At 46.5% G+C, this 233592-nt stretch overlaps 9 protein-coding genes and 1 pseudogene across 12 annotated transcripts; 9 read left to right on the plus strand and 1 right to left on the minus strand.

The window, feature by feature from the left end:
• Positions 1-243: 243 nt before the first annotated feature.
• On the plus strand, positions 244-2458 carry LOC119173853 (glutathione S-transferase Mu 2). Its single transcript, XM_037424638.2, has 2 exons — positions 244-526; positions 2029-2458. The coding sequence occupies exons 1-2, from the start codon at positions 261-263 to the stop codon at positions 2438-2440; spliced, it is 678 nt and encodes a 225-aa protein (XP_037280535.1). The 5' UTR covers positions 244-260; the 3' UTR covers positions 2441-2458.
• Positions 2459-15399: 12941 nt separating this feature from the next.
• On the plus strand, positions 15400-19866 carry LOC119173842 (glutathione S-transferase Mu 1-like; annotated as a pseudogene).
• Positions 19867-25587: 5721 nt separating this feature from the next.
• On the plus strand, positions 25588-25980 carry LOC119161073 (glutathione S-transferase Mu 1-like). Its single transcript, XM_037413407.2, has one exon. It carries the CDS (start codon positions 25588-25590, stop codon positions 25978-25980), a length of 393 nt encoding a protein of 130 aa, XP_037269304.2.
• A 2767-nt stretch (positions 25981-28747) lies between these two features.
• On the plus strand, positions 28748-37100 carry LOC119173832 (glutathione S-transferase). Its single transcript, XM_037424619.2, has 3 exons — positions 28748-28948; positions 34365-34640; positions 36572-37100. Exons 2-3 carry the CDS (start codon positions 34375-34377, stop codon positions 36966-36968), a joined length of 663 nt encoding a protein of 220 aa, XP_037280516.2. The 5' UTR covers positions 28748-28948; positions 34365-34374; the 3' UTR covers positions 36969-37100.
• An 11182-nt stretch (positions 37101-48282) lies between these two features.
• On the plus strand, positions 48283-56320 carry LOC119173823 (glutathione S-transferase Mu 2). 2 transcript variants are annotated; one of them, XM_075889755.1, is made up of 4 exons: positions 48306-48419; positions 52155-52299; positions 54250-54554; positions 55898-56320. In XM_075889755.1, exons 3-4 carry the CDS (start codon positions 54283-54285, stop codon positions 56286-56288), a joined length of 663 nt encoding a protein of 220 aa, XP_075745870.1. In that variant the 5' UTR covers positions 48306-48419; positions 52155-52299; positions 54250-54282; the 3' UTR covers positions 56289-56320. The 2 variants fall into 2 exon arrangements, with proteins under 2 accessions (XP_075745871.1, XP_075745870.1); XM_075889756.1 differs by lacking the exon at positions 52155-52299 and having other exon boundaries at positions 48283-48419.
• Positions 56321-89158: 32838 nt separating this feature from the next.
• On the plus strand, positions 89159-99678 carry LOC142802826 (glutathione S-transferase-like). The gene is given in 4 exon segments (XM_075887877.1): positions 89159-89427; positions 89946-90165; positions 98604-98846; positions 99637-99678. Coding segments are annotated over 4 exon segments (774 nt in total).
• Positions 99679-101625: 1947 nt separating this feature from the next.
• ND-B17 (NADH dehydrogenase (ubiquinone) B17 subunit) lies at positions 101626-102363 on the plus strand. Its single transcript, XM_037424600.2, has one exon. It carries the CDS (start codon positions 101773-101775, stop codon positions 102298-102300), a length of 528 nt encoding a protein of 175 aa, XP_037280497.1. The 5' UTR covers positions 101626-101772; the 3' UTR covers positions 102301-102363.
• A 7985-nt stretch (positions 102364-110348) lies between these two features.
• LOC119173803 (uncharacterized) lies at positions 110349-202645 on the minus strand. Of its 3 annotated transcripts, none has more exons than XM_075889761.1 (26): positions 202556-202645; positions 196308-197279; positions 189539-189727; positions 184053-184270; positions 182784-182877; positions 181879-181970; positions 181121-181198; positions 178602-178781; positions 177557-177673; positions 174237-174329; positions 172982-173152; positions 172474-172548; positions 168035-168126; positions 165480-165649; positions 164527-164639; positions 163972-164096; positions 163250-163341; positions 162515-162627; positions 155191-155468; positions 145429-145580; positions 133205-133350; positions 132161-132335; positions 127741-127991; positions 126450-126663; positions 111804-112095; positions 110349-111247 (listed from the first exon to the last, which is right to left on the minus strand). In XM_075889761.1, the coding sequence occupies exons 1-26, from the start codon at positions 202578-202580 to the stop codon at positions 110776-110778; spliced, it is 4989 nt and encodes a 1662-aa protein (XP_075745876.1). In that variant the 5' UTR covers positions 202581-202645; the 3' UTR covers positions 110349-110775. The 3 variants fall into 3 exon arrangements, with proteins under 3 accessions (XP_075745876.1, XP_075745877.1, XP_075745878.1); XM_075889762.1 differs by lacking the exon at positions 202556-202645 and adding an exon at positions 201755-201893; XM_075889763.1 differs by lacking the exon at positions 189539-189727.
• PolZ2 (DNA polymerase zeta subunit 2) lies at positions 202015-215475 on the plus strand. The gene is made up of 7 exons (XM_037424581.2): positions 202015-202374; positions 202884-203002; positions 203205-203410; positions 206263-206357; positions 210108-210187; positions 211432-211524; positions 215302-215475. Exons 1-7 carry the CDS (start codon positions 202359-202361, stop codon positions 215350-215352), a joined length of 660 nt encoding a protein of 219 aa, XP_037280478.1. The 5' UTR covers positions 202015-202358; the 3' UTR covers positions 215353-215475.
• A 9194-nt stretch (positions 215476-224669) lies between these two features.
• On the plus strand, positions 224670-226975 carry LOC142803776 (uncharacterized). Its single transcript, XM_075889770.1, has 4 exons — positions 224670-224883; positions 225631-225729; positions 225792-225896; positions 226289-226975. The coding sequence occupies exons 1-4, from the start codon at positions 224814-224816 to the stop codon at positions 226933-226935; spliced, it is 921 nt and encodes a 306-aa protein (XP_075745885.1). The 5' UTR covers positions 224670-224813; the 3' UTR covers positions 226936-226975.
• Positions 226976-233592: the final 6617 nt, after the last annotated feature.

Here is a 233592-nt window from a genome sequence, read left to right on the forward strand (position 1 = left end):
TATGACGGCTAGAACGAGTACGGAGACGTGTGCTTACATTCGTAAATTAAATTAAAACGATCTGAAGCTTTGTTTTATTTTACTTTATTAAAATACACGATAGAAATATAAATACACATTTGGAGGTTCCGAAGTGAAAACTGTCGGCGGGACCTCGTAACAAAAAATAATTGGGCGTTACATTACCATAAATGATTATAACCATCAGAATAATGTCCTTAAACTTTTACTCCCAGAAAGCAAGCCCAGGACAGTAGGATATGACGCCGTTACTCGCCTACTGGGACGTTCGTGGTTTCGCCCAGGCCATCCGCAACCTTCTCGTCTACAAGGGAGTAGAGTTTGAGGACAAGCGCTACCCGCACGGCCCGCCGCCGGAGTACAGCTGCGGTGAATGGCTCAGCCAGAAGTTCGAGCTGGGGCTCAAGTTTCCCAACCTGCCGTACTACATGGACGGCGACGTGAAGATCACGCAGAGCTTGGCCATTCTCCGGTACTTGGCAAGGAAGTACGACCTGAATGCCAGGTGGCAGACCTGATTTCATTCGCATGTTTTCATTCTACTGTCCATATAGTATTACCGAACGAACGCAAAGAATCTCACGGCGAACTATGGCTGTACACTGTGACCGTATCTATCTATCTATCTATCTATCTATCTATCTATCTATCTATCTATCTATCTATCTATCTATCTATCTATCTATCTATCTATCTATCTATCTATCTATCTATCTATCTATCTATCTATCTATCTATCTGTCTAGGTCTGGCTGCTCTCCTGGTCCCCTTTTTAACTTGAAATACGTATAGCAAAATTTGAAGCGGGGGTTACGACCACGACAGGCAGGTTCACCAGAATTTTACATTTCACTTTCCTGCTCCCGAAAGTTTATTGTGGACGCCTCCGAAAGATGATACCAGTGACCCCCCGGTACAGTTGCAATGTGACGCTAACTATATAAGCCACTTAGACGGTGACACTAACGCATCGATGCATTTTATAGCAATGTTAATAATTAAGCTGGGCATTTCGAGTCAATCGATACACGGCCGCTGTGGCCAATAATGGAGCCCGCGCGCGACACCTTAGCTGCCAAGCTACAGCAGGAAAATGTTATGAGCTAATACGATATCAAAATGACTTTTCGAGGGCCGGTTAAAAGTAAAAAGCGTGCAGCTTTTCGTCGTCAATATACCCCTCTTCAGCCGAAGACGTCGCTGCGTCAAAGTGACATCACGGCCGCTTTGTGACACGCTTTGACACGCTTTTAATGAATGAAGGAAATTTCAGAGGGCTCATTTACTTTGTTTAACACACGCTTTGTGACGCAAGCTTTGTGATTCCTCTCAGGAGCGCGGTGCGAAAGTAGTCGGCCGCGACGACACGATAACACGGCAACCGCATTGGCTTGAGAATAGTCCTGGGACAGCAACAAACCACCCTGCTCCTGACTTGTACCCGGATATAGTTGGTGCATGCTGATAAACAGTTACCGAGTGCAAGAAAAGATGCAACGCATAAAGAGTGTGCCACATTCACCGCTGTGGCAACGAGCGGCAATGACTAATACTCCCAGGCTTGCATGCACATGAATACCCGGAGAAGCGGTCGAAATGACGACCGACACCGTAGTTTATTTAGGAGAAAATCGGGCAAATTATTTGTTCCGGTTGCAGTTTTGGTCCCTGCCAGCGGCAAGGTGCCTTTTCCTCCCCTTGTTATTTCTTCACAATGAAACGCAACTACAGCCACACATGTGGTTAAAACAGTACAATCGTCGTCACCTATACCTTCCTCGGCTTCATTATCTGTTTGTGTTTATTGAGGTTGTATCAACAACAACAAAAAAACAATCCCAGGCTTAAAGTTCACTTGTTTAGTTGAACCCACGAGGATGATACACGTGGGACGAGCGCTCGATCACGTGTGTATCATCCTTGTGGTTTGCATCTTTCTTTCACTCAAAAACATTTTTATCACAATGCGAGGTCACTCGCGTATGATTTTTCCATTAAAATGTGCAGGAACTACCTCGAAGCCACGGAACTTGACGTCCTCGAGCAGCAAGCCCAAGACCTATGCCTCATCCTCGCCTATGAGGCGGTGCCGATGCCACGGTACAAGCAAGGACTCAAGTCCTACGCCGAGAACGTGGGAGACAAGCTAGAACCCTGGGCCAAGCACCTAGCCGGGCTTAAGTGGGTGCTCGGGGAGAGACTGACGTACGTGGACTTCTTGCTCTACGAGGGACTCGACTGGCACCGAGCATTTAAACCAGAGGCCTTGCGGAAATACGGAGAGATCTCCGAGTACCTCGATAGGTTTGAGCAGCTGCCAAAGCTGAAAGAATACTTCGCCTCCGAACAGTACAAGGACTGGCCCATTGTCGGACCACTGCGGCCGTGGGGTTACCACAGAAATGCTAAAGTTTCATAAGGAATTCGCACCGAACTTGACGTCCACTGCATCACTCTTTTTTTTTTTTTCAAAATCAGTAGCCTTTCTTGGGATACTTCAACGCATAAATTTCGGTCTGTCTGTCTTTCTGCTTCTGTCACCCGATTAAGTAGAATAGTGAAAGTGTAACTCCTTCCAAAGCAATCAGCCATCTTTATCTCGTTTTAACGTTCATGCGTGCTAATATTGTCAGTAAAAGAACAAATATTACGGATATTTTGGTGCAACATCAGTACGGGGTCATTAGGTAGTGTGTTAATTCATTTTAAAATGCATAGATACGTAAAATTAAAGACCGCAGTGCTTATTACGCGACGGTGGCAATGTGACGATATGACCGAAAAAAAAAGCGTTTCCTACGCTTCATTAAAACTTCATGTTGCTGCCTCCTACCAGTGACAGTGCCAGCAGTAATTTGAAAAAACAAAGTTCTAGAAAAACTTCGTTTCTCTTAATTACTGCTAGATGGCGTCGTATATTTGACGCAGCTTAGGGTGCCTCGAAGCGCGCGCCCCTTTGCACATGGAGAAAAAAAATACTTCCTCTATGCCATAGCCTCCGAGATGGCTGGCGCACCACACCGCGCACCCTCAATTTCAGAGGCAATGTTGATGCCCTTGCAGGGTGGAGTCACTTTTTGGAGGAGCGAGGGCCGCCTTTCGATCGGCAGCCACCATTCCGCTCCCTCCCTCCCCCCCCCCCCTCCCGTTTCATCGCGGCTGGTTGAGTGAGACATGTGCGCGGCGTTTTCTCAAGCAAAATACCCGGTGTTGCGTGCCACAGCACACAAATCGCTCGCGAACGGGCTATAAAATGTTCAGATTTCCGAAAGATGCGAAAAGGCGACTTTTGTGGCTGGTACTAATCAAGCGCGACAAGTGGGAACCCACGAACCATTCGTGTGTGTGCACATGAAGTTATACCAGTTGAGCATTTCGAATGCTCAGAGCCATAACTTAAAGCGCTGTCACACGGGCACTTTTGATCGCGATTGAGCCTGATGTGATCGGATCTTCTACACCAGCTGCAGAAGGACGCCAATCACTGTTTAGAAATTCGATCCCGATCGAGTTTAACCGCCATCCCCAGTGCACCGGGAGCAATACACGTTTATTTGCGTGCTGTGTACATGCGTATTTAATTCGTTCATTTCGGATAGCACAAAATGCGTTGCTCTTAAGCGATTGTTGTACACAAGCTGCAGTTGCGCGAAGATGTGCGCATACGCGGTGCGCTTGTTGCTACCAGCGCCTTCAACTATTTGTTTTTGTAACATGACATTGAACGCACGCATCCCATCAGTTCATTGGCAAAAAAAATATTTTCTCACTTTTCCTCTTTTTTAGAAAAAAACGGCACTCTTTCGCTTTTTTCTTATTAACCCATTAACTTCGTCTACATCAAACCGCCGGCCGGGTAGGCGAGGCCGAACGCGCTTTGACCGGCGAATCGCCGGCTGCCTGAAAAATCTTTGCAATGAGTTGCAGCGCTTGTTTTTTGAAGTTTATTAAATCGTCCAAATAAACCCATCGCATCCGAAGTAGCCGTACATTGAATGCTCTTTGCTTTCTCATCGTTGTAAAGCCGTGTGATTACATCGTTTTAACGATATCAATGAACGCCTTATAACAATTACTAATTTACAACATATTCCTGTGAAAAACTCGCTAAATCTGGTTTACAATACAATACCTGGTACAATGGTACAATAAAGACGCATGCCGACCATTTCATTTGAATCTGTCTGTTTCATGCTGACTTTGTGTAGATTTTGGGGAAAAAAATGAGTGGTGGTCAAGCTATTGGTAGAACTGGAAATGAAATTTATTCGCAATAACGCCTGCAATAGACATCCCCACAATGGTTTGGGTCTCTGAGCCATCAAGCGTCACATAATGTGGGTATAACGTCAAAATTGTAGACATCCGCTGCAAGGGCGCTCGGTAGGTACAGACATTCAGAAGTTATGTCACCACAGATGCTTTTTTTTTTTTCATATTGTGCATTCTGGCATACGTCATCACGAAGAAATCCTGCGGTGTTAACCACAAACAGCATTGCTTTAAAAGAACAAAATACCTTCTAGAAACAGGGAGTCCTTTTTATGTTTTGTCGAATTCCGCAAAGAGCGATCGCAGTAGCGGAAACTTCTAATACACAAACGAACAAATTCAATTGCTCTGCAGTGTGGCACATTTGGTATCAGGTAGCAACAAAAAGGTTAACGTTTAAAAAAATTTTGAAAAATTTTGTTCTCCCGGCAAGATTCCAACTTCGCTTCAATGAGAAGTCAACGCTCGCGCGGTACGGCACTCAATCGACTAGGCCACAGCTAAAAGCATGCGCGTTTAATACAACGCGGAGGAGCTCGCCTTCATAATTGATTGAAATCGGCTTAGCCTTCATCCAGTTCAGCAACCAGCTTGTGAAAGGAAGTATACTGGGGCAGCGAAAAAAAAACTGGCACGCGTTCTGTTTGTCTTTCAGGCAGACGGAACCTTCATACGATGCTCTCAATGACTGCCAGTAATTTTTAGACGTATGTGATCTTACTTTTACGGGTAATCAGACATATGTGCACGCATGAGAATAGCACCAATTGTGCTCTCCTAAATTTTAGTACGCTTTTTTTGCAAAACGTCAACGTACTGTGGCCAAGGTGGCTTAAAAACTACGGTGCATGCGATTGAAGAATGGTAGAACATTTTAGAAGCACTGTCCTTCTTATTTTTATTATGACAGAAATTATATGCACCCTTTCACCTAAATTTTGCTTCCGGCGTCGGTGACCGCCATCATTCACCGTATATGTATACTTGTCTATATACCAAAAAGCAAGAAAGAAAAAAATAATCCAGGAAAACCTCCAGCGTGCGGAATCAAACGTCCGACCCCTTGCTTGTGAGTGCGTGGCGTTAGCCACTTAGCCACGAAGGAGCATCTCCTCCAACGTTGAAACGGCAAGCTATTTATATCTACCACTTACCGCTGGCGAAGCCGATCTAAGGGAACTATCATGCTTTCAGCATTAGTAGCGAGATGGCGTAATGAGGGCGCGTCGCGAGAACGTCACGACGCGGCGACGCGCGCTCTTGCGTTCATGTCCCACGCGTACTTTGCCTCGCTGAGGGTGGGGGTGGGAGGGGGGAGCGGGTAGACGCTCACACGTGCGCACGCTTATCTCGCGGTGGGGAAAATCTTACGCCTTGGGCTTTCAGCGGAACGATTCTGTTGTAGTTACCGGGCGCGCAAAGGTCGCTCCACTCGCTGCACAGTTATAGGGAGCCTTCATGTGCGCGCGTCTCCGTGTTTTAGGGTGGTGACAACTCCGATCATGGTTGCTTACAACTGGCTAAAACGGCCCCATACTTGACGGGCCGCCATGTTGGTTCTGAGTCGTCGCTCATTTACGTTGACGACAGCGTGGGTTTCAACGAGAAGAGGTTTTTTTTGTATAGTAAGCGCTGAACGCTGAAGGGTTGTTTTCTGAAGTTAGCCGTGGTTTGATAGAACAGGAAAGACATGTCCGTGACTCGAGTTTGTATAAAATACTATTAAAACAGTTCGTTTCTCCCACTTGGTAGACCCACCGCATTGGCGGAGTGAGGTTATTTAGGGAGCCTATATTTACGAGGGGGAAAACCTCGATGTCACTATGAATGGACTTCAATGTCTGCGCGCCATTCATGAAGCATATTCACCTTAGCACTGCAAATACCTTAAAGGCCTCTTAGTGCAAGGCTCGAAACCGTGCTGTTTATATGATGGAACTCGTAACGACAGGGAAGGCAGAACAAACAACCGGGTAGCTCACGATGTTCTCTGTAAACCGAATAGCTCAGCTAGCCTGTTTCTCATACCATAAACATTGCGTTTCTCCGTAATATAATTTCCTACAGCAAGTTCAGTTCCTGCGAACAAATCTGTACAATGACTGCTTAAAAAACCGTACAAGCTGTAAGTATTGCCCGAAAAAGTAGGGCATTCAATCACATTACACCGCCCTCCCCCTATGTCCACAAGCCTGTATATTAGGCTAGAAGAAAAGCAAAGGGGAGCAACGAGGGACAAATCAAGTTTTTCCAGGTCAGATTTTATTGCAAACAGCATCCAAACGACATCTGGCCTTGTGTCTTCAAACCATCTTGCCTCTTTTGCTGGAATCTTGTGTCCTCGCAGTGGGCCTAGAGTAAAGCAATAAGACAAAAAATCATACACGGCTCCGACCACATTTACGGAGTCCATACACATTTTCTCTACAAGCACTAAATAAAAGCGGACATTGCGATATCAAATCATCTGTGTGTCTGGTTATGAAACTAAAGGACGACACAAATAACGATGCACCACATAGGGGATATTTGAGTTATGGGCTGACAACCGACTTGTTTAGTGCACATATACTGCTTCATTCAGGACCGACAGATAGGCAGAAGGATGGACGGACACGAACAGTAAATCTGTCGCATTCTATGTTATTAAAGAGAAGTCCTGTTTGCAATTATTGAGCGAGTTTCGGTGTGGTTGCGCGTGTCATTGAAGCAAAGAACTTTTTGTGTGGCTTGCATGGCTTGCTTTTGCGTTGCAACTGTGCAAGACAAGCGCCTACTGGGAACGCGTTCATAGGCTCGTCTGTCTACCTCTCCAAATGCCCTTCCTCAGCAACCGAGGTAAAATTGCAGGAATGCGAACATCTGCCAGAAAATGAAGAAGCGAACGGAAGCGTCTGTAGGTGGTTTACGGGCCTGGCGTTTTCCGCGACGAATGCAGTGACGGCTTCGGTAACCGACAAAGTGCAGATAGTGAATGCATGCAGGATCACACATCCGACTAGTCATATCATTCGATTGAGGAACTGCCCTTCGACTACAAGGATAAACAAGCATACTTAACCATCTTCCGCTCACACAGCGTAGCCGAACGAAGCCTAATTCATTATTATACTGTACACGTCGTCGTGCTTACTTTGCTCAAACTGCTTTTCGTTGCATGGCTAAGTCAGCGATTTCACGAAATGTGCGGTATACTCAATACAACGGGTACTCACCTCACAAACACGGCGAGAAGTAGTCGCCTCCAAGCAGTCTGACTTCACTTATGTAGCCCAGCGTTTCCGTTGGCTAGAGCAAGTGGGGAAGCGAGAAGGTCTCCAGATGGTTTTGCATTGCGGCACGCAGCACCCAGGCATGTAGACTTCAAAGTTCTTTTATGTGTGGTTAGCATAAGGATGGTGTCGTAGCGGAAGCTACGTCTATGGGGTAATCAAACGCAGCTCATACCGCAGCTCGCACAACCGCGCCAACACGCAGCTGGTGCAGTGCGACAGAGCAGGAACGCCTGGCCGCAAGAACCAACATGGCGCCTGTTGCCACGGAAACCGGGACGGGCAACATTGTGTTATAGCGGGTGGCGGCAAGTGGTGGGTCAAAGGCTGACACCACCCTAAAACACGGAGACGCGCGCACATGAAGGCTTCCTATGCACAGTCTCCGTTTGCGAAAAGGGCGCGATTTTCAGACACAGCGAAGTAAAAAACTGAGACACGTATTTGCGCTCATCTGTATACCTGTGGGTACGTTTAGTGTGTCGTTTTTGCGTGAGCAACGCAAGGCACACTTCGATTTGCTTGCCATTCTTTGCGCGCATGTAACATTCCAGTTTGCTGCTCTCGCATTCATTGCTTCGCCTTTGAGGCAAAGCTGTGACTTTTATATTTCATTCGGGGTGAGGTTAAACTTGGGGCTTGAGCTTTTAGACCGAATGGGATGATGATACCTAAATTGCAGGTGACCAAGGCGGCCTCTATTTCTTGCTGAAGATATCGTAAACTGAGAACATGAAAGGGCTCCTCGAACAATTTGACGCAGCGTGACGCCATTTCAACAAATTTTAAGAATGATTGGCTAAACTGTGCGCAAAATAAGAAATTTTACCGAATCGCCGCAGTCGCCGCAGCTGTTTCACCTCTGCGTAAGGGCCGCATTTTGCAGAAATCCATAATAAGATGGAAATTTGAAGATGTAAAAAAAATGGCAGCATATCCACGGGGTGAATGATGGAAAGCGCGGCGAAGCATCCGTCCGTTCATTCGTTCTTGCTTCCGTCCATCCATGCATCCATCCGCCCGTCTGTGCGTGCACCTGTTCGTGTGTCCGCACGTCCATCCGTGCGTCCATCCCTGCGTTCGTCTATGCATCCGCCTCTGCATCCGCCCATGCATCCATCCATCCATGCAGCCATCCGCGCGTCCGTCCATGCATCTGCCTGTGTGTCCGTTCGCCCATCTAGTCAACACTCCAAGTGCCACCATCTCGCATATTTTCATCATATATTGGCATATAGAAGCATCGCCATCCAGCGGACATTCCAAGGACTAAACTAGAGGTGGCACACGCACACTCTCTTACGGCTTGCGCTTCATGTCTGATTTGATATGTGGTGTTTAACGTCCCAAAACCACCATATGATTATGAAAGACGCCGTAGTGCAGGGCTTCGGATATTTTGACCATCTGGGGTTCTTTAACGCACACCCAAATCCGAGCACTCGGGCCTACAACATTTCAGCCTCCGTCGGAAATGCAGCCGCCGCAGCCGGGATTCGATCCCACGACCTGCGGGTCAGCAGCCGAGTACCTTAGCCACTAGACCACCGTGGCTGGGTGTGCGCTTCGTGTCTACTTCCCACCTCTAACCACCTCGAGTTCATGGTATTGCCACTTGGCCGCTAGTTACGGCGAGCGCAAGCGATGGCTGCCCGCGAGAATGGAAGACGATGTTCTGGGGCAGCGCGTGCTCTGGCCAGTTGTTTATTATTGAAGCAGCCATCTTGCCAGTTTTCGGTGCGTCTCCCTGCCGGCTCAGTTCTTCCTAGTTGAAGACCTTTTGTAGCACGTGACAACTGGTGGAGCTGCTGGGTAACCCCCAGCCGATGTTCCAAACGCCTCCAGGTATCCCTGTACCAGCAGTGACAACACCTGTCCACCGCTCAAGCCGAAGACTCCGAGGACTACCTCCTGAGCGTGGACCTCTTCCTGAGATGACGTCTGTCACACCCCCGAACGCTATGGAAGGCGCTGCAGCCTCCAACGCACAGGAAGGCGGTGCGACCACGCATCATACGCTGTGGAGGCCACGTGTGCCGAAGGTGTTCCACGGTTCCGTCTTGGAGGATGTCGAAGACTGGCTGGCTCAGTTTGAACGGGTTTCGGATTACAATGGTTGGACCAACTTCGACAAAATGAGGAACGTGTATTTCAGCTTGGAGGACGGCGCTCGTACTTGGTACGAAAACCGTGAGCCTTTACCCTCGGGGAGCGTCTTTCGTCGATACCTGCTGGCAAGTTGGGCCAATCCCGATCGTCGCGAACGAGCCGAGCGAGAGATTCAGTGGCGCCTCCAAATGCCGAATGAAAGCGTCATGATGTACGTCGAGGACATGACGAGCCTCTTTCGTCGAGCTGACCCCGACATGGCCGAAGAAAAGAAGGTCCGTCATTTAATGCGAGGAGTGAAGGAGCCGCTTTTCGGTGGCCTCGTTCGCTGTCCCCCAAAGACCGTGGCGGAATTTTCGACCGAAGCCACAACCATGGAGCAAGTGCTGCAGCAGCGCTCTACTGTGCACGGCCGGCAAGTGAGTGCCGCTTCGTCAATAGGTCAGATCGGAGGGGCGGCAGGCAACATCAACATCGAGTCTCTTTGCGATCTCATTCGATCGGTGGTGCGCGACGAACTACAAAAGATTCAGTGCCAGTCCCAACCTACTGCAGGGTCTATTTGCAGCCTTGTCAGAAACGAAGTACGACAGGCTCTCCAAGTTCCGCCTTTCAGCTATGTCCCACCTGTCCCGGCGGAGCCACATCGTGCATCATACGCAGAAGCTGTAAGCCGATATATTCCTGCTTCACCGCGCTTCGTTAATTCTATGCATCAGGATGCACTTCCTTCGCTGCAGCCAATTCAGCACTTAGAAAATCGGCAGCCACTTCCCAGAAAATCCGACGTATGGCGCACACCAGACAGACGGCCACTGTGTTACCACTGCGGTGAAGCTGGACATGTGTACCGGGAATGTCCCTACCGTCGCCTCGGACTACAGGGTTTTGCCGTCGACGCACCACGGCCGAGATTTGGCGAAAGACCGAGAGCTATTCAAGATTACCTCTCACAGCAGCGCATGCCACTGCGGCGGCAGTCACGGTCCCCATCCCCAAGGCGATCTCCGAATTTTCGGAGCCTCCCAGGAGCGGCGCCGGTGCGCTCGCCAAGCCCTAGGCGGGAAAACTAACGACAGCGACCTTCGGGAGCGAGGCCGCTGACACTCGACGCAAGCAAGGCCTCCCACCGACGCAAGCACGGACACGGAGCGATTCCCCGACGACAGCGACGAAAGCCAGAAGCAGATTTTCTCTGGATATACATGTGGTAGTCGACGGTCACCACGACGTTAGTGCGTTATTGGACACAGGTGCGGACTACTCGATCATAAACGGGAAACTAGCAGCGCACATAAAGAAAGTTGTAACTCCTTGGTACGAAGCACAAATTCGTACTGCCGGCGGGCACGTAGTCACCCCAATCGGCATGTGCACTATCAGAGTGAGCATTCGGGGACGTACATTTCTCGCCAGCTGCCTCATACTTCGTGACTGTTCCCGAGACCTAATCCTCGGAGTTGACTTTTTGCGGGAGCACGGCGCTATTATCGATCTTCGAGAGCGCACCGTGACGTTTTCGACAGCTGGATCCTCCGACATACCTGACGACATCCGTGACAGCACGCTTCGCACTTCTGCCGACAGCATCACGTTGCCTCCGCGTTCAAGCGTCCTAGTTGATGTGGTGTCTGACAAGTTACGAGATGGTGAGGTTGTCGCCGAAGGCAACTTGACGCTTTTGTTCGCGCTAGGTATCTGCGCTGCACGCAGCCTCGTCACGCTTTATGACGGACATTCTGCCCTACTTGTGACTAATTTTAGTAACGAGTACCGGCACCTGTTTCGTGACACCGCCATCGCTTTCGCCTACCCTATCGCAGACGTTTCTGAATGCTTCGCATCTACATTAGCCAACGACGGGCTTCGACCGACACCAAGCGACGTGACTTCACTACTTGGAAAAGTCGATGTCAACTCGACCCTCTCGGAACAACAACAGACCGAGCTACGTGAACTGCTATATCAATTTAAAGAGTGCTTCGCCTCCACCACGAAGGTTCGTCAGACACCGATCGCCAAACATCGAATAATTACGTATACCGACGCCTCGCCCATAAAACAACACCAGGCCTTACCGCGTTTCGGCAAAGGAACGTGACGTTATAAATACTCAAGTCAAAGAGATGTTGCAAGATGACATTATCCAACTTTCGAAAAGTGCCTGGTCATCTCCGGTCGTGCTCGTGAAGAAAAAAGATGGATCACTGCGCTTCTGCGTGGACTACAGGAAACTTAACAGCGTGACAAAAAAAGACGTCTATCCGCTGCCTCGCATCGACGATTCCCTCGACAGACTGCGGCGAGCCAAGTATTTTTCATCGATAGACTTGAAAAGTGGCTACTGGCAGATCGAAGTTGATGAACGAGATCGTGAAAAAACCGCCTTCGTTACACCGGATGGCCTATATGAATTCAAAGTGCTTCCCTTCGGCCTCTGTTCTGCACCTGCGACATTCCAGAGAATGATGGACACTCTTCTTACCGGTCTAAAGTGGCACACGTGCTTAGTTTACCTCGATGATGTTGTCGTGTTTTCTTCCATCTTTGAGGAGCACCTGAACCGTCTGCAGACTGTGCTGGAAGCGCTCCGCTCTGCTAACCTGACACTGAAGCCAGAAAAATGCCATTTCGGTTACCAGGAACTTAAGTTTCTCGGTCATGTTGTCAGTGCGGATGGTATTCGACCAGACCCTGACAAAAGTACTGCCGTGGCCTCGTTTCCTGTTCCACGTGATAAGAAGGCAGTGCGTCGCTTTCTGGGGCTCTGCGCGTACTACCGCCGCTTTATAGCCAATTTTTCTAGGATTGCTGAACCACTCACTCGACTCACTCGTGAAGATGTTCCATTCGTCTGGGAGGAAGAACAGGACGCAGCTTTCTCTGAACTACAGGAGCGTTTGCAGACACCACCAGTCCTCGCTCACTTTGACCAAGACGCTGATACTGAAATTCATACTGACGCCAGCAATGTGGGTCTTGGTGCTGTCCTCGTACAACAACAAGAGGGCACAGAGCGAGTGATAGCGTACGCTAGCCGCACTCTTTCCCGCGACGAGGTCAACTACTCCACGTCAGAGAAAGAGTGCCTCGCTGTTGTATGGGCCACTATGAAATTTAGGCCTTACCTTTACGGACGCCACTTCAAGGTAGTGACCGACCATCATTCGTTGTGCTGGTTAGCCAACCTACGGGACCCATGTGGGCGACTGGCACGATGGAGTCTTCGTCTGCAGGAATACGATTTCACGATCGCTTACAAATCGGGCCGCAAGCACGAAGATGCTGATTCATTATCCCGTGCACCTGTCGAAGCTTGTGGCCACGACACCGAGGATGACGATGGTTTCCTTGGGGCCCTTACTACAACAGATCTGATTACGCGACAGCGTGCGGACGATGAAATTCGCGCAGTTATCGAAAACCTTGAAGGACGCAACTCGTCCATACCTCGATGTATTTCTCGAAGTCTGTCATCGTTCTGTCTGCGAGATGGGGTCCTGTATAAGAAAAACTCTAACGGCAATGACAGAACCTATCTTCTAGTCGTGCCAACAGACATGCGTGACGACATTCTTCTTGCCTGTCACGATGAGCCCACATCTGGTCACTTAGGTTCCTCTCGAACTCTCGCTCGAGTTCGACAAGCATACTACTGGCCTAAGCTTTCTGCATCAGTTAAGCGATACGTGAAAAGCTGCCGGGAGTGTCAACGCCGCAAATCCCCGCCACTAAAGCCCGCGGGGCTTCTTCAAACAATAGAACCACCCAGAGCGCCATTTGATCAAATAGGAATGGATTTACTGGAGCCTTTTCCACTATCATCTGCCGGCAACAAGTGGATCGTAGTAGCCACCGACTATTTGACGAAGTACGCCGAAACAAAGGCACTACAACGCGCTGCTGCTTCCGACGTCGCCCAATTCTTTATGGACCAGATCGTTCTTCGCCATGGCGCCCCGTCGTGCGTAATCACAGACAGAGGAACAGCATTTACGGCCCAGCTCATTCATGACGTATTCAAGCTCAGCTACACGAGCCATCGCAAGACCACGGCATATCATCCACAGAGCAACGGCTTGACAGAGCGACTCAACAAGACCATCGCTGACATGTTATCTATGTACGTAGATGTCCAGCATAAGACCTGGGACCAGGTGCTACCGTACGTCACATTCGCGTACAATACGGCCGTCCAGGAAACTACTCGATTCACGCCTTTCCGCCTTGTCTATGGACGTGAGGTCCAGACCATGCTGGATGCGATGCTTCCACACAATTACGATGCTTTGATCACTCCTGATGCTGTGCAGCTTACCCAGTACGCCGAAGAAGCACGCCAGTTAGCACGCCTACACATTACGCACCAGCAGAGTACAGACGCATGCCGCTACAACGCTTGCCATCGACAAGTTGAATACCATCCAGGCGATCAAGTTTAGGTGTGGACTCCAGTTCGATGCAAAGGATTGTCTGAAAAACTGCTAAGTCACTACTTTGGACCATACAAAGTCTTGCGACGCGTGAGCGATGTGAACTACGAGGTAGTCCCTGACGGCGCCTTCTCACCACGACGGCGAAGGCACTCCTCAGAGATCGTCCACGTGGTGCGCCTGAAGCCGTACTTCACGCGGTAGTGCGACTGCGCATGAACCATATCGCTGTTTTTGTGTATGTGCGTATTTTTTGTTGGTTCGCCCCGACTTTGCCTTTGTACTTTCCGAGCATCAGAGTGATGCATTTTTTTTTCTCAGAGGGGGAATAATGCCACTTGGCCGCTAGTTACGGCGAGCGCAAGCGATGGCTGCCCGCGAGAATGGAAGACGATGTTCTGGGGCAGCGCGTGCTCTGGCCAGTTGTTTATTATTGAAGCAGCCATCTTGCCAGGTTTCGGTGCGTCTCCCTGCCGGCTCAGTTCTTCCTAGTTGAAGACCTTTTGTAGCACGTGACAGTATATACTAGTTCACTGTATTCATGGCGCTGCGGCCCAACGCCCGCTAAACATTTCTAAAACCAAGAAGGTTACGCCCAGCGAGTATAACGTAGCAACCCTTTCTTGTCAGATAGTGCTCAATGTACATGCCAATGGCTGCTAAGGCGGAATGAGAGACAGGGGAATTCGGCTTTTAGTTAACGCGCACGCTGTCAATCTTTTATTGTTCAAAAACGCACAGGAGAAATCTTCCACCCTCACCAGCTTGCAGGTCAAAGCGTAAGATATGTTACGTACTACGACGAGAGATGAACGGGTGCCGCTGTAAGGAGCTTTGCCCCTAAAATCTTCTATACGGTATGTCGTTGGCGTCAGCAGTCTTGTTATCTTCAAGGCGGAAACTGCCACTTACCTATAGGCACGGGTATATGCATGCATAACTGAGGTGTCATTCACTTTACCGCCATCAAAGCTTGGCGGTTAAACGTTGTGAAGCCTTGATGACCGAAGCACTTCTTGCGCCTACCAAGCGGAACGGCGTGCTATTTCGCTTCGTCTTTCGAGAGATAAGGCATAAACTTAGCAAGGACATAAAAAAAGATGCTTTGTTGGCACAGACTGTAACAGCTGAGGTGTTGAAATGACAGCTATTAGGGTGACTGCGTGTGCATTGGCTTGAAATCTGAGAGAAAGAGAGAGAGAGAGAGACGATAGGTGAGTGATTGCGCTCGCACGTGCACATAAGTATAAAAGAGGATCAGGCCCTTTTCGTGAAGCACAGTTCTTAACAGAGAGATCCCTGCGAAAGGGGAAGAACAGTACACCATACTGAGGTATGTATATATCACTTCATTTAATAATCGCCCGAGTTTTGCGTCCCAAAGCCATATACTATTACGAGGGACGCCGTAGCAGAAGGCCCCGGAGTTGTTGATCATCTGGTATTTTTAAAATCCGCTTAAACCAATATACACGGGCCTTCCAGCATTTTATTTCAATAAATATGCGACTGCCGGGGCAGGGATTCGATCCCGCGACCTTCGAATCAGGATTCTGGCATTAGAACTCCAGACCACCGCAGTGGGTGTAAGTAGAACTCAGGACGAGGCATCCGCCTTTTTCAGTGACAAACGGGAAAGGACTCGCGGACCATACGCTGCGTGTTTAAGAATTTCATTTAGGTTCACCCGGCGCAATCTCCACCAAACTTCACTTAGAATTCCAGGGGACCTCACCAGGCGTAGCGCAACGTTACTGTGCCGCACGTGATTGGAAGTGACTTTCACAAAAGCGTACTCATTTCGCATAGGAATGTCACGACGACACCTGATGGGGCTCTGGCAACACTGACGAAACGATAGAACGCATACCTTATTTTTAGATGCGAAGCAGCTTATTTACGGGGCAGCTTAGGTCTCAGGAGACCATCCGCTCCCCCACTGCGCATGCGCCAACCCTGCCGCGAGAAGGTGGGAAGCGGTGGGGTGGAATAAATGGCAGAGCGCTGCCTCCGCTTCGTTTCTCCTCACCCGTTTATGTCTCCGTGGCGCCATCAGCCAGAATCCTTCTATGACGTATAAAACGACATGTGGCTGTTCCATTGACGTCTGTGCGAAGACCCTATATATTAGACCTCTCACTAAACCTTATTCGCTTCCGAAACGAATTTGAATGCGGAGTGGACTCTTATAAAGTGCCCTTCTACCTACCAATCCAACAATTTCTCTTTTTTTTTTTTCAACACACAAGGTGCGCAACGCCATCTGTGGCTTCTTTTGGCTCCAGGTGATGGCTCCCGTACTCGGCTACTGGAATATCAGGTCCCTGGGTCAACCAACCCGCAACTTGCTCGTCTACAAAGGAGTGGAGTTCGAGGACAAACGGTACGAGTACGACCCGCCACCCGACTACGGTGTATCTGCCTGGCTGAAAGACAAATTCACATTGGGCCTGACGTTTCCGAACCTTCCGTACTACATCGACGAAGACGTCAGGCTGACCCAGAGCTTGGCCATCCTCCGCTACCTGGGAAGGAAGCACGACTTGGCTGCCAGGTACATGCTACATGTGGCCGTCTTCCCGTTTCGACAAGATATTTGAATACCGATGTTCTGTGTATATTTTTACACTGCCGTACTCATAGATAAAACTGGACCAGTTTGCCAGCTGTATATTTTTTTTTACAAAGCGTGTGATTCGGATTGTCAAAGTGGCTCACTGTCTGCGAATAATTCTAATGATGAGCAAAAAGCCGCCGTTCACGACGGTCACTGTGTTTCGGGAAGAGAAGGCCAAACACACGTGTGCGCTTGTGGTTGAAACTGCATACAATGTTTTCCACTATACGGAGCCTTTAAAAAATTAAGCTTTGTTTCAGACGCTTGAGAGATCGATAATTCAGCCCCGCATTTGGTGCTTCGCGCGGCTACTTCACAAACTTCTTTTAGTTCCGTCGGAATACCGTCCACGCGCTTCTCTCTGGTTCTTTCGGAACTGAATGGAAGTGAGTCATATTCGGGCTGGCATTTGTACCGTCTTTGTTCCTAAAGTCCACGGTTACCCAGTGATGTTCCGCCCCCATCCACGCACACACATACTATAATTACACGAGTCTGAAGTACTGGCGACATTTGAAATTAAGACTAGTCCCTTTTCTGCCGCACAACAAAAGCATGGTTTTATTAATTCATATACTGTTAGTACACTGCACATTGTGGACTTCAAGTCTAACACAATAGTGAACGCGGATCGATATAAATCGGATCGATATAAATCTATCCGCGATGATATTTACGCGGATCGATATAAATCGATCCGCGTAAATACCAAAGAATTCCGAAAGGATATGCTTGTGTGGAGCATGCGCCAGAACCGATTACAGCAGATGAAGGCGTACTCTGGCCGCTAATTATTGGTCGTCACAGGTCACCTCAACTTGAAACTTCTTGCAATATCATAAAGATTCCCTTTTTCGTTTTGACTCAAAATTGCAGGCAAAAATTCCCCGGAAAAGGGAAAATTTTCTGCACGGAACATCAGTGCAGTTACCATCAACTATATTTGCCAGAGCGTTATAGTTGCTCTATAACACAACATGCAAGACCTGCAAGCCACCAGTTAGGCTGCCGCAGCGGTGCGATACTTTCTACTTAAGTATGTAGAAAACGTGCTCATTAGAAGAACATTCTTTTGTTACTCTTTAATTATAATAGCCTGAGAGTTCGTCACCTTTAATACTACCAATAATTCCTACAAGAAAATATTCTGCATTTCTTTGCTCAACGTCCACTGCGCCAGAGGTTGTGTTAAATAAAAGTGATTCCGAGAAATTACAGCAACTGCAGCTACGTTTCCAATTCTTAGTCCACAATATCGTGTTGTCACTAAGCTTTTTTTGCCACTGGTATTTTTCTGTTATTGCATTTCACAAATGTTTTGGCGTACAGTCGTCAACAAGCTTAACTCGCTCCGTAGCGTGATCTGGACTGCTCGGACTAATGCGAGCCACGAAGCGCAGGGCGCTGTCGGCGATATAATGCCGTTGGTATGCTTGGATAGTACGTCATATTGCATGGCTAATATCTCGGCAACAGAACCCGGAGCTACGCGGTGATGGTGTCAATGCAGCCATTTCAGGACATGCTGCGGAACGTCCGAGTGAAGCTTGCTGACGGCTGTGCACTCTCGTAAATAGCACACGATCCGTTGTCGATAGCATTGTGATCACATATAGTTTTCAGACTTCGCCGTCTTCGAGTTTTTAAAGGCGAAAGCCTGAGGTGCCTCATCAAAAGCGTAAACAGACCATCGGCGTCCCGAGGCAGTGGCGTCGCCCCGCCGCGGTGGTCTAGTGGCTAAGGTACTCGGCTGCTGACCCGCATGGAGCGGGTTCGAATCCCAGCTGCGGCGGCTGCATTTCCGATGGAGGCGGAAATGTTGTAGGCCCGTGTGCTCAGATTTGGGTGCACGTTAAAGAACCCCAGGTGGTCGAAATTTCCGGAGCCCTCCACTACGGCGTCTCTCATAATCATGAAGTGGTTTTGGGACGTTAAACCCCACATATCAATCAATCAATCAATCGAGGCAGTGGCGTCAGCGCGAGTGATGAAAAGAAACCATGACGTTATTGCGTCACTACGGTGTCACAGGTCCCCGAAATTTGTGACGTCACCTTATGACGTCGTCGCATGACATCCGCGATTAGTCAGGGGTGGGCCGGTTGCGGAGGCAGTGCAAAACAAGGTTAGGTGCAGATAGCTTGCAATGACTCCTACCCTGGAGCATTATAGAGGGTAGCGGGACGATCAGTACACCGATTCAGAAGAAAACGATGACGATAGTCATTTTGTAGTCGTTTTAGGCGAATGAATACGAGGCCATGTGAGTCTTGTGCTTCGTCCATCGACTGCAAGCACCTATAAAAAGGTGTCGTTGATTTGTTTCTTTCTCTATGTAGAATTGTGACCTAAGTATTCAGACTAGGTCCTCTTCCCACCTTACGCAACACCCTGAACCACAGGCGTAGCCAGGGGGCGGCACACCGGACACGGGGCCCCCCCTCCCCAGAAATTCATTTCACCAGAGTGAAAAATGACCATTTTTAAAGGGTGCCGCCCCCCCCGCCCCCCCCCCGAAAAAAATTCTGGCTACGCGCCTGCCCTGTTTACGGTTTTTAAATGATGTAAAAGCATCAATACAATTATTATGATGATAGTGATGAGTTCAGTGAAAATCTCCTTACTGAACAGCCTTACGCAAAGTGTCCTCGCTGCTCTTCTTTCCTCATTACAACCAACTAGGAACAACCGGGAGATGGCGGAACTGGACGTGATCGAGCAGCAGGCTCGGGACCTATGTCTCGCGCTGATCAAGGCGTCTACACCGGATACCAAAGCCGAGGGTGGCATTGAGTCGTACGCCAAAACGATGGGCGAGACCCTGGGAGGGCTTCCTAGCTTCCAGGAAGTTGACGATGGGGGAGAGGCTCACGTACGTTGATTTCCTGCTCTACGAGGGGCTTGACTGGCACCGAGAGTTTCAACCGTCGGTTGTGCAAGGGTACCCGAACATCCCGGAGTACATGAAACGGTTCGAGCATCTGCCGAACATCCAGGAGTACTTCGCCTCCGACCGCTACGCCAAGTGGCCCATCCTCGGTTACCCCAGGACGTGGGGCTTCAAGAAGTCTTCCGGGTGACAGACATCGGGCGCTGCTGCAGTACGCTTATCGAAATAAAGTGTCTCGTTTCATCCTGTACAGTACGTTGACCCTTTCGCGTAAGACCGAAGCCCGGTAACTACGTTGCGGATCGATTGCTAGTACAGTACACACCACTGCACGCGTTAAGTGGCTCCGAAACGATACCTCAGCCTTCAAGACGCGTCATTCTTTGAATACATAATACTTTAGAACGTCGGTTAGGTGCAAAGAGAAAAAAACCCTTATAACACTTTTATATTATTGTTGTTTAAGCTGTAATAACCCAGCAGTACCTGATGGTGGCTTGCCATGGTCGGACGGAAGTGTTAAAACTTTCGCCATGAAGTACTCCGGCGAGGTTTCACGACAAAGCTATTGAGCACTGTAAGAATTACTTTCGTTTGTCAGCTGCGAACTGTCACTACTTTTTTCTCCGCACCTAGTCTTCCATATGTCATCGCACCGTGATAAAGAAGACGCTATTAGCACCCATTCATCTATCGACGCAAGTGCTGGCCACGTGCTCCCGTGGTTTCTAGTGTTTTGGACGCCACTCTGTTTGTGTGTGCCTTTGTGTGTGACAGTATGTGCATATATACAGATACAAAATTGAAATCGTAAGGGGTAGCCGGAGTTTGAACCTTCACCCCCATGGTATTTTTTTTATTCAGCTGGAATTTGTAGATAGCAGAAAAACACAAAAATTTACAGCTAGAAAGATCTAAGCTGTCTAATCGGATGTTTCGCAAACCAATGAATAACGTTCTCGCTGATTGAACATTGATATGTGGGGTTTAACGTCCCAAGACCACCATACAGTTATGAGAGACGCCATAGTGCAGGGATACGGAAATTTCGACCAGCTGGCAACTTTCTCACTGGAACTTCTGGCCCATTTTAGCTGGTTAAAATATAATTCAATAGAAGTGGACCTATCAAGCAATAAATCATAACACAAAAAATCATCCGACTCACTCCATGCACAGTCAGCAAAACGCGTTTGATTGTGACGTCACTGCGTGCACCGTTCAGTCGAGTTTTCCAGTCTGACTGCAGCGCCCATATAGTTTCATACAATAATACCTAGAGTGGAATCTGGCGCTAGTGTCTACGCGGGCTCCTTCAGCGGTGTTTGTACCCGCATGGGAATGATGCTAAGTACAGGCTTCGGATCTGCTTCGGATGGATCACGTTCTTGAGATTCGCGACGCTTCTTTTTCGAGTGTAAAACAACATAATATGAAGTTATATTAAATTGAAACTTGCTTCATTCCGTTGTACGCAAACTTTCTTGCAAAAAGGATTTGTGACCATGGCGTAGAATTGAAACATGGACAAATTTAACCATCAGGGTATATGCATCGCTCTGCCATTTCGTGCCCGATTTGGCATCAAGATTCAAAAGAATTATTTTTTACAACACTTGAAAAGAAACGTGCTTGTTTTTCTCTCAAAGCACAATATCAAGCAACCAGTAGATAAAGAAAAAAGAGCGGGGAGCGGAGGCGTATACAGTGAGCTTCTACGAGCACCATTTATCTTACTTTTCAATTTACTAGCTATACTATAATACCCAAACAGATGATATAGTTGCGCACCGTAGGTAAAAAATTCCACCTTCCATGTAAAGTGTACGGCCACTGTATTGCGTTCACTTTGATTAAGAGAACAAGCTGCAAGCAAGCAGTTAACCCACCACGCATTTCTCGCTTCGTGAAAAAGCCCTGGTATAGAAGAGAAGTTATATCCGCAGTTGCGGTGAGCTTCATTTAGCCCGGGTATGCGAAATGGTTCTTTTAAGTTTATACACGAACGATCTACATGGAATACGTACGCGAAGATATTAAAGATTGCTTTTTTATTTCATGATTTAACATAGGCTGGATCATGAATCATCCGATGTCGCCATGCATGGCACCTCAAACGGCAAGCCGTATCGTTTTTATAGATTCCCTGAGCTATTAATAAAAAATAGGGTTTCCTTCATCTATCATCAATGGCTCGCATGGGCCGCTTCGCTTGGCAACACACCGTACGGCCGGAGCGGTCACTCGGTGTGTGGTCCGCCAGCACTGCAAGACTGAACAACGAGAAATGAAGAAAAAAACAATATACAGATGGAACAAGAAAAAACAACGATAGTAACTGCGGAAACAGAAATATTAGCGACCATCTCTCAACCCAAAATACTTGTGCTTCTTATGCGTGACGGAAGGCGAACGAAAACACCGTTCCTGTGAATGTCTTGTTTTTTGCTCTCAAAATTTCCCATGATCTATGCTTCATCTCACCCAATCGCAAGTTTTGTTAAGCTATATCTTTCTAAGTATCCGTCCTTTCCTCGTCGGCGTTACTCGCTACGCACGGCCGTGCCAGCGCAGCGCCTATAATCGACTGGCGTGGCGAAACGCGTATACGACAGGCGCACCAATCCAACAAATCCTCTTGCATCTCACATGGTGTCGCTCTGGTGTGGGTGGGAAGGAGAGGGGAGGGGGTGTCGAGCGTAATTTTCGCATCCCCCTGTCGACAGACACCCGTGTTGACAATTATACCACCACAGACCATGTTCCATGAGCGGCAACTCGACGAGAAAACCACTGAGACTAGGTGGGAACGTAACGAGGCATATCTCACACAATTTCCTCGTCTTTGTGTGCTACCGAATGTATTTCTCTAACATCCAACATACTTTTAAGCTTCTGTATGCTACGGAAATGCTTCTACATGCTTGTATGCGACAACATTGCGACAATGAAAAAAAAAAAAAAAAGAGGTCACTGTATGGACTAAACAACAATGTCAATGCAAGTCCGCTAAAAACGTTTCAACGTTTGAACTAGCATTTGGACTATATGTGTATATTTCTAAAGCCCAGGGTTATTGTTGACAATATCCACCTGTATGTATGGACGTTGTATAACAGAACGCTTGATACGTGCACGCCAATGAATAGGCTGCGGCAGCGACGTGTCAGTCTCTATACGACAGCATACATCATCTTACTGTGCTCACTATAGAGACGAAGACTCTACAGTAGCTGTTCAAATCTCTTTAACGGCCTGCGAGTACGTCACTTCCCATAGTACCACCGGTGCCGCCATTAAAACATTTTACATTCCAGTGTTCACATTCCATTGTACATTCCGCTACCGCAGGTTACGGTAAATAAGCAAAAATGTGATCCCAATGGATTTAAAGCATCTATTTCTGTGTTTTTAACCCTCAATACGCTATCTCTGCAAATCTCTCAGCTTTAGTTTGCCACTCATCTGTTAGTTCACCTCACAAATGTGGGGCCACAATCTCTTAAGTAGCTCAAGTCATATTGTAGATAGCAAGGTGATAAAATATCACACAGTGAGTAGCTTTCGACGTCTCCTTTTATCGTTTGAAAAGGCGAGAGCCTTAAATGCCTCATCAAACGCGAAAATTGACCGTCGGCATCGCCGTCGTCAGCACGAATGATGCAAAAAAGTCATCATCACGTGATCATCGTGGCATCATAGATCACCAAAATATGAGACGTCATTTTGGAGCCACTATGACGTCACGCAATCATGAAGTCCCTTTCTGCTGTCATCACAATACACCGTTGATTGGTCGAAGGTGGGCCAGTCACGGAAGCCATGCAATGCGAGGTGACGTGCACAAGCAATGCCATGAAAAGCCAAGTTATTTATGCCGAAAGCTTACAGAGGAGGTCACAGGAAGATCAATGCACCAATTGTAAAAAAAAAAAAAGCACCAGGCCTGCGCTGAAGGCGCAGCACAGTCACAGCGAAAGCTAGAAGAATGGCCTTTCAGAGCCTTTTCAAAATACTCATTGGGTATTGCCATCAAGCACACTTGCTTTATTATTAATGCCATCAAGCACACATGCTTGATGGCATTAATAATAAAACGACATTAATAATAAAATTTTTGGGTAGTAGGTTGGCATTCGCTATGCTATTTTGCGTCATTCTTCTCAGAATCATGGTATCCGCTAAACACTTGCGAGGAATTTCATGCCAATTGTTCATGCAGTGGGATGAATAATTATGGCTGAAGTGGGTATGCGCCACAGTTTATAGCTGAACAAGAACAAGCTTTTGTAAAGGGTTGGAGTATTGGACGACCCACTTATTGCGCTCTTCGCATTGTGCGACGACTGGTTGTTCTTTCGCTATTTTAAAACGCTTTATAATTCGTATTAACGGGATTATTTCCAGGCATCAAGAATGCCTAAGGCAAGCTTGCCAAAAAGTCCTTAGCATCGGCGTAGCTCAGGAGTAGAATACTGGGCTGGCACCCAGCAGACCCGTGTTTCGAGCCCCACTGTGTCTTTTGTGCTAAGTTTTGTTTTTTTTTTTTTAGGGGCGAAGCTCCTTATATAGCGGCACCCGTTCGTCCCTCGTAGCCGTTGTAGTATGTAACAAGTATAACATTTTGACTTCCAAGGTGATGCCAGTGAGAGATTTCTTTTGTGCGTTGTTGAACAATAAAAATTGTGCTCAATGTACATGCCTATGGCTGCTAAGGGGAAATGAGAGACAGGAGAATTCGGCTTTTAGTTAACGCGCACGCTGCGATTCCCATTAGCAGTCATTGGCATGTACATTGAGCACTATCTGACAAGAAAGGGTTGCTACCGTTATACTCGCTGGGTGTAACCTCCGAGTTTTAAAAATGTTTAGCGAGCGTTGAGCCACAGTGCCATGAATACAATGAACTTGTATATACCATGAATGAACTCGAGGTGGTTAAAAATGGGAAGTAGATACGAAGCGCAAGCCGTAAGAAAGTAAAAGACGAATTCTCCGCCTCTCATTTCCCATTAGCAGCCATTGGCATGTACATTGAGCAATATCTGACAGGAAAAGGTTGCTACGTTATACTCGCTGGGCGTAACCTCCTTGGTTTTAGAAAGGTTTAGCGAGCATTGGGCCGCAGTGCCATGAATACAGTGAACTAGTATATATACGATGAACTTGAGGTGGTTAAAGGTGGGAAGTATACCCGAAGCGCAAGCCGTAATAAAGTGTGCGTGTGCCACCTCTCGTTTAGTCCTTGGAATGTCCGCTGGATGGCGGTTCTTCTATATGGGGAATATATGATGAAAAGAAGCGAGATGGTGGTACTTGGAGGGTTGAATAGATGGACGAACGGACACACAGACAGATGCATGAATGGACGCATGAACGGACGCAGGCGCGGATGCATGGACGGACGCACGAATAGACGCATTTACGGACGGGCGGATGGACGCATGGACGGTCACAGAGACAGACGCATGGACGGACGGAAGCAAGAACGAATGGACGAACGAATGCGTCGCCCCACTCTCCATCATTCACTCCGTGGATATACTGCCAATATTTTTTTTTTTTCTGATTTCGCACTATGTGGTAACGGACACTGGCGGCGGCGGCGGCGGACAACTGCGCGTGACCCGAGTTGTGATCTCATAACAGCTTTTGGTGAATAAAAGAAAGAAAATGGCTGTTCCCTTCGATTCTCCTTGCGCAAATGCGTGAAGGACCCCACGAATCTTTTTGTTTCACCCTTCGATTTCAAGCACCAAAATAGCCTTGATTTTCTTTCTCTATACATAATTATTACCGCACGTCTTTTCTCAATCCTGATTCAATGCTCTGAAAGCGGTTTATAAATAATAATAAAGCAAGATCGCGATTATTACGATGACTTTAGCGAAAGCCTTCTTGCTGAACAGCGTTACGCTAACTGTCCTTGCTACTTTGGTTTTTTCATTACAGCCAACTAGGAAGAACCGGGAGATGGCGGAACTGGGCGCGATCGAGCAGCAGGCTCGGGACCAATGTCTCGCGCTGATCGAGGCATCTACACTGGATCCCAAAGCCGAGGGTGGCATTACGTCATTCGCCAAAACGATGGGCGAGACCCTCAGACCCTGGGAGAGCTTCCTAGCTTCCAAGAAGTGGACGATGGGGAAAAGGCTGACGTTCGTCGACTTCCTGCTCTACGAAGGGCTAGACTGGCACCGAGAGTTTCAATTATCGGTTGTGCAAGTGTACCCGAACATCCCGGAGTACATGAAACAAATCGAGCACCTGCCCAACATCCAGGAGTACTTCACCTCCAACCGCTACACCGCGTGGCCTATCCTCAGTTACGAAGGGACGTGGGGCTACAAGAAGTCTTCCAGGTGACAGACATCGGGCGCTGCTGCAGAACGTTTATCTCGAATTAAAATGTTTCATTTCACCTTGCGCTGAAACTTGGGCGTTTCGCGTAAGACCGAAGCCCGGTGACCACGTGGTGGACCGATTGCCAGTACCAGAGACTCCACTGTGCACGTTGGGTGGCTTAATGCTAACAGAAGCGCATGTGGCGCAAACGGTGACGCAGCCTTCAATCTGCGCCACTTTTAGGAGACATAGGACTTTATCGTGTCGACGAGGTGCAAAGAGAAAAAGCACCCTTAGCACGCTTTCCTGTGATCATTGTTTATGCCGTAATCTTAGAAGTAGCTGACGGTGGCTGTGAATTTGTAATTTGGACGAGCAAGACTAAGCCCCCGCATTCGTCTATTTCCCTCTGTTTATTTTTCATTCGACGAATGAAAGATACAAAATACCGAAGTTACCTATTCGATGCTTATAAAATAGGAAGCAAAGTTCGGTGTAAAATTGTGTACGGTGAGGATGACGCTAAATACGGGGCCATTTTCTTTCTAATACACTTCCACCGTAAAGTGCAGGAGGTCTTCAGAACTAGAGGGAACTACAATTTCGTACAATGGAAGCGTTCAACCAGTTTTCTTGAGGAAAAAAAAAGGGTGCATTTGATGTGGCACGAATCTGCGTAAGTATAGTCAAGGAAGAAAGGGCGTTTCTGTGACTGCACCAATGCATTTCGAGCCGCGCCAGGGCAGCAGTCGTGGTTGACATTGAGAGGAACGTGCTACGTTATACCACCAATTATCGCACACCATGCAGGTGCGAGGTCTTCCCTCGGAAGGGCTTTGCGTCACGAGCATGCCTATAGTTAACGGCATCGCTTAGCCGCTCGCATGTATTTGTCTCCCTTAACTGTTTCCCATGCTTGCAGGTGCAGAAGTAAGGCACACGCAACCATGCATTATACAGATGTAGCGCATACGTTTGAGAGCCAACTCTCGATGCCCCAGTAAGCGGCAAACCTTTACGATTCTCGTGGCCAACAAGCCTACAAGAATGCACGGAAACGTGAGCCCTGAAAAAAAAGGGTAAACAGTCGTGATGACACAAAGCTATTTGGTCCGAATGGCGATGTTCGGCGTGCTTTCGCTGCAACGAGGCGGTTTCAAGCGATGCTGAAACTTTAGATTTGTGATGAAATGGTTTCAAGCAATGCCGAAAAGCGATTTTATTCAGGTGTTTCCGAAAGCCGAACGCGCTATGTCAGAACCGCTTTAGAGGTGTTGTCTATTTGAGCAGGAAACTTTTGTACATAGTGGAAGTGTGTTATAAATTGCAACAATACTGATTGCTGGCCTAGTTAGTTCTTGCTTAATGACATGCTTTGGCCGCAAATAACACACACACACACACACAAAGTGCGTTATTTGTCTATGTGTTATTTGAACTTTGTGTGTGTGTGTTATTTGCGGCCAAAGCATGTCACCATAAATTGGCTTGCCGTTTTTAAGAAAGGTTTTTTTTTATTATGCCTTTTCGTTAAGGCTGCTCTTGGAGCAAAGTCATCGACGGTGGAGAAGATGAAGTTATGCTAATTGCTAGCTGACGGCCATCTCGGTAGCGTTCGTCATAGAAATGCAAAAATATATCTTGTAAGCATTACAATAAAACGAAGAGGTGTGAAGCCCAAACAGGCGCTGTACTCCTCTGTTGATGCTATGTGCTGTCATCAACATACAAGGAATATCCTACATCGCCAAGATCCTCGTGATGAAACACAGAGCATGTATGTCGAGGCTGTATATTCGTGTCATCCGAATAGAGTACGCTGCGCTTCTACGGATAACCCAAAAGAAGAAACGATTCATTCACACGTGTCGCAGCGTGTGAATTAAGTTTTTTTTTTTCTTATGTACTCGTGCACAAAGAGGCTGATGCGTATAGTGCAACCTGTTCCAACGGCACACCAAGGAGTTCAAATAGAAACTGCCGGGCGTGTCCTCCGTCCCCACATGATTACCTATTTTAACAAGCTTCGAGTCAGTTCAATTCGAATGCAACGTTCGATCTGTGTGGTTCCTGTGCTCTGTTTTATCCTTTTGTTTTTCTTTCATGGTCGCACAGTGATGAGGGTGGCGATTTGGACTTGTTGGTATGGTAGCATGATAATATATGGTAGCGCAGACAAAGGACTTCTGCGCTACCCTATATTATCACACAGTGATATCACGCTCGTATTAGCAGCGGTTGGGACGTGATGCTCAATGTGCTTAAACGGCAGAAAAGTGCTTAAACGGCAGTGCTTGGCAATGTGCTTAAACGGCAATGTGCTTAAACGGCAGAAAAGGCGAAAACAAAACTCCCTACAATGCGGAAGTTGAGGGTTTGTCTTGTCAAGCATCCGGTTCGGGCGCGCAATCTCTTCTCGCGCAATAGCACGTGCGAAGAAGAAAAAAGCAAAACAAAAGAAAAACGCACCGATATAAACAGCGGCGCCGCGTGTGTACACACAATGATAACCGTTATGCGGAAAGGGGGTGTGGTATGTGTAAAACGTACATAAAAGGGACCTCGCAAGTGGCGCCCCTCACGCTCGCAATGGCGGCGGCTGCCATTGCCGAGGTCAAAGCACCGTCAAAGACGTGATGGAGAGGGCAAGCCGACGCTGCACACCCCGCCTGCGTCCGGTCCCTTTTCTGGACGTTCTCTTTGCCACTTCGCTATAATCGCTCTGTTGCCGCGCTGCAATCTTTGCTACATTTTCGCTTTGAATGAATGTACGCGGGCACCACGTGACGCCAGAGAGAGAGAGAAGGTGCAGACCGGACTGGCTTGTCTGGGCAGCCGTGCATCGGTCGGCGTACGAGTGGATCAGTTGACGGCAGGGCGTACTACAGCGAAGCATACGTGCGGAATCGTCGCGAGTAAAAAGCAAGCCGGTAATACATTCGCGGGTGTCGTTTGCGAGAATTCCAGGGTGTGCCGAGGCATCTGAACGGTGAGTGAGCTGCAGCGATGCTTCTTCTTTTTGAAGACGATAGCGTGTGTGATACGCCGCAAAGGGTCGCCACGTGGCCCCGCCTATTCTTCGCCGGCTCGCGGTGAGTGTCAACACAGTTGCGGCCAGTCTGGAGCGAGCGTAGTTTTGCACTGGCTCTGCTGAAAAGTACACTTTACCTGTCTTTTCTCGCTTGGGTCACTCACGCGAAACAGAGAAAAGGTAAACAAAAGCGCAATTTAACGCAATATCGCCACATGAAGCTAAAACGTGCACGAACGAATATTTTCGAAAACCTAGTTGGGCACTGAGCTCGGCTTTCGTACTTATATAGTCAGAGATGGCAGGGTAAAAGCGACTTTTATTGACAATAACCACAAGTTCGTATTAATCTAAGCTAACTGTGCTCAGCCACATAGCAGTTCGTTTAGATCGCGTGGTCCTGGTGCAAGGTAGAAAGTGTAGCATTGAGAATGCAGCGCCATAATATGCGAGGAGCGTTAAAGATCAATCAATCATTCAATCATTTTAATTCCTTTAGATAAGGTGGAGTACAGGACTAAAAGCTCAAGAGCTTGACGAGGTCTTGACCCCGTTCACAAGTTTACAAAGCAGCAGGAATGGCAGTCAATCATGTACAACTAATATGAAATAAACATATAGGTATAACATCACAAAAAAGAATTACAAAAAGGTTAAGAAAACAGTGCTAAGATAAAAAGAAAGTAGTTGAAATGTATGGTCATGATGTGACATGAACATGAAAAGCAATAATAAAAAGGAAAGAATGGGCATAAATTCTGAAAGATGTATCATTGAGAATAATGTATCAGTTGGGCGAAGTGTTTAATCTGACAGTTTTGTTTAGAGGAAGGGTCGAAATCTTCGCGCTTTGATAAGTTTAACAAAGAAGGTAGTCTGTAGGACAATGATTGTTTGTCATAAAAAGTTCTTGGAGTGGGTACAGTCCAAACTTCTTTGTGCCTGGTGAGTCGAACACTTGTGTTCACGCTAAGTTTAGCAAGATTTATTGTGGTATTGGTACCATGTTAGACAAACTCTTTATAGCATAACATCAGCCTGTAATTGCACAAAAAGAAAACTGGAAGAATATCATATTTTATAAAAAAGAAGTTTTGTAGAGGACAGATAGTGTTCAGCCAATAATAACAATCGAAAAAGCGATTCTCTCTTCCGGAGGCAGGTAATGGAAAATTCCAAGGTTTGGCAGATACCTGTCAGGTCAGAAAAAAACTTGAATGGGGATGATTCTGGACGTTAATCAATCGAGTTTATTTTAGAGGCCCGACTTTTCGAAGGCGGGCCGACATCGCTTTCAACAACTAGAGACGTAGAGAGGTTGGGGAAAGGAAAAGACGCAACTTCTGCAGCCATCGAAGAACTAGCTAGCTTATCTCCAAAGTGCAAATTACCTGCGCTCCTTCCCCTCCCTCCCCCCTTCATTGGTCGAATTGCGTGTTTGGAAAAAGTGCTTAACGATTTAGAGTACTTGGTACTCTACTATGGGAGAGCTGAAAGCCGTCCCTTGGGCGTCATGTTTAATGTCCCAAAACCACATCAGATGTCACCGCACTCGCAGCGACGTGCCTGAAAGTCGAATGTTTAGAAAAAAAAATGCTAAACGATTTTGAGTACTTGGTACTCAACTATGGGAGAGTAGTAAGCCGTCCCTAAAAAGAACACAAATAAGTGAAAGAATGCATATAAATACGTGAATGCTCGAATTCAAAAGAAAACAAGCTCCGCAATGGATGCAAAAGTAAAAAAAAAAAGCGGAATGGCGCGATGACGTGCTTCTCGCAACGACCTTCCATTGGTCACAGGGTTTCTGAGGGTAAAAGGGAGAACTAAGCAGTCTTTGAATGCAATATAAAGGGTCCTCAGTCGGCATTATCATAAAAAATGCGTAGCCATAACTCTATACTATAAAAGGTCGTGAAATGTCTGATTGAGTACGGGGAGGCAGGATAAGCGTGCGCAGGGTTTCCTTTCAGGGGGGGGGGGGGGGGGGGCGGCAAAGGTTAGTCGCAGCGCACCCCCTTCCTCTAGGTTACGTCAATGTATGGTACTAACATTGTACCCCTCTTCCTAATATATCCATGCATGTGTGGGGCTGACTTTGCACCCCCCCCCCCTCTTGCCTCACCGTGCACATGCCTACGCAAATGCCGTCGCACTGCAGTCACTTGAACGGCTGCCAACAGCGGAGGAGCAGCTTTATGAACACAGGATAGAAAGAAAAAAAACAAGCGAAAAGGAGGAGTTGAGAAAACGCTTTTTATATGCGAGGTTCAAATATCTCATATGTACGCGTACGCGGATTACCGAGCCCACAATTATTCACACAACGCCAACTCGCCAAGGACAAGTGAACTGCGAAATGCCTTTAGGGCTGCCTGTTTGTGATTCTGGCAACTACCGCGACCTCCAACTACTTTATTCACAGCTCCGCCCAAGCACTCTCCCATACCACCGGATTCTAATTTCTCGACATGTTTCCTCGCTGACGGCGCTGTCATGAAAAAGCCCACGCCGGGAAATAACAACGGGAGTATGTAGAAAACGAAATAATAGCCAGCGAGCTAGTTTGACTACAAAAAAAAGTATATTGAGACGCAAATTTTCATTTTTTTTTTGCATCAAATGAAGGGCCAAGCTCTCAAGAATCCAAAACAATTTACCGCTAGACGTGGGTGCCCCCTGAAAAAAGGAATTACAGTATATTCTTAAGAGCTAGTTTCGGTACACAGAGTACCCTAGCGTCTCAACACAGTATGAACGCGTTCGTGCAAGATATCGTGACGTTTCCCGGCTGTTCCACGTTGAGGCTCTGTTGGTGACGCACAAGCGGCCATTTTGGAAGTTTTGGTACCTGATGTCATCACAAATAGCCATACTGCAGTGTGAAGACACCATAATTAGTGTTTAGCCTGACGTAAAGCTATACTGCCGATCTTCAAAGGTGCATCATAACTAAATTGACTTTAGTGTCAAAATAATTTATAAGTGCGTGCGTGTGTGTGTGTGTGTGTGTGTGTTGTGTGTGTGTGTGTGTGTGTGTGTGTGTGTGTGTGTGTGTGTGTGTGTGTGCGTGCGTGTGTGTGTGTGTGTGTGTGTGTGTGTGTGTTCTTTTAGTCTGTTCGACTCGGTATTATTGAGAACTAACGGTAGATAATGCCTGGGGAAGTATATGGGATGTCATTAGAAGTAATTGCAGTTTAAACGTGTGGTGGAAAGAAAAGTGGACGAAAAGATAACTTACCACCGGCAGGATCCGAACCTTCGACTTTCTAATAACGCGTTCGATGCTCTATCACTGAGCTGCGGGGGCGGTGATCCCCCCTTGCAAATTTTATACCCTAATGTGCATTTAAACGTGGAAGTGTCAAACAGTGCCACCTGTTGTGATTGTGGCGAGTGCACTCTTTCTTGTCTGTTTGGCGTTAGATAGTACGCAGCAACAGTTGGCGCTGACTGAAACTTCCATGTTTAAATGCTGTTGGGACTCCGGGTCCTGCCGGTCTCGTTTTCGGTAGCTGGCCCCGTCACAGGATCCATCGTCCAACAATTCAGCGAGAAAGAAGCGCCCGAACAAACGACAGAGATGTATTTACATGTGGAGAAGTGATCAACTGATCCAAAGAGAGAAGAGTGAGAGTGATACAAAACGTCTTCGGCATTTTATAGCGCCGCGTTGTTGACACTGGGCGCCTTGTCCGCATCATCAGCCAATACGGTATCCCCGGCACCTCGGCCACGAGGGAGGGGGAAACACCTCTCACAACACATGGAGTGGCACAACCTAACACGAGGTCCATATATGGTCACGGCGCCCTAAAATGTTACCAAACATGGTCACGAACGCACAGCAGATTCCGGAGTTCTCCCGGTGAGAGGAGGAGCCTGATTGGGGAGGTGGGGCATATATATATATATATATATATATATATATATGCAAAGTAATGCTGGCTAGCTGTGGCGAAGTACAAGTACAATACGGTACTTAACAAAAAGTGGGCATAACACAATACTCATGTAGTATAGCTGCACGCACCACTCACAAAACACAAATCGTGAGATGTGTGGTAACAAATGACTCACGTTTAATATATGTTGCCAGTGCTTATATACGCGTTTAAGCTATGCTGCCTGTGCTTATCTAATCTGCGTTTAAAGAACGACAAAAAAAAAGGTCTTTGCACCCTTCATGGGTGCCGCCTCTGATGGCAGGCAATCGAAATCCGCGAACTGATGTTTTATCAACCGATTGCCGAACGTGTCCAGCAATGGGTCCCCATCCAAGGACGTCTGCGGACGACTGTAAGTTAGGTGGAGCGAAAAACTTTCGAAACTTGAGGGCACGGAAAGAATATATAAGCTTGCGCAAGACAGTGGTAATTGGGGACCATTGAGAACGGTTTTACTCTTGCAGTGCATAAAGATAAGATGTAGTTAATGATAACAAATCTGCGTATCTGCCCACTGGAAGCGTCTGTAGACCATATACGTTAAAATTGCAATTAACAATAAAACTACATACAATGCCACCATAACAGCCGCAGCGCGTGAATGGAGGTTTATCTCGCATGACCCCTTTATTCGAAACAAACGGACTGGCCCGTTAGACAATTTACACAGCCTGCCTCGACAACCCTTACCCATTTGAAACGCGAAACATAAAAATGCGAAATGCGTTTACGAAGCCGTTGCTGGCTGCCATGTTCTTAATGCGTGCTTATTGGAGCATGAGAACGCAGAGCAGGACGCAGGCTTAATGACTGTGGTAAACTGTATAGCGCGAGCTACGACACAAATTAAGCGGATACCATCGTCGTGGGTCCGTCCAGACGACAGTTGTGTGGGCCAAGCGGGAGCTATACAATAGAACAGATGAAAGGGCGCTTTGATTGAGAGGTAGGACAACGCTTGACACTAATCAAAATATATCACCTTTGACATCCTGCGCTTTGAAGCCACTCAGGGATGAGCTGACTCGTCATTCCAGATGGAGTCGGTCCGGCTCCGAAACATCGGATCTTCAAGATAAGATCGCTAATCGGTCCTTTGTTTATTATAACAGAGAGCTTCAACTAAGGTTCATATTTACGTTGCGCTGTTGGAGGCACTGTTACACAAGAACTTGGCGAAAAAAATTGACAAGAAAACACATGTGCCTATTGTACTTTCTATACCAGCTCCAATACTTGTCACAACTTAACGTAAAGGTAAAGAGCTATCAACTTTGCACACATCAAGTTCTGCTTACATTAGCTTATACTGTGTTATTTGTATGTTTTAGCTTACTAAGCTCCTGCCACCTACGAAATAAATAAACGAAGCCTCATGAAGCAGTCGTCTTCTTCAGACTGAGGATGCGTTTGCTCTCACGTTACAGGACACCGACAATGGCTCCCATAGTCGGCTACTGGGACGTCCGTGCCCTAGCGCAGTTCATTCGCAACCTGCTCGTCTACAAGGGAGTCCAGTTCGAAGACAAGCGGTACAAGTTCGGCCCGGCGCCGGACTTCGACCGCTCCGACTGGCTCAAGGAGAAGTTCACGCTGGGTCTCAAGTTCCCCAATCTGCCATACTACATCGACGGAAACGTCAAGATCACGCAGAGCTTGGCCATTCTGCGTTACCTGGGAAGGAAGCACGACCTAGCCGCCAGGTTGGTAGGGCGAGGACTTCGTTACAGTGTCATTCTTAGTTAAATGTCATCCCCAAAGATTACCATGCCCCGCCGCGGTGGTCTAGTGGCTAAGGTACTCGGCTGCTGACCCGCAGGTCGCGGGTTCAAATCCCGGCTGCGGCGGCTGCATTTCCGATGGAGGCGGAAATGTCGAGGCCCGTGTGCTCAGATTTGGGTGCACGTTAAAGAACCTCAGGTGGTCAAAATTTCCGGAGCCCTCCACTACGGCGTCTCTCATAATCATATGGTGGTTTTGGGACGTTAAACCCCACAAATCAATCAAAGATTACCATCATAGAAACAGACGTCAATGCTGTGAGTCAAAAAATTACATACTTATTTTCTTAGGCTGCTTACGTCAGACGCGAACAAGGAGAGCGGAGAGTAGATATTTGAAACTGTGGCACACATCCACGTTGAACTGGTACAGCCATCTCGTGCTCGACACGTTGTCGCCATCTTCTCGTGTTCTGAATGTATTGGCACGTACGATCACGCTACCACATCATCAACATAAGCTTATGTGTACTGTAGTTAGTCAGTCGAGATCTTTATTAAACGGTCCTGGCGAGTTTGAGCCACCAGGGTGTCCTCGGTGGACATCCAAGAACGCTACCACATCATCAACATAATCTTATGTGTGCTGTAGTCAGTCAGTCAAAAACCATATTAAACGGTTCTGACGAGTTTAAGCCACCAGGGTGTCTGTCCTCGAGGGATACCCTAGCAGCCGCTACTGCATAGGCGACACCCAAGTCGGAGCAGAAACGCTGTCGCGTTCCGCCAATTCTTGGGCCTCTGGACTGCGTTTAGCTGGTTTTGGAAATTGGGGCTCGGTGTGTAGTAGGGCGAATAATTATTCCGTATTTCGTAAGCTGCCCCGCTCTTGATTTCAGTTAATTCTTAAACATAGTCTACTACGAAAATGTGCTTAAAATCTTTAGTAACGCAGTCTACTACGAAAGTGTACATTTGCTTGAAATTCGCATGGATCTTCTATAGTTTCTTTACAGTTAAGTATTTGAATTGCGATGTCCTGAATGTTTTTTTTTTTTTGCTAACCACACTGCCGTCCTTGTTTTTTTTTTCACGAGCTAGGATGTAGGCCTAGCAAAAAAAGAACAGTCGTCCGTTTCCTTCTGCCTCATCTCGGTGGCATTTAACGTTGCCTTTTAAGTACACATTCCAGAATAAAGATTGATATTGTTAATATCATGAACTTTATGATGTAATGTCATCGGCAGTGCTTGCCCGAATGCATCTTTCTGTGTGTATATGCGATTATTGTATAAACCAGTCATCACTCGATACCAGGCGATGACTCAGCCTAACATCACCAGGGATACCACTATAGGATCGCTATCACCACCCCTATGGCGGACTACAGTATAACGTTGATATCAGCCATTGTCGGTCGCGATATCTTTCTTTATAGTTTGTTCGTAACTTTCCTCATTTCGCTGCGAAAATTACCATGGCCCTTCTGAAATTTGCCTACAGCCCGGGCATTGCAGTCTTCATAGCTTACAATACTCTTTTTTCTTAGTGTTCTTTGAAATATTTACTTTACAAGAGCCCCGCCATAGTGGTCTAATAGATAAGGCACTCGGCTGCTGACCCGCAGGTCATGGGATCGAATCCCGGATGCATTTCTGATGGAGGCGGAAATGTTGTAGGCCCGTGTGCTCAGACTTGAGTGCACGTTAAAGAAACCCAGGTGGTCGAAATTTCCGGAGCCCTACAATATGACGTCTCTCATAATCATATGGTAGTTCGGGGACGTTAAGCCCCACATATGAATCAATTACTCTATTAGAGCGAAAGAAAATTATTGTGGCACACTCCAAAGTTATGCAGGAGGAGGCGTTGAGACAAAACGCTGACTGATTGTTAAACACTACGTTTCCCAGGAACGAAGACGAGACCCTGGAGCTGGACGTGCTCGAACAGCAGGCCCGAGATCTGACCACGCGGCTTATCTTTGCCACGGCCCCGAACCCAAACTACGAAGAGACGATCAAGGCGTACGCCGACAACATCGACAACGTGCTGAAGCCCTGGGAGGAGCACCTGGCCAACCGCGAGTGGGCCCTGGGAGACAGGCTGACGTACGTGGACTTCCTGCTCTACGAAGGGTTCGACACTCACCGCGAGTTCAGGGGCGACGCCGTGCAGCGGTACCCGCGCATCGTCGCGTACCTGAAGAGGTTCGAGGAACTGCCCAACCTGAAGGAGTACTTCGCGTCGGACAAGTACCACAAGTATCCCATCCTGGGACCCCACCGCAAGTGGGGCTTCAAGAAGTGAAACGCCCCCACTGGCTCCTGGCATGCCCAGTTGGAGGCGCAGTTACCGCGCCGCTGCTCGCCTCCGGAATAATAAAGGTCCGTTACCTGAATAAAGTGATCCACTGCGATATCGGTACTGCAATACCCACAATGTGGAAAATGTTTCATGAAACGAAAGAATTGCCATCCGCCTGTTCTGTATAGCAGAAATCTGACTCGCAACGACGGGCACGATGACGGCCTTTTACACAGACCTTTTACCACCGAAACTTGTTCCCTGCTATTGGTTGGATCGAAGGCGTGGCCGATATTCCTTCTGTACTTTGGTATCTAGTCTCATGCTTAGATCACACTGCACCGCAGCAGCTCCCCCGACTCTTATAAAACGGTCATTTGGCGATGAACAACGCTCCATGGAGACAGCGAATGAGGCAGCGTTAGAGAACAGGGACCCATAACAAGCTACCGTTAGAGACACCTAACTACACAGTGAAACACGCTTGCGAAGCTCCCATACAGTGTCTCATGCTTCCCACATCTCTCTCTGTTGACTTTTCCTGAGCGTTCATCAGCATTGCCTCTCTCTTATTTTTTTTCTCAAGGAGTTTCTGATTGTGCGAGTCGGCAAAGATCTCCATCGAAGCGCGCTGTACCATGACCGTAGAACATGGAAGCTAACGCTGACCTCTCAGGTCGTATAGTTAGTGTATGCGGAAGATACGCATTAGCACCTTGATGGTGGAACCATTACATAGGAATAGAGAATCAACCTCAAAGCTGAAGTCCCGTTAGTTAACACTGCAGCCTAAGACTGCGAGCATCCGGCCGCATACTGAACACATAACTGATCGTAGGCACCACATTATAGCACGCTTGCATGTCACTATATTTGACATTTCACGGTGAGGAAGACTGAGGAAACTCCGAGGCGCCTTCTGGTCTGCGCAAGATGTGTCTAGGCCAGCAGCATGTACGAACTTTCTGCTCGCAATTATGTGAAACAACCACAGAGGAAAGCACGACATGGTGATATTATGATAAAAGGTGTCAGGCCAATAATAAAAACCACTTGTTCATTGAACAAGCCAATCATGTTTCAAGTAATTCTGGGACGATTCACAGAGCTTCCAGTTCACAAACAATGGTTATCAGTTGCGGTAGCCTGTTGTGGTCGGTGCGTGAATGCTAACACAAAGGTCACGGGATCAAGTTCCAGCCACGAGAGGCTCATTTCGAATGAGCCAAAATGCTGCAGGTTTGGGTACTTAGAGTTAGGAGCACATTAAAGAACCATGGGTGGTCGAAATTCCCGGAACTCATCATTACGGTGTCTAAAACATTTATATCATGGTTTTGGAACGTTAAACCCTAAATATTATTTAATGGACACATAACGAGGATTAATAATTTGTACAGGGCTCATAAATTACCCTTTCAACTTCGAATCTTATCGCAAGCTGAAGCTATGTGAGTCGAAATGGATGTTTATACGAAACACGACCAGTGTTTCGTATAAACATCCGTATATATAAACGTATAAAGGGTAAGAGAAAGAAAAGAACAAGAGCCTTCAAACAAATAATAAAAACGCCTAAAAATAATGAACATACGGGAACAGGTACCGAGTTCACTAATCTTTCTGTTCGCAGCTGCTCTACAGCCGACAGTTTTCTCTAATACTGTGTCCAGCATTGAGATTGTCGATACGTTCCTATTGTTTTTTTTTTATTTTACTAATTGTACATTTCCCCCAGAATGGCGACGGCACTCACAAATGACCTCGTGGAACATTTGACATCACAGGCTGCGAATCAGAGCCCTTGTAGACTTCCAGAGTCAATGACTGCCTTAGGCTTCCGTTAGGCTAACGAATTTTAATGGCGTGTTAACGAGCCTTTGGTTAACAAATGTTGATGACATGTATATACCACACTTCTGTAGACTTTTATTTATTATCACAGTCAAAAAGAACTTTTTTTTGTAACCAGCAAGCTTGCCGCGTGAAACACTGAATACAGCAAAGCCTAAACCTGCCGGTTATATCTATTATAGTACGGTGTGCAATGATTAGACGCATCTTTTTTTTTTTCATTCGGTAGGTCACCCCAATAGCAGCGTTGACCTTTTGTAACTGCAGACCAGACGTTTTCGCGTGTCGTTTACTTCCACGTAGCTGCGTGAGTCATTCTTCGCCGGGTCAGCGGCTTAAAATGCTCCCACTTGTGTGAACGGAGTTGTATTTTTGTTGTGTTATTTAATTTTTGTTCTTAATGCTGACACGCCACTTATTTTTTTTCCCTCATCGTTTACGCTAGCCGCCTTGGCCTCTACAGATACACTGCAGATAGACTACAGATAAATAGTGTTCTGTCTTCTTCCCTTTCCTTCTGCGTTATCTATCTATCTATCTATCTATCTATCTATCTATCTATCTATCTATCTATCTATCTATCTATCTATCTATCTATCTATCTATCTATCTATCTATCTATCTATCTATCTATCTATCTATCTATCTATGCCCAGCAGCAGAAGCAACAGAAAAAGTTCATACCCGTCACGTGGAGAAGTCGATAGCGTTGAGAATCACAAGTCAGCTAAATTTAACGTGCATAGAAAGGAAAAAAAAAAGAACAAAAGTTTTCGCGAAGTTCGGGAATTTAATTTAGAGGCTATATATGTGCGTGACACAGAAAAAACAAAAGTGTTAGGAGATATCACATTTTATGGAAAGTTTAAAAGAAGTAAAATGTGCATCTTATCAATAAATACGTTTTGAAGGAAAACTGTCGAAAACGCTACAATTCACTCAATTTCGCCGATGCACCAAACAGTGAAAAATATAAAGCTACCATGTTGAACTCGTTTATAAAGAAAAGCACAATGTCGAACAACAGAAAAAAAAAACAAGTGTTGAGAGAATGCGCGAAAAAGTATACTTATTGGGAACTTTTTATCATTGCTGATTTTTTATCATTTCTTTTTTTCAAAATGGTGGTCACGTGCGCAAAAAAAAAACTTTTGCTGCTCAAACTATTTAGGAAAAATGCTGTTGAAATGATGTCTGTATGTGTTTAATTGTGTCCGATATATTATAGAAATAGATCTTAGCGATCGTCAAGTTTGAGAAAGCTGGCGAGGGTGACAACTGTAAAACAACTACTACAATAAGTATTTCAAGCGAGACACGCGCCGGCTGCTGTTGCTGATATACTTTCAATGCAAAATATTACTTCACAATCTACTCGAACTTCAATAGCATGGCATAACACCAAAACAACCATTTGAAATGAAAGCTTTATCACACTCTTCAGGCAGGAACGAGGAATTCATACTACAAAGCCATTCGGGTGATTATCCCTTTTAACAGGTGCTGATTGTGTATGGCATCAGAATTAATTGTAAGGAAAGCAACGGCACAACCGCTATCGTCGTTATTTTCACTCGACGTTGCTATTCAACGTGTCACCAGAATGATAAGAAAACTGAGAAGGCTCTCTCGTAACACAATCCGGTGGTCTTATTTTAAAGCGTAATCTGCGAGGCGTCTCTTTCGGGGAACAAAGACGCTCAAACTCCTTTTTTTTTTATACACGCGTGCACCCGCAGAATCTGGCGACAATATGCGTCGATAGTTGAAATGTGTACATCAAAATAGACCTGGTATCTGACGGAGATGTATAAAAACGACAATTTCAGCGTTGCTAAATTGTGATCTCACAAAGATCCTTTGTTTTTGGAGCACAACTCCATGTCGTGCAGATTCCAAGCGTGAAAGACAGCTACTGGTTCGGCGTCAAAACAAGCGGCAAATTCGTGCGGTAGATTCTTAAGCGTTCCATATAGTTTCTACTCCTCAGAGAAGAAACCTTCGACGTAGCACGAATACGCGTGAGAGGTCAAGGAAGCGTGGACGTTTGTGCAACTGCAATCGACCACGGCTGACCAGTGGACCCATGGGAAGCAGTCGTGGTTGGCATTGAGAAGAACGTGCCGCGATCTCGACAATTACCGCTGCCCGTGCAGGTGCGAGATATTCCGCGGCATGGTTTGCATCACGATCGTGCCTCGTTAGTGACGTCACCTAATAGAACGTCCATGTTTGTCTTCTTGATTGGCTTTCCGTGTCCGTAAGTACAGATGTAGGGTACACGTGCCTATTCAGGTAAGAAAGCTGCCTAAGTTTGAGATCGTAACAAGTTTTTTTTTTTTACAACGACCCCTGACACTGCGAGAACGCAAAGGGCGTGTCAGCTTTGTGAGAAGAATACGTCGGTTCCATAACAAACAAATAAACATGATGTGGGGTGAATTGAATTTGGGAATAAATGAACCTAATTTTCGGGTCGATATGGAAGTGGGAAACAATGGTGAAATTGAAGGAGAAAGGCGTCATTAGCTGACATTCATGCACGAGCGGGTGTCCCAGTGAGTGCATTCTGCAATCCACCGGACAGCGTTGCACCCAAGGAGGATTTTTAAAAAAAATTGTCGGAGAGGAAATGACTGCGCAGAAGTGACGCCGTTTTTCTGGCAAGATGGCGGCTGTGCGGCCATCTTACTAGGGGCATGATAAAGTATCACCGCTCAGCGAATAAAAATTTCCCTCGCACGCCCAACGAGTTTAATGTGGGAACTTTTTCTGGTCCCATAGTGCTCCAAGTGCGTCTTACAGTTACTAGTTTACCTTAGTGAGCCTCTAGTTGGAGGCAAGTTCTTTGAAGATTCAGTCATCCACACTTTCTTCCGTGTGTTGTTTCGTCGGGAACAACTATTTTTTAATATATAACTAACGTAGCATCTACATAACATATCTGAGCCACTTGATCTTTAAGTGGGTACTATCAGAAAACAGCATGTTTCCACCATCTTGGCAGTGGCAAAAGGTGGCTCCACTTCTGCTGGCAAGGCATTGCGGGAGTTTTCACTCCAGCAATTTTTCTTTAATCCTCCTTGGCTGAACCACGCCGAAGCAGAAATCTTTGTCGCGGGAATGCTGGCTGCCCGCGCGTGTAGTGGCCGATCATTGCTTACCACTTCTGAATTTCACGGTACAAGGTTCACGCAGCTTCTTCCTGCGGACACCTTTCAAGGGTGACGTCGGGCTCCGTTGCGTATTACGTCCTGCACTGCGACGCCGAGCAGTAAACTACCGTGTAAGACGCCTTCAAAGACAGGAACCGTGTATTGCAGTGCTTTCAAGTGCTTCAAAGCGCACAGCCGAAGCGGGAAAAGCCTCCCCATTTCATCAAAATTAGAGTGCAGGTGAAATTAATTCCAAGATTTCATCTTATACGCGCGCTGCGGTGCTGCCGGAGCAGACGACGCAGTCTCTGGTCTTGTCCAGCACGTCACGTCGACGGTGGTTTTGTCAATGGTGAACCTCTCGCCTTATACAAGAATCAGGATAGTCCTATTGATACAATGCCGGTGTCAGCTTCTGGAGGCACAAAGTTAGTGTGCTAATTTGTAAACTTCTTTTCTGTTTGTGCACATTTGCTCAAATGAACAATCACACACAAGAAAAGGCGTCTAGTACAATACGATGGTAAGCCCTTGTACTGGGGTATCGAGTTATGCTACGTCTCTAACAGTTTCAATATTCTAGAATTAGATCTATATATTGTAACGGACATGTGAAAGGCAGAGAAGAAGAGAGGAAGACAAAGAGTCTTGGCAAGATTGCAGTGCGCTACCACGGACGATCATCGTTCACCTCTTGTAAATAAAAACCATTTCATCACAACTCGCTGTAACAGTTGTAGTGGACGTGCTGGGTAATCTACTACCGAAGACGGAGGTTGAACCGCAAGTTCTTCGACGGAGACGTCGCATTGCTGGACTTCCACCGAATCCGTCTGGGCTGGACATGCCCCACAACACAGGTGAACACCGACCCCTCTTGACTTAGCGCCGACCAGTTCGGCTCCACAACTGAGATATGCTCGTCCCTTCACCGGCAGACCAGATGATCTATTACAAACGGGTGAGCACCGTCAACAATAGAGTCGTACGTCGCTTCTCAGCTTTCGTACGTCGCGTTCTTTCTGGTGGATTCTGCGTTGATGTGGTACGAGAATCGCAAGGAAACACTAACGACGTGGGACAGATTCGTTTCTGAGATCAAGAACGTTTGGGCGACCCCACGACTAAAAAGAAAAGAGCAAAATAGACGCTCAAGCAACACGCGCAACTGCCAGGCGAAACTTGCACGGCCTACATTGGGGAAGTCATGAAGATACGTAGGATCATTGACTCCGGAATGTCTGATGAATACAAAGTCGGGCACATCTTAAAAAGAATCGCCGAAGATGTTCACAGTTTGCTCGTCGCGAAAGACACCCTGACATTTGTCGCCGATGTCATTCGCCCTTGCGGCATGCTCTTTTAAGCAACTAAAGACGAGGCGCATCATGCCCAAGTTCGGCAAGCTATAGCCAAAGTGACAACTGTCGCAATCATAGAGAGCAACCAGCCCCTTTATCTTGCCAAGACTCTTCGTCTTTCTCTCCTTTTCTTCTCTGCCTTTCACATGTCTGTTACAATATGTTTATATGTATATTTGTAGAGCGGAACGCAAATAAGTCACCGGTGCCCGGGCGTCTGAAATATTTGTCTTCGAAGATATTCAAACTTCGAGGCTCGGAGTAGCAACGGCAGATAATTCAAGTTCAGCGATAATAACGACCGCTATCCGAAGAATGCAGAATAGATTTTTGTTTTTCAAGCAGAAAGTTCCCCGTAGCTAAATGCGCCTCACTGTGCTGACGATTGTCCTCGTGTATTGACTCTAATTAAATTCCGCTAGTGGGGTGAACTTACCGATTGGTCTTTCTTTGTCACCTATTCATGCCGCCGCGTCTTTAAAGATATGACGATCCTGCTCCCGCACCTATATACAAAGTCAAACCGTGGTTCGACACTAAGCACTTAGGCGTGAGAGCTTCTCTAAATACAATAGTAGCTTATCGTGCCTCACTATCTATACCTTTTTTTGGCGGTTTAAAACGAATTCAAGCTCGTTTTCGCTGTCACACCGTGCTTTGACAAGCACAAACACGAACGTCAGCAAACGCATCAATTGACACATAGGCAGCAGTCGCACTATTTATTCGTATTAACTAAACTGAATTTTCCCGTTCACAAGACCATGATATTGTGCTATATAACTAATTTGTATCCCATCGTCAAGTATGTTGATTGCTCAGACAGGACGCTATATATGTACCACACAATAATGCACTACATATATTCACATCACCGCCATCGAAACTATAGTTCAGCCCAGACTATAGTTCCCTCAACATACTAGGAACGTCTGTTCTCAGAACGTTGAGCATATTCAATCCGCATTCTAGCAAATTCTGCCATTTTTATGGCCCCACTTTATACTTAGCATGTATCCGAAGAAGCAAAATATAAGTTGGCTCATACGTAAAGCATGAAATATTTGGTATACTATGCATCATGCGACCAGTTTCATTTCTCTTATCAAGCATAACATACGCATGAATTGATTGATATGTGGGGTTTAACGTCTATGAGAGACGCCGTAGTGGAGAGCTCCGAACATTTCGACCACCTGGGGTTCTTTAACGTGCACCCAAATCGCAGCATATGGGCCTACAGCCTTTTCGCCCCAATCGAAAATGCAACCGCCGCAGCCGGTATTCGATATCGCGAGCCACGTGTGAGCAGCCGAGTACCTTAGCCACTATAAACCACCGCGGCGGGGCAAGCATAGCCATATGCTGGTAAATGTTTTTTAAATGTTTTTAGCGCTGTTTAGTTAGGTACATAAGTATTATTATTGGTGAAGGCGCACCTCATATTGTGCGCGTCGTCGATTCGAAGGGCATTTTCACCTCGTCACCTGAAAGCACGTTACCCTTCGATATTGTCACGTTACAATATCGGAGGTAATGTAAAATCTAAAAACGCTGACGCAAAAGAACACCATTCCGAAAGAAGAAAAAAAAAAGACGTAGTCGCTCGTCCCTGCTTCCTTGCCCAAGCACACGCACGCGCTCATGTCAAACTAAATGACGACGCGATGGTGAGCCTGTTTTCGCGTATTAAGCTGACTGCATTAATACGGCGGATGCTGGACAGAGGAGTGGACAAATGTAATAGCGTGTGTATGTGTAAGCAGCCGTAGTAACGTCACCATCTAAAGCTGTTAAAATATTAACTCAAACGTAGGAAATACAAACATATTTAAACTCCTAATAAAAACAGTGTCTGCAGGCACAATAATCGTTTCAGGATTTTTTTTAGTCACTCAGGTTATTAGCTCGGTTCTCAATCACGTCACGGAGTTCCTGCAAGGGCGACTCTTCCTTACTTGCTAACAACGTCAGGAAACATTAAAAATCTTAGCCGACTGGAATTCCCAGCCAGTCACCGAGGCGTCTATTGAACCTTGTCTAAGTCAAATGCCACATTTTCATTAACGTGAACGCCATATAATTAGCATTTTTGTTGTGACTCATTCATTACATTGATCAGAGAACGTATCTTATTTCTTAAGTTGGACCAGCTCCCCTGACTAATTGTACAGTACGCGGTAAACTGAAAATTGCAAAGTGCAAATTTTCCGTGGAGATAATAATCGAGTGACTACAACTGACACTTACAGCACGGGTAACTTGAATGAGAACGCTGACCTTGTGTTACTACAAACTAAAGGTGCCTTCACAAGTCGTTCATTGACATACGGCTTGATCAGTCACTTTCGCAACAGGTTTCTGCAGCCGTTTTGCACATTTCGTGTGCACTTTAATGCATTTAATTGTAAGTACAACGAGCACTGGTTCCCTTCCCTTCTTCTTTTTTTTTTAACAAGAAGTTCTTTCATGCCGGGGTCCACCATGGCTCCGCTCACGTTTTTCCGTCACTGATATGACGTTGTAAATTACATACTAACAGATTGCAACCGGAAAAGCCAGAAGGCATATGTCTGTTGCGTGGAGTCGAACCAGCAACCTCTCGATTTGCAGCGCGCGGCGCTAGCCACATATATACGCCACAAAGCTTAAGTTGTCGGAAGGCTAACGGCAAGTCATTTATATAGACTATACATCCATAATGGAATAACTGGAAGCGCAAACCAACGGGACACAAGAGAAGAGACAAACAAGCGCAGACAAACAAACACTATACATCATTTGGCGGTTCTCAGAACTCCAAAACGTAAGAGCGTTTTCGTTATCGGTAGCCAGATGGCACGCACATGAAGGCTTTTTAGCGTTGGGCGCACTCTATAGGTCGTCGCATACAGGAAGCGCCGCCTCCACGGAGCGTGGTGTCTCCTACGCACGCGCTTATCAGGCTCGTAATTTGGGAGAGGACGAAGGTCACTTGGCACGTTGCCGCGGCCGCGATTACGAAAAAGGGCACACTGCTGACACACTACGAAGGAAGAATTGTGACAGTTGTCCGCGCTTGTCCCAAGTATACTTGTGCGCTCGTTTGGTGCGTCTTTCTTGCTGTTTGAACAGCACGCTTTAAAGGGCCATTAAACAACCCCGAGGTCCCTAAATTGTCGTAAAGAAAAGTACGTGAGCTTTCATTTCGTGAACAGGCTGCCACAAGAATTTCACGAACACGCGCTATATTAAGGAAGTCATCGGTTTCAACGAACATCGGTTTTGGCTGGTTTCAAATTTTCGCGCGGCCTCACCACCCTTCTCCCTCACATGGAGGGGAAAACGTAAGCCGTTGTCATGACACCACTCACGGAGCAACGCTTTTTGACTAGAGTATAAAGTTGGGCATGTTGCCCAACTTTATACTTGGGAAGGGACAGAAGCATTCCCTTCTGTCCCTTCCCTTGTCCTATGTTTCTAAACGCGCTACGTCGATCAGCTTTTGCCCCGTGTTGCTCATGTCGAGAGCGAAGTACCTGCGTGCAGATGTGAGGTCAAAAAAAAGGGAGGGGGGCACTTTCATAGCTCTGGGTGGGAACAGGATCTGACATTGACTTCACTAGCGTCTCTTGAGACCTGGTTTAGACCAATCGACGATCTGCGTCAAGTTGCCGATTGCCGACTTTGCGTCACTGCGCGTGCAAGGAAGATTGGTCAGGCGTGGGAAAGGAGCGCGGGAATGGCTTTTCGAAATGGAGGCTCTGCGCAGCGCTGTAATATTAAGAAAGCGTCATCGCTGTGGTCGACTCTACGAATTACCGAGCTTGTTTGAGGGGTGTAAAAAACTCACAACATATCCACGGAGTGAATGATGATGAGATGCGCGCAGCGTTCGTTGGTTCGAGTGTACGGACAGACGGACAAATGGAAACAATAACGAATGGACGGACGGAGCACGGACGGACGGTGGGAAGCACGGAACAACGCACGGGAGCATGGATGAACGAAAGCCCGGACGTACAGACTTACAGACAGGGGGACAAAAGCACGGACGGGCGGGCGAACGGATGGGCGGGCGAACGGACGGTGAGTTACACTGATGGACGGACGGACGCTTCACCCCAATCATTATCCATTCACTCCGTGGATATGCTGTGAAGACCACTAACGCTATCTAGTTATATTATTCCAAGTGACGTATACATTCAACGCCATCTATTGAGCAAACCATAAACTGGAGGTGGCTACATACTACATACGGAGGAGGGAACGCCCCACGGCCTAAGAAGCTTCGCCCCTAAAAGTCTGAGCTCGTTGACTGGCCCTTTAATTGTCGAGCTGTTACAGTTGTTAGTCCACGCATATCTTGTGTGTGGTAGTTTTGTGCGTGCTTATTGCTCCATGTGTGCGCTGCAAGTTTCGAGCTGCTTGCCGTTTTTCACGTGACTTTGCAATTTGTTGCTGTTGCTCAAACAATGTAAAAGAAACGATAAACTAGCTTTGTGAAGACATGTTTCCCTTTTGTGTTATACCTACTACTATATATATGAGGATCAGCCATGTTTTTTTTTCTACTCTCTCACGGAAAATGTTATGTCGTGGTTTTTGAAATCTAACCTCTGACCTCATGCTCCCCAGCGTAACTCCCCTTAAAATACTGCGTAAACCTAACAGATATTCGGCACAAACGCGAGAGGGCATCCGGAAGTGTTCCAAGAGCATTTATTTCAGCGCCGTTGACACTTTCGCAAGAGACGGCTGCACTTCAACGACGAAGCCTTGTAAAAAAAAAAAAGAAAACCGCCAGCGTTCGGTCTTTCTTGCTTTATTTCTTTTTTTATCCGAGAAGTCTAGACCTTCATAAAGAACAATGAATAGTTCAAAGTATGAAAACGACACCGACCTCGTTTTTCTCCTTTTCCTCTAGCTGGCATATCGCAGCGATATGCATACAATAGGCCAGCGCATGGCTCCGCGAAACGAAAAGATAAAGCAATAGTGCTTGGGCAGTGCCTGATATCGCATACCGGCGATCCTCTATATGCTCTGAGAGCCACGGTTCTGCAGAAACCACCTGCAACAACACGAGAGAATCGTTGAAGGTACCGTAATTTCATTCGTTTCACGTTCGAGTGAATCACTCTAGCGTAGCCAAAAATTTTTTTCAAAAAAGAGCAACGGGGGGATTATACCATAATTTATGTACGTTCGTGCGTCGTTTGTACGTGTGCGCGTGTATATATGTAAGCAAAATCGAAAAATTTCGGTGGGGAAAAGGTTTGAAGGTTTGAACCACTCTCGCCCTTGACTACGCCCATGAAATGAACCGCCTCCATGTGGAGATTTAGTTAAAGCTAAACTGGTGTATTCACTGGGCAACAACAGATATCCATACCAAACAGCAATATTATGTAATGCTGCAGTCTTCTTGTTCCTGGTAAGCATGTGTGTGTTCGGCAATTAGCCGCGCATCGTCCTCCGCATTTTTTTGTTTCCTGTGTGCTCTTCTAGTACGCTGTTTTTCGTCTTCGCATGAACTGCGGTGCAGGACATGGCTACGTTCAATCTAACGTTCAATATAGGGTGTCCGTTCAACAGCATACGGACGTAGTACATTGCACATTTGGCTTCGCACCTTTAGGCATGAAAAGCAATTAGCGTATAGCGTGCGCTGGAACCGGAATGCCAAAGAGACAGCGGAGCTGATTGGCTGATCAGGTATTCTTGATTTTTGCTGCGTTCCTAAGTTTTGCAATGTTTGCCTCACTTTATTCGTCTACTTTTTTTTTACTCCTCTCCGTCTCTCTTTTGCTCTCTCTGTCCTTCTTCATCTCTACTTCTTTCTCTTTCTTGTCCGTTTTATCTTTCTCTATTTTCCCTTCAGTTCGGTTTTTCTCTCTCGATTTCTCGCTTCCTCGTTTATTCTATCGTCACTCTCTTTATTTCTTCCCTCTCTTCCTGTGGTATTACTCTCTGTCTGCCCTTTTTTTTTTTCGCTTTATCTCTTCATTTCTTTTTTTTTGCACGCCATGCTTTACTCTCCTCTCTTCCTTACTCGTCAGCCTCATTTCCCTTTCTCACCGCCCTTGCTATGCCATACTTCGAGAGCGGTACGTTTTGCTCAGCTAGCGTTGCTGGATAGTCGAATGTTTACGACGCTCGCCTTCAGAACGCCGGTACGCTGGTTCGAATCTCGTCGTACGAAGAAATTTTCTCTCATAAAATTTTTCTCTTTCTCTTTCTCAGTATCGTTGTCTAGTCAATCGGAGTCATTACATTCTGCGCCACAGAAATAGACGCATGTGCAAGATAGATAGATAGATAGATAGATAGATAGATAGATAGATAGATAGATAGATAGATAGATAGATAGATAGATAGATAGATAGATAGATAGATAGATAGATAGATAGATAGATAGATAGATAGATAGATAGATAGATAGATAGATAGATAGATAGATAGATAGATAGATAGATAGATAGATAGGTGAACCTTAATTTTTTGGGGGGGAGGGGGGGTTTGGTGCCCTATAACCACTGTATGATTGCGACACGTATACTGTAGCCGAGGGCTCCAGAAAATTTCGGCCATCTGGGCTTCTTCAGCGTTACCCAAATCTCAGCACACGGGTCTCTCTATAGCAAGTCGCATCCATCGCAGTACGACCACCGCAACCGGAATCGAAATCACTACTTACAATACGCGCCCGTCCTGACCTTCAAATCGCTTCTCTGTGTGAGTCATCCCCCCAACAACGAACTATAAAAGACAGCATTTCCCCCGCGAATTTAAAAAGGAAAAGAAAAAGAAGACAACGTTAATTTACGTGCAGAAATTTTTTCCTTCTCTCGCGACTAACATATTGCTTGGGGGAGGGGAGCAATGCAAAAAAAAAAAAAGGTCAGTGCTCCCCGTATATGTGAGCGTGAAAAGGTCGATCAGGATAATTCAAGGAAGAAGTCGTTTGCAAATTTAGCTCGATTGTAATTAGTATATTGAATCGATGATCGGTATATTTATATGTCGCGAAAGGGTTCCTTTATTTACGTTTTCTCTTCATAGTTTGATCATGGATGCAGAGGGGTGATTCCACCCTGAAACTTTAACGTTCTCTCTGTCGCTTTCCCTAACACGCCAGAGAAGTGAACCTAAAGGTATAGCGTCTTTCATGGGAGTTCTTGGCCGCTGAATATTTAAAACTGCTATGCTGTAGCTGCCCACTCCAGAGGCATAATCCTGTCTCGACATCGTGCGTCAGCTACATTAAATCTAATTGTTATGAAACGCGTTGAAGCTGGGAAACCAGCTTAAGAGCGGTCTTCGCGTTCATAAGGTTGTCATCCACGATCCTCACCGACTAGCAGACAAGGTGCTGACCCTAGGAGTGTGTTCTCTCGAGCCACACTTCGCAAGGTGCAACGTTCCGCACCCTCCGCTTTCGCCACAACCATGTAGATTGCCAGTAAAGATTATGTCGCTGGGAACATGAAGGTCAATGCCTTGGTTCATGCCACGCCTGCGGCCTTTCGGCGATGCGATTGTGAAGGCCGTTGAACTGTACCAGGTGTCGTGTACCCACCACCTTACAAGACCTCTCGTGAAACACGGAGTCGGTTGCAAGCACTTTTTTAGTCTTATTGTCTTACGCTATGCCAACTCACTATTGCGTTATACTGTGCGTAAACATACTAAAACTTCAACCAGATGTCTCATCTGCGACAAGCCCGCCACACTCTACCCATCGAAACGGCCGTGCCTATATACTCGGTACATTCGCCCATGACCTAAAACGGTAGCACCACGTGGGAAGCCTCATAATCTGCAGCACCGACTACAGCAAAGGGTTTAAGGACACTGCTATAGCTGAGTCGGCTTGATCCGGTCCGGAGAGTGCACTGCAGGTGGCCATGGATCATTCGGTCTTAACTATAGGTGCTGCCCTCAGAGACACCCTTACCTACACACGATAATTTATAATAATTTCTCTAGCTCTCAGTTCTCTTCCTTCCCCTGCTTTATTCTTCCTGTTATCTCTGTGCATCACTTCGTACTTTGATTATACTTTATAAACTATAGAGTATACTTTACAACTGAAACCATACGTATACAGACGTCAGCAAGCTTAACACGAATGCTCCACAGCGTGTCCCAAAACAGTTTGATTGATGCTAGCGCCGCGTAGCCTCGAATTTTGTTGCCGAGATGTTACCCATGCATGACGGCTTACTATTCAAGCATACGGAGATGATATCTTGGAGATGATAACAGCGCCTAGCGCTTCGCGGCTGGGATCAGTCAAAGTACACCAATCATGGTAACGTTCGTGTTCAGCTTGTTAAGGACTGTACATGCTGTGCATATATATATATATATATATATATATATATAAGCAACGACCGAAAAATGAGTTCAGTAAACATTCGAAGTGTGCATGTCGTTGGTCAACAGCCTTTTATGAATACATGCCCAACAGCGCAATTGGCTGATAATTTACACAACACCTGTTTTGCGTAGCGCCTATCGATGGAGCGTATATCGCCCACTGTGTAGGGCTCTTTACCACTGTGACAACAACGGCAGAGGCAATGTTACGGCTCTGCGACTATGATCGATCGCGATCGTTCCTGTAACGGCCTAATTGCAAGCGTTCGAAGCCTATTGTGAGCAGATCCGCTGGGCGATATCATTAAACAATTTGTATGGCCGAGAAAAGTTCGAACTTTTCTCGGCCATATCCTCGGCGTTTTAGTTTTTTTTTCTTTACGCATACCTCATAGGTCAACTTGCGACGTCAGTGAACTATAAGGATGACTGTATAAGGCCTCCCTTCGCAGGCAGACCTTATAACTGCAGCCTACGGCATCGTTCATCCAGAAGATTGTTTGTCGATCGTACCGAGAAGGTCGCGGGCCGTAAGCCGGCGATAGAAAGTTCGAGCCGCGAACAGATCATTTCCGCAAACCATCACTACACTGCAAGGTAAGGTACCCGAACAAATGTTAATATATATGTTCTTAGAATACTTACCGCTTCCTCAGAGCACTTTTTTAACAATGCGCGCGGAGATTTTACGAAGTGCGCTGCGTTCCCATACATCTAACGCTATATAATATATTCTAAGAGCAAGTTTCAGCAAATCTAGATAACGGACATGTATCGCAATTATCAAGAGTGATCGGCCAAAGACAAAATGCCGCTTACAAATAACAAGCTTTGTGAATTTGTACCTTTATTTTGTTTTTATCGAGTTGGGCTAGATGACTTCTTTGCGTGCATTTTGTTATACACCTTCTCCGCGGCACTGGCTTCCCTTGATGTTGCCTTTTGAAAATTAAACAAGCTTTGGTTATTTCCATAACTGCTGTCGCCACATTTAGTTCAACAGGTTCCGAAGTATAGCTCAGCTCTAGTTCTTGGATTCGTGTGTGGCATGAGCAATCAGAAATTAATGACGCATCCTACACTTTGTGTTGATTTATTCATTCTATTTAGGTGGTCTTTGCACCATTAGTTTCTTCTACTATAGCGCGAGAAAGATAATCATCCGAGAAATAGCTCATGCAGTTAACTACTCTGCTTAAAGAGTACGCTCTTGTCTCAATGACTTCCTGTCTCAAAGACCGAAGAATAAAACACTTCCTGATGATTCGGTCCCGAAACATCGGGTGAGTTTTTTTAAGTTTTTAACTTTGACATTAGAAACTTTCTATTATAAGTGGATGGAGAGTTTATTTTATTCACATAAATTTTTATCTAGCCAGACAGCTCTCTGTCAAATATGTTCATCTTTAAAACCATTTGTGGCTGAAAATTCACCCAAAACGGATGCTTCTCGTGATAAACAATGCTCTGCACTTTTAACCACCAAACAAAACGAGTGCAATTGCGATATTTTAGCGCAATATTTCTTTCACAGAATGAACCGACTGGCCCCTCAAAATGTCCTGTTCAAACAACTCGAAGGAGTCAGTTACTTTACAGCATCATGCTTCCCAATACGCGGTTCCAGGTTTAGATTTTCCACTGCTACGACAGCAGTTTCGAAAAGTTCGAAATGCAGAAACGATCGTGTGCGTGCGTACCCTGGCCCGAAAAAGAACGTTAAAGAACACTAGGGGAACAAAATTACTCTGGAACTGTTAGCTGCAGCGTTCCTTAATGACCAAAATGTATACATATTCCAACTGAACGTAAGTTTCCAACTGCCCTTGCGGATACCGTGATGTGACGCCCATGCCAATACACAGGCAACCCACCTTCCACAAGTTCACATAGCATATATAGTCACGTCCGTACTAGTTTGAAGTTTGTTTTGTCACAGTGTTACTTTTTCTTCTTTTTTTACATTTTACTATAAACACATTTTACATTTTACAGTTTACTATATATTTCCAACGGCAAAGAAGTGACTCGTTAAATATTCCCTTGACCTCGGGAAAGCCGTGCTAAAACGCCTGAAGTTTCTAAGCCTGATCACAGACCTCCAAGGGCTCTAAGTGGCAGTGTGCGTACCCTTCCTGGCTGAAGTGTACGCTCATGCCCTGAGGCTTTACCAAATAACCAGCTAGCCACACCCGGTGATTTTCTGAAATCTACGCCTCGTAATCCTCAGCGATCCCGCCCTGGTATTGACTGGAAATTAACTTGTCCCCTGTATCTATAGTTCACCTCACCACAACTGAGCGACAGAAGTGCTCGTTGGGAAAAAGAAAAAAAGAGCGCTGCTTTTTCTCTCATAGTGGACTGTTCAAAGAACGACTCACCCCCTGCATTTCCTTCCTTTCTTCTCTCTGTATTCACCGATGTACGTATGGTTACCCAATGCCATGGAAAACGCGCAGCGGGTACATGTCTCCAGCCATGCCACACGTACATCATGATCGCTTATACTTACCTTTCGTTTTTTTATTCCTTGGCTCTCGCATGCAGAGTGCGTATATAGAGCCAAGGATAAACTCCGCCATGGCACCTACTCCGGTCGTTGGCTACACCACTGCCAGAGGCCTGGCCCAGAGCATCCGCAACCTGCTGGTGTACAAGGGCGTGCACTTCGAGGACAAGCGCTACGAGTTCGGACCGGCGCCGACGTACGAGAAACTCGGTTGGGCCGCCGACAGTGCCTCGCTGGGTTTCACGTTCCCCAACCTGCCGTACTACATCGATGGCGACGTACGGCTCACGCAGTCCCTAGCCATTCTACGGTACCTGGGCAAGAAGCACGGTCTCGACGCCAGGTCAGTGAACGTGGTCAAAGGGACCGAAGTGTTCGTGGCATTCGCAGTCCAAAAAGATATATGTGTACACGTACCGGCGAAAGGCAAATGATTGGTAATTCTGGTTTGGCCTATTTTGGTTTGCATTTTAACCGTGCTGTATACATATAGTACGTCTACGCAACGTACTAAATTCGTCAAACTCTCAAAGTTGTATGCACAAATGGCTGCACGAAAGGACCGTTTATTCTTCTCTGCTAGATGCCGCCCTTCTGTTCAGTGCTGTTACTTGCCACTCCATTAAATTTACTAGATAAATGTGTCTAAGGAAGCTTTTGCCAATGTCTGCTGGCGATGGCTGGCCAGAGTATTTTCACCTAGTCAAATCAAAGAGCTGTTGACTGTCAATTAAACGCAGCTCTTGATCAAATGTACACCATCCTGCAAAAGCTGGCGAGACGCGAAATTTTCTAGAAGGCTATATTCCTTCTTTCTCTGGGAACATGGCCCCTAATAATTCTCTGGGAACGTGGCCTCAGCCTGTAGTTATAGCCCTCCTACGGCGTTAGATTACAAGAATCGTGCGGAAATCGGCGCGTGCTGAAACTTTTGCTAACGGGTGTAATATCTTACGTGTGGTATGCCTGGAACAGGTCTGTAGCAGGTCGTGTGCTCACCACCTGCTACCGAGTTTCTTCGTGGCCCTACGAACACGTTACCATGTTCTACTTTCTTGCATGCACTCAACTTTGATATACGCTTTTTGCGCTATTCTACTTTGAGTGTCCTACTCTGCTGAACGTCAGTCGAATACGTACTGCAGTGTCTTTCTCTGCGCTCATCTATATACTCCTTGTTGCTCTACAGTATACAAGTTAGCGGACTATTAATATATGCTTTACACCATGATATATGCATACTGTATTACACTATAATCGGCTATAATCCGCAGTGCCTTAATTTTTTCACTCGACTGTGCATTAACCATGCTACGTCCTAAGATATTTTGCACACTCAATTAACGCATCCGATTAGGTTCTATAGCACCACGGCCATCGTATAGTCGCCCTGTGAAATCAATCGTTTTTCATATTCCGCCAGTAAACTTTCGACTCGCGTTATTTCGAGTTCAGTCTATGCCTTGACAAGTGCGCTGTTGGAGTGCCCGCCGTCAATGCCTACGTCCTGAGCACGTATGTCGTTGAACTCACTCATGAGTCGACTCACTCGGACTGAGATCGAGCCACGAGTCTGAGTGAGTCCGGGTTGTAATATTGTAGTGAGCTTGAGTACGGGTGAGTCTGGGTGACTTACACATTTCTCGCCTACCTACGCCTGAGCAGGATTGATATTGGATGACGCAGGAGTGACCAGGAGGCTGCGGAACTGTGGCTCATGGAGCAGCAGGCCAACGACCTGCTCTGGGCTCTCGTCGTGACCGCCATGAACCCGAACGCGACCGAGGCCCGCAAGAGCCAGGAGAAGAGGCTGGCCGACTCGCTGCCCCGCTGGCAGGAGCTGCTGAAGAAGCGCCGCTGGGCCCTCGGCAACACGCTCACCTACGTGGACTTCCTGCTCTACGAGGCGCTCGACTGGAACCGCCAGTTCGCGCCGGACGCGTTCGCCAACCGACCCGAGCTGCTGGACTACCTGCGCCGCTTCGAGCAGCTGCCAAACCTGAAGGAGTACTTCGCCTCCGACAAATACGTCAAGTGGCCGATCATGGCGCCTTACATGTTTTGGGGACACAAATAAAGTACGTTCAGCGGTTGACCGCGTCTACGAAACACAGTTTCAGTTTGTTCCGTCAATACCTTATTTAGATTATAGCAAAGTGCAGGAGAGAAGCCTTTCCCACCCCTTAAGCATGTAAGCGGGGCGTGAAATATGTCATTGTAATGTTCTTGAAGTATGTATGGTTGGAAGCGTGATTGGTCCCAACAAACGGCGAGGCTGCTTGCAGGCTATGAAAACATGGGACACGCGCATTAACACACACAGAAAACAGCAGAGACCCAAAGGAAAAGAAAAAAAAGTGAACTAATAGCAATACTTATATTCAGTTTCAGAAAAAGTGCGTCCTGGTCAAGTCAGGCTCACCTGTCGTAGAGTCGAACGCGCCTGGCGATGCGAAGACACGCGCGTTGCTGGAAGCTTGGAAGAGGCCAGCGGCGTCTTCTAAAGGCTGTCGATGAACGGGCGTCGTGCCGAACGAAGCGTCAAAGTGGTGGACGCCATCGGCCACCTGAAGCCCGCCACTTCAACTCGTGCATCACGTCCTATAGCGTTGACACTCGGGACCGGTCACCCGACTCCGCCCAACACCCAGGATACCTTCTGATGTTATTGTTCCTCGTTCGCCACGAGACACCGAATCTCGGCACGTGCGCACATCTCCGCACGCGCCCCAGCATCCTCGTGGTCATGTTCTATAGCGCCCACATCACATCGTGGCGCTACACTTTTTTCAAGCGCACTTCACAGTCCTTCACCTTTATACAGTTGAACCTGCCCGCCATTGCGGTTATTAGGTTTATTAGGGTTATGTCCACGAAGCTTTGTGACAATTATGGCGGCCGAACACTCTTAATGTTGTATTTCAATAAGCTTTTGCCTCTCATTTATATACCTGGAAAGCCCGGGACCGAAGCAAGGCCATCGTGAGAAGGACGTCATCAATTCACTTGTATACGACAAGCAGCGTATTTGTTTTGGGACTCCAGAAAGAAAAGAGGGTGGGGGGAAAGAGGTTGCTGAGGTAAGCATTACCCCCCCCCCTGAACTACTAGAGAACCTTGCACACGCCTGTGGCCAATATTATGAACTTGGCACCTAATTCACGCGGTTGTCATCTTGTCTAGTTCAACTCTAGTATGCGCCCACGACAAGTAACTCAAGTGGCCCACCATGGCACCCTACACATGTTTCGGGAAACACAAACCAAGTGCAAAACGAAGGGTGGGGTCAGACCCTCCCCAATTTCGTTTATTTTACATGTGTATATAAATATACGAGTAACCATACAAACGCACGCACGAACATACACAAAATGAGGTTGAACTCCCTTCTCTGCCGAAAAAAATTTGGCCTGCATTGCTATTCAGCCCGTGTTCACAGATTACCGAAGGCGGCTGTCCACTGGGATATTTGCGAACAAACATTTGGCGGGTACGGGCCGTGCTGCGCCCATATCTTACTAAACACCTTACGATAAATATGTGCGTAAGGAAGTGTTTCTACCTTTTTTTGCTTATAAGTTGCATCAACCAACGAAAACATGCAGTAACTAAAGTTATCCTTGGGATGCAAAAGAGTGGCTACCTGGGCTGATCGGTATTGTATTTTTGAAAGAATTCTTTTGAATATTCTTGGGAGACCACACGTATTTCTAAATTTACACTTTGTGAATTCGGCCCCTACCCTTTTCATCGATGGTGGCTCATTCTGACGTCATTCTTCTCTTGCATTTCATCAGCGGTGGGATGTCTTTGCACTCTGACGGTAAGCTGACGTTTTTAAACACGCGAATGCAAAATCCACATACGGCAAATCACCGTCGTTGCAAGTCACTCATGTATGTAGTAGCCAACGTATGACACGCCGTACTGACGTCACAGACTACGTCATGTGCCTGTACTTATATTGGCATGCGAGCCGCTTGCTTATCACATTAAACCTTCGCCACCAACTGAGTCCAGCGTCGCCTTGCTCGCCGGCTACAACAGATGGCGACGAGGATGGGATAGGCTGCACCGAACGACGAGGGCGGATCCTGTGAGCAACGACAGCTGGAAGGCGAAAGGCAAAGTATGGCGAAGATGTGGAAATTTGACGCCTTCATAGAAGAAGGAGACGAAGATTTCGCATCGTATGTAGTACGGTTTCGGCACTATTGCAAAGTAGCCGGCGTACAAGACGAAGAACTTAAAAAGTCAGCCTTCATCTCTGCCATAGGAAAGAAAGCGTACAAGACGCTCAAGGACCTTCTTCTACTTGCAAAACCTGAAGAGAAGACGTTCGAGGACTTGGTGAAAGTGCTGAGTGGCCACTACGAGCCTTCAAGTCAAGTCATTGCGGAGCGTTTCAAATTCAACAGGAGGTACCAAGGAGAAGGGGAGTCCGTCGCGGCATTTGCAGTCACGCTGAAGCACATGGCAGCCAAGTGCAACTACGGTACGTTTCTCGACGACGCTTTACGGGACCGGTTCGTCGCTGGGTTACGGAATTCCACCATTCAGACGGGTTTACTGAAGAGGAAGGAACTGACGTTCGAATCGGCCTGCGTTTTTGCTAACAGCGTTGAGCTAGCGGAGCGGGTGTCGAGGGGATTCCGACCAACTGCGAATACGGATGCCGACATCCACGCTCTAAAGAAGACGGGGAAGGAACCGGAGTTTGCCAGCAAGCCTAAGAACAGTTCAATGCAAAGCTGCTATCGATGCGGTCCAGAGCATGACGCCCGTTGCTGCCGTTATCGTAAATTCAAATGCCATCTTTGCAAGCACGTGGGACATTTGACGCGCATGTGCAAATGCAAGCAACCGGCGCCGGGCACCGTCCACAACGTGAGTGACGAAGCGAGCGGAGGCACAGAGCTGCTGCTGCACGGTGTGTATCTGGTGGGCACGGAACAACCATATGAAGTTAAAGTACAGATAGCCGGCCAGCTTGTGAAGATGCAAGTAGATATGGGCGCAGCCGTATCACTTGTTCCGGAATGCGTTTACCGGCAGCTAAAGCAGCCGCCGCAGCTTGCGAAGTGCGAGATGAAGCTCAAGACTTACGGCGGAGCGACAGTACAAGTGAAAGGCCAAGCGGAGGTTTTGGTCGATTATAAGGGACAGCGGAAAGTCCTGCCAATCATCGTGGTACCAGGAGAGAAGTCAGCACTCCTAGGCCGCGACTGGATTGCGAACCTCGGAATGGACCTAAACAGCATTCACGAGGTGCATGCACAACCGTCTGTCGACAGCATCCTGTCATGGTATGCCAGCGTTTTTTCACCTGGTTTAGGGTTCATAAAGGGTTACCAAGCAAAACTGGTGCTTAAGGATGGAAGCATGCCAGTCTTTTGCAAGGTGCGGTCTGTGCCGTATGCCATTCGTGAACCTGTCGAGCATGAGCTAGGCAACTTGCAAAAAGAGGGCGTACTGGTGCCCGTAACCCGCAGCGACTGGGCCACGCCGCTGGTAGCTGTTCACAAGCCAGACGGCACAGTACGATTGTGTGGAGATTATAAATTGACGGTGAATCCATGTGTGAAGACCGACCATTACCCACTGCCCGCGGTGAAGGATTTGTTCACGACACTGGCTGGGGGCAAGGTTTTCACCGTTCTGGACCTTTCGACGGCATATCAGCAAATCGAGGTGCACCCTGACTCGCGACCTTTGCTGACTATAAACTCTCACACGGGGTTGTTCCAGTATGTTCGAATGCCGTACGGAATCTCAAGTGCACCTTCAGTTTTCCAGGCAATCATGAACGAGCTGTTGAAAGAACTACCGGGAGTGGTACGCTACCTTGACGACGTCCTCATCACGGGAGCATCGCATACCGAATGCCTGGCCCGGGTGGAAGCAGTCCTGCAGGTTTTCAGGGACCATGGCTGTCACACTGGTCCCGTTAATTAGGGAGGCAATCGCCGGGCTAATTCCAAGCGTCGAAGTATCGGCCCCCCGAACCGCACCACGAAAGCGTGGACAATTTAGAAGTGGTCCTTTTTGGCGCGCCAGCGGACGCCGGCTGTGGCCCAAAGAACAAGTCAGAGCCGAGAATTGATAAACAAACAAAACTATATTCTCAATAAGGGCAGACCAGAAACAACACACACAAGTATGCACACTCCACAACAGTTGAGTACAATATGTCACCCAACAAACAACGTACTACACAGTACAATCAGCCACACCTGAAACAACGGACACAGACAACAATACGCACTACAATGCAGTCGCATGCATTAAACAACCAAGACACTTAAAGACTAAAGAGATAGAAAACCTATTCAGTCCAAAGTTCTTGGAACAAAAGTCTGGATGATACTCTTCCGAGAATCACTCACTCAAAGTCCAGTGTTGTCGTTCCGCAGCCCTCGAAGTTTCTCTTCCAGGAAACCTCGCCGAAGTTTCTCTTCCAGGAAACCTCCAGTCTTCAATAGGCCACTCTCCAAGCTTCAAACTTCTTTGCCCGAACACGTCGGCTTCACACACGCAGCTGTTGCCACGCGTCTTCGCTCGATAGCGGTAAACACACGCTCTTGCCTGTAGCTCGAGCCTTCACCCACAGGTGGAAATCCTCTTCATCTCCTGCTTTGTCGCTACGGACAAAACCTTCGCCGACTACACGGCGGGATCCCTTCGCGCTCTGGCACTAACTTCCGTCTTCTCCTTCGAAGTTTCTCTTCCGGAAAACCTCATGTCTTCTCCTGCTTTGTCCCTACGGACAAAACCTTCGCCGACTACACGGCGCGATACCCTACGCGCTCTGGCGCTAACTTTCACCTTCTCCTGCTTTCCCGTCTCTGCTGCTCAATTAAATACCTTCCGCGCAAGATTCCAGAAGGTTCTCGTCATTTCGTCGGCGCGATACGCAGCGAAGGCTGGGGAGAGGGCGAGACGGTTGGAATGCCCTCTGCGTCGGATGACTCAACTCGGTATGACCACGCCGCTTTCCTTTTAGAAAAATCCAGTGCTTGCTCGGCCGCCGTTGTGGGGTGAGGAGGTTCGTCGGCGAAGCCACGCTTCCGAGGGGAGAGCGCGCGCCCGGGGAGTCTTGGATGTTTGTTTTCTTTTTTTCTTTTTTTTATTTTGACCTCCCGGCCTCTCTCTCGCGCGTTATCGCAAGAATTTGGCGGCGCGCCCATTTTTAGCGCTCGTTCTGTGACAACGGCGTAAAAGTGAGAAAGGAAACATGCAAGTTTTTCTTGAATTCTGTCAAATATCTTGGGCATATCATTGACGAAAATGGTGTGCACCCGCGCGTCGAGAAGGTTGAAGCCATAAGGGAAGCACCCACACCTAAGAACACCAGTGAGCTTGAAGCATACCTCGGCATGATAACTTTTTACTCCAAGTTCATGCCAAACATGTCTTCGAGGCTAAAGCCTTTGTATGCACTGCTTCAGAAAGATAAGAAGTGGGTCTGGTCCGCAAAAGAAGAAAAAGCCTTCGCGGAGAGTAAGAGCCTCCTTACGCAAGCGAGCGTGCTGACATTCTATGACCCAAAGAAGCCTCTTGGATTAGTCTGCGACGCCTCTCCTTACGGGGTTGGCGCAGTGTTGTTTCATGTCGTGAACGGGGAAGAAAGGCCGATAGCTTATGCGTCACGCACTTTGAGCAAGGCCGAAAGTGGCTACGCACACATAGAAAAGGAAGCGTTGGCTGTGATTTTCGGAATCAAACGGTTTCACAAGTATGTTTATGGCCGTGAATTCACCATTTATTCCGATCACCTTCCCCTGGAGGGACTGCTGGGGCAAAGAAAGCAAATTCAGCAAATGGCAGCAGCACGCATGCAGCGCTGGATGCTAGTGCTAGCTGCATATCGCTACAAATGGGTGTACAGAAAGGGAGCCCAAGTAGCAAACGCGGACGCGTTATCGCGATTACCGCTTCCGAACGACACCGACGAAAGCGACTACGTTCACTTCTTTTCAGCAGTAGAAGCCGCACCACTATCTGCGAAAAGGATCAGTGACGAAACCCAAAAAGACCCAGTTTTGTCTAAGGTGCTAATGTGTGTTTTGAATGGATGGCCATCGTACGTGTCAGAAGACAACGTAGCCCCATTCTTCTCGCGGAAAGACGAACTGTCGGTAGACTGTGGTTGCATAACATAGGGAACTCGGGTTGTTATACCTGAAACGGTACAATCTGAAGTCTTATCGCTTATGCATGAAGGGCATCCAGGCATCACTCGCATGAAAATGCTATCAAGAAGCCATGTGTGGTGGCCAAAGTTGTGCGACCGCATTGAAGAAACTGTAAGAGGTTGTTCAACTTGCCAACTAACGCAGAACTCTGCGCTCCACGTGCCGATGTTATCGTGGGGATGGCCAACCCGCAGGTGGCAGAGAGTTCACCTGGATTTTGCCTACTACAAGAATGACTGGTTTTTAGTGCTTGTCGATGCGCACTCCAAGTGGGTGGATGTTCTGCACATAAAGTCCACTACAGCACAGGCGACAGTTGAAAAACTCCGCACTGTTTTTGCTGCATTTGGGCTTCCCGAGAGAATTGTGACTGACAATGGGCCGCAATTTGTGTCTGCTGAATTCACAAATTTTCTCAACTCCAATGCAGTGCAGCACACCAAGACATCACCTTACCACCCAGCTTCAAATGGCACGGCGGAGAGGCTTGTCCAGACCGTCAAGCGAAGCTTCATCAAACAGCTACGGGACGATCAGAACACGGGAGTGACTCGGACGATGCAACATCGGGTAGACCAGTTCCTGTTCACCTACCGAAACACATTGTGTTCGACGACCGGTAAGACGCCAGCCGAACTGTTTCTCTCATGGAGGCCACGCACGAGGCTGAGCATCTTGCATCCGGAGCTAGCGAAACGTGCCGAAGCAAATATAGCTCAAAGACAGGGTCAGGAAACCCATACTTCATGGAGGGAGTTCGAGGTTGGCGACATCGTTCGGGTGCGAGGAAACCGACCGAGTGATCTACGTTGGTTAGAAGGAACAGTTGTGCGACGAGTTAGCAAAGGAACATACATAGTCCGAATCGAAGACCACGAGCGCTTTCTGCATGCGGACGATGTTGTTCCTAACACATGCCTTGCTCCTCTTCCCAGAAGCATGTGGATTCCTGAGCAAACCCGCATGGCACAGCCGGGTTCCACTCCGTCACAAAGCGACCTACAACAATGTATGATGAGCCTGAAGCGTAAAACAAGAAATGGCAATGGTGACCCGTTTTGACGTAGCAGACGCTTAATCTGCGAAGCAATGCATAAATAAACAAACACCGTAATATGCAACGCCTGACAAATTATACCATCATTCTCTAAGCACGAGTTTTTCGTTTTTCCACGGTCGGAATCAGAGCAGTCACGGTCGGTGACCGTGACTGATTCAACAACACTTGATCACCGTAACCGTTATTCAGCCTTTTCGTGCGTGTGCGCGTGTGTTTGTATTTGCATGTACATTCGCAGTTCTAACCATTCGTTGATACGCACCGTCACACAGAACCAAAGCCCTAACGCGAAAAAATAAATAAAAAGGTTCCTATGTCTCTGAAGACTTATTTTATTGTCTCTGTGTTTCCCTTCAGACGTGCAGTATAATAGATGATTTCGAACAGATGACTCTAGAAAGCTCTGTCACCGTGATCATTTTTTTTCGTGTTTCTGATAACATGTCTTCCCGCCGCCATATTCTTAAACCAACCAACCTATTCCTGAACAAAGTACAAATTATCGGTACGACCCACTCGCTATTGCAGCTCATTATGTTAAATGGGTCCTGAATCATTTTTACAAGTAATCATCGTATGACGTCAATATTGAAATTTACTGCCTCACGAATCGTTCGATGCAAGACTTTCTCGAATTCGTCAAGAACGAAAGAAAAAGTGGCAGAGATTCGTCGCACGCTACGAGCGCTGCCCCGCCAAGCGAGCAGGAAAGGATGGCAAGGAGGAAAGAAGTTACGTCAGCACGCGTCATAGCCTTGAACACGCGTGATGAAGTGCGATCTCTCTCTCTCTCTCTCCTGTAGTGATTCCTGTGCGCGCTGGTGTGGTTACTCTGTAATGTTCGCAGACTCTGGATCACGGTGTCGGTGTAGGTACACGGAGGAAGGAAAGTAAGCGACAGCCGTGCCTTTAGGAAGGTGCTGGCGCTCAGCACTAAAATTGGTCAGCAGCAAGTCCGTGCGCCCAGCAGCAACTCTGACAATACCACGTGCGACGGAAATGCAGCGAGTGAAGAGCAGCGAGCTTATTTTGTCTGCAACTCCTTCGGCGTCAAACTGAGCAGCAGCGGCCACAGAAACTAGCGTGCATGATCTAGGAAGGAGAACCACGTCGTCGTCAGTAATAAGCAGTTGGTTTGGGTGCGCCTCTGGATAATTGGGTAAGCCCGAACTGTTGCCAAACGTAATCAAGCTCTCTGGTATGTTGATGACGGCGCCATATACCCGTAAAAAATCCATGCCAAGAATGGATTCTTCACTCTTCTAAGGCTGTCGGTGAGGTCCTGACTGATAATAGAGAAGTCGGCACCAGTGTCGACCAAAGCTGTCACTTTGTGGCCGTCAAGAAGAACACTAAGGTCGGCAGTCACAATTTCATCGTTTTCACGGCATATCGGCTGTACGACATCATGCTGTGGGGGCTTCTTGTCGTCATCTTTATGGCCTGCAACCTTGCCCCCGGAGGTCACCGCCCTCAGTTTCCCCGTCGCAGGCTAGGTGACCTTCTTGTACTAAGGTCCGCGTAGGTATGGCGGTGCGACAAAGGCGAACGCGCGGGGGACGGAGAGCGGGATCGACGTCTCAAACCAAGAGGGTGAGTAGGCATCGCGTCCTCTGCAGTGATACAGCCGTCCTCAAAGTGAGAACGGGCTCCATAGAAAGAGGTGTCGTCACGGCGTAGAGTGTATTCGTCGTTGGCACGTCAACTGTCAAACCAAGGTCGATGAGGACGGAATGAATCAACTCGATGCCAGCATTGACGGGCAATATGGCCTGCACCTCCACAGTGAAAGCATAGTGGACGTCTGTCCACTGTGCGCCATGCATCGGTTTTCCGGGTCGGTGGACGTCTGAGCTGCTCTCCTGGCATCGCCGCCCATGGGGTGGCTGTGGACGGCTGGTTGTGTGGCTGTAGCGTGGGTGGTTGATGCAGTGTATGCTCTTGCGGCGGAGACCAAGGGGTCATTGGCACCTGGTAGTACAGCCTTGGCATAGCGGGTGGTGGACGTCGGAAAGCGGCAGCGTAGCTCATAGGACGCTGCTGAGTATCAGGACCAGCCGTAAACAACGCTTGGTGGATTTTGTCGCGTACGACTTTAGCGATCGACGCGATGGGATTGCCAGCAACCGGAGTCTGTAACCTCTGCAGTTCTTAGCAAACTATCTCTCTAATCAAGTCTCGTAAGCAGCTCTGACTCTCAGACGTCAAGGCGATAGCATTGATTGGGACATTGCTGGACATGCGGTCATATTGCCTGCAGCGTTGATGAAGGGCCCGCTCGATAGCCGTAGCTTCCTTATTGAAGTGAACCACGGTACTTGGAGGGTTGCGCAGTAGCCCGGCGAAAAGCTGTTCCTTGACACCGCGCATGAGGTAACTCAACTTTTTATCTTCCGTCATGTGCGGGTTAGCTCGATGAAAGAGACAAGTCATGTCCTCGGCAAACATTGCAATAATTTCGTTGGGTTTTTGAACACGTAGCTTCAATAACTGCTGCGCACGGTCCCTTCGATCGACATTGGCGAAAGTATCGACGAACTTCTGTCGAAAGTCGGGCCAAGCTGACAGATTGCCTTCTCTATTCTCATACTAAGACGAGCACCGTCGTCAAGGTAGAAATAGACGCGAGAAAGCTTTTCCTGTTCCGACCACTGATTGACCTTGGTAACACGCTCGTAGTTGTCAAGCCAGTCGTGAATGTCTTCATGGGCACCGCCAATAAAGCGATCGGGAACGAGGGATTGAAAAATGGTCACCTGAGATGGGTGCGTCGGAAGGCTGCCTTGGGGAACCTGTTGCGGGCTTGCTTTGGCCATTGGTTGAGATGTGCGGTGCCTAGCAGGTTCCGGCGAGTGAGTGAGCTCTGGCACGAGACCTCGCAACCGTCGACTGGAGCGATGCACCGGAGTTCGGAGTTTCTACCGGCGAAAATGAGTCTGGACTCGATGAACAGCTCCCAGCGGGCGTGTGGAGCATCAGACAGGGTTGCGGCTCAGCACCTCCACCAGTGTCGCGGTACAACGCGAATAAAACACACACCTTGAGACAACGAAAGCAGCGTGTTCTCAACATGATGATGATGATGATGATGATGATCCTTGATACTTTGGCGCACACCCACAAAGGGGGATCGGCCAAGAACCAGGCGGCAGGATCTTAACTAAAAGGCTTATGGTTTTTAAACACAACGTAATTTTGGGCTGAAAAAAAATATATAGAAAGAAAAGCCGAAAATCGAAAAAGGAGTATATCTGAGCAGGGAGCTCTCATCAGCTGAGCCATAAGATCGTCTTCTTCGGTCCTGAGTGAAGCTAGAGGCCCACTACCTAGTGCCCACTAAATCCCCCATCATCGTTTTGGTCCACATGTAGACACGCGTCAATATGATATTCAAACGTTGTTGGAAAGGGAGTCCGACTTTGACATGAGAGAAAAACTGTGTGAATGAAATTCGAAAGGGTATTTTCAATTTTTTAGATAAATATTTAGATTTGAAATTATGCCTAAACGGCGATTTCGTTCCCGACACCATTCACTTTAATCCGAAAAGATAGTTCAATGGAGTCACTCTCAGAATGCTTTTCTCACACGACAGCCTTCGGATTCGGCCTTCTGTCTGCACTCTTGATCCTAATTTTTCATTAAGTAAACCGTGCTGGATCCGTTAGTGCGGGGAACAAGACAGCTTTCCCTTGTTCGACTGATAACTTATTTGACACAGCGGCACAGTACACGTCCTTTCTTCGCATTGCCGCTTAGCTTTTAACATTTCAGGGTGTTGCACTGTACATATGGCGCCGTCGAACTTCACAGTAAATTAGATGGCAGCTGTCACACACCGATTTTAAACGTGGCGAGGCTCCGGCAGCAACAGGACGAGATGACTTTCGCGCGTTGGTGCACCCTGTCGACACGCAGCGCTGCTTGTGGCATCTGAGTGCAGTCATCACATGCGGGGCCACCCTCTCTCGTACGAAATGCGCACGCTCAGCACACTAGCCAGTATATTTCTAGGCACTGTAGCGGCACCCTGTTACAGTGGCTAGAATGTATTAAAAAACGCATCCGATGTAAACGCCGATAGTATGCTGTCTGTTCTGTGACCCTTTCACTCGCAAGCGAGTGTAGGGGAAACAGAAGGGGGGGGGGGCAGATGCGATTAGGAAGTATGCGGGTATAAAGTGCAGCAACGAGCACAGGACCGAGTTGACTGGCGGAACATGGGAGAGGCCTTCATCCTTCAGTGGGCGCCGTCAGACTGATGATGATGATGGTGATTATGATGATGTCTGCTCTATGACACCAAACAGAATGCAGGTGCCGAAAGCTCCGAAGAGAGCGAACACAAGGTTCTGTGTAAAAAAAAAGGTTCCTGAAAAAATGGAAACGCGACTCTCGCTAACGCGCACACTGACTGAGAGATTTGCCTGTACGAGTTCGCATCAGTGTCTAGCTGCTAGCCCCATGGGTGGTTCCTGATCGCTCTAGGGTCAGAAACCACCCACTGTTTCTTGTGCCACCCAAGCCAGTCATCGTGGTCCTCATAGAGCGATTATAAAGCACAATGTATTCACCCCAACGACGAGCTTATAGTGCGCATTCGAGCCATCTGAGGGAGTTGCCGCAAGCATATAGCGGCAGTACGCACCACCAAAACAAGGCTGGTGCAGTGGTGGCGTACGCCGCAGCGACAATGGTTTGTGTGGACAAAATTTAAGGTGTGCAGATGTGAGTGTGTACGCTTGTGGAGTGTTTTGATTATTTACTATTTAAGTGTTTCTTTTACTCTGGCTAGGGCAGATTAATCTGGCCCCCCCGATACAAAGGGATCAGTCTCAAAGCATCATCATCAGCAGCAGCAGCAGCAGTCCAATGGGTGTTAAAATTATGGAACATGGAAGACGCTCAGGTGTGCGCGCGCTTATCTCGCAGTGGGAAGAATCGACCACCTAGGGCTTTCAACGGAAGCCCATTCTGTTGTAGTTAGTGGGCGCACAAAAGTCAGTGCACTCGCCGCACAGTCTCTGTTTGCGAAAAGGGCGCGCTTTCAAGACACAGCGAAATAACAACTAAGACACTGATTCGGGTTCATCTGTACCTGTGAGGACGTTTCGTGCGTCATTTGTGCGGGAGCAACGCTGAGCACGTTTCGATCTGCCTGCCATTCTTCGCGTGGCATTCCAATTTGTTGCTATCGCATTCATTGCTTCGTCTTTGCGGCAAAAGCTGTGACTTTTTCATCGACTCATTATCGTCATCATGAAACTCATTGTGATATTAACTCGTATGTATTGTTACATATTTTGACCGCCACAGCCGGGATAAAACTCATGGCTTTCAGGTCATAAGTTCAGCGCACACGTTTCTCGGAATCAAACTGACTCAATTTCTTTTTCGAAATTTTCTCTCGAGATCAACGCAATCTTCCGTTGTTAAGGATAGGCACAAACATTTTTGTGTGTGTACGCGCATGTGAGATCATTCGCAACTAAAGCGAAAAAGAGCGCTCAATGAACAATTAGTAACTAACAACGCACAAAAAACGTGTGATCTTTTCTTACCAGCGCCACTATAAGTGCTGAGGCATTCGTGTTCGTCACGCACGACATGGACAGTGTCGTAAAAGTTCACGAAAGCAAGGAACCACTCGGTGCATAAATAACTGACTACTTCGGCGGCGCCAAGCAGAACACTGCTCTTCGTGTTTCGCGGAGGTATATCTCGGCAGCACTACATCGACGTTTGTGCTAATCGGTAGGCATATCACTTATTCCCGATAGTTTACACCGTGTCTATAAAAAATTGGTTAAGACGTATTTTGGGGCTATAGTTGGTTCATAAGCAAAGTTGAACAGCGCCAGAGAACGTAATGGATCAGACAAAGAGGAACGACACGTGTAATTGCCGCTCCTCGCCATTTCTAGAAGTATACTACACACGGAATTTTACACAGTGTGTGTAGGGCGCAATAACCAGTGAAAGTTTATTCATTGGATGCACAGAATAAATACAGCATGTAAAAAATAAACGGAGAATAGGAAATAGCGAGAACTATAAAAAAGCGTGAGTCCGGTTACTTGCATACATGCGTCAAGTTCCCCACAGGACCCGTTGCGCGAGTATTCAGATTGGTGCTGATAGCCTGAATGCGATAGCATCATAGGCTTACACATGTGGTGCAGCTTATATTTTAGTGCTTTTGTATGGCTCTCTACTAGCTTTACTACTTATATAAATATATATATATATATATATATATATATATATATATATATATTGTTGCGGGTTCGCGGCTATGCAGCTATGCGGGCGGTGCGAAGAAGAAGACGACGACGTTTTTGGGCTGTTCGAAATACACAACGGCTGCCATCTTGACTGCTGGAGTACTTTTCTACTCTAAAGTAGTAAATACATTCGCAACATTTTGGTGGTGGCGCTGGGTACGACGCAAGACGGAACTTCGAAGCGGACGTGTTCTCGACTGCCCGACCATGGCAACAGAAACCAATTCTGCCGCTCCTGTTTCAGCCGCGACTCCGGCGCAGCCTGTACAGCCGGTCGTATTGACGCAACCGCGCGACCCTGGCAACTTCTGCGGCACCGACCATGTTGACGTTGACGACTGGATTCCGAAGTTCGAGCGGTTTGCAGCAGTGTACCGGTGGGACCCTACGATGATGCTCGCCAACGTTGGCTTCTATCTCTGCGGAACAGCTGGCGCGTGGTTCGAGGCTCATGAAGCGGACATAACCAGCTGGGATACTTGCAAACAGAAGCTTCGTGACCTGTTTGGTAAGGCCGTCGGACGCCAGCGGGCCGCTTCTAAAGAACTCTCTGGTCGGGCACAAACTACGACCGAATCATATGTCACCTACATCCTTGACGTTCTCGCCCTTTGCCATCGTGCCGACCCCAACATGTCCGAGGAAGACAAAGTAAGCCATTTACTTAAAGGCATTGCAGATGATGCTTTTAACATACTGGTTTCCAAAGACTGTTCCACCATTGATGACATCATCAAAGAGTGCCGCCGATTCGAAGAGCTGAAGAGTCGCCGGGTCGCCAAGAATTTCTTGCGACTTCCGAACACGGCCGCTACGTCATCTTGCGAGGACCTTCAGCCGCCATGCAGTCAACCACATAACAACGAAAGTGTGGTTCGCATCGTTCGTAGAGAAATCGAGGCCGCGTCTCCGTCTTTTCTGACCCGCCCATCTGATGATCGACCAACGATCTCGTTGATCCAACAGGTCGTGAGAGAGGAGCTGGCAAACGTTGGGCTGCAGCCTGTGTGTTCGTTGACGGAACCTCGGGTCAGTACCATAGCGCCTTCTCCTGCACCAGAAAGATTCCGCCGCTATCGTGATCCTGCTCAGTGGAGGACACAGGACGACAAGCCTATATGTTTTCATTGTCATGGTGTAGGACACATCTCCCGCTACTGTCGTTTCCGCACGTATCCACCTCGGTCGTTTCCTGGCTATCGACGTGACGACAACCACCGGCCCCTGCAGTACAGCGCTCGTGACGATGGACCGTACAATGGCACTCCTGCGACACCAGTCCGCCGGTCCAGCCGTTCGCCGTCCCCGCATGACCGTCGCTCCAGGTCACCTCAGCACCGCCGCTATTCGTCGCCCCACCCTAGTGGACGCCCTTCTTCGGAAAACTGAGCAATGCAGCTCCCGGAGGTGACGCTGCATTGGACTCCCGACCTGAAAACCCTCTGCTGACCTTGACTACGGACAAGAACCTGCTTGATGTAGAAGTGGATGGCCTTCCTGTTACTGCCCTTATTGACACCGGCGCACATATTTCAATTCTGAGCTCTGACCTCCGTGCACGATTAAACAAGGTCCTTACGCCGCCAGAGTCCCTATTTGTACGTGTCGCTAGTGGAGCGACCCCGGCTGTGCTCGGAATGTGCACCGCGCGTGTGAGATTCGCCGACCGCCAGACGTCCGTTCTATTCCATGTTCTCGCTCACTGTCCACATGACGTCATCCTTGGACTCGATTTTTTGTCCGACCACTCCGCTGTAATTGACTGCTCAGCCGGCGTCGTGCAACTTGACTTGCCTGCGGCCACCGAAGAGTCGAAGATGGTACAGAACAAGCTTTCGTGCGCTGAGTTTGTTCGCCTCCCACCCCAAGCCCTAACTTGTGTCACAGTTGAACCATATCCCAGTGTTCCGGATGGGGATTACGTGGTCTTTCCCTCTCCCGGTGTTTTATTGGCCCGCAACGTTTCCTCCCCGTACACCATATTAACTGTCACAGCGAACAAGACGTGCCTTCCTCTTCTGAACTTCGGACTCAGCCCTCAAATCCTACCACAAGGCATTGTTCTCGCCACTCTTTCACCGTCACACGAGTGCCAGATCTCATCAGTGTCACGTGAACTGGCCACAGTCGCCTCGCCGAACCCGCATAGCACCGACGCAGCCAAATCTACACGGCTCAACAATGTAACTAAGATGATTGCCTCAGACCTCTTGCCGTCTCAGGTCAAAGACCTCACTGATCTTCTCACGAGCTATTCGGACATATTTGACTTTGACGGTAGGCCCATAAGTCAAACATCGCAAGTCAAACATCGCATTAATACCGGTGATGCAGCTCCAATTCACAGGCGTCCCTATCGAGTGTCACCATCAGAACGCCAAGTTATCCAACAGGAGGTGAATAAGATGCTCACAAAAGGCATCATAGAGCCCTCATCGAGTCCGTGGGCGTCCCCTGTAGTCTTAGTTAAAAAGAAGGACAATACCTGGCGTTTCTGCGTGGACTATCGGCATTTAAACAAGGTCACCAAAAGGGATGTCTACCCGCTTCCTCGTATTGATGATGCCCTGGACTGCCTTCATGGCGCAACCTATTTTTCTTCGATAGACTTACGCTCCGGTTACTGGCAGATCGCCGTGGACGACCTCGACCGGGAGAAGACCGCCTTTGTAACGCCTGACGGTCTCTACCAATTCAAGGTAATGCCGTTTGGCTTGTGCAATGCGCCGGCAACGTTCGAGCGGATGATGGACACGCTTTTGCGCAGCTTTAAATGGTCTGTCTGCCTGTGTTATCTGGACGACGTGATTGTGTTTGCCCCAACCTTTAAGTCTCACCTCGAGCGCCTTTCCTCAATTCTTTCAGTATTTCGAGAGGCTGGGCTCCAACTTAATTCCTCGAAATGCCATTTTGGGCATCGCCAAGTTACTATTCTAGGGCATCTCGTTGACTCCTCCGGCATCCGCCCCGATCCCGACAAAGTCCGAGCTGTCCTGGATTTTCCTGTACCGACTTGTGCCAAGGACGTTCGAAGTTTTGTGGGCCTATGCTCATATTTCCGACGATTTGTCAGAAACTTCGCAGAGGTCGCACGCCCCCTCACTGATCTTTTGAAGAAAGATGTACCATTTGAGTGGGGTCCTGATCAAGGCACGGCCTTTTCCCAGCTCATAACACTTCTGACCACGCCACCGATTCTCGCCCACTTCGACCCGTCTGCTCCAACCGAGGTCCGCACTGATGCTAGTGGCTACGGTATTGGCGCGGTTTTAGCCCAGCGTCAATCCGGTCACGATCGAGTTCTTGCGTATGCCAGCCGGCTCCTTTCTCCTGCCGAACGCAATTACTCTATTACGGAACGCGAGTGCCTGGCGCTTGTATGGGCAGTTGGTAAATTCCGCCCCTATTTATATGGCCGGCCTTTCACAGTTACCACTGACCATCACGCTCTATGCTGGCTTTCAGCCCTCAAAGATCCAACGGGGCGCCTTGCTCGTTGGGCTCTGCGCCTCCAGGAATTCACATACACAGTGGTTTACAAGTCTGGCCGTTTACACCAAGACGCCGACTGCCTCTCTCGGTACCCCGTTGACGCTCCAGATCTAGTAACCGACGACGCGTCCATCTGTATTTCCTCGCTCTCTGCTTTCGGCAACATGGCATGTGAGCAACGGCGTGACGCGTCCCTACGCGAGCTAATCGACCGCCTGAACACAGGCTGTACAGACAGTTCGCTTCGCATGTTCGTTGTCATAGACGGCATTTTATACCGCCGCAACATGCACCATGTGGGAAACGAACTACTACTCGTAATACCCACTCATTTGCACTCGACCGTACTTCAGCAACTACATGATGTACCAACGGCTGGCCACCTTGGTGTTGCCAGAACGTACGACCGTGTCCGCCGACGCTTTTTCTGGCCCGGCCTCTACCGTTCTGTACAACGTTATGTTAGGTCTTGTGAGTCGTGCCAACGCCGCAAAAGGCCAGCGGTACACCCCGCCGGGCTCCTTCAACCGATCGACGTACCTGCCGAGCCTTTCTATCGTGTCGGCCTCGACCTGCTGGGCCCTTTCCCTCTTTCTACCGACGGTAACAGGTGGGTCGCCGTCGCCATAGATTACTCGACCCGTTTCGCAATTACGAGACCTCTTCCAAGCAGCTGCGCTACAGATGTCGCCGACTTTTTGATTCAAGACGTCATCTTACATCATGGTGCTCCTCGTCAACTGGTCACCGATCGCGGTCGCTACTTTTTATCTAAGGTAATTGACGATCTACTTCGTTCTTGTGCAACCAAGCACAAGCTTACGACGGCCTACCATCCTCAAACAAACGGCCTCACAGAACGTCTGAATCGCACACTCACTGACATGCTCGCCATGTACGTGTCGACGGATCATCGTGACTGGGACATTGCGCTACCCTTTGTCACTTTCGCTTACAATAGCTCACGCCACGACACTGCTGGATATTCTCCCTTTTACCTTTTGTATGGAAGAGACCCGACATTGCCGTTCGACACGCTTGTACCCAACCCTACCGACCTGTCCACAGCATATGCTCGCCGCGCTATTAGCACCGCGGAGAAAGCCCGTCAGATTGCCCACCAGCGCCTTTCGGACTCGCAGCTCCGTCAGAAACGTAGCTATGACAGCCACCATCGGGACGTCCACTTTAGTCCAGGTGACCTCGTTCTTCTGTGGACTCCGTCGCGACATGTTGGTCTGGCTGAAAAGCTTCTACCCAAGTATTCCGGACCTTATCGTGTGCTACGGCAGGTAACTGATGTTACCTATGAAATAGCACCTCTAAACCCTTCGATACCTTCCACATCTTCCGACATCGTCCACGTCGCTCGCCTCAAGCCGTACATCTCGTCCAACACCTGCTAACAAGCGCCGGGTCGGCGCTTTTCGCCGCCGGAGGTCGATGTTGCGGGTTCGCGGCTATGCAGCTATGCGGGCGGTGCGAAGAAGAAGACGACGACGTTTTTGGGCTGTTCGAAATACACAACGGCTGCCATCTTGACTGCTGGAGTACTTTTCTACTCTAAAGTAGTAAATACATTCGCAACAATATATATATATATATATATATATATATATATATATATATATATATATATATATATATATATATAACTACGGTATGAGCCGGGCTGTAGTATGTGCCGGGTAGGTAGAAGAGGAAGACGACGTTGCCTGGTGCGGCCTGAGGACTCCATCTTTACCGCGACTGCCGAACTTCATCCTCACCCTGTAAACAAATCCACCTGTCCTTTAATTCAACCGTAACAGTTTTATGGTGGAGGTGCGGGGTAATCAACCAAGCAACAAGACGCTTCAAGAGCCTGATCTACGACGAAGCGGCCGCCTTGCTTGACTGCCCCCGTTACCACTGGCAGCTGAGATGTCTCACGGCGAAGAAGAAAACCGGATCCCCGCAGCTGCAGACCTTCTACCAGTCTCAGCAGCACCGCTAGTGCCAGGTTCGCGTGCGGCTGGTCCCTGGTAGCGTCGGGATCTGATAGTGCCTCGCACATTCGGGGGAAAATCTGGCGAGGACGTGGACGCCTGGCTCACACACTACAAACGGATGAGCAAATACTACCAGTGGGACGCGGCGACCCAGCTGACCAATGTAGTATTTTTCTTAATGGACACAGCACTCGTGTGGTACGAGAACCACGAAGATGCCCTCACGCCATGGGATCGCTTCGTTTCCGAAATAAGAGCATGCTTGGGAGACTCCGTAACTAAGAGAAAGCAGGCCGAACGAACGTTACTGCAGAGAGCTCAGATCCCAGGAGAGACGTGCACGACCTATGTCGAGGCAATCTTGAAGGTCTGCAAGATTGTCAACACTTCTATGTCAGAGGAATACAAAGTTGGCCACCTGTTGAAGGGCATTGCCGAGGACGTGTATCAGTTCCTCATCAGCAAAGACAGCCTTGCTACGGTAACCGACATCATAAGCTACTGTCGCACATTCGAGACCCTGAAGATGCGACGTATCACCCCCAAGTTCAGTCGCCTACCGTATGTAACCACCGTGGCAAGTGTTGACGAATACACGCCACTTGATCTCGCGTTACAATACGCCAGGTCGTTCGAGAAGAGCTCACTCGACAGGCTCACATGACGCCGTACGAAGCTACACCCGCACCGCCTCCCTCTCGCCCTCCCGTGTCAATTGCCGCAGCAGGCATCGATGACTGCAACTACAGGCCACCCTCACCACCAAGGTCACAGCGCAATAACTACCCGCTGCCGAGGTACGAAGACCGCTTCAGTTACCCCCATCAGCCAGCCAACACCCATTACGACCCGAAGGAAGATGTATCTGTACCACCACAACGTCAGCGCAATGCCTTCCAGGAGTGCAATGCATACCGCCAAGCCCCTGTGTGCTACCGTTGCGGTATCGCCGGGCATATAGCTCGGTTCTGTCGTCGACAGAGAGAGCCGAAATCCCGATACCATTCCCCATCAGAGTTTCGGCCAGCGGGCACTGGTCACAACAACGGTCATTGGCCCACCTATTCCAGGAGTACCTCACGGCGGGGAAATCACCGTGGCAGTTCTCCCGCTTCTGACCGTAGTTTGACACCTCCATTTGGCCGACTGCATCGTTCCCCTTCGCCGGGACGACGCCTGTCATCACCGCCGCCGCCGGGAAACGAGCCAGCGCGACCGATGGAGGTGAGGTCACACAACAGGATTTGGCTCAGATGCCCCCGCCTGTTATAATGTCCAAGAACAAGATACGTGTGGAAATAGATGGCTTTTGTACAAGTGCTTTGGTGGACACTGGTGCTACGATATCAGTTACGAGTCTTTCTTCCAAAAGTCACATTGGCCGCAAAGTTATGTTTTCTTGGGGCGAATCAACAATGTTTCGTGGTGTTGGTGGGGAAGTACTTCATACTGTCGGAGTTTGTGCCGTCAATGTCTTATTGGCAGGAAAGGTGTTCCCAACAGAGTTTCTTGTGCTGCAACGTTGTACCCACGAAGTGATTCTCGGTCTTGACTTTCTCCAAGAATGTGGCGCTTTCGTCGACTGTGGAAGCGGTGAACTTTCCGTCAGCGGTGACATTGTTCCTGCCCTCGTCGATGAGGCGCCGCAGGCCGCGAAGGACGCTCTGATTGTTTCCGATGAGCTGACAGTGCCGCCATAGTCAATGAGGTCAGTTGCGGTGTCCGCCCCAGAATCTGCCACATCTTTTGATGCCATCGTTGAACCTGTCATCGTTCAATGTGCTAAGAAAGGCATACTCGTCCCTCGTTGTTTGGTATCTGCTGATGAAGGAGCAACCTTTCTGTGGGCACTGAACTGTTCGCCAATGGCGGTTGTGCTCCCTCGAGGAATGAAGCTTGGCGTCTTCGATGATTCCACTGAAGGTTCTGTAGCCGTCGTTAACAATGATGAAAGCGAGAAAGGTACAGTCTCTGGCAAGCGCAGTTTCTCTTACGAGTCGCAGATCCTAGGCATGATTAGCGCCACTTTGCGGTCACACGCGCAGCAGACGTTACGCCATCTGTTGAGGCGACATGCTTCTGTGTTTGACTTTTGCCAAGAGGAGAAGCCACTACCTTTACCATGTTCTCGCGCTTACCATAAGATTTACGCCAGCACTGCCCATCCGATCCGACAAAAGACTTACCGAGTGTCGTCATCATAACAAAAAGTTATTGCCGACCAGGTTCAAGAAATGCTGAAGAAAAATGTCATTGAAGAGTTGTGTGGCCCGTGGGCAGCACCAGTCATCTTGATTAAGAAAGATGGTGCCTGGCAGCTCTGCGTTGATTACAGAAGGCTCAACGCCGTGACAAAAAAAGATGTGTATCCGCTGCCTAGGAGGATGTTATTGACTGTTTACACTAGGCTTCGTACTTTTCTTCAATAGACCTACAATAAGGATATTGGCAGATACCTATTCACCCTTCAGACAAGGAGAAGACCGCATTCATGACGCCTGATAGACTGTACCAATTCAATGTGATACCGTTTGGGCTTTGCAACACCCCCGCCACTTTTCAAAGGTTTATGGACTCTGTCCTTCGTGGTCTTAATTGGGAGGTGTGCTTATGCTACCTAGATGACGTCGTCATTTTTGAGCGTACCTTCGAAGAGCACAACGTCCGTTTAAGCCTTGTTTAAGGCTGTGTCGGAAAGGCTGGCTTGATTTTGAACTCTAAGAAGTGCCGGTTTGGTGAACAACAAGCATTAGTCCTCGGTCACCTAGTTGACAAAGATGGTGTCAGGCCGCATCCCCGCAAAATCGAAGCAGTAGGCACATTCAAACCACCCCAGACACTGAAGGAACTTCGCAGCTTCTTGGGCCTATGTTCCTACTTCCGCCGCTTTGTGCCCCGATTCGCGGACGTAGTACACCCACTGACGAGCTTGTTGCGAAAAGACAGCCCATTCGAATAGACACCTGATTGTGATGCCACATTTTCTGAACTGAAACTTCTACTGACATCTGAGCCTATTCTTCGTCATTTCTATCCTTCTGCTCTTACAGAAGTGCACAGGGACGCAAGTGGAATTGGCATCGGAGGTGTGCTTGTTCAGCGCCATGATAATGCAGAGCATGTTGTTGCTTATACGAGTTTATCTCTAAGCAAGGCTGAAATGAATTATACGGTGACAGAGCAGAATGTTTAGCGGCTGTATTCGCCATTCAGAAGTTTCGATGTTACCTCTACGGTCGTCCATTCACGATTGTGACAGGCCATCATTCATTATGTTGGCTTGTTACCCTCCGAGACCCTTCTGGCCGCCTTGCTCGATGGGCTTTACGCCTTCGAGAATTTGACTTCAGCATTTCGTACAGAAGTGAACGACGTCATTCGGACGCTGATTTCCTTTCTCGCCTGCCTATGACCACGACGGAGGACAGTGCAGATACCCTCGACATTTGTTTTGCTGAGGTCTCTCACACCTTTCCTGACGCCAATATCTTCAAACGAGAACAATTGAATGATTTATTTTTAGACCCTTTGTTCGTTGACGCTCGGAATCTCAAAGGCAGTGGTCCCTTTCGCATTCGTGATGGACTGTTGTGCAAAACGAATTACTCAGCAACCGGCGCACGTTATTCACTGTTTGTACATCAAAGTCTTCGATGCGACGTTCTCCGTACTATGCACGATGATCCAACGTCAGGACACCTTGGGTTCATTCGCCCCCTGCATCGAGTGCAGCAGCGTTTTTACTGGCCTCGAATGCGAGATTTTACTAAACAATACGTCTCGAGCTGCGAGAACTGCCAGCATCACAAATGACCTACCAGTGCGCCGCACGGCCTTCTTCACCCCGTAGAACCGCCTACTACACCTTTCGAGCAAGTGGGCATCGACCTATTGGGCCCATTTCCGCAATCTTCGAACAACAACCACTGGGTAATAGTGTACGTCGACCACCTTACCAGATACGCCGAAACCGCTGCGATACCATCTTCTACAGCTGATGGCGTCGCTGCCTTTTTGTTACGCTCCGTTGTTCTTCACCGTGGTCCACCTCAAGTAATCATCAGTGACCGTGGTCGCCATTTCATCGAAGACGCTGTGGAAGAATTGCTTCGCCTCTGCAATTCACAGTTCAGACATTCGACACCATACCATCCCCAGACGAATTGTCTTGTAGAACGCACCAATCAAACTTTTACTAACATGCTCGCTATGTACTTCGCATCCAATCACAAAAATTGGGATGAGATCTTACCATTTATTACTTACGCATACAATACAGCGAAGCACGAGACCATGGACTTTACGCCCTTCTACCTGCTCTACGCTCGATCACCACGCAGCTCCCTTGATACAATCTTCCCATTTAAGCTCCATACCGATGAGTCCGTGGCTGAAACATTGTGCCGGTCTGAAGAAGCCTGCCAAATTGCTCGCTTGCGCACACTGGCATCACAAGATCGCTCCAAGCAACGGTACGATCAACGCCATGATATCATTTCATTCCACAAAGGTGAATTCGTGTGGTTGTGGACCCCCCAACGAAAACCTGGTTTATGTCAGAAGTTTTTACTACAATACACAGGCCCCTACGTCATTTTAGTTCGCTTGACTGACTTGACGTACGTTGTGGCACGCTTCACGACACCTACTGGAAGGTCAAATTGAACACAGTTGGTGCACGTTGCTCGCCTCAAAAAATTTCATCCCTCCAGTGACTTAAACTTGCCCAGCGGGCTTCGTCTGTGAACAGGGGATTGCTACGATATGAGCCGGGCTGTAGTATGTGCCGGGTAGGTAGAAGAAGAAGACGACATTGTCTGGTGCGGCCTGAAAACTCCATCTATACCGCGACTGCCGAACTTCATCCTCACCCTGTAAATAAATCCATATATCTATATATATATATATATATATATATATATATATATATATATATATATATATATATATATATATATATATATATATATATATATATATATATATTGTAACAGCGAGCTGTGATGAGATGGTTTTATTTATTTACAGGAGGTGAACGATGGTCGTTTGCGGCAGCACACTGCGATCGTGCCAAGACTCTTCGTCTTCCTCTGCTTCTTCTCTCTACCCTTTTCTAGTCTGTTACACTCCCCCGCAAGCAGACGAAGCCCGTAGGGCGAGTTATGATGCACAAGGAGGGTGGAAGGGTTTCAGGCGAGCCACGTGAGTGAGCTGCGTTCTGCTTGATCGTCGACCATTGGACAAAAGACGAGCTATTACGTAAGTGAGCTGGCTTAGACGCTCCAAAACTACAAATGGGCCCGAATATCGTGACAGAAGCTTTTGACACAATCCACGCTTGCGTTGCGGTGTCCAAAGTAACACCAAGTCACCTTTTTCGAATAAAACCGGTTCGTGACGGTCGTCATATCGTTCCTTCGAACGACGTTGAGAGGCCAGAGTACGAAGACGAGCGATTCGACGGGCTTCTTCCGCGAGGCACAGGGTGTTTGATACAGAGTCATCATTGTGTAGAATGAAGGGTAATAAAGTGTCTAGAGGGCTTAGTGGCAACCTTGCGTACAACAGATAAAATGGGCTGAAGTTCGTTGTTTCATGTTTTGCCGTGTTGTACGCGTACGTGATAAAAGGCAGCACTTCATCCCAATTTTTATGATTGGAAGAAACGTACATGGCAAGCATGTTGGTCAGCGTTCTGTTTGTCCGTTCAACGAGGCCATTCGTCTGTGGGTGATACGGTGTGGAATGACGGAACTGTGTCGTGCACATGCGTAGTAATTCTTCAACGGCATCGGCAGTGAACTGGCGGCCACGGTCGCTGATGATAACACGCGGTGGGCCATGGCGAAGGACCACGGAGTGAAGCAAGAAGTCCGCCACGGATGCCGCGGTAGAAGAGGGAATAGCTGCGGTTTCGGCATACCGCGTAAGATGATCGACGCAGACGATTATCCAACGCTTCTTATTGTTAGATAACGGAAATGGACCCATAATGTCAATTCCTACTTGTTCAAAAGGTGTGCTGGGTGGTGTTAATGGCTGAAGGGGACCTGGTGTAGCGGTGGCCGGGCGCTTGTGACGTTGGCACGTCTCGCAGCTAGCGACGTAACGCTTCGTTGTTTCGTACATCTTGGGCCAGTAAAAGCGTTCCTGCGTGCGGTTCAGCGTTCTAATGAAGCCGAAGTGACCGGACGTCGCATCGTCATGCATGGCACGTAGAACTTCGGAGCGAAGGCTCTCGGGGACAACTAGAAGAAAACGTGCTCCAGGTCTAGAGTAGTTAGTTTTATAGAGCAACTTGTCTCGGACCGTAAAGCAACCGCTGTGTTGGGAGGCGCGTGCGGCGGCAAAAAGAGGATCCAAGTTGAGATCGTTGCGTTGTTCTCTCTGGAAATCAGCCGCGTTGGGGAACGTGCTTGTAACAGCAGCAAGGCAGTCGTCAAAATTCTCAGCATCGCAGTCAGTAGTCGCAAGAGGAATCCGGGAGAGGCAGTCTGCGTCAGCGTGACGATGGCCACTCTTGTACGACACCGTAAAGTCGTATTCCTGAAGTCGCAGCGCCCAGCGTGCGAGGCGGCCAGAGGGGTCACGCAAACCGACCAGCCAGCATAACGAATGGTGATCGGTAATTATCTTAAATGGCCTCCCGTAAAGATAACAACGAAACTTCTGTACAGCGAAAACAGCTGCCAGACATTCCTGTTCCGTAACTGTGTAATTGCGTTCTGATTTGCTCAGGCAACGGCTGGCATATGCCACGACATGCTCTGCGCCATTGTGACGTTGTACAAGCACCGCGCCTACACCGATACCACTAGCGTCCGTGTGGACCTCAGTCGGGCAAGATGGATCGAAGTGACGCAACAGTGGTGCTGACGTTAGTACAAACTTAAGTTGTGAGAATGCGGCGTCACACTCTGGTGTCCAGTTGAAGGTTGCATCCTGTCGCAAGACGTTTGTCAGCGGATACACGATCTCCGCAAATCGTGGAACAAAACGACGAAAATATGAGCATAGGCCGACAAATGAGCGAAGTTCTCGTGCGGACTGCGGTGATTTAAAAGAGCTCACTGCTTCTATCTTGCGAGGATCGGGTCTGACGCCATCCTTGTCGACCAAGTGCCCCAGCACGAGAGTTTGACGTTCGCCAAAGCGACATTTTTTAGAATTCAGAACCAGCCCGGCTTTTTCGATGCAGTCGAGAACAAGACTGAGACGGTTGTTATGTTCCTCAAACGTGCGGCCAAAGATCACAACATCGTCAAGGTAGCACATGCATATCTCCCATTTTAGACCACGTAATACTGTGTCCATAAATCTTTCAAAGGTGGCTGGAGCATTACAAAGGCCAAAAGGCATGACATTAAATTCAAATAAGCCATCCGGAGTTATGAAAGCAGTCTTTTCTTTGTCGCTGGGTTCCATAGGTATTTGCCAATAACCTGACCGTAAATCAAGCGTTGAAAAATAGGAAGCGGCATGCAAGCAATCTATGACGTCATCAATCCGTGGTAAGGGATATACATCTTTCTTCGTCACAGTGTTTAGACGCCTGTAATCTACGCAGAATCTCCAGGAACCATCCTTTTTCCTGACAAGAATTACCGGGGCTGCCCACGGGCTGGACGACTCTTGCACGACCCCTTTGTTCATCATGTCCTTTACTTGTTCGGCGATAACTTTGCGCTCAGAGGATGACACTCGGTAAGGCTTTTGGCGGATGGGGTGTGCAGAGCCAGTGTCTATTCTGTGACGAGTGCGGAACGAGGGTAACTGAAGGGGTGCATCTCTATGTTTGAAGTCGAAAGCAGCAACATGCCGGGAAAGGACCTGCACCAGCGCTTGCCGTTCCGTCGTACTGAGAGTCTTGCTGATCATAGCGAGCATTAGATCTTCGTTATGGCGAATATCACAAGCAGAGGAAGAGGTGGGGAGGTCCGTAGCTATTGCTGCTATCGAGTTGCATGAGGCTTCATCAAAGAGAGCTATCTTCATCCCGCGAGGAAGCACAACCGGCGTGGCAGAACAGTTCAGCGCCCACAATGTTGCTACTCCTTTCGTCATGCACACAACAGAACAAGGCACAAGTATGTCCTTCTTCAAACAATTCTTGCGCAGAGGCCCCACTACGAGGTCAACACAAGCATCATCAACCGCTGTGGAAGAGACTTGAACGGGTGTCAGGCACCAAGATGGTGCTATCACTTCATCAATCACACTAAGTGTGTTCCTGTCTTCGCCACGGTAGTCTTCTTCGGAAAGCGACGGTGGAAACAAATTGTTTAGTGATATTTCCCCACTACCACAGTCAACGGAAGCACCGCATTGTTCCAGGAAATCGATACCAAGAATGACATCGTGCGAACAACGAGATAAAACCAGAAATTCCGATACAAATACTTTTCCAGCCAATGAAACACTGACAGCACATACACCAAGAGGATTAAGCCACTCGCCACCTACACCACGAAAGGTGATTGTATCGTCCCATGAAAACATAACTTTGCGACCTAAGCGGTTTCTGAAGGCGAGGCTCATCACAGACACAGTCGCCCCAGTGTCAACTAACGCCATCGTCGGTATTCCATCAATCAACACATTCACTTTGTTTTTGATCATAACAATAGGCAGAGGTATATCTTGAAAAGACCGTCCGGCGACCTCACCTCCATTGGCCGCGGATGCTAGTTTCCCGGCGGCGGAGAAGAACGACGCAGAGGAGACGGCGAGCGACGAGAACGGTTGGATGGTGGTGTCAAACTCCGCTCGGATGCTGGCGAATCATTGCGTCTGGTCTCGCGCAAAAAACGGTCCCTTGGAAACAAGTCCGTTGTCCGCTGGTCATATGAAGCACCGGGTCTTGGTGGCGAAGACATGGCTGGTGTCCTTCGTGATTGGCGCCGTTGTTGGCGGCAATACCGAGCAATATGCCCAGTGAAACCACAGTTGTAGCACACGGGAGGGTCACGGTTTATACTATCTTGAATGGAACGAATCCTGGGCCGCTGCTGTCGGTGAGGAAGTTCGTTATCACGCAAAGAACGGGTTTCTGCCACTCTCTGGAATTCATTGTATCCGTCGTAAGTCACATCTTGGTAGTAGGGTTGGTACTGTCCTTGCCGCAGCGGGACGTAGTCCGGCTGAGAACCCTGAGTATAAGAATGTGGCTGTGCTCGTCGTGATCGTGCGTCATAGGCAGGGCTTCTATCGTATAGACGTGGCTGATACTGAGGTGTGGCATCAGAATCCTCAAAGCCCTCCGCCACTCGGTGCGAGGAGAATGAAGCAATGTTTCGCTCGAACTCTGGTGGCTGATAGGGAGGATGAGTGCTTGGGCGGTTTGCCACTTGCGCGTACAGGCCGAGTTCTTCACGTACGATCTGCCGGATTGTTGTTACAAGATCAAGTGCCTGGTTGCTGTCTATGCTCGCGATGGTCGTCACATTGGGCAGCCTGCCGAACTTTGGCGTGATGCGCCTCGTCTTTAGTTGCTCAAAATTGCGGCAATGACGAATGACATCGGTGACAGATGTCAAGGTGTCTTTCGCGATGAGGAAACTGTAAACATCCTCGGCGATTCCTTTTAGAATGTGCCCGACTTTGTCTTCCTCAGACATTCCGGAGTCAATGGTCCTACATAGCTTTATGACTTCCTCAATGTAGGTCGTGCAAGTTTCACCTGGCACTTGAGCGCGTTGCATTAGCGTCTGTTCTGCTCTTTTTTTTATCGTTGTTGGGTCGCCGAAACGCTCTTTGATTTCAGAAACAAATCTGTCCCACGTCGTTAGCGTTTCCTCCCGATTCTCGTACCACATTAATGCAGTATCGGTCAGAAAGAACACGACGTACAAAAGCTGAGAAGCGGCATCCCATTTGTTAGCGGCGCTCACCCGTTTGTAATGGATGAGCCAAGCCTCGACGTCTTCATCTGGTCTGCCGGCAAAGGGACGAGCATCTCTCAGTTGTGGAGCCGAACTGGTCGGCGCAGGAGTCGAGAGGGGTCGGTGTTCATTTGCGTTGTGGGACATGTCCAGCCCAGATGGATTCGGTGGAAGTCCAGCAATGCGACGGCTCCGTCGAAGAACTTGCGGTTCACCTTCCGTCTTCGGGTGTCGATTACCCAGCACGTCCACCACAACTGTAACAGCGAGCTGTGATGAAATGGTTTTATTTACAGGAGGTGAACGATGGTCGTTTGCGGCAGCACACTGCGATCGTGCCAAGACTCTTCGTCTTCCTCTGCTTCTTCTCTCTACCCTTTTCTAGTCTGTTACAATATATATATATATATATATATATATATATATATATATATATATATATATATATATATATATATATATATATATATATATATATGCATGTATATTCATTTCATTGGTCTATATTCATTCCATTGGTCTATCATCATTCCATTGGATGATAGGCACTACAAGTGCCTATCATCCCCAGACTAATGGAATGACAGAGCGCTTCAATAGCACCCTTGGTGACATGCTGCCTGTGTATATCTCGTCAGACCACTCCAATCGGGACCGAGTGCTCCCGTTTATCACGTTCGCCTATAATACCGTCTTTCAAAGCACTACTGGGTTCTCTCCTTTTTTTCCTCCTTTACGGACGCGAACCTTCTTGCACTATGGACAGCATTCTTTCGTACAAACCTGACTCCTCAGAGTCCACGACTTTTTCTCAAGCCGCTACATACGCTGAAGAATGCCGCCAACTGGCAAGATCATTCACAACCCAAGACCAAGGACGCCAAAAGCACCACCATGACGCATCAAATAACACTGCTTCCTACGATCCAGGTTGACTCGTCTGGCTGCATGTCCCTTCTGCTACACCTGGCCTTTCTACCAAGTTGGTCCCCAAGTATCACAGCCCATATTGTGTGCTACAAAAAACTTCACCAGTGAATTACCTCATTGAGCCGCTGGAACCATCTTCTGACCAACGTCGTCGTGGCCCGCAAATTGTCCACGTCTCGAGAATTAAGCCCTGCTACGACCCTCCCGTGTTTACTTGTCCATAGGTCCCCAGGATGGCTCCTTATTTCGCGGGGAGTAATTGTAATGAATCTGAATAACGGACGGTCTGCTGGTAATGAAGAATACGAGGATGATCGGTGGCTGTAGTAGTAGCTCGCGCACGCCGCTCGCCATTAGCCAGACCTGCCTGATAAAGCACATTTTGCCAAACTGCAAACTGCGTCTGAACCTTTCTCGACGTACAACACCTCTATTTTAATATATATATATATATATATATATATATATATATATATATATATATATATATATATATATATATATATATATATATATATATATATATATATATATATATATATATATATATATATATATATATAGTCGAGTAGATCCTCCGTGAGCGGTCACAACGTGGTTTATTTTGACGCTTAGGCCTAGAGTCTGGCCTTCATCAGGAATAAAGGTACAGTTTGTTGGTGCTCAGCTTTATACAATCTCAAATCAGAGGGAAAGGAAAGAGGAAAGAGACGGAAAAAAAGAAAAAAAGAGAAAAAAAGAATATAAGGTGGACTCCCCTCTGGCGCCCCCTTCCACTCTTCCTTCCACTTCCACTTCATCTCTCTCCCCTTTCTCCCCTTCACCTTTCTGATGCAAGTGGTCTGTGTATGCTTCCTTTCCCTAACGCGTTCTTCCCGACCAGACGCGCCTCCTGGCATTGGCGGTTCGTTGTGGGGCAAAAAAGAGCTTTTTTTAGGAAGTTCTAAGCCTTTAACTACTCCGGGTCCCGTCAACATTTCGTCGTAGAAAGAGGGGTTCCGCGTGTTGCGGCAGAGGCTGGTATGCGGGCGCAATGCGAATTCCTTGTCCGCTTCTGGATTACGCGGGCAGTGGGGGCCTCCCGGCTGTGCACAAGGTTGCTGTTGGGCATGGCACAATTGATTGGGTAGTAAAATAAAACAGAAAACAGACGACAGCTGCACTTAGGAAGAGTAGTTACACTTGGAATTGTTTTGAGTTGTCCAGCGCCCTTCGCAGCTGCAGTGCCGTGAGCTCAGTTACTATTTTCATTATTGCCGTTATTGTTTTCTAATGCTTTAATTACTGCAAGTGTTCCAGGATTCTCATTCATTCCTCTATCGAGGGTGTTAAATCGGTGGATAAGGTATGACTCTCGTTGTTCACGTTCTCAATTTGATTTAAATCCCGTCTTTCAGAGCGTTACTGGTAGTTTGTCAAATGCATAGTCAGGAAGATTGAGATGTTTTGATAGAGGTAGACTTGGGGCTGATTTCGCATGGGCTCTGTGACTATTGAAGCGAATCCTAAATGGTGTTTCTGTTTGTCCGATGTACTGCATACCACACACGTTGCATTCGAGTAGGTATACCACATTAGAGGAATCGCATGTTAGGCTTCCTCGTATGTTAATCGAAAACTTGGATTTTGTGCTGGTTGCTTTGTGTGTTTCTCGCATCACCTGACATACAAGACATCGTGGCTTTAAACAAGGTCGGCATGAATTATTGGGGGGTGATGTGTTAATTTGAGAGTGGACAAGTGTGTCTTTGAGGTTACGTGGTCGTCGGTAAACGACGCCTGGAGCAGATAAAATGCGCGTTCAGACGTTCACTTTGTTCCAGAATGTTGTAATGTCGTTTAAGGATTTTGTTTACATTGGGGAAGTTTGTGCTCTAAGTCAAGCAGAGGTTTGTTCGTTGTGGGTCTTCTCGTGGTGATCGCTTCATAAGTAAGTCTTCACGCTTTAGTTTTCTCGCTTTTTGAACAGCGTCATTAATTACATGTGGGGGGTATTTTTGTTTCTCGAGCATAAGTTTTAGCCTCTGTGAGCTCGTGTCAAAGTCAGCGTCTCTAGAGCAGATTCGCTTAAACCGGTGAGCCTGGCTGTATGGAATACTGTTTTTACTGTGGCGTGGGTGATCACTTTGGTAATGAAGGTATTGTTGTCGATCCGTTGGTTTGCGATATAGGGTTGTAGAGAGCTTCTCTTCTTCTATCGTTATGGTAACATCAAGAAAACTTACGGTTAATTGCGATTATGCGTGCGTGAAGTGTATGTTCGGATGTACAGCATTGCAATTGTCGATAAAGCTGAGAAGTTCGTGCTCGCTGTGGGTCCAAATAAGGAAGATGTCGTCTATGTATCTTCTGTATACCATTGGTTTCAAGGAACTTTGAGCAAGAAATTCAGATTCTAGCTTTCCCATAAATATGTTGGCATTATTAGGTGCCATTTTGGTGCCCATAGTGGTCCCGCTTACTTGTCGAAAATACTCTTGGTTAAACTCGAATGAATTTAATTCGAGGACCATCCTCGTCAAAGTTGCGATGGCAGAGAAATCTGGGGTGTTAGATTGTCTATGGATTGTGTACATGTTTTGTAATGCAGCTGTGCCGTAATCGCGAGGAATATTTGTATACAGTGAAGATACATCAAGAGTAACCAAGTACAAGTTTTTCGGCACACACAGACCTGCAATCACTCGAAGAAAATGTGTGGTATTTCCTATATATATATATATATATATATATATATATATATATATATATATATATATATATATATATATATATATATATATATATATATATATATATATATATATATATATATATATATATATATATATTGGTATTTTCGCTTAATAAATAGTTCAAAGTGCTTTTTTTTTTTGTCATCTCCTGTTGATCCGTATTCAACTGTTGCGCTGGCTGTTACGCTCTCGTTTTACAACTCATGCATGCATTCTTAATGTGAGGGAATCAAACACCATGTATGAGTCGGAACACGGGAGAGTCGGCCCGCTCACGCAAGTGCAAGTCTGACTTGAGAGTGAAGCGAACTGCAGAGTGAGCCGTATTCTGCTTCTGTTTTTTTTTTCTCCACGCGTTCGTGAGCAGGCATTCGTGAACATGGCGCCTGCGGTGCTGGAATACACCAACACGCGAGGTCTGGCACAGAGCATCCGAAACCTCCTCGTCTGCAAGAGAGTTCCGTTCGAAGAGAAGCAGTATAGGCTGGGGCCAGCACCCGGCTTCTAGCAAGCCGGCTGGCTATCGGAGTAGTCCAGCATAGGCCTCCAGTTTCCCAACCTGCCCTACTACATGGACGGCGACGTGAACATCACGCAGAGCATCGCCATTCTACGACACCTGGAGAGGAAGCAAGACCTCCATGCTAAGTGGCTCACGATAGTAGATATACGTACACGTACCTATTCCATATTTTTGAACAGAGGTATACGCGTCGTCGACATTCTGGGGCGATTTTTGTGACGTCGCGGTGCGGAGGTTCCGCCCAGCCCGAAGGTCGACACAACAGCCCCCTATGATCACGTGGCAACTGGCACAGCAAAAGCTCCGTCTTAGCACAGCCCGACGCGCTGTGCTCAAAGGTATCCCCTGCGCACCCCCTTCCCCAGCTTCCCCCATAACGCCCTTCCTGCTCCTTCACGGGGCGTTTTTTCTCTGAAGAGCCATCGACGCCACGCCTCTCACATGGGACGATGTTATCGCACATGGCCAAATGTGCCCTTTCTGCGCCGGAGACGGCTGGCTCTTTTCACCATTGCTTTAGGCACGGCGCACGCGAGCTTTTAGTAGCGCGTCAAGCGTACGAAGCTCGGGGCGTCGTTACAAACTTGGATTTCATTCGGAGCATGACAACGACCGCGCGTTCCCTATTACGCGTTGTTTTCAGGTCCGCCGAGGAGGCGAGTCAGCTTGACCTTCTGGAGCAGCAGCCCAACGACCTGATCGGGGGCTTGGTGGTGGCCGCCATGACTCCGTCCGGAAGCGAGGGCCGTCGCCAGCGCGAGACCAACCTAACCCTAGCACTCAGGGACTTAGAGGAACACCTCAAGAAGTTAAAGTGGGCCCTCGGTGACCGCCTCACCTACGTGGACTTCTTGCACTACGATGTCCGCATAGTTTATGCGTTTTCCAGTGTGGCGTTCGTGTTTATGCTACTTAAGTACGTAGCGCACACACACACACGCACGCACGCACATACATACATACATACATACATACGTACATACATACATACATACATACATACATACATACATACACATACATACATACATACACACACACACACACACACACACACACACACATACATACATACATACATACATACATACATACATACATACATACATACATACATACATACATACATACATACATACATACATACATACATACATACATACATACATACATACATACATGCATACATACATACATACATACATACATACATACATACATACATACATACATACATACATACATACATACATACATACATACATACATACATACATACATACATACATACATACATACATACATACATACATACATACATACATACATACATACATACATACATACATACATACATACATACATACACACGTTGATATGGTTCCACATAGTAGGTCTCCGGCACAACATGTTTGTTTTCGGCCATATCGTCCCATACGTTGTTATGACCGTCGTCAGTAGGCGCCAGGCTGTCACTGAGAAACGTAGCCGGGCAGCGCTCCCACGCCTGGAAACCCCAGTTCTCTTGGAACCAGCGTCCCGCGGCAGAGAGCGACAAAGGCATTAGAAGACCGTCCGTGAGCCAATGTCGCCATACAAGCGATTCCACCGGGCCGAGGCACTGCGCCGTGCTCCCGACCGGGTTGCAGAAATTAGGTGCCCTTTCTCCCCTTCTAACCACTACCACCCCCACCTCCGGGCCAGCTTGTTTAGCGAGACGGCGAAGCAGACCAACCGCACAGGTCGTGTCTCCGCGATTCAAGTTTGGGTTCCGGATTCAAGTTTGGGTTTCCGCGATTCAAGGTTGAGTTCCTGGGAATGGCGGAAGAAGCAACCCAACCACCAAATTGTTCTGGGAAGGAACCCCATTTCCCCTATCCCCACAGCATTGCATCAAGAGGGGCAATGACTATTCGGCGGACCATGTGCTACTGAATTATGCCCTGTGGGCGGTGTCTTGTGTGTGTGTGATTGGCGTTACAATCAAGGAGGAGGAGTCCGACAGGGTTTATAACGACGCTGCAGAGTGCAGGACGTCCCTCTGAACCATGTAATGGTTTAACCACCACGCTCGTGGTTTGTGAACTCCTAACCTCATGATGTAGATAATTGTAAATAGTGCCATAAACCTGTTTGTTTTTCGTATCCCCATCTTGTTAGCGTTCGTTTCCTCAACCTGAAGTTACACCACGCTACCACAAGAGACCGGGTAGACCCCGGTCCGCAACAACTGGTGATCAACGCGGGGATTCGAAGCGACTACTGGTGAACAGCGCCGAGATCATCAACAACTGGCCCCAGCGGTGGGATTCACAACAACGTATACTATCGGTGTTAAATGAAACGCGAACGTCGGAGCACGTGGCCAGAGCATTAGCAATGATATAATGTGTGCGCCATTGACAGGTGCGCACATACAGTTGGGCAGCACTGTCCGATCCCTTTCTTAAGCTATACGTTCGTTCTAGATCTCATATGGTGATGATGCATCGGCGTGCCGAGTGCTTTTGATCGTTTCACTTTTATTTTTGTTGCCTTCATTTTGAACATAAGAATTAGAATAGAAGCGATAAGATCGTACTGTAGGCGAATCGCGCAGTGCTGCCTGACCGGATGTGCGGAGCGGACCTGTTTATGGTGCAATGACCGGTGGGCGCACACTACACCTTCTGTAATGCTTGCGGCACGCGCTCCGCTGTTCTTGTTTCATTCGACACCGATTGTACATTGCATCATAACTGTAGGCTGCTGACCTGAAGGTCACGGGTTCAATGCTGGCCATGGTGGTCGCATTATAGAGGCGGAATGCTAGAAGACTGTGTTAAGTAACTAGAAGGTGAATCTCTGTATTTACCAATGTTATACCACTTTAAAGAACGTCTGGAAGTCAAAATTTTTGAAGCTCTTTACTATGGGGAGCATCGTAACCATATCGCGGTTTCGGCGTTCATTCATACTATCTTCACATATTTGATGCAATAATGTTATCCTTCATATTTTCCACCCCACACGATATCACTCATACTGTCCCTATTGTGGAACGAAGCCCACGGCAATGTCCACAGACAACAAACTACCGCCCCATTCCTTCAGCCCCACATTACTCCGGGAGACTTCGATGACCCGCTCAGGGCCGCAGGAAGCTGCGTTGACTGATCCGGCGGGCACGTGGTGCGGCACGAGCCGATGGGGTCCTGAACTAAGGGTTCCACCCAGCGAAGACGATTCTTTCGGCTTGTATGAATAAAAGATGTTTTTTCTCTTTCTCTCTGTCTGTCAGCTGAAGTTGGATCATGCAACAGCTGAATCGGGTGCACTAGCATTAGTTCTATAAGTATCCCAGCACCACATATTGGTCAACGACTCACGAACGATGTGCTTCACAGGCAGATTCCGTCAGCAGCCAAACCAACATGGCTCTGGTTCGCGCGGCGTTGCTCAGCTGATGTGTTACTCGGATACATGGTATCACACGACGCCTCGAGAGAGAACTTTGTCGCCGAGTATGCCATTTTTTTCATAATTTTTTGAACGTATGTGTATACTGCGTGCATGTTTTAGATTATGCTTTTTATTTTCCTGTACCCGAAAAAAATGTTATAAACGGGTCCCATACAACTCGGGTCCCACACATGCATGCATGCAGGTATTTCTCATGCATGACCAAAAGCACGCCTGTAGTCCGGAATTTTTCACGGAAGCGGTGAAAAATCGCTGAAGACTTTGAATGTTTTAGAAAAACCCCTATTTTTGCACCCCCCCCTCCATCAGAATTTCATGGGGGGAGGGGCTGAAGATGGGGGCTTGTACGGCACCCCTCCCCCTACAGTCCTGGTCGAGAAAGAAGGTGGGACTGCAGCTAGATTTTTATGCTTGTCCGTGAAAGAATTAAAATTATCTGAAAAGAAAAAAGAAGAGCTGCTCCTTGCGCACATGATAATTACTTTGTTTCCATATTATGTCCACTTACAAATTACATTATTATCTTAAAAATAGTTGATTTATTGGTTGATTGATTTATTGATTGCAGTGGCGTAAATTGTGGGAGACAGTGGTGTTTTAACCCCTAATTGCGGTCGGGCTGGAAGGGACACTGTTTGCAGGTGACCCGGGCCCCTTGAGATTTAGTTTCGAACACCACATCTGAATTCTTTGACAGTTGTGGTGACCCCCCGCTATTAACTGCAGCGGACGATCACCGCGGGTTCAGGCTTAGCGAGCCACAGGGCCGCTACTCCGTTCACTCGCGTGTAGCGCACCGCTCCGTGCGCGCTCAACTAATAAGGCGTTTAGCGCGGCGCGGCAAATAGACAGTGTTCTAATGTAAAAGTACACAACACTTTATTGCCTCTGGCGGCACCCCGAACAACAGTACAACGTCCGCTCCCGGGACGCGGGTAGCAAAGGCACCCGCACGCGGACGTTCACAATAAGGGGAAAACCGCGAGCACGTCGCAGCTGGCAATGGCGAGCTTTGACACGCCGGTCGGGAAAAGGTCCCTCGCGGCTATGCTGCGCACTCTCACGATGGCCAATGGGCCTGGTCGCGAGTGTTAGGGCAAACCTCGTACGCGTAGGCCTAACGCAAGTGCGGCTCGTTGTGGTACGACCACTTCAAGCACTAGGCACCGCTCTGGGCTTAGCGTACGCTCCGAAGCTAGCACTCAAGTAAACACGCCTGCCGAGGTGCCCACGGCACCCCAGGCAGGCTACCGTCCGCGATTTCCAAAGGGGACGCGGACGAAGGAAAACACGTGCTTACCCGGCGCTGACCATGGAGAAGAGAGCGCCTGGGTTACCAGATGGTGCGAGCCTCAAACCGCCAAATTGGACTCCGAGGTAGCCCAAACATAGCCAAACGCGAAAATTTGAAGTAGCCCAAAAATAGCCAAAATCAGCAAATGTATGCGTGAATACGTCGTATTGCGTAATATTTTTTTGCTATTCAATCCACAATGATTGAGCGATGGCTGCAGAATCTAGACAAAAGTTTATTGTCACTTAATAACAAACAAATGAATGGAATCACAAAGAAATATAGAAGCATATTTACAAAAAGTAGAAATAGGTAGGGTTTACAAAAAAGTAGATATATACAAAAACTCATGAAATAGAAAATACAACAAAAGAGATGAAAGGGGAGAAGCGAAATAACTTAAACATGATGACTTAAACACTTGATTTGGATGCCGAGGCACTGCTCGGCCCATACAAAACGGTGGAGTTAAAACGCGACAAAAATTCTCTTCCCGGTTTGAAATCTTTGCAGCAGCCAGCGTTCCTCCCCAGACCAAATTTTACATGGAGCAGCGCTTCTAAGGTCTCGTTAGACATCCTGTTTCGAATGTCAGTTTTAGTAAGCGAGACCTAGCTGAACACTCGTTCAACAGCAGCGTTTGACACTGGTAGTGAGAGCAAAGAGAGCGCCAGCTTTGACATCAGTGGAAACATCGAGTTCCCGGCATCATTTTTTGCATTGTGTACGGTTACCCAGAATTCGGTTATGGAGTGGGTACCCTCTGCCAGATCGTCGACTCTGGTTTGGAGTAGGTGATACTCAGATTCCATTGTTGAAATACAACTTGGCTCTACAAAAGCATTGAATGAACGATGCACGAAATCGAAAGAGTATTTCTTAATGCTCTTTGGCTCGAGAAGCTTGAGGTCACTGAGAAGCTTCATGTTCGCGGGAAGCCGCTTGAGCACACTCCGTATAGATGCTATCACAAACTTGCGGCACCTTTCCAACAAACAAACTTTTTCACCTTCGCTGAGTGAAGACTTCTCAAAACTGTCGAGAAAAATAACGCCCAAGCTGCATGCCCTCACATGCAATATATGCTGCTCCCACTCCGCATTGTCAGGTTCTGCATAGCCAGGCATAACAACTCCTGTCATTAAAGCTTTAACAAAAGAAATCAATATTTCGTTGAGTCTCACAGGGTCCGGGGCCTCGCACTGAAAGAGCTTATTCATTCGCTCGAATTCATCGATTATTGGGCTTAGAAAACGGAGAAAAAGTAAATTTTGCTCATCAGCGTACATTTCGCTGAGTAATCTTGCTGCGTAGCAGCGTTCCTTACTTTTCATCGCATCAAAGTGAGATCGCAGGGCAGCCCACTGATTCAAGACTGATCTCAAGGCAGGCGCAATGCTAAGCCATCTCGTGGCACAAACGCCTATGAGCTTATTCGGGACATCGCCCGAAGTAATGGCGGCGTATGTTACTCTATATTCTTGCTGCCTTTTCGGTGAATGGGCGAACCAGTTGAAGGTTTCTCGTACTAGGTAGTCAATGTGCGTGGGAAGTACATCTATTGCCTCACTACAGGCAAGCTGTAAAGAATGGCACACACACTTCACAAGAACAAGCCGCGCATTTTCTGCCTTCATTTTTGTGTAAAGGCTGTTGTGCTGCCCACACATGACGCTCGCTCCGTCTGTCCCGATACCCACACAACATTTGATGTTCAGTTTGCAAGCATCTAACAGCGCCTTCAACTCAGAAAATGGCCCTTCCGCGGATGCATCGGTCACTGGCACCAAGCCGAGAAAGGCTGTAAGAAAATCCCTTTTGCTGCGAGAAAAAAAGCGCGCCACGACGGCTAGCTCCTTCGTGCACGAGACGTCCGTGCTCTCATCCACAATCAATGAATATTGTGCAGCAGTCATGTCCTTCAAGAGCTCTTCTCTAAATGTTGGCCCCAGTACCTTTGTCACTAGCGCAGCGCACTTCGTTCTCCCCAAGGTGACGGCCGACGCCAACACCGAATCGCTGAAGCACCCACTGATCACGGGCGTCAAGTGGTCCGCCGTCAGGAAGCTTCCGTGAACAGCCAAATGAGCAGCCAAGCGCAGCTCTGCTACCTTGAGGTCATCAGAAGAACTGGAACATGGCTCTCTGGGTCTTCTGTCCACAAACGATGCCAGAGGCCCCGCTGCTGGACCAGCGGAACGCTTCATGTTGTTTGCATGCCTGACCCTAGTGGAGTGCAGCTTTAGGTCTTGAACGTGGGGCCGCAATTCCACCTTGCATGCTCGGCAATAGGCCATATCGCCTGAATTGGATGGCGATAGCCAGTCTGCACGTTCAGAAACAAACAAAAAAAAATAGTACTGTACTCACTGCACATATGCATATGCCTCAAATTTCAATTTTGCGTATGAATGGAACATTTTTTTTTCTAAACAGGGCATTAAATTACATTCAAAAGCATTCTGACACAATTTGTGCCGAGGATAGAAAATATATTACCTTTGAAGTCCGGCTCCTTCTCCCATTCCTTTTTGTAGTTGCGCGCGTACTTGGCCCACTTGCCCATCCTGGAGCTCGTCTCTTCAAGCTCAGAGCCTCAGACCCGAGACGCACTGCTAGCACTCGGCAAGAAGCGCGAATTTATACCTCCAAATACAATGATCGAAGAGTGATCAGACGTGTAACGACACGAAGAGCTGTAGTCAACAAGCCCCGCATTCAGTGTTGTATCCAAGGAAGCGGGGGGGGGGGGGGGGGGGGGGGGGTCAGACCCGAAGCGCAATGAAATTTAAGTGGACGAAATGACAAACTGCTACCGGCAGGGTCACTGAACCTGCAACCTTCGGATGGGTGCTCCCCACGTGTCATAGCTTTCACAATCATGTACCCCCTTCCCCTTTTCGGGAGACTTGAAAATATGCGCCAATGACTGACCAAGCGCCACCCCCCCCCCCCCCTCGACGTTTTTTTTTTTTTAAATCTGTTCTCCGCCTCATAATCCTGCAGCAGCGGTTCCTGCGAGTCTTGTACACGATTTCTTAGTACTTGTACAGTGTGATGTCTGAGGGTCACATTCCGGGTTGTCGCAAATTGTTGGGGTATTTGAAGAACGTCTTTCCACTCCTGTCATAACACGTGCAATGTCAGACGGACACCCTCCGATTCAGTAAAAACTGTAAATGCTCGCGTATTCAACAAAGTATTTCATAAGAAGCACAGGTGTGCATTCTACTTAGAGGCACTTCCTCTGCTATCTTGGATTTTGGTCTCGGACTGAGCAAGAGGGCCCCCTCCACATCTTTCTTATTATCTTTCACTGTGTGGTGCGGGGAAGGGGAGGGGGTGCTTGCTCGGCATTTTACGGTAGTAGAAGTCAAGAAAGTCTAGAGAAAACGTAGCCATCAACACGGTTTCAAACTGAAGACACGTGAAGCCCTTTCTTGGGCTACGTACTCCAGGTGCAGGGATCGTTCAACACATTGGAATGTTTTGATGGCGGGATACGCATGTAAGCCTTGGCGTTCTTTGTATAGAGCTTTTTAACAGAGAGAACCATCACCACCTTTCTTAGCTTTTGCACGGGAGTACAAAAGCTGACGTCGTGCCACGGTACTGCATTTTTGGGGGGTCACGCATGTTAACAGCCAAAAGGGGCTTATGGCGGCGGCCAGGGGGCCGTCGTTGACAAGGTGCATTAGAGTTCCTAGAGAGTTTTAGTGCCGGGGACCCCCAGACGCTCGCGTACGCATGCTCCTGCTTTCCTTTGTATTCTCCGTGGTTGCAGCTGCTGGGGGTTCCCGGCGGCTGGAGGTACAAACGAACGCAAGAGCGTGCGTGCGTAAGCTGTTTGGGGTCCCCGATACTAAAATTATCTACAGTTTGTAGCTTTTTGGAATTTTTGCCTAGTCGAGAGCAATGTAGCCCAAAAATAGCCACATAGCCAAACAGAAAAATTCGACGCCAACTCGAACAAAAAGTAGCCCAATTTGGCTATTAATAGCCCAATCTGGTAACCCTGGCAAAGCGCTCCCTCGGCGCGCGCAGTGGCGCGCGCCGTGCCCGCGCGTGGCGCCATCTATCGCCACGTGGTGTTAACAGAACAGGAAAGCAAAAGGGTGTGGCCGTGTGGCGGAATGCCCGCGAAATGGTCGCGGGCGCGCCTCAGATCCCCACACAGTTAAATAGAGCACTTTAGGCTATACAGCAACGGTGAGTGGAGGTGAAGTTAAACAAATGCTGAGCCTCAATGCGCTTGCATTAGCATTTGATTGTTTATCCAGAATCACATATTTACTTGAAATATACCAGAGCCCATTTATGGATTCAACTTCGAAATTACGCTCCCTGAACCGGCACCTAACCTCATGCTCGCTTCGTTTATTTGATTTAAAGGCGTCACTTTAGTTTTGCATAATTAAGAATAAATCATTAATTTATACAACCATAACTGCCACCATGACAAGATGTGAGTACCCCTAAGGTTTCTCTGGACTTACGCCCCTGATTAATTTATTAAAGCGATGTTCTCTCTTTTTCTTCTGATAGGGCCTTGCCTGTAACTTCAAGTACAAGCCCGAGGTCAACGCAAACTGCCCTTCCGTCAAGTGGTACATGCGGAACCTCGAAGCACTGTGCAAAATGAAAGAGTACTTCAACTCGCCAAGCTGCATCGAGTGGCCCATAATGGGACCCAACTTCCAGTGGGGCTTCAAGAAGTTGATTCCACGCGAATTTTGGAAAGCTGTCTTGGCAGCGTGTGCTGCTACATTCCTGCAACAGCATAATAAAGTAAAAATGTGGTGTGTCTATTTTGTGTTGATTAAGCGCGAAGCAAAACGCACCTTAAGTCCGACGCGAAACGTTTGGTTAATGCGAAATCACAGGCAGGTAACTATACACTCTGCCTTGCCATTCTCTACTAACCAGTAGCGTAGCCGCAGGGTAGCACTACGGGCTCCTACACCTTCCCACCGAGGAGTAGAAGGTGGAGGAAGAAACTCTATTTTGAGAATCTGGCGTACCGGTGGTGTGGATGCCACGCCTAGGTGTCAGCCAGGAGCCCCTGGGCCCTGGCGACGTCCTCGGCCCGTCAGATTGCCCAGAGCCGTTCCTCTGGGCCTGAGCTGAGCAGCGCGGTCTTTCACTGCTCATCAGTATCAATCGTGCAACCTTGTAGAACTGCCTTTGGACAGGCCCACAGGATGGGACGTGGGTCCGCCCTTCCCTTGCAAAATTTGCTGCTGTCGGTGTACTGACCTGGGTAATTGTGGCTATAAAACACCGAGCTCGGGTACGTGTTTGTTTGAAGGAGGCGTTCGGCCACCGCTTGCTGCTTGCTTCGTGAGTGGTAGCAGGAGGATGCCGGGCCCTTTCTAATCGATAATGTATTCTAAGAGAACTTGTTGTTGGGCTAGTTGGTAGATCATTTCAAAAAGTTAATTATAGCGCGAAAAGTTGACACGATCACTCACACACGTGTGTTTGATGCATGGGTGTGTGCGTGTGTGAGTGATCGTGTCAATTTTTCGCGCTATAATTAACTTTTTGCAATCGATAATGGTTGGTGACTTCCTTTTAGGGAACCATGCGACCTCCTATCCAGCCTAGTGGGGGCGTCTAAGTGGCTCGGCTTGTAAGTCCTCGAGCCGCGGTGTGCGCCGCCTCGTTGCCAGGAAGAGAGGAGTGTGCGGGCGCCTAAACAATTTGGACTTTTCTGTGGTCTCGAAAGTTCATCAATATTCTTTGCGCTTCCGGCCAGATACACCCTCTGGGAAAATTTCTAACTTCTCGAACTCAACAGACGCTGTCCACGTGGACGCAGCGGAGTACGCCCATTTGTGTGGCATGGTCATTGCAGTCGTAGCCAACGACGGTGCCCTAAAGGCTAGCGGCTCGATTCGAACTGGAAGCGTGAAAGCTGCGGAAGAATGGGTTATCGCATTGGTAATAGCTTCCACCCAGGCTAAATGCTTAATCAGTGAATCCCCCCACCCTCCTGAAGTTTCTCTCCGCCATGCACATAGTGCGGCCTGCCCGGCCCCAGTTGAGAAGGAGGTGCTCTCCGCCCCGGCGAAAATTTCTGCAATGTAATCATGCTACTACAGAGGTACAGTGAGTTTATAAGCGTGGATAAATCGACGTAAATATAAAATATAGGTCATTGGGTGTTTGGGTCAATACATTCTGCAAGGGCAAAGAAAATTCAGCGTTAATTATGTCTTTCGTTCACAACCAAGAAAGGCTCGTCAATCCCCAGAGGCCACAGCCGGGCGGCTGGATAAGAAAGCCTTCTTTTTTATACAGCAAAGGTGTCACAGCAGAGTTTTCGAGAATTTCTCTTTTTTTTTATTTTCACGGGCTTCTTTTTTGTATGTTTTTAAGAAACGGGGTGTGAAGCTTTAGTTCCTGCTGATTTGTTGTGAGCTATAGGCCTAACCTGCTATAACGCCGCTGCTATAACGAAGACAAGAACGGAGCCCGGCGGACGCACGCTTTTTAAAGTCGTTTCTTCCTTTACCATGGACGCCACAGCCCAGTATTGCCGTCATTTTTGCAAGGGATGTGTCTAACAACAACAACAAAAAAAAGAAACAGCCCTTTCTTTCTTTCTCTCTTTCTTTCTTTCTTTCTTTCTTTCTCTCTTTCTTTCTTTCTTTCTTTCTTTCTTATACGCAATGCTCGCTTCGTTTCAGTGACTGTGAAAAAAACTTTACTGAGAGTTTCTAAGCGCGTCGCTGCGAGACATGCTGCCACGGTTTCGGAATCAAAGCTTTTCGTACAATGCCAGCGCCGGTGATGTACCGAAACGCTACGTGCACTTGCAGCAAGTGGATGTTTCTTGGGCGCCAACATCAAAACGTCTGTGTCACGTTGCAAAGCATGAACACGGACGTGAATTTCCACCAGAAAGGCGACATACGAAAATGAAAGAAATAAGAACCACGTGGTTATCATTGTACAATCAAACGGGCCGCCGGCTTTTAATTAGAAGTCGCTGCAACGACCTGATGCTCGACAACGGGAGGGATGACAACCGTCACGACAATGACGACTAGATCGATTACATATTGGCTCTTACTCTTGTTATAACTAAATCGCTCCAGATTCTCAAATGCGGCATTTTGCGCCAAGCGCATGGCATTAAACAGAGGAGGCAAGATGGCGAATTCGACAACAGCCATTGAAGTCGTGAGTAATGCCCCTAGTCAAATTCTGACAATAAAGCATTAATGCCTCACCCGATGCAGACGCTGGCGAACCTTCGGCGAATTCCTCCTTGAAGTGAAGTATCATGTCGTGCACGAAAACTAAAGCAACAAACTAAACTGCGAGCAGGCAAGCTCGGCCCTTGTAGCGCACTCTTGCTTTTTGCCTTCAGCTACTTTCGCTTTAGCAAAAAAAGTACTTGTCTTAGTGTTTTATTTTATTTAAAACAGCGTCAGAAAAACTTTGTTTTATCACAAGTATTTTGCTACCATTGACAAATTTTGTAAATTGTTTACTAGCGCCCTCTTATAATAACACACAAAACGCAATTTGTGAGGGTTCTGTGAGTTTAGGTCTGTTTGTTTTTCATCCGGGCGCCGTGGTTTCACGGACACATCCAAGGTGATAGACTGCGCAAGGAATACGCGAGTTTAGCTGAAAGCGATACGAAGCACGCACCTTTCCTCGGACTTTTGTGAAGTGCGCCGCAAACGTCGTAACAGCCGCCATGGGGGATCTGAGCAAGCTGCCGCACTCGGACACGGGTGGTGTGAAGCCCATGAGCATCGAAGGACGGTTCGCCAGCGAGAGGAGCCGTCTGAGCGGCGAGTTCACCGATGCCGACCGCGCCTGGCGAAAGAAGTGGCTGGAAGACCAGCACCTGTCGCCCAACGAGCCCCGCAAGGTTCCCGAGCTTGAGAGGGCCCTCAAGAATCCATTCCGCCGCTTCTACCGGGCCCCGATGAACGCCTTGTTCGCGCGATTGGAACCCACGCTGGGCCCGTTGATGACGCCCGCCTTCCGTTGGTTCGTGCCCAAGGTGTTCTTCGTTTACCTGGGCGGCCTGGTTCTGCTGTACAATATAAAGTACAACCCGCACACCTGGGAGCGTCATAGTGGGTTGCTGGTGAGGACGTCGCGGCCCACCGTGTATCCTGGCGACCCCGGCTGGCCCAAGGCGTCCGACAGGACCAAGCCGCAAGACTACGCGGACTACGGATTCAACGACAGGAAAGTCCTGCGCAACAATGTCTGAACTCGCCGATCGACTCGCATCTAGCGGCCTTAATGGGTATAATAAACAATAGTAAAGGTTTCAGGTCTGGCTTGCTCTGAACTGCCAAGTGTAGAAGCGCCCGCCCCTGAATGGTTTCTCGTCTTTTAGATCAGCTGGCACGATGACCACACCACGCTGCTGCGCTGTGCGATTTTCCCACATATCAAGTCAACTGTGAGATTCCGCATATTCGCGATCGCAGGCACCTTAGAGAAACTGGTGTAAGATACGTTATCCGGAAAACCATTATTGTGTTTGTAGATACCGTGATTAGACCTTACATAACGGACATTTCACTCGTCAAGTAGAGTAAACGTTCCGGTTTGACCTCGTACAAAACTAATGGGGTGTTCAGCTCAGATGTAATCGACACAATATTGGAAAAATCGGTACTGTGTGAGGCTGGTCGCCCGAATCTTGCACTGCAGACCAAAATAAAAAAATATTTCGACCGCTGACGCTTGTCAACACTTGCCTTAAGTGCAACTTGATAAACACACCGGAATAGATTAATCGGCATGCCTGCTCCATGCATTATCGTGGGAGTGCAATACGAACCCATTCCAAAAAAGGCATTGCTCCATCCTCGTGTAGTACCAGCACATTTCCAAGCCCCGGTTGGGCCTCTCAGAGGTGCAAGAGCAAGCCGAACAGTGAGGCAACAACGCAGTCATCTCACTCGCTATTTGTTTTATTTGATCATGCTGCTGGTGTGATACCCGAATGCGTTGCCCGACAGACTTTATTGTTGCCGGGGCCCACATTCTATTTTTCCAGAGCCAGACAGCAGCTGTAAGACTAAGGCACTACTTTGCATTGTGCCATCCAAACTCACTAATGGCAGGGATATGACATCACTGTTGTTCTTCACCAGTACATTCACAAGTAAGCACTATTGAAACTTGCAAAATTTAATGATGCCTGTGTGGAAACTTCAGGCTGCTGTTACCACCCACCTTTTCAATTGATTTAATTCGGCCATTCTAGATGGGCAATGTACACTTATTAGGTATTTCGCTAGCAAGTATAGGAGACCAATCGTGAAGGTGCTGTATACAAACACTGTTGCAATGTGCAAGCTCTATGAATGAAAAACAATAAACAGGCATGCACCAGATGTATCTTGGTGCGAGAGTATCACGCATGCAGTGTTGACCTATAATGGCTAACAGCTATAGACCACAGTGCTTACAAACACATTCAAGTACACTATTATTCTGTGCTGTTAGTAGGCTACCTCACTCATACTTAGAGATCTTCACCGCATGTCTTCACTAATATGTTTACAGAGAGTATTGGATGTGTGCATTGGATGCAGAAATACTTCCATACATGAGAGCGGCCATATTGTCATTTCAGAACCACAGCTCAATGTTAACTCAATTAGCAGTGGCCAGCAGGTTTTTCATCAAATTGAAGAAAGCAACACTGCTGTCCTGCCCAGTACACCTTCACTGCATATTACAACAGTGCACTCGACACCAATACTGTAATCTCAACGGTGATGCAGTCATAAGTCTAAATGTCCCAATAAGTAGGATACAAACTGCCAGTCTTTAACATTCTTTCCAGCGCAAGCAAACGAAAGACACACACATTCATATATATAGACAAAATTTCTTTATTGTAGAAGTGTAATGCTTACAGATGTAAACAAATTTATCTAGACAAAAAAAAATTTGTTCTAAAAGTAAAGGTGGTAGGGCAAAAGTGTGCTCTTCTAACTGAACAGGACAGGCTGCTTCATTTCTTTATCCGCATACAAGAAGTGTGTCAGATTAACAACTTCCACCTAACACATGTAAACAATGTCACAAAGGCTTTGTGCCATTTCAAATGTGCATTCACCTTCATAACAGACAAACAAACAAAAAAAGACGAGCCTAACACATTCAATAAAAGCAACCGTAAAACAACGTATGGCAGTCATGCATAGTAATACACATGTCTAAGAGGAAACAAAAATAATACACTCAAGCCAAAGTAGACGCTGCCTTTGTGTTTGAACTGACTCGGGGAATCTTTGCAGCTGCAGGTGAGCTTGGCTTACACTACGCAACAAACACCACTGCACAGAGATGAAACAAAAAACGTTATAAAGCTGCCACGAGCTCGTCGAGAGTATACGAAGATTGTTTCCTGCTTCTTTTTCTCCACACTGTATACACGTGACTTGACATGCTCACGCACATGGACGCAATATATATATAGATTTATATATATAATATGTATATATTTATGTACAGAGGAGGCATTAAATTACAAGCAAACAAGTTTCTTTGTCTTTTCCGCTAAATTGCTTCATTATATAAGTGGCGAAAAAGGAACACAAGATGTACATGTACGTTTAAAAAAAAACATAACTAAAGGGGAACGGGAAATGACAGAGTTTAGTCTCGCAAGCGAAGGACAACTCACACGACCACCACGACAGTAGTAGAGAAGAAATTTTGGGAACTGAAGAATGGGAGGTCAGGGTGGACAAGTCGCTAGTGGCGTCAGTAGCGGCAACAGCCGTTTGTTTGGCTCTCACAAATACTGCACAAGGACGTTTACACATCGATATCAAAGACTAACCCCCCGTACAAAATACTCGCGAGAGGCAGGAGACACCCCCGCGCATTCGGCGGTCCTAACCGTTCCTAGAGATTCCTTCTAACACTACGCGAACGCAGCACACACTCACCCCTCACGTGCACATTCTAAACTCAGGCTTTTTTTTTTCTTTTTTTTTCTTTCTCCGTCGTAAGCCACATTCTTTGCTGGCCGTTTCTTACTAAGACAATCTACAATGTTTCTAGTGGGGCGTTGAACAGATGTTTACGTCTCTCTAATGTGTGAAACGACTCTTGAAGCTGGTTATTACTGAAAAGAAAGTTTTGCTATGCTTGCACTTGGATTTCAGTGCAGTCGCAGCACAAACACTCACGAAAAGCGTGAAAAATGATATCGAGAAAACACTTTGCCTAATTGTCTTTACTGATAAAGCTATAATACTGGCTATCAGACAAAATGGGCACACCCAAGAAGAGTGTGTGTTTGTTATAGCGCTTTGTGCTATCTGTGCGCTGGGACAATGGCTGCAACACTTGTGCGAATGCCACGAAACTGTGAAGAAACAAAATCGGAGGCACAAAGGTGCGTATGTGCCAACGAATAAAGCACTAGGTAACTGCACTTTGCAGTTTTCAGACCGTCCTCAAACATAAAAGACTATATCAACAAGCAACGGCCTTCACTATAACCGCTACTTTCCTAGAAAAAAAAAGCACACTGTAAAACCTCTAGGATACACTTCTTTTCCCTATCTTTTCTTTTCCACTATCTTAGTGAAAATGTGAGCACGTAGATTTAGCTAAAAAAAACCTGTTTTGCCGCCATGGAATGATGGCAAACACAACCTACCCTGCCAGCTCGCGTGCGTCGCAAGAAAGCCGGCTTGAGCACCGAGTCGTCATGGAGGAATAAAGGCTGGCAGTTCAAAAATGAGAGGCAACGTCCAAAGGGCGTTTGCAAGTTGCTCACGTAATAACCACCGGACGTATCTTTGAAATCGATGAGCTTTTTCAAACGACCCACATAGACAATAAAAACATTAAATGTGCGACATACTAATAGAGTGTGCATCGAAAATATGTGCAAAAGCTTGTTGAAGGGACACGAGCACTGCACGACGCGAGCTAATGTGGCACTTCCTTGACTGTACAATGATACAGCGTGTCATGTTGCTTTCTTTGTAAAATGCTGAAGCTTTTAAACAATGAAGCTGCTTTAGGAAGTGAGAGAGAAAATTAGTGTGAAATTAAAAGCAGAAATGACTAGCAAAAAGCAACTTGCTTCCTCTCGCATTGTTTCAGATGTTTGTTGTTGCAAAGCCTCAGTAACAATCTGATATAGCCTTTGAAAAAAGAACTTTCAAAATGGCAGCTCGAGCAAGTGCCAAAAAGTTGGCATAATATGACATTTGCATTTCAGATGTCTCAATCATGTTAGGTGCTCTCCAAACCGATTCCTTTTACCACTGACTTCAGAGTTACACCGCTTACACCTCCATCAGGAGCAGTAACAGAACATGAAAAATGGAACATATATATTCAAATGAAAGAAATGTTGTTGTACAATCACAAACGATAGACCCGTGTTTTTGTGGTCTGGGGTACTGGCAGTAAGCTTCCAAACGAATGTGCGAATGGTTCAGCGCATGCCTTTGAAATGTGGCTTATCTTGAAGAAACACGCACAATAAAGGTACACTGACACGTTTGCTGATGGCTACATGTAAAAAGAAAAATTAAACTAAAACAGCCTTTGGTATTTAGGAACAAAAGCACAGCGATGCAAAGAGTAGTAGTTTAGGAACATAGCGTACAGAAGTCATGAGGAGTGGGTAGGAAGGACGGATGTGATGCAAAAGAGTGAAATGTTACCCTGGAGAAAAACTAAATCATAGCATTTGTTTTTATAGCAAACCCGTTTTCATACCTTGTATATCATCTGTCCCAGTGGACATCAGGCTCACACTGTTTCATTGCTGTGGTGTGCAACCATAACCATCTCATGTTCAAAGTACACAGTCGTCATGCTAATTCACAAGCCCACCAACAGTATTCATAAAGGCCAGAACAGTTTACAAAAAAAAATTTTTGCGTGAAAATGTAAGAAAGCAGTTTATGTTGTTCATGTGCTGTTAGATACTTCAATATAAGATAACAAATAAAAAACAAGATGCAAGCTGTCTACAAGGAATGACAGTTGCCACAATGTGGTCTCAACGACTCAGAAGTGAACAAGAAATAAATAAAACGTGTCAAATACACAACCATCTCCCAAGAGCAAGCTATACAAAACACACGAAGATGTACAAAATATGAACGAATGCCTGAGGAGATAGTACAATTAAAACAGAAGCCTCTAGGACAAAAATGATAAAAACCAGGAGACAATAAGAACTGAGAGGACAAAGGAAATTCCTGAGGCCCGTGCCTTACAGCCATGACACCTGCGAATGCGATTGTTCCAATGTTCCGCACATGCAGCATAAACAAGCTGCTTTTGCTGGTAAAGTTAACATACAAGAGCGCAAGATGCCCCAGTCAGCTATGCAATAGTTACTATATACTTAGTCATTGTGCCCCACCCCCACAAGAGCTACCCACACTGCTTGTGCTAAAATATAAAAACTCATATGAAAATCAAAACATTGGTAAATATGGTGAGCAAAGCAGAGCAGAAAGTCTTTAACATACTCTGATCATAACAGAGAGAGAGAGGGAGCGAAAGAGTGAAAGAAAAGTGCCATTTAGGTCAGTGTATGGTTTGAATTTTACGAATGAGAAGGGGTATGCACATCAGTTCGTAATCTTGAGAGCACATATACCGGGAAGGCGTACATACCGGGAACGTACAGAAGAGGCTCTACTGTGACCAATGCCCCCATTTTGCAATGATATTGCGCACTCTGATAGATCACAAGATATTGCAAATGTACAACATCAAATAAAACAGCAGATATTTTGTGCGCACGAAAGTTCTTTAAAGGGATGAGCGGGAAAGTTCAACTTCTCCGAGGCGCTGTGGCACAGACGATCGTTCTGCAGATGCTGCAGCCATCTACTCCGGCCAAGTTGCAGGAACAGACTCAGTCCAACCTTCTCCACATTTTTCTCCTGCCAAGTAACATCAAGATGGCAGAAGTACTACTCGGTAACTGCTCTGCGCACCGTCATCCCAAACATCTGGCTTAGTGTGCTTAACGCATTGAAATAAAAAGATCCTACGTTTACACAGACAAATAACAATCACCCTTTTGTGGTTTCTGCTTTGGGGAATGTTCCGAATGTACGAGGGGGGTGAAATGTATCCTGCCAGATTGCCGTTGCGAAAACACATTGGAAGGGTCAGCGAATGAAAAACAAGAGTAGATTGTGCGACTACTGTAAATTACAAAGAATAGTTTTGCCAAAACGCGAACTTTTCAACTAAAGCGCTTCTTTGAGCATAAGTAAAACATTCATACAATGAGCATTCTGTCGAAGTCGTTGCGTTAACTTTGCAAATGTCACTTTTCGATGTGAAAATGTAGCTCTTTTTTTTGTTTTTTTGACAACTCCACTTATGACAGAAACGTACAGCGAACCTAGGTATCTGAACTCGATCAACGGTCATGTTTTCTTGTCTTTCCTGAATCCTTACTTCTTTACATTCCTCAATTCACATCACAGAAGTGTGTATGGCATCGCCCTGATATTCACTTCCTTTTTCGTCTAGCTCGATGCTGTGGAAGCTGTGAAGCAAAATTAAATCTCAAGAAAAATTGCACAACTACGTAAATGTACAAGTTAATAATTGGTTGCCACTCATAGAGCAACCACAAATTAAAAAGCCCCCGAAAGCACTTCTGAATACGCAACGTCTAAGATTGAACAAACTATATACTGATTGAGACGTACAGCCAAACAAGCATACATCAAACAAAAAAAAAAGAGGAAAAATAAAAGATTTGTCAGTGCAAGTTACTGGAGGTTGGTCATACGCGCATCTTTGTTCGAAAACCAAGAAGTTGTAGCACTGAATACGCAAAACGCCAGCTAAAACAGTCATGACTGGTCCAGCGAAATGTAACCGGTGGAGAGGCAGTAATTGGACGTAAAATATGCAAGATGTCTATAACCGAGAAGTGCACTCACTGAAAAACGGGGCGTCCAGCTCCACCGTGAAATGCCCCCTTCCTAACACTAACAAATGAAACACTGAAAATGAATGCAACAAAGGGAAGGGGGCAAAGGCAAAGCACACCTGCTTCCTTCTAATACCTATGTAAGTGTTTCGAATGAGTCTCATAAATCAGTATGTTACGTAACAAATGGACTTGCGCCGATGATGATGCAAATGCGCAAGACAAAACCGGGCCAATTGAAAGTTTGATCCCAATGAGGTATGTAAATTTTTTTATATCCAGTTTTTTGTCTAAATTGCCCGAGCTTCGCTGCAACGAGAAGGAAAACAGAAATGCAAACGAACATAGCCTTAGAGAGCATTGAGTCAAAAGCAATATGAAAATGTGCTAGTGTCAAAAACAGCATTCAGTGTTCTACGAGAAATGCAAAGTGCCTTCTGCCCCCGTGGAATCTGTAAAACGTTAGATATCACACCTTCTGTAGCTCTGCGTATCCCTACCAATTATCTTTTGTAAGACTAAATACGCTTATTTCTTGTTCTTAAGGGAAGTGAAGAGACTACTGCACACTTTGTTCGGCTGCAACACTTTTGTTTGCTACTACCGAGGACAACTTTTGGTGGCCAATAAAAGATCCAAAGTGCGATTTCAGTATTATGCTGACATCCGAGGCTTTGCCTCCAGCCGCCAACTACAAATGGCTGTGACCCACAAACGGCAGTCAGGCTTATATAAGAAAGAAAAACAAAGGCTGGAAAGGCTCCCCCACCGTACATTTCATCTCACATTTTCTTCGTTGCTCACAAGCTGCTGAGTGTAAATTGCGAAGTTCGCAAGAAATAGAAAGGTAACTTTTCCTCGTGACATTATTCTGTTGTCGCATGCGCTAGTCCTGAACGTGAGCTCCTTTCGCAAAACGAAATGGGACATGACAACTCATGAGCAAATGCCACCTGGCCCGACCCTAACAATTTTTTTTTATTTTCTATCTAATAAAGGATGGCATTGTGCGACAAGCCAAGCGAAAATGAGCCCTAGCCAATCAGAAAGCATCTATTACTTGCGTCCACCCAGGGGCACCCCTGCCTTGTTAAACAAAACAAAACAAAAAAAAAAACCTTGACTGCTGCTCTGCGAAATGTGCCGGTAAGCAGTACTCGACAGGATTAAACTCCTATACGTAAGGCTGCTGCTCAGCGCAGCCAACATATACAAACAGTGCCGGAACAAATCCAATGTCGGTTTGTAGAAGCCTAGCCTAGTTTGTAGAAGCCTAGAAGTCTTAACATTAAACATGTTTCAAAAGATTTAAAGAAAATCGAGTTTTCTTTCGGTGCTGTGTGTATCTATCCTTGAGGGTCACAAACAGAAAAAGAATCATTGCTATTGGTACTAGGTTTCCACGTAGCAAACCAAAAGCAAGTACCACATAGCAAACCGGAACTCGCCCTCAACAAGTATTGAAATGGCATCTGAAAGCAGTGCAGTGCACTAGGTTATCAAATGCTCTTCACAGCAACACGTTCAGTCTCCACAATTCCAAACCCAAACCCACTTCAATGAATGCACACAACCTACAAAGGCAAACAGCATCTACAGCCAACCATCAAGTGCAGTGCAAGAGGTACTAGTAGAAAGATAAAAGGCAATAGCTGCACTGCACAAAGGGAAAAAAAACCCTACGTATCCGTCTTCGCACGTGGTATCAAACCAACTTCAAACATCCCACAAAGATACAAAAAAATATATATATAAAAACTGAGGAGTGGGGATTCGGCTTCAGACTTTCATCTCCCAGATGAGAACGAGGGCATCGCCACTAGGCGAGGAAGTCAGGTGGTCGCCAGCCATCCTTCGCCAGTTTACATAGCCACAACCTCCGGTCAAAGTGAGTAGCGTCTTGCTCTGTGGCCCGCTGTCTGCGGCGCCACCCGAACCCGAATGATGCGCTCCCCTCGGCACTGGCTGACCGGGTCGCCGCGGCTGACGCATGGTGCCGTATGCCGGCCCTTCGACCGACGACAGTGACGGGGATGGTGATGATGCGAATGAAGACTTGGGGCCCGCATCAGATGAGGAAGAAGAGGTGCCAGCTGCCTGAAGTGCAGCAGCACTGGGAACTGCCGCGGCTGCCTGGGCAGCCGCATTGGCGGCATTGTGTGCGTCGCAAGTGGCTGCGGATGAGTCCGAGTCTCCGGACACTTCCATGGTGGAGAGGTCCCAGGAACGCGGTCGACCGGGCCGGTGTGACCTGCATTGGACGGAGAACAGGCTCATCTGTAAGTTCCAACATATGCAGACTACTAATTTAGTAATTTCACATGTGCCTGCGAATATCTTAAAAACTATAAAAGCACAAAATGAATGCCATGTAAATTGCATTCAACTGCTTTCAAATTATAGTTGTGATGCTCCTCTCTCTTTACAACAGCTGAGTGAAATGTGCTTCACTTCAATAACTATCAGCGAAATCCTGACAACAAAATTTACGAAATATAGTGGCCGCACTTCCTACTAGATAAAAAGCTACTAGCTCTGATTTGATCTTTCTCTTCATCTACCCTGCATATGCCTTGCAGCAAGTCACATCACAAAAGGAAAAGACACTGACAAGAGGTGGCGTGAGCACTCCAGTGCAGGCAACACTTCGCAATGCAAATAGCTAAGGTGTGAGAGGAACAATTCTTGCTTCAGAATGGTCGTAAGAGTGGATCGGCGAGAGTGAATCCCATAAAAAGCTTGCCAGTGCATTTTATGGGAGTGCACTGGCACTTTAGAATAAAAAAAAAAAACAGTGCAGTGCTCACCTGCGCCCCAGTGTCGCAAAGTGAAAGTGCATGAGCTCGGGGTCGCTACGGTTGAGCTGCTCGTGGCTCTCGTAGTCCTGCACGTTCATGAGGTCGGCATACAAGCCGTACACCTCACTGCGGCTCGCCTCAGGGCTGCTGCCGCTGTCGTTGCCACTGTCGGTGCTCACGCCTCCGGCACTGCTCAGGGTCAGTCCGCTCGCAGCGCTGGCCCGGGCACACAGGGAGAGGCCGCGGGGGAGTGTCTTAGCCCCCGACATGTGAATGTTCTCAGTGGCTGTCCGCCGCAGAGCTGCACAACGAGGCAAAAGATGGAAAGGAGACATCGGCCACGTCACGAATTAGGTTCCAAGCACCACAAAGGGAAGCAAGCAACCACTTGTTCGCTAAACATTGGAGGGACGTCGTGGTCATCATGTATGTGCATGTACAGTCGACTCTCATTAATTCAAACTCGAAGAGACCTCTGGATTTCGTTATCAGGCTGTATGAATTATCAGTTCTCACATATGCAACTCTGGGTAAGGTGACAACACAAATTATGATTAGACATCTATATTCACACTTTTAAGCATTTCTAAATCTTAACTACAAAGAAATAGAAGGTGGTGCATGTAGGGTAAACGAGTTTATCGACTACTGTTAAATCCCATTACAACGAAACTGATGGGCGTGGAACAAATTCCTTTAAAGAGAAAATTTACTTGTGGTGAAATTGAAAAAATAGAGTTGATAGAGCTAGCAAAACAAAAGAACGTTTATTCTCGAAATTCAAAAAATGTCCGCTGCTTCCTATCACTTCCCAGCAGCGTCATGACGTGATTTTCACCAATGCATAGTGAGGCCATGGTGAAAAGCACGCTGAAACAACGCCTAAAACCGCTTTCGTGAACGAACCAAACAGTTGCATTAACACGTTAACACGAGCAGCTGTCCGCCGTCATAAGTATCCGATAACACCGAGATGAAGGCAGGGTATCGTGGAGCGGCGACTTTTGCATTATTCTATGCCATTATTATTACTGAATATTTACCTATTGTTGAGAAGATGAAGAGGAAAAAGCCGCCGAAAAGAACGCGTGAACTCCCAAGAAAGTAGAGAAAGAAGAAGGTATCTGCCATGGACTGTTTCAACTGCTATGTGTAAATATGGTAAATATAGTCTTGTTTTTTCGTATGGCGTGACCAGTTATTTCACACTTATCATCCATCACTCATGGTTAGCCGATTTTGTTGATATTGCAAACGAACAGACGCTCTGATTAGTTACCACACTGGCCAAGCGCGAACAAGATGATAAGCATCTAAATCGTAAAAGGCATCGTTCTTCGGTTGCACCCAGCAGCTGCGTGAAGGAAACCATGAACTGAACGACTGAGCTTCAGCTTCGGATCGCCTGCGGCTGAAACAAAAGCAAGTGGCAAAAGCAGGGCAGTCTCATTGCCATCAGTATCGAGCAATGGCAGCGCCCATGCTTGCTGAACAGCGGCGGTATACCGGCAGTTTCAGGTGGTGCCAACGCGTGTTTTAGACTTGGTTGATGCATTTTCAGGCTGTGAAAATGCATTGAAATGTTAGACTGGGTTTACTGCACAGAAATAAGTATCTGAGCCTGGAATTGCGACGTAAAATTTCATTGAAGTGAGACGACTGAAGAAAAAGTGTTTGTCTGGGCGACAATATTTGTGCATTGACTTCTACGGACTGCCGACGGGGAATCGTGAATTTTTCGTTGTAGGAAAAATTTCGTTGAAGCGACGTTCGTTGTAGCGGAGTTTGACTGTATATCTTTTTTTTTTTTCCAAGGCGGCGCAGTATGCGGAGAAACGATTGTGCGGCAAAACCTTTTCCCTGGAAGCTTTAAGGCGCTTATTTTTCCATTTTGGAATATTATGATAATCATAAGCATGCAAATATCCAAATATTGCCGGCGAATCGACAGAAATTTTTCGGTATTGACAAGCAGAAAGTACAAATTAACCGAATGATGAAGTTTGAATTAGGCGGCTTTTAAATACATTGAAAGCATAGCGGGCCAACCCAAATTTTGAATATACAGTCGAATCACGATAATTTAAACTCGAAGGAACCCGAAAATTTGTTCAAATTAAATAAAGTTTGAATTAATGAAAGCTAAGTAAATGGAGGGTTCCCCATGCAGTAGCGCATGCGCATTGAGCTAACACATGAGGGGGAAGTTTCAGAAGGCTTACATTTATTCACAAATCACAAGACATCTGTCATTGATTGAAGTAATCGGTGATGCGCGTATGCGCATATTTGCCTTGCAGCGAGTCAATCCATTTCGCAAGGAGCTTGCAAAGCACATCAGCTTCGGCTTCAGCATTCTCCAGGCAAGAGAAATTGCATGCGGCTATGTCCAGCACCGACACTCTTTATATAAAGACCATGACAACAATGACTGCATCTCCGCTACTATCCTCTGCACCAAAGCCCCAGCGTGGCCAATACGTGATGAGAAAAGAGGAGCGTCTCCACGCAGAGAAAAGCAAATCGGCTTTTTTTATTATTATTATTTTTTTCCTCGGGTGGTGGATAGAATTCTATATGCGGAAAGGCAGCACCACGGGGATGACAAAATCGCCACGCGCTTAGCCCGGAGGTATCTTCCTCTGGCGGGCGATGCTGGATCTTCAAGGCTGGCCTGGTCACGATATGAGGGCAAACCAGCCGTGCGCCTTGATAGGCCGTTCCAAGAGGCGGATGTTCGCGAAACACTACAAAAGCTCAATGGCCGGTCAGCCCCGGGACCCGATGGCATAACTAACAAACTGCTGCGCAATTTAGATGACAGGTCGATAAAGGTCATAACGGCAGAGATCAACCGTATACATGTATGGGAATCGGGTGTCTTTCCAGATGAGTGGATGGTTGCGTTCGTGATTCTTATTCCCAAGCCTGGGCGCAGCCCCGGGGCTGAAAACCTCCGGCCAATCTCTCTCACGTCTTGCTTGGGCAAGGTGGCGGAGCATGTGACAAATGATCGGTTCTCTAAGCACATTGAGCACGAGGACCTTTTTCCAAACAACATGATAAGCTTCAGGCCTCACCTCTCTGCGCAGGACGCTTTGCTACTCATCAAGCATGATATATTAGATAGAGACACCCGAGACACGAGGGCCATTCTCGGTCTCGATCTGGAAAAGGCCTTCGACAAAGTGTCACATAGGCATATTCTAGACTCGAGCTCCCGCCTTCACCTGCGGGAAAAGTTTTACAGATTGGTGCAGTCCTTTCTCGGAGGTAGGAAGGCCACCATCAAATTGGGTGACCTAACATCAAAGGCTTACTATCTCGGGCAACGGGGTACGCCACAAGGGTCGGTTATTTCGCCGCTCTTGTTTAACGTAGCGATGCAGGGCTTGGCAGTCGAGCTTGAGCAAACGGAGAGTATTGGCTCCGCAATCTATGCGGACGACATCGCTCTCTGGTGCTTGTGGGAATTGAGGCTGGCCCGCTGCCTTTGCGCGGGCTTTGCCGCTTTTTCTGCCGTTCTCATGTCCCGACATGTCTGCCCTCCTTTGCTGTCTGCCGTGGTGGGAGAGCGGAGTGACGTTTAACTCCCTCACCCGAAAGCGGATGTTGACTATGGCACCGCGCGCGGAGACTCCCCAGAGGTTTTCGCACGCTGCGTCAGGGGCAGACAGTGCTCTCCGGGACTTCAAACGGTGAGCCACGCATTCTTTTCCGTCCATCGAGTCCCGTCGCTCGGGGCTCGTCGGACTTCGCCGACGGCGCCTCGCGCCCGAGGCGAACGCTCACCTTTTGTTGCCCCGCTGCGTACTCACGGCCGAAGGGCAGTACGGCGTCCTAGTGCGTGGCCTAGCTACGCCAACCCGTCTCCCTCCGAGGCCAACGCGAGCGCCTTTGCCCTCGCTCAAGCAACCGAGCCCTTTGTCCCGGTGTCTCCGTGGATCACCTTTACCGCGGAGACGTGCTCGTGGCACCGTGTGTAGTACTTTGTGCCCGTGGGTGGATAAGCCTACTTGCTTTCCCGCCGCGCCTTTTTGCAATGGGCTGTACTGCGTTTTGTGTTGCCACAATAAAGTGTTGCGACTTTGAGCAGTATCGTGTTCTCGCCACGGCAACGGTTAACGCGTGCTCTGCGGCTCGCTAAGACCGGACCCACACTGGTGGCCGTACTCCTTCGGGATACGTGTACACCACACTGGCGCCCAACGCGGTATCAAAAGCTCTAGCTTTTGACTGCTCTTAGCGAGTCAGTTCGCCTGCGCGATTCGGGCTCGTCGCTTCGTGGCATGCCGCGTTGCACAAAGAGGCCACTGCCTCTATCGACGGGCACCCTTCGGCGCTCGCCTGTGTCGCCACCCCCTTTTTGTGGTGAATACACTCCTACGTGGTAGCTGACGCGGTATCTCGTGCCCCCTATTGTCTGCTGAGAACCTGGATTTCGGTGCGACGGCCACTCGCGGTGCCTTAGCACATGCAAGCGTCGGGGGCGAAACAGCGGCGAAAAGAGGGAGTCCCCATGAGGACGACCTTGACTGCTATCCAGGTAAGCGGCGCACTGCGTAGCGGCCGAGCGGATGAACTTTCAGAAGGCCACCGTGCCGAGAGCGAACCCGTGACGTCGTGCACGCGTCGGTTGCTGCGGTCCTGAGTGGAAGCGATACCAGACTCCCCCATTTGGGAGAATGAGAATCGCTTTCAGCAGCGAAGAGCTACTGAAGGCTCAGCCAAGTGACCCGTTTCGAATCTCGAAGGGACGGAGCGCCGTATACGCTGCTTGCTCTGCGACAGGCGCCGTTAAACCGTCTTGACGAGGTGCGGAGCGCGGTTACGCTGCTTGTTCTGCGGCGGGCGCGATTAGGGGGCTGAAACAGCGTGTGTCGCTGAGTCCCCGGCGGATTCATTTTGCTGTACCATGACGGGCTCCTGCTAAAGTATATAGCCAGTGACAACGAGTCCGTCGACCGGTTTAAGGTGGCTATGCCCAAAAGTCTGAGAGCCGCACTGTTGCGATCCTTTCACGACGAATCCATGGCCGGTCACCTGATTGGCTCGAAAGTTTTTGCAAACTGAGCAATGTTGTGACCTGCCCGGCACGAAGCGTGGCTTTTATCGCTATTCCGTGCCTGCCACGTTTGACAAACGGTTGAGCCAAGGGTTGGAAAGCCACCCGGTCTTATGAACCGATTGTCAGTGAGCGTCCGTGGCGCGTACTTGCTGAAAGATCCCCATACGGGAAAGCTCAGCCGTGCCCACATCGCAGACCTGAAGCCCTTTGTCACGGTCTGATGAGCTCGCGCCAGAGCCCTGCGGCACTTCGCGCCAGCAACGAGGCACACCCGGAGCGGCGGACCGCATTCGGACCCCGCACCGGTATAATCTGAGGAAGCGGTCACCTTTGTGATTTCGCGCCGGACGGCGAACTTCTCCGCAACCGAAGGCCCTCAGTTTACTGTCTAGCCTCAGTATAGGTTAGATTCTTTACGGCCTTTTCTCATAAAGAAGTTGACCCCGCTCTGTCTGCTGCCAGTGTTTCTTTTTTTTAAGTGTTCGTGTGTATTTTATGTTTCTTTTGTCTAATATTAAGTGTTATTTGTGTTTTATGTTTTTTTGCCAGATGTTGAGTGTCATTTTGCTCTGTTTTTACTTTTTTTTCTCGTGTTCGTTTCATCTACCGCGAAGGGAGCTGTGTGTGACCTTCAGTGTCGGTGCTTGCCGGGAGAGAGAGACGAAGGACGCTTTGCGCCTACGCTCGCACAGCTGTCGGCGGTGTGTGTGCGTGCGTGTGTGGGTGCGTGACGCTTCGGTGCAACCCGCGAAAAGTGCGTCACGGCTTTCCCCCCATCGTCGCGGACACTGGAGGTGCTGGGGGGGCATTGACCCACTGACGTCAGACTGTCTGGCTGTGCTCTGCTCTCGGCTGTCGTCGAAGAAGCCCCGCTGCCTTGCCACCATGGCTCCTGCGCGAGGCCAGCTGAAAGCAGCTATATGCTGCCGGCCAACGCCAGGGTGCCTCGCAGCCAATTTTGGTTCGGCCTCCCTGACCACTGAAGAGGCCTGGCTTCGCGCAACGTTCCAGCTTCATCATCGAGCCAGAAATGCGGGGCCTCCGAAGCACAGCCGAGGCGGCGTTCGTCGGACTCGCGGCTTATGAAGAGCAGCAACGAGCCATCAGTGAGCCCCCCCTTCCGGTACCTCTGATCTCGCACTCAGGCATCGCACCCAGCGGACACTGTCACGCCTTTCAGCCCCTCGGCGCAGTGGACGCTATCCCCCTTCAGCACCACGAACACTAGTGCCACGTTTCTGTGCTCCCTTCCGCAGTTATTTGTATAGTGTCATGTGTTTACTTTGTTATTTATGGTTTGTTTCTCATTTGCGATCTTTTTTTTTAGCAGCAGTAACAGGGCTGGACTGAGGTTTGCTGTCGCTCATAGCAGTGTCATTTTAACTGCATGGGTGACATCCGGCTGCATTTTGCAGACCGGTAAAGGGCAAATTTAGGAGAGGGGGATGTGGGAATTGAGGCTGGCCCGCTGCCTTTGCGTGGGCTTTGCCGCTTTTTCTGCCGTTCTCATGTCCCGACATGTCTGCCCTCCTTTGCTGTCTGCCGTGGTGGGAGAGCGGAGTGACGTTTGACTCGCTCACCCGGAAGCGGATGTTGACTGTGGCACCGCGCGCAAGGACTCCCGAGAGGTTTTGGCGCGCTGCGTCAGGGGCAGAAAGTACTCTTCGGGACTTCAAACGGTGAGCCACGCATTCTTTTCCGTCCATCGAGTCCTGTCGCTCGGGGCTCGTCGGACTTCGCCGACGGCGCCTTGCGCCCGAGGCGAACGCTCACCTTTTGTTGCCCCGCTGCGTACTCACGGCCGAAGGGCAGTACGGTGTCCTAGTGCGTGGCCTAGCTACGCCAACCTGTCTCCCTCCGAGGCCAACGCGAGGGCAAAGTCGAGCAACCGAGCCCTTTGTCCTGGTGTCTCCGTGGATCAACTTTACCGCGGAGACGTGCTCGTGGCACCCTGTGTAGTACTTTGTGCCCGTGGGTGGATAAGCCTACTTGCTTTCCCGCCGCGCCTTTTTGCAACGGGCTGTACTGCGTTTTGTGTTGCCACAATAAAGTGTTGTGACTTTGAGCAGTATCGTGTTCTCGCCACGGTGATGGTTAACGCGTGCCCTGCAGCTCGCTAAGACCGGACCCACGCTGGTGGCCGTACTCCTTCGGGATACGTGTACACCACATGCTCTGGCGGGTCGAACGGCAGCGTTGAAGAAGCACTGCAAGCGGCAGTGCATTGCGTCGAGAAACACGTTAGTGAGATGGGCCTCTGTCTCTCACCTTCTAAATCAGAGTTGCTCCTATATCGTCCCACTAGGAGGGGACCGAAGCCTAAAGGGTGGAGGCCTCCCGAGGAGACAGATATTAAGGGGGGACGTGGCAAGTAAAACTAATTTTTTTATTAATGTACTGTTTGTGATGAAATTTGGTGTGTGTATGTGGATGATTGTGAGGATTCCAAATATGAAAACCGTTTTCAAATACCTCTTGTACTTTTTGAGTTACAAGCATAATTATACTAATTAATGCTCTTCGCACTTAAAGAGATAATTATTGCTAAATGAAATTATTTTTTCATATTATTATGTTCCCAAAGCATCAACTTGTGCAAAGAAGCTATTAGTTGATTTTTCTAGTTCTTGTAACCATAAATAAAGTTTCCAAAACATGGATGTTGTTTTGCGCACACATCGCAGTAATTATAAAATGTGTTCTAAAAATTTTAAATGATGAGTAAGAAGAGAGATAAAGCTTTATTGCACTGCTAAAGGCCTCCTGAGCCTAGTGCAAAAAACGGAACGACTCTATCAGTCTTTGTTAAAAAATGACAGATGTTCTAGCGAAGGCACATAGGCGAAAATCAAGAGTTGAGAAAACTGACTTTGAAAGTTCACTCTTGTTTGGAAGTTCACAACATGCCTAAAACACTCAGAATCCTCCTGGGCAGTAATCCTGAGATGCTGTGGCCTTGGCCTCTGTAGAGCGCAACCCAGTTTTGCGCTTCTTTGTCGTGGAACAATGCGTCTTTTGAGCCCTCTTCACCCTTTTGGCATCCTTTTCGGCTGCTCGCCGCAAAGAGCAGTCTCCTGGATTGAAGCCCAGTTGAGCAGTGATCTCTTGCAGCGCACTCTTGCAGCCACCATTGAAACGGCAGACTGCATCTGCAACTGCACTTTCCACACTTCGAAGGGAGGCGAACTGGCTCTTGGACTAGAGTGACCAAATGAGGCTGTTCATACTCTCCACAGCGTTCTGGGTTTTTCCCTGCGCACACCTTTCAAGGAGCTCTTTGTTCGAGAGGCGCTTGTAGATTGGCAGCAGTGCCACTCGCACGTGAGGGGGCAGTTTATGTTTGTGAGGCGGCAGCGGCTCTCCCTTGGCCAATGCCTGATTGTGCGGGCACCAGGAGTCAGTCCCACTTGGGCACAGGTCGTGGTGTGGATCCTGGTCTGTGGATGTTACATGGTAATAAGTGGCCATGATGGCCCTCTCCATGCCAGGAACATCGTTGGGGTGGCTCTTAATGGCCCAGCCATAATAATTCGTCAACTTCTTTATAAGGCCCTGCGTCAGCCGGCCTTTGCCACCCATGCTCAGTCCTCGGCCTTTGGATTTGTGCTCATCAAGAAGGTTGCGCAAGGACCCATTCTTTTTTTCACATGGTTCACACACTCCTGTTTCTTAATCAACATGTAGCCATACACCTTGTCTTGCGTGAGGGCAAGGTACGTACGGCTGTCACCGTCGCAGAGCACATTGATGTATCGAAGCTTGTACTTGGTAAACGATCTTTCAAACATGATCCTCGCTGCTTCTACTTCCATTTGGCCTGCATTAGCATCGGTGTTCTTTTGGCACTGTGGCTTGTGTTTCTCAAGCCACTCCTCATAGTTGTCGTCACCAGGCTTGGGACCAACAGCACAGCCTTGGCAGTAGTTGGACAGGACACAGTGGTCCAAGACCAAGCCTGTGTACAGCTCGATTACACAGCCCACGCCAATATGACTTCTGTGCCTCCTCGTCATCCACGTGCCGTCGTAAATGACGTCAATGTTGCCTGGCACTCCTCCTAGGTCCTTGTAAATGTCATGCACCTTCTGTGCACTTTCTGCTTCAATGCGGGTGGCAGCTGATGTGGTGGCAGGGTGGCTGTACTTCCTTTGCAGTCTCTGGTAGGACTTGTGGTGCAGTGCTCGATGCGAAATGTCCATCGCAGAAAAAATGTCATTTATGGCAGATTGTTTTCTGCCAACTGACTGCACAGCCCTCAAAGCACGCACGTTTACCTCAAAGGGGTTCGTTTTTTGTTGCCCGGAGCACCTCGGGGACGACCACGCACTGTTCACTATGCCACAATTGTCACAAAAAAGTTCCATCCTCGCCGCGAGTCCAAGGCAGTGCGTAGTCTCGAGGCGTATCGACCCTTCGTCGCACTTGTTGCACTTTACTGACGAAAGCAGACCGTTCAGCATCTTCTTATTTACAATGAAGAATGTGGAGTCCTTACCGCCGTCATTTTCGTCGCAGCCTTCGTTCAGAAGCTCGAGCTTCCGCTTTGAAGCGGATTTCGATGCTACGGCATCCAAAACATCCCGCCTTGTCTGCGCCCGCTGCGCGATTTCTTCACTGCTCGGAATCTGGGCCGAAACTTGCGATAGAATGTTCGACGCGCGCACGCCCGGAGTTGCAACGGCTGCCGACGCGGTGCCACCGCAATCGGGTTCGCGAGAGCGTCCATCACGGTCGACGGCATCCGGCGGTCTGACATACGACGATGTGGCACCTTCCACACTCTCGGCCTCACAACAATCAGCGAAGGGTCTGAGTAGAGGCTCCGTGACGCTTGAAGAGCATGCTCCGTCCGGAACTGCGACTGGGACGGCAGCCGCAGTCGTCTGCCCTTTGTTCCAAGCTTTCCGACGCTTGCCGTACTTGTGGACGCTCCGGAACTTTTTTTGCGACAACATAGCACCGCAGTATGAGCAAGCACTCAGAAGAGACCACCGATGTAAACAAAGCTTGGTAAAAAAAGCACGCAAACTATCACAAAAACAGCCAACTGGCAAAAAACGAAGCGCACGCCGGATGATTCTCGACTCGGCGGCCGCAGATGCGCTCGCGCTTCCAAGGTTGCCAAGGTGCGCGGCGCAGCTTTGACCAGTAAGAGGTCGCGCCTGCTACCACGTGACCCGCGCAGCCAATTGCCGTTCTTCGTTTTCCTTTTTTTACTTGCTCCTCGCGCTTTTATTTTCACTCGGCGAAATACGAGACCGCGACCATCGGGAAGCCGGCTTTCTCCTCTTTCCAAAGCTACCAAAATGGCGGCCCACGGTCAACAACTTGGCGCGTTTGTGCGGCGTGAACAACACCGTTTCAGGGGCTTTTTTTTCGCACTTTTCGGCGACTAGCCTCGGCAAAAACACTATTTGCGGGATTTGTAGCGCACGTTTCGCTGTAATATTTTAGAACAAGGAAGTTGAAGGTCTGAAGATTACGAAAAAAAATAAATCAGAAAATCGCATATTTTGACCAAAATCGGCACTTTACTTGCCGCGCCCCCCCTTAAGTTATGAACTTCATCCGGGTGCGAGATCCCCAGGGTTCGTTCTCTCCGGGTGCTAGGCATGATTATTGAAGCTAACGGTCAGCACGGGCGTACAATAGATAAGCTTACAGGACATGCTGAAGGAGTACTCAGACTCATTGCAAGGGTTTCCAATAAAAAAGGGGGGCTTAGCGATAATCTACTCAGGCTATTTCACGCGTTCCTCATGAGCCATGTGAATTATGTCACTCCCATGCACAGATGGCAGAAACACGAGATTAACAAGCTGAACACGCTAATGAGGAAGTGTATTAAGAGAGTCCTCGGACTCCCAATGCCCACATGCAAAGACTTGGCATACACAACACATTGGAAGAAGTGATGGAAGCACAGCAGACCGCACATATTTCCAGACTCTCGTCTACGACTTCTGGAAGGGGAATCCTGACCAAGGTCGGGCTCAGTCCGACGACTTTAAAGGATAGGACCATTCAGCTTTCGGATAGTGTGAGACAGGCTATTGCAGTCTGGCCTATTCCTAGGAACGTGCATCCAACTTCCAACGCTGGCAGGAGGAGGGCTCGCGCCTCCGCGCTTCTGCGGTACGCGCATGCACATGAGGCAGAGTCGTGTTTTGTAGACGCTGCCCAGAATGAAGGTGACTCTAATCGCTTTGTTGCTAACGTTGTGGACCTAAAGGGTTACGTATTATCAGCCGCGTCAATCAGCACGTCGTCGGCTTGTAAGGCAGAGCAACTGGCCATTGCACTGGCAATCCTCAGATCGGACAGAGAAGAGATATTTACTGACTCGAGATCAGCCCTTCGAGCTTTCTCAACTGGGGCTGTTTGTGAGGAAGTTGCTAGGGCACTTGAGGGTAAGGTGCTGACTCACCACGTCATTACATGGTTCTCGGCGCACGAAGGCGCCGACCGAGGTAGGGGGGTTGGCCAACGTCAATGAGTTGGCCCATGTCCAGGCGCGAGGTCTTGCCGGCTGCGCCGGGCACTAGGAAGCCGGTGTGCTGGGTGGGACCGGCGACGGGCTTGGTCCGACCCTTTCGGAAGCTGACCCACCCCGCTTCAGGGACATTCTCTACACCTTTAACGAGATTACTAGCCACTACCAGACGAGCCGCAAGGCTTTCCCCTTGCCACATCGAAATCTCACGAGGCCCCAGGCTGTGACTCTCAGGCTTTTGCAGACAAAGTCGTATCCCACACTCTCCGTCTTCAGTAGGTACACAGAAGTCTCCCCTCTGTGTCCCGACTGTGGGGCGGTTAGCGACTTTAAGCACATGCTCTGGGCGTGCCCCTCTTTGCAGCACCACACAATCCACGGCTTGACGGAGGAAGCCTTCTCTGCTTTCCTCACGAGCCACGACTAGTTTAACCAACTACGGGCTGTCCAGAAGGCCCACGATGCGGCGGTGAGGCTTGGCCTTCCTGTCCCAATGTGGGAGCGGCCCGCAGTATTGCCCCTATAAAACAGGGTGAAGATTCTTCCGGACCCAAATAAAGTTAACTATCTATCTATCTCGTCGCGAATGTCGTTGAAAGGAGAAGGGTTACGTGGCAGGGACGGGAAAGGGGAAGCGTGGCACCGGCGTGTGAGAGAGAGCCGCACTCCGCGAACTTTCTTTTTTTTTTTCCTCTGTCTCTTTGCGCGCGGTGTTGGAAGGAGAAGGGTCTTTACGTGTCAGGGGCAAAAAAGGGAGAGGCACGGTACAGGCACATCGTAGATCGGCATTTGAGAGAATGCAAACACTTCACCACAGCCTTTTCTTTCCTTCGCACGCAGCGTTGAGGTGTCGGAAGTGCTGCTGCGGGATTGGGCGGGGTGCTGAGAGCATTTTCGGAGCGCGGCATGTTCGAATTAACCGTCACAAGTGCTTGTGAGTTCTAATTACTGGGCGTTCTTGCCCATTGGAATACACATGGCTTTGACGGGACCTCATCGTGAGTGCGAATTAACCGGAAGTTCGAATTAAGTGCATTCGAACTAATGAGATTCGACTGTAGTATGAATTAACAGAAAGTTTGAATTATCAGAGTTTGAATTATCGCAAGTCTACTGTAAGTGCAACGTTTGCAAAACATTGTGTTCTCGACCTTGTCGTACAAAATATGTTAAGTTCAAGAATACTGCGAGATCAAAAGAAATGAAAGTGGATGAAAATCTATTTGCAGTAAGTGAAAGCCACACTTGCAACCTACGCAATGTAATTGTGGGAACAAGTTTGTCAGTACTTAAATCGAGTGGTCACAGTAGTTTTATCTGAGGGCCGCATTATACTGTGGCAGTACCAGCACCACATAATAGCAAGGGAAGCACAAGTGCATGTGAAATTTCTTCTTTCTTTTTCAGGTCACCACAGCAAAGATTAACAAATGCACATGCTCTGTGGTCAGCTTCACAAGAAATTTCCCAGTATGAGTCACCGAACAGGCATTGGTTCTTTCAATACCATTTCTGTAGCCCTCTTAAATGCCAGTCCCATCGCACTCATGCCAGGCTTAACAGGCGCCATGTTTTCCCTGTATGCACATTCTTTTTTTTTTTATTTTTTCGATGGGAAAACACATCTGGATACTGCTGTATACTTATTCAAGAAGTGCAACAAATATATAGGTCTCAGAGATTTTGCGCCTGCTGACCATGAATTGTTACTCCGACGTTCATGTAAGATTGGAAAAAGGCACTGTCAATTAAGGGGGCAGACTGGTCTTTGAGACCAAAAAGTGACAAAAAAATTCATTTTTTAAAATTAACATATTTGATTTCTGCAACTATTTTTTCATCTCTCTGCAAATTTTCACACACCAGGAAGTAGTAATTTTTTTGTAATGTCATTCTAACTGTCCAGATTCTTGGTGCTGTTAACGTGCAGAACCTGCAAAAAAATGGGGAACTGACTTTGAGGCTTCTTTATAATTGGCCGGCACCTGCATTAGAAGCTTTGCTACGAATTTATGAGCACCTTTATAAGAATTGCAAAACATGCGCACCATGGTTGTTGATTTTTGAAGAAGCTGTGTGTTATCAGTTTTTTTATTTTTCTCAAAAAAGTAAATTTATGACTGTTCAATGAGGCCTCAATATCTCTGCAGCTAGGGCAGGTACAACAATAATTCTTTTTGCAATGGAAACCTGTATGAGTGTAGAATGCTAGTATAGGAGCAGAATTCAGAGAACAAGCCTTTTTAATTAATTACTCATGAAAATTGTAATATAATTCCAACTGCTTTTGAAAATGGATAGTTAAATTTGCTGTAAAATAACCAAGAAAGGCCTAAAAACAAAAAAATTCTAGCATACTTTCACTCTATAGTGATGATGATATGTGGGGTTTAACGTCCCAAAACCACCATATGATTATGAGAGACGCCGTAGTGGAGGGCTCCGGAAATTTCGACCACCTGGGGTTCTTTAACGTGCACCCAAATCTGAGCACACGGGCCTACAACATTTCCGCCTCCATCGGAAATGCAGCCGCCGCAGCCGGGATTCGAACCCGCGACCTGCGGGTCAGCAGCCGAGTACCTTAGCCACTAGACCACCGCGGCGGGGCTCACTCTATAGTCATTAGTATATGTTGGAATATCTTAAATATCACTTTTAATTAAGCACTTTTTTCTCTATGGCGGCCTTATACAGTAGGGGGGTGAACTTAAGTTATCTCAGGAACAAGATGTGTTACAGGACTACTAAATAAATATTTGAAATCAGCGGAAAATACTGCATAACCCTGTGTAGTTTCATCAAGATCACTGAAGAAATAAACAAAAAGTGTCTAAGACCAGTCGGCCCCCTTAATTCACATCTCTGCGAAGATTGTAAGTAAGCTACCCAAGGTTTTATTTATCCAAATGTGTCCCTAAATTCAAAACAAAGACAAATACATGGGCATCTTCACGTTCACATCCATAAAAAAAGAAAATGCCGCCTCAATGGCAAAGAACCTAATGTACAAAAACATGCATTGTTGACTAAACACCGCCTCCCACAGGCCCCCCTCAGTTCGCACACTAAGAGAGTAAAAACCTCTACCTACCCCTTGTTCCCAGCTTGTGGCTGGCGGGAGTCGAGGGTAAGACCGAGTCGGACTTCTGTTTCTGAACACCACTGGTGCTGGCCGCGTCCAGCTCCGCCTCCTCGGCGACGGCATCACCCGCTTCGTCCTTTGCTGCCTTGGCCAGTTCTTCCTCCTCTTCTTCGCCTTCTTCCGCGAGCTGCTCCGCACCCGCCTCTTCTGGGGCAACCGAAGTCTGCAAGCGTGCAGACACAACATGAGTATGTCCTCAAATGCTCCGTTTTGCACGAGCTTGGCCCCAGAACTCTACATTCCAAAAAAAATATATATTTGTAATAATATTAAGAATCACTAAGCAGTGAAAGAGGCTCTAAAGCTTTTTTAAGCATGTGTTACTTTCCCAAGTATTTGCTTTAGAAAGTCAACGACGATAAACAAGGGCTCTCCGTACTGTCTGGAGCAATATTGCAACACTAGACCGACATGCACTTGAGGGACAAAAAACAAGTAATAAAAAGAAAAGAAAGTAACAGTTCACAGAATACCACTCTAAGGAGCAAACCTAACCTGATTGGCTTATCACACTTGAAACCTCAACCTCAGCAGTGCAATGCAATAACCGTTGCACAATTATGGAGAGTTAGCTCTCGTTAACAGGGAACTGTGCCGTGCGATCTCTTGGAAGGATGCCCTACAAAGTTGACACAACAGTTGAGGGTCTACACAAGGGCAGTCCAGCCCAACGTAGCATTCTCATAAGGGTCCTGCATCTCATGCTGCTGGAGAAGGCAATGCTAATGATAACCAACAATCAAGCCAAGAAAAGTATTGATTGATTGATATGTGGAGTTTAACGTCCCGAAACCACCGTATGATTATGAGAGACGCCGTAGTGGAGGGCTCCGGAAATTTAGACCACCTAGGGTTCTTTAACATGCACCCAAATCTGAGCACACGGGCCTACAACATTTCCGCCTCTACCGGAAATGCCGCCGCAGCCGGGATTCGATCCCGCGACCTGCGGGTCAGCAGCCGAGTATTTTAGCCACTAGACCACCGCGGCAAGGCCCAAGAAAAGTATCGGGGATGTTGTTTGTAGTAATTATGATACAAGTGAGAAGACATTGAAGCCGACGAAAAGACAACCTGTCGCCGGCAGGAATCGAACTTGCAACCTTCAAAGAATGCGTCTGATGCTCTACCAGTCGAGTTGGTGCTCTACCAGTCCCCCTTTCACTTTGTTAGGTACACCCAACAAAGCATACAGATTAACGTGGTGCCCAACAAAGAAGACAATGCCACACTGGCTAACCCTGTGTTGCTGGGCCCTGCTGGATCCACGGCGGGACGGGTGAATTCGCGGCTGGAGGCACAGCAGGAAGGTGACGGGCCCTCGGTGTCCATGGTGGGCCAGGTAGGTGCGCCCACCCAAAATGGGCACCCCCTCGAGGCGAGGCAGCGGCAGCGTCAGAACCACTCCGGCACTCGTGCCGACCCAGAGCAGGCCCGGCCCGGCGACCAGAGAGGTCACCGTGACTGCTGGCCGAATGCTGCCTTGCTTGGCTGCACACGTTGAAGGCATAGGTGTACAGTGTTTACGGATTGAAATGCGATGTTAAAAACAAAGCCAACTCCAAGAAGTGAAAAAGCCATCGAATAGGGAAGTTGTAATGATGACGATGACAACTTTCAGTACAAAAGAGTCATCATTACCATCGTGAACATTGTGTTTTATTTGGAGCTGTGCAAATAGCAAAATTTCAGATGCAAAGCAAGTTTTAATAATAAAGAGGGAAACAATTTTAAAGGGAGACATGCTCTTAAAAAAAACATTTTTTTTTATTTCTTGATTGATTGATTTTGATAAAACTCGGTGAGCTTATGTATGTATGTGTGCTGATTTTAAATATGCAATTATTTTCCTTGTATAAGGCGTAGTTTTTAAAATATAAAATATTTCATGAGCCTTTCAGGGAGCAAGATTTTTTTTTAAACTAAGAGAGCCACAAAATACTTTGACATATCACAATTATCTGGAATCAGGACTGTGTGCGATGCAGCAAAAATGGGCATTCTAAATTAATTTGAGCAAAAGTTAGGGTACATTAAACATTTGCGTGCGAGTCGATTTCAAGCAAGAATTTCACTGGCAAGTGTTCAACATTTCATAACTTTTCTTCTAGTTAGTTTAGAACAATCATTTTTGTAGCATTGCAGTCAGCTTTGATTTCCAATTATTTAGATATGCTTATTTACTTTGTAACTTTCTTAGTTTAGACAAACGCTTGCTCCCCAAAAGGCACATAAAATATTTAGTATCTTGAAAACTACATTTAACGTAAGAGAAATGATTGCACATTTGAAATCAGCACACATATATACGTACACTTGCCAAGTTTCATCAGAATTGATCTAGAAATACAAAAAAAAGTATGTTTTAAGGGGGGACGCGGCTTTATCGCGAAAAATGGTAAAAAAGTCGATTTTTTGAAACTCAAGTTTTCAGTTTCTGGAACCCTTCTATCTGGTTCCAAAATAACTACACTGAAAACCGCGCAGAAGTGCTTTGGAAAATTCGTTTCACCCACCTGGATAACAAAAATTTTTCTGGAAATGGCAAGAAAACAGCGTTTTTCAAAAAATTATAGTTTCGCGATGCTTGGGCCGGGAGCCGGCTTCTTGGGCTCATCGGAAAGAGCATTTCTCCGTGTTTAACTTTCCCGCCTCAGCTGGCTCCTCCCTCTAACAACAAGCGAGCAAAAAGGAAATGTTTGAAGGTCGTTTTGAGGCCCTTGATTGGCCGCAACCGCCATGTTGCCTCAGCTCGCCTCGCCATTGGCTCGATGCTCGCTCCAGGAGATCGTCGTCTGCTGCTTGTGCGTCGCGAGGACATGGCTCTCAAAAATCACCACTTCGTGACGTGTTCACGGCTTGATAATCACTTAAGATAGAACTACGCTTTAGTTACGAGCAGTAAGCGGATGCGCGATCAGGTTACTACGAGCGGGAGCTCAGTCTACGAGTGCTGCGCGAGTCGTGTTTAGCCCTAACTCCACCGACAGCGAGACTGCGGGCAGGAACGACGCGCTAGCGCATTCGTGGCGACGTGCTTCTTCGCAAGCAACGAAGCTGAAAGCGGCGGCACGATCTGATTACTACGAGTGGCTGCACCGGATGCACGATCAGATTACTACGAGCGGGCGCGCGGCGGTCTACGAGTGCGGCGCGTCATAGGAGTCGGCTTTAGGACTAACTTCGCTGACAGCGAGACTGCGGGCAGGAACGACGCGCAAGCGCACTCTTGGCGACGTGCTTCTTCGCAAGGAATGTACCACATCACTCGCTAGCTCCTCTAAATCACGTACGGGCATTTTACGCATCGGCAGCGGACAACACAATCAAGCTCGTCACCCCCCCTTCACTGCCAAGGATCGCTCGGAACAGCGGCTAGCAGTTTCGCGTGTCGCATTCGAAAATGCGATGCCAACTGCAGTGCGCGATGAGTTTTTGTCTTCGTAGTTACACATTTCACGCATCGTCATCGAACGCTGCCGGCAAGTGCATTACGCACCGGCTGCGCTGTCCACGCGGCCGCGCACCCCACGGTCATATGGAGTGCTGTCAATAGGCTTTTGTGATGCGATTCAGATGTGCTTGGAGCCGTGCTTAATATCACCACGAGCGACTATGAATGTTCCGAGGTTAATGAATTGCTGTAGATTAGAGTTTCCGCGACCGGCTGTATGATGATGCGTTTCACAGCTAGAGCGGCGAAACAGCATGTATGAATCAGGGGCACGAATTTTTATATGCCTGTTTCGTGTCATTAATTTACTGCTAGAAATTCCCGTGCCACCAGTCTTCTGCCCATAACTTTGTTACTTAGAAAGAAGGCATAGGCCGTCACGGTGTGATCTATTTTTCTGATGCAATAAACTTCTCTCCAAATAAAAAAAAGTTCAGTGAATATTTGTAATCAAGTACTTAATTACGCTAATTACAACTTCAGCACAAAAAAATATGTGTAATAATTTCAGTATATGGCTTTATTCAATTACAACCTCTTCTGTCATACCTATCCCACCACTCCTTCATACAAAGAACTTGGTTTGAAATCCATACTTGTTCTTTGTAAATCACGAAAAGGAGTAAATCATGAAAACAAGTCAAATAGCACAAGACAAACCTGAAATCACAATTTTTAGGTGTCTTAGAGACGTAAAGAAAAGTTGAAACTTTAAATGCAGCTTTCTCAATACTGTTTTTTTTTTTTTACATTATGCTCAGTCCCTCCACATAGTTCAATGAAGAAATAATTTGTTTCTCGTAAAGTATTTGTGGTATCGCTTCAAAATTTTTATGGAAGCACTGTGAGGTCATTCTTAGTGTCTGTGCCGATTTTCATCAATATCCAACGAGAAACAAAAAAGTTCATAGAAAAAAGCCTGTCCAAAACTTCGACAGGCTTTTTCTCACAAGTGTGTTTTGGACATTGTGCATTGCTCGTGGAAAGAGTAGCACGGGAACGAATGGACCGATTTTGATTCTGTTTTTTTTTTTTCCTGAATCCCTGAACACTGCTTGTGGGTACAGCAATCTTCAATTTCTGTTTTATGGCTCTGTTATTTTTCTAGACGATGATTTGTCCGTGCCACTGTTTCTGACAATGTGTGTCGGCAGCCATGATGATCTCTAAAAAAAAAGAGAACTTATTAAAAAATTCTGAAAGTGCCATACCCTGTAGCTTTTTTTTGAGTAAAGATCAACACCATTCACAGCTTCCTGGCATGTTTTGTTGCAGCGCTAGGCTTTCCACGAGCAGACCATGTAATTGGATCGTGTAGCATTATGTAACTTGAGAACTACTGAAGCTATCATGATGAAACTGCATATTTCCCTATTCTAGACACTTATGAGTATGCATGCCAAATTTCATTGCTGTAGGTCAACAAATAAAAAAGTATTTTTTCAATGCCACTTCCCCCCTTAAGTGCCATGTCACCCCTTAACTCCAACCAGAAAGTATGTGGAAATGCATAAACACGACGTTACGACACCAACTTGGTTCCTTCCTCAGGGGGAACTGTGGCTAAGTTGTAGCGGTGTCTTCAAGGCACTTGTGAGGCAGTTAATGACCACCGCCCCTCCCTTTTTGCCACGGAGCGTAGTCTGTGTGCATACACCTGTGTATGTGCAAAAACTAGGGGGATCAAATGTATTATGTTCTTCTGAAACATTTGGTTTTGCAGAACTCGCAGTAGTGAAATATCTTTCACTAAACCAATAGGTGTCTTGAGGAGGACTTCAGAAAAAGTCATTAATCTAAAGGAATCTTTATACTGAGGTTTGCTATAACGAAATTTGACTGTAGTTAAATTTCAGAGCAAATGTAATCATATAGCAAACACTATTAAAAATACTCAAAAGTTCAAATATACGCACAAGCCAAAGTTCCATTTATTTCTCAGTAGAATTTTCACCATGTCACAGCTTTGCATGCTGTAATTATTTTCCTATTTTCTAGTAAGATTTCATTTATAAAAGGTAAGCTCAATTCAACTAAACTTATTTTCCTTGATTAGAAGGAGTCAGACATAACAACCAATGATGCTTTCATTTTGCACAACACATTCAAGAAAATTTTTGACCTGTACGATATGGATCGCAACAAAAAGGAACCTTCACTACACATCACCATATCAGAAAAGTGGCTTTACTGCACAACCGCCCACCTGAAAGGAAACGGTTGACGCCCTCAGCGACGTCAACGTCCTGGAGATGTTGGAACGTCTCAGTATGGTACAGGCTGATGCGAGATGAGTTCTTCAGTGCAATCCAAAGTCCCGTGCCCGAGTGAGCCATGAGGTAGGCTTGGCCACCTTCCTCTTGGTTCAAAGTATGCGTCCTCTGCATGGCAAGCAGTTAACAGTTTCAAAGACACGCCTACACCCAAGGATAGATAGGTGGACTAGTTGGCGCACTGCATTGTTTGTAATGAATTTAGAGGACTGGAAAGACCTCCCCTGTGTCATGGTGTACTCTCTTCGTCTGTCATCCATCCTGCACTCTCAAGTTTGGTACACTAAAGGTATCAAGTATATAACGCCCAATGCTCTCAAAGATGAAGTGCGCACCCACTACGGTAATCCAGCGGTTATGATGTCCGAGTGCTGACCTAAATGTCCTGGTATCAAATCCCAGTCATAGCGGTGGCATTTTGTGATCAAGGCAAAATGCTAGCTCACATGCTTAGTAGATTTAGGTGCAAATCGAAGAACCCCACATGGTCGAAATTTCTGGAACAGTGTCTCTCAATCATACCGTAGGATGTAAAACTATAATCATGCTTAGGAATTCAAGCCCCAGCCAATATTAAAAAGACATGTGCGTTATACAGTTGAGCCTTTTTAAAGGGACACTGATATAAGAGACACTGTCGTGCCTACAGTTAAATACGGGTTGATAAGAAAATGCATATGAGGTACCCTGCTTATAAGAAATATCTCATATAAGAGACAAAAACTGCTGCCCAGATCATGCCTCTTATTAAGGAGTTTAACTGTAATTAGTAACTACTTACCTCATCAATTTAAGTCTAGCAAACAGTGCACTACATGTGAAACCTTAATCTGAGCAACTGATACAAAGGTGGCCTGCCGTAATAAAAACAACAGCTGTTGCAGTATATGGCAACACAATGACGCATGCAACAACTATTGTGCAATCAAATTGCCATTCAAAGCAGAGTTCAGGTGGAAAAAGCTCCACGGGCCTACCTGTATGTCTGACGTAAATGCGTCAAGCACGTAGATCTTGTCAGCACAGGCACAATACAGCAGTGTTCCTAGGGGAAGCAGAGACGTGATGGGCTCCGTCCCAAGGACAAGAACACCGGGAGATTCCAGATCCCAACCGCCAGTTGCTTGGGCACAAAGAAAGAGAGAGAGAGAAAGAAAGTTCTCACATCTGCAGAGCATGCAGAAAATCAACAATCATAGTAAAGAAAAAAAAGCAAGAGGTTGAAGTAGGCAAGAGAGAGAGAGAGAGACACAAGAAGAGAAAATGATAGGAGTGGTGTTCACTGGGAACAAAGGGGTTGCTTTTTTCTAGTGCGTGCGAAGTCTACGATTCAGCACAGATACATGCCATACCGCAGTACTATGTGCGCCAGCATTGTTTTCTCATCTTGCCAGAGTCGAGCTCATTACAGGTGTCATAATTATAGCCTGCACAATGTCTGAAGTCATAATGCATTATTATCCAACTAGAAACTCAAAATCAGCAGTTGCTTCTTCCTTTTTTTTTCTCTTTCCTGCTTCTTCAAATGCAAGTGACAGTTTGGCAAGTCCAGAATTAATAGGTTTCTCATCAAGAGAGCCGGTGTGTAGGGTGGTGCTATTAGCATCAAACATTTAAACAAATATTACAGTACTCAAATTCAAATTACCAAATATTTCAAAGTATCCAGATGAACAAATAAACATGCATTAGACGACATGCAACCCTCATTAAAGCTAGTTTCACTGCAGTGGACATTGGCCGTAAAAACACCCATCCAGGGAAAATCCCCACTACCGTGAAGCCGCACTTCAAGGTCAAGTGAAAATACCTCAAACCTCTGTATAACGAACCCAGATAAAACAAAATATCGATTATAACGAAGTGAATGAACAATAATAGTCTTACAATCAATATAGCCTTAGGAATCGAACTTTATAACTAATTTTCGGATATAACGAAATTGTTTTTCTGTAAGATGAAACTTTGTTGTAATGAGGTTTGAGGGTTATACGCTCACATGGATCCATCATTTTTTAAAGCTTAAATGCTTCTTATACTGCTTTATATGCTCTAAGTACAGTATATTTTAAAACTGAACATATTTTATATGTTATCATTTGCATCCTACAAATATTCAAATACAGTTAATCCTAGATATATTGAAATTGATGAATTCACGAAAAAATTTGTTTTAAGGAGGATTTCGTTATATGCAGGTTCGGTACGAAAATTTGGAAAATAAACGGGCAAATTAAACAAAAGGGGGACTCAAGGGGAACTGACCAAAACACTTATTTTACAGTAAAACACTGCGTTATTATTGTAATAGCAATTATCTGGACACTCAGCAGGTTTTTGCCATAGCCGTGTTGGAACTGTCAAATGCTCAGACAGAAAGTACACCACCCATCTTGAATGAGCACGAAACTATGCGGGGATGGGGGGATCACTCGAGTAGCAATAATGAACTTGGATTTTAAGGGCGGCCACGATCACTGGCGCGCTTGCCATCTGGGAGAGTGGGAGAGTATCAGTGTGGTTTCAACGCGAAGGGACTATGTGAAAAGAGCACTTCTACTTGGAGCGGCCGTATTTGCTCACACCAGCATTTTGGAGGAGTTCCGCGATATCGGATCTAAAAAAGTTGCCTGCCAGCCTTACTTTAACATTACAATTTCTTTTTTTGCTATGGACTCCACTGCATTGCATTCAATGCACTGTCGTGTAGCCAGAACTAATCAGCTAATCGCAAAAGCTACCAGCCTGCGAACTCGTGGAGCGGCGCAAGACGGGAGCGTGTGACGAGTCGACCTCAGGAGGTCCGTCGTCACCGTGGTCTTGGAGAGTTTCCATCAACTCCTAATCTGACATCCCCTCGGTGGTGACGACACGGCAGTCCAAAATTAAAAATAGTCACAGTTTCGCCACAAGGACGAAGAACTTGATGCGATAGCAACAACTTGGAATGTAACGCTGAAAACAACAAGCAGATAGAAACGTGCAGTGTGCTGCTCATGCACAAATGATGCACGAAAACAACATACACAGGACGAGAGTGAATTAACAATGCTTACCCCTCGACACTTAACACGCTGTTAGAACAAAAACGAGGCCCAAAACGTAATCACATGTACAGATATGAATGCGAACTAAAAAGTGCCCCAGTTATTATTCCGCTGTGCTTGAAAAGCGCACTCTTTACCCAAACGGCATCTGTCGAGCGAGTGAAGTGATCATGGTGCACCCGGCAACTAAACGCAATCGTTCGGGTCAAAGTCGAAGGGGCGCGCGCGATCCTCCCCACCGAAGGACAAGTGTGCGCGCAAGCAATCAAACCCCCCCACCTTCGCGGAGCAAGCTAACAGCGGGAAATAAGCACGCGTTGGCACATCTTGACAAGCTGGGCGCCAAACGCGAGTGGCTTTTATTATCCTTTATTAAGTTTTCAGATATAGAAATACGTATACATATACAGTGAATGACGGCAGCGACAGCAAGAAACCAGCCGAGACTGTCCACGTAACTGCTATCGCAATAAAAAAACAAAAAAGAAACAAAGCTGAACGTCGTCGAAGGCCATGTCATGCATGTGCAGTGAAACTATGCACGTGCGCACGGCCTTGACAAAGAAGAGCGAATGAGATGGACAGAGACACGGATACCGCGAAAACTATTCGGTAAAGCTTCTTATGCAGCGCGGCCCCACATATGTGATGCTAACTAAAAGCGTGGCACTGCCAATGCGCAGAAGTAGTTTTCTTTCTTTTCATTTTGGTTTAGAGTGTTGGGGGGGGGGGGCGCAACGCCAGCTCGTAGGGCGCAGGCCCGCCTCACGCTCACCCGCACGCAATAACAAGCGCTTGCGCTCGCCTGGTGCGCCGTGTGCACCACCGACGCTTCGCACTTCGTCGGTGGCAGGGCAGGCGTGGAAGATGCATGCTTGTACCAAAATGCCAAAATGCGGAGCAAAGTTTTTAGATTGTCTGTGGGGAAAATTCGTTATATCAAGGTTGTCTCCCGCTGTTACTTTGTTACACAGAGGTCACGAATACATGCGCTTCTACGAAAGCAACGACGGAGAATATAAAAACTTCGTTATATCGAGGAATTTGTTATATGGAGGTTCGTTATAAGCTGGTTTAACTGTACTGCTACTATTCGAAGTTGTTTCCCCTTCCTTTGAACCAAGAAAAAAATCACAGCATATCCACGGAGTGAGTGCATGATGATGAGTGGGGTGAAGCATCCATCAGTTCGTCCGCGCTTTTGTCCGTCCATGCATCTGTCTGTGTGACTATCCGTGCGTCTGTCTGTCTGTGCATCCGTCCATCTATCCGTGCGTCTGTCTATCTGTCCATTCATCCATGCATCCGTCTAAGTGTCTGTCCGTCGGTGCATCTGTCTGTCTCTCCATCCGTGTGTCTGTCCATTCATCCGTAAATCGAGTGTTCCAGACATTCCAAGGACTAAACAAGACGTGGCACGGCCAACCTGGAGGAGCAGCACGCGTGCACTCTCTTACAGCCTGCGCTTCGTGTCTAGTTCCGACCTTTCACCGCCGCTACCGTATAAACCGGACTATAGGTCGAGTGGGAATATAGGTCGACCCCCCAAGTTCAGGTTACTGAAAAAGAAAAAAAGTAAAACAACCCAAAACTGCCCAACCAAATTTATTTGCGAATTGGGCACACCGCACTGCGATCGTCGGAGCTCCCCTCAACCACCATCGCAACTGCTCTTATTCGTCCGACGAAACAAAACTGTCTTCTGAAGACGAGAGTTTGTCGCTGGCCGCCTCCCACAGTGCGTCGTCATCAGTGCCATCCAGCGAGTTGCTGATGCAACATTTCTTGAAAGCATTTTCCACCATGGAATCCGGCAAGAAGTGCCAGGCGGAAAGCACCCAGCCACAAACAGTCACAAGCGGAGGCCTCTGTAGGCGGCCCGTCGGTGTCCTGGGGTTGTCCCCGGACATCCACCGTTGGTATTGCAGCCGCACTCGTTCCTTGAACGGCTTGTTTAGTACAACGTCGAGCGGCTGGAGGGTGGACGTCATACCACTTGGTATCGCGGCGAGGTCCGTTTTCCCATCGCCGAGTGCGCGTTTCACTGCGTCGGTCAAGTGGCCACGAAACGCATCCAACACCAGCATGCTGCGAAGACGCAGCAGTGCACCTGGCCGACGATTCCACACCACTCGTATTCATTCGAGCATCATGGCCTCGTCCATGTATCCCTTTTTGTTGACACGAACGACAACACCGGGCGGAAACACTTCCTTCGGCATTGTCTTGCGTTTGAAAATGATGAAGGGCAGAAGCTTTCTACCATCTGCCGTGCATGCCAGCATGATGGTGAAGCGCGAGTGCTCGTTGCCAGTAGACAACAGCTTCACATCCTTGGCGCCGCGCTGCGTGATTGTGGTCGACGAAGGCATGTCAAACCACAAGGGGGTCTCATCGGCGTTACCAATCTGCCCCATCATGTAGTCGTTCTTCTCCCGAAGCCGATTCACGAAGCGCTGAAAGTTTATGAGCTTTTCCTCGAACTCCTCCGGCAACTTTTGACAGATGGATGTGCGCCGCCGGAGAGAAAATCCTTTGCGTCGCATAAATCGACGCATCCAAGAGTTCGGTGCACGAAACTCTTCTCTCATGAGCCCAGCTTCTCGAGCGAGTTCCAAGGCTTTCTTGCGAATGGTATCCACGGTCACTGGCAGCGAGCGCGCACGAACTTCCCACACAAAGTCCGCTAGCTTATCCTCCAGCTGCGGATGAACGGCACTTCGTACACGAAACGACATTTTTTGTGGATTGCACCTCTGCAGCTTCCCTTGCTGCGCCCTCCAACAGCGCACGCTTTTTTCCGATACACCTAAGCAGTGCTGAGCAGCCATATTCCCGTTCGCTTCTGCGAACTCAACATCATCTAGTTTAAACGCAGCTGAGTACTGCCTTCTCGCACCGCGAGACATATTTAGTGAACGAAAAAAAAGGCCACTAAAAATACAGCGCAATGTCAAGCGGAGCGAAAACTCTGAACAGATCGGAAGCAAATCACGAACACAAAGAAAACAGACGAAGCAAAAAAAAAAAAACTGCGATTGGATTCGGATGCGGATATGGCTGCATCCGGCTTCACAAGCACATGCAAGTTACATGTTGCCAGACAGTGTCGCACTTTCGGCTAGACACCGCTATATAAGACGAGGGGCGACTTTAGCTTATTATTTTAATGAAAATATCTCGACTTATATTCCGGTTTATACGGTAGTTCATGGCAGTGCAGCCCAACCCTCGCTAAACCTTGCTGACACCAAGGAGGTTACGCACAGCTAGTTTAACGTGGCAACCCTTCCTGGTGAGATAGTGCTCGAGGTGCGTTCTTCTGATACTGGTTTTTATTTTAGTTAGCATCAAATTCAAGGCAAATTTTATTGGAGATTAAGTCACCGATAACTCGTCTCTGTAGGTTATTTCATCAGAAACAAGTATCTTTTTATTCATGATTATTTATGATGTGCGCGGGTTTCCTCCTCAATTCAAATGAGTGCACGCATGCCACTCTTTTAGTCCGGCCGTGGAGGTGGCTACCTACTACACTCAAACCTCATTATAGCAAAGTTGCATCTTACACAAAAATAAGTTCGTTATATCCGAAATTCGCTATAAAAATTTATTCCTAACACTATGTCGGGGGGATGCCGCCAGGGGGCCAGAGGGTGCGGACGCGTTTCACGTCGGTTCCGCGGATGTTTTATGTTTGTGGCAGAAATTCAGATCTTCGATCAACGGCATTCTACTCAGCAGTTTCTGGAAGGTCAGCGAATCCTGCCTATATCAAGTTTTTCGGAGGTGAGCCGCTTTTCTGGACACTGTAGCTCATTTATTGCGGTGCCACACTGGCACACGAACTAAGCCTAACGCAGCACCGGTAGACGCCGTCGCTCGCGCTGCAGACGCGGCCGGCGTCTATGCCGAACCCAGCGAGCAGTGCGACGCCCCTTTGCTACTCGCTTAACGGCTTTATCCTCGACTGCAATGGAAGTTGTTCACGTAGACGGTGAAGAAATATCGCCGACAGATGTCCGCAAGGAGAATGGCTGGCTCGAGGTTCGGGCCAAATACAAGGAACGCAAGGCGCGCGTCGCGGGCACTGACCCTGCTGCGCAGACCGCTGACGCGCTCAACGATGATGAAGCGTTTGTCAAAAGAGCAGCCAGAAACGTGCGACGACTCAGCATGGCGACCAAAAAACCGAATCTGCCGGTGGACGACATCAAGGTCATCGTACGCCCTAGAGATGGCTTCAGCACCAGGACACATCGTGCTGCTCGGATCGGCGACAGCATACGTGCCGCTGCCGGACTGAACCAAGAGGAAACCAGAGGCGATATCTTTCGCGTAAACGAAAGACAGAATATTGTAGTAGTGAGTACTCCATCGGAAGAGAGAGCCAGAAGATATTGTGAAATCTCCAAGCTAACCATGGGAGACAAAGATTACGCAGCGAGGGCATATGCAGCCGCGCCGGAAAATACAACCAAGGGCATCATCCGTGGGATTCCCGACGAAGATTCTCCTGAGGATATTGAGAGACACCTCGTCAACGAGCACAACCCTTCGTTATTGCACGCGAAGAGGATGGGAAGCACGGCACACGCTATCGTCGTATTCGAAGGAAGTGTAGTGCCGCGCTACATATACTACAACGGAACGGAGCACCGTTGCGTGCTCTACAAGAAACAGTACGAGACGTGCTACGCTTGCGGCCGACTTGGACATCGATCCGACGTTTGCCCCAACCCAGAGAGTAGAAGATGCAGAGGCTGTGGCTGTGATGATCCACCGCAAGACCACTGCTGTGAGCCCAGATGTCGACTTTGCGGCAAGGACCACCCTACCGGAGACAGGAAATGCCAAGCCAAGTACAGAACTCCTTACATAGTGAAGAAACGCCAGTGGGAAAGAAGGCAACGTGAGGAGGACGCAGACAAGAGCTATAGGGTGTACGGCGAAAGTGGACACGCCTGTTCGGCGCTGCGTGGGGAGAGACGAGGCCGATCCGCCTCGCGTTCTCGCTCCCGCTCCCGGTCCCGGTCTCACTCCCGCTCTCGGTCGAGGAACGCCGAGCGCCAACGAGCCAAGGACAGACCTAAGTCCCAGGGCACGTCTCCCGCCAGTACCGACACTACAGCGACGCGAGCTGCCGGACCCGGTGGTAACGACAGTCTACCCAAAGCCTCCAAGGTGAGCTGGGCGGCAGCCGCCTCCGGCGAGCGTGCGCGGTCTGGCACTGCCTTTTCTAACAGTGAAGGTCAACACGACATGATCATGCAAATTCAAAAACGACTCGAGCAATTGGAGAGAGATAACATTAGATACAAAAACGTAATTGAGGAACTCAGGGAGGAAAATGCTAGTCTAAAAAATGAGGTAGCTAAAAAGGGCGGAACGATCCGATTGCAGGACAATCCAGGGGAGGTACTATCTAAGGATGAAACGGTGCCGACCCCCTCGAAACGCAGGGCAGTTGAAGTGGACCCGGCGCAAGCCGAAATTCAAACACATAAAACAGAGGAAAGGGATAGGAAACGGCACGATGTCGAAGACGACATAAGCATAGTCAGGAAAGAAATAGAGGATGAAAAGAACACGCGTAAAGCAGAAATGGAACGAATGCTTAGCCAGCTTACAGGCGCGATGCAGCAGATAACAACTACAATGCAGCAAATACAGCAACAACTCGCCACCCTGCAGATGAGGGTTGAAAACAACGAGCGAAGGTTACCAGCTAGCAGCTGCGGGCCCCTCAAACAGACTGGGAAACCGTACCACAGACCAGTGGACACAGAGACTAGGGAGAACACTGGCAAATATTAAATTTTACTATCATCATGGCTACTCACAATACTAAAAATTACGTAATTTGGCAATGGAATTGTAGAGGATACGCTAGAAAGCGGGGACATCTTCAACAGTACCTGATTAACAAGGAGAAGCCAGATGTGATACTTCTACAGGAAACTAACGTTAAAGCTAAGTTATCCGGTTACAGGTCATTTCAGGATAGCGCTCCTCGGGACAAACCGGCCGTCGCGACGCTAGTCAAACGTAACCTAACCGTAACGCAGCATGAGATAAAGGTAAACGCGATACCGCACCTGTTGGTGGAGATAGTACCTCCAAAGAATCGAGACAATAGTCTTTTCATTCTTAATGTGTATAGTAGCCCTCGACTTAAGCACCGCTTCCGCGCGCTACTCAAGAAGGCGGCCGGCATCGCGGGGACCCGAGCGCTCCTCGTAGCGGGAGACTTTAACGCTCATCATTCCGCATGGGGCTACAAATACGAAAACCTGAAAGGCAAAAACCTATGGGAGGATGCTCTACTGGAGGGTCTCACTCTCATTACCGACCCCTCCGCGCCTACGCGACAAGGAAATAGTGTTTGTGCTGATACGTCACCAGATCTCGCGTTCGTTAAAAACATAACAAACGTATGCTGGACGAATACACAGGAGGATTTGGGCAGTGATCACACTATTGTAGAAATTCGTGCCAATGCGGGGCCGTGCAAAAAGAAAAGCAAGCTACTAAAACTTGTAGAGTGGGACAAGTTTAGGCAAAACAGGGAAAATAGGATTGACTCCTCGGAAAATATCGAAGATATAGAAAAGTGGACATCAATGCTGAGGCAAGATGTCGCGGCAGCAACGCATGAGGTCCCTCCTGAAGCAAACCTCCAGGTCCTAGATAGTAAGCTTCTGCATATGTGGGAGGCTAAACGTAGCCTACAAGCCCGGTGGAAAGTACAACGACACAATAGGACTTTACGTAGGCGAATAGCTAAACTGAATAGAGACATCGAGGAATACGCTTTACAGCTTTGCAAGTCACAGTGGGAAGAGACGTGTAATAGCATGGATAGTCGGGTAGGGTTCACCAAGGCGTGGAATCTCCTCAGGTTCCTGCTGGATCCAGAGGAGACTAAAACAGCATATAGGCAAAATGTCAACAAGATAATCAACGTCTACAAAGGCACCCACGCAGAACTCTTGCATGAACTCAGGATGAGATACACTAATCCGACTAGACCCGTGCTCCACTCTGAATACAAAGGCACTGCGAACGAGTGCTTGGACAGACCTTTCAGCATTGCTGAAGTACGCGCGGTGCTGCACAGGCTCAACACGAAATCATCGCCCGGACCAGACGGGGTTACGAACAAAACGCTTCGGAATCTAGATGACACATCGATAGAGCACCTCACGGTTTTCCTTAACGAATGCTGGGAAAAGGGACGTATTCCCCGACAGTGGAAAACCGCCCGCATCGTTATGATACCCAAACCAGGAAAGCGCATACAGCTGGAAAATCTAAGGCCGATATCGCTGACGTCCTGCGTTGGTAAGGTCATGGAGCACGTGGTCCTCGCGAGACTAACAAACTTTCTCGAGGACCACGATCTGATTCCTCACACCATGCTGGGCTTCAGGAAGAGCCTCTCCACGCAGGACGCCATGCTACAACTCAAGCACCAGGTAATAGACAGCATGACCACTTCTACCAAAGCAATCTTAGGCCTAGATTTAAAGAAGGCGTTTGATAATGTCAAGCACTCGACTATACTTACCCGAATAATAGAACTAGGACTCGGTAAAAGGACGTACGACTACGTCCGTGATTTTCTAACGGACAGGACAGCGAGGATCACATTGGGAGAATTAGAGTCAGGAGAGATAGAGATGGGCAGCGCCGGCACTCCTCAGGGTTCGGTGATTTCGCCCTTGCTCTTTAACCTCGCACTCATAGGGTTACCAGCTAAATTAGAAGAGATTGACGGGCTCTCCCACAGTCTGTACGCAGACGACATTACTCTGTGGGTAACTCGGGGATGTGACGGCCAAATAGAACAGACGCTACAGCGAGCCATCGATACGGTTCAAAGATTCCTAGAGGACACGGGCCTCACCTGCTCGGCTGAGAAATCGGAGCTACTGGTTTACAGACCTACGCGCAGAGGTCGAAAGCCCAAATACAGCGAACAAAGCGCAAATCACGCAGAGGAAGCGATACAGCTAACGACCTCGGAAGGCCACGTCATTCCCAAAGTAGACGTTATACGCGTATTAGGCTTGTATATTGCAGCCAATGGCCACAATGGCGAAACTGTTCGCAGGTTGGAACACGCGGTAAATCAGACAATCCGACTTCTAAAACGAATTACGAACCGACATAGTGGTATGAAAGAAGGGAACACTATTAGACTTGTGCAAGCCTTTGTCCTCAGTAGAATCACGTACGTTGCCTCTTACTTGAATTGGCACGTCGCCGAGAAGATAAAATTAGATTGCTTAATCAGGAAAGTGTATAAGCAAGCTTTATGCTTACCCATGAACACAAGCACAGTGAAATTATTAGAACTAGGCTTGCACAACACGCTTGACGAATTAATAGAAGCGCACAACGTAGCACAGTATGAACGACTTTCTAAGACTAAAACGGGCAGGTACATCCTCGAAAAACTGGGAATCCACTATCACACGCAGCAAGGCGAAAAAGCCGACATAACCGTGATGGTAAGGGAAAAGATAGTGATTCCGCCGTTGCCCAAAAATATGCACCCGGAACATCACACCGGCCGAAGAAACCAGAGAGCGCAGGACTTGCAGAGAAAATTCGGAAATTGCAAGGAAGCGGTATTCGTGGACGCGGCCAGATACGCGCGAAGGTGTGGTTACGTGGCCGCGGTGGTCGACGGTAAAGGGACATGCATGACGAGCGTTACGGTGCAAACGCCACTGACCGAGACGGCCGAGGAGGTGGCCATAGCACTCGCGGTGGCGACCACTGAGGCCGAAGTAGTAATTAGTGACTCGCAAGCAGCGATACGCAACTATGCGAACGGTCGTGTCTCCCGAGAGGCGCTGCGAATCCTAATGACTAACGAAGACAAAATTCGGGAAAAAAATGACACTTTCGTCATATGGACCCCCGCACACACACAAACCCCGCTGGCCGGCAACGAGGCGGCGCACGCGGCGGCTCGAGCACTCACGAACCGAGCCGTTGCGAACGCCGACGCCGCCTCGGACGAAGTTCCACGCGGGGGGGAGTGGGAGTGGGGGGACCGCATGACTAGTTACCACGAAATAACGCAGCACTATAAGCTAGAAAGGCGAAAGTACCCTCCGCCACACAACAGGTTAAATAAAAAACAGGCAGTTGCGTGGCGACAACTGCAAACATATACTTATCCGAATCCAGTTCTCTTTAGTCTCTGTTACCCTGATCTGTATTTAACAGAAAAATGCAACGTTTGCGATGAAAGGGCGACACTTTCACATATACTATGGGAATGCTCGAGTTTAGATGAAAGCAACGATGAAAACCACGAAGAGGCAGTTTCGGACCGCAGGACACGCTGGGAGGGGGCTCTGCTCAGCTCCTCATTCGAACAACAACTGTGGGCCGTCCAGCGAGCCGAGGAAGCCGCCCGAGCCCAAGGGCTCGTGGCCGACGCCTAGGCCCGCCCCAAATCAACTTCGCTGGACTTCATAAATAAAGTTATTCTTCTTCTTAACACTATGTCTATTGCAAGAGTATTTTTCATACACTTCATTAAACTGGTATTTCGTATCTGGGTTCATTATATGGAGTTTTAAGTGCACAATGATGCACTACTACTACTACTACTACTACTACTACTACTACTACTACTACTACTACTACTACTACTACTACTACATACATCGTGGATGCACAACCCACAGCATCAGGAGCTTCTCCTCTAAAAAGATTTGCACAGGCCTTGTTTCAATTAAAAAAAAATATATCGAGAGCGTTATTGGGTCATGACAAATATGCCCAAATATGCCATAGAGGCTGCTCAAATTCGATTAGAAAATATTTGATTAAGTCACTCTTCGCCTTGAATTCAGTTTGAACCTAAAATTTACTATTCGCACAGGCCTACTAGTGTGCTCTCCCAGATCGCTGTCTTTTTCTTTGTTATTTGTACTCAAGTCGAAAGTTATCACCTCAACCAACATGCAGTAAGCAAAAGAAGCCTCTCCTACCTACCTTTCTCATTGTCCCCAGTTTCAAACAAAAAAAACACTAAAGAAACAAACAGAAAGAAACTAAGTGACACTACGGCAGCCCGAATATCATGTCAGACAGGCACCATTGCACTCCCGAAACAAGCCACAGCCTACCTGGGTCCCTCTGGTAGATGTTGAGGGAGCCACTGCTCAGGGCCACGTACACGCGTTCACAGTGGTAAAGTATTTGAGTCACAGGTGCTGTCACCGTGGTGCTTCCCACTTCAGTCCACTTGTCTGGAGACGAGGCCAGTAGCAGAATCAACCTGCAGAACAGAAATGCAAACATGCGTTTCAATGATGTGGTGCTGGGCCAAAGGATGTGCCAGCAGTACTTCAAACAACACACAGCAATAGCAAGAAAAACACTGCATAAAAATTTAGCTTAGCACATGGCAACTAATATAAGCAGTGTTGATAACAGTGTTCAGGGCACAATGTTAGTCGCCATGCATGTTAGTTTCACTACATTGCTAGCTAAAGTGGCGGGAAATCCATGCTAAACATGCTAGTCAAGAAACTTCGCTGCAACAAAAAGAAAACTGCTCTCTGTCTACCACTGCTAACGTGTCGGTGAAATTACTGCAAAAAATATCGACAATTAGTAGACAAGCTCACCTGTGCTGGTCTGTTACATTTCAGAGGCCTGCACAAACGAGGTTGTGGTAACCCTATCTTTTTCAACTTCACCTCTCGAATTCCTCCCATAGCGATTTCAGGCTGTTGAATGGCCTCAAGGGCTACACAGCAGTCTCTCTTTAAACAGAACTTAAAAGGACCGGGAAAATTTGTTTCATTAAACCATGATTTTACTTGCTAAGAAGTAGATACAAAGGCCAGAATACCTACAGAGGAATTTGGCAAAAGTGCCTATGCGGGCTCTTTCAGCGGTGCTTGTGCCATCATGGGAATTATGGGAGGTACGCAGCCTTGTGCGAATATTTGAATACCTTGAATATTCGAACGAATATTGCATTAATCATATTCGCTTTGATTCGGAGACACGGGTAGAGTTAGACGCTGTGCGGACGTGCTTTGCATGGGCTCCGGCCCGGTGACCGACTATCGGGTGACGCGCTTTGTTCTGGACTTGCTGTTAGTGAGCTCGTCTTCAGTAGGTTGCCTTGTACCTACCGACACCACTCGTATAGGCAAGTTTGCCCCCATTTTAGGAGTTTCCAAGATTTCCCTACCAACTCCGCGGTGGCAGGGCTAGGCCTATCTCCTAGGCCAAGCCTGGGCCACGACGCCGGGCACGGGCTTGCGCCTGGTGACCGTGGGCCTTGTGAGGCTGAAGATGGAATACTACGTCGAAGGGGAGGCTATAACGCCCGAAGATTTTAAAGCGGGAGAGTGGGCTCCAGCGCTGACGGCACAGGAACGATTTGAGAAGACTCTGCATGGTGACAACGCCAAGAGTAAGCCTTGCGAGACGCAGGCCGGCAGCGAAGCGTGCAGCAAGTCAAGTGGGGGAAAGCGCCGGTGTGAAAAAAATGCGGACCATTTCTCAAGATGCCAGCCAGGGATTTTAAGGTTGTGTAGAGGCCCCAGAACTGGGACTTAAGTGTTGTGACAGCGAGAGAACTCAGATGTGCACTATGAGCAGCAGCACGACGAGTATGATTGCTGCGGAAGAAGACATTGTGTGAGTTAATGGCACAAACAACATGCTGATGGTGAGCACACCGTGTATGAATCGCACTGGGGCATATGCAACTGTGAAGACGCTCAAGCTGGGTGATCGTGACCTGCCCGTTTCGGCGTTTGTGGCGCCATTGGAGAACTCTCTGTGTGGGGAGTGATTTACAATGCTTATGATGGATGTTCAGAGAAAGAAGTTCGGGCGGGATTCCTGGAGAAGAATGAAGGCATAGATATACTGGACGCCAGACCTCTGGGAAAGTCGAAGGCGATTCAAATTACGTTCGGGGGAAAACGCGTACCCTAGATGGTTAGTTACTGGAATTGTCTGTACACTATGATCCCGTATAGAAATTTAGTTGAGACCTGCTACAGTTGCAGACAAGTTGGACATCGAGCGAATGTTTGCTATTGTCCGAAGAGTAACCTATGTCACCGTTGCGGGAAGGACCATCCTGCCCCGCTAGAAGGAGAGCCACTCATGTGCACACCGAACATCATCGTGCGCCATGGTGCACATCACACAGGGAGCCGGAACTGCAAGTTTCGCCTGGCTTGCAAGCCACCAACAGGTCGGCAGCAGAGCATCGAAAAAGAGAGCGAAGCTGGCAACGATGAACGGTCCTCGAGGGCCACAAAGCGGTCATCGAGGGGTAAAGGAGGCACAAGCAAAAGCAGGGACCGGTCGAGTTCCTTCCTGCCATTGCCAGGGCGCGGGGGCGGCTAAGATGGCGGACGAGTATCCAGTCCTCACAGCCACACACGTGACACGAACAAAAGGTGAGCTTGTCAGGCATGGCCTCCCAAAACGAAATTGCTCGAAATCGCTCGAGCGCTGGTTGAGCGGCAGGGAGATTTGATTAAAAGAATAGAAAATAGAATTGCAGAGATGGAACGCGCATTTAAAAACGACCAACGACAAGGGACACAGGCACTAGCAGTGCAATGCCTTCAGAAAGCGACACAGGAGGCGTCTGCTCGCGTACAGGAGAGCACGGCTATGGAAGAGGAAAATCAGGGAACAGTGAAGAGACCACTGCCGGTGGATGAGGAAGGTAACGCAAAACGATTAGCCGAAACGTCACCAGTAGACATGCCACAGCCTGTTTTTAAGGTCACTAGTCTTAAGGCAGATGTGACTACCCTTGCGGATAAAGTAGGCAAACAAGGGGAAAGACAGGATAGTTTGGAGGCTCAAGTCGAAAAAATCGAAGCCAGATTAGACATAATAGAGGAGCGTCTCAGCATGCTTGCAAGTGAATTTAGGGCTTCCCAAACCCAGGTCATGGGCATGTTTCAGCAGCTTCATACTCAATTGGAGGCAAGACTACCTCCTGCAGGTGGCCAAGTGCCATCAGTCAACCTGGTGCCTCATCGTGGCTCAACAACAGCAAATAGAGGTTTGGCAATGGAACTGCAGGGGCTTCCGTCGCAAGCGAGGTAACCTGCAGTTGCACGTACGAAATTTGGATAGTAAACCGGACAAAATAACCTTACAGAAGGCCAGTGGTTCCGTAAAATTATCCCGATTTATGGCATTTACTGCGCCAGGGATTGACCCAAAGGACGAATCACGCGTCTTAACAGCCGTGGTAGTCCATTGCCACATCACTGCCATTCAGCGTGCCGTAGATAGCAGCAGGAAAGACTACGTCCTGCTGGAGATTTTGCCTAAACAAAAGAATGAGAAGAATCTGTTTTTACTTAATGTGTATAGTTTTCCAAAAGATAAAGGATTAGGCTTGCCACAACTCCCGATTCAAACTCAACAGTTAGCAGCTCGCGCTCAGCTTATAGTGGTATGAGATTTAAATGTGCCTCACCCGGAGTGGGGTTATATTCGAGTCAGCCCAAAGGGCAATCGGCTGTGGCAAGTTGCCCGGGATCTGCGATGGACGCTGTTTAACAATCCGCAAGGTCATACGAGAATAGGCAACAGCATAAGCATGGATACCTCTCCAGACCTCACATTTTTTAGAGGTATCAGCAATGCAAAGTGGATTAACACGGGACAAGCACTAGGAAGTGATCACAATATCCTTTCCCCCAACGTTTAGCGCTGCGAAGCATAAAGACAAAGTGAAGGGGCATTGAATTACGGATTGGGACAGATTTAGACAAAAAAACAGAGCAGGCACTGTGAACGGGAAAAGACCTGGACGCATGAGTAAAGGCACTCAAGGAGGATGTAAAGAATACCACAGTATAAGTGCCAGTTGAGCAGGAGGAGTTTACGGCGTACTCAAGACTATTACACATGTGGGAAGCGCACACGAGTCTCTTGAGAAAATGGAAGAAGCAAAAACATAATGGCGTCCTTCGCAGAAGGACTGCCAAGTTAGAACGTAAAATCGAAAATTATACAATCGAGTCGCACGCCAAGCAATGGGGCTAGATTTGTGATCGCATGAATGGACAGTTTGAATGCAAAAATAGATGGCAGTTGTTGAGCCATTTTTTGGATCCGGCAGCAACAAAATCGGCGCAACGGGGACAAATGACTCGGTTAATGCATCAATATGAAGGCACAATTGGAGAGTTTATACAGGAACTCCGGAATCGGTACATAACTGATGGACGGTTGCTTACCAAACTACTAGGGGGTGGAAAACTTAGAACTAGATGAAGAGTTCACAATTGCGGAGGTGGAGTTTGCCATGGGGCAGCTGCGTACTACGTCTGCTGAGAAACCTAGATTTCAAATCGGTTGGGGCGATCACTGACTTGATAAATGCGTATTGGGTGGCCGGGGAGATCCCAGCACAATTGAAGCATGCTAGGATTATATTTATTCCTAAGCGAGGCAAGAAACTCTGCTTGGAGAACCTGCGCCCCATATCGCTGTCATCATGTGTGGGCAAATTAATAAAGCACGTGCTTCTCAACAGTCTTCAGGATAATGCAGAGGATAAGGCGATCTTTCTCCCAACTATGACTGGTTTCAGGGCCAATTCGCCCATGCAGGATGTCATGATACAGCTGGAAACATAATGTAGCCGATCCCGGGCACGGCACGGGCACCAAAGCTATATTGGGGCTTGACCTGATTAAAGCTTTCGTCAATGTTTCGCATGAGGCAATATTAAATAACCTATCAGAAATTGGCCCTGGAACCAGGGCGTTCCGCTAGATCAGATGATTCTTAGAGGCCCGATCTGCAGAAGTTTCAATTAGAGATATCAAATTGGATTCCTTCCCATTTGGAGGCAAAGGGACGCCACAGAGTTCAGTTTTGTCGTCGTTCCTGTTTAACCTCGCTTTAATTAAAATACCGCCAAGGCTGGAGGAGATACCGGAACTCAAACACACATTTTATGTAGATGATATTATTCTATGGGCAACCACGGGTAGTGATGCGAATCCGGAAGAAACACTACAACAGGCAGTGAATATTGTCGAAGAATTGGCAGGGGAGGCGGGACTCCCACGCTTTCAGCCCAAGTCCGAGCTCTTTGTGGTTCGCGACAAACCCAGAAAGCTACATGCAAGACACTATACTCCGCCACCGCCGTTAGAGGTAAAGGTAGGGGGTAGGCCGGTAGCTGAAGCTCAAACGATTAGAATTCTCGGCCTATATCTGCAAACTAACAGGAAGAATCGCGTGGCCCTTGAAAAACTTAAGACCACGGTCAATGCTACTGTCAGGCTAATCAGGAGAACCACTAACCATAAGAGAGGGGTTAAAGAAAAAAAAAAAAAACTCTGTAAGCTGGTACAGGCGTTTGCACTCAGCAGGATTACAAACGCGGCACCTTAGATGAAGTTGAATGTCGCAGAAAAAGGCGAGGTCGAGGCTATGATCTGGCAATCTTACAAGGCAGCGCTTGAGTTGCCCAAGAATGAGCCTACAGAGATGGTGTTAAAACTAGGAATGCACAGCACCCTGGCCGAACTACGGGAGACACATCTGGTGATACAGCATGCTAGGCTTTCGACAATCAAATCAGGCAGGATTATATTAGAAAATATTAACATTGGGGCCGAGGCTCCTACTTGGAACAATAAAATTCAGGTGCGGCGAGAGTTACATGAGGCCCTGTACATAAAACATTTGCCCAAAAATATGCATCCGATTCACCATAAGCAGCGCAGGCAGGCAAAAGCCAGAGCTTTACACTTTGAGTACGGCGAGTACAAGGCAGCAGTCTATACAGATGTCGCGGAATTTCAGGACAAAGACGCTTTTGTGATTATGGTGTAGGACAGGTGGGGACGTTTGGTCCCCTCTGGATCGGTCAAAACCCGCTCCTCAGAAACTGCAGAGGAAGCGGCAATAGCGCTAGCTATAATTAATTCTTAGTCGGACTTGATTCTCAGTGATTTAAAGACAGCCATCCGAAATCTGGTGAGGGGCAGAATAACAGCGACCGCCACAGATTTCTGCACAAGGCCACGAGACGAGAAATTCGAGAAATAGAAATTGTCTGGGTATTAGCACACTCTGGGAACCCTGGAACGAGGCAGCTCCTCTAAATGTTCGAGGTTTCGTCAGCTGGGCAGGTGAGCCGCCCGTTCCGAGGAGGTCCGCGAAAGATGGGCTGATGTCCTTTCACGACATAACGAATCATTATAAACTAGAACGGAGGTTTTATCTGCCTCCACACAAGCGGTTGACTAAGGCGCAGGAATGCGTCTGGAGAAAACTGCAGGCGCGATCTTTGCTCAACCCTTACATGTTGAACAAAATATACCTGGAGGAGATAAAGCCGCATTGCAAATGCTGCCAGGCTGTGGCAACATGTGGTCACATACTTTGGGTATATAGCATTGTGCCACCACCGGTGGTTATTATGCGTGTTCCCTCTCTTGAGCACTGGAGGCCATGTTGACCAGCTCAGACCCAGTCGTCCACACAAGGGTCGTGGAGTGGGCCACACAGGTCGCCGTCAACCTTTGGTCGATGGCCATCTAACACAAAATCGTTCACAGTTGCTTTATAAAGTTTTACCATCCATCCACCATCCATCATTTCGATTCGGATTCAAATTAATGAAAACTTTGCAAAACGAACGAATAGATGCATATTTATAGAACCCCTATAAAGGCGGTTTCATTGCAGTACATGACATATAAGCACAATATTGCGTGGGCCCCACTGTCTTTTGGTCGCTAGCTAAACTATGTTTTGCATGTCTCCATGAAGGAATGCATCCTCATACATATGCTAGCATGCTAGTTTTGCTTTCCCTGTACATCCCTGTCAGCCATCTACATGTCTGGCACTGATGTACACACTGATGGGACAGAAAAAAAAAACCCTTGTATTTTTTTTTTCATTTATTTGTAGTAACTCGCATTGTGTCCTTTGTTCCTGAGAGCTCCACATGGTGAACTACACAGAATCTTTGAATGTAGCCTTCTCTGCTAAGGAGAAGTCTATGCTGAAATTCAAATTTATGTGAGAAATCATCTTTGCTGCTCTATTGCCAACAAATCATGGCGGGGTGTCACTCCATCACAATGGACCATATCCGCCAAGAGGCTTGAACAGAGTCAGTAACATGCGCCACTTGCAACTGATCTACATGGACAAACCTCAACTGCAAGGCTGCTAGTGGCTACCCCCTCATTACAGTCAAATCCCGCTACAACGACATTGACAGGAGGCGTAAAAAAAATTCACAGCACAGAATTTCGAGCGAAATTTCATCTTTAGACCACAAGATTTAGTAAGATCTGATGATTATGACTTGTCCTTTGGCCGCTGCAAGCGCATGCATTGAACTCTCGCCAACTCGGACGTACCTGGCCGAACACTGAGTGAGCGTATTTTCTCACATATAACGAGGTCAAAATATACACAAAATTTGGAGCTGAAATTGGGATGCAAATTATACGAGAATTTTGGCCAGCAAGTTCGCTTCACGGCATGGCTTCATGGCAATGCAAAGAAGGCGGCCTTGCGTTAATACGCGGGTAGTTTTTTCTTCCTCCGGCGGTGTGCGGCCGGAGAGTGCCGGTTATATGCAGGCGTAGGTTGTACGAAAGAAAGTACGATAATCAGACGAGGCATGCCGAGTGCCCATCGCCGCGAACAGCGTGCCGAATCCAAGCTAGAGGCCAACTGCTAACTACAAATGAAAGTTACGAAGCTCTGCACTACCAGGCCATAAGTGGACAGGAAAGCCGTAACGCTTCCGTGTCGTTTATTGCCTTTAATCTACGGCTGTGTTAACTGCACACCTTCGGATCGTATTCGCTATCGATGAACAATATGACAGCAACCATGCACGGTTTCCTGCCCAGTGGTTGCGGCAAACACAAGTTACGTTTTCAATCTGTGCGCGCTGCGCTAACCGTGCACCTGACTTCGAACTTAGTCGTTGCTACCTTTGTTTGCATTGTTATGGCAAAAAATATTGGGTTGAGTCTCTTCGCGTTGACTGTGCCCACACTTTCGTGATCGCCCATGATCGCATTCGACACGACCGCATTCGTGTTCGCAGCGGTTGCAGCAGAATGTAGTTATGCTGGCATTAAATGCGCGCTGCTCACGTGTGCACCTTCACGCGGCGTCGTTGTCATTCATGATTGCAGGGCTAGTGACAACAAGTGGTGGTTTACCGTAATTACCCGAATCTAACGCGCACCTTTTTTCCGGTTAAGCGAGTTCATAAATCGCATGCGCATTAGAATCGAGTACGAAAAAAAAAATGAATACGGTCATTCTATTGCCATCGGCATTCTAAAATGGCCGCCCCCTACGTGCGCCGGCATGGCCCGTCGGCCATTTCTGCCTATGTGTTTCCCATGTGCGGCACTTCGTATGTGTGCTGAGGAGTTCGTCATCTTGGTGTGCATTAGCATCGATGGCATGGAAGGGCCGACTCCAAAAACTCGACGAGTGCACCACCATGCCGCTTTTAAAAGAAAAGTCATCGCGTGTGCCGAAACGGACGTAAATCGGGCTGCATCGCGGTCGTTCGGAGTTCTCGAAACATGTGTGTGGGACTGGCGGAAACAAAAGCAGAATATTGTCGACAGCAAAGATTCACGCAAAGGCTTCAGCGGACCACAGCAGGGTCGGTTTTTGCAAATTGAAGGGCTGCTCGGCGAGTATGTGATTGAGCAGTGAGCGGCACAGCGGCCCGTGACGACAGAACTGCTCCAAGTGCAGGCTATGCAGTTAACCTTAGAAAAAGGGCTAATGCGGAGCAGGTGCTGGCTAACTAACTTTACGAAGAGGAAAGGCTTTTCCCTCTGAAAGCGAACGAGCATATGCCAAAAGTTGCCGGAGGAGTACGAAGAAAAGCTTCAGTTTTCAGAGGTTCGTCCTAAACTTGCGGCACAACAACGGCTCCCTGCTTGGGCAAATCGGGAATGCCGATCAGGCGCCTCTTTACTTCGACATGCCTGGCACCACAACTGTGGAGAAGAAGAGGGCGAAGCAAGTTCGCATGCTGACATCGGGCCACAGTAAAACTAGAGTGACGGCAATGCTCCGTTGCACGTCAGATAGGCACAAGCTTCCCCCGTACCTCATATTTAAATGGAAGACGCTTCCGAAAGGAGTCTTTTTCCCGAGTGGTGTAATCGTGTGGGCCAACGAGAAAAATGGGTGCGCGTTGCAATCGATGTCTTACTTTTTTTTTTTTCGTCGTGGAAACCGGGTGCACGTTACAATCGAGGGCGCGGTAGAATCGAGTAAATACGGTAGTTTTACGTCGAAAATATATATATACATATATACACGTCGAAAACGTGATTCTGGCGCGGCCCGAACGTCCTTACATCAAATCCACTGGCAGCATCATGGTGGGTGGGCGCAGTCATCGAGGATCTCAATGCCGATAAATAGCAGGGTGTGCGTGTGGTGGCAGAAGGCGTATATCCGATGAAAACACGGTTGTTCTGATATGGCAGTGCGCCCTGGATGTCACGAGACGTCAAGAAATGTCCGAGTTGATATCGGAATTTCGCGGCAATCGAGGCAAGCTTCTTTTTATTATGGAATAGTACTCGCAAAAACTTCGTTAAAGAAGAAATATCCAGGAAAGGTATTCGTTGTGGCAGGCCATTTTTAATTTTGTTTTCTACGGGCGGCTGAAGGGGAACTGAAAATCATTCATTGTGGCGGAAATTTCGTTGCAGTGAAATTCGTTATAGCACAATTTGACTGTATCTGCAAATAAATAACACAATCGAAAATTTTTATTCCGTCCGAAATCAACTAGGCTTCAAAACAGCACAAGGTCAAATCACATTACTGTCCCCTGAAGTGAGCCGTGGCCATACCTCTTTGTCTCGGTGGTGATCCACACAGTCTCGGCAGCCCCGGGAGGCGGAGGCTGAGGCGGGCTGACGTCCGGGTCTGGTGCAGGTGGCACAGCCTCCATGGCGGCAATGCGGGATTCGGGCAAGTCGAAGGCACCCACGGAGCGCAGGGCTATCTGCTGCATCGACAGGATCACCAGGTGGCTGTTCACGCCGTCAGTGCTGCACAGCCACAGGTACTGGCCCCGGAGGCCGCCCGGCGTTGTGGGTGCCACACTGTAGAAGCAGCCGCATTTGACCTGCAGCGAGGGAGACGCACGACTACTGTCTTAAGACTCGGCCATGTACAGGTGGAAGCAAAGAAGCTGGGCGAGTTGGAATTCACACAATTTCGACGACCCATCCAAAACAAAGGACTCCAATATGGTCACGAAGTAGCCCGCAACTTCCAAGCAAGCAGTTGTCCCTTAAATTCACTAATACCGACAGCTGACGATGGGGCTATGACTGGGGTCTAGCGCGTGGGCTCACTAGTTTGGTATGGATTGTTTGAAGGAAGCCGACATTAAGATAAAAGTAATGAGCCATAACTAGGCTTGTGCGAACAGGGAATTTTAGGTTCAAAGTGAATTCGAATAGTATATATGACATACAAAGAAAAACGGGCACATTTGTCACGACTAGGCTTGTGTGAATAGTGAATTTTTGGTTCGAAGCGAATAGGGATTTTGATCCGACAATTTCGAATCAAGTTCGAATGGTTTGTATAACATATAAAAAAAGGGAATATTTATCATGACACAACTAACATGCACAATTTTCCTTTCGAATTTAAAAAATGGCTCTATGCAAATTCCCTTTTTTTTTCGTTCAAAGGAAGTCGAAACAACCTTGAGTAGTAGTTTTGGTAGGATGCGAGTGATAACCTGCAAGATAGTTAATGTTCTAAAATTTGTTTACTTGGATCATATAAGCCGTCACAACAGGCTTAATAAAATGAAGAATTGATTTGAGGGTAACATGTTCCTTTAAAGGGGCCCTGTAACACTTCTTCAAGTAGCGATGGAGCCAGTAAACATGCTTGTTGCCTTACAAATTTACTGCAGAAAAGTTTCTAGAATCAATCTAGTATGAGGAGAGTTCCAAAAATTGGCGCACGCTGCAATTGGATTCTCTCTTCTCGTCTTGACAAAATAGCTGGAAGCTAAGCAGGAAGGAATGGCACGGCGAAAGAAAATGCTCCACATGCACTTCGTGACCTTGAGCACCTCTTTTCCTTTTTTTTTTTCTTCTTCGAGTACACGGCTTCTAAGTGCGATCGCCTACGTACTCGTGGACAAGCGGCGGCCCCGGTAACGACAAGCTCACCATGATCAAATCAGCCAATGCCTGTGACCAGAGCCGTATATCTCTTCTTGGCTGTGACAAGCGATTTTTGAGCTTGTATGTCATTTGCCGGGGAAAGAAAGCAATTTCTAGCTTAGAAAATTTATTGTGAATTAAAGGCCACGTGCTGTGTTACAATATTTTCCTCGCGTGTTTTCGGTAGCCTCGACTACCGATCAGCCGCGTTTACTGACCATGTTCAGTAAATGTTGCACGGCCCCTTTAAATTTTAAGAACAGCTTCACAGCAAAACAAAACTTTTCCTGGGGATGCTTTCACTGCTTAGCACTCCTACATTGCAGTGAAACCACTTTTACAGGTGGTGACATGCAGATTAGTATACAGTCGAAACCCGCAATAACGAAACACCGCGAGAACAAAATCCCCGCGGCAACGAAATAGTTCCAAATCCCCGGCGAACGTTCATAGAAGCCCATGTATTACGTATCTCGCGGCAACGAAGTGTTTTTGAACAGCAATCCCGCATTAACGAATTTTCTACCACGGTGCGGGCCTTATTTTACCCTCCCGCCAAAGGTTAACTGTCGAAAATATGCTCAAATGCATGTTATGCGCACTCCAAATTTATAGACGTCTGTTTTTGCCGCGCTAACGTGGGTACCACCATTTTCGTTTACTTCAGGGGGGACGCTGCTTTGGGATCGCGATAAATGACAAAAAAAATCTTTTTTTTTTAAATCAAGTTTTCAGTTTCTGGAACCCTTTTTCTATCTGATTCCAAAATATCTACACTGAAAACCACGCAGAAGTGCTTCGGAAAATTCATTTCACCCCCCTAGGTAGTTGAACTTTTTCTGAAAATCGCGAAAAAACAGCGATTCTTGGGCTCATCGGAAAGAGCATTCTCCGTGTTTAACTTTCCCGCCTCAGCTGGCTCCGCCCTTTAATTAAGAACAAGTGCACAAAAAGCAAATGTTTGAAGGTCGTTTCGAGGTCTTTGATTGGCTGTGGCCGCTATGTTGCCTCAGCTTGCCTCCCCATTGGCCCGATGCTCGCTCCGGGAGATCGTCGTCGCCTGCTCCTTGTACGTCGCGAGGACATGGCTCTCGAAAATTGCTACTTCGTGACGTGTTCACGGCTCGATGATCACTTAAGATATAATTACGCTTTAGCTAAGAGCAGTAGGCGGATGCACGATTAGGTTACTACGAGCACGGCGCGTCATCGGAGTCGTCTTTAGCCCTAACTCCGCTGACAGCGAGACTGCGGGCAGGAACGACGTGCTAGGGCACTCGTGGCGACGTGCTTCGTCGCAAGCAACGAAACTGTAAGCGGCGGCACGGTCAGATTACTACTAGTGGCCGCACCGGATGGACGATAAGATTACTACAAGCGAGCGCGCGGTCTACGAGCGCGACGCGTCATCGGAGTTGGCTTTAGCTCTAACTCCGCTGACAGCGACACTGCAGGCAGGAACGATGCGCTTGCGCATCCAAAACAACCCGCATGTTGTTTTGGATGCGCTGGACACCCTTCGCTCCTTCTTCGGCGCACATGACGACGACGTAGCAATGGACCACTTTTTCCAGTGTGAAGGGAGAGCTTTGAAGTTGTTGCATGGCAAGGATCGGCAAAGTACGTTGACCGATTTCTGGCAATAAATTTGAGTTCTGCTGGCTGTATCACTTTTTTGCCGTGACCAGGAGGCAAAATACCTACAGTAAAAGCTCGTTAATTTGACACCCGTTAATTCAGAAATCAGGATAATTCGCACGGCTCTATTGGTCCCGGCCAAAGTGCATGTTAATCTATGGGACCAAACCTTCGTTATTTCGTCGGAATTCGGCTCCGCACCGCTTAATTCGGACAAATGCTGATGGCTGCTGCTACACAAAAGTGTGATAAAGCAGCGCTGGCACCACTGGAGTGAAACCGAAACCTGAGTGGCATCGCAATCATTATCAACTAGTGGGGGCGATAGCAGCGTCACCGAACGTCAGCGTCTTCTTTCCTCTCCACTCAGCGCCTCCGACGCCATTTTCCCTTGTGTTGTCGTGTCGGAACCATCTCTTCTTGCGGAGTTCTCTTTTTCTTCCATTGTGACCGTATTTGCATTCCACCACCATCGTGCACTACAGTGATGGCAACGCCGAAAAAGCGACAGAACTATGACGCGAAGAACTTGGCGACTAAAGTGGAAATTTTGGAAGCACTGAAGAACGGCGAATCGCGACAGCAGGTTATGACGAAGTACAACGTGAAGCGGAGCACGTTGGGAACGTACGTGAAAAATGAACAACAGATTCGACAAGCCTTCAAAAGCGAGAAGTTTCATGCCTCTAGAAAGCGGTTGCGAACCGCAGCTCATCCTCAGCTCGAAGAGAAGCTTTGCTCCGGTGGATTACTGACTGTCACAACGCGCATCTGCCTATGAGCGGACCTCTCATCATGGCGCAAGGTGAGAAGTACGCTGCAATGGTGAACATTGAATCGTTCAAAGCGTCAGAAGGGTGGTTTGCAAGGTTTTGAGAGACACACGAACTTGTCTTCAGGAATGTGTGCGGCGAAAAGGCCAGTGTTGATGAAAGCGTGACCACCGAGCGGAGAAATGTGAAGCTGCTGGAGCACATCGCCGCATATGAACCACGTGACGTGTTCAATGCAGATGAAACTGCTCTATTTTTCAGAGCTCTGCCCGACAAGACGGTGACTTTCAAAGGGGACGCGTGCATTGGTGGCAAGAAGTGCAAGCAAAGGACAACTGTGCTTCTTGCCGCCTATATGACTGGCACGGAGCGCTTGCCACTACTTGTCATCGAGAAGGCGCTTAAGCCACGTTGTTTTAAGAACATCAAAAGCCTTCCTGTCGAGTACACAGCGAACAGGAAGGCATGGATGATATCGGACATTTTTCGCGGCTGGCTGCAGCAGTTGGACCGGCACTTCACGTCGAAGGACTGCAAGATAATTATGGTTGTTGACAACTGCAGGGCCCATAACTGTACAGTCGAACTGAAGAGCATCAAAGTAGTTTTTCTGCCGCCCAACACTACGTCTGCTCTTCAGCCGATGGACCAGGGTATCATTCACTACGTGAAGTCGAAGTACCGCAAGCACCTGCTAGAGCGAATGATCCTATGCTCAGAAGCTGGAAAGTTGTATCAAGTGGACTTACTCGGCGCAGTGCACATCATCGCCCACGTGTGGAAAAACACTCCGTCGCAAGTCATCGCCAACTGTTTTCGGCACAGCGGTTTTGTGAGGCCCGAGCATGCAGCAGTAGCTGACGATGGCATCGAGGAGGTGTCAGCCGAGTCCACCGACGATGACTGCCCGACTTTCCATGCTGTCCTTCCCAAAATGTGACCTTTCAGGACTACATCGCGATTGATCTTGGTGTCGCCACGAGTGGTCTCCTGACCGATCAAGAGATTATTAATGATGTCACGGGCGCCCATGAAGACCACGATTCCGACGAAGAATCATGCGAGGAGATACAGCCGCGACCTCATCGCACCTCACGGGAAGTCTCGGAGGCGCTGTTAATATTAGAGGACGCTTGCCTGAACACTCCCGACAGCTTGCGTGCTGTTGGCCATTTGGAACAGTCAAGAAAAATTGTGATGTCAGCCGGAATCTGCGCAAAAACGCAGACGACAATTACAAAATACTTCAACAAATAAAGGTATGCTTTTGCAGCTAGATTTTAAATGTTGTTTTCCCTGTTCATTCGTTAATTCGGCATTCGATTAATTTGGACAATTTTTCTGGTCCCGTGAAATCCAAATTTACGAGCTTTTACTGTACCAATATGGATAGGATAGTTAAAATAGCGGAGGAATTTTACAGAGCCGGGATAACTGTACAGTAGCCGGGATAACCACGACTTTTAATATTATAAGAACTAGCAGTAACCCGGATGACAGCCCACCAGTAATGATAGAAGTCAGAAAAGCTTTGGAGAGCATGCAAAGAGGCAAAACTGCTGGAGAGGATCAGGTAACATCAGATCTGCTGAAAGATGGAGGACAGATTGTGTTAGAAAAACTAGCCACCCTGTTTACAAGGTGTCTCCTGACGGGAAGAGTACCAGAGTTTTGGAAGAGCGCTAACATCATCTTAATACATATGAAAGGAGATGACAAGGACTTGAAGAATTACAAGCCGATCAGCTTGCTCTCTGTAGTATACAAGCTATTTACAAAGGTAATTGCTAACAGAGTAAAGAAAACATTAGAATTCAAACAACCAAAGGAACAAGCAGGATTTCAAACAGGCTACTCAACAATTGACCACATTCATACTATCAATCAGGTAATAGAGAAATGCTCAGAGTATAACCAACCACTATACATAGCCTTCATAGATTACGAGAAGGCGTTTGATTCAGTAGAAATATCAGCCGTCATGCAGACACTGCGGAATCAGGGCGTAGATAAAGTATATATAAACATTCTGGAAGAAATCTACAGGAGATCAACTGCTACCATAGTGCTTCATAAAGAAACCAACAGAATACCAATCAAGAAGGGTGTAAGGCAGGGGGACACAATCTCCCCAATGCTATTTACCGCGTGCTTACAGGAGGTTTTCAGAAGCCTAGAATGGGAGCAGTTAGGAATAAGAGTTAATGGAGAATACCTTAGTAACCTGCGCTTCGCCGATGACATTGCATTGCTGAGTAACTAAGGGGACGAATTGCAACTCATGATTACAGAGTTGAACAGGGAGAGCAGAAAGGTGGGTCTTAAAATTAAGCTGCAGAAAACGAAAGTAATGTACAACGACCTGTAATAATCAAGCTCCATGCTCCTGTAATAATCCCCTGTAATAATCAAGCTCCATGCTCGAATCAGCCAATGGCTGATCCATTGGCAGTGACGAGTGATTTTTGAGCTTGTAGAATCATATGCCGAGAGAAGAGAAAGTTTTTTCAGCTGATTTTGAGAATTTATTGTTAATTGCAGGCCCCGTGCTGCGCTTCAACATTTCGGTCGCGCTTTCTCGGTAGCCTCGACTACCGATCCGCCGCATTTTTTAAATATGATCAAAAAGTGTTGCAGGGCCCTTCTAAATTTAAAGTGGGGCTTTGACGACAAAGTGAATTTCCCCTGTGCAGTGCTCTCACAGCTTAGCACCCTCACACTGCAGTGAAACCACCTTAACAGGCAGTTACATCCGGACTCGTATACACCTATTCGTTCACTGCGAATACTTCGAAATTTTTAATAATTTAAACTTGAGTCAAAATGAATTCGAATACTCTACTATTCATCTAAATATTCGAAGCATTCGAATATTTAAACAAGCCTAGCCATAACCCATATGAAAGTAGTGCTGCTGGCAGGGACATCCTTTTGGTAAAAAATTAAGAGTTAATTTAATGATTGATTTGTGGGGTTTACCATCCCAAAACCACCATGAGACGCCGTAGTGGAGGGCTGCGGAAATTTCGACCACCTGGGGTTCTTAGTTAATTTAATGAGCAGAAACGTACTGCATAAAAGCATATTGTTGAACTCTAACATTACAGTATAAGAGATAGTTAAACTGTCTCTTAGAACTATTTCCACTAGAACTGCTGGCATTTAATTACAAATGAAGTCAGTAAATTGACGTAACTTTAGTAGCACTTCTAACCCAGCTCATTCAAATATTGAGCTATAGTCATAGATAATGCCCATTTACCACAAAAATTTTAGACGGACTTATCTGTAGCAATGGCACCTGAACTTTACACAGTCAATTGTCTAAATAAGGAAAAAGAAAAAAGAATGTCTGGACATTTTTGCATGTGCACTGTAAGAAAGCTAAAAAACGACGACAATTGCAGGTGCTAATAATTTTTGCAGCTTGTAATTACAATTCCAGTACAGATGATAAGGTTTCGTGGACATTTCAGTTTACAGCAGGCTGTTTGTCTTCTCAAACTGCTGGTGCCAGCAGCAGACTGAGAAAGAATGAAGTTCTCACGATGATAAGTGGTGGCAGACGTTACCTCTGTGGGTGTCGAGGCAGGGTAGAGAGGCGTCAATCGAACGAGAAGAGGTAGCTTGCTGGACGGCCGTTTGTCCTGTTCTGGCACATCCCAGGCTGGCATGTTGTTGGGGTCTGCAGATATGGCAGCAACCACATCGAAGCAAACTTTAGCTCGTTCCACACTTTCAAGCATTGAGACTCATTCACAATGGCAACTCCGGGACATAGTCTGACAATGTTCGTCGCAAATGTCTTAGCATACACAAGTTAAGAAGCGACCAGTCACACCAAAGTCACAGAGCAACCAAATTCAAACGATCCCATATAGTCAAGAAGCAGTAGTTTCCAATCAGCCTCACTTCGCAGTTGTGTGGCTGCAAAAATAAGCCATGAGCAACTGATCCAGAAGTCACTTTTCAACCAGAAGTGAGCACTCATGACTATTTGCGATCGGTTGTTATGCCAAAACAATGTAAATGTTCATGCCAGAAGTTTTACAAGCATCATATACATCCCACTGTATTTTTAAAAGTCATATGTCTTACAAAATGCCCAACAGCTTTGTTTAAAGCATCAAGTACATACTCTGATATTGAATGGTTTTCGACAACTAGCCGGTGTTCCTTGAAGACCCATGACAATATCAGTGTTGTATAACTGCGCTAAATCACCCATTTTACCAACTACTTCTGAGCGTGATAAATGTGCCAAAGATGAATGAGAAGTTGCTGACAAAAAAGTTGAGCCAGCTTACCCAAAGCCAGTTTTGCGAGGCGCAGGTCAGTAGTCCAGTCTCTTTTGACAGCAGGGCTTGACAGCTGGAAACTAACTTGTACTTTCTGGGACCTGCATTTCAAGGGTGTCGAAACGTAAGGACATACAAAAAGCCACCTCCGGTGGGCCACCTTTACAGTTCCTTACGAACTTAGACGGAAGATATATAAATTTTATATTTATATATATATAGTATATCTAATATATATACATATATTTAAGACGGAAGATATATAAATATTGGCATCAAAAAAATCAGCCAGCAACCTGAGCAAGAGAGCTTTTTCTGAACTATAAAGTTTGGCTCTAAACGATGTATGAGTGGCAGCTCTTGTAACTGCTCACATGAAGACAAAACTGCTGACAACACAACATTGTGCATTACCATCGCATTGGCTACACTGCAAGTAAACTACAAAGAAAGGATTAGCATTAGCCACATAGAATACACCTTACTTTGTGTAACTAGGCATACCAAGTTAAACCAATACTACAAAGTCCCACTAGAGATAGAAGCAAAGGCATCAAGCTCAAAAACAGAATGCAACAGCCAGCAATTATCATGGTAGATGGTTCAAGTGCTTGCCAAGCAACCCTATTCACGGAAAAAAAAATAACAGTTGCAGGTAAGGTTACCCACACAATATCAGTTCACAGTACTATTGGTTCTAAAAAGAGAAGTATAATGAAATGTGGCCCTACTTTGACTTCTGTGGGAGTGCCAGTTGCAGACAGCAGCTGTCGAGCAGGGTTATCTCCTCATCCTTCTGGCGCACTGCATCCTGAATGCTGCGTGCCATGCTCTGCACGCTCTCCACCGAGATTTCCTGCCAGGGCAGATGCCAAGAAGTACACACATGAGATCAATGTGTAAAACTTGGCACACTATCGACAGGACGTGCAAAGCCCCGCCAAAAGCCGGATGTGCCGATGCAGTGTAAATTAACATTCAGGTGGTGTCCAGAACAGAACGCCGAAAACTGCTCCTGGTTCATTTCATAAAAATTTAGGACAATTTTCGGCAAGCGATAGCGAGTAAATAGTCTGTCCATATACGACAAGTCAGAGAGAGCTCAGAACAACGTTAAACTTCTTAAGCATCTTCAATGTTTGTCAGAATTTCAAATGAACACGGCAGCATTTCCGCCTCAGCTAAAACGTAGCTGCCGTCAACCAGGCAATATTCAACCCTCTTTAGGTACAAGCGGCATGAGCTTCACCAACAAAATAAACCATGTGAGCAGGCATCCCACTCACCGAGTAAGGTCTCCGGAGGGATTTGACTAGCACAGCGATGCGGCTCACGACTTCCAAGTCATGGACAAGGTCAGTGAGCTCGTCGTACAGCACTTGCATGGAACCCGCACTCTCTGCAGAGCGAACAAGAGCAAAAAAGCACATGTGAAAAACTAAAAAGAAAAGTTACTAATCTATCCATAACTTTGGATCACGGAACCAGCTACACTTATTACCAAATTGTCGCACTCAATTTCAATGTCTTAATCATACAAAACTATGCTTGTTCAGTACAAGAGCTAAACAAACTACACTCAAACTTCATTATAACAAAGTTGCATCTTGCACCAAAAATAAATTCACTATATCCAAAAATCGTTATAAAGGTATATTCATAACACTGTCACACGCATTTTTTATTTACTTTGTTATAAAGAATATTTTATCTGGTTTCCTTACATCAAGGTTTCAGTGTATAGCTGAATTAAAACGAGGGGATTAATTAAGGCACATTACCTAAGCAAACTATTAAATGTGGACTCAGCAATGACAAGCACGGACACAACCCTAGACACTATAAAGTGATAACAAAAAGCCTAAACACTACAACTTATGCATTTTCCTGTTGAAAATGTACTATTAGTACATGTCTTGCAAGGTGATGAAACGACCGAGCTCACTACTCAGTTTGCAAATTTTCTTACAATAGCAACCTCAAGCAATGTGAAAAATCAGCACTATCTTTTTCTATCGTTGATAGTAAATCCAGCTACTAATATTACTGTGGATTTTATAGCTCAACGCTCTCGAGACTATGGCAAGCGAGTATTGCCAATGTTCCAATGCAATAGGTTCATGCAAGCTTGTGGCATTCTAGCACTGTACGTAACAGTATGTCACAAGCTCAGGACTAAACAGAAGTCTGTCCAAGCAATGCTGCACGCTCGTTACAAGTCCAGTAAGCAACCACCCACCAGGGTGCCCGACGGGTACGAGGCGTCCCGCTGAGTTTCGTGCCCGTCCGGAGGAGGCGAGGAGGTTGCGAGTGGCCGGGGCGATGTCCTCCTGCACGTCCACATCCTGCAGGGGCACTGCCCACTTGAGACTCAGCCGCTCCCTGCCACCCTGGCCCCCTTCCGATGGCCTGCACGACACAGACACACACAGAAGGCATCAGTGACCACCACCGACTCGTTTAAAATGTACGATTCACAATGTTAACACCTTCTGCAAAGCAAATACAGTCATTTGAAATATTCATAACGTTAAGTACTTTTGAAGAAACAACAGAGAGGAAAAACAGGGTCAAGGTCATGACTGAAGCAAAAGATCTGTGCACGTACACTGCAAAACATGTACAGAGAACATATTAACAGATGGTTGAGCTAATACGCTGAAAAACAGTTTCGTGTACTAAAGCTGAAATCTCAATGAATTACACTACTGGTCATACATAATGATAAAACATGCTATTCCAAAATGGTCCTGCGGGGTGAAAAGAAGCTACATTTAAAATATCCTTTCACAAAAATTGGGCTGTAAGATTGAAATTCTACATAACACACAACTTCATGCGACTGCAAAAACACATAAAATTAAAATAAGACGTATTTCTACAGTCGAACTCCGCTACAACAAACGCGGCTTCAACGAAATTTCCGCTACTATGAAAAATTCACGATTTCCCGTCAGCTGTCCACAGGAGTCAATGCATAAATATTGTCGCCACAACGAACACTTTTTCTTTGATTTCCCGCTTCAACGAAATTTCACGATGCGATTCCAGGCTCAGATACTTATGCAGTAAACCAAATCTTTACATTTCGATGCATTTTCAGGGCTTGAAAATGTGTCAATGAAGTCTAAAACACGTGTTGACACCACCAGAAACCGCCACTATACCGCCACAATTCAGCAAGCATGGGTGCCGCCATTTCTCGATAGCGATGGCAATGAGACTGCCCTGGCCCTGCTTTTGCCGCTGGCTTGCTTTCACGCTGCAAACAATCTGAAGCTGAAGCTCAGTCGCTCAGTTAATGGTTTCCTTCCCGCAGCTGTAGGGTGTGCTTGGCCAGTGTGGTAATTAATCAGAAAGGCTGCTCGTTCGCATTATCAACAAAATCAGCTAGCCGCGAGTGATTGATGATAGGAATGGCATAAAATAATGCAAAAGCCACCGCTCCACGATACTCTGCCTCCATCTTGGCTTTATCGGATACTTTTGACAGGTAAGGACAGGTGCTGGTTTTAACGTGTTAATGCAACTGTGGTTCGTTCACGAAGGCAGTTTTAGGGGTGTTTCAGCGTGCTTTTTACCATGGCTTCGCTATGCATGGGTGAGAATGACATTGTGACGCTGCTGGGAAAGAATAGAAAGCAGCGGACAATTTTTTAAATTTTGAGAATAAATGTTCCTTCGTTTTCCTAGCTCGGATCAGCTATAATTTTTCGATTTCACTACAACGAAATTCCTTCCACACCCCGTCGGTTTCGTTATAGTGGGGTTCAACTGTGTAGTTATTAACTTTAGTTTGTAACGCTTCCTTATTGCATAATTATTTTCATTTTTAAATTGCACGACTGCTTTATCTTTGTCGTCCTTTCATGTGAATTCTGTGAGAATTAAAGGAACACTAAGGAGAAAAATGATTTTTTGCGTATTTCTAAGCTACAGTTTCAGAATCCCGAAAACACCGCTCCAACCGTGATACAATGCTTAGTAAGCAAGAAAACGGGTGAAAAAAAATTCGGGCAGGGACACCACCTTGACATTGCCGCACCGGACACCGTGACGTAAGAAATTCTAAGGGCGCCTACTGGGTCCCATGTAGCTTCCTCTCAGTAAAAATGCACAACATTGTAATCTATGGGTGCCAGAGACATAGCATACGAAGCTTCAGAAAATTTTGTCGAGCCAATGCCATGAAAATACCAAAAATATACTTGAACTTTCTTATGTCTTGCACAGAGATTTCGGCACAAAATTTAAAAATGAATTTTCGGCCTTGATTTTCTCTGATAATAATGAACTTATGATGGCGAAACATGTGGCATTAGAGTTCTTAAGGTGCAGTTTCTAAATATAAACCAAGTCACTGTTCCTCTTTAGTGTCCCTTTAATTATGAATGAACAACAGGGCCCACGCTGGCACAAGGCCATCAAAACTAAACAGTAGGGTTTTTTTTTTTTTTTTAAGGATGCTCTGCTGTTCCTTTAATTGAAAAAGAAAAAAATGGAAGCCCAAAGGGCAGTTCATATTAGCTTGTGAGCCCTTGTGCTTTCTCAACTAGCACAAAACTTTAGATTCCATTACATTAACTGTAATAGCAGCATCTTTTCAAATATTTAATGTGTGATTAAAGAAAGGCCTTAGAAAAAAACTGTAGGTACACATTAGGAGGGAACATACATGTTCCCTCCTAAAGGTTAACTAAGCTGATGTCGAATATATGCAAGCCACAAACAGTAATGGAACTTGCAGCTCACTACATGTTTAAGTACAGAGTGACAATAAAAACATTACACCACCTTGAAGTCACAGTGACGCAGACAAGAAGGTCGTTCAGCAGGAAAATACGCCGCGGTTTCGACTTGACAACAAGCCCGCTCTGGTCAACTTCCTGCAGTGTGTAAATGCAAGTAAGGGAAGCCATCAGTGATTAGGCAACAATCAAGCAGCAAGACTTCTAAATAGTGGCAGCTACAACAAACAAAACCTAAATTCGGTACCACGTTATGCATTTAGTTTTTCTATTGGCTGCCATTTTTAAAGCGACTAGAACAAGAACTCTCAATGCGAGTCAAAATTATCTTGCCAGTGACGACCCTTACACTGTCACTGTAGCTTACTTACGAACAATCTTCATACTGGAAGAAATTAGAGCACAGCAAGGGCATTAGATTTCACTTGACCAAGCGAAAGCAAACTGGAGTGTAGTTAACAATACAGGAAACAAGAAATCGTAAGATGATACACGCTCTTTCCTGCCACTATAAATGTACGTGCATAGATTTTGCAGACACTAGAGGAAATTGATATGGTGGTTCGAGATTCACATGAGATATGGACAAATATTTAATACAGATGCAAGCTCCCACATGCAAAGTTCATAAGTAACAGGATAGCAAAAAAGAAATTATGCTAAATGTATCATCATTTCAGTAATCACTACAAGGCTCACATGAAAGTGTCTACACAACAAAGACACACCATAGACTATGCCTCAAAAGCATACCTGTCAGTCGCTATAGATCAAGATTATCAAAGCCCAACGAACACAACATTGAAAGGGGTGTGAGGGGTACGTACTCACAATATTAGTGAAGATTTCAGATTCAGTAAAGCATGGCAAACAACACACTGTTTACAGACTGAACTGAATTTCATTGGGACTGACTTTGTCGGCTTTTAGAACTTGTCCACATCTGCATTAAGTAGCCCGAGGCAAGAACTCCCTTGACATACTTTCACAACCAAAAAAAGAAAAAGAAAACCTTACTAACTGGAGACTGATGAGCAGAACTTCTCACAAACAGTGCATTTGTTGCAAATACTGATTTGCAACACCCCCCACAATATCTTAAATTAAGCCAAACACCCAGACATTACAAATGTGCAACAATTCGCAACTCTATAAAACGCTGTGTGATGCAAACACTGGCCGAAAAAACAGAGATGGCTAAGCTTAACAATGCAACGTGGGCACTTTCGAGCTGTGCGGAAGTTTTTTGACTGTGGCGTCAGATTGCGTTGCTTCCTCTAGGCGAAAGGGTGCTGGCCGCAGACCACCTGCTTTTCGCCGACATGAACTATTTCACGGGCGAAACAGAGGATATAGTTGCGCTAGGCCCACAAATTTCTAGCTTCTTCGGCGAAGCGCATCAAATTCACTTCAAGTTTGTGGCGTCTGTGAATGAAATACGACAAAGTAGACGTGGTCGGACTTAAGGGGGCAGACTGGTCTTTGAGACCAATAAGTGACAAAAAAATTCATTTTTCAAAATTGACATATTTGGTTTCTGCAAGTATTTTACTATCTCAGTGCAAATTTTCACACACCAGGACGTGGTAATTTCTTTCTAATGTCATTCTAAGTGCCCATATTCTTGGTGCTGTTAACATGCAGAGCCTGCGAAAAAAATGGGAAACTGACTTCGAGGCTTTTTTTATAATTGGCCGGCACCTGTGTTAGAAGCTCTGCTACGAATTTATGAGCACCTTTATAAGGATTGCAAAACATGCGCACCATGGTTGTTGATTTTTGAAGAAGCTGTGTGTTTTCAGTTTTTTCCATTATTCCCAAAAAAGTCAATTTACGGCTGTTCAATTTTGAGGCCTCAATATCTCTGCAGCTAGAGCAGGTACAACAATAATTCTTTTTGCAATGAAAACCTGTATGTGTGTAGAATGCAAGTATGGGAACAGAATTTAGAGCACAAGCCTTTTTAATTAATTACTCAGCAAAATTGTAACACAATTCCAATTGCTTTCGAAAATAGATAGTTCATTTTGCTGTAAAAATAACCAAGAAAGGCTTGAAAACAAAAAAACTCTCGCATACTTTTAATCTATAGTCATTAGCCTATGTTGGCATATCTTAACTATCACTTTAATTAAGCACTTTCTTTTTCTATGGCAGCCTTAAATAATAGGGGTTGAACCTAAGTTATCTCAGGAACAAGATGAGTTACAAGAAAACCATATAAATATTTGAAATCAGAAGAAAAAACTGCATAATCCAGTGCAGTTTGATCAAGATCACAGTAAAAATAAACAAAAAAATTCTAAGATCAGTCCGCGCCTTTAAACCAAACACCAAATATATTTAACTGCTTTTAGCATGACAACATCCCCAACTGAAACAAAACACATCAATCAACACGCTGTAACAACCTTACACAATATTTCAATACACTCAATCAAACATAAGAACAAACACAAGGTAGCCCGAAGGTGGCACCGCCAACGCTAGGCTCACCATGAGGACTCACAGCAGACAGCCAGTGGTGCCACCCAACTTTGTGTTGGGTGGCCCACCCGTACCCCCGAACATTACTCCAATGTTTCGAGAAAAACAGTGCGTTCGTTATGCAAGTAAATACAGTATATACACACAAACATACATATATACATGCTACACACGCACAACATTTGCACGTGTTTGTGTGCATGTGTATAACGACATGCGAAATCAAGAGTGTTTGGGGGAAGGATTACAGCAGATTAACTTGAGAGTGGGTAGCACTACGACTTGCACAGAAAACAAGCTTACGCAAAAAATACAGTCACCCATATAACAGAACGAATTTCCAAAAGTAGTTTCTTATACAGTTAACTTCCAATAATTGAAAGCCACTTAATTGGAATTTTCTGTTAATTCAACAAGTGGTCCCATTAATTTTGCATGCACGCTTATAGGAAGAAATACTCAATAATTAGAAGTAAAAAGATTGTGATGTTGGTTAATTAGAACTTATTTTTCAGTCGAGAGCCTCAAGGTGACCATAATTTTTCAATAAAATGGGAAATTTTTCATGTGCCAAAACCACTAGGACAGCTGTAAGATCGTCCCCATCGCCACTGCCCACAGAACCACGGTTCATGAAGCGGCGATCTTGTTTAGTCCACGCAGGGGCATTGCATTGATCGAATCGCCTAACTCGGTCTTTCGTTTTGATGTGTCGAGTGCTTCAGCCGCACGTTGGTTGAAGTCTGGTTGAAGTTAGAACAGCGTGACTGGACGCTGACGGAAAAGAACATGCAAACACACACACACAGAACTCATACACACGCTGTGTGCGTGTTTGCATGTTCGGCTCCGTGCGCGTCCAGTCACGTTATTCAAACAGCATGATAAGCTAACTAGCCCGCCAACGCACTGTAGGTTGTCTCCGCACGCATTTCCACAGCCGATTTTGAGCGTTGTGGTGGCGAAGTCTGATAATGGCAACTTGCGGCCCCAACCGAACGCTTGACCTGGTGATGAAAGTCTCAAAAAAACTTCATCAGGGAGGCACCGCCAGGCAAGACATTGCACGAAAGTACGGTGCTAGGCCTAAACAGCTGAACTTGGAGGACAGTAGTTCTGGGGCCATTCTTAGTAATGTCCGTTTTGAAAAATTTGTTGCCTGTGGACAACGTCGATACATGCCCTCTACTATCGAAAAAAAAATGTTGTGCAAATGGTTCGGCTAGTGGACGATGAAATTGAAACGAACTGCCACAGAGGACTACCGTGCTGGACTACAGATGTTGCTTTGGGTCTTGCTCCTGCGCTGCGGTTATTATGTTCTGTTGAAGAAGACAGTGCTGAAGAAGCACTTCGACATGTGAGGTACTTGGAAAACTTGCTAGCCGCAGCCAGGTTCAACAAGCAAAGATGACAGAATCTTTTCTTAGAGAAATGTCAAGTTCAAAGCAATAAAAGTACAGTTTTTTGTGCATTCTGCTTAATTGGAAGTTCGCTCAACTCAAAGCGTTTTGCAGTTCCCGTGAACTTCACATTAACGGGAGTGGACTGTATAAACGAAACTAGGTGAATTAAGTCGTCGTGAGCTAGAACAAACTATCGTAGTGTTCGTCACCTTCTTTCCAATGCATAAGTTTCTGTTTTGCATCGTTCTCCGTCGCGCGTCATCCGCATTTTTCGGGACGTGATAAAATTATGCGTTGTTCCCACCGTGAATCCATGCACTGTGGGACACACCAATGGTCTTTGGGCACCCCTTTCTTTTTTTTTCTTTTTTTTTCTTTTTTTTCGGGCTCACACGTGCGGCAAAGCAAAAATAACAGAGCTATGCGTCCGCTTCTTAACTCACGCAACGTGGTAACATATCTCCTTCCAAGGTTCACCCTGCTAGCACTGTTTCCAGGTGCGGCTACTAGGTGGCGAGCGCTCAGTTGGAGTCGCGAATCGACTATGGCTCCATAGGTGACTGGCAAGTGAGAAATAGAACAAAAGACTTACCAGCTGTAAAACGTCGTCTTGCCGTAACAGGAAGTGATCTGTGCTGTCCACTGTTGAAGAAGCTGCTGCTAATGCCTAGAAGTAAGAACAAGAAAGACGACATTGTAGTGTAGGGCTATTAATTAAAGCTTGACCTCCTGGAATTCCTTCCTAGCCACAGCATCTTTGATTCCACTGCCTTAGAAACGGGGGCAGAATCTTAAATAGGCTCATGGGTTCAAAGCCCGAGTGCGCCTATCAGGAACTGAGCCTACAACCACATGTGGATCATTAACACCGTAGCGAAATCTCACACCTAACCTTTATCACTGTTCTTTCAAGAATAACTTGAAGCAGATTAAACAATGAAAGTTCTTCAATGTAACTAGTAAATTGAGTAATAAAAACTGCCTCAATGTCTGGCCGAGAAGATAGTGTTTAAGTTTTACAACTATGAATATGCAGTAGCATAGTTAATGCTACACATAAGAGCATGTAAACATCCAAGCACAGCAGATGTGGTCCCCACCTTGAGTGAGAACTTGGAGCCCAGTGACCCAAGCACCTGCAGGACGGCATGGTGCTGCTCAGCCGTGCGCTTGCGCTCGTTAAGCGCCTCAGCCAATTGCTCCAGCTGAGTCAGGGCTAACTGTAGGTACATCCGGTCGTCATGGCCCTTGGGTGTCTGCTTGAGCAGGTCCTGCAATCAAAAGACAATGCATGCAGTCTCTCGCAGACATCAAATCAACATCCCGCAGTATGAGCTTGGATGATGCTCAAGGATCTTAAAAATAACGGCAAGTACAATTTCACAAACTTCCCAAGGACATCCTAGCTGTGTACAACATAGTTCTCAGTGCACACCACTATCCTTGTTAGGCATCTCAGTGCACAAACTGTGGCATGAAAAGGAAGGCGTGTGCACTGTGGAGACCCTTAACAGTCCCAAAGTTGTCTTCCTTGCATGTCTTTCCTGTCTCCCATAACCCAGCTTCCCAGTATGGTGCCACCCCAATAAGGTCCGCAGTGATGGTGGCAGTGTTCTTACAGACGTGCTACAGGACAATGCGGGTACTCTGGTCCAAGAAAAACTTGCTCTTGTGTTTGGCTGAGGGTCAATTTGAAGGGCTGTCAACTTCACATATTCTACATATCCTCTACAGATGCGTTCCTATTCCTGAAAATGCACTTCATCCACAATTATCAACCATGAGTGACGTAGGTGCAAGCTTCTTTTGGAAGTGACAAACATTATTAGCGCAATATCCTGGCGTGGCGAGTTCAATTTCCTCACTCCCGCAAAAAGTTCCATGAGCATGCTATGTTCACTGCGCTATTAGGCAAGCTGACCAGCTGGCCCTTTTTTATCTGTACTGGTGGATACAGTGCTTTTTATTCCTGGAGCACCGCAGAACCTCACGGAGATCCCAATTATAGAGCCCATACCACGTCCTGCGACAGTAGACCTCTTTTCATTCCTTGCATGATTCCCCACACTATGTTTAGTGTGCTTGGCCACACAAAGGGCCTGTTACGTGGCAAAGCTCGGGCAGTGCCGCAGCTGTAAGTGAATTGGCATGCTGGTCCGAGGCTATGAGACAACACAGTAACATTCGCTAATTACATCATTGAACACAATCTGATATCACACCAGAAATACTAGTATGCATTCTTTGATTAATGCAGTTGCAAATCACTATATGGCATAAGGACCACAAGTGCACCAATAACGTGTTTACACAGCACTCGTTGGATTGAGCGAGCAATCAAGCACAGGCTCTCACCTGAAGGAGCAGAATGAACTGGGGAAACCGCTGCACCGGCTTCACCATGAGGCCAAAGAACGACAGCCGGTCAGGGCTGTAGATCTGCTTCATCTGCCGTAGAAATGTATACATCATGTACATGCTTTAATGTCCCTGACTATTACTGCAATTCCTTTGTTACAGGCAACAGTGCTTACAACACATGCCTAGATCCACTTCAACCACATAAAATGGCACCCCATACAAAGAGAGTGCTTGCTTACTTGGCGAATTTCAAACCTCACACGACAGAATTCTCAGGCTGAAATACGTGGCGCAAGGTTGACAGAGTAAAAAAAAAAGACGAGACAGAAAGAGCGCCATTTGGCGCTCTTTCTGTCTCGTCTTTTTTTTTCCTCTTTGTCAACTTTGCGCCACGTATTTCAGCCTAATATGTACCAACTGGCCCAACATAACGTACTGTTAAACAGAATTCTCACTCGGCCATACAAAAAATGTGTGGCTGCACATTCTGGATGCTCGATGGCTGACAAAATATTTGCGGCATTGCAACAGGCATGATCGTGGCAATCAAAGAAGCTTTCATAAAAGACTCGATCTTGAAATTTAACCTGAAGGATTACCAGTATGGACAACCCAGTCTCAACAATCTTCAACTTGCTATATTCAAAGTTTCATTGTAAAGCAAATCAAAAACAGGTTACCCGTGCAACTCATAGATAACCAAGTAGCTAAACAAGCAGTAAGATGCAAAAGTGCACAACACATGTATACTGTGGCTGTTGCATGAACCAGTGCAAGAAGCTATCAGTGAAAAATGCAACTTTCTCAGTGGACAAGACAAGTTAAATAAAAAGTGCATATGAAGGAGATATCTCACAACATGTGGTGCAAAACTAGAAAACAAAATCAGTGTAAAGACCAAAACAAAATTAATAGCGTGCATAGGTGTCAATTTATGCATCTGCAAAAAAAATGCACACCATCACAGCGGAACCTAAATTGAAGAGTGCTAAGCAGTGAAAAAAAAAAAAAGAAATTAGGTGGCTTGTGAATTCAGACACGTAAGTCTTGAAGGCATCTGCAGGGGATCCTTAACATTTAGGAAACTATTGTGGAAGCGCCAAGCGACATTAACTTGGCTGCAGGCCAGAAAAAGCACAAGCATATATACCTAAATCTCATTATAACGAAGTTCACCCCTGCCATGAAATACTTCGTTATATTCGAAAACTTGTTATAGGCAATATTTATACCACTGTATCTGGTACGAAACTATTCAATTACTTCATAATAACTAATCGTTTGTCATATACGTATTTGTTTTATCGAGGTTTGTAGAATGTGTCATTTCAAGCCAAACTGCAGAACATTTGACCTTTCTTTTGTAATTGAAATACATATATTGAAAAGTTAGTACAACCAGGTTTACATTGCTGTAATCGACGTCAGGACACCGAATCCCTTTTTCATCTCCAAGTAGTAAATAACCAGTTACCATAAGAAATATTACATCGATGCTCACAACCAAAGGTTGACTACATATACGACAGTAGTGTCATCGTAAAGCTTTTCTTGCTACCCAAAGTCAAAAAGCAACATTCACGAACACGCAAGCCTTGGCGCAACGGCATGTCACAAATTCAAAATGTAAGAGAGTGACCAAACCAAAGCAAAATAAAATGAATATGGATGAAAATTAGAAACCGAACAGAACAAAGTAGTGATGCTTTGGGAAATGTGGCTGAAACGTGAAGATGCGTGAGCAGGCAGTCAATCAGCCAGGCCATGACGGGTGTAGACTGTTGTGCTTGGAGCACTTGTAAATGTGCACCACTACACCATTGAAGGAGACGAGGGGGAAGGGCCGGGAAGACGATGGAGAAGCAATGCATCTCTCCAAGGTCGGCTGCATTCCTCTGCCGATGCACACTTCCTTCATTCTTTTTTTTTTTTTCTCTTTCATTCTCGACAGTCTCCTCACCTTGTACGACTCCCTCCCTCCCGAGCCTGATCCTTCTTCTGAAGGCGGCGGAGCACGTGACTGAGAACGTCACAGATAGGGAAGAGAGAGAGAGAGAAACAAGAGAGAGCTAAGGTTCTCCCAAACTATGGTGACGCAGGTGGCCAATGAAGAGAGTAACAAAAAGCACAGCCACCACGACTGTTCGGCTTGCAACAGATAAATTATGACAAAATGTAATGGTGTCATCCGTTGGCAGATTCAGAGCACTCCCGGTAATACTTCCTTCTGCTCCATGCGGAGCAAACCAAATTGGCAGATTGAGAGTGCTCCTCTTATGTTCCATTGGCGGATCTGGAGCAGCTCCTTTGTGAGATACACTCCACGAAGCAACTTCTTGTACTCTGAGAAAATTGGCCGATTCGACCAGAAGTCGCAAGCACCCCGTGCCTTGAAACGGTGCCAACTATGGGTGCTCCAAAGAGTGCCGGTCGCGTCAGTTGCACCTCGCATTGGAGCTCACGTTTTGCTAGCGTTTGCCATCATGCCCACTCAAGCAAGAAGAGAGACGCATGCATCGCGTTAAATTCTGACCCTGCCATTTGCTCCAGAGGGAGAGCGTGTGTTCCATTAGAAGATTCCCTCCTGTTGCCCTGCGCGAGAGTAGAGTGCTCCGGCGCAGTTTGTCAGCCACTCCGAATCCGTCAAGCGATGACACCATATGTTTGTAGAGCTCTACGCGAGTCCAAACATGCTTAATTTAGCGTACAGCATAATTTTAGTTAGTGATACACTAAGGTGAAAGGTGCTCTCGGTTAACACAGTGCTAGGATGTAATGATACCTTAAACGTAAATCACAACACGGGCAAGGTCTTTAATTAGCAGAGGATCTATAGTCTTGAATGCAATGGAATGGACAACCAAAACTATAACCTACCCAGCCACTTCATATTTGCATCACTTGTTTTTTAAGTAACACCATTGTGAGCCTTGCAGGCAGAGATGATCAGCACAAGGTGCAAAATATAAAACTTTCTACGGTTCTAGAACAGTTTTTCTCGTTTTCTATGCTTCGTTAATTTCACAAACCGGAAGAAAGAAACGCAGCGCCAAAACATGAGAGCCAGAAGAAAACGCATGCAGCAGACAGTCTACTGTTTCCTCCGAGTCTCGTTTTATGCATGGCATTTTCTTTATTCAGTGTGGCACCCCAGCTCACCCACGTCAAGCTCCTCCTCCTAATTTTGCTCTTTGCAGCCAGGGTCGATGACCTTCAGATCCAGGTACATCTTCGAGTTATATGAAGTTCATAAAAATCGTACGCGACACAGACTTTGCACTAAGCACACACGTTGTAGAAGGAACTCCACGCACCTTGAGAAATTCTGCAAAAGCAGACTTGCTCTTAGCTGCTTGCTTCGCTGTCTCCATGGCTGTGCTGAAGTTGTTGATGAAGTCGCTGTAGATGTCCAGTACAATTGGTTTCGAAAACTGAAAGAAGCCACAGTGCACAGTGAGATAGCGGCTGGGCGTCAACATTACGAGACAAGTTTCTCGTCACGTGGAGCGACTTATGAGGATTGCCTTGAGTCACGTGACAAAGACCAAATTTTCTTCTACCTGAAGTAGATGCTAATGAAGTAAACTGCTGGTTAGCCCTTGTCTTCACAGGGACACCATTAACAAAAACTCATTTCTACACACGCTTACTGTAAGAAGTGCACTGCTGAATAAGACCGCATCACTTGGAACAACTGTTAGCGTGCCATTGTTTCAAAACATGGGCTGAAATTTTCGTGCTCCACGATCATGTAGTGTGACCAGCTTCCCACTTGACATATACCGAAAATGTGCAGTCATGCAAAAAATGCTGCGCATGCCAGTTACACTACAAATAACACAATATATGACGCACTTTGGCTTCTACTGCCTTCCATCAATCAAATAACACCCAAACAGGCAAGAAAGTGATGCTTCATTGTCATGACTCGTCATGTGGCTTTGCAGAGTTCAAACACGGACGTTAGTCCCTTGCTTTTTAGGCTCTGGTACTCCTTGAGTACATGACAGGGCTTCCAGAAATTAGTAATTACATTTATTCTTATCAGTCTGAAAAACATTTCAACACTTACCAAGTCTGCCTGCAACCTGTAACATGGCAATTAGTACAGACAACCTCAGCAGTTAAGCGTGCATACGTAAACATGAGCTTCTCTGTGTTCCCCGCCTACTGGAATGCGGCCATCCTAGTCAAGAATTGAACCCAAGTCCCTAAACAGCGAGCCCCATTGCAGCCGGTGAGCGATCCTTCCATCCCAAACTTTGTGAAGTTACAAGAACACCACAGGTCATTCACGTTGAAAGCAACAATGCCCTTGTGCTGATTAAGACTGGGATGCGAATGAAAAAAAGGGCTCACCGATGCAAGAAAGACTTCGCCTATGCGCTCCTGCTGGTCCCATTCGCAGATGCACTGATTGAGGGCGATGCCGAAGAGCGTGTGGCACTGCATGATCTCCTCGAGGCGGAAGAACATGGTGTCCACTTTTCGCTGGCTCACGAGCGGTGGCTGGCTGGCCATCAGCGGTCGCTTGAAGTCCTGCAGTGGTGGGTAGTGCCATCCAATTTAAAAATTTGCCTGCTTCAGTCTTGGCACACAGCGATTTGAAAAGTTCATATTAGTCTCACATTGCACCAATTGTGACACGTAACTTGTGCCAAAATTTAAATATAATGTGCAAGTGCAACGTAGCTGGACAGGACCCCAGATAATGTTTCTCACTGTCATTTGAAGAAAGAGAATTTATTTCAATTTTGCTAAACTATATATTTTTACATTACTTAATCTGCTTCTCTGATATATTTAATGCAAACAAGTTCAAGATAAAGCTCTGGGCCGCTGTAATAAAAGCCCCGCTTTAACTTTCCATTGCTCCTACACACAACAATAAATGTTTGCCATACCTGTAAGAAAGCCCCCCAAATATGAAAAGGTTCCAAGGGTACTAACCGCACGGCATGTCTTGAAGAATACAAGCATCGTAACACAGCAGGCTCTGGAAAACCTTACCGAGTGAGTGTATCAAAAATAAAAATGACTTCTACATCCCCGAGGTACACTGGCATTCATACGCTAGGAATCAGTAAAAAAATGTATAGAAGTGTGGCAAAAACTTCTTTTTGAAGTGAAGTTGGCGAGGCTCACTGAAACTATCCTCATCCGCAGCTAGCCAGCACCAAATAAAGCTTAGCTGACGGTCATGAGAAGGCTTGAAGATAGTACAGAAAGATAAAAAAAATTGTGTCCTTAGCCCAACAAAGCTTAACGGAAGCCATTGCGACAACCCTGCCCTCTGGCAGCATTCCCACTTCAAGCCGCAGGTTACTATGAGGAGGATGGCATGTGCTTAGGCAGAGAGAGCCCCTCTTCTTGGACACTCCAATTTTTTTGGAAAACCGCACAAAGGTTGAGCTGAACAGGAGGGGCAGTGGTCACAAACAGATGAGACTCAAACAATGCTCTCGCCCTCTGCATCTCCCAAGAATATCGCCATTGAAGCAAGAAAGAAGGAAAAGCGCATGTGCTGTCATCGTGTTCCTTTTGTATTTGTTTCAGCGCAGCCTATAAGGCTGCTAGCTGTGTCCTCTCATAGGAGACAAAAATTTGTGCCCTTTTTCTTTTTTTTTTTTTTGAATTACTATATACCATTATGAACACAAACCATTTGCCCACTTATCTGTTATTCCGTGAAGAAAAGCCATACATTAGGCAAGACCATGCCAAGCCTTCCTTGCCTCCATTTCTCATAACAGAGTAGATGCTGCTGAATTTTTTCTATTCTAATAAATCTGTCATTAGGATTGTGATTGTGAAATTGACAATAATAGAGTTTTCAAGCAATATTTATTAGTCTAAACTGATTTACTGTTTAAATTCAGTGTCACTTTAAGATTACTCTTTTGAATAGCTTCTTGCCCCCAACGTAAGCTTAAACCCACGAAGGTTTAATCCAGTGAAAAAAAAAACTAAAAAGAAAACTCACAAAGAAAGCAAACTTCAGGAAAATGAGCCTACAGTTCTGCTGAACTTCCCGTTAAGACTTTAGACTTTCTATCATTGGTCACTCTCTTTCAAAGGTGGTGCTGGCCCCCATGGAAGCAAAAAATTTATGCAATACTCATGGTTAAACTCGCGTGAATAATCGAATGCTTTGAATAATCAAGCAAACAATGCAGTGTTTGAACTCTCTTCGAAATGAATTTAAATTATTAAAAATTTTGAATTATTCGAAACAAACGAATCGGCGCATATTTATTGCACATGCTACGCCTTGTAAAGGTGGTTTCATTGCAGTGGAGAGCTGTTAAGTCGTGAAAGCACCGATTTAGGTGTATCCTAGTTCAAATGTAACTTTCTGTAAAAGTGGTTTGACTTCAGTGAAATGATGCTGAGCTGTGAAAATGCATGTCTAGAAAAAGTCTTCACTGCCACTAAGCCCAGCTTTTAGGTTAAATGAAGGTACTATACTCACATCAACTTTTTTCAAGTTTATTATCTTGTTATACCGACTTATACAAATTTTATAACATAATGTATTTACGGAAAGTGAAGTCCTACTATATAGTTAAACGTTGTTTCCATTTCCTCTGATGCAAAAAATGGCATTTGCACAGTTCTCATATCAGTTTTTTAAAAATATTTTGCAGATTAGTTAGGGCATGACAAATATGCCCATTTTTCTTTATAATATAATATATGTATGTACATATATATATATATGTTATTCGAATTCAATTCAAAATTATTGGATCAAAATCACTATTTGCTTCAAACTTAGTATTCACTATCTACACAGGCCTATTCATGGTACATATCCTGCAAAATCGTGGGAACACGACAGAGAACTATGAAACTAATAAAGTTCGAAAAGTACTTACAAGGATGAGCCTTTGAAGAGTTCCGACGTAAGAGTTTTCACTTTCAACTATGTTATGTACAATGAATCGCCTCTTTTTCTGGAATTGAAAAAAAGGTAGACCGAATGAAACGCTTGTGCAGAAGCACCAACAAGCAGCCAGATTGTACTTTAACGAGTCATTTTTGCAAAACCTTGCATAAAAAAAAATTTATTGGTGCTACAGCAGATAAATTTAGGCTTTCACTTGGATTGCTTGATGAGAGGGACATTACTTGTACAAAAATCTAAGCACGTAACGAGTTTTTAAAAATCACCAATTATGTTCCTCATTATCTTGTGCACATGTTGTAATTTACAAACTCTGACTGTCCAGTTCGTGGTTAAAAAAAAAACTGTACTCCTGATTTGTTTAAGAACACTATTCGATACCATGAAACACACAAACAACAAGTGAACAACAGTGTATTTTACCCCATACTTTGAAAATTTTTATCTCAAAATTTGCGTCACCCTCGGGACATGTCTCAAAACTAACTGAATACAATTCGTAAACTACAAAATTGCCGTCGAGCAATCAGCAAACACTTTTATTTAGTCATTGGTGCACTTAGCTTTCTGCTCTAGTAAGACCTGCCCGTTCAGTAATTCAGGTGAACAACAATAATTATTCAATCTGCCACAACCAATATACGTATACATTTTGTTTTACATTTCTGGAATTTTCGCTAAATCACTTAGGTAAGAAAAGAATAATTAGGAATTGTCAAACACATTTACCTGTTCAGGTGTGAGGCCAGGAGGCACAGGTGGCAGAGTCAATGGGGGTCTCTGCTTTTTGGGTGCTTTCACGTCACCATAGCCTTCATCCTCTGTTGAGGAAAGAGAAGCCCCATGACACTCTTCTGGTCAGCACTGGCAAGTGCTTGCAGTATCTCTTTGTGACAGGACAATTCATAATGACAACACTCCAAAGCTACAGAAAACAGTTTGAGTAACTGCTCCAGATTACAAGCCAGCCAAAAGAAGGAGGCTAGCTCTTCATGAATAAATACAGAACGATCAGGTGCGGAAAAAAAAATTTACACTGCGGTCACAGGGAGGTGCCCAGATATTAGCTGCTGCGAGTCCCTATTAACGTAGAATAGTTATATCACTGCATACAGAATCTTTGCAGAATGAAAGCAGTGAAAAAAACTGGCTATTCTTATTGCCTATAAAAGAGCCTTTCAAGCTGTCATGAGCAGCAGCAGAATGTCAAATCTGTAACATTCCTGACGCTCATAAACAGGCACTTGTGCCTTCTTGAAACAGTCCAATGAAGGCTACGAGAACCCCAAGAGAGCTAGCTCTCATCAGTGAGATCTCAAAGTGATCATCATCTGCAGACCTCTTCGGTGACAGCTCTCTGTAAGTGTCCTGTGGGCGTTCATCACCTAAAGACCTTTTTGATGCCATCATCGGGAAGTATATGTTTTTTCCTAACTTTCATATCTTTGTATATATAGGACTAATGCAAAATGCCATACGGAGAAAATAGTTCTAAATAACAATAAAATATAAAATGCTCGAAAAGTTGACTAAACCAATGTGATGATAATCAAAGATTGCAGTGCTCAATTGACAGAAGCTTGACTCACAGCTTGACAATGAAGGCAGCCTATTTCACAGATGTCAACACTCACCTGACAACTGGCGGCTTCCCATGCGGCTCCCCAACTTGTCAGAATCGAAATCTTTCCGCCGGGTGGAGAAGAAGCGTGTGAAGCTGCTGGTCAGCTGCACAAGCACAAGAAACCACATTGTGAGATCAAATTTGGTCTATCCCTTGATGAGTATATTTCCCGGTTAAAGAGCTCACAATTTCAAGTACACTACAATGAAAAAATGCTATCAACTGTGCCATTGAAACAGCAGAACCCGCTCTTGGAGATCGAGTAGGTAGATGTAGTGAATTCTCTGCATTGCCTCGGACTGTCATAACCGCCCTTATTAATCTCGAAAAAAACAAAACCCTGTCTTGAGACTTCAATCAAAAATCTTAACAGATGCTACAAAGTCAATCTTGATACTAACAACAAACTCAAAATGGATAGAGATAGTATTTAAGTGATAACCCTCAAGAAACAACTGAGCAAGTCTTTTGATTAAACTGTCAATCATGATAAATCAGCACCAAGAATGTACCTGTTTACCTCATTTTAGTTGGAAACCCAATGCTTATAAATTTGCAAATGCATGCCTCACACATATGGGTGCATATATAAATGGAAATATCTGACTTGAAGTGAGTAGCACGTAAAAAATGGAGACAAAAAAAACTTTACATTGTGTCAATTATATTCACCTTGCTTGTAAAACAGCATGACGATTGTGACCAACAGGGTCAGAAAAGCACGGTGGTCTAGTTCTCACACCTAACCCGAGTATAAAGTAGATAAATATAGCCTAGGATAAAGTAGCCTTGGGTGAATGCCAAGTGCATACAGATTCTTATATATTTTTCGTGTACTAGCGTCCAAAAATACAAATGCTCTGTGGCAAATACTATAAGCTCCAAGCAACTATGTCTGAATGTAGTTTAATCCCCCCCCCCCCAAAAAAAAACGGCAGGAAGGGGAAATTAAAAGCTTGCAATGAAAAAATCACTCGTCTTCCTCGAGACTAGTTTTAGTTTTGAGAAAGGCAGGTCCACTTGCCGAAACGTCGACCATAGCCCACAACCTCTCCCCCGCTCTCAGATTTTTTTCAAATGCTGTTTGAACACCCTGCTATGCGCTCTTTTTTTCTACTAGTTTTTCAGCCCAAGGGCAACTGTGCAACACTTTTTTCAAGCGCAAAGTTTTTTTTTCTTTTTTCTCACTTACATTAGTATATAGCAGCAACAATGTGGGCAACTTCTGCTGCCAGCGGTCGCTTAGCGACGATACGCTCCGTGCAACGCTGACACTCACGTCGGAATCCTTGCGCTTCTTGCCAGGCTTGCTGCCATTGCTGCCCAAGCGCGAGCCTCGGCGCACTCGGCCCGTGGTGTCGCCTTCCTCCGAGCTCTCTGAATGATCCAGGCCAAGCTCGGAGCCGGCCGCACTGTAGCCGTCCTCGCAGGTGATTGTGTCTCGTCGGTAGATGTCCACCTCCTCGTAGATGTTGTCCTCGGGACGCATCCCTGCATCTGGAAGCCAATCTCTTCCTCACTCAATCTGTTCTCAACCATCACGACCCAGAAACGTGGTATTAAAATGTGTGGCACAAATGCCGGCTATGCAGAAGTTGAGACTCGCACCAAACCATGACTTCCTGAAACGTTTACTATTTCGCACACACGCTAACGACTGAACTTGGTGTTAGAACTAGTAGCAAAAGAAATATACTGTCATCTATCCATTCACAGTGCGAAGCCGCGAGGGACGTACAAACCCTTGCCAGTTTCACAGACACGAAAGCTTCCTAGTTGACGAAAAATCCTGGTTCGTGTCCCGGATCGGCACCGACTTTTATCACCTATGAAGCAATTTTTCGGAGAGATCTCCATTGATGCTAAGGATGGATGGATGATTGTATTTACCTTTGAGGAACCTTCCTTCCTGATCTGCCATTACCAGCACTTGTAAAAGTCTGTTTTAGAAAACCTAGTACAGGATGGGCCACTGAACTATCATGCTATCTTGTGTGAAAAGCATGGGGTGTAACGATAAATGAAACCACTCCAGGATATTCTTTTAAATATATTGATACGGTATGAGCCGGGCCACGTGTTGGGGACAAAGGTAGAGGAAGTTACTTGGTTAGGTATCCCGCACCTCCACCATAAAACTGTTATGATTAGATGGAGTTTAACTACGTTTATTTACAGGAGAGATCAGGCGACGATAGGCAATGATGGCGAACATAGACCGAACAAAGTAAGTTCCTCTTCCTCTACCTTTGTCCCCAACACATGGCCCGGCTCATATCGTATCAATATGTCATTATAGGCCCCATGGTGCATTTTTGCAGCTTTGCCTAAGAGCAACTGGTTTTTAGTTCAAATAGTTAACAGGTAAACAAACAAACCCTCAAGCTCCTAAACCTTCTTGGCTGAAGCCTAATATAAAGTCAAAAGAGAATTCAACTCCAATTGTGAGGAAGCCTGGCAAAACATTACATTCTACTGATAGAATAGGAAGTGCATCACAAACTTCGATCTTACTAATGCAACATACCTTCTTAATACCTTCAAATGCCCCCTAACAATACCTGCCTAATAATATAATAACTATTGGGGTTTAAGGTCCCAGGACCGCCATATGACTATGAGAGACGCCGTAGTGGAGGGCTCAAGAAATTTAAACCACCTGGGGTTCTTTAACGTGCACCTAACTTTAAGCACAAGGGCCTTAAGAATTTCCGCCTCCATCGAAAATTCAGTCGCTGGGGCCTTGATAACAAGAGCTGCCTGTAAACGTGTCAAATCGCTACAACGTTACTTCAAGGCACTGAATACTCTATTACAACAAGAATAATGAGATAAGTTTTGAATGTATGTGTTACGGTAACTTATAATTAAGTTGTAATTAAATACTTTGTTACCTTGAAGTCATAGATGCTCACTTTTTGCATAAATAGAATCAAATGTCAGGCAAGGAAGATAGTACAAATTCATTTTTGGTTACGTCCATTTTGAGCAAAGAAAAATCTTGCTTTTCACATTGCTCATAGGAAGTGGCACGTCACACGACTCGTGGGACGTGGCAGAGCCTACAGAAAAGTGATCATACGTATCAATACACTGCAAAATAAAGTTAAATGAAGACAAATTTATCATGCATGAGGTTCACTTCATCCAAAGTACAATATCTTGCTCTTTTTTGCCTCTGCCTGACGCAAATAACAAAAACGAGTGGTGCACACAATTCCGTACATGGCGTCTCAAAGGGTGAACTAACTACTGTGCCTCACTCATCCTTTCGTTGCACATGTAAAACTTGTGTACAAGACATACAAAACACAATGCCACAGTGAAAAAGCAAATATCTTTAGGACTGACAAAGTCATGGTAATCTATTAAACATGCAAAATGAGCCCACAAAATTCAAATGAAGGGAGCCACTACTCAGTATTGCCTGAACAACAGGCTTAACATACAGCAAATAAATTTGATATATCCACTGCCTCTGAACAGAGTTGGAGCTGTTCTTCTCTACACAGTTGAAATCAGTACACTTAGTCGGCCCTCACTTATTAAAATAGACATTGCCAAAGCAATGCAGTCACTGTTTAGCCCGTAAACTCTCAAGTCCAAGCTGCATTCGCATTGCTTACTAGCTTGTGTGTAGAACTTACATAACTCTAAGCATAGAACCTAATAATCTATCCCAACTATAATCCTTACACTAGCCTTGCCAATCTATATCAATACAAACAAAAGTACACCCAACCTGTAGTACTCTGGTTTACAGACTGGAAGCTCAACTTAACGCAAGATTAGTTGAAGCTTCAGTGGTGAAAATTCAGGATCATCGCAAGGACCTCAAGGAAAAATAACACTGTCGCCAACAGTGTGGAAGCTTTTTTTTCTCTTTTTTAAATGCCATGAACACCTACTAACTTAACTGAGCTGAGCAGACAGCTTTCAACGCTGCTGACTGTCGCCACGTCACTTGGACACTATAGCCACACGTGCATATTGTTGCCCAATTCAGACACTTTGTTTATTTATCACTGTAGTTACATGGCCAGTTGCCAAACAAGACAGCATCTTAACAGAATAGTTCTCTCCTCCGAACTCGCCTCTCTGTTAAAAAGTGCCAACCCCAGTAGGCTCAGCTAGAGCTGAGCTCTCTTGGCTTCAACCATTGCTCCCAGCGGCTCAGACAAATGACCCCATTCTCGATTCTAGGTCAAGTGCCAATTGGCCACAATGGCTGGCTCTGATCAGAGAAGAGCCAACTGAACAGCGTGAAGGCTCTTCTATCTCCAGCTGCCCACAAACTTGTCACTTGTCTATGCAACTGTGCGCTCAGAACAGATTACAATGCCCCCCCCCCCCCCCCAATTTTTTTTCATATTAGTTTAATGTTTTCCACAAATGACCATAAAAACCACCAACTGTAAAGCATCTCTCGAAACCAAATGCAGCAACATAAATACTAACCAGCTTGCAATGAAAAAGTCTGCAGAGGTTTTCTTCGAACGTAAGAAATTATTGTTATTTACAGTTTGTGCATTTTGTGCGGCTCCCACAACTTGCACAGCTAAAGAAACCCTTTTTCACCACTGTCCCATTTTTAGTTGCAACTGCACGACCTAGCTAAAGCTTCATTTCAGTCATTTAGAAGAAATGTTAATACAACTGCAGTGTACTAAAAAAAAATAAAAGGTGGAAGAGAAGGCAAAAATCAACGAAACACTACAGTTTACTATATCGATAGTTACTGCGAGTGCCACTGTCTCCGACTCAGCAAACAAAACTAACCAAGGCTTTACTATAATACTGAACAAAAAATGAAATTTAGGCTGTAACAACAGACTAGAACAATAAAGACTCAAAGAAAGCATTGACTGGTTTGTGAACATCTCTGAAAAATGTGTTCGTTTAGTTTCAAGCTAAGCAAATTTTTTTACACAACCTTAGTCAATTTTTTACACAAGCTACGAGCAGTTCCGTAAAACCTGCTAATGCGCACTCACAACGCAAAGGCATTCAAATACAGTTTCACGTTAGTGTGAAGTGAGCCAGACAATAGTATCGAGGATCAGTTATGTGCTTCTTCATAAAGTTTGAAACATGCAAGAAAGTAACCATGCAGAAGAGGAAAGATGGCCAATGGCACAAAAGCAAGACTGGAACAACACATGCACAATAGGCTGCACACCAATTGGATACAAGTGGGGCAGAAATGCACACAGGACAGTTAACACAGATCAGTGCACACTGTCATCATTACAATCGCCAACAACTTAGCAACACTTTAGAAGTGCAACAGCAAGATACCGACATGTCCTTTTTCTTTTTTTTTTTAACTCCTCTCTTGCCGTTTCTACATGCTCACTTTCTAAGGCTATCTCACACCATCTCGGCCCTACTACTTGTCAATACGCTGTCGCATTCTTCTTTTCGCCACTCTGTTTTGTATGCTCACACCATCTCGACCCTACCACTTGTCAATATGCTGTCGTGTTCTTCTTTTTGCCACTCTGTTTTGTATGCAAGTTCCAGTGCAATCTCGTTGAACACTGTTTGAATCCTGTGCCACACGAGACTAAAAAATTAGATGATGCAAACAAACCACCAGGAAAGAAAAGGCGAAAGAGAAGAGCGTCCTTCTTTTCAGGTGGTTTGTGTTATTGAATTTTCTTGTAACGTGCACAACTAGGCCAACAACACGTTTTACACATTTGTCCAGCTTTTCTTCATTTCAAAATATTAGTGCGTATATAAAATGAGAAATAGAGGTCACCTCATTTTCGTCTTTGATCGATGCTGTTCTCACATGTACGAAAATTTTGCTCTTTTAACTTATTATCTCACCCTGAGGGGCATCAAGAGCACCCCTTTATAACTTTACAAACTGTGCATCCCGACAAAACTGAGAATTAGGGAATGTTGCCCCAAAGGTGACACTGTCCATATTTACAATACGGTAGCATAATTACCATGGAAATACAATACTGTCAGAAAATTGAAGTGACATCCATGATTTACTGGTTCCTGGCAAGCCAAGCTCTCACTTTTAAGTTCAACATTTTGATCTCTACTTAGTTCCCTATTTACAAATTGGTGCCACTGGTGGGCACCGCTGACCCCTTCGCTGACTCCCCGATCACTTATACCAATGGATTATCATTCACAAAGCCAGATATACTGAATGGCACCCTCAATTGTCACCTTCTTCTAAACACCAATTGTGCATAAGGCCGCTAAGGAATGAGAAACTGCCAGAGCTCGAGGTCCTCAAGAAGTTAGTGGCTGCTCTGCACAATCTGGGCAGCCAGCAACAAATAACAAAGGTATAATGTCGCCATACACAACCACAGCTGATATGCTAAATTATGGTATGCTGCGTACTTTAAACACAATACAATTATAAGGTACCCCACAGTGGGGTACTCTCGTTTAATTTTGACTACCTCCAGTGAAATGCGGGCACCGTGAGCAAGAATCAAATTCACACCCTCTTGATTAACGGCATAACAACTTAGCCACAGACAATCGCCACCACAGTCTCAAGCTGAATGTGTAAGTTGTCATGAAGTGTGTGTGTGCATACTATTCTCCACCACTTGACTTAAAAAAAAAATATGTGGTGCAAACACGCCAGTTCACTCACATAACAGTATAACAGGTGCACACTGAGACTGCACAAGCACACAAAGATGCCAAGCGAGAGAGAGAGAGAAAGAGGGAAATGACGGGAAGAAAGGAGAAGAGAAAGAAAGGAAAGTGCATCCCACCACCAACCTGCAGCGGCAAGCAGCGGTGTAGTTCTCCGCTTGTGCGTGTCGTCGTAGAGCATGTACAGAGGCTCGGGCAGGGGTGTGGTGCCCGCTTCGCTGCCGCTGGGCAGCACCGCGCGCCCATACGGGCTGGCGGACGCTGACCCAGCGGGAAGAGGAGGAGCAGGTGCCGACTGGCAAGGCTGCTGGAATGCTGTGCCGCCAGCACCAAAGCCCATCCCACGAGAGGGAATGTTAGCAAGATCCACCACCACAACTACCATTGTGACAGAAACACCCATCCACAAACAAGGGGGCACATCCAGCACCTCAGCTGTGAGACAGCAATCAAGGAAACCACCCCAGTGGCCCGTGCTTCCCACGCCAGCAAAGACTGAAGAAAGGAAATCTTCTTTGAGGGTCTTGTTTCCTTCTTAGACACAACCAAATGAATCCAATATACAATTAGCCCAAAATGAGCATAGAGAGCAATAATCAAATAATAATGATAATAATAGTTGGGGCTCAATGTTCTGAAGCCACAGCGTGATCACGAGGGATGCCGTAGTGGAGGGCTTTGGAAATTTCAACTACTTGCAGATTTTTGACATCCACCCCAGTCAAAGTACATGAGCCTCAAGTATTCTTGCCTGCATCAAAAATGCACTTGCCGCTGCCAGGATTCGATGCAGCTACCTTCAGTCATTGGTGAAGTACTAGAACCATTAGACTGCCATGGTCGGTTAGCAGACATTAATTGTTGTCTCTGGCTACAGTGTAGTAATTGTGATGTAAATTGAGATGAATTAAAGTGGACAAAAATCACCCTATGCGTCGGTGGGATCTGAACACACAACCTATGAATCAAATGTCCGATGCTAATATCAATTGAGCTACAACCCTGGCTAGCCCCTCCCAGAAATTACACTCGCAAATACCCAACAAAGTGGACGGGAAAAAGCTCGCCGTAGTAACCCAAGCATTGGACACAATTCGCAAGTTGTGGGCTCGGATCCCACTACCGGAAAGGGTGAAGTTTTGTATACTTAATTGATTTTATTGCCATAACTAATGCACTATAGTTAAGGACAACAATTATGTTTCTTATGATTTTCCTGGCGTAACTGCCGGACCTTTTTGGTTGTGTCCACACCAGCAGCATAACTTGAGGGGCAGTTCTCATGGTAATCCACACAGGAAAACAACACTACGGTATGTGAACACACAGTTTCTCTCAAGAATATGTGTAGGAAAATCTAGCAGCACTGTCTATGCGAGTTTCCTCAGGGCTGTTATGCCGTCATCGGAAAGACTACGAGGCTTGCGTTGTGCAAGACTTTGCCTGAAACAGGTATATGGCTACCCAATTAAGGCTTCCTTAAAACAATACCCTAATAAGTTAATCTCATTCATGCCTACCACATTCACCAGTGAAAGTCTGCTTGTTGTCACAAAAACAAGAAAGTGGCAAAACAAGAAAGAGGTGACAAGCTGTCACTCAGCGAATGCTGGCCTCGTTGTAGGTCTGCCAACTTTAATGGCCATCCACTACATTTTTAGCATAAGAAAACTATGCATGAAGAAAGTTAAAAGAACTAAATAAAACACATTTCTGTGTGATTCTAAGAAATATATAACTCGTGATGCGCTGCTTCAGCATAAGGTTAACAATGCTTCTCTCCACACGAGTCCGAGATTTTTGGACTATTCATGCATGAAAACAACACAACCATTCCCATGCATACATTGCCACAGCACCAGTTCTCCCTAAAGTTTACTTTGAGAAACTGTGTGGTCAGTGAAGGCCTCACAATGCAGTAGTCACTGCTGCCCATTATAAAAAAAGGGCTGAGCACATCCACACAATGAAGCTACACGATTCATTTTGCCGAGTTCTCCTTTGCTTGAACAAATGATGCAGCAAAAACCATATACATTTAAAACCATATACATAACCATATGCATTTGTATTTGCCTACTGACCTTTAGAGTAATGAATTTAAATACATGAGAAATCTAATTAATAAAACTAGGTTGATTAAAAAATCTGTGATAAAAAGACCCCAATCTCAATTCTGGTCAAAATTATTTGGGTCGATCTTAGAAGACTCCAGGATGTTATTTTGGAAAAAACATGTTGCTTCATTTTTACTACAACAAAAATAACAAATTTTCAAACTTTTTGTTTTCATTTTCAGAGCATTGTCGCTACTGCCTGAAATACATCTCTTGTTACAATAACACACTTTTTCTCTTTTATGAGACTTGCATAATAACAATAACGACGCATTTCGGTGAGTGCATAGTGTTCTGCAAAGAAAACAACGTTGCGTTTTGCGAATAAAATGTATTTAGGCATTTATGATACCAATGCAGTACTCACAGATGAGAAGCAAGCCCTATTTCAACTCCCCTGGCGCTCTTTGACCTGAGTTGCCCTTGCGCCACTAAAATCTAACATCATCATCATCATTATTTCAACTCCCCCCTCCATTTTCCTCCTTTTTTTTTTCATAAATGAGCTAATATAAAACCAATTAAGCTTCACGAAAAACAATGCAGACAAGACTTACCTTCCGACATTGTTTTAAATAATGAAACTGGAAGCAGCAACAGTGCCGACTAGCAAGCATCACAATACAAACCGAGTACTACCACAACGCATGCCTTGCCACTCTGCAGCAGACAGCGCTGGGAAGTACACTGCATATGTTACATGATACATTTTACCGCGCCAGTCTCCGTGCAACCCACTCTCTGGATACGCAACGTACGAATAGTGTAGCGGATCGGATCAAGTGGGCCCCATGTTCCGTTCCACGCCTTAAAAGTAAATCGAGTAGCCTGCATTGCTTGAACTGGTGTAACGCACTGCGGTTCAATACAGTGAGCAACTGAAGTGGTTGCACAATGACCAGGCAAGCCAAAGAGCATTCAGCTGATCTATGAAATGCTTACAGGATCCAAGTGATTTTGGAGATACAAATGAAAGTAGTGGAAATGTACCCTGGATGCGCAAGGCATCCATTCACAGCATGTTTGTCAAGCCAGACGCGACTATAACAGATTGTGACTTGTCAAGAACTATTGCCACCACGCTAAACGTAAATGATAAATGACACCTTTAAAAATGTGGTAATCACACATGCTTGGAAAATATAGATATGGCCAACAAATAAACCTCTTTGCGACCCCTATCTGGAGGCTCGTTTCCTTTCATGAAGAGACCTTGCCTTTTATATGAACCTTTCAATTTCAGCACAGCACTACATAGGAGACATCAAAAGAATGCATTCATTAGCATCCAATATATAAGTTACCTTCCAACCAAGCAGGTAAAAGAAAAGGCGGCTACGATTAAAGGGGCTGGCTTAGGACGGAGGGATATCAAACACTGATCAAACACTGAAGAAAAGCCGCAAACTACTCAAATATATCTCATTCATAAGGTCGTTTTCTTTGCAGAACACTTCCCACTCACCGAAAATGCTTCATTACTGTTATTTTGCAAGCCCAAGAGAAAAAAATCTAGTTTTTGTATTTTCTTGTATATAGAGATGTCTTTAACGAAGTAGCAACAATGCTTTAAAAACACAGTGTTCGAAAATTTGTAATATTGTACTGATTAAAATAGTACAAAATGTTTTTCTAGAATATCATTCTGTAGTCTTCCGAGGTCAACCTGAATATTTCTGACCAAAATTTAGATGAATTTTTTGTTTATATTATTATAAACTATTTTAATTTTGACCAATAGTTTTGTCTATAAAATGTTTCGAGCAACAAAATTCATTACTTTAAAAGCTGACAGACAAACACAAATGTAGATGTTTTAAAACTCACATAAAGGCCTACCTGTGCTTTAAATATGAACAAGGTAACACGTTCACTGAAGCAACCATTGTGTCACAATATTGAACACGTTTAAGAAATTCAGTGCTTTTAGAGAATTTTTCAAATATATAAATTGTTCAAAATTCGAGAAGATCACGCGAGCGACTTCTCCTTTAGTTTTATTTGTGCTACAAAGTCAGATATTTTTAATATTTAGGTTCTGTTGTTGTTAGCATGGTTGCGAACTTACAAAAGTGCCTTCTTTGCAAAATGACTGTTATACTCGGCGACACTTGTAATTTTTTTTGTTCAAAAGAATATTCACTTCAAGACAAATTGAGATTTCGCACTATTCTAACATTGGGTCATGTTATACAAATTTATCAAGAAAGTCTGAGACATCATATATACAACATAGAAACTATCGTGAGTAACGCAACTAGACAGGACACACAGCCAAGAGCAGACGAGCACAGGCGTACTGCTCATCTGTTCCTTCCTGGGTGTGCTGTCTAGTTGCACTTCACACGGTGGTTTTTATGTCAAAACACTAACTTACTGCACAGCCAATTCTTTTTAAAACAAATATATCACATTTTCTGACCTTTCGTTTAATCGACCACTAGCTTTTGCAATGCATCGTCCTGGGCCGAAAAACTCGGTACGGGAAGGATTAGTTACCCCACACGAATTGTACATTTGCCAAGTATCCATTGTTCCAGCGAAACACAAATCTGACAGCAACAATGTACACATGAAAATGCTGTGTGCATCAGTTCTACCTTGTGTAGCACTGAAACAATTGATACCAATTATAACTAAGGTAGCCTGCTAGCCTGTTCTATGCACATATTACAAACTCCCGTCATAGCACCCTTTCAACCCATCCCCAGCACCCCCTTCAACACCAAGAAGAAATTCTGGCTACCACCTGGCTGAAGCAAACTTCAGGTCTCAAAGACGGCAGGTATTTGCTATTATACAAGGCTTAAAGGGGCCCTGCAACACCTTCTGAGTATGGTCAAAAGATGCTGCTAACCAGTAATTAGCGCCCCTAGAGCATGTGAGCCAAACATTATAGCATAGCACACAGTCTGGAACTTAAGATCATTTCTTAAACTTCTCAGCGCCAAATTTCAGACAACAAACACTGCGCTCATCCTTGTCTTTTGTGTTCATTGTCTGAAATTTCGTGCTGAGAAGTTTAATAATGGATTACCAACTAGCCCAATCCCACACTTCATTTCTTAAAGCCAGTTATAAATGATGACTCTTCTCTCGGCTAATGATGCCATATGCCTAAACTCCTGGCCGTTGGCTTATTTGAGCATCTTAAGCTACGTAGTTGCAGCGGCCACCACGTGGCTGCGCATGCGCTGCAATCACCCCACAAGTAAACCGCGTGTTTAAAGAAATAGTGTTCAGAGTCATGACGTGTGTGCGACGTAACTTTTTTCCCTTGAGCCATCTCTCCCAGCTTAGCTTCCAGAGCACCCATTGGGAGAGAGAAGTGAGAAAGCAATCCCAGTGTGTGATAAATCTATTTCCACTCGTACTTGACTGATTTCAAAATTTCTGCAGAGGACAATTCAAGAAACAAATAAACTCCTGAAATGAATTACTTGAAAAATGTTACAGGGCCTAAGTTCAGGCCACAGATAACTTTTTGCTGCTGAATACTGTATTTTCACATAAAACAAACAACCAATCTAACTGGCCGAGTGATTGTCAAAACACTAGCTTTTTCTCCCTGCCTCCCTCATGCTATGCTTGATGAAAAATAAAGGAGCTATTAAATTAAGAAAACAATTTAGCACCTCATTTTTTTTTAACAGCCAATTTGATGTCACACTACTGCTGTCTACTTTTAAAAAAATAAAAATTACTACATCAGGCTGTATGAGAAGATAAACTGGAACCCACATCAAAGGTTATTATGCAAGTAAATGCTAGTACAACACACCGCTGCTTTCTTTAAACACAGCTAATAGCACGATTCTGAAAAATCAAGAACACATCATACACTGACACAGCTTCTTAGCTACCTAGATACCACCACCACCACAACCACCAAAGAGAAAAGGAAAGAATCAAAGCAAGAGCGAGGCATGCATATTGCATTGTATGCCTGCATGATTTCAAGGAAAGTCAGAAGCAAAAGTGTGAGATGAGAACTGAGTTAAAAAGCTTTCATGAAGGAATGGTAAAAGGTATACAGCCAAGGAAGTAAAGACGGGCTGGTAAGTTTTGTGTCCTTGTGTAACACGGTCATGTTATAAGATGTGCTGTGAAAATGATTAACTTGACAGGTAATACCCAGTGCAAACTGAATTATAACCAACACTCCAACTACCATCATGCAAATATTCTATAGTTAGAGCTTAGGCAAGTCTTGGTTCTTCAATGCCTTAGTAATTAGTACTACTGAATAACTACACCAAGGCTAACCTATATGATTTGCAGAAGTCAAAAAATGACCTACAGTTTATTCTAAAGCAGTGCTGTGGGTAAGTACAGAGATTATATGGCTACAGATGTGAGGTGCCAAGACAGGGTTCAAGTTACAATGCAAATTCGCACTAGGTTCCATCAACAGTTACTTCCTACTACACAGCCTAAATCTACAGGTAACTTTCACATGATGTCCAACCCGCTCAACCTCTCACTGAGCAGACAACGTGGATTGTATGATGTCAGCATAAGAAATTGGTGGTCTGTATATAAGCCAAATAGTACATTACACATCTTAATCACAGTATGGGAAAGGGCACTGGTAACCGTAAATGTAACACCTCATCTGACTCAAGTTAGCTGAGGCAAGTAGAAAACAGTGTTGACAGCCCATGCAGTCTCTGACTCGTGGACGTGTTTGTCTGCTTCCTTTGAGCACTTGCAGCACCAATCCTTATCAACTCGCTTAGTGGTTAATTATTTAAAGAGATGAGGGGACCACAACTCACTTTTGTGACTAGCGTAAGGGATGCGGTGCAGCTTGGATGCCCTTGCCGGCAGTGTGCCACCCTGCAGCTCTCCGGGAGCCGATCGGTGCTCCACGTACTCGTTCATCACGCGCCTCCACGTGGTGTGCGCGTGGTGATGGTGTGCGTCAACGACCGGCCTCCCCAGCTTGTTCCCCAACGTTCCATAGTCCCCACTGCTGCCTCGCTGCTGCTGTTCGCCCCCACCCCGCACCTCAGTAGGTGGCACAGCGTCCGGCATCAGCATGGTCTCCACATCGAGGTTGAGGTTCTCGAGTATGTGCGCATGCGTGCGATGCACCCGCGTCACCTCCTCGCGCACGTGTTGCGGCGCACCATCGTAAGGCGGCGGGCGGGGACGTCGTGGAATCGTCGGAGCCCCGCCCGCCCGCAGACACTGTTCACTCCGCGCGGCGGTGTACTGTTCCTCGGCGTCGGTTATCTCCTCGTAGATGTTGGGCTCCGAGCCCCGACGGTTCTTCTTGTCAGCCCCGTTGTTGGATTTGCCTGAGCCAAAAAGCAGCTGGCGGGCATAAGCTGTGGTCGTGCCGTAGATGCCGTTCGACTTGCTGGGAGATCCTCCCTTCTTCTTGCCTTTCTTTTTCTTTTTATTATTGTTACTGCCCCCAGTGCCATGCTTCGGTGGCGTGTCCGGCACCGAAACATCGGGCTCGATCGAGAGCAGTGGGTTGAAGAAGCCGCCGCCCTGGTCACCGATGGGCGACGTGTCCGCAGCTACCGACTCAGAAGCTGAAGATCCCGGAGGTGGGGTGCCGCCATTGAGCCCAGCCGGCTCATCAGGAGGTGGCGGCGCCCCCAAGGGGCTCTTGTCGGGCCCCAGTTCACTGTAGTAGTACGGGGCCTTGGCAGACATTGCTGCCCCGGCAAGGCTTAAGAGACGCTGCCCGGGCGGGGCCGCTTCCGGAAACTCATGGCACGGCCTCCAAGGACAAACTGCACGGATGGCAGAAGTTTCGTTGTAACCAACCATAACAAAAAATCAGAAGCATGTCTCCAAGATTATGAGAGGCATGGCTCCAGGATACAGTATTAAAGGAGCAGTAAAGAGAGATGGTTTCACTTATATTGGTAAATTACCCTTTCACACTACCAAAAGAGTCCCTCTAACATAGAAAGAGTGCTTGGCAAGTCGTAAAACATACAAAACTAAGGTGCAATTGGCAACTGCACCCTGAAGTTCCCACCCCAACTTACCACATCATCATATTTTTTATGGCATCTACTAGGGCCTGCATAATTCTTTACCAGTGAAAATTAATTATATTGCACTCTAGGGCCATCAGAGAGATAAAATTAAAAGTTTTAGAAGGCAACATTCAATAAATGTGGACACAATAGGAAAACAGACAAATTTATTACTTCACAGAGTCAAGTGCTGTGGTTATGTTAGAAAATTCAAAAGTGAAACTTCAACCTGCATAATACTAAACCTGTAATAATACTAAACCTGGCATGGCATAATTAATACTGGTATAGTTATCAAACAACTGATAAGCCTGAAGCAGATTCAGAATTTCACGTTAGTGTACCTGTACCAAGAATCACTGGACATCTACATTACAAATATGGCTAAAGATTATGCAAATATGATAAAAATTATGACTACTTTCAGAAAAAATAGTGTCTTACATAGGTGTCAGAGAACTCAACAAATGTTCTGAAGTATCTTCAACTTGGCCTGTGGTGCTACTTATAGCACACTACTACACATAATAGACACTAAATGCACCCAACTACTGAAGGGGACTTCTCTTATTGTTGTTTCTCTTACTTCAGCCACTTGGGTTCACTACATTGCATGCTCAACTTCATGAACTTTTGAAAATACACTGCGACGACAATGTGTTTAACCCTGATTGCATTCGAACTAGCACTGCCGCTTTTAATGACACACTTACTGGAAAGAAGCTGCAAAAAGCAACAACACCCTGTGGTGCTTTGAACAACCAAAATACAGCAGAATGTGATGACTTCGAGCAGCATGAGGGCAAAAATGAAGAGTGCAACATAAAAGCTACGTTTCTTTGTCCTTGTGTCGCAACTGTTAGGCTTTAACGTCCCAGAACCAAGTTATAATTATGAGAAATGCCGTAGTGAAAGGCTCTCGAAATTTCGACTAACTGGGGTTCCTTACCATGCAGCTAAATGTAAGTACACAGACTCAATCATTTTAGAATGCAGGCAGAGATTTGATCCTAAAACCTTCAAGTCAGCTGTCAAACACCATAACCAATAGACCACCGCGACACGTGAAATGCTGCCCCCTCCGTTAATATGCGAAAACCAATTTGCCAAACTCTTTGGCTACAAAAAAAAAAACATGAATTTAAAGGAAACAGGTTAGCATAGGAAGTCTAGGTCAGTGAAGAAAACCTTGGGGTGAAAGACAGTAATTGGTATTCCCTAGTTACAAAGGTGCATATTGCCAAGAGTAAACAGGGTGAAAGATATGGAAATCTGTCACATCAAATATGCGACAAACGTCTCTATCTTGACCCAATTTTTCCCCTTCATGCTGCAAAATTTTGCAACAAAAAAAATGTCTACATTATGGTAGCAGATAAGAGATAACCCCCAGACCCACTGACACAAGGTATGCACAATCACCTAGGAGTTAAGTTGTTCCACATGATTGTGCTAGTGCCAAAACTCTGCTTCCTTCCCGCTGACATGTGGTCATTATTGCTCTCAGCTTTTAAAAGCAACATTTACCCATTTCTTTCTTCCAGGTTGAAAAAAAGCATAGGTGCTCAACTGATCCTTCTTATGCTAGCTGTTATTTTCTGACATTACATTTTTTTTAATAACTCAACATTTCACAAGGATCACAAGTTGATTCGATGCTATTTCTTGAAATATTTACGACTAAAGTAACAAAAATAGGCAGATGATCAATGACATCAGCAGGACATAATGGATATAAAGAATCGCTTTATGGGCCAACGCAAGGTCGACATAGCAAGTGTGCCATTTAACTCCTAATTAAACTCAATTAAATCTGTCACATTGGAGCTGGCAATGCCCAAAACACTTAGGGCCTCTTGAAGAATGTGCCACGTAATTATGAGCAGAACAGGCTTGAATATTTATTTATTTTATTTATTTAGCAATACTGCTAGCCCCAACTTGGGGCCATAGCAGAGTGGGTGTACATAGTACAACAAAATCAACAGTACAATACTGCAGTCAACACAGAACAAAGCACTTCAAACAACATAAAAAATGTTTCACGAAGAAAAAAAAAAAACACTAGTCAGATATAAATTTTTCAAATGCCTCGATACTGTCTGTTTCAATAATTTTGCTGTCAAGCTCATTCCATTCTTTGGCAGTGCGCGGAAAAAAGGAATACTTGAAAGTATTATTATTGGGCTGGAAAGGAACGACAGTGTGTTTATGACGTTGTCTGGTAGAGTAACCGGAAGAGAACTTTAAGTATTCACCTGTGTTACTATTTATTCGACCAATAATATGCTACAAGAACCGTTTCGACAAAGCAACAGGACTGACGTTATAATGCTGTTACGCATAGGAACTGCAAGGAGACAATTGAATCTGCAAACAAAAGAGAACCGTCCAAAAGAATCACAGGATGTGGTTTTAATGAGCTTTCTGGACGTGATCGAACATGCTCTTATCTAATGCAGCTGCAGGGAACGTAGTAATGCGCACCGCTTTTTGAATGCCTTTCTATAAAAAGCAACACTGCAGATGGTGCATTGTTATTTATTCCTGATGCAATTATCAAGGATGCAACACAGGACAAGAGTAATGACACTTGCATTCCGTTGGGTCGAAAGTGGCAAAGAACGGTTGAATCACTATAATCCCGCGAGCAAAAACCGTGCGAGCTCAGTCAAACGGAACTAAGCTTTGACTCAAGATTATGCACTTCTTGGAATGCGCGCTCGCGGATTCGGAAACGAAGCCTTTTTCACGCGGCTTCTGTTGCTCGAAAGGTGCCTACGCGTAACAGAGCTCCACGTCTCTTCTATGGTCATGAGCGGGAACGGGGAACTTCCCTACACATCACGAGCTGTCAAACTTCTTCCTTTTTTTTCATTCGCGGAAGCGTTATGAACTCCTTCGTTTCGCAAGAGCGCTCGCTTCTCCGGAGACTACACGAAACTACAACAAACGAGGAAAGTGTTGAAATAACGGGAGAGGGGGAGACAAAAACAAAAGCTTTCATCACAGGAACGTCTCCATCCCCCTTTTAAAAAAAATCAAAGGCAGAAATAGAGCACGCAGGACGTCACGGGCAGAGTGTTGAAGGCTCATTCTTCAAAGCGACGCCTGCGAAGCCACGCGGCTTGGAAAAGGACGCAACGACGATATCACGCGGCGGCGGCGGAATTTTAATCGGCGTAATTGGCGTCGTCGCGAGCTGTGATCGTCACTTTTCTTGTTTTTTTCTTTCCTTCTTCGGGCTAGTCCGTGGAACAACCACCACTACACGTTCCGTAAAAGCGCGGCCCGGCGAGCTGCTCGATATATCGATTTCCGTGCTAGACGCCTGTTTAACAGTAGCCGCGGCAGAGACTGGGCAAAAAGAAAGAAAGAGGCCGGAAGGCGAGAAAAAAAAAAAAAGAACCTAATTTCAAGAGAGCTTGGATTACGCGCTTGCTTCCTCTTGTTGAGTTTTCGACACCTCGTCTTTGCTTTGACTCGGTTTCGCGGAAAGCCACGCAAAGCAGCGGGGCTTCTCGACCATCGTATAAAGCTGGGCCTCGCGTATCTCCCGGAGATAAGCGACCCACACATCCCCGCTGACGGCGGACCTCAGCGTAACGCCGAGAAAACAGTAGACGGAGAAAAACAGACAAAGCGAGACGCAATGGACGCTTACACCGCGCCCATGACGCGGCGTAGAGAATGCCGACGACAGGCACAAATAAAGTCAAGCGGGACACGGCAGGCAAATGGTTATGGAACCGGCGGCCACTCGTCAACAGGGGATGTATTGATTGTGTGCCGTAATGTCAGCGTCCTAGGATATTTTATTCGAATCGTCCTCTTGCGGCGGACAAAACACTTTATCGGCGGCTGTTGCAAATAAATTGTCGACAGAGTGCAGTGGACAAGCAGACCAGCGAGCGATTGCACCAGCCGAGGCGAGAGAACTAACTAACGCGTGAAAGCGCTCGAGGGAGCAAGCGAGCGAGTCGCCTTGCGCGAGAGATTCTCCACGCCACACACAATGATGCTTCCGAGGATCGGCCTGTGGAAACACACTCCTCGGAACTAACCCTAAGCGCTTAAAACGATACTTTTAAAAGAGGCAATCAGTGTAGGTGACGGCAACTTACACGAGTACGATACAGTGATTAAACAATGCCCTTTCGGGGAGACTGCGTGCGAGATGTCAAAATCCGCCCTTGTGACTTGAGCGGGGTAGTAGTACTTACATTTTTAAGAGCAAGCTAAGGCCATCAGGCACTTCAAAGGCTTTATCGGCGTCTTGTAGCTTGGCCGGCTATCATACTTTTACAAAAAACGCGCACACACGTAGATAAAAAGGCACTATGAGAGTAGAATAAAACAAATAAAGCTTCGCTCACGAGACCCCCAAACACAAAAATCATCGCGAAACAACACTGCCAGTACGCATGTCAACTGGAAGCAGGGCCAGCTCCGAAAGCGCCAGTTTCATTGGATGAATGGGACGGCAAGTGGCCAATCAGGAAGCGCGTCTCATCGCACGCCGAAATGTGCCATTTTTTTCTGGGCTTCTCCGGCGGCGGCGTCTCCGCTTCCGTCAATTTTTGAGAAATTGGTTCCGCTTTCCGATGCTCAAAGAGTTTGTTTGGTGAAAAACGAAGTCGCGAACGCAATGCAAATCCGGTCGTAACAACGAACCGCTGCGCACACAAGACGCTACGCTTGGTTTCGAGAAGCAGTTCTTCGACGTGCTACTGGGCCAGCTGCGCTAGGCACTTCGAAAACACCTGCACTCTCACGCGCGCTGAGGTCTAATAAACCGGACCCTGTGGCGGGATACAGCCATCCGAAATGACTGAGCAGCAAGGTTTGTAGTGCAGTCGAACGAGCGCTGTTCTGTACGTGCGATCCGGCTACGTGTGCGCTTGGTTATGCACCGCAACACAATTATACCTCGAGAAACTAAGTAAAGAAACAAGTCTAAACTCTACAGCGCACTTGTAGATCGCGAAACCGCGTCAGTGTTTTGCTGTTGCGGCAACACTTACTTGGTCCATTCATGGGCACTGCCATCCGGGTTTTTCATGGCTCACGCCTGCATCCACACCCCACGGCGTTATGGACGTGTGGCAATTACGGTTATCTCGAGCACAACCTTGGGCGCGCAGCGCCTCTAACCTTGAGTGAAATGCGCCCCTATTAAATAACATTGGCTCGGGAGCGGCAGCTTTTGGGCGTCGCATTACGTGCGCTCACGGTGCCCGTGTGCGCGTTTTTTATCTGCGACGTCGGGGCGAAGTTTGAGCTTGGAGTGAATCGAGTGTAATGTACCGAAATGGCTGGAAATAACTGTTATAAAAAACTTTGCGTTCGCAGCTTCGGCCGACATCGTCGCGGAGCTTTTGGAAGTTGCCATCCACAACATCCTGTACTCGAGGAAGCTGTATCCGGAAGAGATGTTCCAGAAATCGTGGAAGTACAACATCGCTGTACATGTGAGTATTGAACGTCGATAAACGTTGTTCGTGCCGTATTCCAAGGGTAAGAGCAGCATGTGCTCGGTGCTGCGTAAACAACTTTGTGTAGCGAGTGCACGCTGCCCCAATTTCGAGCTCTCACTAAGTACCAGTGATTTTTTTTATTTATTGCTGAAGAGTGTATGTGATTTACATAATGCATTGCACCATTCTTTTACAGCTGGCTTCACATCCCCAGATTGTGGACTACATTGACAGCTGTGTGATGACAATGCACAAGTTGCTCCAACGAAACGAGCTACGCAAGATGGTTGTACACGTTACGGACGCTAACCACAGGCCCCTCGAACAATTTGTTTTTGAGGTCACCGTCCCAGTTGAAGGGTGCTCGACTCGATCGAATATCTCCAGGCGGCAAAAAGAAGAGTGAGTGGTATATTTCATCGTGTCATGCTAACCTCCGCTGCTAGTGCTATTTCACAAATGTCTACAGCCTCGAAGTCATGTCTGCAGTAGAGGCATCCTCTTCCATTCGAACTGACTGATTAACCCGAGGCACGGGCTAACAGTCACATCAAATGCTGTGTTGCACTAGATGCTACGTGCCACACAGAAGCTTAACGAAGTGACAACTGGCCGGGACGTGTCATTAGATCCTTGTTGAAGTGATGACTGAGTTATAGTGACAGATATAAGCATTCCTTTCACAATATGAGTGGGACATACATTTCAAAACTGCTTTTAAAGTGTGGCGGTTTGGGCTAGTTGGTATGACATGACGGTAGATATAGCGTGACAACCTTTTGTCGTCGTTCTCTTCTCGCACTATATCTACCATTATGTCATACCAACTAGCCTACCGTCATGCTTTTAAAGGTCACAAAAAAATCTAATACGTTTCACAGCCTAGCAGCAGAACCTTCAAGCTTGAATGTAGAATTGTTCAATCACTTTGCCATACCTAGTTTCATGCTTTCATGAGCGCGAGAATGAGAGTTTAGGAAGTCAGTATGTTTTCATGCTCGCTCATTCATACGTTGCTTATAAGGTGAAAGCAGTTGCATGCTGTTAAGCGGTGCTATGACGCATGCATACGCAGTGCACAGATCCGACCTTGTGCTCTCTTCTCACTGTTTTCAGAATGTGTTGGGCACGTGCAACTTCAGTCGCTCCATATAGAGTATTTTCTATTTTAGATGTATCACGCCGTTTTACATGTTACCATTCTTTGATCGGACACTCTGGCCAATTAGCCTTCCGTTGCGCTAAGAAAAATCGGTACCATAAAAATTGGTTGCTGATCTCTTTAAAGTAGTTTCATAATGTTACAAATACTGAACATGACCTCTGGTTATCAAAGGTTCTAGTTTTCATTTTTTCTTGGGATGCCATGTTTATAAAATATTTTTCAATATCTACAGCAGCCAGGTGACGCTGAGTTGACTCGCATCTATTGTGTGTGGTCCTAATCAAGTTATATCACTCACTCACCATTACAGTTAGATAATGCCCTTAATAGTTTAGAGCAATAGTTTAGAGAAAGAATGCCACACAACCTGCCTCTCTTTGTTGTGTGATTGATAACTTATCACTACAATGTAGTGTTTAAGTGACACCTCAATTCACATAAGCCTTCTGGATTTTTTCTCAACTACAGCCACATTAAGAAAGCATGGTTTCTGACATTCAATACGTTCGGTATTGCACCACCATTAAGCAAGTCGACAGGACAAGCGATGTATCATGACTTCAGGAACACATGGGGCAATTAAAATTCATAAGTAGTGCCTTAGTTGCGCTGCAGACATTATAATAGTTAAAGTTATTGCTGTCCGTAGCTATGCTGTCGGTTGGTTATTTCCAACAGAGCATTTGCTGTGGGGCATCATCGATAAATTTTCCAATGCCAAGCTGAAAACAGCCACCCACACCTCTCATACAAAAGTGCTTAAGCTTGTACTCTGTGAGCACACAAAGTTGATGGACGTTAACCTGGACCACTGCTCAGTGGAGCGTTGTCCTGTATTGTGGGTTGCTGTGCCTGCTAGAATAGCCATTGCTTTTGTTTTATTTCTCTACTTTTTGTTAGAATATATGTTCTAGCAGGTGTAAAGAGTGTAAAACTTCGCATGTAAAACTTCGAAAGTTTCGCATCTCGAAGGTGTTCCTTTCAATCATATTTTTTTTTGTTTTTTAGCTGAGAAACTCAAAGGAACATGGCCTACACAGAAGCTGAAAGCGGTTTTAGTATACATTAAATTTGTTACACCTCTCATGTTTCACATATAGAAAGTGTCTGTTTGGCGTAATAATTGTTTACCTTTGAATGTTTTGAATAGTGTGTGAAAAAAAAAACTCATTCAGTGGGCAGTTTTGGTGTACATTTAGATCAGTGAGTAGGAAAGTCAGTGAAAATGTTGCGCATTAGTGACATAACGCGTACATCACCTGTTTTCTTGTTTGTTTGTGAATTTTTAAGTCTGCCTTTGCTTGGACCTTGTCACTAATATACTTTTTTTTATATCTTTTGAAGACTTTGTAGTAGTGCTTCGAGTGGTACCTAAATATTTTTTTAAAGGGGCCCTGAAACACTTTTTCAAGTAACCATGGAATGAATTCACTGGACAAGCTTATTGCCTCACGAACTCAACGCCGCAAAAATATTTAAGAATCCGTCCAGCGCGAGGGGAGTGACAAAGATTTGTCGCATGCTGCAATTGCATTCTCTCGTCCTGATGAAAGCGCTGGAAGCTAAGCAGGGAGAGATAGCAGAGGCACAGAAAATATGTCACCGGCCCCTCGTGACATTGAGAACTTTTTCTTTCTTTTTTCTTCGAAAGCACGGCTTCTTCAGTGTGCTCACGCACGCACGCGTAGACAAGTCACAGCCTCCCACGGCGTTTTCTGTAACGACTGAGCGTGCCATGTTCAAATCAGCCAATGGCTGATAGATGGGCTTTCTACGAGTGATTTCTGAGCGTATTCCGTCATTTGTCGAAAAAAGAGAACCCAATTTTTGCTGATTTCATAATTTATTGTGAATTCCAGGCCGCGATGTGCGCTATAATCTTTGGCTCGCCTGTTGTCGGGAGCCTCTACTACCAATCGGCAGCGTTTTCTGACCACGCTCAAAATGTGTTGCAGGACCCTTTAAATTTACGATGTACTGTATTTTCATAGTGTTCCTCTCAAAACGGTTATTTGGTACAAACAAGCATGCCATACTGTTGCTGAACACTTTTTCCTCATTCACATACCTATGGCTGTGTCCTCTGCAGGGAAGACTCGTACTTGCTGGACGTGGAAGCGGCAGCACGAGCCATTTGTCTCAAGGTGACTTCATGCGACTCCGTCTTGCAAGACAATCCTCAAGGTAGGAGACCTTCCTGGTCATCAGTACCAGCTATGTATACCTTCTGTGTCACAAGACGCAAGTTAAGCAAGACGCAAGATAAAGGGCTGACAGAGGTTGAAACCATGAGATTAATCAGATAAGGATTGTCGCTAAAGCTAATATTTTGACAAGGAGACTGTTCAAAACATTGATCGCAGCACCATTTCTCGTTCAACTTCATATAACTCTGTGTGTAAGAGAAGTCTGAGGAGAAAGGAGTGACTGTTGGGTTAGTCTATTTCACATACTGACTGCAGTGACTTTAGTCACACACACCAAAAAAATGCAAAGATGAGTGACAGGCCTTGTTCACTTTTTGTTTGTGACTTCTAAGTGATCAAGTTCGGTCATCTTTCCAATAGACCTGTGCAACCTAAAGGCTGCCCCATCTATCGGTATGAAGACATCACCATATCATTTAACCGATAGTAGCAATGAACGATGTGTACAAAGGGCAGACACATAATCAACACAAGGTATTACTAGCACTTACTGGGAATTTCTCGTTGAAAAACTGTTGCTGGCCCCTATCTCAATCACAAAATGAGTTCCACGAGTTACCCAATCTTTTCAAACAGGGATGAAGGCATGCCGCTTACTGAAGTGTAGTGTGCGTGCAGCCCCAGACATGTAAGGGCATCGCAGACCTGTTGGTGCCCCGAGATTCGTGTGGCTAGGTGCTGCTTGTCCCTCTAAGAAGGTTGTAAAGTGCTGTAAACCCTGCAATTATTTAATAGACTAGGGTCTCGTTCGTTATTAGAACTAACCAGACAAATCGCTTCAGCAATAAAGAACGGCCATGCAACACCATCCACCTGTGGTGTCTCTATGCCTCATTGCACCAAGTTGCTACGGCCGCCATGTGCCTTTGGTGCGGAACATCGTGAAGTACGACAAATTTCAATTTTCACAGTAAAGCTGTTCTTAGTCGTGGCTTTCGTGTCAGTGATCTAAGTAACACAGGTGGGCATCATAAATGAGTATGTGCCACAAACATTGGGTAAATACCACTGGTGCACTGAAAATGAAGGCAACAGTTTGCTCAACAAACAGGTATGCGCCAAAGAAACCTCTGCGGGCTATCATGAAACTATCATCATCATAAATGCATATGCACCTCAGCAATTTGGTAAATTTCACTATGCAAAACTTTCATTGAAAAAGAACAAGGCAACAGTCAGCCCAACGAATGGCACGTGCATTATTGTAGCAACACCACTGTCGCGTCATGCTCTATGGTTATAAAAGGTGGCGGCCATACTACCGCTTCAAAGCTTAACAGAGAGTGTTTAATAAAGAGAAGTGATGCAACGCATCTGCAAGACTTGCAAAGCATAGCAATGCGATTGCCCGGTGGAAGGAAAGCCATCAGCTCTTCTGTTTTATAAGTGTCCGTGAAGCGGAGTTGCTTTAATTTGCAGCGTAAGGAACACATATGTGTGCTTTAAGTTCAGATGTGTGATGTCCTGCTAAAAATTCAAGGCACCTTCAGTGTACGTATTAATAGTTATACTGCTAATGAATGACTTCAATCCCCATTATCAGCGAACATGGCCTCTTCATTGGCGTCATTGTTGCTTCGATATACCTTGTAATCTCAACATCGCAGTCCTCTGAATAAGCTCATAAAAAGTTCTTTAACTTCTCTACCGTCCAAAGAACACCTGGGCATAATTTTTTATCTTGCAGTCGAGCTGGAAAGTTAGAGACATGACCAACACAGACAATCAAGTAAACTTAGTCACACTGCACGTTGTATAAGAAACAATACTTGTTAAAAATTTCATTTAACCAACTAGTTTAGAGCTGCATACTGTCCCATTTAAGAAATATCTCAGAAGGGGCCAAGAGTGTACATCGGCAGATACACTCTTGCTGATGTTACAGCTGGTACAAATGTATTCAGTCATGGTGTTTGAAAAGCTAAAGGGCCCCTTTACCACCTGTAGTGTTCTGAACACATCTTAAATAAATGAGCTCTAGGACTTAAATGTAGTTTTTAGCAAATGGGACAGTGCTACATACGTCACAGGGCATACTTCCAGCATGTCATGATAATAAAATTGGCATGATTCGATGTTTTACGGCGCAAGGGGCGAGGATGACATATACACACTCGGAACTTTCAATATCGTCTTTATTCCTTGCATTGTGAAACATTGAATTATGCTGCACCGTGTAGCCCTCATTCATCAAACCAATGCACTTCATGTTCATAAGTTGCGTATGCTCTGTTGCGGCCATTATAAACAATCAACTAGCCCGAATTACCACTTTTGTTAAACAGAATCGCATGAGAATGCATGAAGAGGGTTTAGGGGCAAGCAATGGATTGCCATTCTTGTTTGCTATTTTGGTCGGTGAATGCAGAAATGAAATAGGTCATAAGGAGGGCAGCGATTGTGAGTCAGCAAGTGAAGTATTCGTATAGCCACTGATCGTACAACGAAAACTGCTGTTGTGGCATCCTTATGAGAACCTGTTGCAGCTACAGTGCCATTGTAGTCACTACATTGTAAGTTTTCGATCTCGAAATGGTAGTGTAATTGTTTTAGTTTTGTAATTCAAGCAGTCTCCAAAGGATATTCCTTTAATACCTACCACTGGCTAGCACTCGCTTGATACAGTGATCCTCGGAATCAGCAGTGGAATGCTATGATGTTCTCTGCAGGAGTGCACACTTGTGTACAATTCTAGTGTATTTTGTGCCATAGTTCCGGAATGGACTGAGACTTGAACAGAGTTGGTGTCGGCCCTGTAATTCCCTGTGAAAGGATATTCTTCAATTCTTGCCTGGCTTTACTATTACACTCACCGCATGGCAAAGGTGTATGTTGAGTTGCTTGCTTATCATAGATAACGGCCAGAGGTCTCAAGATCGAATTCTGGCTGCGGAGACTACATTTTCATGGAGGGGAAATGCCCAAGATCCACGTACTTAGATTCAGGTGTCCATCAAAAAAAAAAAACAACCAAATGAAGAAAATTTCTCGAACTCTCCACTATGGTGCCCCTCATAATGATATCGTGGTTTTGGGACGTAAAGCCTCAACACTTATTATCATTGTTGTAGACAATGCATCCCATAATTCATTTGGGATGACTGTCAGTTGGGCATGTTAGTATAAGTTCATGATGAAACAAGCACCAATAAGTTCGAAGACCTAGGAAGGACACAGGACAAGCGCTTTGCACTGAGTCATGTTACGTCCAGAAAATTTATGACATAATTCATGACCCTTCTTGATATTTTTATGCCATCCTTATATAGATCAACCTTATATCACCGTTTTATCGTTATATCGTTGTCGGTCATAGAATAAAGAATAGAAAAATTTCGCAGGAATCACCATGGACTGATTTTAAAAGAAAATTGTGTCTCTTCAGAAGACCTGCCTAGATCTGCCGCTCGCTGATGTATTGGATAGCTCAATTGGTTTGTATTTTTTGAGGCATTTACCTTTTGTTACGCTAATCTGATGGTGGCTGATTATCGTTGGCCAAACTTGTAAATTGTGCCTTGTGTGGGGAAAAAATGGAAGAAAGCATTGCATTGAAATGGCAGCAGTTGTTGAGCCTTGCTTCTCTGTCCATTTTGGCATGGCAGCGATTATTTTCTGTTAAAGTGCGTCCCGACTCGTTCAGTTAGCACTTTTATGGTAGATATGAAGAGAAAAGCAAGTGACATTGTACAAAGCACACGAGTGCCTGTTTTGTTCTCTCCCACAGGGTGTTCCTTTAGCATCCAGCTACACGTTGCAGAAAGCACAGCCATGAGGCTTTCCTTGAGCGACGATCCCGATGACCAGGCATGTTTTGTTTCTATTTTCTTTTTTAATGCACTAGTGTATTATACCTCCCTCAGCTGTTAGTGCAGTGCATGAAATAAGGTTTTCACTAGGCTGGGAACTTTGAACATAAAAAGCAGTTGTTACAATGTAATAATTGATTTGTTGGATTCACTTCGTTGGATATATTGCAAATGCACTCTGCGGCAGCTTGATGGCTGCAACACTCGGTTACTGAGCTCTAGGTAGTGGGTTTGATTTCCATCTGCAATGGCCACATTACAATGCACGTGCAATGCAAAAAATGAAAAAAAAAAACAACTTTCACTGGCACACTAAAAAATCTGCATGACATCCTTATGGCATTGCATAAACAAAAAAGGTTGTTTACATTATAAAGGAAGCAGATATGGTACGTGTAAGTAGCATGCTAATGAATGAGGGTGACTATCGAAAAATGTGGTATATGAGCACTGTCCAGTGTAACTAACAGTAAGCCTTGTTTGTCTGCGTGCTGTTTACAGCTTATCATTTCCATTTGACCTTAGCTATCCACCAGCTCCACTGCATCACTGTTGTTTTCTGGGAAAAAAAAACTGGTTATGTAATTTTACTCATCTATTCACATGAGCACAAGCTTGTCAAATGCCTCTCATGCAGTAGCAGTGAGTTGTTTTGTTCACTTGCAATTTCCTTTTGCCTTGTTATGTCCACATTACAATTAATAACAAGGTATAATTTTCCATCCGCTTTCCTACATTTGGCTGCGTGTGATTCCTGCCAGCACTAAAGAATAAATCTGCAGCTCAAGGTTTGCGTATTGAAATTTGTGTTGTTGTTGACAAAAGGCCAGTAAACAGCATTCAGTGAACTAGTTTTTTTTATTTTATTGTAGGTGGTTCTAGCTCAGATATTTAAAAAAGAAGCATCCTGTAGAGAAAACAGTTTGATGTGTGTTTGCCTGTGTGTTTTCACTACAAACATCGTAAAACAATGTTTTAGTGCCAGGTATTCTTTGGGTGTATCAATAACAACCATGGTTATGGTATGCTTATCATTATAAAACAACAGGAAACATTCTCGGAAGTTTATATGAGCAGCAGTTTTAAGAAATGTGAAAAACGTTCTAACAGAACATTTTATTATGCCACAGGTCAATGTCTGTAGAATGCAGGTAAAAAAGATAACAAAATGTTATGATACGAAACGTTGGCCCGGCGATTTGTCAGACGTAACTAATAGAGTGCTCCATTATGCAACTACAGTCATTTCCCTGGATAGAGGCAGATGACAAGGACATTGACATACCTGGGGGAAGCATAGTGCCTCTCAAGTGTGCTAACACGACCGTCGGAAAGGTAAGAAATGCTGATAATAAGCACCAACTGAATCTAGTGGTGCATGTGTTAAGCTTTACAGTCAGAGTTCTTTACAATATCTACTTGAGGGAACTTTGGCACTGTGATCGTTCCAGCCATTATGTAAATGATGGAGTACACGGATTTGCCTATTCTTTGTGCTTGTGGCTTTGTTTGTTGTTGTGTTCTGCCTTTGACTTGCAATAAAAAAATGGCTTATTGTGAACCTTGTGAGCTGCTTCGAATTGGTGAGCCTAAATGGCTAAAAGTGGTGAAACGGCACTGCTGTGCTTTCACCAACCTTCGCCTTGCGACAAAGCAGCTGCAGGCCACACCAAGTCGCACAGATCCAAAAGAATGAAGCTGAGGCAAATCTATGTACTGTGCTAGCCACCATTCCCATGCTGCCTAGAGTGTCATGTGTTGCAGCTCCCATTGACACAAGTGCCGAGTTTCCCCTAGTGAACTAGTGTGAACCTATATGCTTCCAGTAGCGTGGCTCGTACTTTAAGACTTCAAGATCAAGGACTCTCCATCCTAGTCACAATCCCACTAGCATTTACATAAAAATGGATTACTATTCAGCTAGATTGCTAGGATTGCAGCTGCTTTATAGCATCAGGGTTAAAATGCATGCATGTTGCACAGCGCATCATATGAGGTGGTTCAGTGCCACACAACATTGGTATATAACAGTAGGAGTGCATAATTGAACACGCTTCTTTCATTTTCACAAAAATGCTGAGAACGATAAAAAAGTCTGGCACTTTCCCACGCTCACTGACGCTCCCACGTTTAAATGCACGTAAATACCCCACAAAGCGGACAGGGGAATAGCCGCCGAGGTAGCTCAATCGGTAGAGCATCGGATGCGTTATTCGAAGGTCGAGGCTTCAGTCCCTGCTATGGCAAATTATCTTTTCGTCCACTTTTCTTTCTTCACATGTACATTACATTTACTACTAATAACAATGTCTTACATTTACTACTAATAACAATGTCTATACTTTCCCTGGCAGTGTTGTCTGTTACTATTCATTGATATTGTGTTTGACAAAGAAAAGCGAGCCCTCATGATTTCCACTTTTTCTCATCACGACACCACACTGTAACTCGTGACCACAGGTGTTGGCAACCATGTACTACAGGTGAACCCACTTACAACAGTTCTTAAGTGCCACAAAAATTCCATGTTATTACCAATAATTGCAATGAACAGCTTACACAAAAATAAGCAAAATAGGCAACCGGCAGGCTGTTGTGAGAAAACTATAATATTGGACAGGTTATGCCAACAGCTATCGGTGTCAAGGATGACAAAGGTGCAGATTTTTCAAACGTGCTTGAACATTCTGGCTTTTTCACGGCACTACAAGCCCCATAGAGTCAAGTATGAGAAAGTCTGAAGTTTGAGCTGGTTAAACTCTTTTTTAACTATTTACTCAAATCTGGTGTTCGACACTGCATTAAACACTGCATTAACACTTTTCCAGCATGGTCAGGGAACGCTGCCGATCGGTAGTCAAAGCTCCACAGAACATGCGAGCCAAACATTATAACACAGTGCAAGGCCTATAATTCACAATCAATTCTCAGAGCCGGCTAGAAGTCGTGCCTCTTCTTTCTACAGTTGTTGTCACATATACAACGTCCCGAGCCATTGGCTGGTTTGAGCATCATAAGCTGAATAATTACCATTGCTGCCGCAGGATGCCATCATGTGTGCAATCACCCTGAAAGCAAGCCACTTGCTAAAAGAAAAAAAGATTAGCGTACAAGATTATGACGCAGGTTGATGAAGGAACGCATCATCTTGCCCCCTTGTCATGCCCTTTCCTACGTAGCTTTAGGTAGCTTGCTGATATAAAAAGATATGCTTGAAGCGTGCGACAAATTTCTATAACTCCGTTCGTACTTGGCAGATTCCAAGACTTTTTCTGGCAGTCGGGTTGTTAGCAGTAAACCTTTTTGGCGAGGCTATTTGACAGTTACGTTGAAAAGTGTTGCAGGGTCTCTTTAAAGGGAACCCTGCAACACTTTTTGAGCATGGTCAGAAAATGCTGCCGAACAGTAGTAGAGGCTCCCGACAACACGCGAGCCAGATATTATAGCGCAGCACGTGGGCTGGAATTCACAATAAATTATCAGTCAGCTAAAAATAGCTTCCTCTTCTCTCGACAAAACACGGAAAATAAGCTCATTTATTAGTCATTGGCTGATTTGAACATGACGCGCTCGGTTGTTACAAAGGTCGCCGCAAGAGGCTGTCACTTGTACACGCATGCGCCCGTGATCGCACTGAAAAAGCCGCGTATTCGAAGAAAAGAAAAAAGGGCTCAAAGTCACGAGACGTGAGTGACTTTTCTTGTTTGCTCCTCCCATCCCTTCCTGCTCAGCTTCCAGCGCTTCGTCGGGACGATACAAGAGAGAATGTGATTGCAGCGTGTGACAAATCTTTGTAACTCCGCTCGTACTGGACGGATTCTTAAAATTTTTGCGGCGTTCAATTTGTGGGGTAATACGTTTTTCCAGTGAATTAAATCCATGGCTACTCAAAAAAGTGTTTCAGGGCCTCTTTAGTAGAAGCCGCTCCCCCACCAAAGCGGATTTCGAAGGTCAGCTGTGCCGCCATGCCGTAACGCTATGCGCGAAGCATGTCATAAATTCAAAAGGGGACTTATGCCTGACAGTACCAGGAAGGCTGTGAAATGTGTCATATTGTATGAGCATGCTGTAGACGTTGCGGTTGCGGGCGGAAGTTCAGCATCTTTATTTTATTTTAATTTTTTTCATTCATGAATTTTGTGTGTTCGATTACCTTTCAGCATGGACGCCCAATAGCCAGAATTTATTGTTATAACTGATAAGGTGGCATGCGGGCATTGCTGTAATCAGGTTATCTCACCATAGAAAATGTTTATGAAGTTGAGGGTGTGACAGCTTTTCTGTGTTAAAACCGATATTGTTATAAGCGGGTTCGGACTGTATTAGCATTGGAAAGAAGCTTTCGATCTGTGTATTTATGTGAAGTCAGCTGCTTTGCGTTGCCATGAAACCACCTTGCTAATCAAAAGTCACATACAATCTCCATCCCAACTTCATCCCAAAGTCTTTTATATCTTTTGTGCAAGTAATATATGCGAAGATGTGATAACGAAAGGGCATCACTTTTGGTGTATATTTGCCAGCTGAGGCAGCAGTAGACATGTTAGCCGATTTACCAAGGCATTGCTATGTGTGTGAGGTTGTGTGCAACTATAGAAAGATACTGATTGTCGAAGAATGAGGCATTTAGTGCAGTTTAATAATTGTGCTAGCTCCTTGGTCTTGCATCTCTTCATTTCTCGTTTGTGTGTTTATATGATTTGCTGTATAAATACGAAAATAAAGCGTAAGTTGTTTCCATTCAAAAGTACTTTTTTTTTTTAGACAGTTGGTGCTTGACTTGCTGTGTAAGGACAACTTAGGCGCAAAAAACAGATCGTGAAAAAGGGAGGAGCAAAAAAGAGCACGCACTGCTCTTTTATGCCTTGTTTCTATCCATAGAGACATCATATAACAGAAGCATTTCATGGGCTGAGCAACGTAAAAGAAAGTGTCTAAATACAAAATAGCTTTGAACAGTAATTTCCACAAGCTGTTGTTTTAGTAATTCTTGTTAATCATTATTGCTCAAATGCCAGACAGTATTACAATGCTAACATGCATTCTATTCATTTCAAAGTGCATATTGTATATCATGAAGGCTGAACATTGCGATCTTACTCCGTATTACAGGTGCAGCTCTACGTTGTGGAGAGTGATGTCAAAAAGTCGTCATCTTCTTGACATCAGTATGCTTATATGTGTTCACAAGAATTTTTCACATTACTTCAGACAGTGAAAAAGTGGTATCACTGTTCGAGCAACCCCGTAAATTATTATGTAAATAAAACATTAGTACTGCGGCAAGATGCCCGAGGTCTCCTGTGCGCACTGTCGCCGTCACTTTTGATTCGTGTGGCTGAAAAAAAAAATCTCTGTGGCATAAATACAATGCTGTTAGCCTGCTGCATTGTGCCATCTGCTATGGACCTGTCCCAGCTCATCTGCCTCATGGAAAGTCTGCCTTGCTCGACTGTAAAGCTTAGTCACTGCGTTGAATGACTGGGTGCTTCCTGGAGAGATTCGTGCTCTCATAAATTCAATGTACGACAGCTTGCCAGTCTAGCTGTTGAGTGAAACAGCCCGTTCATTCTAGGCACCTTGCTGAAAGCACCACACAAGTCTCCTATTATTCATTTAATAACACATAAAGCACAAATCAAGTTCTATGTTCACATTGTAACATCAAGCCCAGCTGCTATGGTCTTGATTTAGAGACTGACAGTCTATATATCAAGACCATAGCGTTTATTATAAACACTGCGATGAGACTGGCAGTGCTCAGAATAAGCGCTTTGTTTCCTCACATTTACACCATGTTTTTGATGCTGCACATTTATAGTGCTCTGTTGACGAGGCACCTCAGTTAGGTGATACACTTTTTGAGATATTTGTGTGAAACTAGCACTGGCCTTATGGCATTTACAAGCGCTGCATTCTTTGCACAGTGTAAAGAACCAATAACACGCTCACACATAGTTGCTTGCACACGTGCTATTGTTGGGAGGGTAGTCGTATCTCTAGAAGAATAACCAAGAATACTGCCCAAAAGTGTGTGGTATTGTACTGATTTCACTTTCTGAAAAGTGAATATGGCTGCCATTTGTATTTATTTTTCTGTTGGCATTACTGTATGGAATTAGCAGTGACATCGTTGGTGGATGCATAAATTCATGTGCAGAAGAGTAACATAGCTACTTGCACATTTGTATCCATCTTATGCTACATTTATTGCAGTGCTGTTACCCAGTTCTGTGATAGCACAAGGGCAGTAATTCCAGCTAGATGAAAATTCATTATTATTTAAACAGTGCTTAAACAACAGACAAACACATAAGATGACACATGCGGCCTTTACATATCTCATGGTAGGTGTTTGTCCAATGTTTACGTACTGTTTAGACGGTCACTGATGGCACTGACATTTATGCCAGATCTAGGTAGGGCCATAGTGAGCTTCAGCACTGGCCTGTCAACTTTCAGGGGCACCGCTCCACAATTTGAAAATGGTTGCTGGGTGTGCTTGCGGTCGATGTTGGCATCGAAAACGGTCAGCCAGGGCTCGAACATGCAATGGAGGTTGTGGCCGAAAAGGTCTGACACAACTGCTTGCAATTCGAAATAATGGTGTGGAAAAACTATTCCAGAAGTGGGCTTTGTACAGTATTGCTTGTACTATTATTTCATTGTTCAAAGCTTGCAAGAACACTTTTGTTAAATTTTGAGGCATTTATAACTCGAAGCTCGAATGCTTAATAAAATATTTGTTTTCAAAAAAGTGCTGTTCTGTTGTTTGGCTTCTGCAGTGCACTGACCTGGCTCTTCACTTAATCACAAATTTGAGATGGGGTGACTGTTATAACATGCCACCAGCCATGTCAGATAATTAACCATTCAATCATGTTTGATAAGTTATTAAATCAGCTTGTGGAACTAATAAATGTTGTGCATCTTTCAAACATATTAGCAGTGTACCAATATTTGAAATTTTCAATTAATGAATTGAATAGTGTGTATTATAAATACCAAATATTTTCCTCTCAACAAGCACCGACAAAAAAACGTTGGCACTTGGAGAGGTAACTTTTTTTATTTTAATACTAATCGAAGTACTGAGATGCTTGCAGCCCAAGCTATTATGGGACTATCAATGCTATTTTGATCACAGAATGAACGTGTTTTTGCTTAAAGTTAGTGTCCGCAAAGGAATCGCCAATTCACAATCATGACATTCATGATGATGCTAACTTACGAATATTATTTAATATTTACAAACCTGATTTATTTAAAGGCTGTTAGCAAGTGTCACTTTGAATACTATAGTTACTGCTGTGTCTCAACCTGCTGTTCCAATTACTTCTAAGGCTCTAGTTGCCGTTGCACGTGGGCTTGCTTCAATTTAGCTAATTGTTTTCCTTTTCTAAAAGGTCATCGTAACGTAGAATTTATTTCAAAATGGTTACATTGATGTTATAGAGCTGCTTTGAAACTGGTTGCTTTACTATTCAAAAATTATTTGAACAGCATTCGATTCAGTTCTAAAATTCACTATTTGCACACCCTTACTTAATATCTCACCTGCCTTAACAGAGATTTTTGCTTTCATGTAGAAGTTTCCGTGGTGCGTAAATAAATTTGCAAGGACTTCGCTGGATTTTCCCATTTTGCTGCCAGTTACAGATGTTTGAAACTCTGAGACAAAATTCTGGAAGGCTGCTACATCTTGAATTTGTTTGGGTCATCACATTGCATGATCAAATGATACATACAAGCATAAGATAGAGGTCCCTTTGCTTCTTTCACGCACATGCTTAAACTGTAATTCTTCACAAGTTGTCATTTGGTCTAGGTCACAGTTCTTCTAAACAAAATGTGAAAAAACACGCCAATGTTTACATCAAGAACTTTTCATCCATTAATGGGACTTCTTAAATTAAGTTGCTTCTTGCCACTGGCCAAGCTATCCATGCAAATATACTAAACTGTGCCAACAAATCAGCTATTTTAAGCTACTGTACCAATATACAGAGCGTTCAAGCTATTACACAGCACAACTTAAACAAAAAAAAGAAACATTGTTCCACGAAGCACACCAGTACATCTTGTTCCCAGTATAGTGAAGTTGCTAGCCACTGCTATTTATTTTTGTTAATGACGTGTAGTTAATTAATCCTAATTACATTTCTAACGCAATGATTGATATGTAGGACTCAACGTCCAAAGACGAGCATGTGATTATGAGAGATGCCGCAGTGGAGGGCTTTAGAAATTTCGACCACCTGGGATGCTTTAACGTGCACCCAAATCTTGAGGCGGGTAATTTAAAGTGCGCTAACCCGATGCAGACCACTGAAACGCGATTTTATTTGAAAATAGGCCCCAATATGTGGGGTTAAATGTCCCAAAAGCACCATATGATTATGAGAGACGCTTCAAAATAGGCCCTTGGTTGGCTCAAAAGTAACACTACAAGTTTTCTGAACCGCTACTTCAACAATCGACGTTGACTTAATAGTTGCCTTTAGTGTCCCTTTAAGTTTCATTGCCGCGTTTGCCGCCAAATAAAACAGAAGCAGTATTACGAGTCCTTATAATTCAGTAATAAATAACCACTTTAACCTAGAAAGGCCATAGAAATAAGAGCAAAGTTTTTTTCTACTTTTGATCTCCAAGCTACAATTCAGGTGCAAATGGACATATAAGTTTTAATGATTCAGCGCGCCACTCATATAGTTTATGTAGAGTAGATAGAATTATTGCCACATACAGAGTAGTAGTAGTAGTAGTAGTAGAAAACTTTATTATATACATAATCCAGACAGGCTTGAACTCCAGTGCCCCGAAGAATATACGGGGTGGAGAGTGAAGTCTGTCCGGCAGGGTGGTGCCCCTATTCCAGGGCCCCACTGGCGCGAGCCATCCGTTCAGCTCTTTGGATCAGTCGCAGCTGATCCACTAGGGCTGGGCTAGACAGCAGCGCCTCCCATTCCTCCCACGTGCCAGTGGTGTCGTGCTCTTTGTCGTGCTCTGCACACTCCCACGTGATGTGAAAGAGTGTTGGGGTGGCTCCACACCACGGGCACATATCTCTGTACGCCGTGGTGTAGATCAGGTGAAGAGTGTGCAGATTTATGTAAGTGTTAGTCTGTATTTTTCTTAGCGCTGTTGCCTCCGCAGCGCTGAGCTTGCTGTGAGGACGTGGATACAGCTGCCTATTTTCTCTATAGTACTTCAAAATTGTTGCGAAGCAAGGGTCCAGGGGTGTAGGGTCATCACTTGCATTGTCTTGAGTAAGTGCGGAATATTCCAGCCAACAAGCCAGAGTCAATGTTAAAACTTTGCAGAAGTTTTCTCTTGCAGCCACAGATTTAATTTTATTAGTAGAGCTCACATAGTACCTGTACCGCTTCAGATGGTGAAATCTGTAGGCTTGTGCGAATAGTGAACTTTAGGTTTGAAGCCAATATAGTCGAACCCCTTTATAAGACACACTCATATAATAGACACCAGCGTGCCTACAGTAAAATGCGGGTTGATAAGAAAATGCATACATGGTACCCTGCTTATAAGACATCTCATGTAAAAGACAAAAACTGCTGCACGGAGCAAGCCTCTTATAAAGGGGTTCAACTGTAGTGATTTGGCCGAATAGTTTTGAATCAGGTTTGGGTAGTATATATCACATAAAAAAAAATGAACACATCTGTCATGACCCAACTAACCTACACCCCTAATTTATTTTATTGAAACAAGGCCTGCGCTAATGTCGCTTTCTTTTCGGTTCAAAGGACGTTGAAACAACTTGGAATAGTAGCAGGATTTGACTTATGGTAGAAGTTGTTGGGGGACCGTCCTATGTACGGCTGACGCAGAAGCCTATAGCTAATGTTTCAGCCGCACACAGTCGTTCCGTGCACGGTTAACGTCCCCCAACCGTAGCTTGCCTCATTGCAGCTACTACTACGGGTTCGGGCGAATAAGGCAACTGGCCAGATCAACAACAAACACTTTATTGCTAAGCGTTAGCAATCGCGCGTCACTGTCGCGGGGAGATACTACAGATAACAAAGGTGTTGACGCTTACACCTCGGTCGTGGACGTCCTCGGCTCGCAGGAGGGGTTGCGGGTTCGTCCTCCTGGGATGGTCGCTGGTGTCAGAGAGCGAGCGCCCGTTTGCCCGCTCGTTTTGTTCCCCGACCCGATTTCCCTTTCCCTGACGAGAATGGTACCTTTCCTCGCTGAGGGAGAGGGGAACCTGTTCCTGGCGCCGGGAAAGGGGGGGGAATCGCACGCGCCGGCCGTGGGGGAAGGGGTCCCCGCAACCAGGCGCGTGCGCTGCCCTAAAAGGGAAAGGGAGGCTGGGCGCACCTGCTCCCCACATCTCCTCCCCCCTTAAGAAGGCCCCCGAACGACAGAGACTGCAAAGAGGGAATAATTCGTTTTATTCGTCCTCTAGATAGGCCAGAAGGGCCTGGTCTACGTCCATGCCCTCGGACCGTTCGGTGTCTGCCGCGGGCACCGCCGGAGCCCCCACCGCTCTCTCACCCGCCTCCAAGGTCATTGACGCCACCTCCGGTGTCAATGCAGCCGCCACCAATGTCTCTCCCGGCCCCGCCGCCCCCCGCTCTACGGTAGCCGTTATTGATAGCGGCGCAGGCGGACTCTCGCTGGACGCGTGGCCTGAGGCAACTCTCAGCAGCCACTGCGCGAAGTCCGCCTCCTGGGCCGCCCGCGCCAGCATGGCCCGAACCGCGGCGCCGGAGCGCTCCTGGGATGATTCGCGGCTGGATGGTTGGGTAGCCTGGGTGCGGTGCCGGTGTAATTTCCCCAATTCGTGGGAGTTATGGATCACCACGGCGCCGCACTCGCAGAACCGCGTCCCTGCGGGCACTGGAAGGCAAGCCCCGTTAGCCCTCCGGTCCGCGTCCTCTACCGTGCGCCCCTGAAAAGGGCGATACAGGTGCGCTGGGGCGACCCCAACTCGGGCCCTTTCCTGCCGGCGCCAGGGCCTCGAGGAGACGTAAGACACCGGAGGGTCGCCTCCATCCTGGCTGGTCCAGGTTGCCACGTCTCGGTGGTTGCGGCCGTGAGGCGATGCGGTCGGCTCGCCGCGTTGGGACCCTGGTCTCGTTCCCTGTGAACCGGCGGGTCGTGATGGTGACGGCGAAGCCGAGAGTTGGTGACCAGGCGGCAGCGCGCGCGGACCCCCTCGGTGGCGGCGGCTCAAGTGGCTCTGCCTCGGCGTTCGCGGCCGGGCCGCAGTGGGGTAGGGCTGCCATGTGGACGTTGGTGGGGGTGGGGGCTGGCCGTAAGGAGGTGGTCTCCTCTCCTTGCTGTTCCGGCGGTGCTGTTCCCAATGGCGCTCCATCTGTTCGGTGAGAGTGATACAGATAAAGAACGACAGGTTAACAATCGCACATGTGTTGCGCGCTAACCCTTGCACCCCGCGTCGAACATATCAAACGCGGCCTACCGTGCATAGTTGCCTCCGACTGTTACGCAGGAAGTAGCGCGGTTCTGGGCTCCTGACCCGGTGTCGAACCATCTCACCCGCCGCGCGCGGCTTGGAGGGGGACTGACCGTAGTCCTCATGCGCCTCCCGTGCTATGTAGCGTTTCAAGTCACATACATGCACCGGTCCGCCGCTCGGTTTGCCTTTCATGTTCGCGAGTCGATAAACGAGCGAAGAAACTTTCTCTCGCACTCGGTACGGCCCGGACCATTTCGGTGCCAGCGAGGCAGCAAACTGTTTGCTAGCATTACTGAGAACATGATGGCGCCGCATCACCAGATCGCCCACTTCGTAGTGTACGTTCCTACGCGTGCGGTCATACTGCGCCTTCTGCTGTGCCCTAGCAGTGCGGAGATTATGTCGAGCTTTATGTAAAGCTTCCGCTAGCTTCTCGCGCAGCTGCGTTGCGTATTCAGCGCGTGCTGATGTCGCCACTGGCACTCCACTGCGGTCCGCGAGTACGGTCTCCATCGGATTCGGCAGTTCTCTCCCCAAGTTCAGAGAAGAAGGCGCATACCCAGTCGATCGGTTTACGGTCGATCGTAATGCAAAACCGATCTCTGGAAGATAGGTATCCCAGTCCTTATGTCTTTCAGAGAACGCGACAAGCATGTGCTTGATGTTGCGATTGACTCGCTCCGTGGGGTTCGACTGAGCATGGTAGGTGGTTGTTTTCTTGTGCTTAATGCCCAACGCGGCGCACGTGTCAACAAACACCTTCGCAGTGAAATAAGACGCGTTGTCTGTAATCAACTGCTCGGGGAACCCGAACCTGGTAAAAACCTCCATCAACTTCTCTAAAATCACTCGAGCCGTCAGCTTCCTAAGGGGAAAAAGTTCTACCCATTTAGTGAAGTGATCCGTGATCACCAGCAAGAACTTATTTCTGCTAGGAGTTGAGGGGTACGGGCCCATTACGTCACACGCTGCGATTTGCCAGGGAGTCTGACTGTTAATCGGTTGCATGAGGCCGGGCGGACGTCCTCCTCGCGGCTTGACGCTTTGGCACACACGACATGAACGGGCGTAGCGAATCACATCCCGCTTCATACCTGGCCAGGTAGCGAGGCGACACAACTTAGCGTAAGTCTTAGGGCCGCTCGCATGCCCACCAATGCACGAGTCATGAAAGTAGCGAAGAAGCGCTCCTCTCAACGCGCGCGGTATCACGACTTTAAATGACTCACTTGTGTCATCGTCGGATGGAATGTACCTCAGCAGGACGCCGTCAGAATCTAGCAGATATGAATCCAGCGCGCTCACAGCACTACCAGCTGTTGCCGAGCGCTCCGCACCGACAGCAATACCAGCTGCCCCCTTGTGCGCGGTGGCCTCACTACCACCCGGCTCCCGGAGCCCGTCGAACACCTTTCGACAAAATGGATCTTTCTGCTGAGCTTCTAACAGCTCCCTTCTGCTGAAAACAATCCCTGCGCTAACGACAGCCTCTACGTGGTTCACGCTCTTAGCTCGAACTAACGTTTGCTCCGCTGTTTGCGTTAGCGCGAGTGTCTCGCTCTCAGTTCGTTCCGAATTAGTCGCGTGACTTGCCTCGTGTCGAACTGGAGCACGCGATAGTGCGTCGGCCGCGGCATTGTTCTTACCCTTGCGGTAGCGGACGGTGAAGTCATAACGCTGCAGCAACAATGCCCAACGCGCCAATCGGCCACTTGGTTCGTTCAAACGCCTCAACCACGTGAGCGCCATGTGGTCCGTTTCAATCACAAACGCAACTCCGTCTATGTAAAAGTCAAACTTACGGAGAGCAAAAACTATCGCCAGACACTCTTTCTCGGTTACTGAGTAGTTCCTCTCCGCCGGTGTCAACGTACGGCTCGCGAACGCAATCGGTCGGAGGGAACCTCCATGCTCCTGAAGCAAAATTGCTCCTAAGCCCAGGTCGCTTGCATCGGTGTGAATAACAAACTCCCTGTTCAAATCGGGTAGCTGCAGCTGAGCCGTGTTGGCCAGCAACTTCGTGAGGCGACGCAGTGCGGCCTCTTGCTCTTGGCTCCAAGCCCAACGCTCACCATTCCTCAAGAGCTTCGTTAAAGGCGCCTGCACTGCCGCGCAATCTGGAATGAATTGGCGATAAAAATTCACCATCCCCAAAAAGCGCCTCAGCTCACCGACATTGTTCGGCGATGGATAGCTCACTATCGCTTCAAGCTTACCCTTATCCGGCAAAATGCGACCCTCGTCAAGCGTAAATCCCAATAATGTTATTCGGGTCGCCGCTATCTGAGCTTTGTTTGGGTTCAAAGTGATGCCCGCAGACCTCAGCCGTTCTAGAACGTCTCTCAAGTGGCGCACGTGCTCTTCGAACGTTTTCGAGTAAACCACTATGTCGTCTAGATATGCGAGTGCGTGCTGCCACTTTGCATCTCCCAAAACACGGTCCATTAGCCTCTGATACGTAGCGGGAGCGCCCACCAAGCCAAACGACATTCTCCTGAATTGGAAAAGTCCTCTGTGGCACGTGAAAGCTGACTTCTCTTTATCCCGCTCGTCCATCTCAACCTGAAAATATCCGCGGCTAGCATCGAGCGTTGTGAAGTACTTCGCCCCGCCTAGATTGGATACTAACGATGAAATGGAGGGAAGAGGATACGCGTCCTTCTTCGTAATTTCATTCAGCCTGCGGTAGTCTACACAAAGGCGATACGTATCATCTTTCTTTGGAACTAGAACTACCGGGAAACCCCATGGGCTGTTTGACCTCTCAACTACGCCTGTTTCGATGAGTTCGTCCAAGGCGGCGTCTAGTGCTTTCCGCTTAGCTAAGCTGATTGGTCGGGGATTGCATTTCCAAGGGCGTGCATCACCCGTGTCAATTCTATTGGCGAATTCCATTGAGAGAACAGGAGTAAGGGTGCCGAGCAGAGAGGAGTAGGGGGCAGAGCACTGAGAGCCGCGTCACTCGACCTGCCACTGGAATGCGGCACACCTCCGCAGAGCAGGTGTGAGGGAATAAAAAGGCGAGTGAGGAGAAAGGTTGTGCATCCCAGCGTCCTCTGCTGCAAAACACGTGCGGTCTGATCCGGACGGGCAAGGAAAGCACGTGTGGCAGTGGTTGGTACAGCGCACTCGCTTGCGCGCTATCCTGCAAAGCTGCTGCTTCGTATACTACTACATGATGGACTCGGAAGCTCAGCGCATCCTACTGTCTTTAATTCAACACCAGGCACCATCTAGTACGGAAGGTAAAGTGAATTTGATTGCTTTTTATTTGTTTCAGCGCACTTGTCGCGCATGCAGCATGCAATGCATTCTTGCGCGCGTGGACCTAAGCCCACTATTCTTTATCATATCAGAAAAACACCGTGGATATGACAGCTTTATCAGACTGTTCATGCAGTTACCAGCTGCTGCTGTCATCAGCAGTTAACAAAACGTAAACAATTCTAGAAGTACTGCAGTACACTATCCTGTTGCCAAGTTTCCTTGCATGAGTAATTAATCCTTAATTCAAAACAAACTTACATTGCAGACCCCTCCATCAGCAACAGAATGATTCGCAGCGTTTTAAGAAAAGTAACTGCGAAGTGGCGTGTAGCAAGTGTCACGTGGGTGCAGCTAAGTATTGCACGCAGTAACAATTTATTTTTATTTCTGATTTTTAAGTGGCTAATGTCTCCAGACGGCAGATCAGCATCCCACGTGATACGGTGAAGCCATACATCTCCTCGGAAGCACGATTTCTTATCGCAGGGTCGAGATGCTACGTATGATAAGCGATATTTTTTTTTAATTATCAGTGATTTGTGCAGTGTTTCATGCAGCCCTGTAACATGATGAATTGACTTTTTTAGAATTTGTTTTTTGCTTGCTCTAATCCGCTTACCTTCGAGTGTAAGGCATCCGAGTTTGCATAATGTAGCTGACTACTTGAGAAACCATTTTCATTATATAACTGATTTGATTACATTTCCATCATTGTGTGAAAACAGATGCAGTTCTGCGTACAAATATGGCTGGCGATGTGCCAAGGCGAGGGAGCGAAGAAATGCGCATGGAGCTCAGATTGCCATGCGTTGAAACAGGAGGTGGTAAGTATTAGTATTAACATTATTGCGAGGCACTACATTTACTGCTCATTTATATTTTTTAGATGGCACAGATACTCTGCACCTGCCAGCTCCCACTGCATCAAGATCAGCTGACGGGGAGACTGGTGCTCAAAGCAAGCCATCAGGCTCCAGGAGAGGAGGTGGAGGCAAGTATATTAACACTGAGTGTCTACAATTGCCTCAGCAAGTGTTCTTGGGTAAATCTAACAAGCATGCATCAGAGCGTGTAAAAGTGTACTTGTAGGAGTGATCCTTAAATGACAAAAAAAAAAAGAGAGCATGGAAAGCAGACCACTACAATTACTGGAAGACTGGCACAATTTGCATATTGCATTTACATGCACAATACCAGAACTTATCACTTATGTATGTTTGCTAGTCTGCGCAAATGCTTGTTTTGTTGATTAATGCTTGCTGATTGATAATTAAGCTCAAGTGACCGTGCTGTGTGTTAAATTATTCAATTATAAGTAATGCCTGCACAATGACCGACAGTTTCCCAATAAACCATTTATGTGTTGGTTCTTTCTTATTCTAGCTGCTGAATGGACAGAGGGGCAAACAAGGCTGCTCCTAGAGTACTACCTCAAATATTTCCCTCAGATTGGCCCATTTAAAAAATTCAAAAACAGGAAGCAAGCCTTTAAACAAATATCGATGGACATCGAGGCTGTGCTTGGCATAGCCAAAACCCCAGAACAGTGTGAAAATAGGTACAAAACAGTAATTAGGCGTCGGAAGGCGTCTTCCGACCATAACAAAAGGTCTGGTGCTTCACCCACCCCTGTGCCTTTTGACGACGAGGTGAAAAAAATTGAAAGCATTGATGACAGCATTGAACCGGAGGTAGAGCGAGACGCCTCAGGGGCTACATTCAAAGCCTCGCCCGAATCTCCGGCCGTGTTGTCACCTGCCAACACCACTGAGGAAAATAAGACGCAGTCCTCAAATCCCGACACGAAGCCACGGGTAGGAACTGCACGCCTGGCACACATGCAGTTGTTTTTTACTGAAATGAGGGCACTGCAAGAAGAAAAGGAGGCTCAAAAGGCGGCCAGACGTCAAGAAAAAGAAAATCGAAGAGCTGAAAGGCAGGCCGAGCGACAGGTGCTTCGTGAAGAGCGGCGCAAAATGCATGAAGAAAAAATGGAGATTCTCCGTCAGGCCTTTGGACTTCCAAAATAAAGTGGTAGTTTTAAATAAATAAACGTACTACCCAAAGCGATTACTTAGTTTCAATGTCTTTTATTTTCTAGTTTGGCACAATACACTACCTTGAGAAAATGCAAATGGGCCAACAGGTGTGTGGTAAGGACAATTTTTCCCAACCTTGAAGGTGTTTTAACGAGTTCAGCTTTTCAGGTGGGCCTTTGGTAAGCATATATTTGCTCACAACTGCATAACACGTAAAGGAATTCCTTGTTTCATGGCTGCTGGTTCTGCAACCCCATTTTTATCATCAAGTGATCTCTCTTGATGCTAGCCAAGCCACGTAATAGGCTATCCTGTTGGGCTACACTACTGCTGCTTACTTGAACTGCAGAAGAGCTTGAGTCTACATTTGTTGTTTGTGAGGTAAGTGACAGGTCTCGTGACAGGTTCTCTGGCAAATCTCCACAATCAATGCAGAGGTTGTGAAGCACACAGCATGAAATGATAAACTTGGACATGTTATCCACTGTCCACATATCCAACCTGTGCAGTTGTCTGAAACGATTTTTTAAATCGCCAAAAGTATTTTCAATAAGCACCCTTGTCCCGGAGAGTCTTGCATTGAAGGTTTTTTTGATGCTGTCAAGATTCCCATAGTCTCGAATTGGTGTCATCAGGTACTCCCGGAAAGGATATGCAGCATCCCCCACTATATGGTACTTGCTAGAGCACAGTTGTGGCAAAACACTTGAAATCCTGGACCGACGGAAAATGCGTGCGTCATGAATTTTGCTTGGGTAGCCAGTGCTGGCATCAAGAAACCTCTTCTTGTTGTCACAAACACCTTGAAGTGTCAAGGATAGGTAATGGTGCCGGTTTATATAAACAGATCGCACTTTCCTGGCTGGGCACCTGATAGGCATGTAGCTTCCGTCAACACACCCAATTGTGTCTGGGAATCCCGACAGCTGCAAGAGAAAAAAATGTGCACACACATAGTCAAATAAGCATGGCACTAAGGGTAATGAAAGGTGCCAATAACATGCGGAAAAGTTTAAAACAAACTGGAGACTTGAAGCTCATAACGGCGAGTGCAATACACTACCGGTACACATGATTGAAATTAACTGGCTATTTAATTGTGAAGCATCTGGGAAAAATAATTGTAATAACTTATTTAAAAGGTGCATTCTGGCACTAACTAATTCATAATTGTAATAGTAGAGCGGTAAAGAACACATGGGACCGCACGAAGGGGAATTAATGACACATACAGAGTACATACAGAGTGCACAAGTAACTGAACTCTAGGTTTATTCACTGTACATGCAGGACAAGTACTAGATGTACATCACTAAGCAGAAGATGGGAAAATAGAAGAGATATGAAACAGCATCACATGGTCAAAACTACTCAAGAAAAATGTCCGATTGCTGACAGCATTTGTAATACACATGAAGGAGGCTTGACTGTGTGGTGCTCTTTCATATCTCTTGCATTTTTACATTTTCTGTTCATTTGCAGTTCTGATCCTGCATATCAGTTGCTTTCAGTCCTTATTGTGGTTTGAGTAGGTGTAATTCCTCTTAGTCTGGTCCCTTGAGTTGTGTAGAGCTGTATGACATTGGTGTGAAAAAAACTGTAGTTTATACCTTAAATAGCATGTTTACAAAAGCATAGTTACCTTCTCAAAATCCACAGCAAGCTTCTGCAGGTCACTGGGGAACTTGATTACATTCGGTGCTATGTCGAGCAGGAATGCAGTTACTCGGCCCATCATTCTGTGGTGAGTGCTTTCTGCGACTTCAAAGCGGCCAGCGACATCTCTAATGCATGCTTTGTTGGCTGCATACCTGAAAAGGAGAGGATACTCTAATTAAATAATGGAATTAAGCTTGCTGTTGCTGTCAATGACTGAATAATGGTGTTAACAATGCTGTCGCTGTCAATGAAGCAAATTAGCAAGACAACTGAAGTCAGAAAACACGATTCCACCTTTTTGGGTGACACCTTAGAAACTCAAAATATTTGATTAGTAGAAGCACTATCTAAATAACAAATTCTAATTTTAATTCGCGCATTACATTTATAAGTGTGGAGATGAAGCTCACTGTGAACCTGCTGACACAGCCGATTTGAAATGCTTCGTGAGCAAAAGTTTTCATGGTTGTTTGTAATGATGCATCATGAATTATGCTTTGCCACTGATTCTAGTAACGAGAATTTTGTGAAGCTCAGTGTGTAGGTGTACAAACTACGAAAGCATTTCACAAAATACTATAACTCTATTACGTTCGACACTCGCTAGTAGCATTTAACAAGTTTAAAGCAAGGTGGTCCAATGACATGCTGCGAATTAGGTACATTTATTTGCAATATTTCATATGCCTCTAACCCACTATAAAACGGATTATGCAGTGACCTGATGACAGCGGCATTCCTAAACGTACGGACACTCACCAAAGAAAGGAGAGAATGTGTTCTTCAGCCGACTTGGCAGGCAGGCCACCATGATCACTGTTCTGAGGGCAGTGCGGTGACTTGGCGAATTCTGCTGCCAAGAAGTCCACGACCGGCCGCGTGACGCGGAAATTTCTTTTGAACTGGAAGAAAACAGGCCTTTAAGCAACCTAATTAAAACAGAAGCCGAATGACTCACCTCCTCGTCGGAGTAGCTAGCCACCGTCTTTGTAACATATGCTTCCACTTTCGGCCTTCGCTCTGGCAGAGAAAAGAGCTGCTGAAACGCTGCTGCATACACTTCGTCGTCATCGTCGCTGCTGCTTGAACTCGACTCGGACGTAGAGCTCCAGCAGCTATCGCTGCTGACATCGTCTAGCTCGTCAAATACTTCGGCAAGACGACGACGTTTTGCTGCCTCCGCCATCCGTGAATCTGAAGGCAGGCAAGGTGGACGTTCACTGCCAGAATCTGCCGCTACGACGTTAAAATCGTTCGAGCCCGAGCACCACGCACGCTTCGCTGCCGCCATAACCGCCCGACACGACGCCGCAAAATGTAAACAAGTGAGGAGGATTGCTGAGAGGGTATGTCCGGACATGACGTTCCAAACACGTGGTTTCCTGCGTTTTCCACTCACTCCGCTTTTTAAGAGGGAGCAGACAGAACTGCTCCTGGCTGCTCTCGGCGCAGCAAAAGCGCTCTCGCTCTACCAATGGATGACAGTGCTCCTACTCCTGTTCGACCACTGAAACACGCCGCCTCGGAAGAGAGCACTTTGAGCGTGCTTTTGAGTGCACCTGCTCTCCCAATGGAATTCGCCATATGCTTAACCAGCGTAGTGCGGCCGGGACAGTCAGTAAACATCGCGTCATATTCGTACAACAGCGACGACAGCTGCGCTCGTTCCCCCTCTAGTAGGCTCTGTGCCTGTACCAAAAGCGGGTGCACTGCCCTTTCCTGCAGCGCAGCACATTGCTCCGGCGGGGCGTTTACTCGCTTTCTCGGCGCGCTTTCCTCCTCGCGTACTCGCGCCTCTCCCTGCGATTGGCATGCTTTTGTCAATGCGGAGGCCTTCGAGAAAAGCTTCAGCGCGTCTCCGTCGCGCTCTCGGTAACCACCGTTTGCAATGTCAATGACAATACCCGACTTAGCGAGGAAGTCTCGACCCAGGATTAGAGACATTGACAGCCCTGGAAGATGCACGAAACGTTGTCGCCTCACGCGTCTGTCCCAGCGGATCACTAGCCTAGCCGCGCCGCTAGATTGTGCTGTGCCCGTAGCTAGACGGAAGATGGTGTTGCTTTGCCTCAAGCGGATGTTGTTCTCGCGGAGATGGTGCAACACATCGTCACCGAATAAAGAAGCGCTTGCCCCAGTATCCAAAAGTGCTGCGAACTTTTTCCGAGCTATCGTTAACTCGATTAGCGGCGCGGGCGAGTCTACGGCATCACCTGCGCGACAGACCGACGGTGCAAGTGATCCGAACGCATCGGTAGGATTACTAATCGCCGCGCGGGGTCCCATGTGGATCACCGGCGGCGCCGTCCGTTTCCCGAACCGCGCGTTTGCTCCTGACCCGGCGTGCGGTCGCATTCGCGAGCGATGTGCCCTGGCGCGCCGCACCGATAGCAAGGACCGCGGACACCACGCCGGTTCGCTCGTAACTCGCCTCGATCAGGTGGTCCTCGCTCTGGATTGCGCCGCTCGTTAGGCCTCGCGTCAACCACGTGCTCCTGCCTTGGAATGTCACGCGCAGGGGCGGCGTGTGCCGTACGGAGCGCGTAAGCGTAGGGGTCTAAAGCGCGGTTTGACAGCTCCCAACCGCGTGACACGTGCTCATCAGCGTACGATGCTGATGCGTTACCCCTAAACGCTTCTGAAGTCACTGCGCCGCCGTTCCATGCACAGCGAGGCTCGATTGACTGCGCGGCGGGCGGAGGGGGGCGATACGAACGCGCTGCGAGGATGTCCCCTTGTATGCGCTTCGCCTCGGTGGCGAGCTCTTCGAGGTCTGCGAACCTGCATCCCCTGAAGTGCGCCGCGAAAGTCGGGTGCGCCTGTCGGGTAACACGCTCGACCTTTTCCGCGTTGGTGGCGTGAGGGTTCGCGAGACGATACAATTCGTCCATCGCCCGTACGTATTCCAGCAAGGATTCGTCCGGATGCTGGGTGCGCAGCTCCAACTCCCTCCGCAAACGCCACTCATAATTAGCCGGTAGGAATTCGCCGCGAAAGCTTTCGCGGAACTCTTCTACCGTACGGGCGCGATGTCCGGTTAGTCGGAACCACCGAGCCGCTTGCTCCGTGAGCGACACCGGGACCACGCGCTCGAGAAGTTCGGCATCAGAAAGACCCGTCGCCTGCTGATAATGGAGCAACCGGTCGAGATACTCGTTGGCGCTCTTGCAGTCGTGGTAACCCGTGTAGGTCGGAACGTCTACCTTGACACGTGGTCGCACATTTTGCACGGGGGCCTGCGCTGTGTTCTGCAGGGCGCTCGCGAGGCTTTGCATAACTGACAGCGCATTCTGTAAGAGTACCTCGCTCGAGGGCAAACTGTTGCCCGAAGACTCGCCTATAGTTGAGGCGCGTGTCGTAACTTGTGGCGGCGCCTCTCTGTTCGCGTCGCGAGATGCCGGAGCGCCATGCGGGCCGCTCTCCGTCGTAGGCCTACTCTCTGCTAACGCGGTCTCTGCACCCTCCTGATCATCCCGCGTGAAACGACCAAGCTCTACGCTGTCGGAAAGTCCTAACAGTACCCCCGCGTTAGCCAAAGGATCGCCACTCTGCGACGCGACATCCGACAACATTGACAAATCTTGGAATTCCGACATGCCTATTATCCTACGTGTGGAAGAGCGCCCTGGCACTTGCTCGCGTCCACAGAACTAGCCGCGTTGCCAAATTCGTTACGTTGGGCGCCAGATGTTGGGGGACCGTCCTATGTACGGCTGACGCAGAAGCCTATAGCTAATGTTTCAGCCGCACACAGTCGTTCCGTGCACGGTTAACGTCCCCCAACCGTAGCTTGCCTCATTGCAGCTACTACTACGGGTTCGGGCGAATAAGGCAACTGGCCAGATCAACAACAAACACTTTATTGCTAAGCGTTAGCAATCGCGCGTCACTGTCGCGGGGAGATACTACAGATAACAAAGGTGTTGACGCTTACACCTCGGTCGTGGACGTCCTCGGCTCGCAGGAGGGGTTGCGGGTTCGTCCTCCTGGGATGGTCGCTGGTGTCAGAGAGCGAGCGCCCGTTTGCCCGCTCGTTTTGTTCCCCGACCCGATTTCCCTTTCCCTGACGAGAATGGTACCTTTCCTCGCTGAGGGAGAGGGGAACCTGTTCCTGGCGCCGGGAAAGGGGGGGGAATCGCACGCGCCGGCCGTGGGGGAAGGGGTCCCCGCAACCAGGCGCGTGCGCTGCCCTAAAAGGGAAAGGGAGGCTGGGCGCACCTGCTCCCCACAAAGTGATAACTTGTAAAATGTTATTTTTTTCAAATTTACTATACTTTGAGCATAAAAGCTGTAAGACAAGCTTTTAAACTTCAAATGTTCATTTAACAAACAAGTGGGGCTTCACGGCAGAGCGGATTTTCCTTGCATAGGTGTTTTCACGGCTTAGCACTAGTTTATTGCAGTGAAACCACTTCAAAAGGGGTTTGTGCAGACTAATGTACATTTATTCGTACATTACATTTATTCGTACATTTTGAATGCTTCGAAATTTCCAATCATTTAAATTCAAATCGAATTTGCATATTTGCACGAGCCTAGAAATCTGGTTACGGTAATAACCGAAACTTCATTTTGTTGTTTCACCTGTTTTTGTCAAGCTTGCACGAGAACACGCACTGCAAACGGAATCGGACACTTGCGCGTACCACAAGGCTAGATGGCGGGGAGCGTGAGCAGCATGGCGGCCACACATCTGCCAACATGCATGCAACTTTGCCACTTGGCATGCGCAGATGCTCCGCACATTGCATTGGGATGCCTCAATGGAATGCCTGTTGGTTGGGGGAGGACGTTGGCTGACATTATGACAGAAAAGCTAGAAAGCAAGTGTATTTTTTTATCTGCAAATAATACAAAAAATGGCTGATTAATGCACAATGTCATAAGCTTCAAAGTAGCTAAAAAGCAGTCATGTAGCCAGCCTAAAATTTTGATTGTCAGGCAGGATCTTAACGCAGCAAATTTGGTACAATGAAGACACTAACAGCA

The sequence above is a fragment of the Rhipicephalus microplus genome, chromosome 3 (genome assembly GCF_043290135.1).
Source record: "Rhipicephalus microplus isolate Deutch F79 chromosome 3, USDA_Rmic, whole genome shotgun sequence".
Classification (NCBI taxonomy): Eukaryota; Metazoa; Arthropoda; class Arachnida; order Ixodida; family Ixodidae; genus Rhipicephalus; species Rhipicephalus microplus.

Coding starts and splice junctions, on each gene's coding strand:
- LOC119173853 (XM_037424638.2), top strand. CDS start 261: ATGACGCCGTTACTCGCCTACTGGGACGTTCGTGGTTTCGCCCAGGCC. Junction 527..2,028: donor AAGTACGACCTGAATGCCAG/GTGGCAGACCTG, acceptor TAAAATGTGCAG/GAACTACCTCGAAGCCACGG.
- LOC119161073 (XM_037413407.2), top strand. CDS start 25,588: ATGGCGGAACTGGGCGCGATCGAGCAGCAGGCTCGGGACCAATGTCTC.
- LOC119173832 (XM_037424619.2), top strand. CDS start 34,375: ATGGCTCCCATAGTCGGCTACTGGGACGTCCGTGCCCTAGCGCAGTTC. Junction 34,641..36,571: donor AAGCACGACCTAGCCGCCAG/GTTGGTAGGGCG, acceptor TACGTTTCCCAG/GAACGAAGACGAGACCCTGG.
- LOC119173823 (XM_075889756.1), top strand. CDS start 54,283: ATGGCACCTACTCCGGTCGTTGGCTACACCACTGCCAGAGGCCTGGCC. Junction 54,555..55,897: donor AAGCACGGTCTCGACGCCAG/GTCAGTGAACGT, acceptor TGGATGACGCAG/GAGTGACCAGGAGGCTGCGG.
- ND-B17 (XM_037424600.2), top strand. CDS start 101,773: ATGGGGGATCTGAGCAAGCTGCCGCACTCGGACACGGGTGGTGTGAAG.
- PolZ2 (XM_037424581.2), top strand. Junction 203,411..206,262: donor TCCAGGCGGCAAAAAGAAGA/GTGAGTGGTATA, acceptor TGTCCTCTGCAG/GGAAGACTCGTACTTGCTGG. Junction 206,358..210,107: donor CTTGCAAGACAATCCTCAAG/GTAGGAGACCTT, acceptor TCTCTCCCACAG/GGTGTTCCTTTAGCATCCAG.
- LOC119173803 (XM_075889761.1), bottom strand. CDS start 202,580: ATGGCAGTGCCCATGAATGGACCAA. Junction 164,097..164,526: donor CCCTCCGGAGACCTTACTCG/GTGAGTGGGATG, acceptor CTGCCCTGGCAG/GAAATCTCGGTGGAGAGCGT. Junction 162,628..163,249: donor CCTCGCAAAACTGGCTTTGG/GTAAGCTGGCTC, acceptor CCATATCTGCAG/ACCCCAACAACATGCCAGCC.
- LOC142803776 (XM_075889770.1), top strand. CDS start 224,814: ATGATGGACTCGGAAGCTCAGCGCATCCTACTGTCTTTAATTCAACAC. Junction 225,730..225,791: donor ATGCGTTGAAACAGGAGGTG/GTAAGTATTAGT, acceptor TATATTTTTTAG/ATGGCACAGATACTCTGCAC. Junction 225,897..226,288: donor CTCCAGGAGAGGAGGTGGAG/GCAAGTATATTA, acceptor TTCTTATTCTAG/CTGCTGAATGGACAGAGGGG.